A 244723-nucleotide genomic window follows, 5' to 3' on the forward strand; every position below is an offset into this window, starting at 1 on the left:
GCGGACCAGATCAAAAAACACCGCGTCCACAGGGGAGCTGCTGCAAAGGAAAACTGATGCAACAAGAGAACAGTTGATCCATCTGCGTCTTCAGCACACATCATCCTGTCCACTGCAGTCCTATCGCAAAACTGCACGCAGCTTGGCTGCGCACACGCGCACGGAGAGAGGCGCTGACTCAGACGGATGGATGCTGCCAGCGCGCCCCCAGCGGCCGTGCGGCGCCGCTGCCGCCCCTGCGCCCGCGTTAAAAAGCGGCGGGGCGGCGAGCAGGGGCCACAGTGTGGAGTTTGTTTCAGCCGGAGACACCGAAAAAGTTAGCAGCGGATTTTTTCCCCCCTCTCCGTCACTTTTTCATCACTGGTGTCTGACCTGCAGCAGCGTCCCACAGGAGCGGCATCTTCATCACCTTCATCATCATGGCAAACAAAGCACAACAGCCTCCTCACCTGCACCTGGCCGAGGTCACCGCGTCCCAGTTCCTTGATATTTGGAAACATTTCGATGTGGACGGTAGGTTTCCTTTTTCTTGTTGTTCTACGGGAAGTTTTATAAAAGGCAACATCTTAAAAAGAATACGTTTATCATAAAAAAAATAGTTTATTGTAAACAATAAATGATAAACTATCTTCGATTGTGCTGTATTATAATTAGGATGAAATTACGACCTAGGAATAGAACCTGAATATGTGATTAGATTAGACTGGAATGAAATGGATTGACTTACAGTTAACTGGATTGTATTTATCTGCTTGTGATTTTGATCGTTTGCAAATTGCTGGGCGCCTTGAAGTGACATTTGTCTTAATTTGGCCCGCTAAATAAACTCAATTAAACTGAATTGGACGACTGCACCCAACTTCAGGTTTAGAAGGGATAAATCAGCCAAAAGATCTTTAAATTAAGACACTTGTAAATTTTACTCTAAGTTAAGTATATTAAAAACTTTTTAAAAGTACTCTCAATGGTTTTTCAGGGGGAAAGTGGAAAAAGTGTTGTAAAGAAATTTGCTGAAGTGGCGCAAAATGATATAATATTTTACCAATCTAAAAAGTGCACGTCTGATTTTAGAACAGTCTGTTGTTTAAGATAAACGCATTTCTTTATTACAGTAACATTTTTAAGCATGTTGTGTGACATAACTGTGAAAATAGCTGAAAAATGTGGTGATTTCGAGATTAAACCCGATTAAAAGGTTTTTGTGCCATTGCCTCTGATTTGCGCAGCCTGTGCGCATTTCGGCGAAGTCCTGTTGGTACATGAAGTACTCCCCGATGTTGGTGTTTTTCATTTCATCATAAGCTGTACTTCGGCTTTATGTTTCCAATTATAGATGTTTCCTTTATAGACGTTTGCACATCAATACGTTTTTTTTTATTATTATTATTTGTTTTTGGTGTGCAAGTTGTTGGTTCTGTTTCCTTGAAGTTGAGTTCCATTCCCAGACTTCTTGCATGGAGATTGCGTTCATGTTATCATTTTTTGGGGGAATTCCAATTTACCATTGACCAAAAACATGCATGCATGGTGAATTATACACTCTCATTGCATAATTGTGCCTCTATGTTTGAATGGTGAATTCTCCTCTTGCCTACTGACAGCTGAAAATGGGCAACAACCATTCCCAACGCTGCAAAATGACACTGTTATGAAAATGGTTGAATAAATCTTTAAGAGCAATTTGTCAGGCGCTTGTTGTTTCATGCAAGAAGAAATTTTCATAAGTTTTTGCATTCACCAAAATGGACTCCATCACGGCGACCACACATGCACACACAGATCCTTTTACATCTACAAATTTGACTAATTTCTTGCTAGATCTGTCTACTTTGTCTTATGCCTCTCTGCCTGCAACACCAAATGTGCATGAATCCATAAATAGTTTCCTTTGTCTTGTGGTTAACAATAAATTTGTTAACCACATTATAGTGACAATGCGATGATGCTTACACTTATTCATAGCCAGGAGTAGATGCATTAATTGACTTTCTTTAAACTGATTAATAGAAGCTTTTTCGTATATTTAAAACACACTAGATAACTGTACTGTTAATTTGATTAAGACGAAGGCAGGACAGAGCTTCTTTTTCACCTATATGCTGTGAAAAATAAATAATCACCACTAAACAGACTGATCTGAGTCAGATTCCTGTCAACTCGCTGATGTTCCAAAAACACATCTGCAAATAGGTGCAGCAAAGTAAGGGTGCTGCGCCTATTTGTTTTACACACTTGTACTCTAGGGAATTTGCTGTCTGTGCGCTCATTTTTGATGCCTGCACACAAGCGGAAACCTTTTCCGCTGGGAAATCAAGTTAGGATGAGAAGCTGGTGGAGGCTCTCAGCAGCTGAGCTTCACCCCAATTTCTCCATATGAGGGCAGAGAAAGTTATTGGTTTTACTTCGTGGGTCAGTTGGATTGGGCAGATACCAGTCCGTCCCTTCCAGGTGCCTCGACTTCTTCATAGCTGTTTTACATAATTTTGTTTTGCAACGAGCCACTTTGCAAAACAAAAGTGAGGAGTGAGCATCCGCAGATTTGGCTGCGGGTGTCTAATTTCTGCTCTCATTACTGGAAGTGTTGCCTGGCTCCACAGATAGAAAAGAGGACTAATTTGTTTGTTCACACTGAGTAAACATCTCCAAGTTGCAGATAAAAATACACAGGAGGCGAAGCATTCAGAGACGATGGAGGCACATATTCCCTCGTTGGCACTGGGATCAAATCTCAGCTGGATTGCGTCTCTTTTGCAGCTCCTGTGTACTGCGCCCCTCTCATCTTTCTCTGCTGTTATCCATCAGGCCTTTTCACTTCAGCTCCTTCAAAGCAGGGAAAAAAAATTAAACAACTGCTGTTCACTTAGCTAATTTTAGAGCATTAGCCGTCAATTATTTTTCAGTGGCCTGTAAACGGAAACTGAGAAAGCAAAGTCTAGCTGAATTTACCCAAGACAAAACATTTGAATGAATGGAGCTTTGCTCTGCTTTGAAAGGCAAATGCAGGTTGAATTTGCTTTTAATATTCACTTAGTGTGCACACCTGCCCTCTTGGTAGGTTGAATTGTGTTGTGGGGTATGTTTTAGCATCAAAACTAGAAATAAAACCTCATTTTCAGGGTCTCTGGAGGCCCTGGTGACGCAGAATCCTGTAGATCTTTTTTTTTTTTTTTTTTGCAACCAATAGGGATTTATCCAGAATGACTAAAATCTGGAATATGAAGTGAGTTGGCATACTCTCACATAGATGCATATAACATCACATACCGATATGTTATTCAGCTGCAGTGAGTTGGATCTGAACCAATCACAGCACACAAAACTTTAAAGGTTATTATTCCTTACACTACATTCATCAAGTCAATGACAGGTTCCCTCAGTATAAGCCTCCAAATAAATTGGCTTGTTTGATTGTCTTCACATCCCTCTGTTTAATTACCAAGCAGGACATTTCGTTCTAAAGCGCTAAAGAAAAGCTCAGCGGCAGCACATCACTGTCCCACCTATCAAAAAAAAAAGAGATTTTATTCATGAGTTTTGATAACATCACAGGCACACACACACGCCCGCACGCCAACACGCACACACACATTGATATACACAGAACAAAGGAAGCTAAGATGTTGGCTGGATGAAGAAAGGAAAAGTCAAATGTAAAAACAGCAGAGAAAGACAGCGAGCCGGAGCAAGAGGAAGTGGATGGCATAATCATCTTTGTTGGAGCTTAATGAGGCAGCTCTGCCTTCCAGGGTTTTATTGAAGCAGCTAGTCACATCGTTTGGAGCCATCTGTCCAGCCATTCAGCCTCGCCTCCTGATAGAATATTGGCACAGGTTTCCATAATACCTTGGTAAAGCAAATCAGACCGATTTGTCCCTAGAATGGATTCTGTCAGAGAATCAGACCACTAGGAATGAGAATGAAGCAAGATAAGGGAGGGAGAAGATTAACTTTTTGGCCCTGTGAGATAAGGATCCAAGAAATATGATTTAATTCAATTTAGGATAATGACCAAGAGACTAAAAATAGTCATTTTTACCAACTTGGTTGACTGTAGGTGGCTGTAATTTAGCTTTAAATAATAAAATAGCTGATGAATTAGTCCATTATTTCTGTAGTTGCACAAATTTATATCCACAGAGGAGGTTATGTATCTTAATTTTCCAAACTTTCTATTAAAAGACGACTGACCTCATCTGCATGACATAAAGCCCTGAGAACACACAGAGCTGAAGGAGTGATCAGGTTGATGTAACATGTTGCCAGTAACACCTGGGTTTCTCTTCAGGAAATGGATACATCGAGGGGAAGGAGCTGGAGAACTTCTTCAGGGAGCTGGAGACGGCTCGGAGAGGAGCAGGAGTGGTGAGTTCAAGGAGAACTAGATCAACAAAGATCTGCACGATCATAAAAGTTTTGTTAACATAACTGTATTAAATGTTTCCAGGACCCAACAAACCCCACATTCAGAGAAAGGATGAAGGAGTTTATGCAGAAGTTCGACAAGAACAAAGATGGGCGCATCGAGATGTCAGAGGTATCAGTACTGAGAGACAAATGAGAAAAGTTTAAGCCAAAGAAACTCAAACCAATCTGTAGCTTAGTTCAGATATGGTTGCATTTTTTTGTCACACTTACTTGTTTCAACATTATCATTAAACAAAGTTTAATATTAGGCAAAGACAACTTAAGTAAATAAATAGAAAATGTTGTTTTCAAATTTTGATTTGATCTAAATCATGAATTAGTTGCAACCTCATCTGTAGAGACAAGAAATAAACTCTGTCTGACAACATGGAGTAAGGAAAACATACATTAGAGAAATTTAAGAACCGATGAGAAATAAAGTCTATAAGTCTTTAAGGTCTATCAGCCTGGAAAGAGCTTGAAATTTAACATCAGTCCCTCTCCATTCATTTCCTATGGAACGTGAGTCGACAATCTTTTGCCCTCTTCTAGTCAAGCAACCGATGACATTCAGGCGTGTGAAATTTGTGTAGGTCTTGTACACATAGACCTGCACAAGTGGGCTTGCAAAGCTACACAAGAGAAATGAAAAATATTCAATCTTTGTCTTCGCATGGCACTCCAACCTATCAGCGAGGGTTTCACTGACTGGCCAATGAGATGAAGGTAGGTTACACACTGCAGTCAAATACTGCAGGCCCTGCAGGCTACTAAAAAGACCAAAAAAAATTATTTATAGGAAAGTTATAAGCTGCTTCCTAAATAGAAAACCAAAGATCCATCTCACATTTCACAAAAACCATCCTGACGACGACTGAATACTTAAAAAAAAAATATTCTGTGGACTGACAGGAACAGAGTAGAACTTTTTGGAAGATGTATCCTGTTACATCTTGTGTCAAATTGATAAAGATGTTCAGAAAAAGAACATCATAGAGAAAGTCAAACATTTTGGTGGTGTGATGGTCTGGCCAATGCTTTGCCAATATGGACAACTTTCTGTAATTGGTGGAACCTCTACCAAGAACTCCTGATGGAGAATGCCCAGCTATTGGTTTGTGAACCTAAACTCAAACTTGCTTGGGTTAAGCAGCAGGATATTGACAAAAAAATAAATAAATTACTCTAAAGGTTTTGGAAGGGACAAGTCAAAGTCTGCAGTGTAACCTTAAACAGACTATTCATGCTCGCAAACTTTCCAGTGTGGTTAAAGTAAACAAATTATGCAAAGAACTGTGGGCCACAATTTCTCCACACTGATACAAAACTCATCGACGGATACCACAAATACGTAATAACTGGCACGACCAGTTATTAAATTTAAAGATTTTATTTTCCACACAGATCTTAGATGGTTTGGATAGATTTTATTTTCTTCAAATAAAAGAATTCATCATTTGAAAACTGCTTATTTTGCTGTCTCAGATTCTCTGTGCCTGATATTTGATAACGTGAAACTCTTAAGTGTGAAAAAAAACAACAACAAAAAAAACTGAAGAAATTTGTAAGGAGGCAAAACAATACCGACTACTATCATTCTAACTTCTAGTGATGTCCATTTTACAACATGTGATGGGGAAAAACATTATGGCTCAATATTCAGTAGGAACCGAGGATCTGTTTTACATAGAGTGTGTAGTTTTTTCTATAAATGAGATTACTGCAGTGCATATTTGAATGTAATGCTGAGATTTAACTTTAGCAGCACGAACAAGCGTATGTGTTTGGCATTCACAGAATCATCCTGAAATCTGAAAAAGAGAAAACATTCAGAGCGCCTTTTAAGCATCATCATAAATGCTTTAGCTACATCCATCAGCTGTCAGTGGAAAAAAAGCTGCTGGGTGTTGATCACTGATTGGACCAAACTTTTTATGTTATGGCCAAAGGGTTAATAAACATCAAACATCAATGTTTATAAAAGTAAAAGTGAGGTACTGGCTTTATTGGGAGAATATCTATATGGGCACAATTACTGGGCAGTTATTATTGTGCATAATTATTACTCAACTCAAAATAAGAAACACATTTTCCCATCGCAGTTAATTTGCATCTTATTTTCTAAACATGTTTCTTTCAACCCTGTTGACTACTCGCAAGGAAACGTTTAATGATTCTCTTATCTTATCTCGTTACCTTAGGCCTCACCCTCCCTCCTTACTCAGCGATGATTAAATCCGTTAAGCATTTATTTTATCCATCTGAAGTTAGAAAATATCCTTGAAATGATGATATGGGCAAAATCCTCAAGTGCCTAATTATTGTGCACACAGTGTGGTTGCATTCAGTTTTGCATAAAAATACAATTTTCATGAGACAAACAGATACCATCTTCAATAATCAGAAGGCGAAATATGTTTTTCTATGTGACGATTGTGAGAAACTATTTCTTTTTAAAAAAGAGAGAACCCATTATTTGGGGCTTAAAAGGCTTGTTGGTGTATTTTCCTGCGGTATTAGCAGGAGCTTTACCTTGCAGACAGTGAATTCAGATTTAGATTCAAAAAGATGTGAGAAAGAGATTCTGAAACATCAATAAAGCCGTCTCTCGTCAGGAAAATTAATGGAATGTTCAATACGCCTGATAAAGATCCACAGTAAAGTGTTTTCCTGAATATGCTGAAGGAGTATTTCAATAAATATTCCCATCGAAGACATGGCCCAGCTTCTGAGGTTATGCTTTTTTATTATTTATTCCTTAGTTGCCCATTTGAGGCTTTGCAGACAAAAAGCTCCCCCCTCTCTCTCTCTTGTACTACACCATCTTGTGCTCACCACTGCCATTTTACTGTCATTTTTTTCTCTCCAGCTGGCCCAGATTCTTCCCACTGAAGAGAACTTCTTGCTCTGCTTCAGACAGTTTGTCAGCTCCAGTGCCGAGTTCATGGCGGTAAGAGAGTCTTTTGAGTTTTCTACCTGGACATGATGATCTTTTTTTTTTTTTTTTTTTTTTTTAACACAAAAAATACACCTGCCCTTAATGGTCAGTTCTTGTCAGTTCTTTAGGATTTTTTTTTTGCACAGAACCCTCTTGCTCTATTAAAATGATTGTTAATAAGAGCCAACATACTTCAACCAATCAACACTGTAAGTTGAACTCAGTCAGCTGTAGACAGACGGCATGTTCTCGCTATCCAGCAGCTAATGTCATAAAATAATTCCCTTCAGATAGATGGTGTGCCAATTAGCAGCATAAAGTGGAAGACTTTGAATTTAAAAGACACAGACTGTCGCCTTCAATTGCACATGACTGCACATGTCTTAAAGTTGTATATTTTCTTTTTTAATTATCTAAGTTGTACTCAGAGTCAGGTGAGCGCAGACACATCACAAAGAGGGACTCGGAAAAAAAATGGCAGAGCCATAAAAGAGGCATACACGTGAGGAACAATAATGTCTTGTTTCTCAAATTGTGGCACGTGTAGTACTTGTAATTGTATACAATTATAGTAGCGGCTACATTAAATCAGTTACTCACGGCACTACATGGTAAACGTGGTTCTTCAACATTTTATTGCATTTTAAAGCTATTGTCCAGGGTTTGTGTTTAAAAGTAGATCTGCTGCGTCTGGACAATCTTCAACTCCCATCACCATACTGTCCTGTACGAATAATTGGTAGAATATACGTAGAGTTTTAAAAAAAAAAATACTCTATAGCAGGAAATGTGTGGACAGGGGAGCCCCATCTGGTACCAGAGTAAGGCTGATTACAGTATTCAGTGAGAAAGTACAAAAACATAAACAACCTCTTTATTTTACTGAAGCCGTTTAAGGACATTGATGTCCTAATCTTGCAACAAAAAACAAAAAAAAAACTAGACAACAACATTTTACACTTGGTCATTAGGCTGAAGAGTAGAGTTAAATGTCACCCCTCACAATGTGGATGTTTATGTTGATAGACTGGCATGATTTGAACCAGCGAGACTTGGAGAACTTGGGCCATATAGAAGGAGTTCTGGTCTAAGTAATTCAAAGAAGTTCTTGGCCAATTAGTATCAAATGTCACTTCCTTGCAGAATGAGGAGACCTTCTAACAATACGGATCCTTATTAGGAGAAGAAGGATGAGCCACCTCATCTTTCTAATAAGTCAACCACTCGAGCCGGCCTCGTTCTGCAAGGAAGTGTCGTATCTGAAAGAGGTCAGCAGAGAGGAAGCTGAGAATGACAGCAATGTTTTTGGCTTTAAAGGAGTTCTGTCCCACATTCACACCTATTTGCCAATTCGGCTCTGCGTCTGCCTCCTCTCTGGCTTGACATCATCTTCCCATGTTATAATGGTCCTTATGTAAAAACTGCCTAAAGCTCAGTGCACACTGTCTGCACAGTGTGAAAGCTATTATGGCTGTGCCACTATATGATGGAAAATACCAGATTACTTAACATGTTATTGTAGGAAAATTGTGCATGGCATCAAGCAGTTACTAAACAGCAAGATACAGCTGTTAATGTTTATTATTTGTGTCAGACGTTTAAAAGAGAGCGAGAATGGGGATAAAAGTGAGACAGCGACCAAAAGGACATTTGAAGTGTTAAAACTCTGGCTGGATGTCTCTCAAGACAATCGAAGAACTTAGTTTAAATTTGTTTTGTTAGGAAAAAATTCAACCAATTGTACAAAAATGACAACGAATCAATCACAAGAACACATAAAAGTACCTGGACTAAAACTTTCAGAGCTATAGTTCTTTAGCTCACTGGGTCAAGATGGCCAGCTTGAAGTCAGGAGGTTCCCATGTCAGGCTACAGTATTCTGAAACCAATATTGGGAGATTTTGAGGTGGGTCTTTATAAAAAATCTAAAAACTCTATTTAAACATTGAAATCTTTCACTTTCAGACCAGATACATCCCAATTTTAGCCTCAATTTCTCAATTTTTCCAAGTATTTATACATACCAAGCATAAAATTCTCATTGTTTAAGTTGCTCTAAATCACCTTTATTTGTATACAGAAAAATAAATCCTAAAACATTTCTATTAGTCAGACAGTGGAGTTACCATTCATACTCAAAGCCTATAAAGGGAAAGTTTCATTTCTTAGAAACTACTTAATATAAAAATGTCCCCAGTTTGAGTGCTGCTCTAAATTTTTCAATAAGAAACCACCAGTGGAGCAACAGAAAGGGCTTCCAAGAAACTAACACAGAATATTTAATTTTCATGAAGCACCTCATGAGAGCACAGTTGGATAAAATGGCAGATTTTATGTTAGACCCGTTTGCATTGAAAGAGCCGAGGCTATTAGAAACCAATTACATGTGTGGGTCCTCGCCTGTCGTGTCACACCAAGAGGAAATATTGAAGTAAAGGGAGGAAAATGAAGGGGAGTGAAGGTATGGAGGAGAACGATATAAAGGGCAAGTGAGAGGGAAAGCTGGAAAAACGGGGCCGTAAATGAAACGCTGATGAGAAGTTGAGGGGTTAGAGTTTTTGAACATCGTGGAGAGGGGGATTAATCAGTCTTTGTTGAAGGAAGAGAGGAGGGCGGGAGGGGGCGTAAAGGTTTTTAAAGGTTTAGAATGAGGAAGCAGAAACTTCTATTTTCAGAGTCATATATAATGGATAGCACCACTGTAGCTCCTCTCTGCAGAGCTCAGAGGAGGAGCAGAGAAGGAGGAGGAGGAGAAGCCATCCATCTTTGATAAGGAGCCCTTCTTTGGACAGGGACAGCTGCTAGATTAAAACATTCATTAAAATGTCTTTCTCTTTCCTCTCTTTCATGTTGCCCCATGCCCTGCATGTGGGCGATAGGGATTGTATTGGAAACAGTGTGATTACAGTAATGGCTGAGGCTTTTCAAATCGTCCCCTCTGCAACGATTTATGCTCTTCTGCGCTAGAGAAAAGCAAAACCCTTGGTGCACAAGTGGGGGGGGAGAGAAGGGGTCGATCAGAGAGAATTTATTCAAACAGAGGAGATGCAAAACACTGTGGAGATGAATTTCTCTGCATCAATGCTGGGAAAATCCTTTCAACTAAAAACATTTGTTTTATTTTCTCTCAGGCGTGGAGGCGATATGATACAGATCGCAGCGGCTACATTGAAGCAAATGAGCTGAAGGTAAATGGATATGCTCATCAATACATTAAAATCATTGAGAAATAGTTCTTATCAACAACCTGAAAATGGTTTAGTGTGTTTATTCATATTCCTCCATTGTCATACTTATGCTTTGTTTTTTTCCCCTTCCCTCCTTCACTCACTGTTATTTCCACATGACCAAACATTAACAGGACTCTAAACTGTAATCATTTAGAGGGACTTCTTCTCATAATGCTTTTGTTATTCTTAATTCCTGCTTCAAATGTACTCATCATGTGTGAATGTATTTATGTATGTTTATGTTGCACGCCGCTTCTGCATGTTAATGCATGTTGTTCGCACAAATAAACACAAACTAAAGAATGTGTCACAACATAGTCTGTAACATTTTTCTGTGTCGTTATAATTTTTTTTTCAGTTTGATTGAAACAACGTTAATTTACACAGATTTACACAGTAGGTAAATTATAATTGCCTTGTTGCCCCAAAGCAAACAAGAGCATATGATTACATATATGAAATTTGATTATGATTTTTTTTTTTAATTAAGAACAGTTTACAAGGTCAAAGCAAGCTCTCAGGGGATTATTTTATTTCTCTGAACCCAGGTGTGTCATAGAGACAGTTCTGTGCACTCATGGGACAAAAATGCTTTCCCATAAATATACGACTCCACTAACACTCATGACTCTGTGCTGAACCTGGTCTCACATGCATGACTTTTGGGAGTAATTATACCACAATAGATCAGACAAATTATTAGATGAGTTAGTTGAAAATGTCATTTACCAGCATGGTGTAAACTCTGAAGGACCAGTCCTCCTGTAATTAGGAAGAAATATAGAAAGAAATAAAAGCTTGACAAAAGAATCACTTTCCCAATATATAATTTAATAAGTGAATTAATCTTACATTAAAAACAACAAAAAGGGGACTTATTCAGTCATTGGTCAGTAAATCAGACATATGGTAATTAGATATTTTATTTAAATCTTTATTTGTTACAATTTATCTTTAGCATTTTTGTTGGCAGTTTTATCTATATGCAATTGAAGTTTTGGTAGCTTGTTAGCCTAGATGCTAACTTTATTTTTGATAGTAGTACATTAGCCTAGCTGCTAATTGCTTTTTGGTGCTTGGATCAACTCAAGTGTTTCAAAAGGGCAAAGTGACAACCTTGTTGTAACTGAGAATATGTAATTCTGATGTAATTGACTTTTAAATTTAATTTGTGTGCAGGTTTCTTGAACTAGCACTGGTGAAAAAGTGACAAAAATCATATGTGGCAGGAGTTTAAATAACATCAAACACAGCTAGGTTCACACTCCAATTTTTTCACAATTTCATTGATTATATTTTCTAGCTTACATTAATTATTCCTGGTATATATAACCACTCCACTGAATTTAAGCATTTCTGCTCCATTGAGTCAAGCTGGATGCAATGTGCCTATTGTATCACTAGATGTCACTGCATGAAACAAATCGCACCTTTAAAAGAAATTGAATTGCATAAACATATTTTAGTTACAGTATTTTTGTCTTTATTGTTCTTTTTTAATTTTTAATTTAATGCATCTCATGACTCAAATTATGTGAGGAAACTTCACTGAGGATATGAGATGCAAGATCTTGGAGCATTATGAAAATAACGTAGAATAACTTCTTCCTAGATTTGCAATGATCCGAAGCAACTCAACACATACCCAGTACCTTATGCCATTGGCTGGGTGATGCATTGAGATCGAAAACATTCTCACTTCATCCCAACTCATTCCCTTGTTGAGAACATGGTGAAGGAGGACTTGCCTAATCAAATCACATTTTCCACATCTCAATACATCAGTGCCTGCGGTATTTCACCTTTGATCTACTAAGCATCCATTATCTTTGTAAAGAGGAGTCCATACACTGTAACCCTGCCCTAATATCTCCCTCCATGAAATCGTCAATAGTCTGTTCTTGCTCATAGTCATATAGCATCCTACATTTACTGTCTTGTGAGAAGGAATCGCTCTCCTCACCTTTCAAACATACACAAAGGTAATTGTCATCAAATGCGATCAGCAACCTAAGGTTTGTGATCTGCTTTATGTGTTCTTTTCATCAATCTGAACCCACACATCATGGCAGTTTCTACTCTGCTTACAGCATAGCCAACAGAAATGCCTGCTCGACCCAACTTTGGTTTTAAGTTTAATCTACTGAATGCGACACAGGCTGAATATTTTAGCTGCATTTTTTTAAAAATCCCACTAGTTCTTTTCAATATTCGTTTGTAGCAATGTAAGCCTACGCTATAAGTGAAGCAAAAACAGTTAACCGGTTTACACAGGAGACTTCAGTGGCTGATCCAGAGGAAATTCCCCAGAGCTATTTTTCCTCCCCATCGGGTGTCGATTTAGATGCAAAAGGTGTTGCAGATTATGCAAATGTTATTTACCTCAACACCTCTTTTACAATGTTGGCTGAAATGTTATAAAAGGGCATGCTATTCACTGGGGAGCTGTGCCTTATTGGGGTCGACGACTGACATGTGCAGATGCTGCTTGGGTTGTTTCCAGTGTCGCATTTCTTCCAGCTGACCAGGTGCAGATGAGTTACTCAGGTGTGGCTTTTTGAAAGCTGTGGAAAATTGCAGATGAGATGCCAGGCGCCAGACATGCGTCTCACCACATAATTGAGAACAGGCATGGAAAATATTGAATCATGTGATACAATACGTTCAGTGTGAAGCTTCGTGGCTTAAAAGACTGCAATACTGTCTTTGCAAATACTTTTTAAACCAAAAAAAAAATTAAATAATACCATTTCACTATTTTTTGTCATGTATTTAATGGCTATGTCTTCATTCCTTCTTTTGCTTTAAGCTTTATTTCATAAATTATCTTATGATGCATAAGATGCTATGGTTTAGATGGCACTTTTACATTTCAAAAACTGTGTGAATTAAAATTCAGGGTAAACAAAGCAAGTTGTTGTTGTTTTTTAAATCTTAATATTTTGCTAATGTGATGATAATGAGACGGATCATCTTTGGTTTTGTTTTTCTCCTGATCTGCATCCATGTATAGGGCTTTCTGTCAGACCTGCTGGAAAAGGCAAACAGACACTATGATGACCAGAAGCTGCAGGAGTACACACAGACCATAGTAAGACTTTCTTTGTCTCATGTGTAAATACACATACTGTTTTACTCTTCAATTTACAGTGGAACTGCACAATGTTTTTAGCTCTATAGCACAAAGGTTTCAAGTTTGACCATAAGTGAAAATTCTTTCAAAACATATATTGACTTTCTACAGGAGTTTTCTCAAACGACTGTAAACAGTCCGAATCAAATTTATTTTACATATTGAGCTTTTCCTTTTGTTTGCTGTTTTATTTTGTTGATAGACCAACACAAAGTTGTGTATCATTGTTAAGTGGAAGGAAAAGAAAAATTGGTTTTCAAAAATGTTTTACAACTAAAAGAAAAGTGGTGTACATTTCTAGCTATTCCTTTTTAATTGTAAAACTCCTAATAAATCCAGCACAAATCCAACACACCCAAATGCATTCAAACACCTACTTAGTAAATAGAGTTCCGATGTGTGTAATTTAATCTCAGCATAATTCATCAGTTTTGTGAAAGGCTTTAGAGGTTTGTTAGTGATCTTTTAGTGGACAAACAGCTCCATGAAGAGGAAGGGACATATTACACACACCAGGGATAAGATGGTTGAGCTGCTGAAAGTGGGATCTGGTTCTAAATGATTTCCTAAGCTTTAAAAGTTCACCAGAACATTTTTTAATCTGTCAAAAAAGACATGATTGTCCTGCTAAACTGACAGGTTGAAAAAGGAGAACATTAACCAGAGAATCAGCAAAGAGGTTCTTTGTAGGCAGAATAAGGGCAAAACTTTGTGCATGGACGGGAACTCGCTCTGCACATCATGTTGAAGACCCATTCCCATGGAGACACTGGGTTGGAAGCATCATGCTGTGTGTTTTATTTAATTTTTCAAAAGGACAAGGAAACTAGTTAGAGTTGATGGGATGATGGGGGACAAGGGAATATTAGAAGAAGACTGATAAGAGGCTGGAGAAGACTTGGGGCTGAGGTTGAGGTTTGACTTCTAGCTGAACAGAGACCCTAAACATAAAGCCAGAGCTGTAGTGGAAGGGTTCATAGATGCTCTTCAGGAAGCCTAAATAAGGTAGAGCTATTTTACAAAGATGCCCGATTAAATATTCAGTCTCTAGTTGTATAGAGGAGATACAGACAGCATGAAGACTATAAACTGCAGCAGGAAAAGAAGATTTATACAAATGCACCTTTTTGTAAAACAACTAAAATTAAAAAATCATATATCCTTGTTCTTCAACTTCAACATTATGACCTACTTTGTGCTTGTCTGTCACAAAAGTGAGCATAACATCACAAAATGAGAAATAATTCAAGGAGTGTTTCTACTGTCCATCTGGTCTGCTGGACATCACAGATTTGCTGTTTTGGTGACAGCAGTGATGTGCAGCAGAGTGGTAGTGAGCCATTATTCTCTGCAGGATGTCTTCAGCCCAGATGCGGTAACATCTGCTTCTCAAAAACCCTGAAGCTAATCTGACTTTTACAAGAAATCTCCTCAATGCTCAGATAAGCCCATTGTTCCTCTATTGTTGCTGCAAAAGATTAAATCAACTGAGGATGTGTCTATTAATTTTCCACAACTTTAGTGCCACTATCTTACACATGTTGCTAGACCCGCTTTCACTGTAAAGACATACTACAGAGAAGTGAAGTTCATTTGAAAGAAAAGACTGAAGAATTTTAATTAACATCTTTCTGAACAAAAGGAGAAAATACTTATCTAGTGTTAAACATTGTCAGCAAAAATAAGGAGTGCTAAAATCAACTGATACAAAAAGAAAATTTACTTTTTTTAAATCAACCAGGCTATATTATACATAAAATCCCATTTCATCTAAAATGTTAATAAGGCCAAAATGGGACAATTCAAAACAATTAGTTTTGTATCAATTTACAGATAGAGTACAAATGCAGATAATTGAATAACTAATTTGGTTAACATTTGAAAAAGTATTAAAAAGTCATCTTTTGGCTTAGACTTTTGCACTGTACAGAAGGTCCCTCAATCTTCTACAATGTTGTACAGTTTTTGGTCAAATTTAAATGAATAAAAAAACAAGCCAAGTAGGCATAGGCTATTAGTGTTTTTAAGCTGTTACAGCTGAATCATGTTTGCTCAATTTTACAATGACGTCAACTTCACTGGTTCTGCTTTAGATTTTATCCACAATTTATGTTTTAGTGCTTTTCATTTCTGTGTCGTTTTGTAGCTCAGGATGTTTGATCTGAATGGAGATGGAAAGCTGGGTCTCTCAGAGATGGCAAGGTAATATGCAGTTTTACTTAATTCAATTCCCAATATTAAAAGTTAAAACACATTTCCTCCTGATGTTCATTCTCTGGTGTCTGATTTAAATAATTAAGCAACCATTATGCCCGCTAATTAAATCCTTTTCTCCCTACAGGCTCCTCCCGGTCCAGGAGAATTTCCTTCTTAAATTCCAGGTATGGAAAGAAAAACCACCAGCACAGTGGTTGCCTCAAAATTGTTTCAATAACAACACCAATTTAAGAAATGTATAATTGAGTAATCTTTGTATGAACTGCAAAGTCTGTAGATAATTTATTTACACAATTACAGTTTTTCATCTATCTTAAGTTATCTCTAATTATTTATTTTTACATGTTAATAAGTAAGTAAGTCATTTATATATGCTCATGCAGAGTGTTTTTTGTTATTTTTTATATCTTTGTGTTCTGGGTCTTATTACAGGGTGTGAAGCTGACCTCTGAACAGTTCAATTCCATCTTCAATTACTATGATAAGGTAGGAGGCATTTGTTTTCAAGTTCCATTAATCGGTTTTATCAGGGGTGACGAGGTGGAAAATGTGGAAACTGCGATGTTATTTCTGTCATAATTAACCTACATTTTTCTGATGTCTGTCTTTCTTTACCTTTACATATAATGACTCCACCAATCTCTGTGAGCATTAGCATGTCAGCTAGGGAAGTTAGAGTCTAGCCATCTATCCAAATATACTAATGCTATGCAAAATGGGATTCGGTGGCACTTGAAATATAGCAGGCTAACAAATATTGGTAACAAACCACTACTTGTGGTTTCAGCATTAAACATGCTGATATCATGACAATGATAACTCAATATATTTGAATACCTCTTTTTATCTAACTCACAAAAATTGTTAGATGTTCTTCCATAGATTTTTTTAATAGGAAAAGTTGTGTTCATTAAGTCAGAAAATTGCTTCAATGTATTACTTCATGCATCATAAAGTTAGGATTCCAAATCCCAGTTCCTAAATTTCACCTAGATGCATCAGAAATTTTAATGAAAAATCAATTAAACGTTTAGATAAAACATAAAAATACTTGTTTAAACATTTTTCTATTTACTACCAGCTCTTTCATTGGGAAAAATTGTAAATAGCATAGAGTTTGGCTTGCAAATAGGAAACAGCTAATGCTTGTCAATAACATTTTAATAGCAAAACTCACTGAGGGCTCGTAAGAAAAATAAAATAAATAAATAAATAAATAATATGCCTCTATTAATTTAATTCATATTTAGCCTGCATCTGGCGACCAAGAAGCGCTCCTTAGCACTGTTCTCTTTTTAAGTGACAATGCTTCTGAAATTCCAGTAGGTCTTATAATTTGAAGCAAGAATCCTAAAGATATCCCAAAACTCTAAGTTCCTGCAGCCTGCAGGAACCCTGCCACATGCTCTGGTTGTTTACTTTCTGCATTTTCCCAGAGAAAATCCAGTGTGAACTGAGGCTGAATCATATATAGGAGGGTGTTAGCTGCGACTGAAGCCGCTTGAGCCTTGAACACAGAGGTGACTGCTGTTGAATGAAAGAATGCAGTTTATTTAAGTTCTGTGGGAATAAATGTTTGTATTCTATGTAAAAGCTGAGCTGTCCCTGCATCAACACATTTTGAATATTCTAGCCTGAGTTAAAATGCGTGTATGAATATTGCTTGTTTTGAGGCAGTTTGGGTTTTTTTGTTAAACTAATAAATATGCAAATTTCTTGTTTAAGGTCTTTTCGTCTACCTAGGGAAATGAGTTAGGGCAGGTGCACCTGTCCCTGTGCAAACAGCTCGTGGTTCTTCAGCTGTGGTTTACTTATATTCCAAAACAGAGGTAAATCTGTTGGGAAGGACAGCCGCGAGGGATATGATGCAAGGCAGAGGGGAGTGGAGCTTTACAATACAGCTGCTAAATCACTTTTATTGTTTATGGTTCGCTATCAGCCTTGTGAAGCTAGGGATGTGCTATTATAGATTGTAGAAAGGCTGAGTCAGGTTTTTGGGGAAATAAAGATTTCAATTTAATGTGACACGGCATTGGTTTTTGACTTGGCTCAATTCTTAGTTGTTGTGGGTGTTTTCCATATTCCTTATAGGTGTTATAAAAACTGGGATCTCAGATATATTTTACTCCTACCAGTGCTGGATCAGCTGCATTGATTTAACTAAGTCATGAAATCTTTAATGGTTCCTTTTGGAAACAAAGATTTTTGTTTGTTTGTTTGTTTGTTTGCTGTGTTGAGTACACTCACTGCAGGAAAACTACATAATACATCAGTTGTCTTAGAAATATGACATTTTCAAAAATGTAGAATGTTTTTATGTAAGGCTGCGAGCACACTGTTTCTTCTTACTTAAGTTGGCCCATATAAAAGTATCTAAATATCACAAAGTAGAGTGTATTTTGAAAAAAAAAAACAATCAAGATAAAATAAATGTTGCTTCCTAGCCTCATCTTGTTTGCTCACAACAGAACGGCCGTCACGCCTCCATTCCAGCTGAATTTAAACATTTCTTGCAGTATTATTATAGTAGGAATATACAGTCATTTTTCCATGACTATTTTATGGCATACAAAACAGTCCATGCCATAAAACATGGAATGTTTTATTACAAATAAATAAAAAAACATTTATTTGTAATAAATGTTTTTCTGTACGCGGTGAAAAAAAAGCCATAACCACCTGTTTAGCTGTTCCACTCCACATTGCTTGCTATACATACTTAAAAGTTTTGAAGTACATACTTAAAATTAATGGACGCATTTCCTCTCATGATAAATATAAATGCTGGCTGCTGCAGTCACTGGTGCTGAGTCTGTGGACTGGCAGCTGGACTCGTGTCTCAGGGCGCCCACATCCCTTCAAAATCCAAGATTTCCCACAGCGTAGACAGACATTCGGATATTTAATGTGACTGTGTTTCTCATAACTCTGCAGAGTGCCAGGTCCTTTATCCTTAAAGTGGGGAATAAATAGAATTCAAATTTTATTCCCCAAACCCTGTACACTTCAAACTGGCTGTGTCAACATCAAAGAGCATCTCTTTTTAAAGGCCTGGCAGGATTCGCTGCTCTGAAGTCATCTTGAGACTGAGCCCAGTTGAACAGATCGTGGTTCGATGTTGTTTGCCAAAGGCAGACTTCCAGTAACACAGACTTATCTCCTGGCCCAAAACCGTATAAGCACCACCGTGAGACATAACTCATTAATTAGCAAACAGGCTCAATATTGGCTTTGCAGCTAACCCTCTTCACATTATTGTGAATGGAAAGGCTGGTACATTCATGATTTCACCATAAAATCCTGAATGTGGCTGAGCAGAAAGTCTGGAGAAACAAACCAGTCAGAGCAAAAGCATGCAGAGAATAAAATATTTTGGGTCTCTCTTTGTCATGAGGGCCAAAATCATCAAGTTGAAAGCATTTACATTTACAGACCATTTTTTGTTTTTTACATCCTGAGATTTATTATTTTATTTGTCTGTTCAGAAAATAAACCAAAACAGAGTTTCTTGAAACAAACAAAAACTAGTTTGAGTTCTGCAATTTATTGTAGAACCAAAACAATTAGGCCCGACCTTGGCAGCAGATGTTTAAAATTAGACAATTATTTGACAAAAATAAAATGAGGCTTAAAAAAAAAGACTGGTCTAAAGACCTAAAATAGAAACTAGTAGATCTTTATCCAGTTACAATATGTCTAGTTTTAAGCTAATATATTTTTGGTCATCTCTTCGGAGGGTCTAAAATCCTAATTTCCAGGTGTGAAACGGATCTATCTCTGGATCTGTAATAGATTCGACTAAAGAAGCAGATACATATGCGACAACCTGCTGACAACAAGGCCAAAATATCCTAAAGGCCTAATGATTAGGACTTCAATGTGATATTTTGTTAAAATTGCTGTTTTTTGTTGAAAGAACACGGCTCATAAAAAACAAGAACATCTTTTGATGTGACAAGGAGAAAAAACTCACAAGACCTGACAAGAACAAACTCTTTTGTTCTTTTTTTTTTTGTTTGACCTTCATCTGTATTGATCATTGTAATGAGTTCACAGACATGAAGCTTACGAATAATTTATTTTATAGTGCTTTATTTGTCTTTTTTAATTGGTCATGCTACTTAGCTCGGTCTGCGCCGTTTTGTAGTTTGATATGTACGAGGATTTAAGGTTTCAGTGAAAAACATTGTGGGCTAGCAAAAGACGTAGCAGCATTTCCTCCAGCCTTTTTGATGTTGCGGTTCTTTAGTGGACAATAAACTTTTATTGCTTAAAAAAAAATAATTAGCCTCCTTCTCTTGCCAATGAATGAGTGAAGATAGGCGCCTCTACATTCACCCTGCCAGCCTAAATGGGATTAAGCTAGTGTAAAAAAATAAAAGGATAAATGAAAAAAATAATTAGCAAGAATGAGCATGCACGTTGTCACATTGTCTGGTTTGTCTTTGAAAACCTTTTCTGAATGTCTTGAGTTTAAAATACCCATAATGTGTTGTTTACTCTGATTCCTTGCCAGGATGGGAATGGCTACATTGATGAGCAAGAGTTGGAAGCTCTCCTACGAGACCTGTACCAGACCAAGAAGGTAAGAGATGGATAGGATGTCTTGCATTCTGTTAAGTGATTTAGGTCTATCAGTCCACACTGTGTCTGTGCACAGCTCAGCTGGCCATGCAAGTTCAAACATTAGCATAGACTTCAGGGTCATAATAACATTTCTCCGCCATCATTTTTCTTCCTAATATACTTAAAACTATGGTAAATACATTACCTCTCGCTACGCCTGTATAACTGAACATGCTGCATGTGATTCATATGTTTGAGTGCTCTGATCTCAGCGCTCCAGAAGCTCAGATCAAAAGCTTTACTGGTACCAGCAAGACATCCAACCTCATTAACTGTTTATCATCGGAGTCCAGGATTTGATGAGAAGAGCCAAACAAAAAAAATCAATTTTTAGAATTTCTCAGAAAACAAGAACAAGTACTTTCAAATAAAGTTTGATCAAAATTACAATAAAGTGATGAACATACATTCACCGTGCAGAGCTGCAGGTCTGATACATGGTTAGATTTGTAGATTTTCTCTCTGGGTCCTCTGATCTAAAACGTGTAGGCTAACTAAACTACAGCAATGCTAGAACTTGTAACTAGTTACTTACTGAGACCTCAGAGAACACACAGAACTTGCTCGAGGGACAATATATATATCCCTTATTGTCTACAGTGAGCCTGAGTTGGTTTAAACAATTTTCTATCTGAAAGATGCGCAATTAATAAAATTTCATTTAATTTCAAGCATTAACACTAAGGGCTAAAAACTGATGAGAGGCTTAGATTTCTGGCAATACCTAAAAGCTTCAGTTATTTTACATTTTCAAATTTCAAGCAGGCATTTTCATGGACACACAAATATGGTGTAAAACAGAGACAATCTGGTGAGTTTAGACATTTTGTTAACTTGCATACATTTCACAAACAGCTGTGTAGATTTCATCATTGTTAAAAACAATTAGATTTTTGATGGGCTATTGTTGAGATTATTCCCATGTACTGGCATTACATGTGGCATATTGTGGATTACAGCAATTCTGGTGGTTTTTGTTTGGATGCAGATGTAAAAAAGAAAAAAAAACTGAGAAAAATAGGTAAATTACCTTAGTAACCAGGCAAATACTTTAGTTTCTTAGTTAAAAATGTAGACGTTTTATTTTGACATTTTTCACATATTTATGTATAAAATGCTGGCGTTCACAGATTGCTAATAGTTTCTTGTATTTTTAGTAAAATGTTTTGAAATGGATTCAGTTTACATGTTGTTCAAGAGTGTTGGAGACTATTTAATATTTTCTTTTTCTTTTCAGAAAAGTTGCAAAATAAACCTGGTATTTAGCAAAAATGACAAGGGAAAAAAACCCTTTGAATCCAGAGAGCAGGAGAAAGGAAAAATGATTGTTTAAAAATTATACTTCATTAAGTTTTAGGTTTTTCTCAGGATCAAAAAGTTATAATTCAGAGCTCACAGCCTTACAGGGTCCAGTCTTAAGGGTCCTTTTTATTTTTTGCAACTTGAACCAGATTTTTTTGTTGTTGTCTTTTACTTTATGTGATATTAACGCTGCAAAGCAACAGTAAAAATATAAAATCAAACCAAAATCTTTCACATATGCCTGAATTCTTCCTTTTGTGTCCTCAGGATGTGGATGTGAATAATCTGATGGGCTACAAGGAGAGCATCATGAGCCTGTCCGATGGTGGGAAGCTCTACCGTGGAGAGTTGGAAATCGTCCTCTGCAGAGATCCAATTGTGTGACTTCTTCCTTCTCTCCATTTGCATATCTTTGTTTTTTCTCTGCCTGCCTTGTCTTCTCTTTCTCTCTCTCTCACCCATTTCCAGCTGAGTGGCAACATATGGTGCATGTGCCAGACACATCCCTTCCCCATTCATTTCCCCCAAATATTCCCATTCTGAAAAAGACAATATGATACGTGCACTGTCAGCACAAGATAGCTCTTCTTCTTTAAAGTCATAATTTGTGAATAATGACCTCTCAGTGCTGACCATCTACCTGTTTACTGTCAGCTTGTCCTAATTTACCACCTCTGACCTGATCCCTGTCCATGCCGTGCCTGAGATGCAAAAATTCGACTCCACAAAACAAACAAACCCTCAATCCTTGACCTGACTTCATTATCCAGATCATTTCCTTGCTCTGTCAGCTTTGCAGTGTACAAGCAAATATGCAGACAGATGTGGCTGATTGATTGCATTTAAATTCTGAATATTTTCCGTCTCCTGAAACCATTAAAACCCGTGTGTACCATTTCCCATGATATGATTTTCATTTTCAATGTTTGTTTTTGGCTGATGCTGTCAACAGAAGATATTAATAAAGTATCTTAAGATAAAACCAATTGTATTTCTTTGAAGTATTTGCACGTTTACTTTGTATAATCTTAGTTTAACCAAAGTACAGAGATTTTGAGGTTTTTAAACTGCAGGAGGGATACAGATAAAGATGTGTAAAACCACATAAAATAAATATTTTACTGATATATGGATCAGTTTTTCTGCATTGGAGTGCATAACATCAGAAACCTTTTGATACAGCAATATATACATATATTTTTGATGATCTCTAGTAATTGAAAATAGGATGTCACTGTTTTTTTTATTCATAGCTTAGCGAACCAAACCAACAGTAAAAAAGGTTGACAAAAATCTTTCTTTAATGGTCAACTCAATCCCCAAAACTAAAGGCTAAAGAAAACCTGTAAAAAAATAAAATAATAAAAATAATAATAAAAGACACCATAAAAGGGAATCAAGGACGATTTGGAGCCAGTATCAATTCAGGGATTAACAGGTATTAAATATGGCAATAAAAATAAATAAATAAAATTTGATACAATGAAAACACACTTTGAGCGCACCAAGTCAAATAACACCATTAACACATACCGGAGGCGTCGCACTGAAGGGTACAGATCAGTATTTCTGTGAATTTTAGTCAGCTGCGGTTATTATAAAGTCAAACAATAAGAAGTACTAAAGCAAAGCAGAAGAAGATCAACGATGGGACCCAGAATTATCTGCATTTATGTTGGGAGAGTCAACAAACCTGAACAGTATAAAAAAAAGTGTTGGATGGCATGCGTTAAGAGTGTTACTGACCAGATATGGTCTGATATGGCTGAAATTTAATGAATAAACGTTTTGCCTCTGACACCACCGCCATATATAGCACACTAAGCAGATTTTTTAGCCTAATAGTTTACAGAATGTGACCTCTTTCGTGAGTCCCTTAATGTTGCTAACAAAGTGGGTAAAACTTTCCCAAATAAACTTGTTCTACATTAGGAAAGAACAGGCAGCATGTTCACTGCATGCAAACAGTGGGTGTGACTATGTTAGAGCACACAAGCAGAACGAGAATAAAATTTTCCAATTTTCTACCTTAAAGCATCTCTTCAGTTTTTAAGGGCTGGATTAAATGCTGAAGGATTACGAGACAACTGTTCATCCGTATCCAAAGATTTAAAGGTAACCATTAAATGCTCACAGGCTCCATTTTCTATTTTCTATGGCTGCTGCAGTGATACAAATATTCACAGAAACACTCCCAGTTTGCAAATGTATCATTTGTTCAAATTTTCCAGTTGAGCTTCACTTAATATATCACTAAGGTCTTGTACTGAGTAGATGATGCTACAGGTTCATCCATGTAGGCTCAGTTTTGCCTGGTTTCCACTGAGCATTACTGCATGGGTCTGTATGGTTCGGTGCACTATTTCATGGTCTGGCATATTCAGGAGAGCATTTCCACTTCCAGCTGGACTCTCAATGGACCGACAGTCAAACCCAAAAAGCTAACATTGCATCATGCTGTGGTGACAACAAATGTGACGCAATAGTGTGTCTTGTGATTGTCGCAAGAAGTGATGATTTTCTGTCCCCAATCAAAGGATTGCATTGTGTGACGCCAGTAGCTCTGCTCTAACCGTACCAATGTCCTACTTGCAACTGACGGAGGCCCGGGAAGGGTGGAGTATGGGTCGGTTGTATGAGTCGGTTTTACAATTGAAATGCACAAAATAGCGAACCAATCAATAGTGTCGGAATCCCACCGGTCTACAGAATAGGCAAGGCATTAGATTCAACCCCTGAACACTAATCAAAATAGAAAAAGAATAAAACACAAATACACACTACAACTTTCAACCAAACATGCAGAGCTACTGCATGACAATATTTCCTAATATTTTTGTATTTCTTAAACATCCATTCATCCATTGTGTTTTGTTTATCAGACATTGGGTTGTGTGGTAGCAGGTTCAGTAGGGAAATCCTGACATGCCTGACATCCTCCTCAATCTAGGGGATCCAAAAGCTTTCCGAGCCCAGATGGATTTATTGTTCCTCCAGCAGGTTCTGGGTCTTCCCCATGGTCTCCACCCAGTAGGAGGGCCCTAGAAACCCTCCAAATGGAGGCAGCCAGCAGGCATTTACTCAGGTGATACTTGTTATAGAAAGCCTCACAACCAGAGTAATCATGCAAAGGGAAGGCTCAAAAAAGAAATCACGTGAAAGAGAAAGACTGTGGTGGATGTGACTTATTTTTCATAACACACAACTTAATAATGGAGAATCAAATGATAATCCTATCTGACATAGTCCATAAAGAAAGTCAAAAGTGTGTCTGATGTGTTAAATTTCAGGAACACTCAAAACCTAAAATGAAATATTGCAGAATGAAACATTAAAAATGATTAAAACTGACAAGCTCGAAAGTTTTTTGCCTATTTCCATTGCTTGCTGTGGAAGGCTTCAAGCTCTCCATTTGAACTTCAGATGGGAGACTTTTCCTGCCGCTGAGCAGAGATGTTCCTCCAGAGACTGTAGGATAGGACATGATATTTCTAGTAAAATCCTTGTAATTGAGTTGACATGCTTTTAAGGCAACCTGAATAATACAGCACGCACACAAACTCCCATCTCACAGAAGAGCAGCTGCAGATCAATTAATCAGAAGCATTTAAATCTTTATGCGACTCACAGCTGCTCAGAACCAGAACTTGGGTCTAAAATTTCTGCTAGGATCCGTATTTTTTAGCGAAAGTAACGAAAATTTGCTTAACCTTTTCGGTTCTTTGATAGTTCTTGTTAAAGATCACTTTTCTGAAATGTCATTTGGGTGGTTTATGTGAAATCCACAACAAAAACTAATCTGCTAGGTTTAATGTCCATTTTTGTTTTAATTCAACCTTTTTAAGCATTCAACTCATAGAAAAAAAAAAATAAAAAAAAAAGAGAAAGGAGGCATAAATGACTCCGCTGTATTTTTCTTCTTCTTTTTAATAAATCCATTAGAACTAAGGGAAGACAATATGAGAAGAAAATGCTCCAAGGAATTGGTGAACTTGTGTTTTAATCACTTTCTAAAATCACATGTCATTTAAAAAGCTTTTTATTCTTTATTGCTGCTAAAGTTGTAAAGTTTTGTTGCATTCTTCTTGAGGAGAAGCATCAAGTATGAGCGTGAACCTACAGGAAGTGAAGGGAGCACAGAAGGCGGGATGCATCTACAATCCCTGGATCGATGCTTGCTAAGCGCTCCCTTCTGCTGCCATCTGGGAGAAGATTTTAGGACAAACTCACCAAAATGCAAGATGATACGTCTATTAGCTAAAAATGTGGTCATGACAAACTTGATGAAGCAAAACAGCATGCGTATAACATAAATGAGTATGTTTGAGGAAACAAGTGCTAATTCAAATATACTTTTTATGCTGGAGATGTTATAGCAAGGGTGCTAGCTTTAACAATGTTTTCTCTACAGCATTTGATGACTTACAGTTGTTTTCTTAAATTGTTGTAATATTTAGAAAAATGAAGCAGCCTTCACAAGTTAATAAAACATTTTAGGATTTTGCTTTCAGAAACACTTAGCTGAAGCAAGACTGACTTGCTATCTGGTGAGTAAAGTGATTTCGCTAATGTCAAGATCAGTGGATGGATCAGAGGATTGTTGTGACGACGTGCTGAAGGTATTAATTATAACTCTACCTTTTTTCACAAATTTGATGACATCATTTTATTTAGAGATATCAGAATACAGGGGTTTTGTTCCTCAAGCTACTGATTTTTGTGAACATGTCTATTCTGTGTCATTTTCCACGAAGGATTTTCTGTTAGTGGGGTATTCAGTGAGGCCTTTTTTTTAATTTCACATTGGGTGTAGGAACAATTAGCTTCTAAACCAACTAGGAAAGATGGTTTTGTTGAAGTCATAGCTCCATCTTGTATGTTTGCATACAACACTGTAAAGAAATTGCACCCTTATTTGGAAGGTTGTTCCTTGGGATTTGGGATTTGGTAACCGGGTCGATACATTTCCTTTGTCATATGTTGCATTCCACCATCCTTAGACAGCGAGGCTGAATACAAATTCCTGCCACACGTTTCTATCGAACAGTTTTGCAAATCCTCCGTTTCCTTCTTCTTCAGAACTGTGTGCTGCTTTTTGTCGGTCTATTGCGGCTATCTGCAGCCTGTTAGTAAAAAGTTTGGGGCACTTATGGGGGGTTTTTTTGTGCTCTGCATTTTTCAGTACACCGCACATGACCTCAGTCCTCTGCAGAAACTGACGCCCTGCTTCATTTCAGTCAGTCAGTCACTCTGCTGCTGTCAGCAGGATTTAAAATGTGGTGCTCTATCACAGACGGATGCCTTTACTGACTAATTCATTTTTCAGAAAATAAATGATTACAACTGATAAATTAAATATGGTTTTTATGAAGAGCTCTTGGGAAACGTATTATTTCTTCAGTCCTGCAACTGTTTTTTTGTTGTTTTGGTGGCTTGAAAGCAATTTTATGCCAGCTAATGATTTGCATTATTTTTCTCGCTTTAGCAAACAAAAAGCTGCCCCAGGATAACAAACTACACTGACTCTCACATCAAGTTTATGCCTCCAAATCAAGATGACACTTATTCATATTTGTACATGAAAATTAGTTATGTGAGTGAATAGCTGACCAATACAATCATACAGCTATCCAATTGTGAAAAGGCCTTGTAATATAGGCTGCAGGCAGCTGGATACTCTTTGCTGAGCACAGAAAATGAAGAGAATATGAGCATAAGAGAATAACATTTATGATTTATTAATCGATGAAAGAAACCCTGCTGATTTATGTATGACTTCTTTAAATATAGCTCATGTAAACTGGAAGAGTAAAGTGGATGTTCCAACCTAGATTCGTGTAGGGTCTACAAACTTAAGATCAAACATAATCCACACCATTTGAGCCTGTGTAGGCAAACATGCTCCACTTAGAAACTAGATATCAGACTGCGCGTCAAATGCCAACTTTGACAGATACTGAATGTATTGATCACAATTTAGTGATAAAAAACACAAACCTGATCAAGAGCTTGGCCAGTAAGTGTAATATCCAAATAATATGAGAACAGTTTCCTCCAGCTAATTACTGTGGGTGGGGGCAGAAGATGTAGCTCAGTTTCTCTATAATGTCATTTTATCTCACACAAGATGAGGTTAATAGTATTCGTTTTATTATTTTGGCAGCTGCTGGTTGGATTAGTGTGAAAATTTGAGGAACTATCTGAGACTGGTCAGTCCTACGAGTCTTATCGAGCCCAGGTCAATCGTTAATAAATTCATGTTAAAGAAGAATATGATAGATGACATCGTTTTGACCAGCAATTTTCTTTAAGCAGTTACAATTCTTTAAAAAATAGATCAAAATGTTTGGATCAGCAGTCAGTGTTTTATCCTCCTCCTCTGTTCATCGAATTAAAAACATTGCCTTTTCTAATCAAATGAATTTTCTTAAATTTATGTGCCAACCCATTTAATTATCCGACATTTCGCTGGAAATGAGTTGTTTGGCATCCACGGTTGCCACAATGTAGATTTGTTGCCTCTCATTTCTCTTGGTAATTAAAACCTTATGAACACTCCGAAATCTGTTATTGTGGTCTCAGTTTGTCCAAAAGACTTATATGAATTGTCCAGAATAAAATAAAGAAAATATAAGGTGGCGTGTAATCTTACATAGCAGTTTGCAGGCATTCAGTGTGTTGGCCCCCACAGCCAAGTTGCAGTCTGAACTTAAGATGTCGGAAATGATTTCACTGGACTTATTTCGAGCAGTTCTTAAAGATAGGCAACAAGATTCTATGAAACAGTGTCATTGTTTTTAAATTGTTTTTATTGTTTTATACTTGTGCATATGTATTAATTGTTTTTATCTTGTAACCAGGTTGCTATGTATTGCAAATTTTTGCTCAGGTCCCTCTTGAAAATGAGATCTAGATCTCAACGGGGTTTACCTGATTAAATAAAGGAATACTCACCTCATCGAGTTTTAAGTCTTGTCTCTGTTAATCTTTTATGACTCACAGAAGCCCAAGGACTTCGTTTTAAAGGGACAGTTATGGAGTCGATTTAAACATCTTACCTAAGAACAGAAAGCACTCAACGACAAATACAAATCCTATGATGATTATAAATGACCAAAGACACAAAGCAAGATCCTCAGGTTCTGCAGAAACCTGAAAAAAGGCTTTGGCGATATTGTAAGAAAGTGACCCAATAGATGTGCTCTGTGCTAAAGATTAAAAACTTTTGACATTAATACGTGGTAAGATTATGTCTTTATGGGTTTTTTTACAAGCTAATCCAAAACTGTATGTCTCTTCAAATTTAGAAGTAAAAAAAATTGCATGAACCGGGGTTAAATCCTGAAATTTTGACCCAAATTAATGACTATTTGGTTTGGGAAAAGAACCTGTGACAAGTTTTAAATTCAGTTTCAGCATCATCTGTTTTTTGGGGGCTTTTTCCCATTGATTTCAGAGTTGAATTTTTTGGCCAACTGAAGATTATCCTATTTATGCTTGTATTATACAGTTCGTCTCTTGATTTTTTTAGTAACAACCCCTGTGGGAAATCTCTGGCTTCTCTGCTTGTTGCTGAACAGGTGGAAGCCGAATACAGAAGCTTTCTCAACTCTTGCTCTAATAGTGGAAAATTACCCTCCAGAGAACTGTAGTGAATCTACCACCAGACAATGCCATAATAAACTAAGTGTTGATTTAAAGCTCAATAAAAGGTTGATTTTCAATGACCCAGAGGAAAGTTAGCCCTCCAACTCAAGGTGACTGCACTGAAAACTGAAAACCCCTACAGACAGTAATCAACAATGTTTCCAATAATGTTTCATTTATTCACATGACTCTTGCCAGACTTGGCCTTGTCATGCTTACTTCCCACCAGTGTGCTGATATAAAATGACTCAATAAGAACACATGAATGAGGATCCTTTAAAGGCAGAAAAGTATTTTCTGATCAATGCTGTTTTTCAGCTGCAAAGAAAATGCTTTAGAATAAAGTAAAAAGCAAACTGAAGGTTTCCTCCCATACCCGTGGGTCCCATCATCAGACTTACAGCCAGCCTTCGTCAAACTCAGTCATCCTTGGATTCAAAGTGACCTTCCCCAGAGTCTCAATCCACCAAGATACAAACCATTCTGTTTGATGCTCGCCAAGCCATATGCCTGCTGTCATTAGCTGCCAGCTTTGTCGTTATTGTTTGTGTGAATCCAGCTTTACTTGTTGTTTATTCTGTTTTCCAGTGCTTTATAGTCACTTCAGAGAAACTCATGATGTGTTTCTACTCGGGTGTCATCATAACAGTCCCTGGGAAATTTCCTGGACTGCTCCTGCTGCAAAGAGTTTACCTGGAAGTCCTTCACCAAAACTCTTCTGAGCATTGATATACTTATCCAGACCTGAGATCCACAGTAACCACTGGAGTAACAACACTGGACAAATCACAAACAACTTAACTATAACCACTGCCAAACAATCATATTTAACTAACCTCAGTCTTAATTGAATGTCCTTTTGCCTTCCTCGCCTCTCCTCTGGAGGTTAGTGTTTGACCTAACCTCCAACTGAACTGTGATTATTCTTTTTCCAATAGTTGCCAGTGAATAGTTTTATTATCCATTTCAAAAGTTATTCTTTGTTTCTTGCATCAGTCAAGTGCACAAATCTTGAATACTTGACAGAAAAAAAAGGCACTGAATGTAGTCTGACTCTCAAACTGCCAGACTTGAGCTATGAGTTGAAAGTTAACGACTCTTTTTGATTTACGGTGACATTTTTGATTTTCTGAAATTTACAAGCATAAACAGTTTAACGTGTTGTTAAGATAAAATGTGAAATTGTGGCACTGAGGAAGCTTGACATAAAGAAAGTTTGAACAGTCCATGCTCAAACTTGCTTTGTTTTGAGATATGGACCAAATATTGATTTTGGTGTAAAAATGTTTTATAATAGCAGTTCTATTGTTGGCACCTGCGGAAATAAGCATTGCGCATCGGAGGTAGTCAGTACATGTTGTAAAAAGAGTCTTGGACAATAGATGAAATATGAAGAAAGAGTGCATTTGCCAAAAAAAACTTAGAAATCCCTGTTTCAATAGTTTAACATTTTCAACAGCTCTTCCCTGGTTTGAACTAAACATTCATCAGTCAAGGAGGGCCTCAAAGCTCTGCCCTAAGACCACTATGCTTCAGTAATAATGATACCTTACTTGGTCAAATTATTTCACACAATATTTTTCTTTAATTACACCCATTTACTCACTTATCTTATCAAGTATCTGAGAGATACTGAGTCCTGGTTATGTGCTAATCAGCTCAAATTAATAATTGTTTTATTTAATGAAGAATCCTTCCTTCCGTTATCATCTCCAGAGGTTTCCCAGTCATACCCAGAACGGAACCAGCCTTCTTTGTCAGGTTGTTCAGCCTTTTTAGGTCCCAGACTCCTGATGCTGCTGCCCCCACTGATGACAGCAAAAAAGGTGGAATTGTTTGTTCCACGTATAGAAACGAAAGCTAAAGGGGACAGGGCCTTTCAGTCGGTGGCCCCAAGACTGTGGAAGATTTTGCCCCTGCCACTTAGTGTTGCTGACTCTGTGGAGGTTTATAAAAAGCAGCTGAAGACATTTTATTTTCCCAGGCTTTTATGTGATGATTTTATTGTGTTTCTAATGCTTGCTTCTTTGTATAATTTAAGGTTGATTTTTTCGTACAGCGCTTTTGTGATTTTATGTCTGTGAAAAACGCTCTATAAATAAACTTTGCTAACTAGATAACACAGACTTAGAGAAGATATGCAGCATGTTGAAGGACCTAAGCTTCCTCTACAAGTAGAGTCTCCTCTGTCCTTTCTTTTAGATAGCTTCATTGTTGCATCTCCAGTCCAGTCTGTTTTCCAGATGAACATCAAGCTATTTATAGTCTTCTACTACTTTCATGTCTTCTCCCAAACAGTGTTTCACCTAACCATGTTTCTTTTGAAATCTACAATCATCTCCAACAGCAACAACAATAACAAAAACTTGCATGGCCAGTGCTGATCCAACGTCGTTTAGCCTTACATCACATCCAGAAACCTTATGTCTTCTGACATCAGCCTGCTCTCCGTCCTTCACACCAGACTGATAAATGTTAGTAAAAGAGCTTTCAGAGTCACAAATAGGTTTCTTTGAAATGCTCTTCATGTCCACATCTGCAACACTCCATTCCTGGACATATTTTTAACGAATATACTGTACATAACCAGTTTTTATTTTATTTTATTTTTATTTTAACCCTGATCTTTGTGAATTAAGAATCTGTGAAAGTTTTAGGAATTTTCACACATCTTCAAATCTTCTAAAATAGTAATTTTGGTCTGTAACATTTGATACACAATGAACCAAAAAGTATTTTATAAATTAGGTGTAAGCCCCCTTTCCCTCACTCTCTCTACTAAAGTCAGAAATATCTCACAAGGCAGCACAGACAAAATGGCAGCAACACCTCCTCTATCCCCTGAAGTTTATTTAAAGAATACTGCAGCATAGACATTACTGGGCCAAGATGTTAAACACTCTCCAGATACACAAGCACATCTCTGCACCCCATATTGTACCAGCTCATCATCTGCACTGTTTGCCTGGTGCCAAACTAATACATCTGCAAATGAAAGCACGGGAGCCAAATTTCAAATTAAGTGACCTCCAGCAGACCTGGGATATCTGCTGCTTCCAGGCACCAGGAGCTTTAAGGAAATCTGGATTTAGGGGGCTGCCAGAGAAACCATCTGTGTGCTGGGACTGCTTAAGCTCCATCAGCTGTGCTGTCACCCTTAACTCTGCTTCTCCATCTTCACTTCAATGTTTGAAAACTGACTAAGAGCAAACAGTAAATTCCCTTTGCTTTTGGTATTCTCTTAGTATTCATCAACGCTGAACTGTCTAGTTGTTAAAGTCACATGGATGTAAAGTCAATACTGAGAGTTTCTGATTTTAGAGTCAAGATGGGAGTTTCTCACAACAGAGATCTGTATTACATCAAGTTTAGATTTGGTCATGGTAAAAAGAAAGTCTGCCCTCTTTTATTGGACAGAATTCAACAGAATTCGTGATAGAGAAGCCAGTCTACTGAGTTTACTCTTCTCAGAGTCACTTGTTGCTGCTCAGAGATCCAGGGAAATCTGCAGTCTGTGGTGCCCTACATTATTTCTTAGCATACTAATATGCTAGATGGGAATTTGTGGATTTGTTTATTAATTATTGATTAAGAAGCATTTCTGTTGCAAAAATCTGGCTTCAAATCCTCTCTGATTACTCTTAAGCATGGAGATTATTAGTTAAGCAAATTTGGTAGACTGAGCACTAAGACATCCCAAACTGTGACAGAGATGGTTCATTCCTTGATTTCTTCTCACATAAAGTATTTAATTATGTTTTTACTTGCCTCTGTAAAATTTCTCTGCAGCTGTTCAGCTTTTGACCAGATCCTCCAAGGGCCTCCATGTCCCAGCATTACTGATCGCTCTTCACCGGCTCCCTGTTCAATAAAAATTACAGTTTAAGGTTGGGCTTTTTTTGGACTTTTGCACCTTTGAAGAACCTTTATAAATTCCTGAGTCTCTCTGGCTGTATGTCACCACGACCCTGAGGCTGACTGATTCGTGGGCTGTTATCTATCCCTAAGTCAAGGCTGAATACTAAAACAATAAAACTGAACTCAGTCTTTTCCCATCTACTTCATGTGGACTCGATGGTGCTGCTAAAAAACACAGTTGAAGACTGTTTTTCTTGTAATATTTTGCTATGAAGCATCAAATGATTTATAAGTGTTATCTAAACTACATTTTCATTCTTATCCTACAGTTTTAGATAGGTTTTCCGCTGCTAATTTAATTTTACACAAACATTTCCACTTCGGCACCATGTTTGTTTGATGAATAAGTGTTTTTTGCAATTCTGATTCCAAATCAGAATCATATTTATTGGCCAAGCTGTGTGCACAAACAAGGAATTTGACAAAATTAGACTAAAGATGAATAGGTATATGGATCAGATTCTCGTGTCCACTGCTAAATATGGTGAAAGACCTATGATGTTGTGGGGCTGATCACTGAAACAGCATCAATGAGGACTAGAGAAATTGTTCAGAGAACAAGATCTCTCAAAATCCTCCTATAAACAGTTCAGAGGACATCTTATGCTCTTATGTCTTCCAGGTGAAGTTTAGACTGTTTCAGTGCTAGTGTGAAAATGAAGATATGAACAATGGTTTTAGTCTTTAAGAGTGTAAACAATTGAGCAACAAGATATAGAAATATTGGTAACCTTCCACTTTGTAAATGCTGTATACTGGCTCCTAACCCTTCTCCTTTTAACTCTAACCTCAAAAGTTGGTAGCCCTGGTAGAACACCTGTGCTTCTGCTTATTTCAAGCATTTTGGTCATGATTGATGGTTGTTGAGGAGCCTAATGGCATCAGAACAGTATCAGACAGATGATCTGTAAATTAATTACAGAAAAAAAAACATATACTAAATTAGCTAAGAGCATAGGAACCAACATGAGAACAATATTGGGAGGCAGTAAACTAATTCTTCTTCTTTGTAACCTCATGCATTAAAGAAACCAGAAAGCTTAAAGGGGTGAAGGGATATTAGGTAAAATCGACTATTTTGAGCTATATATCATGTTGTAATGTTATTCATTGATCAAGAACATACCTGAAATGTTACTTTGATTCTTTCGTGCATGTAAACTGCAGGACATTGACCCTGAAGGCCTTGATTTGAGAACCCATGATCTAGTTTGAAGCATAAGCAGCTCTTGAGGATTGGACGTGGGCACCCTGCAGTACAATACACTGAATAGTTACTTATTCAGTGTATTGTACTGAATACAATACAGTACAACTGTACTGCAAGAGAAGCAGGCCTTAAAAAAATTAGAAAATGCAAAAGTAATTTCAAATATAAGACCCAAAATACAGAATTTAGACAAAAGTAACCAGAGAATCTGTACATTTTGTCTTCTTTTGAGCTCAAAGATACTTGCCTTTGATTTAAGGAATAATCTTTTCCGACCGTCAAAGTTGTATTTCCAGCTATTGATTTCTGAACCTCTCTGTTGGCAGGTTTCCGCCATACAAAACATCTGATTGGACAAGTTTCAGTGGTGCCACCCTGTCCCCCAGTGGTCATATATTGGTACTGCAGGGGTCGGATTAAAGAGCATTGCTAGAAATACCCGGAAGGAAAGCAAACACTAATAGACAACAGTGTGTGAAACAGAGGTAATATAGCATAACGATGAGTGGGGCTGTGAATTTTAAAAACTGTGGCTCTGTGCTGATAACAGGAGCAAACCGCGGACTCGGGCTGCAGATGGTCGAAAGTTTGGCGAGTGGAGGTTTCTCACCGAGGAAGATTATAGCCACGACAAGAAACCTCACCGGTGCGCAGGTACTCTGACTCTTTAAAATGCAGTTTCTTATAATTCCCTGCTTTAATTCCCTCATCTATAAAATGATAATATAATTTGGAGCCATGACGAGCTCTCCAGGATAACAGAAAATATGCAGAAAGGAAATTAGCTTTACAACAGTCAACCAGATGTCGCTGTTGTGCTCTCACCAAAAATAATTCCTTGAGAAGTGACTTTTTGTTTATTTTTGACTTACAGAAACTTCAGGAACTGGCCCAGAAGTACGCCAACGTCCACATCGTAACTTTGGGTAAGACTAAGAGGAAGGAAATAATGTAGAAACATGACATGATGAAATAGAATATGTTCAGAAATCTAACATTGCACAAAACTGTGATCATAAGATTTATACAAAATCAAATGAGTCACAAAATATAAACGCATCATTAAGTGTAATATTACAAATGAGACATGAGGGAAAAAAATAGAGTGATGCAACAGTATGCAAAATATCTGCCTGGTGAAAACATAAAAATATTTCATTTGTGTCTATATTTTGGATTTTCCAGTTTAGTTTTTGAAGACATTGATTTACTACTTTGTTTTTGTTTTTTTGTGGCAATAGTGCCCTTTATTCAGCAGTAGCTGAAAGAAAAATGGAAAAGATAGAAATGAGATAGAAAATGACTATCAAGAAATGAACATTCTCCAGATGGAAAGGAAAATGAACAGAATAATTCACCAAACAATAACAAAAAACAAAAGTGCTAATAAAATAAGACGAAAACTGAAAGTCTTTCAGCTTATCTGTCTGTTAGACCATCTGTCTTTCTTTATTCAACGGTAGCTGGAAGGAAAAAGGAAAAGGCATCAATACATTAATTCATCCATTAACCTACCTGTTCATCAATCTACCCATAGAAATTTGAGTCTGGAATCATTGGATTTTGCACATGACGAGGATTTTGGTTTGTTTTGGGTAATCTGCTGTGTTTTTCATGTAGATGCGGTGAATCAGGAGAGCATAGAGAAATGTGCTGAGGAGGTCGGCCAGCTGGTGAAGGAAGAGGGCCTGAACTGCCTGATAAACAACGCAGGCATCAAGGTGGTGGCCGACTTCCATTCTGTCACGGCAGAGAAAATGATGGAAAGCTTCCACACCAACGCTGTCGCTCCTCTGATGATAACGAAGGTGATTTGTAGCTTTCCAGAATTCTGACGGCAAAAAATAAAATAAAGCGCTTTCAAAGAAAATCACTCATCTGTTTTCCCAGTCATAAGCGGGACACTGCGTGGGTTATTTCTGATTGTATAGGACACTAACACAAAAATGACCTTGGTAATGAAATTTTACTAAACTCCCTGAGCCCCGAGCTGTCTGCATGTCATAAATATTAATTAGGACTCTTGGTTGTGGTAAGCCTTAGAGGACAGGCCAGAGGCGACAGAGCAGCACCCTGTGCAGTTGAAAATATGAGCACTAATCAGGGGCCTGCCAGCAGGACAGATTCTTGCTGACACAAAGTTTGAAGGACATTTTTGTTTAAACTGCAAGGCCATAGTCCTGCATAAAGTCCCTCAGTAATGACTGGGAACAGTGACTCATGTCGAGTGGAAATCTGGTACTGTTCTCTTGCTGAGGGCTTTAAAACTTTATCCTTCTATCTTGAAATAAGTAAGAGAAAGCTCTAACATTTGATGTTTGCAGCCTTATATTTTGTCTTTATCGCAGCAAGTATTTTGTTTTCATTTGAAGATCTGATAGTGTTATGTTTTGGTTTTTTTCTCGGAAAATACTGGAAATATTTTCCCACTTGGAAAATAAATGATTAATCGGAAGCGAACAGTTGGACACAACCTCTTAAAATGTGATATTTTGTGTTTCACATAATCAAGACTTTTGAAGCCAAGAGTGAAATACTTCAAGGGGTATTTGTAGATGTTCTACCAAAAGAAAACACAAAACACATTGTTTTGAGTCCTCATAAGTTATTAAGAGAGTCTTCTGTGTATTATTCTACCAGCTTTGCACATGTAGAGGATCAGCTTTTTTATGCAAAACTGCTCAAGATCAGTAGATTTGTACTGAAGTGCGGTTATACAGAGTTCTGACTCTAAAGTAGAAAATGTATCACACACTCTTTAGATATTTGTTTGTAACGCCTTCCATATCGTGATCATGCAGAACTGACTCATAATGTTCCAATGGGTTGCATTGAATTCTGAGGTTGGAAACATTTAACAAGTATGGATACTTCAGCAAGTTGCTGTGTCTTTTTAGTTTTTATATCTAGCAACTAATATTGGCTCAATCTGATATCAGGAGTATTTTCAAAAAATGTTAACATTTTTCCAAAATGTTAACACGGACTCAGATTTTCCACATGCCATTTTTTGCTTTCTGGAAGTGAGGCCAGCTTGGACCTCTTTGTCTCTGACTAATCAGCTGATTGGTCATGAGATTGTAACTGTTACAATCAGACGCACAACATAGATGGCACCTTTTTAAAACTGTATTAACAATTATGATGTGTTTTACAAAATTAATGGAAACTTTCTGTTGTTATTATACTGCCACCAGAGGGAAGCACTAACATAGTCTGTGCATTTCAGATAGCAGCTTTGCTGCAGATTCTTGAGATTAAAAGAAAAAACTACAAATAAAGTAGCAGCTGGCCATTAAACTGGTTGTGCCTATTGTACATTTGAATGTAAATGTCTGGTTTTGATTGTGATCTTGAACTACAATGTTTTATTTTTTGTCATCCGTCAGGCATTCCTGCCTTTGTTAAAGCGGGCAGCAACCAGAGGAGCATCAAGAACAATGGGGATCCAGAGAGCAGCCGTCATTAACATATCGTCTCTGCTGGGTTCTGTGGAGCTTAACTGGGGCGAGAGTTCCAACAACATCAAATGGTACCCTTACAGAACATCCAAGGTATTAAAACACTGGACCCACTGGACCTCCTCATAATGGTACCACTGACTGGGGCTCCACATATATGGAGTTTCTTTTTCTCTTTGCACTTGTTGACTAGTTGACTCAAATTTAGCATTTCGACTACCTGGCTGTAAAGAGAAGCCTTTGGCGTGTTTGTGACCTAATTAACTGCACGTATATGAAAACACATTAAGATAGAGATTCCTCTGCTGCACTGTGGAAAGATTCCCATGATTTACTTTTAAAGACAAGGAAAGGCCTGTTTGGATTTGTTTTTGGTTTATACTGTCAAGATTTCTAGGTGTTCTGGTTTGAAAACATGATGATATTTGGGTTACCTGCTGCTTGTCTCCTCAGAGTGCTCTGAACATGGTTAGTCGCTGTATGGCACTAGACCTGGAGCCTGATGGGATCCTCTGCATGATGATACATCCTGGCTGGGTTCGCACAGACATGGGAGGCTCTGAGGTAAGAACCTACTGTGGGTGATGTTTGTGCCCTGGTTTTTTTTACAGAAAGCTATTAAAAGCAAAAAGATTATCAAAATGAGATTCTACATTTAGGGTTAATTTGAAATAACGTGAAAAGTGCTCTGTAGAATATACTAGCCTGAAATCTATCGGCTGTGACAGCTTTATTTGGAGTGTGGAAGGTCGTTCTACTAATTTTGAGCATTATGGTGACATAATGGTGGTCTCTTTTTTTGTTTTACTTTTGTTTGTTGCAGGCGCCTCTGAGTCCTGAGGAGAGCATTGCATCGGTCCTGACTGTGATTGGTGGGCTGACTGAAAAGGACCATGGGTCATTTCTGGGCTTTACAGGAGAGCAGTTGCCATGGTGACCTGTTGATCAGCATGTTAATAAGCAGTATGATTTTAACATCAACCAAATAAAATTGTAACAACAGTGTGAATTTATCTTAATAAATGTGCGTCAGAGGCAGTGAGTTGCCACAAATTGCTTCTCGGCCGAACCTACGACAAACTAGGTGGGAAGTCTATCTCTAAGTTCCACTTTTGCTTCAACAGACCTTTTATTTATATAAATAGGTATGTTTATTTGATATAATGTGGTCGTCACTTGTTGACCAAAAAGACCCAAATTATTTTTGATCATCAAATGGTGATGATGGCTAAATGTATGCAGGCGTGAAACAGTTGTAAAGTAAAGGCAACCTGGTTATATTGCATGTTCCCTGTGGAAGCACTGCCCTACATAATCCTTAGAGAACATTTGTCAATGAAAATGTTTATCAATTAATCGATTTATTCTTTAAGATAAAATATTTTTTTCAACTTGTGGTCTGGGTCATTATTGAATTTGCATTTTTTTTTCTTCCTGCAATGTCTCTTCAAACACCAAGAAAACTGACTGAATGCATATTTTCTACACCGTCTGCATCATAAAACAGCTATGAGGCCGTATGTGAAGAGGATCATTCAGCTGGTTTCTATCGATAGCATCACCTGAATGTGTAACGTGTTTTCTCACTTCCAAGTTTATTGAAGTGTGAGGTAAATTCCAGAAAGAGACGCTGTGAGACACTGGCCTTGTGCCCCACTTTAAACAAACAACATATGCAACAGGTTAATGCCCTGTAGTAACCCAGCATCGAAAGCTTTACTGTTCCATGCACTCAGATTGTGCAATCAGTGGACGCTAAAGTAGATGGACAGTAGCAGGATGTGGTGCTATTTTTCTCAGCTGAGAATTTACTTGATATCCAGGACTCTATTGTTAATAAACACTTAAGAGATGCCTCATCCTTCAGCTAGTTATCGACTATATACATACATGTTTAAGGTCAACATCTCTTTGAGAATCATCTTTTTGGTGCTGAAATTCTATTTGTCTGTAAAACAGTGTTGTCTTTGCTGTTTTTCACAGATTTAAACAGAGGAATTGGAACATACGGCTAAAAATCAAAGTGACTTTTTAAAATGTATGCACAGTTGAAACATCAAGCTGAAATACATAGTTTCGGAAGTTTACCAGACAAAAAATTAATAAAAAAAAATAGAACATGTTTGGACAATTAGAGGCAGTTTGCCAAAATAAAATAAAAATGGTTCCATATCAGAACCTATTTGGGGAGTAAAACAGCAGTTGGTTCTCCATTTGTTTCTGTAAAAGCCTACTTATAGTGTATAATTCCTTCCGAAGCTGGATGTTACCGTGACCGTGAAGGCAGCATCAGAAAGTTCAGGCAGTGCAGACTCGTCCCAGCTGGAGGCCGAAGGGAAACTGTTACAGTTATAATCTCATGCAAATGTTTCACTTCACGAAGCTAGCTTGAAGTCCTGTTTTCACCAACCAGAACGTATATGAGCGCTTTTTAAATTACCGCAGAGTCGAAAACTAGTATTTTACAGGGGGCGTGGGGGTTATTCCTCTTTTATTTATGCTACTCAAAGAATAAATGTTTGTACTGCAGCCCCTTTTGTTAATCATTGACGTCCTGTTGTCTAAACAAAACACGCGTGATCGAGAAGAATCAATAGGACAGTACGTAGCCAGTGCACGTTTTATTTGCCTCAGCCTGCATTAATCCCTCCGCTTTAAAGTAGTTTAACTCTTATCTTCAGTGTAAATCAGGCATGCACCATCGCATATGGTAAAAAAAATCAGCCTGCGGCTCGTCTCGGTGTGAGTGACCTCTCTCCGTATTTGTTGCGCCCTCGTCGCCAGCAGCTGCTCACGAAGCGCCGAGCGGGGCCGCCGCAGCTGCCCGACAGAGAAGATGGGGTCAGCGGGTCGCATGTGCTGGGCGCTGCTCGCAGTGGTTCTGCTGGGGCTTCATCACTCCGCCGGCTTCTGGATCGTCAACGTCGTTTTCCCACCCAGCACTAAACCCAAAGTACCGAGCAACAACACTTCGCCGCTCATTATAGGTAAGAGGAGAGGTCTCTTCCGTCATTTCAGGTCGTTTAAATGTCTGAACGCGATGGATGTTTGAGGAACATCTTCCCTATTCAAACTTCCTGATAAATTATCTGTGGGGGATATGAAATCTATCAGGGCGTCTGATCTGACTGTATTCTAATATATGCTACTCATCTATATTTTTTAAAAGTAACCATCACGCCCTGTGAACTACTTCGCATTTCCAAACTTATGTGTTTTTATTCAGATTTAAAGTCATAAACAAACAAACAAAAAAAAAAGGTTCACAATTTCGAAGTGCGCCACAAAACTGCTAAAACATACTATTTCTCATAAAAGAGAGTATAACTCTGGGAATCACCCAAAAGCGTCCATGGTAACACTGGAGAAGCTGCAGAGATCCACAGCTCTGGTGGAAGAGTAATAATTATTTTTGGTCAGTTCCACAGATCTAGACTTTATGGAAAAGTGGTAAGAAGAAAACTTTAAGAAGTCTTGTTTAAAGTATGAAAGAAGGTTCTCTGATCAGAAGAAAACCAATGTATATCCTTTTGGCCTACATTCTAAATGCTATATATGGTTGTGAAAATATATATAGGGCAACTCAGGAAAAATAAAAGGCTTTGAGACAGAGGTTCAGCTTCCACCAGTAGTCTAAGCATAGATCCAGAGTTGCAAATCTCCACATGTTAGAATGGTCCAGTCAAAGTCCAGACCTAAATTTAATCAAGAATCAGTGGCAAGACACGAAAATTGATGTTGCTAGGCACTCCATCTAATATGATTGATCTTGTGACTTGTGGAAAGCTGATAGTCATATGCTTGAAGTTTTGCAGCTGCACCTGTAGTGAAAGATAGTTTTTCAAAGTTTTTGACCCAGATAAAATGTGGAAAAGTAAAATATTCCCTCCCAAGAAAGAGTTCTCCTCCTCAGTGTTTTTCATATTTTTCTTTCTCAAGTTAAATGTAATTGGATTCTTAGATCAGTCACAATATCTACTTGTTCAACGTAGACAGTTCTTTCATTAAGGTGATGTTTTCAGCATCAGAGTTCGATTAGCTCCTGTAGGATTCAACACAAGGATGCTAAAACACCTGACTGTGGGAAACGGACTTCCTTATTTGGAGCATGATCAAATAGAGCAGAAGATACAAGGTAGATGGTAAATAACAGTTACTCTTCAAGAGCTCAAAGAGCAGGTTTTTGTTAAAAACAAGTTTGAATGTTCAGTACTGGGAAAATGTCATGAGTCATTCCTAGTTTCTTTGTATTTTCCTTTCAAACAGACTGAATGTCCTGCAGTCAGACCATTGTCAGATGAATGTTCTTTAAACCGTTTAGCTCTGACTTGCATTTTTGACATAAAGCCTCATACACCCAAGGGGTGACCCAGTTATTCAAGATTTGAGATTCAGTTGTCACATAATATAACATGAAACAATACCAAAAATGAATCTTCAAGGTCCTCAATAAAAAAAAAGACTCACAAAAGACACAAGCTGGACATACCAAACAACTTATTAAAGAAAAATCTATGATAAAATTCCAACTGTTATCTGAAAACAAATTTGTGCCTCATTGATTGGCAAAATAAAATGATGTGGCCTGAAAGATATTAGAAAAACGTGCCTATGTTTGATATTGCCTCATGCTTCTTGTTGTTTTAAGTGGGCTTAACTACTCAGCCACTGGAATCTATATCCAGTGTGGCCATCAAGGACAGTGAAACTCCAACCAGCAGGCCAAGTACGATGCTGCTAAATAGAGATTTGGTACATACAGATTTGATCTGTTTTGTGCTTTTTGTGTGACACTTAAATGTTTCAGATCCATCATGGGTGTTTGAGTATCAGAGATAACCTGAGTAAACTCAAAATGCAGGTTTCACTAACTTTGACTAAGCCACTCTAAAACCTTAATTTTTGGGACATTCAGAGGTGTTTGGCAAATTTAAGATGATGTTTAGGTTTGTTTTGATCAGAAGTGGTTTTGGCTTTGGAACCTTCCTATGGATGCTATTTCTGTCCTGTCTCTTTCTAATTGTTGAATCATCATCAGTTATTTTTCACTTCCTGGCTGAGCTGTCAATGCACGGTTGGCATAATTTTGTTGGAAGGTCATTCCCAGGAAAGTTTCACCAATATTCTGTGTTTTCTCCGTCAGTGGATAATACCTCGTACTGTGATTTGCTTAGAAATTACTTTATAAAACTTTCTAGTCTTATATATGACAATTATTCCATTGCCACCTTTAAATTCCTTCAGCATAATATGTTTTGGTTTTAGAGCTGTAGACTTCATGTTGTCTGAGAGGATCATTTTAACCAATTTCTTGAAAGGCTTGGCAGTAACCAAGCGGGGGTTGGCTTGTAAAATTTTACAAAAAAAAATCATTAATCACAGTTTGCATGGAATTTAATTACCAACGATTGCATTCAAGCGATATTTTTGCAGATCAGTGATGATTGCAATTCAATGCAGTGTGCTGATAATGAAGATTTATCGTTCCGCAGGTGACCATTTTGCTGCATTTCTTTATTATTAAATACAACGACTTGAAGTATGTATATGATGTTTTCTGTTCAGTGCCTGGGAACTTGGGGAACCGTCTTGAGGCCAAAATAGACAAACCAACATTGGTTCACTGGTTCTGCTACAAGAAAACTGAAAACTGGTTTCCTCTGTGGATCGACCTCAACATGTTCATGCCAATAGGTGTGGACTGCTGGATAGATAACATCAGGTAACACACTCTGTCCTAAGTTGTCCAACAACACCTGTGATTCTGCTGGTGTCTCCTTCTCTCTTTTACATTCGAATCAATACTTTGTTTTACTCTGAATCGATTGATATCCAGACTTTAAAAATTATCTATTTTTCAGTTATTTTATAAATCTATTTTGTCGCTCGTGTTTTTTCTTTTCTCCCTTCAGACTTATTTACAACAGGACAACACGACGCTCATCCAACTCACCAGGGGTGCAGGTCAGAGTGCCGGGATTTGGGGAAACCTACTCCATAGAGTTTCTTGACTACAACAAACTGGCAGGTAAGACGACTGAACCAGGGTTAACTAAAAGCCTTTCTACTTCAACTCACTAAATTGATTTTAAATTTGGTTTTCATATGTTTGTATGCAAGTTACTAGAGTATGACTCTGTTCTTTCGAGGTTACTTTCATACTATGGTGGAACATTTGGTCAACGTTGGCTATGTCCGGAACGAGACGGTTCGTGGAGCGCCGTACGATTGGAGATTAGCACCAAGTAAGTGGGTGTCCTGTTAAAACGCCTAATGTGGGCCAAGTTTTTCATCCATTTTTTATTGCAACTGTAACCACTAGCATTGAAACAAACCTAATACACAGTATAACACAACCACCACCATGCTTGACAGTTTTGTGATGTGTTCTTAGGTCTAAAAGTCAAACCAAGGTTAATGAACTGGTTATCAATCATGTAAAGCTAATTAATCATTTATCTCAGTGCCTCTGCATCAACAGAGGGAGGAATTTCAGGTGGTGATTCTGGAATGAACCTGGACGTTTGATTTGATCCAGAAAGAACTCATCGTCCCTCTCCTGTCTTCACAGATGAGAACACCGCCTATTTTCTAAAGCTGCAGGAGTTGGTTGAGGAGATGTACAACCAGTACCAGAAACCAGTTTACCTGCTGGGACACAGCATGGGCTCCCACTACGTCCTCTACTTCCTCAACCATCAGCCAAAGGCCTGGAAGGACAAGTACATCAGGGGTTTTATTTCCCTTGGAGCTCCGTGGGGGGGCGCTGTTAAAGCACTCAGAGTTTTGACCTCAGGTAAAGTTTACTGGAACAGAATCTGCAGCAGATGATTAATGGATTATAGCAGAAACTTGATGTTTTTTTTTAATTTGGCACCAAGTCAGGAAATGCTGGTGAGTTTGTAGCTTCTTGCTATTCACTTCCTACTAAAATTCACTGCAGGTGAAAATGACGGCATTCCGATGCTTTCCAACGTCAAGATCCGCGAGGAGCAGAGGATGATGACCACTAATCCCTGGTTGCTGCCGTCAGAGGAGGTTTGGCCAGAGGACCATGTTTTCATCTCCACTCCAGCCTTTAACTACACCCATCGGGACTACAAGCGTCTTTTCACAGACATCAGCTTTGAGGATGGCTGGTAACAGAGAGCTTTTATACTCTTTTTATAGCTTCAACCAACAAAATTATGCTTTTAAGACACTTTTATATGGATATTTATTTATTTTTTCCTGCACCAACTTTATACAGTACACATGTGAAGGAGGATGTTTTGGTCAGAACCTTTTGTCTTGCATGTAGATCTATTTGTTGGTAAACTATTAAAATATTTAACTCACTCACAAGATTTGAAGCATCTTTGTTGCATTCCTGAAAACTTTCCACATCTTAAGTAAATGGCTTTTGGCATTTATCTAAGCTGAAATTAAATTCAAATGTGTTTTGACATGTTTGTTTTAGGGATACGGACTATCTCAGCTTTGACTTTCTTAAGATGTGGTGTATCAGTGCCCCATGCTGGTGATGGAAGTTATATCCTCCACCAAAGGGTTTTTTAGCAGCTTCAGTTTCTGTAAAGCTAATTTGAAAACGACTACAGATGCTTTCAAAGCAAAATCGTGTGGATTATGTAAGAATAAACAGCAATAATAATAAAACAGGTCTTTTTTTTACTGATTGCAGGCACATGTGGGAGGACACCAAGAACCTCACCAGTGCTCTCCACCCGCCCGGTGTAGAGGTGTGGTGCATGTACGGTGTGGGGCTTCCGACGCCCGTAACCCATACTTACGACGAGGAGTTTCCCGACGGGGACCCAGTGGACTTTGTTTACGCTGACGGGGACGACACGGTGGACAGCTTCAGCATGGGCTTGTGCAAGCGCTGGGTGGGGCAGCAAGAGAAGCCCGTCCACGTGACAGAGTACAGGGGCCTGGCCCACCTAGATATGGTGTTCCATGAGAAAGTGCTCAATCAGATCCAGCAAATCCTGGAGGGTAAATCTGATGTTCCCGAAGAGGTCGACGTCCGGTCAGATGTTATATAGCAGTCCTGTGTTTGATATTACTGGATTCCTGTGTATACATGTAAAAATAAGCATATTTGGTCACTAGGTTCAGCTCTGAAGGGGTCTAACTCTGACCTTCTCATTTAAACTAAAGTATTGGTTTATCTGTTCTCTGTTTATTCCCATATATATATGTGTGTGTGTGTGTGTATATACATATATATATATTCATATATATATATATGTTTATATGGCTGGTAACTTACATAAACACATACGTATTTGTGTTTATATACATATGTATATGTGTATATTTACACATATACTGTATATGTGTATATATACATATATATATATATATATATATGTGTGTATAGGGTCTACCTTTTTAGATCCGCATCAAATCAATGTTATTTTTAAAGCATATGTTCCACCAACTCGAAGGTAACAGCTGTTTTTGTAATGTATGTTTTCTTTCGAGTTTATTTTTTTGTAGATTTCAGAGATAAAGTGGAATAAATTTGGCAGTTCAGTGTACAGTTTAGATAACTTCACTGAATATTGTCTGTTCCTCTAAACTAAACTATTGATGCTGTAAAAAAAGAAATTGGATAATCTTTTTATATCCAAAATTCACTTTTAAGTTTGTCTGTGATGTCTTTAGATTTTGACATGGAAAGCAAGTGTTCCACATGTATGAAACTGAGATCAACGGTACAACAGTGTTGTCCAGATTTATAAACAGTATACAAACAGCTGGACTGATGAAACCAACAATGTGATATCCTTTAAACTCTAATGATGACTGTTGGATGGTCAGGATACTGCTAGATAATCTATTGCTGCATTCATGATGCCACTATTTATGTCCTCTGGTATCGACTTTTGACATGCAATCATTTAAATACTGGATAAAATTACAGTGGATCTAAAAAAGTGTGTACATCCATATAAAAATGCCTGGTTTTTGTTAAAAAAAAATGACACCATGATTATTTCAATGTGTTTTTCTGTCTTTAATGTAACACATAACCCATACATTTAAATGAAACATCTCTATCTAAAGGAAACATCTGACATTAACCTTGTTACAGACGTGTGCACAACTTTAAATGAACATTTTGTTGAGGCACCTTTCAGGTCAGTTTAAGCATACAGTTTCCTTTAGTTCACATTTTGTAAACAATTAAAGAGAATTTGATTAACCTGAATAAAAATTAACCCCGTAGCAAAACATTTACTTTTACATCTTTTAGGTAAAGCTATAATGGTCAGAGAAAAATTAAAATAATGTCATTGTATATATATTTTTTCCAGGAAATTGTAAAGGATAAATGTCATATTAAAGATGCAAAAATTTCCAAAATATTATTCACGGTCTCCTTTTTCACATCACAAAACGCTGTCATTTTTATCAAACGTGTGTGTGAACTTTTCGTCTCCTCCATCTTTCTAAATCAAACTTCTTCATGGTCATCTGTTTTTCTTTGTTTGTTTTGTTGTTGTTCTTGTTGTTTCACACTGAATTTAATATGAATGCTTTTCATTTTTGAATCCTTCCATTAAATAAAGAATGTTCAGGCTCCATACTTTTCCACGCTGAAATTTAAAAGGCGTTATGAACGACTGAAGATAAAAACCTGAGGAGTAAAAAAAGAAAAAACGCAGCGAAATAGTTATTTCCAATGATCGTTTTAAATATTGATTCATGTGGCTTACTCAGCATCACTAAACTGGGACCCTATACAATCAATCTATTTACACAAAATAAATTTATACAAAGTATTTTTCACAAATATTACTTTTTGTTATTAATGTATTTATCCTCGCAATTAAGAAAATTAATGGTAGAAAAAAGACTGGGAGAAAAATATTTACAAAATGTATTTGATTGTAGGCCAATAAGAAAAAAAAAAAGAAGCTAACAATAAGCTTCACAAAAATCTTTGAGATTTAGCAAAGAGCCTTACAAATTACAAATGATCTTGTGTTTTAGGTAAGAGAAATGAACAAAGTCTGAAAACCCTACGGTGGCCGACAGGTGCAAATGCGCAGCAAAAGAGAAAACATGCAAACAAACAAAAAACACGCGCACAAATTAAATGCGGCAAGCAAAAAGCGAATGAAATGCAGCAAACAAAAAGAGAGACGCAAACAAAAAAGAAGACACCCCCGAATGAAATGCAGCAAACAAAAAGTGAGACGCAAACAAAAAAGAAGACACCCCCGAATGAAATGCAGCAAACAAAAAGTGTTGAAAACGGAAGTGCTCCAGACCACTAGGGGGAGTCAAAGAGTCGAGACCGAGCCCAGAAGGGTATGACTGACACAAAGTCTATCACGCTACCCATAAATTATTCTGTTATTCTATAATATTATAAAAGACGGCGTATCTGAAAAGAAATATAGTAATACGTACCTTTACTTTCTTTCAAATTTCTTTCTCTGAATCTTGCATCTGGTCCCATAGAAATGAATACTATTTTCTTTGACTCCCCCTAGTGGTCTGGAGCACTTCCGTTTTCAACACTTTTTGTTTGCTGCATTTCATTCGGGGGTGTCTTCTTTTTTGTTTGCGTCTCTCTTTTTGTTTGCTGCATTTCATTCGGGGGTGTCTTCTTTTTTGTTTGCGTCTCTCTTTTTGTTTGCTGCATTTCATTCGCTTTTTGCTTGCCGCATTTAATTTGTGCGCGTGTTTTTTGTTTGTTTGCATGTTTTCTCTTTTGCTGCGCATTTGCACCTGTCGGCCACCGTAGAAAACACTTAAATAGTGCATACTGTTTCCCTTTTTTATTCTGGAAAATCGTAAACTCAAATTCCAGACATTTCGGGATTGTGAGGGAATCCTGTGCACTGACAAAAAAAAACAACTAACGCTTGTATCGATTATTCGTTGCTCATCACGTCTGGATCACATCTGCGGTCGATTACTCATGGCTGCTGTTTGAGTTGCTCGGCAATCTGCGCCTCGTGATCTGCAGTTGTTTACTCGTCATCGGCATCTGAAGTGGTTTGATCAGAAGATCGGAGGCATTTAACCCGACAGCAGAAACAGCCGGCGGCAGTGCCCGCTAACAGACACAGAGGAGCCGACAGTGACCCACCGGCTATGCCACATCGGGAGCCATGGCGGGTTGGCACCGGTTAACAGCCCTCCCCGTCGGCTTGTTGTTGTTATTGTTTTTGGAACCGAGCAGAGGAAGATCCGCAGAAAAATGCCTCCAGAACAACTCATGTCAGAGCCAGAGACCCCCCGTCGTCCTCAGTAAGGCGTATGTTTTTTGTCTTGTGTCATATCCGTGTGTAAAATGTCATCTTTGAGTTAAAACCAAATGCTGCCAGGTTCTTTTTTAATTCATGCTGGGGTACAGGGTGTACCAGCAACGAGGAAACTGTATTCAAGAAAGTCCACGTCTGTAGATTTCCGCGTTGAGAATAGAGGTGTGTTAGGGTCAGATTTAAGGTTTTTTTCTCAAGTAACCAGTTCGCTGTTTTACGGGATTCCCCCTCTGATGAGGTTTAGTTAGGAATGTGACAGGTGTTGTTCAGTTCGGCATCACGTTGCGCGTTCACACGGCGTTTTACGGCTACAGCCTCATGGTGTATTCAAGTACACTGGATAACTTCGGACACTTGATAACTCCAAAGATTTATCATCAAATGTCGAACTCTTTTGCAAACACTTTCCAAATAACACCCTTTTTTTATTTTTATTTGTTTGTTTAACCATTTTCTATTGGCTTTGTTCAGTAACCTGACTAAACCTGTTGTCTGTTGGGTTGGGTATGTTGGCTAAATCTCCTGAAGAGTTGTTTGTAAAAATAAATTATTTCATCTCAGAAAGCTTTAATATAATTTTAACAATACAAGGTTAAAATGTGTAGGTCAATAATTCTTTGAATACTGTGTCTTAATAATTTACATTGAAAAAACTGTGAACCAAAATCATAAAAATAACTATTATAAAAAAAAAATCTTAAGTTACTGTCATAACATATTCTGCCTTATTATGTTGAAAATAAATTATGGTAAATTAACATAACAGTCAATTTGCCGTCACTTTTAACAACACCAACAGAGGACATTATGCCTGTAAACATGCATTCTTTTATGGACATTAGATCCTAAAATTAAGATATAAATTGTGCCCAGTAATCAGAATCAGAACATGGCTTGCTCTAGCTAAGCTTGTTTTTGGATATCAAATCAGAAAATTTTTGGAATATAGGTTCTTGAAATCAGACCATTCGATTTAAAAAACGAAAAACAATTTTCCAGTAAATCAAACTAAACTTCAGAATTAAATTTCAACTATAAGCCTCAGCTAAACGATTATTGTTTCAAATTATAATTATAATCACCGTCCAGTACCTTGGACAGCTGCACCAAGGAAATGATGCATTAAACTAGGATAAAAATATGTAGATTTTCAGTCTTGTAGCACAAGGGAAGAAGAAATAAAAAATAATATTAATGTCTGTACATAAATCCATTCGTAATTCTATACTTTGGTGTATAAGTGATTAGACTATTTTCAGATATGATTTGATAAAATTTGAGTATTTTTAAAGTGGCCAATATAGAACAAGTTGGAGTTTTGGTTAAAGGATGTAATTTTATCAGGTCAGTGTACACCCGTAAAAGCTTCTGAAAATGATAATTAAAAAATTAAAAAATCTTGATATTTATGGGGGGAAATATCCTTTGCAGTTATTTTTAATATGGATATCTTTTTGCACGATTTGACTTGAATGCACCACGGATTTAAAATGTGGTGGTAAACGTTAGTGTAGAAGAGCCTGTAAAATCAAACACAACACACCTCCAGAAACTTTTTTTTTTGTCAATCACAGTGAAACAATTTCCCTTATTTTAAAAACATGAAAAGTATTCTTTTTTTTTTTAAGTCGACTTAATCATCCAGTCAAAAAATCTATTTACTTTAACGTAAGAAACACTCCCAAAGAATACAGTTTGTGATTTGTAAAATCTCCCTTTAATTTATGAAATCAAAAAGTAATTATTTTAATTGTATTTTGAGGTAATTTATAGGTTAGCATGTAGCATTCAACGTCTACTAGGAGGGGTGAAGGAATATTTTGTTTCACATGAGGTCCTTTAAATGTGGCTGTTTCTTTTTTCTACTGAAATTTTGCACAAAAGTAACTGTTTTACACCATATAGCTCTTTCACAATAACCTTATTGTTAATTCTCTTTCAAACATTTTAAACAGTTGTTCACATTTTAGTAGCCAAGACATCTAAATCAGTTGTTACTGAGGAAATGCAGAAAGAAAATACATTTTGACCAGTTCTTTGCCACTTTTTCAGTTTATCTCCAGTAGTTTATTTACACTCCACTCTGCTTTACATTATTCCTCCATTGGAAAACAAGCTGGAAACATGAGGAATGACTCAAGACCTGTTTATCATGTGTGAGGCCTGAAGAGTCCAGAAGTCTTCTGGTCATATGACTCCACTCGGCCTGAATTTGTCTCCTCAGCACAGCAGCCATTTAGCTTTACTGATTACCTAATTACACCTCTGGGGAGTTTCCCACTGTGTTTAGCGCTCAATAAATCTTCTTTATGATTCAGTTTGAAACATTTGTCTTAATTTTCTGGGGCAAAAAATCTTCTCGTTCTGTGGTTGGAGAGTTGAGTTTGGAGACGTTTATCTCTGTTTGTTCAAACCACAGGCTCTGTCTGAACACATTAGCTTGATAAGGCTGTGGAGCTGCTCTGATCTCCAACGTGTTGTTTGATTAAACTTGTGGAAAAGAGAAATAACAGCCTGATAAACTCCCATTATTTTGTAACTCGGGACAGATTTCTTCCAAAAACATTTTTCGGAGAATCGGCACCCTTCACTCGGGACAACTCTGTGAAATCAAGAATCTTTTTCACAACTCGGATCAATGCGGTGTCTGTTTTCAGGGAGATTATTTCTGAGTGTCCTGCCGTTTGCTCTGATTGCACAGCAGCTGGTGGAGAAATGCTGCAGCAACCTTTGACTAAGATCGATGTACAGTGTATAATCAAACATGTAGCCCTCATGTTTGACTTTGTGCTGCGTCAACTTTTCAGAATGACGAAAGGCTGTATCATATGTATGGCAAAAAATACTATTCTTGATTTCACTGTCTTTCTCTTTTTCGGTGTTTGAATGGAGGGGGCACATTTACACATTAAATAGCTAATAATCTTGATTAGTCAGGGTTAGGGTCTGTTTATTTTTGTTTTTAGCAATGGGGTAAAATTAAGTGAAAGGAAAACATTAGAAGTATTGAGAATTTTTATAAACTGAAGCGATCAGCAGCTGTATGTTTGCTCAGATAGTGAAACGGTTCATGATTTCAGCTCATCATCACCTGAGCTGCATTCCAGTTTCACACCCTAACTGATTAACATGTCCGAACAGATTTCTTTACGATTGGAGCCTTGGTATTAAAATGCTTGCAGAATCCGGTTGGCCCTGCTTAAAAACAACAATTCAGCATTGCTGCGTCAAAACCTGGATACTGCAGCTTTCTTGCTCCTCTTCATGTTTCTTTTTCAATGAAACCAGGCAGGCAGGGATTTCCACTCCACAGCACGTGTGTGTGTGTGTGTGTGTGTGTGTGTGTGTGTGTATCACAGCTGGAGTCTGAAGATCGCCTTTTACTTTCAGTTTTCAGCTGATATTCAAGACTTTAATTACCTGTAATGTTCTCTGTTCTTTTTCTCCCGGGTTTATCTGTGTTTATGTCTTCAATTGTTTTGCAGCAATTATTTTCTTTAACCTGCCATTTACATGACAATTAAATTTAATTAGATATTTTTTTAAAATAAACATGTTACATTTTCACACTTTAAGCTGCTTTCATAATGTTTTCAAATAAGGTTTTTAATTTTACCCATTTTTGCACAAATTTCTTTCAACTTTATTTACTGATTTTTAAAAAACAAATTTTGTCAGATAAAAGGTCAGCCATTTGGTCCTCTAAGCGGTTGGATGTATTTTTGTGGTTTAAAACATTCTCAGCAGACTCTTTGGTCAGTTTGTGAGGTGACTCTGCGTGTTGCTTGTTGCAGTCCCAGGGGATCTGGGGAACCAGCTGGAGGCGAAGCTGGATAAACCCAGCGTCGTCCACTACGTCTGCTACAAAAAGACAGAAGACTTCTTCACCCTGTGGCTCAACCTGGAGCTGCTGGTGCCCTACGCCATCGACTGCTGGATAGACAACATCAGGTGCGCGTCTCTTTCAGAGCCGAATTAAGGTTTGAACGGTGTTTAAAAAATTATAGGCCTTATTTCTTATAGCTGACTAAAAAGTTTCCCAGCGGTAAAAAGTGAAAAGGTCATTTGTTTTCTTCAGTCAGAAAAGGCTTTTTTGCTTCTTTATTCAGGCTTTACGTAATGCTGTGCAAAGAGTCTCTAACTCCAGTCCTCAGCAGCTACTCCACACACACTTGCATCAAATAAATGGCTTCTTAGCAGGCCTTTCCAAAGTCAATGGGATGTAAAAGAGGTAATTCCACCACCTGATTCTCTTCAGGACAGGAGTTGTAAAATCCCTGCTGCAAACCAACTCTTATTGCTTTAGACTTTTATTTTTAAGCAGACAGTATTAAAGTCTCTCACTTCAATACTGCATTAGCAAAGTTTTTCTTTGGACCTTGTCTGTCATTAACTCATTAACAGCATCGAGCTCTTAAGTTTGGCTGCTGATTGGCTGGTTGGAAAAATCAAATTTCTCCCCAATCCAGTAATGCACCACAGCTAAGCAGCTTGTACTGCTGCTCTTTGGTGTGAAAGTTACTGCTGAGGAAAGGAGATAAGAATATCTATTTTCAGCATATAGAAGGTGATTAAAATATATGTGTGAGAGACAAAAACAATATTAACAATATTAATAATGTTACATAAAAATACTTAAATGATTCATCACGATGACAATGATAATGACAAATTATGGTGACATTTTAATTCCACCGCAAACAGTCCTAACAGTCCTGCAACTTGTTCCTTTAAGCTGGATAGTCATCAAATGTTGCAGCTGTTGGTTAAAACCCAAACATTTGCTCTCACATCTGCTTGGTGGACACAAAAACCAGGGATGGAGAAGTTCCATTCCCACATCATAAATAATGTGGTGAACTCTGGGACTGAAAACAGGAACCGTTTCTGTTCAAGTTGAACTGCCAAAACTCGGTGGGCCACATGGATGCAGAACTGATCCAAATCTGCGTGTGTCTACTTCTGCAGGCTGATCTACAACAGTACCACACACACCTCCGACGCTCCACCAGGTGTGGAAGTTCGAGTCCCGGGGTTCGGAAAGACATATTCCTTGGAGTATCTGGACCCCAGCAAGCGCAGTGTGGGTGAGTGAAAGATGCCTGGGAGAGACCTCTGAGCTGCACCAACCTGAGAACCTTGGACCTCAACAAAACTCAAATAACTTCTTCTCAGAGACATTTCCAGGTCCCAAAACATGTAGCAAACACAGGTTAGCTACATAAATTATGGATGATCCCATTAATAGATAAAAAAAACTGGAAAAAATGTCTGAAATCTTCAATTTGGTGCAACCCCTCATTCCAACCAAGCATTGATAGAAGAATAAGTCATTTTTATTAGAAAAGAATTAGATCTAGCCTCAGGATGAGCGGCTTATGCCAGGGCTTCAGAAAACAGGGAACTGAGAGAAAAGCTCACAAGCCCACGGCGAAGAGTACGTCTGCTTTCAATCTGTCTGCATAGCCATCATTGACAGAACGCCGAAGTCCTGTTTGCAGTCTACAGATGGTTTGCCACAAACCATGACGGGGAAGGGGACACAGCCAGCATGTGGAAGAAGATGCTCCGATCAGATGACAATAAAATTAAACGTTTCTGCCTTTTATGTAAAATTTTGTGCGCTGCGGAAAACAAACACTGCACTTTAACACACTTTCTGCAACCATGCACATTTATTGTGGTAGCATCATGCTGTGGGACGCTAGATACTGTAAAAACAAAAACCGAAAAAGATTAGAGGCTGGGTTGGAGTCTTTTCTCCACCGTCCATTGGGTCAGCGACCGTGAGCATATAGCCAGAGCTACAGTGGAGTTGTTTAGATTAAAGCATGCTCATGTTGACGTAGTCCAAGTTCAGGCCTAAATCTAGTTGAGAACTTGACATATTTACCATCAAAGTTAAATGATTTAAAATACAGAGTGATCTCTGCAAAAACCAACTGTCACAGATGTTCTCTGATGAACACAATAAACTGTCAGCTGTTCTACAGTGAAACAAGCTAAGCATATTTCCACAATTTTTTTTTTTAAAGAAAACAAATATTGGGTGTACATAAACATATATGTGCCACCTTTGTGCTCAACATTGCTAAATCTTTATTTATTCATTTTTAACTCTGTGCTACAACCATCTGGTGTATTTATCTAACATGCCTCATGTTTGTATATTCCAGGCATGTATTTCTTCAGCATTGTGCAGGCGATGGTGGAGTGGGGCTACACCAGAGACGATGACGTGAGAGGAGCGCCATACGACTGGAGGAAAGCTCCGAGTAGGCACCGACGCTAAAACAACAAAATGTCACAACTCAGCCTGTGGGCAGAGCCTCAGTTCTGTTTCTTTGGGGGGGTTTTCTAGATGAAAATGGAAAATATTTCAAGGATCTGACGAAGATGATCGAGGAGATGGCGGAGAAGGCGGGGCGCCCCGTGCTGCTCATCGCCCACAGCATGGGGAACATGTACACGCTGTACTTCCTCAACCAGCAGACGCAGGCCTGGAAAGACAAATACATCAAAGCTTTCATCTGTCTAGGACCACCATGGGCCGGCGTGGCCAAAACCTTCCGCGTGGTCACATCCGGTAAGAGACCATCAGGAGCGTGAAAGCTGTGCTGACATTCAAAACATCAAAACCAAACAAACATCAGAAACCAAAAATATGTTGCTTTAAAGCATGGAAGCATAAACAATACCGAAGCTTTGAAAAGGCTTGCAAAAGTAGTTTTTTAATTGCTTATTTCTTGAATGGAGAGTGTACATCTTTCATTCCAGCTCACAAAAAAATCAAAAAGTTATTCAATTTTTTTCTTCTTCTAATTGTTCAAAATGTAAAAAGAGGCCTGTGAATATGAATGTGAGATGGGATGGGATTTCTCTTCCATTTCAGATAAACTTTGTTGTGCTTCTGTCCATCAAAGGCTGTAACATAAGATCCAGAATAAACATCTTGCACTTCTCAGGAAACCAGATAGTGAAACTCTGGGTCAGAAATAATCTCCTGACTTTCAGTTCTCTGTACCTCATTTTCTTTGTTCCCCAAAATTTAGGTGACAATGACCACATCTCGGTGATCAGCCCACTGAAGATTCGCTCACAGCAACGGACCGCCGTCTCCACCAGCTGGCTCCTCCCGTATGCCCACACCTGGCCCAAAGATCAGGTCTGTAATCCGTGACTTAATACTTAAATTATTCACATCTGACTCTGAATATTATTTTAATTGCCAGCATTTGGTCTCCTCTCCTCCATCTTTTGTTCAGGTTTTCCTCTGTAGATAGTCTGTTGACCTTTTACCTGTTTATTACCACATTGACCAAAATGATGTCCTACTGAAAGAAATGTTACAAACAGCACAGGGATCAGAACTGGTAAAAGTTCTTGGATTAATCCCATTCTGCTGCCTTATTTAATCTTTTTGTTTTCCACCTCTAGGTTTTTGTCCAAACCCCCACCAACAACTACACCGTGCAGGACTACGAGAAATTCTACTCGGACATCGGTTTCGCAGAAGGCTGGCTGATGCGTAAGGACACCGAGCCGCTGGTGTCTGACCTGACCGCCCCCGGCGTTGTCGTCCACTGCCTATACGGCAACGGCATCCCCACGCCGGAGGCCTTCCGGTATTCGGACAAGTTCCCAGACGTGGAGCCTGAGGTGATGTACGGCAACGGGGACGGGACGGTCAACCTGCGGAGTGCCGTGCAGTGCAAGCGGTGGGTGGGGCAGCAGAAGCAGCCCGTCACGCTCAAAGAGTTGCCAGGCAACGAGCACGTAAACATGCTGACGAACATCACCACCGTGGAGTACATCAAGTCTGTGCTTTTCTCCCCGTGATGCTGCCAAAAGCCTGACGTTCATGCCAACAAATGTCCCAACTCAGTGTTCAGATTTTACTTGAGAAATCCTGAAAGCTTTTTTTTTTAATATGACTAATGCGTGTAACCCTGAAATCTACTGATGTCGAGATGTTTTTTGTCGTTAAGACTTAATACTTTTCTATCGGTCTCGGATTTTCACAAAGTTTAGATTTTATTCAACAACTTGTTACAGGATAAAAGAATGTGTGTCAAAAAGCGGGGGATGATTTATTAATGCTGCGAGAGATTTCTGAAGCTCTTTGTAACAGAATATTTAAAGCAGATTATGATCACCCTGTTAATCTTTTTTAATGATTTTGAATTTTGTGTCTTATTTTCATTTAACTTGTGAAATTTGTTGATTATGTTTTGCACAGAGCTAAGCTGTTGTGGTTCGTATGTGGTTGGCAATACAGAAGTATCAGACTGCCGCCATACCAACACTGCAAAAACACAAAATCTTACCAAGCATTCTTGGTCTAGTTTCTAGTGCAAAATATCTTAATACACTTGAAATAAGACAAAACTAACTGACAAGTAACTTTTCTGCAAGATACAGGAGCTCATTTCAAGTAAATATCCATCCATCCATCCATCTTCTTCTGCTTATCCGGGGTCGGGTTGCGCGGGTAGCAGCTTCAGAAGTTTTTTTTTTTTATCAAGTAAATAATTAATATTAATAAAAAAGTACTGTTCCACTGACAGGTTATTTCACTTATAACAAAACATTTTTCCCGTGTTACAAGTGACAATCTGCCAGTGGTACTAGAACTTTTTTTTTTTTTACTTAAAATGAGCGCTTGCTGAAAAGCTACTTGTAAGTTACCTTTGTCTTAATTCAAGTGTATTAAGACACATGAGCAACTAGACAAAAATACTTGGTAAGATTTTGTGTTTTTGCAGTGAGACTTTTTTTAAAGAATGATTTTATGATCTACGTCTTGGTTTGTAAAAAAATATTCTGAAAGTTGAGTAATGCAGGGAAAAGATCACACACACCAAAAAAAGGAACGGCTAATCTACTTGGTCCATTTTCCTGATTGAATTTTTTTGTTTGGGTTTGGTTTCAATGAGGTGCCTTAAAAGGCTTTAATTGCATGAAGCTGGAAAGAGGAGACTCTTCCTGACCAACATGGATCATCTCCTAGATGTTTTATACTTTTCCTCGCTGTTTTAAGTTGTTGTTAAATGTTCAGACCTTTTAGAGAAACCCAGATCCTGCTGTGCAGATGTGGAGAGAAAACTCTGGACCTACGCGACTGTACTGTGCCATGAAGCCCTCACTGACCAAAATGATATTGCCGGTACTATAAAGTTTCACTTCTGCTGTAAGTGATTATAAATGTGTATCATAAACGAGCTGCCTTCTGTAGAGTAAAATACTTCAAGTGAACCACTCATGACTCAGTTTTATTTTTAGTTAGAGCATCATAAAACACATTTCTTTCATTCAGCATTTGGCATTATTTTTTTCCTCGTCTATATTAGTAATTTTAATACTGCATAGAGCTGAGTAATGTCATGTCATATGACATAGGAAATGGCTATTATGTGAAATTTAAATCGCTGCACAGCTTTCAGGATTTACATGTTTTCAACTTTATTCTTTGACTTTGAAGAGTTATTTTGTTTTTTCTCTTCTGAATTTACTTACCTTATGTTCAGCATTTGCCGGTTTTAATGGAGCAATGAGACATAGAGAATAAAAATGCTTCCTCATTCTCATAAGTCTTATAAGCAAATGACCTTCTCTATTTTCTTGTGAATATCAGCCTGTGACTCACTGAGGTTTCAGAGCTAAGTAAAAGCCCAGCTTCCTCTCAGCGACGCTGTCTTTGCATCATAGCAGCTTCCAGCGCACGCAATAAAAATTGGTTTTGTGAAGAACAAGTCACCAACAAAAAGATGTACAAAACAAGTAGCAGCTTTATTTAGTTTATCTTTGGTACAAAAAAAACAACCTGTGGCTCTAGACTGCCTGATGATGCTTGTAAGCCGTCGTCTGTAACATCTGTTTTTTTTGCAGCTGTGAGTCGCAGACTCAATGCCAGTCTGCTCACTCACGAGGTCTTTAGTGAGAAACGAAAAGTCTTGTTTCCTGTCCTGCAGCGAACTTCTACACAGTCCAACCTCAACAGAAACGGCCCTTCTTCACGATTATCTACCATAATCTGTAACAAGGGAAAAAAAGGGGGAAAAAATGAAATAAAACCACATTTTATTTCAGACCAACCAAAAACATCGGTGTACTCCACTAAAATTTGATGGGGCAGGTCAACATAATGTAGAATGTAATTGGGAAATAAACAGAAAAGAATATATAGTTGTTTTTTTATGTTTAACAAAACTCTGAAAAGCGTGGTTTGCATTTGTATAAAAACCCCCTTCAATCCGACTCCACATTGACCACATTTTGAAAACCTTTTATTCCACTTCACAAATGCACTGCCTTAAACTGGTCTATCGAATAAAATCCTGATAAAATATGCGGACTTTTGTGAAAAAAAGTTCAAGGTGTATGAATAGTTTGTAAAGCAATGATCATGCCAGTAATTTGTGTTTCAGAGCAGGGGTCACAACAGGATTTTGTTTTATTTTTTAAAACACAAAAGATATCAAAAATCACAAGAGAATCACAGAGAAGTATAAAGAAAAAGCAAAGGTTTTGTAAAGTCAGATGTCCACCTGGTATTTTACTTTAAATAACTTCTTGAATGTTTTGTATGCTGAAGGCTTGGTGACTGTTTCTTTGTGGCCTCTCAAAGTTAACAGTCTGAAGTTTTACAGTAGAACAATTAAAGACGCATCAAATGGACTGAAAACTGCATTACACTCGGAATATGTCCCAATGAAGCTGGTGATGTTCTACTAAAATCCAAACAAAAAAAATTTAACTAAACTATTTGCATATATTTCCTTTTGAGCATGAACTAACCGGTAGCAGAAAAAGATAAGTGTGCACCTCCCTGGTGGTTTTGGGTCATACATGTAAATTATGTCCTAATAAAACGCTTCAACTTTTTCCTCATTTATTGGTACTCCTTATCAAGATATGTACAAGAAAGGCTTTAAAAATTTGCTTACAGCAGCATTTTTTGATATCTTATCAGGTGAATACGTAGGTATCTGGCTGACTTGAATGACATATTAACTTGTCTTTTCCACTTTGAAGAGCAGCTTAGAGACATTTTTGCATCATATTTGTGCTGCAGGTTAACTGGAGAGCCATTTAAAGATTCATGGACACATGATCAACATAGTAAATAAAAAACTATTTTCAAAGAATTATTTAATATAAATTATTAGGGCTAGCAATAAATGATTTAGATAAAAAAAATTATAATTACAAAAAGTCTATTCTTCAAACAATTTGATTTAGTTAAAAAGTTAACTAAATCTCTTTAACGTGTGAGATTGTGCTGCTGCAATAAAAAGGACAAAAGTGGTCCAACAACTTCTTGCAAATATGTTTTCTGTTCCCTCTGTGTAATTAAAACTGGCATCAATAAGTATCATCTTGTGACACAATAAAAGCAAAATTTTATATACAAACTAAACTAATAACATCTGAGCACCTGCAGCTCCTGTAAGAGTTCCTTCATCTTCTCCGTCTGGTCTCCCACACACCAGGCCAGACTCACATGGAAAGATGGTTCCTACAACACAAAGCCGAGAGAAACCTAGTGAGAAACTTAAGAAGGTGGGTATTTCTGGCTTTTAAATAATTATCTAGTTTTACTTTTTTTACATTGTGATTTGTATTTGAACAAAATTTCCTTCTTTGGTCTGTTTCAGCATTTGCTTCTGGATTTTAATTTCATTTACAAATCAAACTGAAAACAGTTATTGTGACAACCTAAAAGACATCTGAACCCAGTTTCACCTAAACTGCTCTTTTTGCCAATTTCCCAAGTAAATATCAAAATAAAAAAGAGTTTGAGTGAAATTTAACTGACCTTATAAAAAGTGTCCAATTGAAACTCGGTCATTGTTTTGTCGACAACTCGGACCAGATCCAACAACTGAGCATGACTGGTGGACACTTCCATCCCCAAGAAGGTCCTGATGTGGAACAGCATTTAAAGCCACAGGAAAGGGGAAACAGCGGTAATCATTAAGGTATCAGTAAGCCTAGATAAAATGAAATACGTCTGAGGATAAAATGTATCCTCAGAAAATAAAAAATTACCTGTTAAGTCACAACTTAACTGTTGACCACAGAGAGGATAGAGGATTCAGAGAATGGCCAGTCAAATACATTCTGTTGCAATACTCTACCCAACATACCATGTACACTTAGTATCAATTAATGAAGGCTGTAAAGTCCTTCAGTATATTTGACTTCCATCTAAACATGTACATGTTTATTGAGGTTATTTCGTTGCACTCTCATAAAACATCTTGCTTCTTCTCACAGCCTGGTTATTGCTCAGAAATATGGGATGGTGTGGCTTGAACATATAGTTATACTGTAGTGATTTAATGCGTTGATTGGATGATCATCACCTTTTAGAGTGGCAGCTTTAAACAAGCATGGCTTTTCTGACAATTCATGAATTAAGTAACATTTTTTTAAGAAACTTTTGATTTAAATTTGAATATTTCAAGTTAAATTAAAGTAAATGTTTCCAAAGGAAATTTTGAGATAAATGCTTTGAAGACATTACCTTGTCCTCTCAGCGTTGCAGTAGACCTTCAGCGTTGCTGCTGAACACGCAAACCTGTCAACAGGATAAAGCTTTTATGAGAATGTCAACAGAATGACAACAGCTGTGATTTTTTTTAATTTTTTGTTTCCTGTAGACTTCATATTTATCAAATTCATCACATCCCATCAGTAACAACTAGTATATGTTAAACAGTCAAGAAAGACTATGCAAGTAAGTATATCTGAAAATGGAAAAACTTATAGTTGAGGAAAGCTATTGTTTGGAGACTTGGTATTGTTACATTGTGAAAGTAATAAAGCTTTCACAAAAAAAACATGCTTATTTCACAAATGATTTTTTCTTTTATCAATTAATAATTTTAATTTATTAAACAACCAATCTAAAACTCCAACTTTTGGGATGTCTACCATTGCTCAGGATCCACTGTACACAGTTTTTAAGAGACTTGGCAGGAAGTCAGTTTCATCTAACAACAGATGATCTATGGTTGACACAATAAGTTACTTTCCCTTTATTTCTAATACTTCCTGATCTACTTAAGGATTAAGATGATGCTGAATGAAATTGACTGTGCTTAGGCTGTAGTTGAGTAGACGTAGGGTCAATAAGACACCTCTGGTGGTTCAGTTTGAGGACAGCATTAAATCCTAATTAAATCCACAATTCTGTTTGCAGAAATGTAGCTACAAACTTGGAAAGCATCTCCACCGTACTGTTCAGATTCTTAATAGTAACGCATTAGTTATATGTGTGCACCTCCCTCACCATGTTCTAGGGAGTACAAATATAAATTCCACACAGAAGTGCGTGTCTTTGTTACATTTTTCACATATGCTTTGAACTTTTTCTGGTACTTTTGTGTGTGTGACTTCTCACAAACAAGTTTAGATTTTTCTTCTGAAGTGCTTAGCTAAAAATCTAAAATTTGAATTCAGTTTGTTTGCCTGCAAATCAAGGAGTGATAAACAAACCTTCCGCATTGAGAAAGGCCCGACTGGAGGCTTTGTGTAAATGGCTGGATCCAGTGGTGCCTGAGCACCACCGTCTGAGACAGACTCAGGTGGAACTCCTCCTGCTGCGTCAGCATCAGACCATGAGCCCCCAAGGCTGACAGCAACTCCTGTAAAAGCTCCTCAAATTCCTCCTCAGGAAGGTCTGTCAAAAATGAGCCACATAGTTAAGAACCAGGATAGAGAAGGGTGTACAAAAAAACTGTTCTGGTTGCTTCTTACAAGGCAGATAAACATAAGTAGCCCAATTTCCTCTCTCGTGCTTGAAGGAGCGGATGCGTCCACCATGAAGGGAGCTGTCTTCAGTCAGTGCTTCATCGTCGTCATCAGGGAACATGCTCAGGAGGCAACCGGGCAGAGGCAGTCTGCAGGACATGCACGTTTTATTTTCACCTGAAATAATCAGACTGAAGAATTTGCGAATTAAGTTTGTATTCCTATGGAGCAAGTATTTGCTCTTTAAACTGTGGATGTCCCACCAAAGAATGGTTATGGCTTTGTCGGAAATGGTGAAGCTGTCGAATATATTGAATTTCTAACATTTCAAATATCTAATTTTGTCCAGCTACTAAACAAATGGCTTTCATTTGCATTTAAAAATAATCATATTTTACAAATTCAGACAGACAGACACAACTTTGTACTTTGCACACACCTCGTTTTAGGATCCAGCTCCTCGGTTCTGGCTTTCTTCTTGGTTGGAAGGTCTCGGGTTCCCTCATCTTCCTCCACTGATCTTCGGCTATTTCGACTCCTCGCTTCACTTCCGGGTTCACTGTCCTCCTCAGAGCTGCTGCTGTAACCAACCAACATCCCGAACCATCAGGGCATCGTACAGATAAGTTAGATACTTGATACAGACCACATGTTGGTTCCAGTCGTAGCTTCAAAGCCACAAAATTAATTACGTTTCCGAACAGCCTGCTCTATTCCGATGTAAACAACCGCTTGTTACCTTAATTCACGTCCGACCGAAACAAACAGTACGCCTCTAAAGCGTTCTGCTTTAGCTGAACGATTTAGTGAGTTCCTTAGGTTAATTAACAACTTTAAAATATATTTTAAAATGTGAATATTAAATATTATCTCAAACTGGGAGATAAATCTATTCCCAGTTTAACCCGAGAAGAAGGTCAAGTGGATGAAAAAATGTCAGATTACAAGATTTTTAATTACATTTGGCATCAATTTCCAGTTTTAAACCTTGTTTTGAACCCTGGCTTAAAACCTGGTTTAAAACTTTGTGATATTTTTTAACATAGATTTTTTTTCTTCATTAAAGTAGTTTGTAACTTCTTTTGGAAGACTACACACAACGACAACATGAGGACTTCAGTCCATGTGTAATCAGATTTAATGTTAGTGGTTAATTTTCACCTTGATCTTTCTGGTTGTATAAAATAAGAGTAAGACATTAAATAATGTCATTTGTTAAATTACAACATAATATACCAAATTTCATTTAATTAATTTCCCTTTGGGACTAATAAAATATTTTTTAATTTGAATTTAATACGGACAGATTTTATGAGTTCCCAGTTGCTGCTCAATGGATTATAAAGTAGATTAGATTCTGTTTGTAAAATATAATGTTCCTCAAATCTGCCAATGAACTATTTATCAGAATCCTCAACAGTATTTAAGTAGGAGCTGTCATATAAGAGACCACTGGCATAATATTAACAGAAATAATGAATATTTCAAAATAAATTGAGATCACATCCATGTGACTTGAGAGCAGACATGTGAGACCCCAATTCTGGATTCAGGTAGCAGTGGATCAGGATGACGACAGCAAGAAAAACATCCTCATATAAGTCCTCTTAAACTTCAGAACACACTGTTGTATCTTCATTATTGATATCTGTCCATATTGGCTGAGATTGATTGTTTAGTGAGGAAGAGGAAGGTAATCATTCAGACAGGAGTGATGGTTATTTGCTCTCTTTTTTTACTTTTCACCTTAGTTTCAACATTTATGATATTTACCTTTAACTTATACCTAAATTTGTCCACTGTGGTACAATAAAATATATTTCTATTCTATTCTATGTTTTCAGTCTCAAACTGTATTACATAACATTGTTTTTCGCTTCAATTTTAACAATATGCTTATTGGCTAATTGTACCAAATTGGATTTTAATTGTTAATTAATTTATTGTTTTAATTTTCAATTTACACAAGGATGCACACCATGCCACCGTGACATTGTGTGACATTGTCTCGGGAACATACGACAATAAACGTGAATTGAGCTGAATTGAAAGCCATCACACACACCATGCCCACTGTGTGTCTGTGTGTGTGTTCATGCCAATTAACTCTTGTGTGTTCATGTTCCCGTGCGCGGCCAGGGGCTCCGCAGCTAGCCCTCAGTTAGCCTCTAATTAATAACAAAATCACCATCTTCTCGCCAGTCGAGAGGATGCATCATGAGCCCGATAAATGATTCGTAACGGAGCCGTTGAGGGTTGATACGGGACGGTTTAATGACCCTACATTTTCGGCCCCCGGCTCCTGGAACCCCGGCGCTACAACAAGGCGAGCATCAGCGCTCCGTCTGCGGACGTATAGAGGAAACCCTCCGGTTAATTTATTTTTGGGGAGCAGCTAACCGTCGTCATATTGAACCATGATTTCCCCTTAGGACTGGTAGAAAGCTCCAGGTATGTAAATGTGTTCATTTCCCTGTCGTTAGGAACGTGTCACCGTTGCTGTCGCTTCGCGGTCGTTTGTGTTCCCTGGGCTAACCCGGTGTTGTGCACCAACTAGCACTCATGCCAAAAAGAGAAGCTACGTCGTAGAAGCACACGGATGAAAGGAACAGCTCTTGAAACAATAGTTTGAGTAATAATTTAGAGTTCGTCTCTGTCTGTACAGCACTAGACAAAGAATTTGAATCTTCAATATTTAAACGTGACGCTCTGAGCTGCGAGGGGAGCTGTTTATAGCCGGGAAGCGTTTTCCAGCACAACACCTGGCTAATGCTTCCTCTGTGGCTCTGTTAGCAGGTGGCTAGGCTAGCAGGCTATCTCTCCCTGGTTACCCTGATCTTTGCCTGGAGACTTAAAAAAAAAAAAAACGTTACGATGCGCAGACTCCGTTCATCAATTATTTTACTTCGAATCGCCCAGCATTTGGAATTGTGTAAAAACGCATCGTAAACACACAAAGACGAATTGATTTTCAAAGAAAACATTCACCCCTTTAAAATCATTCTATTCCAGTTGTGTTGACTTCATTTGTTTAGTGTTTTTGCTCTTAATAAATAAGGCGCGTCCCACAAAACACTTACGTTTGTGGTACAAATTCCTTTTGCACCAATTTGTATTGAATTTAATACCATATCCCGTGCAGGGAATTGCAGAGCTGGTAGAAATTGAGTTTGCTTTATTATTATGAAATTTAGTGCATTTCATATTGTTTATTAACACCATGTCACAGCATTGGTCTTCTCAATGTATTTAATTACTAAACACAAGACTCAATGTCGTTTTTAGTCCAAATCAGTCCAGTAAAAATGCTGTTTAGAAACAATCAGATTCAGGCCAATTAAGAACATGCATAGGGAAATGGTGGAAAGAAACAACTATCTTTTAACTACAAGAAACTTGCATCTGCAGAAGGCTGAGCAGGTGATATCATCTGCCTTGACTGGGTGTGTTTTGGAGAGGATGTGAGACTGATGCAAATGGTTTTGCCAAATAATAGCTGTCAAGAGAAAGAAGAAACCCAAGATGGGAACAATAATGACTGATCATGAGTGAAAGGAAATGTGGTGGGGGGAAAAAAGATGCTCAAAGATTACTGTCCGCTATTTGTCTATTACATCCTAATAATAAAGAATTATAGTAGTATTAGTAGCCTAGAAGTAAAAAACACACAGAGCACCACTTTAGCTATGTCACTCTGACACAATATTTGCACTTTTGTCGGCATTGCATAAATGAAAGAGAGCAATCCTGCAATTAAACATATTATTTAAGCATTTTTTTGTTTTTTACTCACCGATTACCAATAAAAATGTTACTGTAGTGCCAAAGCATACAGCTGTGTTTTACAATTTTCTGGAATAATGGATTTCAAAGAATCTTAATTAAATAAGATCACAGAAAATTTTATTTCTGTGCTGGGTATTTATGTTCAGAACATGAGGCATGTTGTGTCTCATGTTCTGAAAATTCCCAAAATTGTTGCACATTCAGGTTTACTACAGAGCCAGACAGGTTTAATACCTCTTATGGAAAAGGTAGAAAATTTAATTGATGAATTTATGTGTTATTCCAAGTCCAACATTATAGAATAGAATAGAATAGAAGTACTTTATTCATCCCAGCAGGGAAATTACTTCGCAGTTACAGCATAGAGACAAGACACAATAACAACTACCACTGAGTAGTAGTTGTAGATAAAATAAAATATAAAATGCTGTTAATATAAGAAACAACTTAAGAGCAGTCCTTGCAAAGATTCAAAAAATTACATTTGAGTAAGGAAAACAGTCACATATTAGAATATTTTTTTTAACTAAACAACCAGTGCTACAATATTTGGTAGCAGTGGCACTAATAGTCCCTACAAGTTTGTTACTTTAAGTCTGCTTATAGAGGGGTAGCATAAAAATTATAGATTAGTTTGAAAACTAAAGATTACATTGTTTTGATGTTCTTCTGTTGTGTCAAAATCAGCAGTGTTGATGTGTCAGTGTAAAAATTCTAATTTTTTTTATTAAACTAAGAGCAGAAAAGGTACACAATTCTTTTAAAAGATCATGTTGATATTGCAGCTTTTTAAATCATCAGTTGCCTCCATTTTCCACCCATCTGCTTAAGGCAATCATGTTGTCTGCACCACATTAGATGTGCCCCTTATGTGTACCCCTACAACATGCCTGCCAACTAGAGTTCTATCAGTAGAAATAATATTGTAGAGTTTCATCAGAAGTCTGTGTGCACTGCACAATCTGCCTCAGCTGCTGTAAAGCAAAGATTGCAACATTACTAAAGACCTCTAAAAGATCAGGTTGAGCTAAAGTTTCAGAGATTTCAGGCTAAAGCTAAAAATGGATTGCTAAAACAACCGAGCAATCTTTTTCATTAGAGTGTGGTTTCCTGATAACGTACTATGAGTACTCTGTTTCTTCATGTGGTACTTCTGACAGTTTATGTTTTCTTCCAGATGTAACTCAAGGATAAAGTGAAAGTTGTGCATCTCCCCCCATTTTTCCCAACATCTGCTTTTCTTCAGTGGGTTCCAGTTTAAGCCTTAATAGCCTGGTCACGGCTCCTTCGTCGAGCTAAGAGATGGAGTGAGTTTTTTTCCCCCTTCACACATTCGGAAGCCTGCGGCCAATTACTCAAAATGTCTCTCTTTCCCTCTTTAGCTGGGCCACTCCAGCTGCCAAACTGAATCCGTACTCGCGAGCCCGCATGACGGAGGCCTGGCAGCAGCACGCCGTCGCTCCGCCTCCGGTTGTCCACACCATCCCAGCAGGAGCTGAAAACGCTTTGAGCTGTACAGTGTATGGCATCGTACTGCAGCCGGACGCCTCATCGTTGCAGCAGCAGCAGCATGGAGGCGGACAGCAGCATGCGGGAGCTCAACAACATACAGGCGGACAGCAGGGGCAACATCCTTCTCAAGCCCAGCAAAGCTCTTTGCAGGTGGGAACAGAGTCAGGACACAAGTGTGGGACGTGTGGACACGACATCTCCCACCTGGCTAACCCGCTTGAACACCAGTGCATGGTGAGTCAGGACAGGTCATTCCAGTGCACTCAGTGTCTAAAGATCTTCCATCAGGCCACAGACTTACTGGAGCACCAGTGTGTTCAGGTGGAGCAAAAGCCGTTTGTGTGTGGAGTATGTAAGATGGGCTTCTCCCTTCTTACCTCGTTGGCTCAGCACCACACGTCGCACAACAGCAGCAACCCCATGAAGTGTTCCATATGCGAGAAGACGTATCGGCTGGGCTCCTCCGGGAACACGACACCCACATCCTCGAGCAGCTCCCAGCCGTCCAGCAGCGATGGGGCGTCGGCAAGCAGCAGCTCGTCCATCTTACCTTTCCCCTCGGCTCGGGACCGACCATACAAGTGCTCCGTCTGCCAGAAGGGCTTCAAGCACCTCTCAGAACTCACGCGACACGAGAGGGTGCACACGGGGGAGAAACCCTTCAAATGCGACACGTGCGACAAGGCTTTCAGCCAGTCGTCGCACCTACAACACCACCAGCGGACGCACAGCAACGAGAGGCCGTTCAAATGCGCTGTGTGCGAAAAGAGCTTCAAGCACCGCTCGCACCTCGTCCGCCACATGTACGTTCACTCGGGCGAGCACTTGTTCAAGTGCAACTTGTGCGAGCTGCACTTCAAAGAGTCTTCGGAACTGCTTCACCATCCCTGTCACCCGCAGGGTTCCCGACCGTTTCGCTGCGCCACATGCGGGAAGGGGTTTAAACGGCCGTCGGACCTGCGGCAGCACGAGCGCACGCACTCCGAGGAGCGGCCCTTTCACTGCGACGAGTGCCAGATGAGCTTCAAACAACATTACGCGCTCGTGCGCCACAGACGGACACACAAAGACCCCTCTGACCGGCCTTTCAGATGCAGTTTGTGCGACAAAGGCTTCATGCAGCCCTCGCACCTTCTCTATCACCAGCACGTCCACGGCATGGATAACCTGTTCAAGTGCGCCTCCTGCCAGAAGGAGTTCAGCCAGTCAGGAGAGCTACTCAGACATAAGTGTGGGGAGTCATCCAACTCCTCGCCGGACAAGCCGTACAAATGCGACGTCTGTGGGAAGGGATACAAAAAGAGCTCCACTTTGCAGCGCCACCAGAACTCCCACTGCCAGGAGAAGCCGCTGAAGTGCTCGCTCTGCGACCGGCGCTTCCTGTCCTCCTCGGAGTTCGTCCAGCATCGCTGCGACCCATCCAGGGAGAAGCCCCTCAAGTGCACTGACTGCGAGAAGCGCTTCAAGTACTCGTCGGACCTGAACCGCCACCGGCGTGTGCACACGGGAGAGAAGCCCTTCAAATGCGACCACTGCAGCAAGGGTTTTAAACAGCGCGAGCACTTGACCAAACACCAGAGCACGCACTCCCGGGAGGGCCAGTTCAAGTGCGTCTGGTGCGGAGAGCGCTTCAGTGACTTGGGCTCTTTGCAGGATCACACTGTGCAGCACACGTCCGATGGAGACGGTTACAATGTGCCACAGTGCATGTGAACCATGACTTTTTAAAAAAAATTCCTGAATAAACAGAACCATCAGCATTCCACCCACAGGCTGTTTATGAACCTAAACGTCACTCTCGTTCAGGGCAGCCCTGGGCTGCATACCGTTTTCAGATTTCTTTGATCACAGTAAATTGGAAATTCTAGGTCTGGTTGAACAGTCAAGAAATAAACTCTCCAATTTTCATTTTGTAGGTATTTCTCTAACGTATGAAAACACTGAGAGACAAAAGATAGATTCAAATTTATTTAGTTTTGTAGCAAAACTAAACTTAGATGTTTTAAAGAACATTGGACAAAAATTGCACTTAAACTAGAGATGCATCAATTAGTCAAACAGTGATTAGGATTGGCCAATGGTTTCATCATTCAATGCTACTAATTTAGAGATGGACCATATATAAAATCCCACTCTTAATTACAAAATCAATCTGTGGAACATCACAATCGCAACGGACCATTTGTATGCAATATTTGATGCATAAACTGGCATGGTCTTGGAACCTCTTCCTTTTCTGTGTGATTCAAAACTATCAAACAACTGTTAACACATTTTATTTTTTCTTTTATTTGATATAGAGGTTTGAGAGGAAAACTGGAATCAATAGTTAAAGCCCAAATATCGGTCTCAGTCCAGAAAATCTTGATTGGTGCATCTTTAATTAAGATGAATCTTTTGTATCCCATTGAATCATAGATTATTTATTACGTATAAATCATGTCGGTAAACTAAAATACAACGCTAAGTTAAACTTAATTTCAAAAATGTGTAATTGAAAAAGTTAAAGATGATTTAAAACCTACAAATCATGTCTTGGTACGATTTTAAATCCCTCATATTTATTTAGATGCACTGCAGAAACATTTTTAATATCTCCTTATAGCATTATGGAGGTTAAAACAGATGTATTCCACTGCTAGTGCCGCTGTCAGGCCTCTTCTGGTTCATGATTACTCTAAAATATTTGACTTTACACATTAACCCCTAACTATGTTCAATTGACATTCAATTTTAAACTGTTTTCCCATTTTGCTCGTGTGAACCTGAGGGGACCTCAAAGCGACATTGAGCATCTACAGCAAAATGTTATCTCTACAAATCATTCAAACATTCTTGCTGTTTGCTACTAAAACATGCGCTCTGGTAATACGAATGGATCCATTCGATCCTCCTAAAACATTTACTGTTCTTCGATTTAATTTGTCCGTTTTGCCTTTTTTCTTTCCCTTTTTTTTTTTTGCTTTATTTTTTCTCCCTCTTCTCTTATGCTTAATACTTTTTGCAAAAGATGAGAATTACCAGAGGAGTATTTGAAACTTCTGCTCGTTACCCACAGTTATGATGAAAAGAGAGTACACCCTCCTTCAGTTCTAGAGTTTGACATATCAATGAGCTGGTCTTTATGAGGTTCCACACTTTTTTATAGGCTGACACACAACTGAGTTTAAGCTGTTGTCATTAATTAAACAAAGATAAAGTAGAAAAACTAACTGCACATCCCTGTTCAATCACCCTTAGCAGTAATAACGTTAAAGCTTTTTTTGTGTCATTATATCAGTCCCTCAAATTGTTGTTGTACTTAACGCTGATACACTGTCCTTGGATTTCTGCAAACACAGTGCCGTGAATCATAGCTCAACCTCTCTACGTCAGTCTTGTCTCTGCAAATTACTCTACGTTGTTCCAGAGGTTTTGTAGCTCATTCAGATGCAACATTGTAAATCTCGTTGTCCCGCAATTATTTTTACAGAGAGAAGAACTATTCTTCTTCAACCCTTTCAAAAAAATAAATAAATCAAAGTCTTCAGTCTTTTCTAACTATCCTGTCAGGAACTTTAATTTGCTAAATGAGGCCTGGAGAGTCTGAGATGCAACTCTTAGATTTTTTACACTTTTTTTGAGCACTGCACAACCCGATGCAGAGGTCAATACTGTTTGGACACTAACTTATGGAAACTGCTGTTCCTTTCTTTTTTATAGTCTGTTTCACTGAAGAACGATGGACTACAAATTATGCTGTAATAAGAAGTTTATGGGCAACTTCCATTTTGCCATTTTGTTATCTTATTTTTCCACTTACTTTTCCATTTTCACTTCATCTTTTACAAGTAATGACTGTGTGGAATCTGCTTTGTATAACTGAATTCAGATCTAAATCACTTTAGAACCGGGCTACATCCTGACATGTGAAATTAGAGAGTGTACTTTCTTTTTATTGTGACTGGAGCTTCACATCTAACTGTGTATCTTTATAGTACCATTGTGAACCTATTGTCACATTCAGATAGCAGAGGGAAGGTGCTCCCCATGTTTATTTCAGCTGCTGCTAGTATTACTGTACCAGTATATGATGCTGTGCCATGTAGGGTTCAGACTTTCTACAGAACTGAATTTAACCACCAGTTAAAGTCCAAATGATTCAATCTAATGAAACCTGCCAGTTTAGACATATATAGAATTATTCATATATTTAAATTCATTGTTCTCATCATACTCCTGCAGAGGTCAGTGTTGAGGGATAATACGTATTGAATCCTCTCTCAGCGTGTACATATGAGCCAAAATGATTGGAAATATCAGAAGTTGTTTTTCTGAAGATTTTTCCTAAATTTTTTACTATGTGAAATGTTTCGACAAATGCTCTCTTTTTTTGTGGTTGATGTTTTTCTGGTCTGTGTAGTTTTATGGTGCCAGTGTGTTACAGGGACTCTCAAAGAGAAACCTTTGCGAGAGTCTGATTGTGTGAATGTAAAAACTGTGTTTTAAACAGGTGATTTCAGAGCGATAAGAACTGATTTGACTGTCTCTCCGCCTTTGTTTTTTTTTTTTGTTTTTTTTTTGTTAAAGTTTGTCCAAGCTGAGCTGCTTCTGTAGGACGGTTCTGCACCTCTGCGCTAAAAGACGTAGGAGTTTATTCTGTTGTTTCCTGTTAAGTTGTGTCTGTCGGGGCGGGTTTGTTCCTGAATCATCATCTAAAATTGCCAAGAGATTGTTGTGTCTCTCAAGAAGCCACTTTGGTTACGTGTTGACTGTGACTGCCTTCGTTTTTTGTTTTTTTTTGTCCACCTTTCCTCTCCTATACGGTTTGAGTGCAGTATTAAATACATGTTTTGAAGACTTTTCTACAAAATGAGGAATTGTTGAGTCCATTTCAATTCAGCCTTAAAATGTTTGCTTTATGCCTTGTCTCTTAATCATTCAATGTTAAAAAGCTAACCATAAATCCTTTTTTTATTACTTTATCATTTTTGCAGACTTTGAGGTCACGTTTGACTGTGTTTTTATGGTTTGTGCTTGTTTATTTGTTATCTAGATCTTTTATTAAATTGGTATAATATGTGTTTTGTGGGAGTGGGAGACCAGGGCCTTGGGGTTAGTTTAAAATTTAAAAGTGTGCATTTGAAAGCTTTTCACATCCAGAAACATAATTCATCTGTTCAAAGCCAAAGAACTCCAGTTGCTATTGTCTATTTTATTTGTTTTGGAGTATTGCAAATTCTCAGAAAAAAGAAGTCTATCCTTCATATGTTCTTGGTAGAAAAGGAAATCTACTCCATAGCTATCAAAGGGAGTGGGAATCTTCTTTATAGGCATAATTCCAACCTCAATTATTACTGGTTTTACTGGAAAAGAAAAAATACCATCACTAGTCAACCCAGTCATGCCCACTTTAGTACCTCTAAACCCCTAACCCCGTTGAACCCTGATGTTTTCCTCCTCTCTGCATGCTTGCAGTTAGTTTTTGTGTTTGCTTTTTTTTTTTTTGTTCTTTCCCTCTTCACAGCACTTTTCCTTCCTGTTTTACAGCGTTTTTATTTTTTAATTGTTCTGTGGTTTATGTGAACGTTGAAGAAAAAACGTGGAAAACAAAAAACTTTGTGGCATAGTACAGTTCATTCTGAGATCATCTGTACGTTTGTAGCATCCATTTACACAGAGCACTAACAAATAAAACTTTTTTTCATTTATAATTATACGAGTGGTGACGTTATCTGAAGAAGATTAGTTTGGGTGGCTATATAACTTTTCATTTTCTTGGAGGTTTCAGTTTTTAGATTTTTATTCATATTCATTACTAATTCAAGAGAATTCAGAGTTTAAAAAACATTTCCTAGTTAAACAACTAATTTTATCATGTAGCTCTCAAATATCAGTAAATGGAGTTTATCTTAATCATAAGGATTTTATAACTTAATTACAACCTTTTTTACTTGTTTATTTTTCTATAATTTAGTCTATATAACACTAAATGTCATTCCACAGCCCATTATGAAAGCTCTATATCTATTTTAAGTTCCAAGAGTTGAATAATTAATTTAATTATTACATATTATTATTATATTGGTAAGGCTGGATGTAAATATATGTATTTATTTAATGTATCATTGAGTACGTAACTGTTAATAATTCATAAGGTACATCGTAATAAAAAGTTAAATTAATTTGTACATCACGGTTCAATTTCATATTATTTTCAAATTTATCCGGTTATTTCATGGGTCTGTTGCTATACTTGAAATAAAAACCTGACTCTTTAACCTGTAAAAAGAAAATAAAAGTAAATCATGTATCAAGAGATACAAAAATATATTTTCTAATTGATATAATTGTGTTTTTAATATATGAACATGCATTGCGACACATACAAAAGAGAATAAATAGGTTTTTTTAAACTTTACACAACCGTAGTCATTTCCTGTCACCAGATGGCGCTGCGGCCTTGTTGACACTTGACGCATGGCGCAGTTTACCCCGGATACCAGCGGTTTCACATCCCGGGTATCTCCCGCCCTCCTGCTCCTCCTTCGCCCGCTCCGCCTCCCTTCCTGCGTTCTCCACCACCGGGGAGGTCCATAGGCTGCCGAGCTAACTCCCGAAACCCGGGCCCCTGAAGTTTGCGTGCGGCACCGGGAAGACAAGGTCCCGCTTGCCCCGCACAGCCGCTTGCACATGACGCGGGCTCCGCTGATGTTCGTACCCGGAGCCGAGCGCTCCCCTACGGTGCGACATCTCGGCGCTACCGTGAGCTAACAACATCGATCTTCGCTGCGGCTTCCACCGCCCCCTCTCCGCCTCTGGTCGACCCCGCTACCGATCTGTCATATAGAGCGTTGATTGATTAGCTGGCTCTGGAGCTCCGGGGGCATCCCGCCTATCATCGTCCGTCATTCGGTGCAGGAATCCCGATCAGAAGCCTCCTTTTCTCTGCTTCTCTTCTGCTTTTTTAGGGTCCGCCTCCTCTCTACCTCAGCAGCCCCGATGCCGCCTGGTCCATATCCCTGTGTGTAGCACCATCATCTCCTACTTCTATTATAAACCTTCATCGGGTCTGTTGCCTTTAATAATCCGATCAAGAAGCGCTTCAAGGCGACTACAGCCTGCGACGACCCCCGCGGACATCTCTGGTCCTCAAGTCTGATTTTTCCTCTCCTCTCTGCAAACCAGCTGGCTGGCGTGTTCCACTTTCCTCCCACACGCAGCTGCCCCACCGTTCCTTAAATCCTCACCAGCTTCCCAGAGTCGGTCCAACCATCCACACCGCGGCAGGCCTCCGTGACGCCCGACCCGCGGCGTCCGAGCCACGGGTCCCACCATGCCGGGTCCGGTGGCCGGGAGCAAGGCCCGTGTGTACGCAGACGTCAACACCCTGAAGAGCCGGGAGTACTGGGACTACGAGGCCCATGTTCCAAACTGGAAGTAAGGATATTTCAGCTTAGCTGTATTCATCTGTGTGGAGATTGCAGAGGGGAAATTGTGGCAGATGGGGGTTTATTATTAAACACGGAGCTGTGAGGGTGTGATGACACCACGGTTGTCCTCCAGTCTGTCTGACACTTCGTTCCCCCGCATCTCTGTCCTTTCCTCCCTGTCTGTTGTCTAAATGCCCTGAGATCTGAGCCAGAAACTCCATATCTGTGGATGAGATTTTGTAACAAGACCTGATTTCATGCAGAGCCTAAACAATACTTTTTTTGGTGATTTTTGTCACACATGCTGCTCTTCTGTTTGTCTCTGCAGCAACCAGGAGGACTACCAGCTGGTCCGTAAGCTGGGCAGAGGGAAGTACAGTGAGGTGTTCGAGGCTATCAACATCACTAACAATGAGAAGGTTGTGGTCAAGATCCTCAAGGTGAGCAAGTCTCATACTGCTGCCGTTAAAATTAGAAAAAAGAAAATTCAGTTGGGAATTATTTCATGAATTCAGAATCATATCATATTAAAATTAAACACTATATAAAAGTGACTTTTTAGTTCAGAAATGTTTTGCCATGACATGCACATTCCAGGGGAACATCGCTGACTTGACACTCACTGACACTCCCCACAAGGAGGGTCAAACACAAAAGGTCATTGCTGAAGAAACAGGATGTTCACAGGGTGAACAGCCTGTATCAAACATATTAATGGGAAGTTTGGTGGAAGAAAAAAGTGCAACAGAAAAAACTGATGCATGTGGTTTTTCTGTCAGTTTCCAGTTGTTGAGTTGTTTTCTGCACCTGTTTCCTCCTCACTAAGTCTTTTCCTCCAAATTCCTAAGTCTTGTCTAAGGTTGACCCAATGGCCTGCTGGAGGTTAAAGCAAACACTTCTGCTCATCTTTCATCTTTCAGTCATGCAATAGAGACTCTTTTGGATACTGAGTCTTGACAGATAAAAGTAAATGCCCCTTTGTGATTTGACACAGACAGGCATGCAGCATGTGATTTGTTTTGGGATCGATTTTCCACACTATTTCTTGGCACTGTTGAAAAATATGGATTTATAAAACTTAACATTGTCCAGGACCAGATAAGTATGGACTAAAAAAAACCTAAATTGCTTAAACAAGCTGAATTATTATTTGTCTGTGTGCAAAATAGTAATTTTGTACAGGAGGATTGCAGAGGAGATGACTGGACAGATCTGGATGTTGTCTGCAGTAATGTGGTTGATGCTCTGGTCCATCCACATTCCACCCCTTACCTGTGAAAAATGAAATCCTCCAGACAACTGGCTTACTCAGCATTAGAGATAAACTGGAGATCTCATAGTTGAGTCCTTGCGGTTCCACATCTGAAGGGTTGATTTGGGGTAGTTTGAGTGTCTGATTAGGAATGCCTAATGTGAAGGAGATGTGGATACAGAACCCACCAGGGGGACCGTATGTTGGTTCTTGCCTTAAAACATTTAGGGACTGAACTGGACAGTCTCTCCTGGACATACCAAAATAGCTGACTAGTCAAATGGCCAGTAATAAAATCAAATAAAAATCCAGGTATATATTTTATATGTTACATCCTCATCTTTTCAGGCTTTGATCTTTAATGGTCAGGAGACGATGAATTCAATTTTGTTGAGTTTTAGTCAGATGTTTTTTTGCAGAACATGAAACCTGGAGATGATATTTGGGGGTTTTAAGATAAAAACAAATTAATCTAAAATCTTCAAGATGCAAAATAAATGCTCCAGTAAGCCAAACTCAAAGAACCAAGCATTTCAGGAGCCGCCATTTTACAGCTTGAACAGGAAGTCTGTCTGTAGTCGCAGCTTTGGCTCTAATTGCAGACGAACGAACCACTACCACTGCTGTTGGAAATCCGAGCAGAAGATTAAAAACACAGCCATAGATTGTTGCTGCATATCTGCACATGTAAGCAAATAAACCAACCTGGCTACTACAGTTCTTGTGCAGCCAGATGATTACTTTCTACAAATGTTTTCAGTCTGTAGGTTTCAGTTCTGAAGTGGGTCAGTGTCAAAGGTGTCCTACTCCGCTGTGATTGGTCGGTTGTTTCGCAGATGAGCATCAGCAGACAAGGATCTGGGTGTCTGGACGGGCTTTAATTTAATGATCTGGTTCTTACAAGGGTCTACTTGATTTCAGTCTAACCTGACGGGCAAAACGAGTTTTACACTGTTGCTACAAACTAAGTACACCCCATGATTCAACAGCCTGTAGATGCCACCTTCAATAGAAATAACCTGAAGGCATTTTATATCCATCTTCATCAAAGTGCTGTGGAGGAATAAAGACCCGCTCTGCTTTCAGACACAAGGCCTCACATCTGACTCCAGCACACATTAATGTGCAGCAGACTTTAGGGTTGACTGAGAGACACAAAGCAGACCCAAATTATCATCTTACCACCGCCGTGCCTGGCACTTGGTATTCCGAACAAGCAGAACCTGTTCAGGCTTTTCCTGCTTGTCTTGTCATGAATGTTGTCATTTAACATGTAAACTGAGGGATGCAGAGGCTGATATGAGGCTCTTTGGTGCAGTTTCATTCAGTTTTGCACTTTTTAATTGTTGATGTGAAATTGCTCACAGATTGATTCCTGGGAGGATTGGCAGCTTTTTAAAAGATGTTTTCTTCTTGGAAATACTTTTTCTCACTATCAAAATATGAATTTAAAAAAAATAGATGGGAAATTGCTCTATCACATTTTCCAGATAGATTATCAGCATTCATTTCTTCTTTGTGGTTATTACTGATGTCTCTCCATCTTGGTGTGGTGTTAGCAAACAACTGTATGCGCTAACCTAGCAAGATGCCCAAACTCCTGCTTTTATAAAGGCGCTCACTAGAGCTGGGGAAGATATCACACATTTATGTTGCCATTACTGTGTCAGTCTGTGTGATATTAGTGTTGCAAAGAATTCTGTGGAGTGCAGTTTTTGTAGGTAATTATAATCCAAGTGTCAGGAACGTACAATTTTCAAGCAAATAATATATTCTGCTTGCTGGATGGAGTCTCTGTGTCCAAGTAACTGAAGGCCATAGAATGTTTTGGAAGCGTCATAATGAGAGAGTAACAATGAATGAAGAAATGGGCAATTTTTCTCAGCTCATTGTAATATTTAGCAATGAAATTGTCACTATATGGGGTCCTTAAAGGGTTATTTCTTTAAAACAACCACTGAAATAAGCTTCTGTGCTGCTCCAGTTCCCGTTCAGCCGCAAAGATTACAAGATGACCCAAAAATAAGAGGAGGTGTCTCAGCCGAGAGGCGAGGATTAGCCGTCAGTCAGTTAAATGTGAGCGTGGAGCTGAAGGAGAAAGATGCTGAGGAGAGCAGAGAGCAGCAGCGCTGAGGAGAGCAGCATCAGCAGATTCCTGAAACTGCATGTTGGCAAACATTCCTGCTCTCCCATATTAATGTAATTTTGCTTCTTCGTCTCCCCATCTGAGACTTCGCCATTAAATTGTTAATTTTATTTATTTATTTATTTTTGCTTTTCATCCATCGATTCAGCCTGTCAAGAAGAAGAAGATCAAGCGAGAGATAAAGATCCTGGAAAACCTGCGAGGGGGGACCAACATAATCCGTCTCGTGGACACAGTCAAAGACCCGGTGGTAGGCCTGCTCGTCTTATGGTTTCTAATTTGTATTTATTTTTTTATGGAAATACAGCTCAGATTAAGAGCTGGTGTTGGGAATGGAATATTTGACTGAATTACAATTTTTGGGGTTTATAATCAGACGTTTTGCTACTTTTGCGATGCACCAATATGATTTTTTTCAGTCGCCTTAAGCTTTTAGAGCCTTCAGTTTGTGATGAAATTAAAACGTATGACATCCATAAAGAGAGTCTACTTGTAAAGTAGTACTAACACATTTTGATATTGAAGTCACTGGAGATATTCTGTGTGCAAAATAAGATGACACTTTAAGCTCGACTATTGAGTTGCTTGGAAACTCGCCTGGCTAAGTGTGTTTATTTAAGTTTTTTATTGTATTTTGAAGACAAAACGAACGTTTGGGCTCTGAAATGCTTTTGGATGACCTTTTTCAAATCAGACAAATCTTTATTTTACCAAGAACTGGAAAGCTGTTGAAAGACAGATTGCTAAAAAAAAATCGTTGATATGTTGCATGTTTAGTCGGCGTGTGCTTACAAGCACATTTCTTTGATGCTGGACTCGGTCAAAAACTAGAGAACAAGAACAAGTGAACTTGAACTTTTTTGTTCGGAGTGAAAATATTATGAAGAGCTCAGGAAGGAAGAATATTTTTTAAGCTCTGACTCAGCCAGGACGCTCTGCAGCTCTGCAGCAGGATCTCTTTTGTGTGTCTGTTCCTGTAAGCGAACCGGGAGCAAGAAAATGAACATTTATGGTTTATAGTTTTGAGCAGTTTGATTGAAACGGAGCTTCAGCAGCTTCTGTCTGTTTTTCTGACTCTCTGTCTCTCTGGTGGCCACGCAGTCGAGGACTCCGGCACTCGTGTTTGAATCCATCAATAACACAGACTTTAAGGTACAATCTCCGCCTCCCTTTTCCTCTTGATGCTGTCTCCTTTCTGCCATTCTTTAGTTAGATTTTGCTACAGCAGCCGCCCTGATGCAGCTTTTGTTTCATCTCTGCAGGAGTTGTACCAGAAGTTGACAGATTATGACATTCGTTTCTACATGTACGAACTACTGAAGGTGAGCTGTGCTTACTACGCCTTCCTCCCCCTCTCCGTTCCCTTATTGAGATCAGATCTCAGTTCCTCTCTTTTATTTTACTTCTTTTTTCCGTGTTCCACCACCAGGCTCTGGATTACTGTCACAGTATGGGAATCATGCACCGCGACGTCAAACCTCACAACGTGATGATCGACCACCAGTTAAGAAAGGTAGGTGGTGCTTTAAATAGCCTCCCATTTGTTTTCGTTTCCTCCACTGAACCCCCCCACACGCTGAATATTATCTGTCATCCTGCTGCTGAAGCTCCCGGTTTATTTTCCTCTGCGGCTTTTATTGTGTTTTTCCCCCATTTTGAAGAGGAGCAGGTATTGCATTAATGCGAGCTTTCAGCCCTCGTGTGGGTGTATTTGGAGTTAGATTATTAAAACAACAGCGGAGGTCATTTCCATCTGAATAAACAAGCTTCCTGTTGTTACAACAAACATTTTTCCATTTAATGAATGTCCCTGTTTTCTCAATGTGAGAGGAGTGCCTGAAAGAACAGACACAGTTTGAACAAATGCTCCAATTTTAAGGGGTTTCAAAATTCCTGAATTGTGGATAAAGTTTCTTGAGAAGTACATTTAACTGAGTCTGCTGCATTTATCAAATGTAATAATCACTTTTTCAAAAGTAGTCATCTGCAAAGGTGTTTTAAAACAAGAACTGGGTGCTGAAACTGAGGTGAAAAATATACATGGCTGCCTAATTAAGTGCCTGTACTCACTAAAATTGAGTCAAATGTTCCCTGGCAGGTTTGAAAGTCATCCCCAGACTTTCTGTAGCCTTCAACAAGCTTCAGGGATAATTCTGATCGGATATTTGAGCTCCTCTTTTGTAGAATTGGTTCATTTACATGTACAAACATGTAGTCCTGTTTTTTCCATTATTCCATCCACTCTGTCCCACAGCATGATGCTACCACGAACATACAGGATCCATTGTATTGAAAGCCTCAATTTGACACTTTTCTACTTATGAATGTAGATTATTTCCACTAGATATTGCCTTTGTGATTAGAAACTCCGTCCTTTGAGGGTTTTTGTTCATTTCTGTCAACTTGTTCCCTCAGAGTGCCTTTAGTACCAAACGAAATTCAAGGTTGTAGAATTTGGTGGCAGTTGTTGTTCCTGGTTTTATACACTTTTTTTAATGCACCAGTACAACGTGGCAGTGTGTTATGATTAAGCACGCTGCATCTCATTGTAAAGGTTTGTGGGGTTTGAACAACTGGTGATGACTTTCTAAGAAAACTGCTGGAGATTTTAGTCCTAGCTGAGCAAAAGCATGAGTTTGCTTTGTCCAGCAGGGGGCAGCAGATGAACACAGGAGTTCTGCGGCTGCATGTGTTAGAGGTGCTGCTGTGTTCGTTTGCTGTTCAACAAAGGACTGATTCTATTGTGTTTCCTCTACAGCTACGCCTTATAGACTGGGGGCTGGCAGAGTTTTACCACCCGTCCCAGGAGTACAACGTCAGAGTGGCCTCTCGATACTTTAAAGGCCCCGAACTTCTGGTGGACTACCAGGTAGCATCAACCTGAAACCAAACAGCTTATTTATAAAATACATTTACAAACCAACAGGTTTGCCCAAAGCTCTTTACAAAACACATAAAACCAAGAAATAAAAAAAATATTAAAACCTTCATAAAATTAGGGCTATTAAGGAGGATGTTGACTGAAACTGGGCCATTGGGTTTGTGAGAAAAGGTGTTTTAGAAAGAGACTTAAAGCAGGAAGTAAAGACGTCTGCATGCATTGTTTATCTGCAGGTTGTCTCAACCAAAGTGGCTTTATCTGCAAGGCAGAGCTGATTTGTTTATTAAATGTTGTCTCTGAGTCCATATTGTCGCACAGGGTTGGGTCTGATGCCTCCTGTTCTTTTTACCAGCTGGGTGTCTTTGTGTTGCAGATGTATGACTACAGTTTAGACATGTGGAGTCTGGGATGCATGCTGGCCAGCATGATCTTTCAGAAAGAACCATTCTTCCACGGACAAGACAATTATGACCAGGTACCTGACCTGAACACAGCGGAGCGCTCATTATTATCAGTTTACCACCCATCACAGTGGGTGGTAAACTGATAATCGAAGGAAAATGTTTTTTACAAGTCTTGTTTTTAAAAGGTTTATGGTCTGATTCTGTTTGGTTTTGGTTTGCAGCTGGTGAGAATTGCCAAAGTCCTGGGGACCGACGAGCTGTTTGGTTACCTGCGGAAATATCACATCGAACTGGACCCACGCTTCAAAGACCTGCTAGGACAGTAAGTCCACTCCACATCTGACCGTCCTCAGACTGCTCAGAGGCACAGCTGCTGGAAATGTCCGCAAGCAACTCCAGAGACAGCTAGCTGCACAGGATTAAACACCATTTGTTATAGAAAGTGAATGCAGTCAATTCAAAAACAGAGCAATACTCTTTCATGTAGAGTATAATGCCTGAGAACCCAGAGCACAAAAGGAAAAATCCTCTGGTCCCCACCGAGTCTTTAAATGAGGAAAATGTGTGAAGAATGAACAAAAACTAACTCTTTAAAAGTGGCATCACAATCAACAAAAACTTACTTGAAATTATCTCGAGATTCGGCAGCAATAACTAGAAGTAGCTGTTTATCATTTTCTTATATTGTCATTCAATTTGTCTCATTACAACAGTTCAATCCTGCTGAGGTCTGTACTTTGACTAGGCTATTGAAAAATCTTGACTTGTCTTTTTCAGCCATCCTCAGCAGTAGTTCTGTCACTCTGTTTGGTGTCATTGTCTTATTTTTAGCCCAGTTTGGGCCAAGCTTCAGCTATCAGGTGAACTGTTATTTCACGTATTTCCCTGTGGAATACCCTCTTATACAGACGTTCAGAGTTGATTCAGATTGATTCAATGACTGCAAAGTGCCCAGTTCCTGTGGTTGCAAGACAAACCCATATTATCACCCCTCCAGTCCTTTGTTGACAGTTGATACAAGGTGTTTGCACTCATACATTTGGATTAGTTTTCCCCAAATGTTGTAGTTGTACTTGGTGAGACATCCATTCCTAAGTATGTCTGTAACTGTATTAGAGGATTTCCACTTGAAGCCCCTTGAGAATCATAGACTTTGAATTATTCAGAAACAGCCAAGTAATCCTTCCCAGATTGATGGACAGAAACCATTTCTTTGTAAGGTTGTTGGTGATGTTGTTCCATTGCATTGCTATAAGACACACCTGTCTGCTGCGGAGCAGCAATCTCTTGCTACACTGATGATAATGAGCTAGTCTGGGCTTTCCACCTGCAGCTCAGATGAGCATCTTGACCTGCGAAAAAGAAGCCTTAATATTTGACTAATCATGAATGATCTGGTGTAATATTCGTTCAAACTTTTACTAAGCTTAGCAAATGTGTGCATCCTTTATTTCTGTCTGTGTAGGCAGAGCAGGAAGCGATGGGAACAGTTTGTGCAGACTGAGAACCAGCATTTAGTGAGTCCTGAAGCTCTGGACCTGCTGGATAAGCTGCTCCGCTACGACCACCAACAGAGACTGACAGCCACCGAGGCCATGGAACACCCCTACTTCTGTAAGCATCACATCTACACTTTCAGTAGTTCACCAAAAATCTGGTGGGGCTGATCTAATTGAGCAAATGTGCAAAACTGAAAGTGGCTCCCTTTGTTGTCCCTGCAGATCCTGTAGTAAAGGAGCAGTCTCTATCAAACTCTGACAACAACATGGTTTCTAGTGGCAACAGTACAGCACGATGAAAGGTAAATGTTGTTTAATATTACTTACTGTTTAATTTTTTTTTCTCATTGTGAAAAATGTCAGACGCAATGGCTTAGTTTGTTCTAGAGTGGATGTGTCTGATCTTCTGGAAATTGTTGCTCTTCTAAAAGTGTTGTTGATAGGTGATTTTCAATATTTCAGACATTTTCTGGGAGTTGAAGCTGATAACTAACATTTTTTACAGAGATCTAATTATTTTTTTTGTCAAGAATAATCAATAAAATAAGTGTTTCTTTGTTAAAAGCAGTGACTTAGAGTATAATGTATTTATTATGTTTTCGCTATTGATTTATTGTTCAAGTTTTACTGGTTCAATTTCGGGCTCCTTATAACTAACTTGGCATTCAGAGCCTCCCGTTCAAATTGCTCAGTGACTCAGTGATTTGTTTGTAGGTGTAATCATTAAAATCAATGGTCCTTCATTTTTTTATTATTATTATTTTATGTCATTAAAAAAAAAACATTACCAAAGCTATCGACTTGGTTTAGACAAAAACAAATCAAAGAAATAGTCATTCTTATTTTGGCTGCCTGATGTTATTCTCTTTAATTTCACTAAGTTTATATTTGTTTGTCTTTATCTCAATGGAAGGAGGACCCGTGTTCTTGAATCATGTCAGTGAACTCTAAAAAGTTACCACTACTCATTTGGTCTCATTTGTCATACCTAAAAGATTCCTCTAGAGCTTCTTCCTTTTATCTCTAGAGGGCGCTATAGGTCAGTAAGACCTATAATACTAGAATAAAAAACAAATGTTGCCTTGCAGCTTGGCCTCGGATGCAGCTGACTGCTACTAAGAACAATTCAGCTTTTTGAACAGTTTTCTGGATCATCAACTGGATAACACCATCATGATGCCGCTAAACAGCCATGACGCTGTCAGAGGAGAGCTTTCTTGTAATTGATTGCTCTCTTTTGCTCTTTTCACAGAAGTGGAAGGAAGATGGATGTCTGTTACCTCAACTTTGAAACCGCTTGTGTCAGAAACTTGTGACGAAGTGTACAGCAACAAATGGCTCAAAGCGACTCGGACCAGTTTACGCATTCACAGAAACGTTCACACGGACAAACGTCAATGCAAGCACACGTCTCCAAACACAAACAGATGCAGAAACAAACACAAAAAAACCCACCCTCCTCCTCTTCCTCTGTGTCGGTTTGTGATTGGCTCGTCCTGGTTTCCCGTCTGGCAATCTGACCAATGACCTCGAAGCTGCTGCTCCCCAGTCCTTTGACTGCTTCCTGTCCCGTCCTGTCTGGGTCTCACGTAGGTCAACAAAGACATTTAAAGTCCTCTTGTTTGTCATCCTTTCATCCCCACTTTTATGTTTCCTTCTTCCTTGACTGCATCAGCATGGAGAATGAACAGGAGGTCTGATTTTTTTTATTTTTCTTTCCCTGCCCATCTTTGCCTTTCCATCATCCTCCTCCCCAACAGACCACAGGCATCTTAGCACTACTCCAGATCTGATGGCATGGTGGACTCTCTAGATAATATGATAAATATAATATTAATGACAAATAAATGATTTTTATTTAGATGAATCTATTATGTTGTAAGTGGTTTTATTCCTCTTGGGCAATAATTTGTTAAAAAGATGAAGATTTATTTGTTTACAGAATGTCTAAATGTGGTGAAAAAGTTCAGGTTGTCCATGTGGGGCAACCTTACACGCAGTTTCTTTGTTTTGGTTAAACTTGGATTGGACATGTGGACTAATAAGCCCCATTTTAAATTTGCTTTCTTCTTGTGGAGTTGTGAGGGAGGAGTGCTCTGCGGGACGGGATCTCCAAGGCTCCCGTAAATAGTCGGCACATTTGTGAGCAGGCATTTAGGAACCCCTGAATGTCTGCCACGGGAGACTTAAGGATTTCTCAAACAAATGAAAGAATCAAAGCGACACTCCAGGTATGTTTGTGATGAACAAAAGACATTATAACTTGATATAGAGTTCAAAAAAGCAGATTTTTACCTAACATTCCCAACACCCCTTTTTTTATATAAAAGGAAATGTTGGAAGTTTTTATTTATTGTGAGTTTTCTCTAATCAAAACAAGTTATAAATTTCTCAGGTATACTCATAAATAACACCCTCTAATAACTGGTTAAATGTCCATCAGCAAGTTGCAGAAAAACCAAATGCTTTTTGTAGCCTTAAACAAGCTACTGACATACTGCCTGGATATTTGATGACTGTTCTTAGCAGAACTGGTCCGGTTTCTTTAAATTGGTTGGTTGCCTAGTAGGAACCAAGCTGATAATTATGTCTGATGGGTATAGAGTTTATCTTCTGTCTTAGGAGCTTCAGTCACTGTCTGGACTGTTGGATGCTTGGGATTTGTCTGTAATGTATCATCTCACTCTCGGTTTGAACCCTGTTCTAGATGTGCCAGCTCCCTGCAAAGTGACTTGTCAGCATTACCTTTACTGGTGTGTAGGTTTGCAGAGGTGCATCCATCCATCCATCCATTTTCTGTTCACCCTTGTCCCTAATGGGGTCGGGAGGGTTGCTGGTGCCCATCTCCAGCTACGTTCCGGGCGAGAGGCGGGGTACACCCTGGACAGGTCGCCAGTCTGTCGCAGGGCTGCAGAGGTGCAGTCAGCTAGTATTTAAGCTATAAAAAAAAGAAATGTTTACATTGCTTTTAGAAATCATTAACATGATCAGCTTCATTATGACAACGTTTAGACTTGCTGTGTTGAACAAAAGTTGTGAAAATCCATATAGTTTGTCCCAGATTAAGGAATAAGACTCTGGACAGTAGATTAGTTATTAGTTGATTAATTTTCTCTCTGCAGGTGTGTTTGTCTATTACCATTCAATGAGCACAAATCCAAAAACCTTCATCAAGTTGCAATTATCCATCCATCCATTTTCTGTTCACCCTTGTCCCTAATGGGGTCGGGAGGGTTGCTGGTGCCTATCTCCAGCTACGTTCCAGGCGGGAGGCGGGGTACACCCTGGACAGGTCGCCAGTCTGTCGCAGGGCAACACAGTTGCAATTATTGCAAATTAAATTGATGCAAAGGTTGAGGATTTTTCTGGCCAGGAAAAAAAAAAAGCTCAAATAGTGAACTTTCAAAATTTTGCTTGAGAGTGGTACAGTAAACATTTAGGTTGATGTCAGGGCTGCAAAAAAAATTTCCCCAGGGTGGCACAGTACCCCAGTACAGGTCACCAATGAGTTGTTGTTTTTCTTGATTGCAGCTCTGAGGTATCATCTTCCTGCTTGTACAGAAACCAGAGCTTTAGCTTCCTGTTGGACAAACTGAGGCTCACATTCAGATTCACTCTGAAACAAACACACATCCACTTCTCACATGCACCTAAGGCATGAAACATTCAACAGACGACTAGTCCAATTAATACTATACCCTTCAGAAAAACATTGGTCAGCTCTCTGCTGTTCTAATGTAAAGCTGAGCTGTAGTTTCCACCTAACCTTACACGGCTTTATGTTGTTTTAAATGAAGTACGTTTCTTACTGACTTTTCCTTTGGTACATTTAATCTCCAAATGCCAAAAACAATAGGTTCAGCTTTTAGGGGTCCTTTTCAGCATGCATCTTTAGAAATGTGGATGTTTCAAAATGTTTCACAGTTTTTATTTGGCCATTTCTTGAAGAACTGTGCAAAGAGTTGATATTTGACTTGAAATTTTAAAAGAATCCAGTGTTGCTTTGTGTTGCTTTTATTAAGGCACTCGTAGGAAGTCGTATGTCTTTTTGCTAAATTCTAAAACAATGAGAAATTTTATTACATTCTTCAAATTACACAATCATCAGATGCCTGAAGGTGCCACTTTCATCTGTTTGGTGTACATATTACTCAAGGACCACTCAGAGAGAAAGAAGTCATTATTTTAAAAAATAAATAAAAAAGAAATCTGATTAGTTTACAAATGGACAACAACATTTTCACCACAACATGTATCCTAACGTCATGTTGTCTTGTGCAGACTGTAAGATGCTTTAAGAAGTCCCCAAAACCCTAAAATGTCACCATTGGCCTGCAGTTTGATTTTCTGCTGTTTGTATGAAAGTGCATACTGTATATCTAGTAGAAAACGTTTACTCTCTAAGGAAAACATTAAGGCTTAACACTGCTAGAGTGATAAAGACCAGGGTTTCTTGGATAACATTCTTTGAACAGATAAATGTAAAATGTAATTATTCTGACGTTGTTTGGGGGTTCTTTGACCTGCTCACCATCACAGAATTTGCCATGAATTTTAAGAATCAAAGGCTGCTTGAGGAAAACTTTAACTGTAAAAAAGTTAAAATTGAAACAGAAGTGGTTCCTGTGACATGAAAAAAGTTCAAAACACATCAGTACAGCCAACAATATCTGGACAGGAATTAAGAAATGGAAAGACCTGGACCTAGTCAAAGCTCAGATTGCATGAGGACTAGGCTAAACGTTTCTCAGGACGATGTCAGAGACTGGTAAGTGTCCATGATGGATTCTGATCAGATGCCAGAAACACTTCAGGTGACTGAAAGCAGAAGAGCAAATTCACTCCGAGTCGATGGCCCAGTGAATGAAGAGCGTCCCTTTCAAATAATTCGAATAATCACCACAACAGTCCAAAACAAGCCTAAATACATTTCCATCTCCATGTATTTTTCCACCAGCACCACCTGCACCCAAGCATGGTGTGATCAGTTTATGGAGTCTGCTTGGTGGAACATGAATTAAAACCGATATATTGTTGTTTTTAAAATGCTCATTTGCTTTATTCCTCGTTGTGGCTTGGCTGTTACATTCCCAAATTTTCAGTTTTGTATAGTAGGATGTACATCTGATTTGAATGTTTTTGCAGTAATTTGCAACTCAACAAGCACTTAGTTCGAGCTTACATTTGTCTCTTCAGGTTTTCATTAAATAAAAATATGTATTTTTATTTGAAATAACATTTTATAGTTTTAGTCAGATAAAGAATGAGTAAATTCTCCATTTTATCTGAATTTTCCATGTTTTATTCAATAATATAGGCACAAACGTATGAATACTGTGGGGAAAAAACAAACAGACCAGCTAACATTTCACAAATGTAAAATTTTATTTTATCCTGTAATTCAAACTGGGCAAACATGCCATAAATTTATATTAATCACATGTTGAAGTTTTCTTCTTAACTTTAATAGAGACATCACTGTTGTCATGTTATATCATTACTGGAATAAGTCAACCAAAGTCCAGAAGAAAGAAAATATATTATATCTGTCATAAAGATGGAGACTGTAGAGACAAAGTGAAAACAGAAATGTAGTTTAAATGATTTCTTTTGAGAAGCTCTCCACTTTCATCTCAGGCACTCCTGAAGGGCAACCACTCAATCCTCCACCAACATATTTGTACACACAACCAGCTGTCCAAATTCAAGTTATCCTCTTTTCAGGTTAGACTGAAAAAGTTGATGATGAGGAGAATCTCCCATGTCTCTTCGACAGTCAGAAGTGGGTGGTAAACTGGTTTCTGCTGGTTCAACACTGGAGTCGGTGGGTCAGCTAACTCGTTTTAAGCTGCGCTTGCGCCTGAGACAACAGGGGGCACATTTCCTCTCCGACTTGACTCCCGGTGACGCTGGGGCTTGAGATGAGGAGCCCTGCTTCCTGTGTGGACACAAAGAGAAACCGGACACAGAGGCTGAGAAACGAGAGGAGGAAGTGAGACCAAGTTTTTGTTCTCCAGAGAGACACTAAAGAAAGTGCTGAATTATTAACAGCTGACTCCCATGGCTCCTGTTAGAGAATGAGGGAGTGATCTGAGATGAACAGATTACCAAAACCTGCACAAACAGGCTGGGTGATCATATGAAAACCAGAACAAACCTGTCCTCAAGGACCAGAGTCCTGCAGGGCTCAACTGATTAAAATTAAAGTGCTAATAAAAAACAAAGACACCTCTTAATGTCTCTTTCTTAAAAGTTATGACTTCTCAAAATCATATAATTAAAAAGTTAACAGCAAGAAATTAGTAGAAAATGTTACACAAAGCTAAATTTGGGATATTCTACTGCATTTCATGTTTTCACATTCCTGAAACTTTTGCATTTTTTGTCATGTAGCAACTACAAGTTCAGCGTAATGTATTTGTATTTTTTGTATTTAACAGAAAATAAAGGACATGGACAGGAATTAACAGTTTGAATTCAGCAACATCCAGTTTCCAGTAAACTCTGACCAGAAAATAATTTCCACAGCAGAATGATCCCACCACCACGTGTTGAACAGGACATACATTAAATGGGACTCCTTCAGGCTGTTCCATAAAGGGCAGGTTTGTGGAGTGCATGAATAACACTCTTCTTCTCCCACCTGAGCTGTGAACCTCTGCAGCTCCTCCACAGGTAGCAGTGGGGACTTAACTGGTTTGTTGATTAATAATCTCCTAGCTTGGCGTGTCAATTTAGGTGGACGACCATGTCGTGTGTTTGGAGCAAGCTTTGCTCATTCCAACTGCTTTGGGCTGCAGCGACGGCAACAAATTATGTTTTAACCAAGCTGGATTATGTTTGTCAACAATCATGATGTTTGTAGCAATATTTTAACATATATAACAGAGGTTTCGGTATTTTCATGACTTGTTTTTCAATATAATAACATTTCCACATTTGTGTCACACATTTGCCGTTTCTCACCTGGCGATTGCAGCAGCTTCTCTGTTCCTGACCTGCTTCATCACCTTTAGCATGTGGCAGATCTGCCACAGGGTCATTCTTGGGCCGTGGCAGGCCAGGCGGGGCAGTGGGGCACAACGAGGGCCCCGGTACTTGAGGAGAGACAGGTAGTTGCAGCCTGCAGGTCCTCTGCCAAACAGCTGCAGGGGCTGGACGCTGGCATAGCAGGACGCAAACTGTGTGAGATGAAGCAGATTTTTACTTCCTGTGGAGAAGTAACTTTGTCACTTTACTTCATGTCTGTTAAATTTTCAGTGCAAATCAAAGCTTCAGATTTATTTAGTTTATTTTTTTTATCCAGTTCAAGTACATATACTGTTCTCAAATGTAGAGTAGTTCTCTTTAAGCCATAATTTCCAGGCCACTATTTCAACTTTTAAAATGCAAAAAACAACAATAATAATACTATGGAGGCAATGTTGGGTTTTTTTCTGAAAACACAAAACCAACATCTTTAAATGTTTAGGAATTAAATAAAAACATGGGAGCTTATTTGGACATTATCGAATTTTCAATTAAGTTAAATTTATTTGGAAGAAAATTCAACAGCTTAACCGATTTGTGATGATATTTATTTCCCTGGTCTACAAAAACAAGAGATTTTTAAAATGGGTAAGCAATGAAAATACTTATAATCGTAGGGTCCACATCAGACAGAAATGTAGTTAAATTATGAATTTATTTATACAATACAATACAGGGCCTACTTCATTAATGCTGCTGCTGTTTCTACAGACTGAATTAACAAAATGCAAAAAAATGTGTGCTCAAGTTCTTCAATGCGACTGCTACTATAGAAGAACAATAATAAAATAATTTTACCGCTATTGGAAAATGGAAAACAAGCGATAAACATCCAAGTTCTGCTGTTGCTATTATCTCCCCAACCTGTTTATCAGCTGAAGCATAATTGAACCTGTAGCTGACGCAGCCAAACAGGATAAGGTCATCTGCATGTCATTAACACTTCAAATGATACACCCACATCCTAATGCATGCAACCATTTCATCAGTGTACGCATCTACCTTTTTGAAACTCACACACACACACACACATATGCCTACAGAGCTGTACTGATTCATTTACAGCCTTTAGGAAAGATGACACTTTAAGGCCTTGTTCTTTACTTTTATTGTATCACTGACATATAACAAATTTAAAAAGTTATCAAACGTTCATGTTTGCGCTTTAAGCATAAACTTAATTCCTATTAATCAGCTTAATTTTTTTTTTTACATTTTAATATGCTCTTTTTTCAAGGTTTTTCAAAGTTTTTCTTTGCACTTTGGCTGCTTTTTCTTATTTTACTTATTGCTAGTCATAGTTTTGACTATTTTCAGATCAATGTTTTCTGCTTTGCTTTTTTTCCCCCTGTCATTTATCTCAAACCTATAAATTAATCAGATTTTTTTTAAAAAGGCTCCTAAATTCAAGGCATGACCTGGTCTGGCACACACAGCAACGAAACAACTTTAGATCAGAGTTTTAGTCTCTTTCCTGATATAAAATTGAATTTTTGTCCAACATGTTGTTCAGCTCTGTGACTCATTAATATATTATGATAAACCCTATGATCCTCTCCTCTTGCTCTCTCCTTTTTCTCTGTCCGCTTCATCACTGATAAAGATGCTTTGGCTTTTCTTTGACAACCTAACAGGAAGATATTTGAAATTTAAAAGCAAAATTTTGAAACTTGTCTACAGTCTCCCGGCAACCAGCACAGCCAGCCTGACATACAGTAATAATCTTTTTTTATTATTATTTCTCAGCTACATAGCTGTCAAATACTGTTTATCCTGCCTCAGATAGCATTTTAGATCTCACAGTTCTTTTTTTGTTTGTTTGTTTATCCTCAACTGTTCGCAATTTTGAGGTGCATCTGGGGACAAAAAGAGTGAAATAGCATCCAGATCATGTTAAAAACTTCATAAAAAACTTATAGAAGCTAGTTAGTTATAGTAGTTAGAGTTTACAAATGATTGACAATCCATATTTATTTCTTTGTAGCTACATACAAATCGATACTCACAGGAACAACAGCAGCCATGGATGTGTGTTGATCCAGCAAGCTGATGAGAAACGACCATCAGCTTGCAACGTGTTCCCATCTTATAGATGTCGAGATGACCAGGCCTTAAACCAGACCAATCGCTGCTGAGAAACTAAAATGTCTCTCCTCCCACATCTGGCATCACCTCAGTTAGGTTACTCTCAATACGAAAACACACACACACACACGCATACCTGACAGACTCAGATTACAAGAACACTAACATGGTTTATTATTAAGGAGTCTTTTTGTTGTGCCTGGTATATTTAGAAGCTGCTGTAATACTGGGAAAAACAAGAACAATCATGTACAGTAGGTGGGGTGACCAGGTTAAAGAGTAAAAAAAATCAAAAACTGTAGAAACAATGACTGCACCAAAAGATACGCAGACAAAGTATGCAGTAGCAGGTGATCATTGGAAGAATAAACATGTAGAAATCTGTTGAACTCTTTAATGGGACAGAAACAAACCAAGTGTCACACAGCATGACACAAAGTGATTCTGGACAATGGGATGGACGCTTCGCTGCGTTTCATTCCGCCAATCGGGGCAATCTGATATGCTGCTGTCGGAAAATGACAGACCCCTGTCAGCCCATTTTTGGCCATGTAAAACTGCAGCTACAAAGAGGAGGAATTAATTATGGATGTTGTTTGTTGTGTGACCATGCCGCAAACAACGTCAGAGGTGAAGTGCAGTATTTTGTGAACAGGCTAAAAAGTTACGTTTTCACATCTGCTGTGTGACACGGCTTGCGGTAACTTACAGCATGAAGCTTTCATTTTTAACAAAGGATTTCGTTTAACCCTGCATCCATAAAGACCAGATTTATGTGCAGGTAACAGTTGTCCAGTCGACTGATTTTGCTCCTCCAGGGGATTTTGTTTTATCATCTAACTAACCCTGCTTTAAACACAAGTTTATCACTGACATGTTAGTTGTGTTCCTTGTTTTTTTTGCTGTTTGTTCACTAATGTTCTCAAACAAACTTCCAGATCACTTGTACAAGAATATTATTGTCATTCTTGTACAGCACTTTGGTGCAGTTTTATGCCTGTTTTAAAGTGCTATATAAATACATTTGACATTGACATTGTATTTACACAGACACAAAATTACACACAGCTGGACTACATTTACAAATAACATGACTGCTAAGAAAAGACGGATTTTATTTAGGGGTAACAGAGAGAAGTAGTCTGAAATCAAATTCATGGCACATTTTCAGATTTTTATTCATAAAATGATTTTTAAATCATGCATCTTTCTCCTTTGATGTGAACATTATATGCTGTTTTGCAATCACATATAATCCGAACACAACTGAAATTTCTTTTTAAAGGTAAAAATTATAACCATCAATTGAACATGAGAGTTTCTGCTGGTGTTTTGGTGTCTGTTTTAGTCTGGATCTTGTTGAGGCATTGTCCTGCAAGAAATAAATAGTGGTTATTTCTTGCAGTGTTGTTGGTGCCTATCTCCAGCTGTCATTGGGTGAGATGCGGATAACAGCCTGGTTCATTCAGGCAACACAAAGACACACGGGACAAACAACCAGGACAGTATTACCATGCACTTCCATGGAGCTCCAAAAGAAAGCCTTCTGGAATAAAAATAAATTGGTAAATATGGAACCCTCTGCCTTGAATCCATCAGGGGTCTCAAACTCCAGCCCTCAAGGGCCGCTGTCCTGCAACTTTTAGATGTGCCTTTGCTGCACCACACCTGAATAGAATAATTAGGTCATTAGCAAGGCTCTGGAGAACGTATCTAATTAAGCCGTTTCATTCCAGTGTTTTGTACCTGTGGCACATCTAAAAACTGCAGGACTGCAGCCCTTGAGGACTGGAGTTTGACACCTGCACCATAAACCAATGAGAAATACATTGAAAACTCTGAAAACAAGAAAGGCACAGAGTTTATATGGAATTAATTTTGAGTTTGCTTGAGAAGTCTAAATTTCAAAGAATATTTTGTGGCAATTTTTTGAAAACTTGTGGCGTGGTTGTGGAAATAGTACATGAAAAGAGGAAAAAAGGTCATGGCTGGTAGAGAAAGCACTAATGAACATGTGCGTAATAAATGTAAAAAAAAATTTTTTTTCTTAACTTTATTTACAGAGACAAACTCAAAAAAATAATTTTTATAGTCTCAGGGGTGATTCTGGTGTTAGGAAGAATTGAAATTACGTCCGTACCTAACTTCAGGAATATGTAACATAAAATAATACAAAATCATATATGTGAGTGATATGCTCTATGGTGGAAAGTCCAGGATTCCAAACTCAGCTTGGGGTTCATGATGAAGCTGGGAGTGGGAGAGGATGAGTGATAGAAAATGTGTTTTTGTGTGTGGACTGTGGACATACAAAAGTCTTTACTCGTGTGTTATTCTGGTCCTGCGCTGCCACCTACTGTTTTTAGTAAGTGACAACCCAGGCACAATTGGATGAACAGTTTTTATTTTCTAACATGGTGGAGGACCATGTGAGGATATAGAAGTAAGAATGAAGCGGTTCAAAGATCAGGACATTTACATTTTGGATTTTGAGAAAATCCCCGGATCTTAAATTCACTAAGAATTTGCGACCAGTTCCCTAAAAGCAAGTAAAGAAACCTAGATCATCTAACTGTGATGAATTTCACACATACAAAACAAGAACAGAATTCATCTCTGTTTGTTATAATAAATTATGTTTTTACACATTTTATTGACAGAACAAACAGACAAGTGTCTGGGTCACCTAAGAGAAACAGATGTTTAAGCACACAGCTGTTTTAAAAGCTATCTTATAAACATATATCTCTGCCAGCAGCCTGTAGCCTCACTCATATATTGACTCCTCCTCCTTATGTCAAGGTCACCTAGTAAAATTTACCATGAGTGGCAAAAGGCAACAGTTCCACTGTTTTGTTAATGAACTTTTCTTGTCTCTTATTACCTTTTCCATTTGTGGCAGATCTTATAAAGTATTTTCTTTACATATGGTTGAATTGTTCTATTTTGTGGAAATCACTTGCAGTTACTTTTCCTAAAAATGTCCTGTGTAAGTAAATCAATTTCAACATGCAGCTCTAAACAGAATAAATAGACTGACATCTGGACTTGGCCATTAAAACACCTTGTTTCTTTTCATTTTCTTTTTTCATGCTACTGCTAAGTAAGTATTATTGTTCTAAGATGCAGCCTTATAAACCTAATTCATGGTGTCATGTTTTTTATTTAATTCTTCATAAGATGGCGTTCTTCAGTCTTTCTCTCAATGCCTTTAACTTGTTATAATATCTTATAACTTAAAACGTATGTGCACCTAGCATGCAGCAGCTTGTCACTTGTCTCCAGTTTACCAATAACTTTATGCATGAGGTGGGAGACATTGTCCAACAGTGATGTTATTTTTGCCAGTTATTTTGTCTCCCACCAGCAGCACTTGAGGAGGCATCCGAGGACAGAGTTGTCCTTCCTGACCGCTGCCTTTCAGCTAGAGACAAGCTGCAGATAACAATACTTGTCAACTTAATCTTAGGGTGAGATCTTCCCAGCTCTTATGTTTTAAGCATTAATATTCACAGTTAAATTGTTACTATTGTTTAACATTGTTTTAACCGTGACTTTAACGATCGATGGTCCTATTAAGACACTAGATGTCGCCCTTGAACAGTCTCTTCTGTCAATATCGCCTTCAAAAAAATCCTGGAAATGTAGCTTATTTCAGAACTTTATTATATATATATATGAATATATATATATTCATATTCATATATATATATATACACATCTGTTCTAATTAACTGCTGTTTAAGCTGCTTCTTTTCCTGGGTTACTTATACTTACGAATGTAACATAGATTAAAGTAGTTTATTCTAATAGAAGGCCAATATATAAACAATATTTGAGTTGCGACTTAATTTTAATAAACGGCGTATTTCCGACAGCAAATAAAAATAGCAAAGCTCATCGGTACGCCACCGATATGTTTTTACGTCAGGATAAATAGTTGTCTATATATATATAAGAAAAACATGATAACTCCTGGTGACGTGATGGCACTCGCTTTTATTGATGAGGAAATGATGACATGACGCTACGAACGACTTGTGTCACTTTCCAGTTGCCGCCCATGTTACACAAAAGTGTGGATAAGTGAGGTGTGTTAATTTGTCATCCTATAAAAAATATCAGTGAATATATATATAAAGTATCATCGTTGGTTTTTGCTCTTCACCCATCTCAAAACAACAGGTGCCACTAAATCTGATGCTGCATTTACGGAACTTTGTGCTTCCTGGATCATGCTTAAATGTGTTTCATCACTATTAAAATAGGCAATAGTTTAAAACAAATAGCAACAGCATATGTGAGTGAGTTAGGTGTGTAAGGCTGTTCCTACACACGTGTTCGTAATGTTATCCATGACTTAGTTAAACTTAATTTCTTTTTCGTACACGCCTCCAACACCCCGCCTCTTGCGCCTCTTGTCATTTTGAGACTCCGCGTGCGAAGACTCAGTGAACGTCAGGTGTCAGGTCCTCAGAGGAGGTGCCATCAGTTCAATTTTTTCTGTTCTTTCGGACCCTTCACACACACATACACACACGCCCTCACCCCACACTCAGGATGTCTCCGTCCACGTCCCCCCGGTTCTTCACCGAGAGGGAGGTGGCCCGCCACAGCACCAAGGATTCATGCTGGGTGCTGCTGGGGACCAGAGTCTACGACGTAACCGCCTTCCTGCGGATGCACCCGGGCGGCGAAGCTCTGATACGGAGCCGCGCAGGGAAGGACCTCACCCAGGTGATGGAGGGACCCCCGCACCGGCACTCGCCGAATGCCCGGCGTTGGTTGGAGCAGTACTATATCGGGGAGCTGGACCGGGAAAGCGGCGCAGAAGAGGTACAGGTAAAACGCTCGTTAACTGGCCCCACCTGTTGCTTTCATCCTAATCCTCATCTCTGCTACTTGAAACACGAAGAATTCAGCATCTTTAATGGCTTAAAAATCTGTCAAGATTGGGATGCCTGACTTTCAAACAATAAGGTGGAAGTTGTTTTTCCCTACTCATAAGAAAAATTATTTATTTCAGAAAATCTGTTGTCTCCCCCCACCATGTAGCAAACACAGCTTTATTTATTGCTGCTTGGAAGTTTCGAGTGTATTTGACAGGTGACTCCACTCTTTCTGTTCAAATGTCTCTCTAACTTTAACCTGCTCAATGTATGGAGGTGATCAGCCTGTGACCCTGCTCAGGTGTTAAAGTAGCCCATCCTGCTTTAATAGGGTCTTTCAACTTGTCTGTATTGTTGGGTCGGGTGTGTCTGAACTCCCTCTTGACAATACCCCATTGGTGAAACTGGTTTACTCACTGCTGTTCATTACACCTTGGCAGTGTGGGCACATGTGAGGTCCTGCTGGAAAATATGAAAATCTCCATAAAGCTTGTTTAAAGTTTCCTGGTTGGCAACTGCGCTGACTTTGGACTTGATAAAACCTAGAGGAACAAAACAAGCAGATAACATAATTTCCCCAATTATCATGAGCTTTCAGTGGAACCGCTTGGATTGTGCGCCCCTCCTCCTCCAGACACTGAGAAATTGATTTCCAAATCAAATGTAAAATTGACTAAATAGAGGACTTTGTTCTAAAGAGCAACAGGCAAGTTTTTTTTTTCTTCTTACCCCAGGTAAGACGGTTCTGAATTTGTCCCTGAAGTGGCTTAACTAAAACAATACAACAGTTGTAGCCTTATGTCCTGGGAACATTTTTCTATGGTGGCTCTGATTATCTCCCCCTGATAATCAGGTTGTCTTTGCTTCACAGCCCTATTTACACTCCATTTATTCCTGCTCATTGTGCACTTTTTTCCTATCTGTTTTCTCTTCCACTCAAATTTCCAGTATGACTGAAAATGACCCATTGTATTTATTGTGAACACACACAAAAAACACACACATTTCTTGTGTGTGTTTTTTTAGCAATATTCTTTGTTTGTTTGTTTTACTTCCCTTCCAAGATGTCTCTGCTACATCTGTGAAATCAGTGATTTTTAATTTTTTTCCCCCCTCATGATTGTTTTTGTCATTTAATGTCTGTATTTGTAGTCATTTTCATTGAAAACCAAAAGCCATACAGAAAATATGAGCAATTTTGTGAAGGTATTTTACTGTAATGGAAATTGAAATACAAAACACTGCTTGTAGTAGTTTTCCCTCAGATTTTTTCAGCAACCTTCTGATCCAATATCATAATTTAGAAGATGTTTTTTTTTACCTCTTTATTTTGGAGCAGCAGGTCTTGTTCTGTATTTGTGTGCAAAATGTTTTTAATGAGTTGCATTTAATTTAGGATTTGTAAGCAACTGTCATAAAGTTGATTCTCTTGACTTTACTGGGCGTTTTCTGTCGTCCTAACAGAAGAAACTCCCTGCTCTCCTCCTCCTGGACTGTACCGATTGTAGGGGAGGGAATGAAGAAAAGCTCAAGGCAGGTTCAGTGGTTGTGTAATTCCCGTGTGGAGGAGGGGCACGCAGGTGACATGGCGGACCCGTGCGCTTGGTGTTGCGTGGGTGTGGAGGGCCTCGGTGTCAATGAATGATTCAGGCGAGTGAGAAGAAAGGAGAAGAAACTGGTTTGTCTTGTCCCATTAGAGGGGGATTTGAAATGTGGCGGTCGGGGGAGTTTGGTGGAGAAAGTGGAAAGTTTGCTCCTCTTGCTGTGGCATCAACTCAACCAATTTTTGCTTTTAGTATTCCTGTGTGTGTGTGTGTGTGTGTGTGTTAGTCTCTGTGGACAGTTTTGCATAAATCTCTTGGTGAGAGAGTGCATATTTACATGTTTGCCCACTTACTAATCTATCCAGGCTGCATCTAAGGACAGAAAGTTCCACCAAAATAAGAATATCCTCCAGGCTTCAGGTACGACATACAGTACAGACCAAAAGTTTGGACACACCTTTCTAATTAAAATGGGTTTTCTTTATTTTCATCACTATTTATAAGGCAATAAATCCCACTTATTAACCTGACAGGGCACACCTATGAAGTGAAAACCATTTCAGGTGACGACCTCTTGAAGCTCATCAAGAAAATGCAGAGTGTGTACAAAGCAGTAATCACAGCAAAAGGTTGCTACTTTAAAGAAACTAGAATATAAGGGGTATTTTCAGTTGTTTTACACTTTTTTTGTTTAGTGCATATTTCCACATGTGTTATTCATAGTTTTGATGCCTTCAGTGTGAATCTACAATGTCAATAGTCATGAAAATAAAGGAAACTCATTGAATTAAAAAGTGTGTCCAAACTTTTGGTCTGTACTGTATATGGAAATGATTTTTGGCCTGCTCTTGTTTCAGTTAATCAACTTTCAGTTTGTTGGTGAAACAGAGAATGTGTCAAAGTCGCACTGCATGCATTTTCACACCTTCTCACTGTGACTGGGTTGAGACTTTTTTTTCCCGTTTCTGATGTAATTGATTCCATTACTTCAAAAGGTTTTCTGTTTGGAGAGAAGTCAACACTGGGGTCAGTGACTTACACCAGTTTGGGGCATATAGGGAGGCTTTGGCCTAAGTGTCATTCCCCCAATAACCTTGAAATAAAGATGCCATCAATAATCAGGACTACAGAATACGAAATACAACTAATAACCCTTCGTAGTTTTATATTGAACTTACAGATTCAATTGTATTTTAGTTCTGATCAGTTATTGAGCAATCTGGCCAACTAAAAGATAAACCTGAATGACGGCAGACCTTTATCTGCAGACGAGTACGTCACCATCTTTTATCTTTGTACAAGGGATTTGTACTGAAAGGAAGATTCGGAAATGTTCTCAGTTTAGAGTTTGATGCAAATCTAATCTGAGTGATTAATTTGTTTCATTTTCAGTTGGTGTTCATGGTTTATATTTACTATGCAATGGTTTGAACTCTGATTCAAGTATTCTTCAGGTCGGAATGAATATAGAAAAACAACTAAGTATTGCACACTTATTGGTAAAGTTTATTCTACATGCTAAATAATTAAATATTTAAGATGCAGTTTCCTCAACCAGTTTGGATTTTATGGTGGTATTTGTTTCCTATTCTTTCATCCTTCTTTCTTTGTCTGTTAATTCAGGCAACATTCAATCCCACCATTAAATCAGGCTTTTATCATCTTGTCCTTGTAGCCAGTCATGTCTGTCCTTCAGTCCAACCAACCTTTTGTCCATTAGTCCTCTCAACAACCTTTTCATCCATCAGTCTGTCCAACCAACTAAGGCCTCAATCAACTAATCAACCCCTTTATACATTCTGATGTCTAACCAGTCCAGCTTTTATCAATCTTTTTGTGTATTCATTCATCCTATTTAAACTTTATGATTGGGAAAATGATCTTCTCCTTATCCACCCTATTCCTGCATCGGACTGTAGTCTGATTAACTATGACACGTTAGCTTTTTCGGCGTTTGAGACTGTGAATGTAGTCTATTCTATATTTGGCAGGTATATTTCCTAATCTGATGTCTCTTCCTGTTATTCTGATTATGCTAAAATGACATTGCCAACCACGAGTACTTGGTTGTCTCCAAAACAGGATGTTATTAGCAAGACTTCATCCTGTAATAGTGATATACTCAATAAACTAATGTATCGGGTATAAACTAATACCCGATAAACTGAAGTAAGAGTTTATCGGGTGTGGGGAGATAAAAATATTTATAGGTTATTAGTATAAGAAGGGCAGGAAATCATAATATCTTGTAACCTGCTTCTTTTTGGACAAATGTACAATTTCATGCCAGTGGGTATAGTGATTTGTTTTATTTTTTTCTTTTTACTTTGTGTCTGTCCAAAATAAATAATAAAAAAATATATATGTGTATATAGTCTTCCAGGTATGGCAGGTCTACTTGCTCTGCTCATTTTGTCTGATCTGCCAGGAAAATGAGCAGGAAGGACTACATTGTCCTTGAGATTAAACTGTGTCCTCTTTTTACTTCTGTAGTCATTACTGTAGACAAATATTGCGTATAACTGTAAGCCAAAATGTTAATTTATAATCATATCCAATTACTATTTTAAAGTTATATCACCTACATAAGACTGTTGCTTAGATCACTCTGACTGCGTTCCAATGTGGTGGAGCTGAAAAACTGATTCAAAGTGAACTGAAGCATCAATAACCCAGTGGAAAAAATGATTGATAAGATTTGCAGCAATGCATCATCATTGGTCAGATATGGTTTTTATCTTTTACTGCTCCCAGTTTCTGCTTATGGAAGGGCAATAAAGCATGTGCTGGTTTATAGCTGCTTTATGGTTCCACTTTCATGGCAGAAATTCAACTATTTTTCAGCTTGTTCAACAAGAATAAACTGAGGACGCTCACCAGTGAAATACAAATATGTAAGAGTAGTGGATATTTTTAGCTTATTGAAATGTTGACAGTTAGGATAAATGTGATAAATCTAATTTATTATATTGCTGTAAGAATTTAAAAGACCAAAAGGCACAAAGTAGGGCATAAGGGACTACATATCTTTTGCTGGTTGGATTTACAGGTGGTGTCTGACAATAATCACGTTATTTCAGATTGCACAAATAATAAAGAGCAGCTATTTCAAGTTATTGATCAGCCACATCGAGCGTGACTTTAGTTAGTGATTTGCCAAAATTTATAGAGATGGATTCCATAAAGAATATAATCTTCCTTTTGACCTTGGTGGGAGTTAAATATCTACTCTAATAAATGGGAATAGATGGTCTTATTCACCATGTTCTGAGATGTAATAAAAACAAATTGTTGCAGGTGTTTGGAGGAGGGGAAACAAACCAAACGATTAAAAAAATTAAATAAGAAATCAAGTCTGAATAATGAGCTAAAACAGCAAATTTGTTTGAGAAACTTCAAAAACTTTTGCACCAGCTTGTTGTTGGACAATTGTGATTATATAAGTAATTGACTATCGATTATGCTGATGATTAATCTGTCAAAAAATGGCCCATCCAGAAGATTTTGCATTTAACCACTTAGGCCCTTTTTATACAATATTTGAAATGCATTAAAAGATGCAAACCTCCCACCCCACCAAAATAATAAGTTTTTGGAGTTAGAAAATAAGCATTATATTTTATTGTATTGCCTAAAATGCTATAACATAGCCTTCCATTAGTGAATGCTTGGTCATTTGTAGCAAAAGATTCATCTGCAGCTAAAAAAATACTTCCAACATCAACATGTGAAAAGCTCAGTTCTTTCTGCTTAAATGTGTATATTTTGTACAATTCATTACTATTTTAAGTTGTTCATTCAGCAAATGGCCTTTGAGTGTGTACTAATGTTAATGATTGATTTGACTAAGTTAGTTAACAATAATTTTAATCAGTTCATTAAGATGAATTGTTTCCCTGGTTTGCAGACCTAATGTAAGTTTGATAAAGTAACACTTATAAACAACAAATAAGAAACCTTTCCTTATCAGGCTACATGTTGGTACATGGTTAAAGCTGTTGTGAATAATGTGGATGCAGGATCTTGCTGGGTACAGGAGTTGATTACTGATTAAATGTATTTTGCATTTCATTGAAATCAGGTTGCTCCTTTCCTGCTCTGTCATTTAAATGCTCTGGAAACACTTTCAGGAGAAATTGTGATCTGAAATTCTGACCTCTTGGCAGTAAAAGAGAAAATGTGTCATCAGCCTTTCCCCACACTATTTTAAGCAAGCTAGCTTTCAAATCAGAATACAAATTTGTCATTGTTTGTCATTGTCTGGATGAATTGTGTTTTCTTTTTTAGTAGAATGTTTGGCTGACAAAGAGTCAGGGAATCATTAATTACAAGTAGTTTTTAGATTATCTCCATTCTAGTTACAGGATTTGTCTGGTTGGAGACAGAATTGATCTCCTGACCTTTAAGATGTCAGTGTGGATGGTCCAGTTTAAAGCTCAATCTGCTGGAGCAGAACCCTTGTAGCTGCTTGTGTCTATGACTATGTCAACATGTGCATGCATGTGTGTTTAGGAGCAGTTTTGCAATCAAACAGAAGGCTGTTTAGACCCTCAACAGCTTGAACTGGTCAGCGATACATGGCTTCTGTTCAGAACCGGTGCTGGGAACTAGTTAGTCTGAGGGGAAAGTAAAACCACAACTTGATCCAATTTGGAGAAGGAGAGAAGGCGTTTTCCCAAAAACAAAATTTTTATTCCTCAACTTTACTGATCTGAAAGTTTGTTTTGTTACTTAGCTTTATTTAAAACGACAACAGCAATCACCTTAAGAAAATGTTGCTACCTATCAATCTGGGAAGGGTTAGGAGTCCATTTCCAAACAACTTAGTCGACCCGTTTACGTCCTGAAATATTTTTCGGAAAACACTTAAAACGTCTCCACATCTCACCAGGAGCGGAGGTCACAGGCCATTTCAGACTGAACCTCAATATGTTAAATGTTGATGACAAGACGATTACAAAAAGTTTTAAAAAATCTTGCTTGGATAAGTGGAAGGAGAAAGCATCTTATCTCTAATAGGAGTCCTGTAAAAGTTGTATTTGAAGGAATGATAATAATTGTCCTTTGAACAAATGAGACAAAAGATATCTGGGTATAATCTACAGCGCTGGGCACTTTAAAGTCACCAAGTCACTGATCTTTCTTATTTGGCTTCATTTTTGTTTAAAGTAAAATGTTTAATCTTGTTTTTGCACTCTTGAGGGTAGATTAAAAAAAAGAATCTGTTAAAGACCAACATTTTCGCAATATCCAGGTGCACCTTTGTTTGCTCTTTGCTGCTATCTCTGGCTTTATCTGGAATCAAAGCCGCTCTGCCTACCAATATCAGAAATGCTCAAATATCTGACTCATTTTTGTTCCACCTGGAAAGCTTGTCACCATTTCTTTCTCACTATCATCGAGTTAAAATGTAAACAAATCTAAGGGTCAAGGGTCACAATGTAGCCACACGGGTGTGAGCTTGGCAGGATAGTAGGCGCATTGTTGAATTGAACAAATGAATGAAAGAACAATGGGAACGGTATGGAGACCAGCAGAATCTGTTCATGTGGAGTAGAAAAGACGTTGGATAGAGCACTTTGAAGGCTTTCTGAATGTTCAGGGAAACAAACAGTAGGAATACAGCAAAGCTGAATTGGTGCAGTCCAGGGCTGAGCATGATGCCGGGTTCTAATAAGTGTTTGTGGATGGAATGCTGCGGGGCGAGTGGGTCAGGCTGGTGGAGCGCAGGAATGTAGATTTTTTTATTGACATGGCTCGTTCTCCACTCAATGATGGGATTGTCTTCTGTATGAGGGCGCAAGGAAGACGGGGAGGAAGGAACAGACACTTTGGTTAAAAAACCCCCAAAAAACAATCCCGTAAAAAATGGGTCAAAGTTGAACAGATTTAGAATAGTGCTAAATATTACAACATGGAAACAAGGTAGTAGTCAGAAAGAGGCGGATGGTTTTTTTTTAAGAGCATGTGGTTGGGTAAATCTGTGTTCTAGATGAAGACTTGGGTGATCTACAAGCCTCATTATAACCACATGAGTTAGACCACCATCAAGAAAGTCTTACGATATCACCATCATAATACATGTGGACATGTGACAGTGTTTTGCACAGAACACTGTATGAGTGTCGATTAGTCGCTTCATCTGCTGCTGGTACAAACGTTTTAGCCAGCCCACACACTGCTTTATGTTTTCCTTCCAACCTCCTACTAATATTTTCAATGTTTTTTGATCAGGTCTTTGGACCTTGATGGCTGTTTTTCTTGTTTGTTTGTTTTCTGTCCAATTTTTTTATTTTTATTTTTTAAATGACAAGTTAATAATTAAAAGGCCTAAGAAGTATCAGTTATAATAAAGAGACTTTCAATTAGTAGCTCTATGGGAGTCATCTTGTTGGAGCTAATATCCTTTTTTTGTCTGTCAACAATATGGTTTATGGGTTCAGTTAAAAAATGGAAACGATGTGGGTCTTTGTGGGAGGTTGGTGGTAACAAGATGTCTAAATATAGATTTAAAAATAGGTTTTGCTGTCCATGTGTTATAACACAGTTTTTATCCTTCTGATTTTAGTGACATCAGCAAAAAACTATCCAAAAATGATCAAGTACCAGGGGGCAAAGACAAAAGAAGAACTTTAAAGACTTTGATAAATCCTGCAAAACTGTAAATCGAAACCACTTAAAATATAAACTGAAGGGTTTAACTTTGGCTAAAAGTGTTTTTGTAAAGCAAACAATTTGACTTTAAGTTTAATAGCTTTAAAGAATTACACCAATATTTTAAAAACTAGATGATTAATCTCAAACACAGATTATGTATTTTTAACTGTTACTTTTGTCAACATAAATATAATTCATGCTGGCAATTAATCTAACAATGACTATTAATTGAGGCCACAGCGAAGCACAGATTGTCCCAGGTTCTCGGATCCAACTCATGCGTCATCAGTTTTTCCCAACAAACCATTCGGGCGGACTGCCTCTTTTACAACTCCTGAGAGCTGCTTATCACCGTGGTGATGCATTACTTGGGATATTGTTTACCCTTGCTGCTATAGAGACACTGCAATTAGTGCTCAGGTGGAGGCCTCAAGTGGCTCCGCTCATCGCTACGATTACACCTGAAAAGTAGCGAGAGGGCAAGGTTCAGCAGGGAGGAGGGCGGGAGGGAATATATGTGGAGGAGTTTAATAAATGGACTAATACTGATACCAGATGTGACTGTTTGATTTCACTGCAAAATAAATCCAGATGTGATATTTGTTTAAAATTTTATTCAATACTGGTTTTCTGTTGTCCTACTCTTGTAGGTATTTGAGCCTTATGATGTATTGACCTTTTTGAAGCAGACAATGTACAATCAACAAATCATCTCGATCTCAAATTTTTGAGATTTTCATTGAAAAACCTTTTTGTTTTTGTTGGTGTTGCACTTAACTGGTCCTATAATTACACTTGTGTAGTTTTTTTCCCCTTTTGTTTACCATCAAAATACAAAAGCAGCCATAAGATTTTAAAAATGGACAACAAAAACAAGCTACAAATCTTACTGAAACGCTAAATAAACAACTTGATTTCTTAATGTAGTTTTTTACTCTATGGGTTACTTTGAATAGGACAAAAGCTGTATTTTTTTTTTAACACAGGGCTTTTGTGCATTTTGTTGGACAAATGTTTCTGCAAACAAGCAAACAGTTTGGCACACATGCTAAAGTGAAGCAGTCAGCCACACCCAAACGACGAGATCCCACAAAAGGCAGGAGAAACTATTTAGTTATACTCGTCTCTGGAAGACGAGGGCATTGTCTTTTATAACACTTGGCTGTACTGACCCGTCAGGCTGTTGTCATTATCTCTCTGTGTTAGTTATATTCTATTACACACATGCATCAGACTGTATGTGTAGACAGGACAAAGACAACGGTGATGTTTTTACATCCCTAAACTGTCTTCAGTTTAACAGGTTTAACAGTTTTATAGTTGAGATGTGGTCAACTACAACCGCTTTAAAATCATAACAAACCATAACATTTGTTTATGTTAAGGGCTGCAGATGTACTTTAGCAATTTAACTAAGGAGGAGAAATGATTTTGTTTCAAATGAATCATTGGCTGATGGATGACTGTGAAGCCATCCTAAGTGACATTAGTATGAATGCATCAACTTATAAATGACCAATGTTACCTAATTACCAATTTAATCAGGTTACTTTGTACTTTATCATAATTCATTAATGCATATTAAAAAGAATTGGTGCAGAAATATGTTAGTAATATTTGTGTTCTGTTTTATTTTCTTTGTATTGATGCAGAGAACGACAGATTGTGTAAGCATCTTACTGCCCCTTGACAAAAATAATGCAAGTCCTAAGGAATTCTTTGCACTTTAATTTTTCTGCATCTTAATTGTTAAAATTACTTTAAAATGTTAGAAAATTGAGGAAAATGGTTCAATGTCATTTGTTAAACTTTTCAACGTCATGTGAGAATAATAAGGTGAAAAGTCTAATAATTAAAAGAATATGACCTCATAATGGGATGTTTAGTTACCCAGAAAGTTACTCATTAACAAAGAGCCTCTTCCTTAATTTTTTTTTACTATGGTAGAAAACCACTTTAACTTTTTCTTTTTGCCTTTCTGAAACTCAGACATCTGCTCTTCTTCCATTTTTTTTATTGCTAAATATGTATTTCCACAATGCATACAAACTCATCCGCACTAATTTGAGATGCAGCTTACAGTTTATATTTATCTTAGCCCTCTGCATGCAGCTCTAAAACAGGATTCCTCTATAAAGTTCATTAATGATTTATTTTACCTCTACAATGAACCTTGATTTCATCCAGGAGAATGGTAGGTGGATGTCTGGCAGTAATTTCTTCTCTTTAGGAGATGTAACGCTCACAAAGCAAACACACTAAGTGGATTCGCAGTGTGTTTTGTTGCAATTTGGCTCTGTGTGCTTGTGTGTGGTAACGCGACACCTTGTTCGCATGTTCGCTGCTACAGAGCGCCTCTGATTGTTGCACATGCTCAGATCAGGCACATAGAGAGGGGCCACAAAAATATGTGAAATCCTGAGTCCTTGTCACACAGGTTCGACGGGTTCTTTCAGTCTCGGAAAGGCCAGTTTCTTATCTACAAACACTTGTCCATTCTTGTGTCGTCACCCTCACTCTCTTTGCCTTCCATCATTTGTTTTTGGCTGCATCTCCCATCTCTTGTTAAGCAACTCAGACATATATATATATAGTGAACTGAAACCAAACACGAGGGATTATTTTTGAGTTTTGCATGCTAGCTTTGCACAACTTAGGCCTTGTTTGCGTTTGTCATTCATAAATTATGTGCTGTTGGAGAGCTTGACTCAAGATTTTGTTTTTGTTTTTAACAATGGACAACAATGAATGTTTGTCATTATTATTTATAACCGATCTCTGCCTTGTACAGCTGTAAACCATATCACTGTGTGGATACATATATTTGTTATACACAAGTTCAGTTTAAAAGTATGCTTCAGGAAATATGAATTAGCAGGAAAAGTTTGAAAAATAAAATGTCAAACGTAAACATGCAACTCAGAATAAAGACAAATACGGTAAAATAAAGAAGTCTTTATTTGGAACCTTTAGGGTTCCTTTTCTTTCTTAAAAGTGTGGAATTTTATGTCTCTTCATTTTGGATAAGTATGCAAAAATTAAATGTAGAAACCTTTTTAGTTTCCAGACAATATCCATTTATTTATCTAGAAGATGCATGACTGCATGAAATTCAATAGCCTGTCACTGCTGGAGTCACTTAAACCAGTAATTAACGATCACTAATTTGATAATGGCAGCATTTTATTAGATTCTGCAGCTCCATCTATAATATAAACCTGCTATTAATATAGTAATCCACATATTCCATTTAAGCCTTACCTATAAAAAACAGATACAGGATGCATGTCCTCAGACTTGTATAACCTCCATCAGTTAGTTGATTCAGTCAAAACACAAATATGGTAGTCATGCTAGTTTCCCTCAACCGGGAAAGCTGAATTAAAATTATTAGCCAGTTGTTGAAAAGAGACCTCACTAATAACACAACTAAAGGTGATGTGGAAACCAAGAAAAGTTTAAGCAGGCAAGGCCTACAGCAACTCTAACTTTAGTTGGTTGACCTGTTCTGGATTCTGGTTTTCAGTAGGGTTTGCCTGGAAATGGTTTTCCAAAACCCTGAACCGGAAAGCAAACAGAGCTGTGCAGAACCCAATAACAAGCTGCTGAGGTAATTCATTCCTTTGAATCAGGTGTGTCTGAACTGTTAAACATCTAAAGCATACAGACGAGAGTACTCTGGGGATCCAGATTGAGAAATGCACATCAATAGCAGCACCTAAATTTATGGAGTTTAAAGAAAAAGCAGAAAATCTTTGATTATCAACCTCTAATTCTAAAATGTGTTGACTCCCTTAATGAAACATTGAATAGTTTTCGCCCAAGATGTTACTTTGACACGATAAATTATGGTAGAGGAACTTTAATGTTGAGGCGTTTCAGCAATAGAGAGTAAGCGTTGTGGTGCAAAAAGATCAGCATGTGTAGATGTGCGATATGTGTGACTGAAACCAAGCAGTAGAGAAGTTAGTCAGTCATCTGCTGTGTGAGCGTCCATCCTTGACATGTGGCCTGATTTTTCCTCCTGATGCTGATGTCATTGTTAAATTTTATTTGTTGTGGAAGGAAATGACTAAAAACTTAGTGTGTGGCTGTTGTTTTCTTTTTAGTCATTGAGTATTCTTAATTTGTTTAGTAATATGCTTAGTAGTTTACTCTATAGTTGGTTATATCATGAAACTCAAGTCTAAAAATGATATTAAATGATCTTAGGCTGATTTTAAAGTTTAAGCTTCTTAAAGCTTGTTGGTGAAGGTGTTTTTTCTCTTTAGTTGTAAATAAATCAGTTTGGTGACTTGTTCTGTGTTAGTGAGAACCAATCATAAAAAAATACAGCTGTTTCATCATTATAAAACTCTTCAAAGTGGGAACCTTTGTCCTGTTATTTCCACAATGATCTCACGTTGGATACATTCTGCTGTCACACCCAAGTATGAACGTGCAAACATGCTTCTACAGTTGTGTTGTTTGTACACACCTATATTACTTTTATCCAGGTTCTCTAGTCTGATCCTATCATTCTTCAATTTGACCACAGTCTGATGTTAGTTATTATGACTAACATGACTAAGGTCTAAAAATCCTTCACTTGCTGCAATAAATAGGAATAAAGAAACCCTTTTGGACTCATTTAGTATAGAGCTGTCATGTTTATGAACTTCTAGTTTAACAAAATGTCATTGTGTTCAATGATTAACTTTTTAGTTCATTGTCATGCAAGTATATATATTTAACTCCAAGAGTGAGTGACTATTTTAAGACAAATGACTCTCATATTCAGAGAGCACATGAGTTTGACCATAAATGTAGATATGGGGCCATGGTGGATAAACTGTTCAACCTGTTGTTCAAGATCTCATAGAACCACTTTCATCAGCAATAAATCATACCTTGACATCACGGTTTCTATTTTTCTTTCCAGCATTGATTCAGTTCATCAAGGTTTATTGACTTTTGTCTCTGCACACAACAGCATCTCATCAGGTTGACATCTGGACTTTGATAGGAGAATTTCAATACCTTGATTCTTTTGTTTTTGTCATTCTGTTGTAATTTCACCACTGTTGTCCCAGTTTGAGGTGAGCTTGAGCTGCCGGACAAATGGCTTCTCCAATATCAGTGGTGCTGCAGAGGAGTTCATGGTCGACTCAGTGAGTTTAAGGTTCTACGGTCGCAAAATAACCCCACATCATCAGCCCTCCAACAGTGTGCTTTACAGTTTCTGTTAGTTTTTTTTTTTTTTTGCTGATTATTCTGTTTGGTTTTCTCTGCTTTGTGTTCTGGCCAAACATCTCCATGTAGGTTTGAAAAGTCTCTAAGTACCGTAATACAACTTTCTGCTATTGCAAAGTGAAAATCTTTAGATGCAGAGGAACATTTGATGGTGGAATTGAATATTTTATTACGTGCTAAAGTCTAATGACTCTTAAATACTGAGTTATGGTTTATGTTACGTCTTTATCTCTAATGACCTAATGATCTCTAATGAAGGTGTATCTGAGGTTATTTGCCAGACATGGTTTTCTGCAGCTGCAAGGAAAAGAGATGAATTGGTTTGCATTAAACATTAAGACATAACATAACAATGAGGTTAACGTAATCATAAAACAATAGGCAATTTTTCCATCATATCCCTGTTTTTCATATTTTACCCTTAATATTTTTTTTAATGAATTCCTTGAACATTCCTTGGAAAGAAATTGATTGCTAAGAATTTGTTTTCTTTGTTTCAAGAGATTTTGTTAGAAAATCAGATGAGCACAAAAAGGGATTTAAATTTGATAGTTTTCATTTGACCACCTCTGAACACTGGTCAGCAATTCAAAGATTGAAGATGTGACTTTTGATCCGTTTCATGTATCAAAAGGTTTTTTCTGTTCTATCCTTCATGTGAAAAGTAGGACCAAAAAAAGGCCTTCTCAAAATAAAAATTTGTATCTGATAGAAAAAGCATCTCGAATCAAAATATGTGATTGAGAGCAGCTTAGCTTTATTTATTCTGTGTGCAATGAACTTTGAACTAACGTTGCACTGATCAGGCCTTTCCTGGGAAAAAACATTTTCTGGTTTTCTTCTCAGGTCTGACCAGCCAAATTCTAATGACATTAATGAAGCCAAAAACAACAATAAAAACGATTAGCCGGGTGGGAGGGGAAAAAATCTGATTTCTGAAGGATTTGACTTGACAAGAACGGATCAGAGGTCATGAAGGGAAAATTGGTCGATTGGTGCATCCATGCTTCGAACAAGTTCCTCTAAAGTGTGAGCTTGCACAACCCTGACTGTGGGAACAAAATGCATAGTTTCAAAGGTATGGGAGTTGTTGATGTCATTCTTACAACACCATCCTATCTTTATTGAAGTAATAAACTCCCCCAGCCAGACTTGGGTCGATTTGAGCCGCCCTTCCTACCTGCTTTGTAACCAGAGATGTCATGAAAGCTCATTTTGATTTTAACCTGTAAAGTTTTGTCTTTTAAAAATGAGCATTCATAAACATGGTGGTTACTCCTTGTATTTATCATCTCAGATGTTTGGAAAGAGTCAAACTACTTGTGTATATTTACCTGAAGAGCAATTCTGTCACAAAGAAGGCAATGATCTTTGCGTGAGAATATTTTTCTGATTTAAAAAAATGAATAAATCAGGTTTTACAGTGAGGAAACATTCAGTAGTTTCATAACTGTTATACTATTTGATCATAATTAGCCTGACAAACCAACCAAAGCCAGATCTGCTTGAATATCTTGTTCCCAGAAGAAACGACTCTAACCTTGGCCCGTACAGAGTCCTGTGGTCCAACAGGGTCCCTATCTGTGGCAATAAAAAGCTTAGCAATAAAATGTAATGAGGAAATGAGAAAGAAAACATTTTAGAAGTGAAATATTCTTGAAATCTGTTTGGTTCCCACACTAAGCCAAAAAAAATCTAAACTCAGAAACTACAGTAAAACCCATCTGTTCCTAACTGAGTCCTAGATTTAAGCAAATCCAACTTCAAAAGAGCAATTCATCAATCAGCATAACATTATGACCACCTACACAGCACTGTTCTGTATTTAACATTAATCTTGCAGTACAACAGCTTTGGAAACTGAATGGTAGTCTAAAACTGGAGAGGTCTGTTATATCATTGGAGAACTGAACCTCCAATGACACATTGGTTAAATAAGTATTTCACTTACTAATCTGTCCCACTTTATGAAAAGCAGTTTAGGTTTATTTCGTTTTTATAATCTGTGTGCAATATTTTTTTTATTGATGAATAAACGCCAACATAGATCTGCTTAATTCTTTAGGAGATTGGTAGAGATGCAAAAGATAATCCATAAACTTTTTGAAAACATTCTGTTCATTTCTCATAGTTTGATCTAGTGTGTTTTATTTGTTTTATAACGCCTTTTTTAAAATGTTGCTTGTGTGCTAACAAATGTTGCATAAAACTTTAAAGCCTCATAAAGGTGAAGTGGATCATTCCAAGAATATTTTTTCTTTTAATGTTTCTGAACTAGATTTAAACCCAGTTCAAAAATCTAGTTCATTTGATAATTAAACAAATGATAAACCTTTGAGCCAACTCACCACCACACTATTCAGTTATTTTATTACCTGCCTAACTCCCTTGGGTGGCGGCCAAGGGAGGGGACCCTGGCGGTCCGATCCTCGGTTGCAGAAACTGGCTCTTGGGACGTGGAATGTCACCTCTCTGGTGGGGAAGGAGCCGGAGCTAGTGCGTGAGGTCGAGAGGTTCCGGCTAGAAATAGTCGGTCTCGCCTCGACGCATGGCTCTGGTTCTGGAACCAGTCTCCTTGAGAGGGGCTGGACATACTTCCACTCTGGAGTTGCCCAGGGAGAGAGACGTCGGGCAGGAGTGGGCATACTTGTTGCTCCCCATCTCGGCGCCTGTACGTTGGGGTTTACCCCGGTGAACGAGAGGGTAGGATCCCTCCGCCTACGGGTGGGGGGACGGGTTCTGACTGTCGTTTGTGCTTACGGGCCGAACGACAGTTCAGATTACCCACCCTTTTTGGAGTCCTTAGAGGGGGTACTGGAGAGTGCTCCTCCTGGGGACTCCCTTGTTCTGCTGGGGGACTTCAACGCTCACGTGGGCAACGACAGTGAGACCTGGAGGGGCGTGGTTGGGAGGAACGGCCCACCCGACCTGAACTCGAGCGGTGTTCTGTTGCTGGACTTCTGTGCTCGCCATGGATTGTCCATAACGAACACCATGTTCAAGCATAAGGGTGTCCATATGTGCACTTGGCACCAGGACACCCTAGGCCGCAGTTCGATGATCGACTTTGTCATCGTTTCATCGGATCTGCGGCCGTATGTCTTGGACACTCGGGTGAAGAGAGGTGCGGAGCTGTCCACTGACCACTACCTGGTGGTGAGTTGGCTCCGGTGGCGGGGGCGAAAGCCGGTCAGACCTGGCAGGCCCAAAGGTGTTGTGAGGGTCTGCTGGGAACGTCTGGCGGAATCCCCTGTGAGACGGAGCTTTAACTCCCATCTCCGGCAAAACTTCGAACACGTCCCGGGGGAGGTGGGGGACATGGAGTCTGAGTGGACCGTGTTCCGTGCCTCCATTGTCGAGGCGGCCGATCGGAGCTGTGGCCGCAAGGTTGTCGGTGCCTGTCGCGGCGGCAACCCTCGAACCCGTTGGTGGACACCTTCGGTGAGGGATGCCGTCAGGCTGAAGAAGGAGTCCTATCGAGCCTTTTTGGCCTGTGGGACTCCGGAAGCAGCTGATGGGTACCGGCGGGCGAAGCGGCATGCGGCGCGGGCGGTTGCTGAGGCAAAAACTCGGGTGTGGGAGGAGTTTGGAGAGGCCATGGAGAAAGACTTCCGCACGGCTTCGAGGCGATTCTGGTCCACCATCCGGCGTCTCAGGGGAGGGAAGCGGTGCAGCACCAACACTGTTTATAGTGGGGATGGTGTGCTGCTGACCTCTACTCGGGACGTTGTGGGCCGGTGGGCAGAGTACTTCGAAGACCTCCTCAATCCCACCAACATGCCTTCCACTGAGGAAGCGGAGCCTGGGGACTCTGGGTTGGGCTCTCCAATCTCTGGGGGCGAGGTCGCCGAGGTGGTTAAAAAGCTCCTCGGTGGCAAGGCCCCGGGGGTGGATGAGATCCGCCCGGAGTTCCTTAAGGCTCTGGATGTTGTAGGGTTGTGTTGGTTGACGCGACTCTGCAATATCGCATGGACATCGGGGGCAGTTCCCCTGGATTGGCAGACTGGGGTGGTGGTCCCCCTGTTCAAAAAGGGGGACCGGAGGGTGTGCTCCAATTATAGAGGGGTCACACTCTTAAGCCTCCCTGGCAAGGTCTATTCAGGGGTCCTGGAGAGGAGGGTCCGTCGGATAGTCGAACCTCGGATTCAGGAAGAGCAGTGTGGTTTTCGTCCTGGTCGTGGAACACTGGACCAGCTCTACACCCTCAGCAGGGTCCTGGAGGGTGCATGGGAGTTCGCCCAACCAGTCTACATGTGTTTTGTGGACTTGGAGAAGGCGTTCGACCGTGTCCCTCGGGGAGCCCTGTGGGGGGTTCTCCGGGAGTATGGGGTACCGGGCCCTTTGATACGGGCTGTCAGGTCCCTGTATGACCGGTGTCAGAGTCTGGTCCGCATTGCCGGCAGTAAGTCGGGCTCGTTTCCGGTGAGAGTTGGACTCCGCCAGGGCTGCCCTTTGTCACCGATTCTGTTCATCACTTTCATGGACAGAATTTCTAGGCGCAGCCAAGGTGTTGAGGGGATCCGATTTGGTGGCCTCAGGATCTCATCTCTGCTTTTCGCAGACGATGTGGTCCTTTTGGCTTCATCAGATCGTGATCTGCAGCTCTCGCTGGATCGGTTCGCAGCCGAGTGTGAAGCGGCCGGGATGGGGATCAGTGCCTCCAAATCCGAGGCCATGGTCTTGAGCCGGAAAAGGGTAGAGTGCCTTCTCCGGGTCAGGGGGGGTGTCCTGCCCCAAGTGGAGGAGTTTAAGTATCTCGGGATCTTGTTCACGAATGGGGGAAGAAGGGAGCGGGAGATCGACAGGCGGATTGGCGCAGCGTCTGCTGTCAAGCGGGCGCTGTACCGGTCCGTCGTGGTGAAGAGAGAGCTGAGCCAAAAAGCGAAGCTCTCGATTTACCGGTCGATCTACGTTCCCACCCTCATCTATGGTCATGAGCTTTGGGTCATGACCGAAAGAACGAGATCGCGGATACAAGCGGCCGAAATGGGTTTTCTCCGTAGGGTGGCTGGGCTCTCCCTTAGAGATAGGGTGAGAAGCTCAGTCATCCGGGAGGGACTCAGAGTAGAGCCGCTGCTCCTTCACATCGAGAGGAGCCAGTTGAGGTGGCTTGGGCATCTGGTCAGGATGCCTCCTGGACGCCTCCCTGGTGAGGTGTTCCGGGCACGTCCCACCGGGAGGAGGCCCCGGGGAAGACCCAGGACACGCTGGAGGGACTATGTCTCTCGGCTGGCCTGGGAACGCCTCGGGATTCCCCCGGAGGAGCTGGAAGAAGTGGCTGGGGAGAGGGAAGTCTGGGCCTCCCTTCTGAAGCTGCTACCCCCGCGACCCGACCTCGGATAAGCGGAAGAAGATGGATGGATGGATGGATAATTCCACTCCTTTGCTTCCTCTTCTTGTAAATCTGGTGTTGTTAAAAAGTATTTGTCAGATTTCTGCTGGGGTTTCTTTCTTCTACTTGAATGTTTCAGATAAACCTAAAGAATTTTAGGAACAAATGAAAAACAAAGTCACTTTGTCTTAAAAGACACAATGCTTTGAGGAAACAATGGAACAGGGATGTTTGGCCTACAAACACTCCAAGAGCAGATTGAAGAGTCATCCAGGGTGTAAAAATAAAAACAATATTTAAAAAGCGTTAAACACTTTTCATTGTTTTGTTTTTAATTGTTTAATTAAACTGGTGTTCCTATCAGGTTGACACAAACGAAAACATCCATTCAATCCATCTTCTTCGCCCCTCATCCTCCTCTCCCAGTGGAAGCGGACTGTAGTTTCTGTGTTGTGATGGTACCAGGCCACATCGCCGCCCCACTCCAACTGTCCTCTTTGTTTTTCTCATTCTTTCACGGCATTGCCTCCTCTTCCTCCTGGGACAGAGCACGCCTTCTATTTTACTCTTCAAGCTTGCTTTCTCTGTAAATTGAGCTCATTCATGCTTTTTATTAAGATTGTTTTTGTTCACCTTGAAAAGGTTCCGTTAGTCTGAGTACAAAAGAGTATCATTTATACTCTTTTTACTCTCCAATGTAAATTATTGTCTTAAACAAATTGGGGTGAGAGTCCAAAGAGTTTTGTTGGATTAATAGTGTTTTAAAAGTCTCAATATTGTCCCCTTCCATTATAATCCCATTAATAGGTGTATTTCTCAGCCTGACAATAAGTAGACCAATATAAAGTGAGAGTAATGTCAACATTGTTGCCAAACCACTCATTGTCTGGGTTCTTTTCTGAGGATCCAAGGCACTCCTGGATCCAATACGAACTCCCTCCTGTTTTCTTTATCGCTAACAAATAATACTTTTTTTAAACAAAAAGTATGTAGACTCAAAATCTTTCTAGCTTCATAGTCCCACATGTGAATGTTTTTCATTCATTTACTGTAACTAAACATGCTGGAATACATCTTGTAATAAAATATGAGATTCAAGCTCTAAATTTCCAAAGAAAACTTTCATGTTATGACACTAATACTGACTTGCTTTGTTTGCTTGCCTGCTTGTGTCTGAAACCCGAGACTCGGTCCTAGTTTGACCCGTTTTTAAGGATTTCTTGCGTTTTAATGGAATACTGCCACAGCGCTTTTTAGAAAACTAACATAGATTTAAATGTATTTTATACATAAATTGATCTTGTTTTATTTAATAGTCGGTACTTGGCAACATTTCAGTCTCTATAAAGAGGAAGTCTTAGTCATCTTATGACCGCTGTTCCTTTTGCGTTATAAATGTCTGTGAGTTTATAATTAAAACTGATTGTTGGTGCTGATTTCTGTCTGATTACTTGCTTTTCCTAAAGATCTCTTAAAAGCAGGGTTGTGAGGAGTATGTATGCGCAGACAGTTTCTGCAATAGACAGCAGTAAGATTAATCTCGGATTGAAGACTCAGAAAATTTCTCAAGCCTTTTTTTTTCTCCCCATCAGCTGAACAACGTGTGTGTTGCACATGGACTTTGTGTGGGCTGATCAGTCCTCTGGGTTGGTTCAGTATTTCTATCCAAAGGAAGTCAGCAATTTTTGGAGTTGATAAACTGGCTAACACTCAGTTAGAATTGCTCTAACACTCTGCCCAGAAGAATGCAAGTTGTCTTAGCTTGCATAACATAGATTTTCAGAGGAAACAGTTGAACTTAAGATGGTGGACACTCTCTTCAATGGGGCCTGATCTGACTAGCTCTTAGCTTGATTCCTTCATGAAAATTTCTCCTGGATTCCCTGAACTTGGAGCCCTCCAATGAGCTGTGGACTCTGGTTTTCATTGTCAATAGCACCAGCTTTCTCCAGACCTGCAAAGTTTGTAAATGGTTCATGTGTTAATATTTTGTAGAAACCTCAGTTTTGTCACAACCCGTTTCATGGATTTGTAAAGAAATGGGTTAAGATACTAAATAAAACAATGGGAACATAAAATAATGCAACATTAAGTGAAATCATTATGAGATGTTACTAAATGCAAAGTAAGCCACTGAAAAACCAAATATGAGGTAAAGCCTGTGAGCCAGTGACTCGATAAGAGTAGCTTGGCTTCCTGAGACCGAACATTTTTACCAATCCATGTAATTAAGAACTAAATTTGATTTTATTGTGTTACAACTAGAAATGGAGTGGAATGTAAATAATTGAATTTCAGTCTGTCTAGCATGATTACAGCTAGACATTCTTTACAACCACAAACTTTATTTAATTTTACTGACTGAAGATCCAAGTCTGTTATAAGGGTGTCAAGCTTGTTACTATGACAACTTCTCTCTCAAAATGTGAAAATACTGGCCTTATTTTTTGGGGCACCATTTGCTCATCGAGTGAAACAGTTCAACATAAATAACAGTGCAGTGTGAATAAGTATTGTTAGGCAGATTACTGTTTTCACCAGATGCTCAGGTCAGACTCAGCTAGGAAATTAAACAGTTTTCTCTGATCACATTGAGTTACTGGTTAATTTCAAATGTCATGCACAAAGAGAGAAATTATTTGTGCTGCCACTCATGTACAGAGCTTGCGTCAACAAATAAAACCTCGAAGGCACAAAGCGTTTTCACACCTAATGTATATATTTATTGCATAAAAGTGAAAGAAATTGTATCATTTATACTCTTTTTACTCTCCAATTACTGCAACCCAACAGCACACGTCTTTGTTGTTCAAAGGTGAAGTCATATAACTAAAAATAAAAAGGCTTGCCAAGACTTTCCTGAATCACTTCCTGGTGGTTAATATCCTGTCCAGTGTATGTGTGCAAAGGAGGAAAAAAAAACCCCACCTGGTGGCACAGTTTGTAAATTTGCCTAATGGATGCATTATGACTTCCAAGCCTTTCCCCATTCACTGAAAGAGAAAACCATCTTGTGACATAAAATGCAAAATCAGTTGGACTCTGTTGCAGGTATTGTCTATGCCGGCTGGCATGTGATGCCTGCAAAAATGGATGCATTTATGACTTAACAATTTTGTTTCTCATCATAAACAAAATTGATGTAAACTTTAAAGGGATTTGAGTCGGGATTAGACCGCCATTATAACTTGCAGAAATGTACTTTATTCTGAAAAATAGCTCAATATGACAGCGTACATCATTAATATCTGCAGGAGCGATCCATCTGGAACGCTCTCGAAATGGGCAGGGAAAAATTAATGGACATAGCTGTCCATTAATTTTTAAAGGTTCCAAGGACAGATTGTGTGCTCCACCTCTTTAGCGAGTCCCACATCCAGCTCATCCAGAGAAAAGACAGATGCTCGTTCAGATGGCTTCTGACAAAGCCTTTGCTTCCGTTGTTCTGGAACGGGTGACTCTCCAAAATTTATCAGACCTGCATCGAATCCTGAATTTACAGTGTTTTGTTTGGAAACTGTTGTGACAACATCAGTGACGCACAGATATCCTACAACAGTGCCAGCTGGAACTGTTATGTCTCAAGGATTCATTCTGGAACAATAACGTCAGCTGGTTCACAGCCACAGCATTACTTGGAATAACCATGGCTTGTAGCAACACACCAGCAGGAAGGGGATTTAAGGTTGAAGACTCCACTACCAAGAGGTCATCAGGAAGATGCTCTCTTCTCTTCATTCTCTTCTTTTAAATCCAAATTTCTTTCTGCATCTCTAGGCAGAAAACTGTGTATTCCTAATGTCTGGACATGCGCCTCAAATGTTTCCTCACACAGCTTAGCCAAGTGTTTTGGAAGATCTGCTTTTGCATTGGTGCCAATGATGACAGGGGTTTGGTCTGGACCAAATCAGAGTTAGGATTGACAAAGTAGCTGGAGCTCCAGTCACTTTCTTAGGAAACTCCATATCTACTATCACAGCCGAGATATAGGTAGCTGGAATCAGTCAAACCCCATATGTCTAGTTTACTGACGGGATGAATGGGTGCGTCAGACAGGTACTTCCTGTACCAGGATTCAAAGATGATGGTAACTCAGGAACTGCTGTCTAATAGGGCATCGCATAGCTGTCCATTAATTTTTAAAGGTTCCAAGGACAGTGGCCCTTCTGGCAGCCCAACAGGTTGTAGGTTAGCCACTGCACTCTTTTTCACTGTAGCACTCTGCTCAACACTTTCATCAGTAGGAGACTGTGCACTTGGGGTTTTAGCTTTTTTGAGTGCTTGAATAAGCTTCTGAATGACTTTATTTTGATTTTCAGGACTTCTGCGTTTACTTGCCATGTGTTCCTCCACAGCGGTAGCAAAAACGTTCATCCGCGTCGTTACTTCCTGTCTCTCCACTCTACTCTCCTATCCCTTCCTGACCCTCACCCAACCACGGACCAGTAAAGTTGCTTTGCTCTACCAAACTTCCTCTTACAAACATCAGCCCTTCAAAGTAAAATATGGTGAAGATTACTTTTCTATAAAATGGTTTTAAGTACATTTTTCCAAATTCTTTTAACTTATTATACCATATAACTTCAGTACAGCTTTTTGTTAACACTTATTTATAAAAATGTTAACATATTTAAGCAAACATGTTTAACACAGTCTAAATTATTATTACTTCCACGAACTTAACTCGATAAAAAAAATACTTTTATTTTGGACTGGGTTACATTTGCAAATCACTGATCTTAAACCCTATTGGCGAAAAGTACTATAATCAAATAGAGAGGACTCACTGCGCTCTTTAATGCATGTATCTTTTGGGTGATTTACACTTTTTAAAGTTGCAATTCCTTCCTTGGGATATCTCTCTTGTCTAAGTGAAGTGTTCCCCCTGGTTTTACTTGCATCATAGTTGGTGTAATTCCAGTAAAACGTTGCCTCAAGTGTAATTTATTTCTTTGTTGATGTTTTCGGTCTCTGATTCAGCTGCACATGACTCTGTTCTCATCATAGTTTTGCTGTCTTGCTTTGTTCCTTGTTGTTGCGCAACACCCCCCCCCTCCTTTCTGTCTCTACTCTCTCACTCTCGTACTTCCTCTTCTGAGAGGGGAGATGTGCTACCAGCTCTCCGTCTAACGGGTCCGTTGAGTTTCCTAAATCTGCTGGGATTTACCCTGTCCAGAACTGAAGTAAACTCTGTTTAAGCTGGTTTCGAGAAACGATTCGCCTGGTTATCTGACGGCCTACATCCAGGTGTCCCACCCTTCTTCCCCCTGTGAATTAGCCAGACTGAGCAGCCTACAGCCAACTAGTTTCACAGAGCACACCTGTTAACGGTCGCTCGTTCTCTATTTTGCAACTTGCATTTGTTATTGAACCAGGTAGGTTTTAGTGACTCGGGCGAGTCCCAAGGATGAGGTTTTAAATATGGGCTACCAGCAACCTAAAAACATTTTCCACCTCTTCCTCTCCAGAATCAAACATCACAGCTATTTTACAACCATCAAAGAACTTTAAGGTGACTCATTAACTGAATGTCCACAACATCTTTTAGATTTTCTTTATGCTAAATATTTTATTAGTAAGGCATTTTTGCAAGGGTCAGTACAGCTTAATTCAGTAGCAGAAATAATCAAATAAGTAAAATCAATCATCTAGTCTATCTTTCCCTACTGCTGATACTGAGTACTAAAAAAGGGAACCTTTGAGAGAGACGGACGGAGTTTGGCGTTTCGAACCCCAGACCTGGCTTGATGATGAAGAAGGTGTGGCAGCAGGAGGAAGATGTTGATCGGCGAAGGCCAGGATCTCCGCAGGTCTGATGAGCTTCTTCTCCGCATGGATGCTGAGGTCACACAGGACTTGGTGCTGGCAGGAAAAAAGGCACCAGTTCTTCTTCCTTGTCTTTGTCTTCATCTTTGTCTTTGGGGTCAGAACCCAGCCGATGAGAGAAGTGCGATTCGAAGCCACAGATTGTGGGCCAGACGGGTTGGTCCCCATGTGCAGGACAGTCTTCGGCTCTGTGGCCCCGGCTCTTCTTCAGCTGCAGAGTTCTTTGTCCATCTCGATCTTGGCTCGAAGCTGCCCGGAGGATCCAACAAAAGGTTCCTCTTTTGCACCCACCTTTTATAGGGTTTATCCACCCCCCTGGTGCGCCTGCTGTCTGCTTAGACAGATGATCTCATATCCATCACTGTCTTACAGACATTTCCTGATGTCTGTGCCAATGTCTCAGGGTTGCTCAACCTCCTGTGTCCCTTGCCTGCACAACCTTTCACCTACTCTCTACCTCCAACATATCAGTGATGTTTAATTGCAGTTACACCTTTTTACACCATTTCAAGTTTAATGTCAAAATCACATTTATATCACATTTATTTTCTTTAGCTTCTCTGATTTAGCATTCATTTATAATTTTATAACCATAACTTATATCACATTTATTTTCTTCAGCTTCTCTGATCTATCATTCATTTATGATTTTATAACCATAACTTATTAATTATTCTTATTATAATCTTAATGTGAGTTATTACAGATGTTTTTCTGAAAAGAAACCAAGAATAATACATGATTCTAATTATTTACTACTAAAGTTACAGTTACTTGTTTTTCTTGTAGTTCCCACAAATATAAGTGTATTATTACAAGTAAACCAATATTCATATAAGTATTTTACTTTGAATCTTATCAAATTACTCAAAATGTTTAGATTTAATTTTTTAAAACTTTCATGCTTTAAAATAGTCTCAACTATTTTTATAAATCTGCAGGCTGGAAACTTCCTCTTTTTCCAGGAAACCTGCTTTTCCTGTTTAATGACTCTCTCTGACTGACTATGATTTCTTATGATTAGATAGAAAAAAGTAGAATTAAAGCAAAGTTTGCATGAGACAAAAACAACACACACAACTAGATTTATTTTATTGACACTTAAGTCTAATGTTGGGCCTTGATGTCACTTGAGTGATTCATTTTAAAGATAATTTTATTTATTATTACTGTTAAACTAACTTTATTGACACTTAAGTCTACTGTTGGGCCTTGATGTCACTTGAGTGATTCATTTTAAAGATAACTTTATTTATTATTACTGTTAAACTAAAATCTCCAGCATGGGGAAGTGGGATGAGCTCGGATTTTCTTGACACCCCCTCCACGAGGTCAGACCTTTCACATGCTGGGAGTCCATCACCCTCCTGCAGTTCGCCATCCTCATCCCCTAGAAAGAGAAGAGGTTCGTCTGGGATGTGAAGATGCAGATTCTTCATCCTCAGTTTTCACAGAGGGCTCAGTGTAGTCATCAAAACTCCACTTCTCTTGACATCCTTTGCTGAAAGCCCTCAAAACACCATTTCTCCTTTAGTCAAGTCATGCTGAATCATTCTGCACGACCAAATGTCGGGACTTTTTACTTGCTAGTTCATTGAAATGATCATTTATTGATAAACAAAATGACAACCAAAGCAAAGTGTTTCACAGGCAACTTTGATGTTTTCTATTTTCTTTATTGACTTTTGGTAGATCATGATTGATTATGCTTCAACTATTTATTTTTCATTATTAATTGAAGTCACAATCCAACAACTGACTATAATTAATTTTTGTTCCCTCGAATTCATTTGAAGAGCTAAAACTGTCTCTGCAATTCCAGATTATCCACAAAGCACCTATAGGTAAACAAACTAAAACCAATCAGTGTGTGTGGCTCATTTTACACCCACATGATGGTACACATATTACACACACTGCATGTTCTGTGTACATTTACATAGCAAAAATACTTAAAAATCTTACATTTGTAAGTATTTCTCGTAGAATTGTCTGGTATTTTGCATAACCTTCTCAAAAGGATCAGTGACGCGAGACAGATGTTCAATTTATTCACAGTACACATGATGATATAGCACAAACTACAAGTTCAATATAGTTATAAGACTTAAGTGTAATGAAATATTACTGGTCTGTTGTAGTCTGAGGAGAACAGTCACGTTTTGAATTTTGGATTAGTGAATATTTCCTGAGTCACTGATTTTATCATTGGTTGAAGTAGCAAAAGTTGTGGTGTTCAGCTTGACTCCAAGTTATGACTGCAGTTCTAAGAAGTGACAAATGCTTTGAGACAAGAGTAGTTTATACAGTTAAAATAAGTATTAATTGAATTTATCTCTAAATCGTCAACCCTCCACTGTGCATCACAACTGGAGTGAGGGGCTGGTGGTGATTTTCTCCTGACTTGTTCAAGTCGTGGTTATAAAACGAGCCCAGAGCATCTCTCCTGTATTTCTTTTGTAACAACAAAACAATTGTGCGTCATTTGGTATGAGCTGTTGAACTGTGCTTTAAGCCTAGGATTTCTACTCTGATCTCATCTGCCCATCAGGCATTGTTCCACAAGTTTTTATTCCCTCAGAGGCAACTATGCAAACGCGAGTCATCCTGCTATATTCTTTTTGGTGCAAAGATTTTCTCCTGGAGACACTACCAAAAAAGGCATATTTGAGTGTGTTTTAATTATGGGACACCAAGGAACCTTTGTGTTTAATGGAATAGGCTATTGTCCTGTCATAAATGTCAACATTTATGTTGGCTAACTGAGAACTTGAGGTGTTGCGTTTCTCCATAATTCCCTCATCATACTGCTCAGTCTGACCTCAGAGTGAATTTGCAGAAACTTCCAAGTCCTGCCTGAAGAGTTTTGCACTTGTAAAAAGTATTTCTTTTGTAAAATGAGCCCCAACAGCAGCGTCTCTAAGTACATTGCTATTGACTTTCCCTCTTGGCATTGTGGAAACACATCTGTATGTTCCACTGCAGCAAACTGAAAGAATATCTGGTGTTATAGAGCTGGTTCCTGATGATGATGATGATCAGTGATTAGATGATCAGTGTGTGGGATAAGCAGCACCTGCTGGTCATTTTCCACATTGGATGGAGCAGCCCGTGTCTTTCCATTTTGACTTTATCTTTGCTTAATAAATAACGAGTATGAAATCAGCCGAGCATCATCAGTGTGTGCTGTTTTAATATCTCTGATATTTTGTAACAACAAAACGTCATGGATCAGCTTTATTACTGAAGCAGAACCACCCAGCAATAAATCTTTCTATTTTAGCGTAATAGTGCAGATTGGCTCATGTTCTATCTCTATTGGTTTCCATTGAATTTGATGCTCCTCTTAAATCTGTGGCTTATAAAACCATTATTTCCGGTCAGATTCCTTTAACCTGGATGACCTGCTTTAAGCTCACCCTGCTGGGGTTTCAAAGCTGTGTCTAAACAGAATTAAAATAAACACGCTTGTTTCAACTATTGGAAAAAAAACCCCTCCTCGCCTTTTAAAGGAAACCCAGTTGGGATATTTACATCTCTAATTCTGACATCATCTCAAAGCTTCAGAGTCTGATGACACACTGCTCAGGTCACATTTGTGAGTTTGTATGTATAAAGTGGGAAGAGGCGCTGCTTATTAAACAACACCAAGGTTATTTGCTGCCGTTAGGGTGTGACATTTATTGCACTCAACAACAGAAAGCTGTGCCTCTGCTTTTTTTTTTTTTTTTTTTTTAAATGGAGTATGTATGAAGAGTAAAAGGACAAAAAAATGTTTGTAGCTATTGCTGAAAAACTTTCTGAATTTCATTGTTCTAATTTTCTTCTACAACAAAAACCTCATACCGACTGAACTCTGGACTCATATTTTTCCCCAAACTGGTTTAGGACCTTTGTCCTTCCTTTAAGTTCATAAAGATGTATGATAAAACACAACAGGAACTTAACTATTTCATGACCAGAAAGTTTGGTTGCACCAGAAATGTCACCCTATTAATATTTTAGGTTGAGGCAAATGTGACATGGAAGTTATTGCATATCAGAGGTGGTCTATATTCAGTATTAATGTTTTTGTCTAATCTTTGTGATGTATGCTGTTTGGGTTTCCATAAGGTCAGGATGAATCGGGAGCAAATGTAACCCGACTGCATTGATTTGTTTTGCATAAATTTGTCATATTCTTGATGAATTTGAACTGTTGCTGAAAACAAACATTTCAAATTCAATGAAGACTTTAGTAAACAAACGCCTGCCTTTTATTTGTTTCGGCCACAACAAGCTGGTGAGGTATAAAGTTGCAACAGTAGGTGTTAAATTGCAGAAGCAAAGTCTGTAATAAACTACAGCCAACCCTGAGCATGTGTCTCTCAGCAGCCTGGTGATGAATATTTAACCAGACTAGACCTGAAGGATGTGCAGCAGCATGTCATGAAGCTCAACAGATGTTCCAGTGAGTTTGTCTTTTAGTACTACTAGTAGTAGGTTTCCAACAGTCTCCTCTTTGAACATGGTTTGGGTAAAGAAAATGGAGAAAATCAAAAATATTTATATTCCCATACTTTCTTCACTCGCCCAAGTTGCATCCATCAATTCAGTTTTTTTGTGTGTTTTTTTTAAGGTTACTTCTTAACCACAATCCGTTTGCTGTACCCCATTAATTCACACAGGGTTGCACACACACTCATTCCTAGGAGCTGTTCAGAGTGAGTGATTAACCACACATCTGGGAGGGATCTGTGTATTTGGGGAGAACCCACACAAACCATGATATTCTTGCTGCGTGGCAGCAATGCTGCTACCAGCTGTGGAACTGAATGTTGTATAAATGTCTATTAGACATCCAGAGTGAAGTTTGGCTGGAAAAACAACAGATCTAAAGCTAGGAAAAGTACAGAATGTTGACTAAAACTGTGGAGAAACCCTGTAGTATCCACTACACCTGTAATCTGGTATTTAACTTGTTGTTTACATCTGTTTTTTCTAGTCGCTTCAGCATTAATTCATATAAATATATATATATATTTCCATTGGAGACACCGAGTAAAAACGTCGGGCTACGCTAGTGTAGATTTTATCATTTTTTGACAATAGATTAGGCTCATGTGATCAGAAATGTGATTTAAGAACATTGTTACTGATGGAACAGTTAAAATGGCATCAACGTCATCACATCTCTGTAGTGTTTGTCCTAATATTTTGTTTCATTCATTTCAGCATAAAATATCAATATTAAGTCCACAAATGTCATCCAACCAAAACAAAATAACCTAAACTTGCCTTTCTTGATCTCTGAACACAACCTGTGCATTACTGCCGTTTAGTTTTCCACAAATATTGAAGATACTATTTAAAGTATAGTGGCTGAAATTTTGAGCAAATGTGTAAATAATAACTTTTCTAAGGAATACAAGAGATTGAGTTGCTAGTTTGGATTAGAAAAAGCAGGATGCATCTCCTACATCTTACCTGAATATTGTGGTTGCATTGGCAGACATTTAGAAAAATATGCATTTTGAATACAAGGTGCCTAATATTTAGCTTGGGATCTGGTTTGCACTTTTTTTATAACCTACTGTATAAAATAGTAAACTTGCAAAACAATTTGTGCCTTTCTTTTTTTTTTTTTTTTTTTTTTAGAATAATCAATTTTTGTTTAATGAGTAACATTAAAACCAGTTGAAGTCAGTTTATTTTTATTTTTAAAAATAGAAACATTTTTACCCCAGGATGAAACATTACATATTTGGGGGGACGTGGATGAGATGTTTGTATCTGGTCTAAGTCTTAAACGGTGGACTGACCCTCCAGGTTGTGGGTCTTGATTTCTTATCAAGTGATTGTAGGATAGAGCCAGAGATGGACGGGCGAGTTGCTATGGTATGTTGCAGTGAAGATGTCAAAACTCTCAACCTACCGGTCCATCGACATTCCAGTCCTTACTTGTGGTCATGAGATAAAAGTTATGACGGAGAACTTTCTGCAGAGGTGGGCAGATCTCATCTTTAACGATAAGGGCTGCTGCTCTTATGCATTAAAAGGATCAGCTGAAGTGGTTTGAGAATCTGATCAGGAAGCTTCCTGGATGTCTTACGTTTTAGGATTTAAAGACACATCCCACTGGGAGGAGACTATATATGTCAAGCTCAGAAATTCTTGGAGGAGAGAAGAATATCACTTCTGCTCTGGAAACCGAAATGATTGTTTCCCCGTCTCCTTCAACTCACCTGATTATTAAAGGTTATTTCTTTGCATGTCTTAATTTCTTAAATTGCACATCTGATGTGCAGTGGGACAGACACGTTTAAAACTTGCAGGAGGAGTTTACCGCCTCAGCTTTAAGAGCACCAACTCGCACTCTAAAAGCCGGCAAATGCCTCAGGTTTCTAAACATAAATGAGAAAATGTTTAAGCGTCATACTGTTTGAAAATCATGGCAACTGGAATAGCTGACGTAGCTGCTCAATGGTCACCGGTTGTAAATTGTTGCAGGTCATAAGCAGCAGCGATAACAAACGACTTTTACATTCAGGAGAGAGGAGCAAAGGTCAGAGTGGAATAATCAAATAGACTGGCTCATAGCAAACATTGTTCATCCTGACCCAATCATTAGGAGTCATTTTCAGTTCATCTGTTTTCTTACTACTTCTGCAGCCATTTTGTTGGCAGAAAAATGGCTTATTTAATTTTTTTTATACTCTTGTATAAAAACCGCCCACTCACCGACTTCTTGTATTTCTGATCACCTATTAAATGTGTTTCCTTCCGTTTCCTGTTTTCCTTCTAGACTCTGAGAGTGAGAAAAAAAGCCAGTGAAGAGGCAGAAGAAAAGTCTGCAGAAAAAACAAGTAAGGTGGAAGATGAGGATGAGAATTCCCCTTACAAGCTCTGCAGCTCTGTGGATCTAGACAAGGTGTGTTTTCAGCATTTTATACAACAACATCATTCAGTCTCAATTCACCCCTCATTTCTTTATATCTGTGGATGCTAAAGTTGAAGGGGAGAGAAACGGCAAGCGGGTGATGTCCAAAACCCAAACTGTTAGGATTGCCAATGGCTGGATGGATTTTGAGTAAGAAAACAAAGCAACAAAGAAAAAGTCTCTTACTGTAAATGGTGTTTCAAAAGATAAAACGTATAGAAACACTAAAGACTTTCATACGAAATATCCAGATCTTGTTTTATTTGAGATTTGTGTTGCATTTGGCAGCTTTTTCTTAACAGTTTTCACAAGATTCTCACTTTGTAACTTTGAAATATAAATAAAGGTCTGAGATAAAAATTTTCAGTGGATGCAAACTAGCAATAAGGGGTTTCTTTGTTCAGATGAAACGAATGCTAATTTGCAAATAAAAAGCTCATCAACTAAACATATAGACCAGCGATGTGTGTCTAGAATCTCAAAAATATCAGTTTCCAGAATTTACTATTTATTTTATGATCTAAAATATAAAACACTGACTTTCATTTAAAGGACACAAAGAAGGAAGTGAGGTATAAAACAAGTATGCATTTTTTCCTTTGGTTGAATCTAATAAAGTACCAAACTGGAAAGACTAGCTGAAATCCACAGTTTTTAATAAAAACTCTGTAAAAAGTCCATAAAGCTGTCTTTAAAATGTTACAAAGAAACTCTAGCTGCTTGGAAGAAATCAAAAGTGGCTTAAGCTTTCCACAGTGCTGTTTCTCCGTCAGTCTTGGCCACTAAATTGGCTGAATTGGATTTAAGCTGCAGGTAAAATAACAGAAGATCCCGTTTGGGGTCAACAGCCGTTGGGTTACTGAACCGGGCCGCTCTCAAACTCTGGTGTGTTTGTAGACTTTGAATTTCCCACACTGTCAAATGGAGGAATGTGCAAACATGTGAGAAACACACTAGCTATCACCCAATGACATGTCAGAAAATGGGCCCTTAATTCATTTTCATGCAAATGCTAACATTGTTCACTGGAGAGGTGAGATTGGTTCATTCATTCAAACTGTGTTTTTTCACTAGCCGCTGCAAACCCAGGTCACTACACCCCTCCATGTGTCCGTGACAGATTCAACCTGTCTGGCTGGCTTTTTTTCGTCTCCAGGCAGCGTTTGTATTAAATAAGAAGCAACATTCTAGACTCTTCAATGTTTTACGAGATGCATTTGTCCCAAACAGAGTTCTCGGGTGTTGCTTTGGGGAAAGAAAAACCAAAAACTGTCAAAAGCAGCTGGACACTTCAGCCTTTAAGTTCTCCCAGTAACGTGCACCCTTTCTTCATGACACTCCCTTCACAGAGCGGCAATGTGGTTTGATTTCGTCAACCCTGGGTTAAATTCACCAGGCGTTTGTTTAACTCTGCCTGCAGCCATCAAACTGCAGACATGTGGTGAAACAGTTTGGCGGCCGCTGCAGTCAGTTTTTCATTTATCTAAAATTTCCCCATTGGGTTCCATGCCAGAAGTCTATGTCATGATATTTGTCCTCACTGTGACTCAAGAATGTAAGGTATGTTTTTACACATGACCTTGTTACCTTGTGTTGCTTCTCATGTGACAAACACATGACGGTTCATATTAGATCACCTGCCCTCCCTATGCAAACAAACCTCACCTTTGAAAAATTAGACAATAGTTTTCAATTATTAAATTGTGCAGTGGGCATTCATTAAATTAAGTGTATCGTTAACATTATAGACATTAACATAATGTGAAGTTTGAACAATATTTATGTATTTTGCCACCCAGTTGCCCAGATAAAATGATTCCAAGGTGAACAATGTTTACATTGCATGCATGATGGTTAATCCCAGAAAACCAATTAGACACAAAGTGAATGACGATGTATGAGCAGGATTAGCTGGACTTGTAGAATCAGAAGGACTCTTTAAGCATCCTCGTTGTGTTCAAAAATTGAGAAAATGGTAACAAAAATATTTTTCATGCAACAATCCTTAAGTATAAAACTATTTAGCCACTTGAGCTTCTTGTGGACATGTTGAGCGTCAGACTATGACACAAACTTCTACTTCTAGGAATAAATCTTTTGTAACTGTGAACTCCGTCACCTCAGGAATGAACAATAAAACCCTACTTTCCATGAATCATTAAACTTAAACATAAACAACTTAAACACCTGAAGATGGCTTTCGACTAGAGAGCATGATGTAGTGCCATTTCACAAGTTTTGGGGGGGCATTTGGACAAACTTTAAAAAAAGAGCAGCAGCCTGAAATAACTATAATTTGGACATTTCCTATATTTTTTGATTCCTTTAAGGAAGGAATAAAAACAAAAAACTTTTTTTTAAGACTTTTTCTGGTTCTCCAGGCTATCACCCCAACTGCTGCTTGCTGCAGGGGAACTGTTCTCTGTTTAAACTGTTTCTTTAAGATAACATAATTACTTTCAGGAAGTTGCAAGAGTTGTTTGCTTTTCTTTACCACATGACAAACATTTTCACTTCTTTTTTTTTTTTCTTGTTCAACTTGATGCACATAAAGTATTTTCCTTTGACAAGTAACACAAAGCAGCTGGTTCACAGAACTCACTCTACCGGCTTGTTTAATTTAATTTCCTAGTATAGCAATGTTTTCCTGTTCGAAAAACTGATCAGAGCAGTCAGCTGGTTGCTGCTGTCACTGAATAGTCCCAGAAAAAGATGTGCCAGATTGCTAAGCTGTGTGTGTTTGGGCATATATTTACATAAAGCTCACTGTTAAGGTGGATATGGAAATGATCAGGGCTTCTCATAATTGTGGTATTATGTTTGTATTTCTCTGTGTATATGTCAGGATTTAGGACAAATTCACCATCATCTGAGGTTTGATCAATATCTTTTAAACCACAATTAAAATTTTGATGATTTGCAGATAAAATCTGAATTTCCATCTCACCTCTCCAAGCCGAAGCATTTCTGTCAAAGCTACAACACTGACTATCAGATCAGTGTGGTTCTCCACAACACAGCAGTATGGCCCAAACGAGGCTGACAGCACAAGGAGCTATAAAATAAAAGTGTCGGCCTTTGGACTCATTGAAAGTCTTTAATTATTGCAATCGTTATTGGGTTGAAGTAAACCTGCAGCATCGCACGCAGACAAATACACTTACCATTAGACTGCTTCCTAGTTTTAGCCAATCACTGGATGTTTAACTCTCTGCTGCCACCTGCTGGAGGGAATATGTAGCTCGTAGTAAAAACTTGATTGTGCGTCTGTGCAGGATCTGGTGGACTGGCGGAAACCTCTGGCCTGGCAGGTCGGCAACCTGAGAGAGAAATATGATGCATGGGTTCACCAGCCAGTTGACAAACCCATCCGACTTTTTGGAAACCCATTCATGGAAGCTGCGACCAAAACGTCCTGGTAATAAATGTTACTTATTATGCTAAAAATGGCATATTCATCTCCTAAGCTGTAGTTTCAATTTGAAAGATGCCTTTGCTGCAGCAGACCTACAAATGCATCCTATTTGTTTTGTTGTTAGAATTTTTATATAAGTTTTAATTTATAACAAGAAGGGTTACTAAACTCAATGATATTTGTAATGTAACTGCATTATTTTTTACCTACATATTAAACAAAGTTAAAAGTCTACAAGTTTAAACATTAAGAGTAAAATAACGTGACATAAAACCTGTTTAATGTTTTAACTTTTGTCTTCCCTAATATTCCTTAAAAATCTTCAACTTTTTAAAAAAGGAATTTGATATTCACTTACTACTGCATATTCACTGACTACTGGCACAACCCATGATCTTTTAGTTTAATTTGATCTAAGGCTCCAAAATGAGTCCTCTGACTACGGTCTCATCTGCAAGTTCAATCAGGTTTTCCCTTGTGAAGGCACAGATGTGTGTTCGACAGTATGAACAGAAATGGGCTGAACACACAGGCTTGAGGAATCCCTGGGCTCAATGTGTTGGGAGATTATTTTATCACAATTCAGACTAACTGGTCTCTGAATTTTTTCTCTAGATTCTTAACTTCCTGACAGTCTTTAAGCCAACCAGGAAATTTTTCTCTGTTGGTCTCTGCAGAATTAAAGTAATGCTGAGTGCTGCATAGCTACCTGTAATTGTAATGTTACAGGCATGATTAGGAGTACATAAATCTTACTTCAGGATAATATTTATGTAGGGTTAAGGTTTAGAATCTCTCAAAATGGTTTATATAAACAAATGAGATGAAAAAACAAATACTGTATTGTTAGTATTGGAATAATTTATGTTTGAATGAGCCAGATTTTTAAAGTTTCAAAACATATTATTTGGACTGGATGTATTCTTTCTCTCACTTAAGGAACCAATACCAAACAAATGTTGATGAGGGGGAAAATTATTGAACCAAAATCCTAACAGACTGTAAATAAATACTGTACAGTCCAAATATGACCCTTTTATGATTATTTCTGGTTTGTTGCTACAGGTACTGGGTCCCAATAGTCTGGCTTCCTATTGTCTTCTATCTTAGTTGGCACTGCTACACCACCCTGGCTCAGGGCAACACAAGGATAGAGCTCACCTCAGGTAGGACGCAGTCCTGCATGATGCTGCTGATGCTGCACAAGCAGTATGTAAATTTGTCTTCATTGCTGCACGTTTGGATTTGCAGATTTCTCCATACCGATCCCTAAGCATGTGTTTCCGGTCCTTTTCATGATTGGCTGGTTCTTGTGGACCTTCATTGAGTACTGCATCCACCGCTTCGTCTTCCACATGAAACCGCCGGCTCATAACTACTACCTCATTACGCTACACTTCCTTCTGCACGGGCAGCACCATAAAGTATAAAAGCTTTTATCTGTTGGTCATAAACCACTTTTTCTAATTAATTTCTCTTTCATTAGGTCAAAAAAATCTAAAACATTTGTTGCAGACTTTTCTAAAATTAAAGCTTCATATTATAGAAGACACTTAATTTTTTTTTTTTATTAATTGCAACAGCATTTACTGAGGCTTATAAAATGTTTTTAAACTGATTCAGAAATGTAATTTCTGATCCTTTAATTTTTTTTCTAATCTGTTGCATTAAAACCATAAACTTGAATGTATTTTACATTGATTTTGTGACAAACAGAAAGTAGCAAATAATTATTAGACGAGTGTGTTTTATTTTTAAATGCAGATACTATGAAAGACAAAACAGCTGTCAGTCAATGATTAAATTACACACAGTTAGGTCACCACTAAAAGTAATTTGTTGCACTGGATTTCCTTTAGGGTGTCTGAGTAAAGCATGCTGAATGCAAATTCACAGATTTTTCTGGTTGCGTTTCTCTCCAGTCTCCCTACGATGGTTCTCGGCTGGTCTTTCCTCCTGGGTTGGCCTCCATAGTGGTGGGATTGTTCTACATGTCGCTCTGTAAGATGCTGCCGGAGACCATCAGTGTGTCGGTGTTTGTCGGCGGGCTGGGCGGCTACGTCGTGTACGACATGATCCACTACTATCTTCACTATGGCTCGCCAAAGAGAGGCTCATATCTGTACAGCCTGAAAGCCTACCATGTCAAACATCACTTTGAGCACCAGAGATCAGGTGAGCAAATCGGTTTAAGTGTCACATAAATTGAAACGGGCAAATTGTTGCCACTACTTCACCTGTAATCAGTTTGGACCTAGATGTGGTTTTGAACTTCTTTTTTTTATATAACTCTTGTAAATCTTCAACCCAGTTTATAGTTACTATCAGACTGTGGCTGTTCAGTTCACATAACTGCTTTTATAAGGTCTTTTTGACCCCCTGCTCCAGAGGAAGTACTTAGAGTAACATATGGGGACACATCCGGTCTAATCAGCACAGGTTATTGTAAAGCTTTCTCATCCTAACTTCAGAGCCAGCCAACCCCATTCATAAATTATTCTAGCTTTTTCCCTACTTATTTGATTAAATGCTGAAAACCAGACAAACTTGATCTTCCCGACTCATTTCTAAAATTTCTGCCACAATATATCAGTAAAAAAGTAACTAATGTCCTAGCATGGCTAGGATTTATGGCTTTTATGGCTGGAATGCCTCCCCATGCCTAAATGTACAATCTGGTGTTGAATTTATTTCTTCTTCCAAATGTTTTTGTAAAAATTGGATCTCGGTTCTTTATAAAATTTAGAATGAGGCAGAATATTGCCATGTTGTGTTCAATGCAGACAAAAGACAGGTCTTTTGGCAGGTATAAAGGGAAAGGGCAGGGGTCATGAGGGCTGGTGTCCTCTGCTCCAACACACTTGAATCAAATGACTGAATCACCTCAATGTCCAGTCCAGCTCTCCAGAATAAAGCTGATGATCTCATTATTTGACTCGGGTGTGTTGAAGGAGAGACGTCTAAAAGTTGCAGGTCTGGATTTGAAAACCCCTGGACTAGGAGTCGAGCTGATGGCCTTTTTAAATAATTAATATGTTGCTTTTGTTTTTGATAGTAACTGCTTCACTCCATTAACATTTCTGCGGTTCTTTAAACTACGATCACTCTGTTTTCTGATCTCTCTCTTGTGACGCTTCTCTTTGCAGGTTTTGGAATCACCACCACGTTCTGGGATCATCCCTTCAACACAGTCATTCCTGACGAGAAATTCTAACGTACGAATGGCTCTCCTCAAGGGCCTCTGGACTTAACAGCCTCCCTAATTAGTGACCCGTCCACCTGTTATAACCCCCCCAACCCCTCCAGCATCCATAATGCTGCAGCAGCCAATGCATCCATACTCACTGTAACACATTGTTTTCTACAGATCAGCCATACGAATGTGTGAGAACCAGTCTGATCTCTATTCTCACTGTGATTGTTTTTGCACTTCCATGCCAATATTAATCAAGCAAACGTTAAACAGGTTGCCAGTCAGGAGTAAGGGGGTAATGCTTTAATAGTCTTTCAGGATTACGTGGAAATAATTTTTAAGAAACATTTGAACAGGTTAAAGCACAGAGGGAAAAGAAAGTGATAGATGGTGGATGGATGTGGCAACAGGTAATGTTGGAGAAAGTGTTTGAGCATCAATGATTCATCTTACCAGTTAAACCAACTTGGGTTAATCCGGTGTCCTTCCAGTTTGAAGGTTCGTCTCTAACTGCAACAAGACCAAACTCGCTGAAGACCAGACCTGTGAACAGACAATATTTTTCAGACGTCCTGATCAACTCCAAAGTCGGGCTTTAATTTATTAATCAGCAGGGTTGAGGTTTTACTGTAGTTTGCAGGTGTGAGCTGCTGTTCCAGATCTTTGAAATGAGCACAATTCCACTTTAAAATTTCCTGTTTTTCTCCCTGTTTGATTTCACAAAAATGTACAAAAAATAGTATATATTTTTAAGATGTTTTGTACAAAAGAGGAGATGCTTTCATTGTAAGAGTTTGATGTCTGTGCATCGATGGATGGATTCTGTGTGAGTGGATTTAACGAGTGTTTTTAGGTGTCGTAGGGATGGAGCTGAAGGAATGAAGCCAGGTTGGTGGACGTCCTGCTGTGGGGATCTCGGGGTCAAAGGTTACAGGGAATTTTACACTGTATGTTGAAAAAAAAATTAAAGGTTTCCCATATTTAAGCAAGGTGGCCAATGAAGACCAAGCACCGTAAAGACAGTTTTGTTTTTCTCCAAAAAAATTCTAGTATGAGCTGCACAGTTGTAGCTACTGTCATCTAGCGGCAACCGGTAGGACTGTTTACTAACGACTCTTCTGATCATAACGAGTAACATTCCTGGAATTGACCATCACAACAAATTAGGCATAGAAATAAATGTCTACAGTTTTCAGAATAAAAGATATTTGACTAAAATACATCTTAGGTTAGTTAAATATCGTTAACGGGGATCATTATTACAAATAAATCGCATCCTGTATTGCACTGTTTGGTTTAAAGATTTGTTTGGGACCAGAATCTGTCTGGTTCCTTCAAAGACCTCAATATCACAGTGATGCATTCAGATTGAATTTTTCAGCCTTCATTGAGGCACAAGAGCCTTACAGTTTTGTGCCCAGGTTTTTGCATTTTTGGTTCCACTTCAGTGTGAAGCTCCTTGTTTATTAGACCCCTCGGATCCCTGCAGAGGGTGACGATTGAACGATCTGACTCGACAGCAAGACGTCCTGGCAGCAGCTGGCCGATCTCCAGCCGACTCCCTCAGCACAGCAGAGAAAGGAGCAGAACATAACTCATAATTTACAAGCATAGCACATGTAAAAGTCTCTTACAAAACTGTCTTATGCAAAGTTTCAGCCTTTACAAGCTTGATTGTATAAAAAGAGCATCTATTTTAGATAACCCAGTTATCACAGTTGCATTTGTTTTCTCAATAGAAATGTGAAGCAAAAAGTCTTATTGAGGGCGAACAGGGATGAGTTATAACTGATCCGTCATCAAAAATGTGAAATTTTGCCTTTTTTCTTTCTTTATAGATGGTAAAAATGTCACAATTTCACTGAAGAGTTGATTTAATCTCTGAACTCTGACCAATGGGGTCTTTTTATTCCAAAGAACCAAAATATACAAATATGTATTTTTGATGTCTATTAATTTTAAAGACATACTAATCTTATTTATGTGATAAACTAAAACTTCTGATTTTCACTTGTCTTTTTTTGTGCTAAAAGAAATGCAGCATAAATTTCCAATAATCTGTTTACTTTGAGTTTTAAATTTCTATGCAAAGTTAGACATGTTTGTAAATAAACATCTGTATATTTCTGACACTGGTCTTTCCTGTGATTCATTTAAAGAACAGATCATATCTCATAAAGCTCAAATATTTGAAGAATGGAAGCTCCTGGTGTCACACCCTAAACTACCAATTAACACCTGCAAAGGTGTCAGGCTGTGACTGGTCTCCCATACTGGGCCAGCAGGACACAATTATGGGGAAGACTGCTGACTGGGCAGATGTCCAGAAGCTGGTTGTTCAGAGTTCTGTGTCCAAGCATTTTCATAGAAAGTTGAGTGGAAGGAAAAAGCATGGTTGGAAAATGTCCGTTCATGAATTTTGGAGAACTTTACAAGGAGTGGGCTGAGGCTGGAGTCAGTGCATCAAGAGACACAAAATGTGAAGCCCCCTCCTGAACTAGAGACATCAGAAACAACTTACCTAATCTGAGGAAAAGAACAGGACTGTTGCTCAATGCACTAAGGTTCGCTTTTCAGTTGAAAGTAGTGTTTGCATATCATTTTGAAATTGGGGTCCCAGAGGAAGAACGGAGAGGCAAAGAATCGCTGCCTGCAGTCCGTGGTTTGGGGCGCCATGTCATCTGATGGTCCACTGTGTTCTCTGAAGTCCAACGCAGCTGTCTACCAGGAATGTTTAGAGCACTTCATTCTTCCCTCTGCTGACAAGCTGTGCATAGAGATGCAGATTTTATTTTCCAGTAGGACATGACACCTGCCCACACCAAAGGTACCATACGCTGGTGCAATCATCATGGTTTTCCTGTTCTTGATCTGCCGGCAAACTCACCTGACCTGAACCCCATAGAGACTGTATGGACTGTTGTCAAGATGAAGACACCAGAGAAAATAATGCAGTTGACCTGAAGGCAGCCATCAAAGCACTCTGCGCTTCCATTACACCTACGCAGTGCCACAGGCTGATCAAGAGGACGCCTGTCAAGTAGAAAGCATAGAAATGATCAGTCTTTTGAGAAGCCTGATATTTCTGCTTAAAATATCATTTTCTGTATTTCATTATCTATAAGCCATAATCTCACTAAAAGACTTTGGCCACTGGCCATCTCCAGTGGTCTTTGAGTGGAAGGTAGGCTACATCCTGAATGACCAAGCAATGATTACCTCGCTCCAAAGAAAAAGCAGCTGTCATCACTTTGCATCAAAATGACCTCAACAACTTCAAAGTGAGAATCAGCTGCAGTGAATAAATCTTTAGGATATCCAAGAGTGTCCAGCAAGAACCATAATTACGTTTATCAGCAGGAAGCCAATAAACTGCATCCCCACCAGCGCAGAGCTTGCTCAGCCTCGGCAGCAAGTGGGTGTGAGCACAGTTGAGGCTAAACGCTTTAGACAAGAAATGCAGGAAAGAAGCTAACTCTATGGAAGTACAAAGATGAACTGCAGAAAACTGGTCCAAATGTAAGTATGGTCAGGAAAATACTGACTTTTTACTCAAATGAGAACTTGTGGTCATTACTGGAAAAGATTGATCACCTCCAAACAAAGCTAAAACAAGAATGGACCACCTATCAGACAGGATTTGGTCCAGAAGTTAATAGCATTGACATATTCGAATGGCAGGCTGGATTGAACAACCTGTGATATAAATGGGGGGTTTGATTAAAATTTTGCAATTTTAACCTTTTTTTAAAAATTATTTTTAACAAAAAAGGTACAATGAGAATTAAGAGAATGCCAATTTGTCAGACTGCAGGAAGTCATCAGATTTCTTTGGGTCAAAAAATTAGCAAAAACATAAGCTCACTTCTATCATTTAGGTGCCCATCTATGTATTTCAATTACGTGTTTATTAATGTTCACCATTTTATCTATTACTTTCTTCCTCATTTAAAATTACTGCAAGGATTTATTATTAATATCATCATCATTCTCCTTAGTTAAAGCTGCTATTTTCGTTTCTTTAGATGGTCACATTCATCTCTAACACCACAGAGGTTCACTTGGTGTGCTGCTCCAAAATCTCAGGAACCATTAGACCATCGCTAGGTGGCAGCATGGTGCTAATGGTGCATCTGATGTTGTCATGGGGTGGAGGAGGGGTGCATCAACCTCCTCCTGGTTAGAAACTGAACTGGACAAACCCCCTAAACACACAACATATAATGTTACAGAAAAAATTACAACTTTTTTGATTTTCTCTTAAAAAGTTATAAAACAGGGACTGCCTGCCGCTAGAGGTTGTGGACCGACTATGCTTCATTTCATAAACATCTTAAAGATTTTTATTTTTTTTTATTTGTTTTTAATAATTTCAAAAATCTACTCATTGCAGATGTTATTTCAGCGAGTGCCAGCTGTGGGGCAGTAGGACCCTGAGCTACTATTGCAACTGTAAAACCGTCAACTGGCAGGAGGGAGGAGTCTGAAACAAAACCAAACAACCGTCCACACCCTGCAGAGCCAGAGAGGTTCCTCCACATTCCTGTCCAACAACACCACACTGAGAGAAAGCGAAGAGGAAGCACTGTCTGGAGGTGGGTAAGAGTCTGCAGACGGACTTCTCTCTGGTTTCTATTCAGACGGTGCTGTCTTCATGCCGCTTTCTGTTTATGTGCATTCAGACAGGAGTTTACGGAGGGCCTGACGTAGGACTGGAGAGCAGAACCACCTCATCATCATCATCATTAGCGCCCTACTAGGTATAGTATTTCCTGACTCATCCTCTTCCTCATCCCTAAATGCCTTCCTGAGTGTCAACAGAATCTGTTCAGGAGCACTTCAGAGACAGCAGGAAGTGTTTAACCGCTTTCACTTCACTCTGTGTGTCTTAAAGTCACGGCGCAGTCATAACACGAGTTTTTTCTGGATCCGGAGTTTCACTGGAAGACACGCAGCTTCCTGAAGAATTCAATGCAGATCCGTATTTTATGTCTGCAACCACAACTGAAATACCAGCAAATGTAAAGTTGGCTCAGGGTGACATGCAAATCTATATGGCTCCCCATGTCGCTATAAAAGAGCACATGATGCAAATGAAAATTGGGACTGTTACATGACTATACAAATATGTTATTGCTGCAGCCTAAATTCTTATTGATGTCTCTCAGATGTGTTTATCAGAGGCTGGTAAAACCTTTAAACAATGTGGAGGACAAAACTGGTTTAAATACACCTATTAATGGTTGCAGACTGGTAATAACCCAGTAATGACAACTTGAGATTTTGCTGTTGAAGTAAAATTGTTTTCTGAGCAACTTTCTGTTGTTTTTAAACCAGAAAACGATACGAAATGTACTGTGGCCTTAGGTCTTTCCGTTTATTCATCTATTAACATAACAAGCTGCACTGTGTTTCTGTTATGTCAGCTACTGTATATCAAGATTTGTATTGGTTTTACTAACATGCATACCCAAATGAATAATTTAAATTCCTCGACCTTAAAAGAAATTATGGAATCAGCTGATATAAATAGAAACTGTTAAAGCTTCCTCTTCTTCACCTGGGTTGGTTAAGCGTAGAACAGGGTGGATTTTTCACTTTTTAAAACAATTATAATTTCAATTTCTCCCACAGTAAAAAAAAAGCTAAGTGGTAAAAATACTATTCAGTTTTAATCTGTTTAAGTTCAAAGTTTTATTAGTTCTTGTGAAGATAATCACCAAATAGAAAGAAATGTTGGTAAAAATTCTAATGTATTTGTTTAACATGTCTGAATTTGCTACCACTTCTGAAAATCTGTGCACATGAAGACCAAACAGACTGTGGAGATGTAGCTGCACAGATGTCTTCTTGGAGAGTAATAATGACAGGGGTATAAATGTTCACTTTGGTTGTGGTTTGCTTCCAGTCTCACCATGAGTAAGGCAGCTGATGATGAAGGTGTGCCTGGTGGTCGAGGTGAACCACCAGGCACCTCGGCTCAGCAGGTGGGTGGAGAGGCTGCGGGCGGGAAGCTGCCGAGCAAACTGAGCGCCTCCTCCTTTACGCCGGGCTGGACCAAAGTCAGCTGCCCCTGCTGTGCCTCAGAGCGGGTCGAGCCGCTGGTTCGGGTGAAGCTCGGACCGAAGGTCGTCCCCGAGACGAAACGCTGGCTCATCAAACTGATTGGCGCTCCTCAGAAGGACGGAGGTAAGATCTCAGTTTCCAGTAGCTCCCTGGAGCAAAGAAAACATACAGCAGATTAAATATTTATGAGCATCTCAGTGTTGCAGCAAATCAATTCCAGTTCCAGTAACAGGCTAGATTTAGTCTGCATCAGATTTCTCACAGGATTTAGCAAACAAGTCAAACAAACAAACTTGTTAACACCGGGTTCTTACTTTGAAACACTCGCTTCAGGTGCAGGGTTACTGGCTCACCCAGGCGAGGACGCCACTGGTAACACCATCATGTTGTCTGCGCCGCGCTGTACGTTACTGCGAGCCACGGAGGAGCTGGGCTTGTGCAAGATCTACCACAACAATGAAATGGAGGCCTTCGCTTACAACGACAGAGACAACTTCAGAGATTCAGGTAGATAAGACAAACATGTATCCTGATGGAACATGTAGAGTGTCTTATATTTAAGGTCAGGACTGAAATAAGTAATGGTGTTCATTAAGAAAAGAAAATGCATCGTACTTTTATAGCAATCCTTAAAATTTTTTGGGGTTTTTTCCCCTCCAAGAGGCCACTGTGTAGCACAACACAAACAAACCCCTAATGTTTTCAGTTGTCAGTATGGAGGGTCACATTTAATTGATTCGTTGCATAGGTCTTCTATTGTTGCCAGAAGACAATAATTATATTTACAGTTTATTGCTACATATTTAATTGGAAGAATTGCATTCAGATAATGATCTGGTCCTCAACAGCACGTTTGCTTTATGCTACTCTTTGAGCAAAGTTAATGGTAAACCTCTGCATCAAGTGTTAGGCCAGCTAACAGTTCTCTGGGAATTATATTGTTTTGGTACCAAACCTTTCTTTGAAACTGAAAAACTGTTATTTTTGTTGTTTTATTTTAACAGACTAAGTAATTAGGACAAATTGTGTCTTTGTGACCCATTTAAAATAGAATTTGCAGAGTTTTGCCTCCTGAAAAATACTTAAATTCTTGGAATCCAATGTTTAACATAGTGAGTCATCATTTCATCATAAGGAAGCAGCAGCCATAACGCTGCTGCCAAGCAATTATCTCTGTGCATGTGCAGACATCATCAGGCCGCAACCTTGTGACAACTAGTCCACATATGGAGATGGCAGCAGTAACTGCATCTAGGTTTTGTATATCTATTTTATCTTACCCCCAATGATGTTTTGTGAGCCACCTGAGGTAATAAACCTGGCAGTAAACATCAAAAGCATTAAGAATAGCGCTGCTTCAGACATAGAAAACCAGCATATTCATATGATGGTTCTACATAAGTTTGATGTTTCCAAACTCAACTTTCCAGAATTCAATTTGCTTAATCTCCATTTTAAAACATAAAAAACTGAAGTTCACCATGAATTTATGGCAAATATTTCTACAATAGAAAGGGTTTTATGTGAAGTCTGGGAAACTAACTGGAAAGAAAAACAAAGAAGAGAAGATTGTAAATACCTTAAGGATAAAGGGAATAAATGACAGAACAAGACATAAAAGGAAACAGAAAGAAATAAGAAACAAAGTGGGTAGAGTACAAAGCAGGGTTTCCCCCAGTGCATTATAAGCCTGGCAGGCCACCAGGCTTTACTTGTGCAGTCAGTAATGTTACACATGTAACATGTGTAACAGACAACATGGAGGTGTTTCTAACGTTGGCTGAGCGACAGTACATCATAAAGTACGAGCTGGACGGTCTGCGGGCCCAGAAGGAGTTGAGGATACCCGGCATGCCCGACAGCCGTACACTGCAGAAGCGAGACAACATCTGTGAGTAGCCTCATTGTGTTTCATATCAACACAGAGAAAAAAAGACACTCACATGCTACTGAATCATTTCGCATTTCCTCCAACACAAAAGACAATCTACCAGTGTTTGCTTGGATTTAAGTCTCCAGAGATGAATAATGCTGGTTATACAGCCTGTTGGTGCTCCAGAATTTAACACCCCAACCCTGTTTGTGGAAAATTGCTTTCTTTAAAGCATGCTCTTGTGTTCTTCCTCTTTTCCCCTCCCAGACAACCCCCAAATAAACACCATTTATCCAATAAAACCACAATCCTTCTCCTGCCTATCTCCAAACCATCCATCAAGCCTGGTTTCTCAAAGAATCCAAGCTGAGTTGTGCATCTGGTCTACTCATTTCTAATCCTGTCAATTTCAATCAAAACTAACACCTTCTGCTATGTCATAATCTGAAAAAAACGTGAATCAGTAATAGCAGATCTTGCTACATACAATCGATCTATCATGTTCCTCCCTATAACCCACTATTCCCCTCTCTTCTGCATTAAGCACTGCCTTAAATGTTTGCCCCCAGGTAGCAGGGATGAAAAGCTCGAGACCAGTCTTGAGCTGTTTTTTCTGCTCTTGGCCTTGCAGGGTGCCGTCTATGTCCTGGAAAAACCGGACTTGACTCCACACCTAATATGACCAATCTTTATTACTCTTACTGTTTTTTAAAATTTATTTATCATACAACTATTGTGTAATATAAGCGGATAACTTCAGTTTAGAGATTGTGCATCAATGAGTGGCTGAATTGTTAGTATATTATAACAAGTACTAGATTAACACCAAGACGTAGTTTTGGTTGAGTAATTGTCGTGAAATATTAGTCGAACTCTAAGAATTTGGCCTCAGTCTTGGAAGAACCAGCATTGACTCCATGCCTGACAGATGCCATAAACTCATCCTGCCTGGATACCTCTAATTGGTTCAGCTTCAACATTCCTCCCATCTGATGGATTCTGTCTTGTTTCTTATAGACACTGATTCCTCCTCTCCAGACTCTCCTCTGCTTGCTTCCTTCTCTCAGTAGAGATCAGAGTATTGTCTGCAAACAATAGAGTCCACTTCAACTTCCACCAGTCCATCACCAAAGCTTACACAATATATTCTCACCACCATTTAGACATAGCCTGTTATTCCTACAATACCTCATCACTATCTCACTATCTTCAGGTGCCATGCACCACCCTCAAACATTACTTTTCCTCCCCTGACCTTCCTATAAATGACCACAGATCATTTGGACTATGTGCTACTGCAGGGCAGAAGCTAGGACAAGCAGGTGTCATTGTAGACACATTTCCTCTCCACAACCCGGGCAAACTAAAGGATCTTAGTAAATCTTGGTACTCTGGGAATCAACTGGCTCAGCCACTGGGTATGTCAATATAAATTTACATTTAAAACAATCTTCTGCCTTCCAAAGAAGTACATGACTAGATTAACTGACAAAACTGTAACACTAATGCAATACATGCCTTCTGTCCATTTTCCCAGATAAAGTTAACGAATATTTTGGTAGTTCTGTGGCCTTCTACTTCAGCTTCCTTGATTTCTACACCTGGTCTCTCCTTCCACCGGCAATACTGGGCCTGTTCATCGCATATTTCTCAAGTAGGTTTGACGACTTATATTGATGGCTTTATGGCTTCGTTTAGTGAAATGGATTTCACTGAATGGATTTGATGTACCTAAATTTCCTTAGTTACATCAAGTATCTAAATTTCCTTAGCTACTTGATATAATTTAATAAAGTGATGAATGCAAATGATCAAAATTGTGCTTATTTTATAATATAGTGAGACATTTTTTCTTCCAAATTTTTTAAAATCAAAAATCCATGCTTCTCCAGACCCAAATTTAGATTTTTTTTCAGTCCTTACTTTCAATTGTCAGGCTATGTGACATGGCTATGTATATGGAACCTGCAAACAGCAGCACAAAGAATCAATAGACAGATGGACAGATAGATGTCAAAGAATTATTGATCAAGACACTTAATAAGATTACAAGCACATCTGGTGCCTAGCCTGTAATAAGATATCCAAAGTTAAACATTTTCCTCAGGATCATGATGATTGTCTTGTTTTGGATCTAGCAGAATCAAACACAGGATGTTCATTTACATAATGTATAAATATGTTCCTGCCCATTGCAGGAGAGGTTCAGCGGGAAATGTTGCAGTCAGTCTCTGGGTCTCAGCAGCAGGAAATCCAGGATGAACCAGAGCCTCTCATCAGCGGTCACATGCTTCAGGCCGTGTTCAGCATGCTCTGGTCCACAGTTGTCATAGAGCTGTGGAAACGCCGCAGTTCCTCACTGTCGTACCAATGGGGCACACTGAACCTCGCAGAACGCTTTGCAGAGCCACGGCCAGGTTTCCACGGCGACCTCGGGGTCAACCCTGTGACCGGTCGTGTGGAGCCACTGTTCCCCGAATGGAAGAGGGACCTGCGTATGGCGCTGGTGTCTGTCCCGGTGGTGGGGCTATTCCTAGGTACGTTACCCAACAACAACCAAAGTGTGAGTCAAATGCTTCAGGTGTCTGATATACACGTTGCATTTCATCCTGCAGGACTGGTGGTTCTGGGAATGATGTGTTTCTACTGGGCAGAGGCCCGGGTGCAGTGGCTGCACAAAGATTGGAACTCCATGATATCTCAGACTTTCCTCTACGTGCCTTCAGTCCTCCATATTGTTTACACAAATATGCTTGCCAATCTATACAGGACAGTTGCCAATTCTCTGACAGAATATGGTGAGATGCATGAAGAAAACATATCAGGGAGAAGAAATGTATTAATGCAAATATCTATCAACTTAGGAAGGAGGCATGTGTTAGAGATGGTCTATTATAATTTATTTTGTCTAAAAAACTCAAACTGTAATATTTTTCTTAGAGAACCACAGAGAGGAGTCTGCCTACGACAACCATCTGACAGGCAAAATCTTAGTGGTTAGCTCTCTCTCTCTTTTGCTTTCTGGATATTCACCCATTTTTAGCTCCAACCAGTCTACACTAATATGACTCTTTCCTTTTGCTTTTCAGTTCACCTTCTTCAATAACTTTGCAGTGCTCTTCCATATTGCCTTCTTCAAGCAGGATGTGCCGCTGCTTCGAAAGGTAACAAAGATCTTCAGTCCAGCACTAGAGGTTCTGTGTCCAAGAAAATATTTCCTATAGTGATAACAGAAACTTACATTCCAATTTTTGTTTGGATAGGGGACATGAATCTACTTTGCTTCTTTGCAATCTAATTTTTTTTTTCTTTGGGAGGAAAGAAGTTGCTTACTCAGTGTGCAATCAGTAGATCAACACCATAAATCAAAATCTGCCATTTGTTTTTCTTTTACTTTCCCCATCAATTAAATAAGAAAAATAATTTTATGCATCAGATATAATGCTTGTTTGAGTCTGTTATCTTAGGACATTTGTTTTCCTAATGGGAATCAGATTTTTTTCTTTTAATTTAAATCAAAAATATATATAATTTAGAGATTTTTCTTTGTATATTTCATGGGATCATAAATTTATTGCTCCCTAATTTTCTAAAAAGATTTTTACTTTTTGTAAGTTGCAGGATTTTGATTACAAACGAGCTAATTCATGAGTGACTACAAGATATACAATCAGATTTTCACACGCTGTTTCAATCTTTTTAAAGCGTTTAGCTTCTTTGCTGATCATCTCTCAGCTGGTGAACCAGGTAACAGAGGTGGTCATACCTTTCCTTGTGGACCGATTCATTAGCGCCCCCCACAGGACAGAGAGCGAAGACGACCCAGAAGAGGACAAATTTCGGAACCAAGGCACCCTACCTACTTTTCCGGTGAGTGCTCCGAATCACATCAAACATCTCACAACAAAGCTTTGATTAAAAGCAACCTACCAATCTGCTTTTTCAACCACAGGGACTGTTTGCAGAATACATTGAGCTGCTGGTGCAGTTTGGGTATTTGAGTCTTTTCTCCTGTGTGTTTCCTTTGACTGCTGTCCTGCTGCTCCTCAACAACCTAACAGAAATCAGATCGGATGCTTACAAAATTTGCAAACTCTTCCGCAAACCCTTTTGTCCTCCTGTGGCCAGTATGGGTGTGTGGAAGGTCAGCTGCAGTATACAACCATATTAAAACCCCCCAAAAATATTTGTAGACCTCTGCTTATATCAGAGTCTTCCATTTTAGGTTGCCTTTGAGGTCTTGAGTTTTGTATCAGTGGTGTCCAACGCTTGGCTGCTGCTGCTGTCTCCACGTCTGCAGAAGATGAGTCAGGAGGCCGGGATGAGCAGCAGCAACCTTCTGATGGGGGCTGTTATGGTGGAGGTAAGAGCGAAGGTGGGATCCCAAATAATCCCTTCGTTGATGTCCGCTGGTGTAATTTCATCTCTGTGTATTTGCAGCATGTCCTGATATTAGTAAAGGTGATCATGGCAGCCCTGATACCAGATGAGCCTGACTGGATCCGGAAAAAGAGGGAGCATATTGAATACACATCCATGCAAGCCCTCAGACAGCAGGTTAGCTACCGTACTTTTAACTGACTTTGTCACATACTTGCTTCATTTCTCAGCTTTCTGAAGTATTTTGCTTATATTTTCCAGAAGCTGAACGTTCAACAGTCCTAATTTTGTTTAAAGATTGAAGTAGTGCTCAATGCCTCTGGAGGTAAAATCAAAGAGGACAACAGAACTCAAGAGTGTCCTGTATCGCCCCACAGCTGTGACTTTGCTCCAAGTGTTCTTGTTGACTTTACAAATTCACATAGTGCTTTTGCTATTTAAACACGTAACATTTTATGCATAATGCAAGTGCAATTAACAAAAGCAGCTAAAAGTGTTTCTATTCTTAAAAATGCAGCAAATGGATTGCCATGACTGCATTCACTGCATAGGAGTCTTGTGAGAGACTTTACTAAGGATACAAATTATACAGTTAATATTTAAAAAAGGGACACAGTATTTGAAGTTACTCATTGTGCCAAAAACAGGCAGAATATTTGCCTCATTGCTGCCACCTGGTGACAATAGGCAGTTAGTGTCCAGGATTTATATCAAGAGGACAATATCATTAAAAAGAAAGAGTGAGCTGACTTTAAAGCTACTTTTAGCAATATCTGATGTACATTGTCTTTACCCTGGTATTTAATAATAATAATAATAATAATAAAGTTACCAGGGATTCCTCTAGTTATGCTGTAATAACTCTTGGTGCATCTCAATGCAATACATGCTCAGAAACATTATGACCACAAACATTCCATCTCTCGTAAACGTAACAATAACAAGACCTAACATATGAAATTGTAATTTTGCAGTACTAATATCTGAGTGACCTAAATACTGTTCATACCACTTCTCACATACTAAACCACTTAATTTTAATGTCCAAAAAACACTTGAAGGTTAAGGGATTATTTTTATTCTGATTCTCATCGGACACGAAGAGTTGCATTATTGTGCCTAGATACAACCTCTAAATTGCACATCCAAGAATCTGACTTTCAAATAATATCTTAAGAGGGTTTTAAGTACTGTCGTAGCTCTCCACACTTTTAGGAGGTATTTTTTCCTGGAAACTTAGCTGCTAGCTGCTTTTCTATTTAAACGCAGGTACAATAACTTGAACAAAACAACAGATACATGTGTTAAATAAATAAAAGCATTTTAAAATAGTTATCCACATTTTTAATAAAAGGTATAAAATGCTTTAAAAACTCTAAAACTGGGCAGGTACACAGGCTTCTGAAAAAAATGTTGAGTACCTTAAAATATATCAAATACATAAATTAAGCCACAAACACACATCTCACAGAACAAAACCCATACTGCTAATATATGACGGGGTTTACTTACAGAGTATTGTCCGTGGGCTTTATGGTCGCTTCCAAGGAGTGAATATTCTTCCTTCCCAAAGTCGAAACACTAAGTTACAAATTTGTCAAATTTCCGGCGCCATGTTGGCTTATGCTAGCGAACAGCTAGCTTATCCCAGCGGCAAGCTAACAGCTAGCTGTTTTTTTAGCTGCACTTTATAGCATACTAAAATATAAATAAATAAGAGTATAAATTTGTTACATTTTCATATACTCCGTTGTTTACTTGACGTAAACGATAGAATCAAGTATCGGATGAAACAACACTGAAGTTAGCATAAGTTTGTTGCACCGTTTTCATGGACTACAGAAAAACTACGGAAGAGGATTGGGCTCAGTGAAAAAAGGGCCAAATTCAGGCTTTTTTTTATTCAGAATTTTGACAATTAAACTCATTTCTATAATTTATCAGCTTAATGAAGTTATCATTCATTACTGCGCTAAGAAAAGAAAAGACAAACTAAAACGTAAAGTCAAATTTTTATTTTTTTGCTTAGTAATTTTCAATTATGGTTAAGTGTTTTCTTAAATATCATTTATGAAAGCATTTGTATTCTATCTTTCAGGTGTCAATAAGAAATTAATGCTACGGGAAGAGACCAAAGATATGCAGTGATATTGTTTGTAATATTTTTGTTTTATTTTTTTTATTTGTTTGTTTATGTTTTGTTTGTGCATCAATTTTGCAGTTTTATGGCCCCAACTGCATTAACTTAACCCTCCTGTTATGTTCTGGGTCAAATTGACCCGTTTTAAAGTTTAAAAATAGTTGGAAGTATTTTTTTTTGCATGAAACTTTTTCTATTTGTCTTAATAGGTGTACTCTACATATAAATTGAAAATTTATTCATTTTACACATTTGTACCAACCCCGAGGTCTTCCTTTTACATAGATACTGTTCAGGTCAATTTGACCCAGCAGTCAGGTTAAGGTGCAAAAAAAGATGAAAAAATGTCCAATTCTATATGTTTCCTTGCAACTATGAACCATATTTCACCACACAAACACCACACACATACATGCACACCCCGACACACACAAGCCCACTTTCTCACTACTCTCTTTACTTCACTAGGAAACTGCGAGAAAACAGGTGTTCATACAACTTTTGACTGAAATCTTTTCTGTTTCCGTGGACAAACTCCACCCACACTGAGTGACACTCAGCAGAAGTGGAGGGAAACATAAATACTCTCTGCATGACTCATTTGTCTTGATTTTAATCAGCAGGTCAATTTGACCCAGAACAGTTTGTGTGTCTCAAATTCAATTATGAAGATCACCCATTAAAAAAAAAAAAGTGTAAAATAAAAAAATTTACCAAAGATCAATTTCAAGGAAATTTATAGTTTTTTTGTGTCTAGGTTTTTTTCAGTGGACATTAAAAATGTAAATTCCATTTTTTATGTCCAAATGAGTAAATGAGCAGGTTGTTGTCATTGATCCTTAATTTCTGAGAAATAAAAAAACATCATTGCACAAATATTGATTGAAATGGTTAATATTGGAGTTAATAATCAGATACAAAAATGTTTTGGAGGAATTTTTTGGTTTCTGACACTATTGCATGATTAAACATTCCCCGGGTCAAATTGACCCACGAACATTTTTGCTGTACCCTAGAAACGAACATAACAGGAGGGTTAAAGTCAAATAATGCATGTTGTTATCACGATGATACGTGTTCACCGATGATGGGTTTATTTTGGTATATTTAAAGTGCAGTTTTAAAACCGACAGTGAAAGTCGGTTTTTGTATATTTGTTCAATTTTGACTGTTATTGTATTTAAGTGTTAGTAGTCTTTTTAGCCACCAGGGATCGCCACACACTGACCTTGATGGTGCTGCAGCTTGTAACATGCAATCCTGGTGGTTGCAGGTCTGATGAGATCCTTTCAACCTGCTGTAGCTGTAGATTTGCAGACTTAACACAAAATATGGATGTGTGTGTATTTGCGTGTGTGTGTGTGCAAGTGTGTGCGCGCGTGTGTATACTGGGTGCGCGGTGGAGGGATGTGTAGATGAAGACAATCTGATTGGAAGGTCAGATTTTAAAAGATGGTAGTGTTTGCTGGTTGTAATAATAAAGTCACTTAAAAATGTGTTTATAGTGACGTGTGTGTCTTTAAAGAATTAAAGTTACTAGTTGTAATTTAAACCCTATTCTTTTTAAAGGTGTAGCTGAAGTTTTTGTTCTGTTAATTTCTCTACTTACGTTTATTCAGCAGCCAGACAGTCTTGTAATCTTTCAAATAGTTCTCAGAAGGTGAAATATGCGTTAAAAAATTTTTTTTGTTGGAGTGTGGCTTCTTAAAGTGTATTTCTTAAATTGTAATTATAGTGTAATTGTTTTTTAGAATTTAAGGTAGGATAAGTAATATGCTGGAGAAACACAGCTTCAATAGAATTAATCCTTAATGTCCTGGATGTGAAATATCATGCAGCAGAGTGCTTTTAGCCAGATAAAAAAACTAATATTTTTTGAGAACAAAATTTTTATGCGAGTTCATTAGAAATAAAACTCTCTTCATGCATCCATTCTGTTGCTTTAATCCATTTTAATAAATAAATAGAGAAAAATAGGTTCACAATCCAGGTTAAAATACAGGTCAGCAGACATTAAGAGAGACAGGACACAGGAACAAATAATTTTATCCCTCGTTTGCACGGGTTTGAAGCTTTCATGGCTGATGAGATATGAGTCATAATAGGATTTTCACGTGACGAGCGCTCTGTCTTTAGGCTGGGAGCGAACAATCACATGTCAGTGACAGTCACTGGATGCTGTTCGCTGAGCAGATTCTGCTTCTCTTCATAACAGTGGAAAAATATAGCACAAACAGGGCAGTTATATGGTAAAATAATACTACACAAAGGGACTCTTCAGCTACACAGTAAAAAGTCATTGTGTGATGGCCTGAATCTACACGAGTCCCCAGATACTGCTTGCAGAAAGCTACCGGCTACAGTGTTCATACTGTGTGCAATTCATCATTCAGTGGGTTATTATTAACAGTTAAGCAAAAACAATAGCTGTTCTGTCAGACCCAAGACACCTGGAGGTATATTGTGATAAATATCTGTAGCAACATGCAAAGTCCCACACATCTGTTCGGATAATTAATATCGTTGTCTTGTTATAAAATCATACCCTTAAGAAAAGAAAAGTTATGGAAGTATTTTCAAAACACAAAGTACAGGAGACCTGCATCCCTGTTATTAATACACAACAAGCCATTAAGTTAATAAGACTGTGGACATAAGAGAGCAGCAGATCACATGTCTCCCCGAGTCTCAGGCGTGTAATATACAGTGTCATATCATAACAGTCTTTATCATATGAGCTTATGTTAAGAGCTTTGAAACCGGAGTGACAACATGTGCAGCAGAAAAGTGAAACACTGGACAGCCAATAAATCACACCATCTTGAAGTCAAACCAACCCTGCAATTGGTTTTCCTTAATGGTTTGTTTTAAACCACACACACACCAAATAATTCATTCTAGTTAATCCAATTAATCTTGAAGAACAATTCTGCCATTTTACATGTTTTTTTCCCCATGTATTTGGGTGTAAAACACATATCTCCCATCCAAGTCTAAAAGATCTCCACTGAAGATTAAAGCAAACGCTTCTATCGAATATGTTGTTCTACAGAGAACCCAAAACTGGAGGGACAAAGCAGTCCTGGCACAAGAAAGCAAGAAACCTTTTTAATATCTACAGCTTCCCATGTCAGGCCATAACAAAGGATGCGGTTCATGTCAGACGTGGTTTCTAAATTGTTTTAAATCTAACCTCAAGTGTAAGAAAGCCTCCCATTGAGACACAGATTAAAACTGTCTCAATATTTATTACACAACGACAAGGTAAAATCAGTAAAGCGGTGTGTGAAAAAAATAAGTGGTAACACTTTATTTGACGGGTTGTGAATAAGACTGTGATGACGCCGTCAGAAACATGACATGACACCCGTCATGAACATGAGTAAGTCTTCATGAATATTTATGACTGATATCATGAAGTGTTATGACAACTTTAAACTTCAACTTATTAAACTTTAGTTTTAATAACATGAAGCTACATAATTTTTTAAATTTAATCAGTAATACTTTTATAACAAATTTATGTCAGATCATGATGTCTTGGTTAATGTCAAGTAGTCATAACGAAGACATTTTGAATAATGTCAATTTTGTATTAAAAGTGTCATGATTTACCGAATGACACTTTATATCAGTCATAAATATTCATTAAGACTTACTCATGTTCATGACAGGTGTTATGACATGTTTCTGACAGTCTTATTCACAACCCATCAAATATAGTGTTACCAAATCAGTACACTTTAGGTCTGCACAATAAATGACACATCTATAATTTTCATAATATCACTGCTTGCACTATGCATATTGCAAAGAACTGCCTGCTTGAGGCAATAAGTGTTAGCTGATTATTTAAGTACCATGCATTTTATGCTCCCTATGCCTGATTTTCAATAAATTAGAACATGCATTCTGATGAGGCTCACATGTCAGATTAAAAGTACCTTTTGAGAATCTTCCAGTAGGTAATAAACATACTTTTTTATTAAGCCCACATTTCTGTAATATAATGTTTTTAATTGGTCTCAATGGTCTGATGTCGTATCATAATTTTAAATGTGTTTTCATATAAAAAAATGGAAAATCATAATAGAAAAAGAATTGAGAACATCTGAGTTACTGAAATTAATTTTTCAGTAATATTGAAGAGAATATGATGACTGAGTTTTATAAGGTTTTCAATAAGTCCTTGTTGATGAGATGGGAATAATGAATTTTATATTTGTTTTGATAGTTGGACTTGTTATCTGGGGTCTTTGTTCAACCCAAAGCAGAAAGACATTGCAGTAATACTTCTACACAAGCAGAAGCTTTGGTAATTTGTTGCTCTGCTGACACCAGGCCAACACGACAAGACTTAAGCTATGACTGTTGTAAATTCATTGTTTCTACCCATTAATGTGGGAATGATTGTAAGGTCCATTATTCTCAAGTGAGAAATATGTTTTGTATGGAAAACATTTAAGACGGTTGCCTATCTTCTCAGTAAATTCACGTCAGGATTAGCCCTTGCAATCGTGTACACATCTAAGTTAGCATTCTAGATATTAAAGGTTATGACAGGAGAACAGAAAAAAAAAGCCTGAACAAGTTTGTCTTGTTTGGAAAAGTTGAAGGAGAAAGCTTCTCCTCTTTAAAATTAATAACAACGGTTTGCAAAATTGCATCTGAGTTCATCACAAAACGTCTCAAGCACTGGGGCTGCAATAAAATGTTTCTCACAATGCTAAACACTGTGTGTATTGAACACCAAAATAAAAGTACAGCACAAATGCCTCATTCCAGTTATCAAGCACAGTGGTGAAGGGGTCATGATTTGGACTGCAATGATTTTACACCCAAATACAGAAAGAAAAAGCATCAGATCTTTTTTTCTGCAGTAAAATGAAAATGTATTCAGTTTTTCACATTTTCTGGTGTATAATCTAAAATATATTTGAGAATATAGTTGGCAGGTGGCTGATGACGTATCTTGCTGATAACATGCAGCACAGTGGATCTGCTCTGGACTGGACTGACTACAGTACAAATCCGTTTAATCTTCATAGGCACCTTCGAGCAAACAAAATGGTCTCTAGCTTATGTAATAAAATAAATCTTGCCCTCATATTTCTCTCACTAACTTCTTGAAGTCCATAGAGGTTGGAGCAGTTTTGTCTTGAAGCTACAAATTAACAAACAGTTTTGTTTTTTATTCTGCAGTCTCTCCTTTACACAGCAGCAAATGGAAATTAAGTCCTTGGTACATCTCACTGTTGACTCTTACTAAAGTAATGTTTATTACATGAGCACACTGTTGGAAGTGGGTGTTTGTGAAGCTGTACAAGCGTGCTTTCTTGCTGAGAGCTGTTTTGCTCATCGTCTCTGAAGAGTTCAGCTGCGTGCCACTTCACAAGGTCTGTGTTCGGGCTTCAACCAGCTGCTGACTGCTAAGCAGCCCGACCGTCCCCAGAGAGAGCGACCCTGAAGCCAACATTTGCTACAGCACGTGGCAGCAGTTGTACTGAGCCAGTGGCAGGATCTTGGGCTTGTTCTGTGAAGGTATGTTGAAGGCCAGGGCTTTCTCGCACAAAGGGAACTGGAAGAGTCTGTCTCGGAGCCTGATGCTGTGTCGTTTCCCCTGCTCCGCCCTCGGTACCGACTCATCTCGGCTTCCTTGTGGATTTTGGGCTGGAGATTTTGCAGTGGACTCGTTCTTTTCGTTCAGTTCTTCCTCCCTTTCTGTTTTCTCCCTCAGGCTGGCAGAGGACGCAGAGATGCAGGACTGACAGGATTCAGGAGTTGGGAGGAGTGGGGGTGGTTTGCCCGTGTTGTTGTTTGGTTCCATCTCTTCATCCTGCCCCTCTTTCCTGTTCGAGATGTTCAGCTGACAACAAGACACCCTGAAAGCTGGTGAGGATGGAGTGACTTCGGATATCGGAGTGACTTCAGATGTCTGACTGAGCGTCTCATCCCGGTGACTGACTGGCTGATCTGAAATCACACAGCCGCTGTCTTCATTTTCTCTCTGCATCTCCTCTACTTTGTCCTCTTCTGTATTTCCTAACTCTTCCCCTTCTTCCACACACTCCAACCCATCCTCAGCCTCCCCTTCCAGTTCTCTCAATTCCTCCCACTCTTCTTCTTCTTCTTCTTCCTCTTCCTCCTCTTCACAGATCTGCTGCAGTGCAGGAACGTTCTTGCCCACAGGAGGCTCTTCAGCTGGAGCGGGTCGGAGGTTGAAGTCGAGGCTCGGCTGCCATGTGCCAGGAAAAGCCTGCTGAGTGGAGGTCCTCATAGCCAGCAGATCCCCACACTCTGGAGCACACAGTGAGGAAGATGAGGCAGAGAGGGCCCCTGCTACCCAATGTGGTGGCGCCTCAGGGCTGAGAAGGGCATCATCCAGGCCCTGCAGCCACTGGTGAGCCTCGATCTCATCGAGAGACGCACGGCGACACGGATCCTTCTGCAGCATCCTGGAGATCAAACTGAATATAAAAAATGGATTAAATTAAAGCTGGGGTGTTGTGTAAAATGTAAGTTATAAAAAGAATGATTACTGAACCTTATAAAGACAAATGTTATTCTGTCTTTACTACTTTACTACTTTCACATAGTAAAGTAGTATATGAGCACACTCAAAAATTGTAATATCTAGCCACCATTCCCACCCATTCAAAAAGAATAATTTTGAATTTGATGGCCACAAGACATCTTGTCTGGTTCTAGTTGTTCAATAGTCCTCGGTCCTTTGATTGAGTGTTTAGTGTCAGAAAGCTTGGATTGTTTTCACCGCACCATTTCAGAACCCTAGATCTTCTACTACTAAGCTATGGTGTTATAACAATGTGGGTTTTTATTGTCTTGCTGAGATGTACAGAGTGTTCCCAGAAAAAAAGATGTTGTCTAGAGGGGAGCATTCACTCATCTGCAACACTGTTATTCTCAACTAGTACTTGTTAACACAAACAGCGCATAATAAGCCAATCAATTGGCAGCAATTTAAAGCTGGATGTAGGGAAGACAGCTTAGAGAAGTGAAGCAGTCCATCAGAGAGAAGTGAAAACTTTTAACTTGTGGTTGGTGCCATTTGGGCTGGTATTGTCTGAGTGGTAATAAAGCTGAAATGGTGTAACGGTGTGGGGAATATGTTATCAGCACTCTTGAGGCCCGTTAGAGTCCAGTGAGCAAAGCTAAAATATTACAACCTGTAACAATTCTGACTGTCAATTTTACAAAACATCCGGACGTTTTGTAATCCTTTTGTAAAGTCCCACATAAATTGACTTAAACTGGTTTCAATCCATGCCCTCGCCATACTGCTACCTTCTGTGTTTGAGGCCTGCATGTGTGAAGGAACGCGTTTCTTCCCAGCTATGTTCCTAATTGTACATCATGAGAATGATGATGAATTAGGTCACATGATAAATCTGGTGTCAGATGTTTCAGAACATCTTTGCAGATGATCAAATGACCCATTTGGTTGGAGGAATAAAAAATAAAGTGTTTAAAGGTGTTTATTCAAAAAAGCTGAGCCAGAAAAGAACAAAAACTTTTTTTTTGCTCTTAAACCAAAGTTTGTGACTCACAGGTTTCACTTCTTGCTTTAAGCCTCAAGAAAATCAAATTACCTGTAGTGATTTTTGTATTAAAAAAAAAAAAGAAAAACTTGAAACAGCTGATTGTTCAGATTTTATTGATAACTCAAGGCTTTCTTGCAGTACTGTATGAAGAATCATACAAAAGCAGCAAATAAGTGGAGGAGCTGGACCTTTAAAAGTATCTTTATTGCTGACACGGCTTTTTGAATCTGTTCTGTATTTCAGGTGTAGTTAATTTCTTTGTTTTGTCAACACAGAGGGAATAAAAATCTGCAGTGTAGTATAATTTTAGAGCCCATTTTTTTCCTTTCTGTTCACCCTGCTGCTGCGGGATCTGGGAGAACAGTGTGTGTGTTTTGGTTTGAGGTGTGAGGGTCGAGGTTAAGTGTGAAGACAGACATGCATGCTCGAGTTGTATGGCTGACAATGATGTATTGTGGGTTGGGGTTCACAGATGATAATGACAATGTCATGGTCAATTTTAGCCCAAATTGAATTTGCAACAGGCTGGAGAATTACATTTTTTGTATGTATGTAAAAAAAAAAACCAACACATCTATAAACATCAAATATAAAAAGAAAAAACACACCACTTCAAGTTAGGCAAAAGTCAGGTTACAGCTGTTGCCCTAAACTTGCTCATATGTACAGCTAGAGATGTGACTATAAAGTTTCAAAGAGCTAAAACAATGCTGAATATGAGTCACATGTCTCTGCCACCATGCACAGTAAACGGGATCGTAAAGAAGGTGAAAACTCTCCTAGGATCACTGTTGGAGAATTGCATAAAAAAGGTCACAAAGTCTCCATCAACGTCTTTGGGCACCATCTACATGGCAACAAATTATTGGGGGTGCGAGCTGGGAAATGTTTTTCCTTCTCCTACTTTCAAAATATTTAAACTTGAGGACTTTGATAATCATTTTAGGTATTTTGTTGGAGCGTTGCGCTTTATTTGGAGGAGTGAAAGTTTGGAGTGGCAGTTGGTGAAAAAGTTGGTGAGAAACAAAAGACGGATTTGTGGAAAAGCACCTCCTGGCCACTGTTAAGCATGGTGGAGGGTCTATGGTGCAGTGGGTATTTTTCCTCCTCCAAAGTCAAGTGCATAGCATTATGACATTTCTGAGAGATTAGCACATTTCAAATAAAACAAATAAAAATTGGTCATCGCTGGGTTTTTCAACTGGAGTCCAAATCAACAGAAATGGTTGACCCGACACAAAATGAACCCAGTTTCACAGCCATCCTGGGAGTCAGAATTAAATCTTATAGAAAACCCAGAGAGAAAACAGCAGACAGCGTGAGAACCAGGACTCTGGGTGCCCAGGGAGAAACAGTAACAGCATTGTGAAATATTACAGTGAAGCCTAAGGGTTTCTATTGGCAAAAGGAAGTTATACAGTCTTAACAGCAGGGGCCAATAATTGTAGCACAGTTGATTTTGTATAATACTTTTTCCTAGCATGGGATTTTTATCCACTGAATACAAGTGGTCGAATTACAAGTTGGCTTTTTATAAATGTTGAAATGTTCAATTCAAAATTTAAATTCCATATATGTACGAGTGGCACAATAAATATTAAAAAATGACTTTACTTTGTGATGTATGGATGGATTATAACTCCTCAGTGTTCAGTCAGTACTCACTCTCTGCAGACGTCTGAAACGTGTTCGGGGACGGAGTAGCAACAGTCCAGAATCATGACCAGAGTCTCGCTGTCGTTGGTTTCCTGGAAGGGAGGGACTCCACAGACCAGCATGTACAGGATCACACCAAGAGACCAGATATCTGGGACACACAAATAAACTGGTCTTAATGTCTTAATGAGCAATTAGAGCCACTGATTGAAACAAAGAAAATAACTCACAGAGAATAGTTTAACAGTTTCCTGTATCTAAAATGAAAGAATCCCACAAACAAGGGGAACAATGCTATTTATTAATTAAAATGATACAACATTACAAAATATATGCAAGATCAGGTTTGTGCAGCATTTTCACTGCTGAATAAAAAAATGTATCCTATATCTCCTTAAAGGAAAAATTATTTTAAAATATACATGGAAAATGGCTTAACATTAGTTTCACTTACTTTAAAATTTCCTAATAAGACATTAGCTGTACAATGATTTTTTTTTTTCATAGTTTTCTGTTTTTATTGAAGAGATTAAGGGCTGAACATGAAACTTTCCAGTATCTAACTTAGTTAAACTCCTTATTAATGAAAGGGGAAACATTTGAGTGAAGCAAGCTGCAGAAAACTAGATGGAAAATATGATTGAAAAAACACATTCACACATGTTAACCACTTGTGACACTTCTGTTCTTTTTCCGTCTCCTCCCTTTCCTTCCTCTGGCATCCTGGTGCAAGCATGGTTTTAATGCAGACTCAGGACAGCGTGAGCCAGACGGGAACACACACTCGAGCTGAGCTGAGGGCTGAAGGCCCGTAACGAACAGAGGCCTCGTTGTGGTTGTGTGCTATTCTGAGAACGATCATCCTTCTGTCTTTCCTGCCTCTCTCTGTGTTTCTCCCAAACACTGGAGGCAGGAACACAGGCACATAATGTTCACTTCCAGTTTTAACCCCAGCGTGACACTAAAAATACCTCACACACATCTAGGTTTGTATATATAAAGATAATAAAGACTTTTTTTTATTTATTAGTTGTTTAAGGATAGCAAACATTAAAAGATACTCCTTACTTTATTCTTGGAGCTTCTTCTAGTTTTATCAGGAGTTTTAGCTTATTTTAGTTCAAAATAATCAAACAAAACTAACATACAAAGGTGCCTTTTAATCAGAAACAATATGCTACGAGTTATGATAGCTGTATGACAATCACAATATGAAACTTCTACATAATCAAACATCTTTATGCAGTTTTGTGCAATTACAGTTTAATTTTTCAGAGATTCTGACCATGTGAAAAATGCTAATTATTCATGCTAAATACTTTGTGCATCTTTTTTATGTTGGCACACAATATGAAAACCAGCTTGATGTAACGTCTGAATCCAATTAAAAATGGATCCATGTAAGGACACAATCAATAAGTTTCTCCTCTATCCAGGGACTCACATTACTGGGAGCAGGGCTGATGAAGCATTCAGGCACTGGCCCATATTAAGCTCATGAGGGCCCAAACAAAAGCCCTCAGTTCTCCTCATACAATGTACACTCAAGCGCACGCTCACCTCCTTCCAGAGCTGCGTTACGCAACAGGGAGGAGAAACCTCTTGAGTGCTGGGAGTGCTTTCCTCTCACTGGGGAATATCACACATTCCCACCACACATTAGTGGGCTGCTGATGGCACAGCGATCCAGTCCAGACACACACACACGAAAAAGCACACACGGCATCTGCTAAATGCATAAATATATCAGGGTTTACAGTGCCTTGGTCAAGCACTCACAACCAGTGAACTTTGTAACTTTTGGTCATATTACCACAAAGTTTTATGTGTTTTATTGAGAACTGATGTGATAGACAAAGTAAAGCATCATTTTGCAATGGAATAAAAATTATGTTCTTTACCATTTAAAATCCTCAATCTTGTGCACTGGTATTCAGCCCCTTTTTAGTATCCTATATAAAATTTGGTCCTTTCTTTGAAAGTTTAAACTTCTGAACACACTGATCAATCTATCAACAGAAATCAGAGTTTAATACAACTATAAACTAAATCAAATTAGGAATCTGAAAATTCATGTTCACAAATACTGCACAGAAGAAAGACAATAACATTTGAGTGAAAGAAAATAGTTTAGCAAGCCATGTATAATCTCTACATTATTACACAATAATGACCATCACCAAATTGCAATTAATTAATTAAAATAAAAGCTTGCAGTTGCAAACCAACAGACTGTGAAAAGGGTTGAAGAGGTCGGATAATATTGAGAATTTTGCAGGATTGGCTCAAAGTTCAGCAGCAGATCCAGGCTCTGTGGGTTTATTAGACTGGCACTTCCTTTGAGGTGCATATTTCAAGAGAAAATACGTCATAAAGGGTCCGTTACAAAAGGCCATCCAAGTTCAAATGAAAAAAAAGCGTCCTTTGGCGTATATTCGGAAGCTGAAGCCAGACGGGGCTCACTCCTTCCTTCTGGTCACCAGTAATGTGGAATGTACTGTATGAGGAAAGTGCACTAACAATACCCTCTGATTCATTGACTACAGTGGACTGATAAGGAACATTTTTCACTTTACAAAATACAAAATTAAAACAATTGAACAACATTCTTAGCTAATTTACTTTCACCCATTACCCTTCATTCTCAGTCCTAAATGTAAATATCACATGTTCCTATTAATCTACCATTGTGTCCTCTAGGAAGACAGCAAAAGGCTTTTTATAGCTAAAAAAAACCCTGACATTCTTTTTATTGGGTATACAAAAAGGGTATCTAGTCTGACGTGGGAAGAACTGGGAAAGTGTGGGTTTCCCTCCTGGACCATCTGACAAGACTTCAGCTAAGCAGAGAACAATAGAATAGAAATATGTACCTGAACGCTGCATTCTTATTGTGTAAATTCAGTTCTAAAGAATTCAATTTTTCAGTTTTCATCAATGTCAACAAGAATAAATGATGGAAATATTTAATTAGTTAAACAAAAGTTATTTTCAACAATACTCTCTCTTATTAAGGTGCATATGGTCGTACTGACGTCGCCACGGATCCTGTGATAACTGATGACTTTTAAGCTTCTTTAAAGAGAATAAAGAGATAGGAGGGAACATTTGAACAGTTAATAATTGTGACCAGCTGAGGGGTAATACTGAGACCCAGTGTGGTGATTATTGCACCTTAAAATAAATATTTAGACGAGCTTTAGTTCTTGAAAAACCTTGTCTTATGTCCACATTCCAAATTAGTGGGAAGTGGACATTAGAAAAAGCTACAGGACATGCTGAGTATTAAAAAAAAATCTGTTTGTAGATTTTGTTACAAAGCTCACTTTTTCTTTTTATTATTATACTGTGTTGCTGTGGAGATGGTGTCCTTTCCAAGCACTGGAACATTAATTGTTGAGATAAACAAACCACCAGCCTTCAGGTTGATGTGAAAATACAAAGGAGTTTTGTCAAAAAAAGCCTCTCCGGCTGTGCTGCTCTTTCCTGATCTATAACGGGATCAGTGAGTGGAGGGGGCTGTCCATGTGCCCCTCACAACCAACCTTCGGCTTCCACAAAACAAGAAAGAAATGAGAGGTGCATGTGTTGTGGCAGCAAGCTAAGGGGATGTCATGAGGTGTTTGCACGCTTGCAAAGACTTTAACCCGAGGAGCTGAATCTGAGAACGCAAACTGTCAGACTTGGTTCATCCGACTGTTCAGATTTTGCTATTTTAAAAAAGCAAAGTTTGAACTTTTCAAAGTGAAGATTGTGTGTGGGGTATTTATGGGCAGTCAGTATTTTCAACTCCCCTTAAGAGAACATTGAGTTTCTAACCTAACCGTGTGTATTTGCTAATCGGCTGATTTAGGGGGAGTTCTAGATTTTTCCTATTTATCTTCATTCTGCATTTTCTCAAAGGTGTACAGAGGGAGTGTCCCAGCTGCTCCAATTTGAATTTCTTCTAAGTGATGTTTATTGTAGGAAATATAGTGACTACTCAAAAGTAGCCAACACGACCCTAATAAAAAAATTAACAAATCCTTTTAAGAATGTGACAGGATTACAAGAACTTCACAACTCTGTCAGCAGTTCTTTTAGGTTTGCAGCCGATTGCATGAATAAAGTTATGGACCGACCTCATATTACTGCACGCAGCATTTACGCCTTGTGAACATCTTCCCTCTTTCGCTGCGTCTTACGAAACACACATCAAACAGAGCACACATGTACAGTGAAGGAGGCCTGCTTCGAGCGCCACAGAGAGCAGTCACGGTGTTTGTGACGGTTTATGAGTCATCTTGCTAAGCCGAGACATCGCTGAGGGACATCTCTTCCAGCGTGCAGCTCAGGATTACATCCATAAATACATATGTGCTTGTGAGTGAGGGAGTCAGAAGAGTACGGTTCTATAGAAATGATGACAAAGCCATGTTATCGACAGGCTGAGTCATGTTGGATGATGTAAAATAGGGCAGAGAAAAGGTACTTTCTTTGCAGCGAAGCAGAACATGTTCTTGCGAGGAGCTAATAAAAAATTTATTTAATAGGACGTCCCTTCAGAAACAGGAACCAACCCGAGGAAAAAGGAACTAATGCAACTCGCAAGTTTTGCTGAAAGTTAAGTTGTGTTTCTTCATCACCCCTCCCATTGTTACATGAGGCAAGGTCACATGACAAAATAAAAACAGATAATTCACGAGCACTTAAATTACACATGCTGTCATTTGGAGCCATTTGCAACTTAACCTTGCTTTCATGGATAAATGCACCAAATGTCCTTCTACAAGAAAGCACTAATTGCAGTGGGGTTGCATTTGTATTCAGTGCAGATGCGACCAGAGTAAAGAAGTGGGCCAGATTCTGCCAAAACAAAATCCAGCCTAGTCCAGCTTAGCAGATAAGACCACCAACCTCCCTGAAGCAGACACCCTCCCCCTCTCCGTTCTCCTCCAACCCCCAAATGGGACACATAAAACCAAATCCCTCAGCTCCCCTTCTGTTCCTGCAATGTCAAATCCCACAATCAGTGCAGCCTTCCCAATCAGAGCGAGCAGAAAAGGCACGGAACTTCCTGTTTCCGCTCTGCAACCTGCTGTGCAGGGAGGGCTGCAGTGCAGAGCGTGCCCGGTTAGCTCACAACTGGCTGACCCAAATACAAACGCTAATCCTCAGCAGACGCGCTCAGACACCGGCACATTCACACATCGGCACGTGAATGAAGAGGAACGAACACGGAAACACAAGAGGAATACCAACACAGGGTCAGGAGGGCAGAGATGGACATGCAGTCTTTTACAGTTGCCAATGCTAGAAGCGCCGTGTTACTCTGAAAAAAAGTCTTTTTGGTGCCATCTTTTATTGAAATAGCTCTAGTGGAATTAGAGCTGCTGACAACTGCATCCATCATACCAATGTAGCAACTTGATTTTTTTAAGCCAAAAAGTGCTACAATAACTCTTTTTCTCTCTGGTTTTATTCTTTACTTTAATGTTTTTGAGCAGCTCCCAGAAGTGACAAATTAAATCAGCAGACTTCATTCATAAGTTAAGTGAACTGGAAATGCACTCTCATGAATCCACAATGGGTATACATGAATGCATACACTCATTTTGTAAGATGTTTTTACCTTGTTGGTTATTGACTGACACCTGAAATAAATGGCAGAATCCCACTTTTTTTAGCCCTGCATGGGCTGCAAAATGTAAACTGATATTAGCATGTAGTTCATATGTCATGTCAAATATTGGCTGCGACAAACCAATCAAACTATTTTGCCAAATTGTCCACAACTTGTTGTCTTGGAATTAACCCTAAAACTATTAGATTTTACTAAATCACACAGTACAAAAGTGAAATAAAAAATGGGCTAATGTTGTACAAAGACAATTAGTTAGTAATCTAATTCTAGGATTGTGAAATTAGCTAACAGATAGTTTTCAGAGTTTATAGAAATTTTTGGTCAGAAATCTTTTTTTTTTTCTTGAAGCAAACATCTAAAATGCCTCAAAAACTAAAGCGTTTTTGAAATTTCAAAATGATTTAGACCCACAAGAAAACAATCAATCATCCAAATTCAACATTCTGTAATGGAAATAAACATGATTTAGTTTCTCACCCACAGCTGGAGCATCATATTCCTCTCCCAGCAGGATCTCTGGAGCAGAATAAGCCAGCGACCCACAGCTGGTGGCCAGCATCATCCCAGGCTGGAATAAATTGCTGAAGCCAAAGTCTGTCAGCTTCACGGCACCCTGCTGGGGGAAAAACACCACGTTTTCCGGCTTCAGGTCCCGGTGCACCACGTGCAGCTGGTGGCAGTACGACACCGCTCGCACAATCTGGGCAAAGTGACGCTTGGCGGTGCCCTCCACCACGCCTCCTTCATGGCGCAGGATGTAATCGTAAAGGTCACCGCCTTCGGCCAGCTCCATGACCAGGTAGAGCATGGTAGGAGTGTCGATGACTTCATAGAGCCGGACCACGTTGGGATGCTGCACCAGCCTCATGCACCTATAAATGTGCAACAATAGTTGATTTATGTTGCAATTCAAGAAACACAAGCTGTGGTTCTAGTGTAAATGTAAATAACAGTGCTTTGTATGCATGTACATTTTGCAGAATGGATTTGTCATGTTTTCGTGATTCCTTTCTTAAAGAGATGGACAGATTGTGGTTTTCTTCACAACAGTAACATTTTATTATTAACAGCACATTATGCTACATAAAGAATTTTGCATGCTCACAAATTGTGCATTTGTCGGCCCACTCTCAACACTAAATGACAATGAGTTGTCAGGAAGTCTGTAGCATCAAATTACCAGCTGTTGTTTAGTCTCAGAAGGTGAGACTATTTATACTACAAAAATAGTCAATGACTATGAAAACATCCTTTATTTTTATCTGATTTGTCATTAAATTCTAAAAAAGGGCACCACGCTAATTTAATACAGTTAAACTACATTTGATTTATTTATACAGAACCAATTTAATGACCAATACCTCAGGCAAGAGTCATTTATTTTAGGGAACTCCTAAAATAACTAGCCTCCTAAATCCCTCCTAAACGAGCGTATGGCCACCATGGACAGCTGAATGCATCGTGTCATTAACTTTGAGAGGATCGCTCATACCAAGCATTTATGTGGCTGCAGTGGAAAGGAACAACTCCCTTTGAACAAGAAGACACCTCCAGTGAGCTCAGGTGGTTTGAGAGGACAGACCAAGTCAGCACAATAGCGTTCAGTTTGTTGATGCGCCTATTGACTGATACGGATGGGAGGTCTTAGATCTGATTAGGAAAACTTTGTTTCTCAGTATCTGACATGTTGATCACCAATCAAAGAGAACTGAGCAAATTCTGATCACTGGCCATTAATCTCTATTTTTTTGGCACCAAATCAATTTAAGCTACTGTTGATGTCAAAACTGTTGTGCCAAGATAATTCAGTTTACTGCAGATAATGTTTTCTTCTTCTTTCCGTAACTTCTAGCATTTATAGTTTTTTTCAGATTTCTTTCTCATTATCTTCTATCTCCTTTCATCACTCTGGAAGTGATAACGTCTCCATGTAAAACATGGTGACTGCAGTGGAGTCAAGTAAATTAATAAATTTAGCCCTTCATAACTCATAATGATCAGTGAGGGTTGAATATGCAGTGAATCAAGAGTTTTGTCTTTCATTGCATTCTTCTTTTTAAAATTACGGATTAAAGTAGCAATAAAAAAAGGACAAAGCCTCAATTTGTCCATCAATTTCTCACTCTACTTGACCGTCACTTGTGCAAAATACACCAAGATGCTTAGACGTCTCACCAGTTGACCTGCCACCGACAGGAAGAGATGTGAATACGTGGGTTGAGGGATTGTTGAATGCTTATTCCTGGCATTCGTTTACAGTGTGGAAAAATTTTAATCTGATTATTGAGAGATTTTAATATAGATTTGAAAATCGTCTGATTCAGGTCACTAGACAATCAATCAGTGTTTCCCAACAATTATTGATATCAAAGCACCATGTGGTAAATTGTCTTGAAGTAAAGAATTTCTACACTGTAAAATTTTACTTTATTATTTTGAATTCTTCAAAAATCACCAGTTTTTTCATCGTATTCTCAAATAAAATATAAATAAATAATTTTTTTAATCTAATTTCACTAGAACAAGCACAGTATGCATTCAAATAGACTCTCCTGTCTTTTTTGACAATATTATTAATATTTTTTAATCTGTTTCTTGTAGAATAGTCGATTACAAATTTAAAACATAATTATCATTTCTCACCTGACTTCTTGTAAGAGGTGGCTTGTTGCCATGACATCCAGTTTAGTCTTATCGATCATCTTTACAGCCACCAGTTGCCCTGTGTTGACATGACGACCCAGTTTCACAACAGCAAAGTGGCCCCTTCCCAGCGTCCGGCCCAGATGGTAGAGGCCGCTGAGATCGGAGCGACCGGAGAAGCCTCTGGGGTCCACAGGCCCGTCCAGGGCTGAGGTCAAATCCCTTGAGGAGTCCATGGTTGAAACAAAAGGGTGGAGGGAAGTTGGCTGAGTCAAGAGTTCTGTGATGCAGAAAGTCCCTCAATGCTGGGGGGTTGCCTAGCAGAATAATGAAAAAGATAAAACAATGAAACGAAATGACTGTGAGGATAACTTTGGCCTCTGGCCCAAAGGGAGAAAGGCTTTAGACGAGGTCAGCTGCTGTTAATGCCCCATCCCTCGAGGCACCGGACCAAAAGTAGACCAATGTTCCACTTCATTTAACAATGGCAGACAGACGACAGAACAAGTTTAGATTAAGTACTGAGAGCGGATTACAGAATTACAGCACAATGTGAGCAGCAGAGGGAGAAATATTCCGTTATCGTCTCTGATGTTAGAGGGCTTGTGTTTGAGTTTGTCTCAAATATCACCATCCGAAGCACAAATGGCACGTCGAATCAATACTGTAACAAGAAACCGTAATGTATAATGGTGCTCAAGTCCAAGCGAGCATGTGTTTGTGTCAGGAGATGACATTAAGCCTGGTGATGTCATGATTGTATCCTCCATCCCCAGAGTGGAGAGTTCTTCACCACCACCTTCCTCAACACAACCATCAACATCTGGAGCAACTGCGTCATTGTTTTTGTTTGTTTACCCCAGGACAACAAACATGGACCTGAAGGTGCTGCTCCATGTCTGCCATACAGGAATATGGAAGAAACACATTACTACGTACAGTGGACGACCGGTGATGTTTTGGCCTCATTTTTCTTCCAAAGAACTCTAAAAAGTTTAGTAAATGATAATATGTTTCCTTAAAAAAGTTTACTTTTCAACTTCTACTGTTTTTGCGTATGTGCTTTGATATTGCAAGTTTTGTTCAGTCATTTTGATTCTATTATAGTTTAATTCATATCTCTGATTATTTTTAATTATTTTATTGTTTTTGATCCTATGAGCAGCTTTTTTGCAAGATTTCATCCTCTTTTTAAGGATCTTAAACTATTGTTCTTGCTTTACAAGTAACTCTTAAGTAGCACAACCTAATACAGACATTGCTCATGGAGGAGCTCTCAGTTTTTAAAGGCGTCATGTCTAAAGTGTACATTTTCACCACTTTGTGCAAACAAGTTGTGACGACAAAGCCATTCTTCAGTGTGATCAAACCCTTTTCTTATCAGTGAGACCAAAGGAGACATCAAAGATGGGATGGATTACAAGACTGTCAACGGGAACCTCAACGAGAAGGCGACAGCTCTTGTTGCATTTCTTGGGAGATGAAAGAAATACAAAATGATCATCTGTCACCCTTAGTCTGGAGTCTCAGGTGAAATATTACCTCATATGGTCAGGGTGATCATTAGGAAGGTGAAGAATCAGCCCACAACTACACAGGAGGAGCTTGTTCATGATCTGCAGGCAGTTGAAAATACAGTCACCAAGAATACGACTCGAAACCCAACCTCACAATGGATATTAACTTTGGAGTGCTCTGCTATAGGTTGCGCATGTACAGACATGTATTAGCTGCCTGATTCAGAGAAGGTCTAAGGCAAAGTGTTTGAGTCAAATTAAATTAGTACCACCAGGACAACAAAGGAGAGGCTCAAGAACAACCACATTAAGGTCATGAAGTGGCTTACAACAGCTCCTCCAGATCTCAATCTAACAAAAGATCTGAGGAAGGAGCTGAAGCTTTGAGTTACCAAGCTCCAGCCAAGAGACCCAAAGAATTAGAGAGTTTATATACAGAGGAATGGACTAAAATATCTTCTAAGAAGTAAACACATCTGGTGACCAAGTAAGGAAAATGTCTTACTGCTGTGCATATCATCGAAGCTTTCTTCACACAGTTCAGATTCATGTTTTGCTCAGGGATCCAATTATTGTTTCATTCAATGCCAAACCATTCCACTTGTAACATTTATGTTATTCTTACTGGATTTTTGGCCTTACAAATGTAGCAGTGAATCAATTGTGTACTCTTTCCCACTTTATTCCTCTATCTTTTTGAATTAATTTGCATCTGATAATCGTAATTAATAAATGAGCATCTCTGGTGATTATCTGGGATCTTTCCGCACCTATATTGTGTCTTAAAGAGCTTTTGTTTTCATCTGATCCAGATGTTTATCTTTGTCTATGTTCAGCATATTTGTGGTTAGGTTTTACATTTTTTTTCTGTTTTCTATATATATAGTTTGCAATCTGCTGTTTGGTTTAACCTTTGATTGAATCTATTCAGTCTAGTTCTAATTTATTTTTAACCACTTATTCGAATGATTTGATTTGCCTTTCCATAACAGCCTTTCTGAGTTTTATAACCAAATGTCTTTTTCAAATAAATACATTTTATCAGTTTGATAATCATCAGCAGCACTTCATCACTTGCAGCGTCATCAAGCAGAGCTGCGTTATCAGCCTCTTTAACACCCCTTTAAACAGCTTCATTGGGCCAAGTTCACACTGACAGGCCTCCTTTCTAAATAACACTAACAGGGTTAGTGTACATCAGTTTGTTTCAGCTGGACTTGAGGCCAGCTGTTCAAACCGCAGTCCCAACTTGGCACACAGTCACCATCCTGGCTGAACAGCTCATCGGCTCCTCCGCAGCAACATCACTCCGCTACACGTCGGACAAACAACAGCAGCGGCTCTAACTTACCATTGTTGCGCAAATGTCCCGTGATAACTGCAAGCGGCTCCTTATCTCCGCAGCCGAGTGTTAAGCCTCGGTGTCACCGCTGAATTCAGGCGCGGAGAAGGACGGCATCGCCTCCTCGCTCTGCTCCCTCACTGCGCTCCATGTCGGTCGCGGCGGAGCCACTCTTTCCACTTCTTCTTCTGCTTGATGTAGCTGACTCTCTCCAGCTGAAGAGCCGCGTGCCCGCTCTGCAGCGGCTAAATCAATGAGAACTGGGCGTGCACGCGCAGTGCCCAGCAGCGTCCTTCTGACGTCAATGCATTCCAGCTCTCCCTCGCGCGGCCTGCGCGCGGTGCGGCGCGGCGCGGCGCGGCGCGGCGTCCAGCGGCGGCGAGCTTCTCGTAGCGGAGTGGAAAATAACTGAATGAACTCATGTGAAGTCCAAGAAATTATGTAACGGACCCCTGTGAGTTTGTTCTCTGATTTGCATCGAGACAAAACGACCCACAACACCCCATATTTATTGATACACGGTCTGATTATGAGCAAGGCGATTCACAGTCTGGTCTTTTGCAACTGTTTTGTATCTTTTCGGACAGTCAGATCAGAGGGGTCAATATTATTTGCAGTTTGGGCCATATCAAGATCATGAATGTCCCCACGGGGCCGGTTGTGGCAGAAAATACTGATAAAATATTAGCAGATTGCAAGCATATTAATCAGTGGTTGAGCCTGCAATCAGTACTTCTTAAATTTAAATTATATTGAACATCTCTTCACACTGATGTAAGCTTACAGTATACAGATAAAATCAGCTTTGATTTGATTGATAAAATAAGTGGGAGTGGATGTCTACCCCAACCCTGGCACCTTTCTTGTTTACGTCATTAGATCTTGCTTTGGTATTTTCTCACAGTGCGTGTATTTTTCAATTTGCAAGTTCTTCCTGCAGACAAACACTCTCACATCACGATGCTGTCAACCCCATACTTCACAGTTGGGATGTTGTCTCAGGCATGTAAGCTTCATCTTTTCCCTATTAAAGATGGTCAGTATTCATTTTTGTTTCATCAAACCATGGAAAATATCTTTAAAAATCCAGTTTTCTTTGAGTGAAAACTGTAATCTGTCCTTTTATGTTGCTTTTGTAATCATGACTTCTCTCTTGCTGAGTGGCCTTTCAGCCTATGTTGGTACAGAACTAGTTTCATAGAAGTTAGTGAAACTTTCTTACCTGCTTCAATTTTTTGCTTTTCTTCTGGGGCTCATAGGGACATTTTGTACCAAAACACATTCATTTATGGGACAAGGAACCAGCCTCAGGCCACTGTGTGATTGGTGGACGTTCCCATAGTGTTTGTACTGGCAGGTAGCCAGTACAAACACTGCAATGTGGCATCTTTAAACATCTGGAAATTGTAGTGAAACATGGCCTCAGTTATCTTCCTAACTTGACAGATTTTGTTTGTTTTTTCTATGACATCACGCCAGAAAGCAATGTGTTTGAGGTGATGTAGTTAAATGCATCCGCAGGTGTATTTGACATGACATAAATGTTGGGTAATTCCTTGTTAGAAGGTTACAAATCCACAACATATTCATCTGGGCTTTCCAAAGTTTTTCAAAGGCAAAATAATCCTAATGTGTGTAAATCTCTGACTTTGAGGACGGTAATAGAAATTCTTAAAGGAAAAAATATCTATCAATAAGAAATAACTTTTAACCCTTGGAAGACCTAAAACAGAAAATGTATAACTTTGTGTAAAATCAGACAGAGAGAAATTGTCTTTTGTAGAATCTATGTAAATGTCCAAGTAAGTTTTAAGTGAACATGTTACACTGACCATTTTAGCCTCTTTGTTTAATTTTTTTCCTCTTTTGAACTAAATCTGTTTGCATCTTACAATCGTGCTGCTTCTCTTTGTTTCAGGTAATTTCATATTTAGTTTTCATGTGTAATTTGCCTTTCTGATCATTTTTGGCCATCCTTTTGTCAATAGTAGCATCCATGCTCATCTTTCATCTTCTTTTAGTTAAAAATTATAATCATCTTTGTATTGATTTGTTTAATATATATTTAATTGTAGTCAAAATATCACATTATTTACAATAATTTTATCTCAAATAATTGTTTGGTATTTGTTTTGATTCTCTAAGCTTTATAGTTTTTTTTTCTCTCCTGCCACCTTGTATTTATGCAAATCTGGTCTTTAACTATAACATCTATTTAACATTTCCAGTAGCATTTTTATAAAATTAGGGGTTGTTGACTTCAGAGTATTTAGGAATATATTATAAGTCTTTGCATTTATTTAAACTTATGTCTCTCAATTTGTGAAGGTTTTAGATTTTAAGCAAGTTACACTTTGAAGCTGCATCAGTCTGAAATGATGATCTCATCCCTGTTGTTCTTTGTTTCCATTCACGGTATATTCAACAGCAGAATAACAGCGCCATCTAGTGGTTTATTATTCTCTCCAGCAAGAGAAGTCAAAGAGAAGTGTTAAGAGTCTTGCTCTTAAACGTTCTTCTTTTTTTTTTTTTTTAACTATAACAGTAAACAGTAGCAGTAACCTGTAATGATTAGTTTTATTTCATGACTATTGCTTAGTCATGCTATATATCTCAACATTCGGTTGATATATATATATATTTGTAAATACATTATAGGAACGTAACCAGCAAGCTGTATGCATTTATGACAATATTTTTCTCAAAACAAGTCCCATTTTTTCAGTAACCACCAATCTCATTATTTCCAACAACATTGTGGTTTATTATACAGTTACGAACGTGAAAGTCAAAAATCACAAAGAATAAGAAATTATTACAATTTCTAAAACATAAAATCATTGCCGGATTCCCTGCCATTGAGTAGCCATGGTGGCTAATATTCATTTAATGTATATTTCAGTGATAATATTGTTTAAGTCAAGTCAAGTCAGGTTAATTTGTGTAGCACATTTCAGCAGCTTTACATAACAAAAATACAAAATTACAAAGTTGTAAAAAAAATACCATACTGTCAACAATTGAACAAACATCGCATTTTTATGAGTGCCATCACCAAAATCATACACATCAAATATGTTGGTCAATGTTTCATTAAAAGAAAATAAATAAATAATCTTCTTTACTCTTTATTTAAACAGAGAGGGAACAAAGTCACATCAGCAACAACACTAAGAATAACACCTTAAACTCAATGTTGCAGTGAGAACCCCAAAATATAAACATACAAGGAAATAAATTGTTCTCTGAACTTCACGTCTGTATATCATATAATAATAAAAATACTTTATTTGTTAAAAGCTTGTGTAAATAAAAATACTAAGTGCAGTAGATCACAGAAAAAAAGGTAATTTGTTTAGTGTAAATGTATATGATATATATATATATTAAGTGCTGTGACTTCACGTCGTTTAAATGGCACATTTCCAGTTCATTGCAATATGTTACCCTGAGTTAGTGTGTAATATGCTAATAGATTCACGCCCTGAATCCTCCCTTTGATTCCAGGGCCTTTGTCAGTCTTTCCCGCATGATCTCTTTGGTCGAGTACAACGGCAATTCAAGAATAGAGTGACATGTCAATGACTCTGGGAATTGCTCATCATCGAGGCCACTCTGGATTTGTTTTAATCTTATTGTCATCCTGATCTGATCCATGCCAAGAACAGGGACTTTCCGAAACCCAGTCAGAAACACTGCGGAAGACATAAAGAAAAAATCCACTCAAAAGACAATCAAATAATCAAAGTTTTATGATTTCATGACAAATAAAGAGGAAAAACCTGCGTTACAGTTATTAGAGCTCTCTCCATTTCATGTCTTCAAACTACGAAGCAAAATGTTCAAAAATGATATACCACTGGTTTAATGAGATGCAAGTTATCGGAAGTGGGGCTAAATAGCTTTTCCCTGCAACTTTCACTGCGTTTCCTATACACAACAGCAACATTGGACACTAAACTCTGATGTCAGCTGCTCTTGGTAGAATTTCTGCCTGGGAAGAATGAAACCCTTATCAGCATTTTTATCAGCAGCGTGAAAGGAGGCAAGTGGGAGGCTTTTCTGTGCAGTGGAGCTGTACACAGTATATAAGGATGCCTGCGTCTAATCACATGAAAAGCCTTGCACACGAAGCACAAAGTAGCTGTGTGTTTGTGTATACTTTACTAAAGGCAAGTAAGCACAACAAAGCAGAGTTTCGAAGCAGCATTCTGGTTTATTAAACAGAAAAGTTTGTCATTGTTATATTCTGCTAAATATGAGTGGATTGCACATAGTTATGTTGGAAAAATATTGGTAACATGGAATTTGAGCTGATTTTTAAATGTTTTTAAATGTTTTTCCCTTAAGACTGTGTTCACTGTGCTTTAGAACAATATAAATAAACTCAATTGATTTTAAAAGAATCGATGACTTTGTTTGCCAGTGAATGTCTTAGGTCAAAACTTTTAGACAAGAAAAATATAGAAGGTTACTTACAAATAAAATCTTTTTTCTGTTCTTCGGTAAGTTCATCAAAAACTTCCCAAAACATCTGTATGGTTGGGTGTTTGTCACTGACCACCTCATACTGTGTGTTCTGTGTAGAGTAAGACACAGTTGTGAGTTTTATTGCTGCAAATTCAAATAACATAGAAGTGGAAAAAGTAAATCATTTAGATGAGTGTACCTGTTTGAGCTTCACCCAGTCATAGACGTCTCCACCCACCAAGACTCCCTGCAGCTCCTCTGGTCTAAAAAGCTTCACCAGCTGCTGGTCACACACCAGGAAGAAACCGCGCTTGAACTCCTGAAACACGCCTTCCACTGACTTGTTGAAGGCATAATTCACGTAGGCATCCACAAACTCCTTCCTGTTTGGCAGGCAGAAGTGTTAAAAGTAGCCAACTGAATTAACAATGAGACCTTTTTGGTTTGAGTGGCTTACTTATTTTGGTTTGTGACCGGCTTTCCTGGATTACTAGGATCAAGGTCAACATCTGTCTCATCCCAGTTTATCTGAAAGTAAGGAATGAAAAAGTTTGTGAAATCGCATGAAAAACTCTGGAGTGAATAATTAAGATTATCACCAACCTCGAAGGTGATAAACAGGTCTTCCAGGTCCTCTTTGTAGTCCAATATGTACTGCAGATGCCTTGAAAAAAATCCAAAACCAGAAATTATTGAATCATCTAGCAGTCACAATTTTATCCAGTCTTTTAGTGAAATTTAAATATTTTCTCACCTGCCAACTCCTTCGTTGAACTCCATCATATCTTCCAGCGTTGGCTCAATGTCGAGCAGCTTTTTGAACAGAACCAGTGGGAAGGGAAATTGTTGCTGTTTTTGTATAAGGCCAATCCACACAGAATCCCCAACAAGTGGAAGTTTGCCTGGTCTCTCTCTGCTGCCTGCATTAATAAAATAATATCAACAATAATTCTGCCTCTAGTCGGAAACGAAACATTTTAAAGATGAATGAAAACGTCTTCTTACTTTGGAGGAGAACCAGGCTAGTGTTTCAGACTCGTTCAACATGAACATCTCTCCTTTTTCTTTAACTATGTTGAGGTGGTGAAAAAAATCTGATCTATAGACTCGTGTGACCTTTGAGTCTCCATCAAGGTACACCTGAGAAATACAAATTTACACACGTTTAGAGGACAAGGAGGTCTTGCTGAGCTTGAGCATTGATGGTAAAACTAAACACTCACCACAAGTGGCTTCTTAAGGTCAGTTTGATGAGCAGAGGCCAGCTGAACGAAGGTTTCCTCCAAAAGTGAAGCTCGGCTCAGGTCGAGTTCAAAAAAACAATTTGACTGAAGAGTCCATCCAAAGGGAGGAACAAAAACCCTCTGATGCTCATCCTAAGGAACAATTTTGAAATTGAAATAAAAACAAAATGAAAAACTTTGAAAGACGTTTGTTTTCAAATGTACAGCTTCATTTCGTGACTACTTCAGACTGTTAATCTTGCACCAACACTCACTTTTTGAGGAAAAGTAAAACTATATATTTGTATTATTGTTAATGTTTGATGCCAATGTTTACTCACCTGAGTCCAAGTAGCGTTCAAGTCAAAAACCATTTTCTTTGACTTCAGATCCATAACAAATGCAAAATCACAGAGCATGAGGGGTTGATTATCCCTCATCTGAGGAAATAATGACATTAAAAAATAAACATTTTAATGTGACTACTTTAATAAAAAAATAGTTTTTTCACTAATAATAATTTTGTTGCATACATGAAAATAAATTTAGAAATTAACCTCTAATTATTTACCCTGTTTAGTGACATTCTACGCCACAGCTGCAGATCTTCTTGAAGAAATGTTGGGTGAAACTCCACCCAAAATGTCTTTTCAGGGATTTTCTTCCTGTTGGCCTTTAAATTAGACAAATGTGCAGCGTCAAAAAGAGTAGGCATGGGTAGAGAACTATGTACTTTTTTGCCAAAATGAAAATTAGATAAGATGTTGTGTGGGTTTGATACTAACCTCGAACAGATTCTGGAGGATCAGCAGGATACACTTGAATGAGCAGCGAGAAACTGGCCATGAGAGGGCCGTCTTCCATACGTTTACATGTCTGACCATTGTAGAGGGTAACAGTGAATACCACCAGTCTCCTGGGCAGGACAGGATTGATGAGAGAGAGCTTATCCAAAGACAGTCTAGTACTGAAGTCTTTATTTATGTACCATTTTATGATTTAACTTTTATTAAAGGCAAGTTTCACTGTACCTATAATCCGGAGGCTTTCAGGAGAAAGTTTTTGGAAGGCAGCACTAATTTCCTCGACCAGCTTCAGGCTTGTTAAGAAGATCTGTGGCTGACAATATTTCTGAGTCACATGAAGAAGCTCAGTCAGAACCAGGAAGACCCTCAGACCCTCCACTCCCACCGGTTTGTTATCAAGACGAGGAAGCAACAGCAGGACAGCCTTTACAACCTGTTGGAACGAAACAAGAACCTGGGTTTTAAAAGTCATCTTCCATTACTAATCAGATCATAAATGTGCATGTTTTTATTTTATAGTCAAACCTCGGTTTGAAGAACATCCTCAGTTAACAGGTTTTCAAACACACTTTGGGCCAACGGTAAATCCAAACCAGGGTAGTTTGTTGAGGTCCGAAAATGCTTATCTTTGCTAAAATGATTAAAAAAACATCTAATTTAAAATAAGAGCAGATACCAAGAAATTCAGATTAAACCTGGAAAGTCTGTATGTACCTTTGGTCAAGGAAACTTCGATTCACAATTGAAGCAGAGGAAAATGTTCTATGAATTTCCCTGTAAAGATGTTAGAAGGTCATTAGCCAAATTACATAATGTAAAAATTTAAAGACTACTCAATCATAATAACATACTTGGCAAGTAAACACCTAGTAATGACATAAACTGGATTATTCTTACTGTTTTGTCACTCGTCCCAACCTTGCATCAGAGGTCCTTTGATCCACCAGTTTTTCAATAGGCTGTTGTGTTATGTTGATCTTTGAGTTTAATCTGTCCTGGAAACAAAATAGGGTAAAAAAAATATTCCTCAAAGTGGGGAAAAAGATTATGTGTTTACATAAAAGGATGAAGATATTGTTAAACCTTCAAGAATTTGTGGTGTTACCTCTTTAGGTCTCCAGGTTGCAAACGAACTATCTGCTCCAGCGAAGATATTTTCAATCCGGTGACCGTTTGTGGGACCTACAGAGAAATAATAAATGTTATTTAAATATGTGACATTACTTTCCTCAATTATTAAGAGAGTAATATTTAATAGATTGCAGAAATAATCTTCCTTATCTACATGCAATGTAGACTTAAGGTTGACATAAGGTGGCTATTTTGTTGGTAACATTGTTCATGTTACCAACAGTTTCCTTATCTCAGAGTTGAACTATTTTTTGTGTTGTATTTATTGCTGCTTCTTGGCTTTTTACTCCCTTGAAAAATAGTTTTTTAATCTCAGTGGGTTTTTATTATGGTTAAATAAAATTTGTAAAGGTTAAACTTTTTTTTTAAACTTTTGGGTTTACAAATGTACAAAATACTCCTTTTTCAGTGGAAGTGCAAAATGTAGTCATTCTTACTTTACAATCTGTAAAGGTACAGTCAGCTTTTTTTTTAAAAGTACTTTTAGTTCATAGAGTGAGATTTACTGCTGCCATCACTGTAAATGTAGTTTAAATAAATGAAAGTTTCTTCAATAATTCATTTTTACCTCTACCTTTACCTTAGTATAAACTGACAGGACTTACAGAGAGGTATTTGTACAGGTAGTGGGACAGACGGATGACTCTCCTCGTCACGTCCCAGCTGCTGATGGTCATTACAGCCAAAGGAGTACGCCTTCATACGGTCTGTCAGCACTAATGTGTGATATCTGGAAGAGTAAAAGCAGCTTGGTTAATAATTACAAACCTACAGTTTACATGGCTATGGATGTAATTTTAATGCACACTCTTGTATTTGCCTTTGTTTCAAATGCAGCCTGACCCAGCACAAAAAGTCAAAGATTATTTCATTCTGATACAATTCTGATTGCATTTTTTTTTTTATCGCTCTTTTTGGCAGAATTAGTGGGCTACACTTAAACTGCTTGGTTTCCTGGTACAAATCTGGCTTGTAGGCATATTTTCAACTCAGTTTAGGTCAGGGATTTGAGGAGATCATTCCAGAAGCTTAATGTTGCCTGGCTTTTTCATTACAAATCCCGTTTTGATCTGTCTGGGATAGCTTTCCCATTGAAACACAATTCTGTCAAAGTTTCAACCATTTGTCCATAAACTGTCCACCCTAATAAAACAGAGAATATCTAGGATGTTTAGGAACAATCAAGGTTGGAACGTATGATAAACTGGGAGATGCTGGAGCCTCAATGTCACCGTGGATTAAGTGTAATGCCCAACATGGACGAACCAAATGCCATCTAGAAAAACAATTTATGGTCATAATGACACAAGGTTAGAGGTGTTTGGCCATGGTGACAAGAAAAATGTTTTGGGAGGTTTAAAGTAAGGCCTTTAGATGGTACTACATGTGAAGCATCATGCAGATGGCCTGTTTCACCACCACTGCTGCTATGGACGCACTGCAGAAAGTGGATGGAGTAATGAGGGACAATTTCCAAATGAACACTAACAGAAGTTTTTTGTAGTATTAGTCTCGCTTTAAGTTATGTCACTATAAGGTAGATCAGTCAGAAAATATCTCACTGTGCACATGAGGTCATAATAAGCGTATAAAAGTATGTTAAAGTACCTCCCACATGCAGTTTTGGTGACCTTTGTCCCCCAGAGCTCTCCAACAAGCCGAGGACGGAGCTCATTTCGGAATGAGTTGTGTCCAAGCTGTCCGTATCGGCTGGAGCCAAACGTAAACACTGCACCGTCCTGAAAAACCAGGAAACCACACTGATTAGTTTCACTTTTCATGTTGACAATAAATATTGAAATTTCTGTGAAATCTGAAAAAAAGACTTTAGGATCACTGACCTTTGTCAGAGCAACAGTGTGTTCCTGTCCACTGGAAATATGAATGACTTTCTTCGTGTTCAGATAATTGACTGGCACTGGTGTGGTTCTATCTGTATAAAATACAAAACAAATATTTTGAGTTGCAGTAAAATAATGTAGGACTTTTTCTTAGAGCATACCAGTCTGAACCAGTGGTGTGCAGTCAGGGGATGAAGGTGAGACACTTCCTCAAATTCATCATGACAAGTAACGCAGTAAATCCATTTTTGCACTTGTTTTCTGTATAATTTAAGTATTCTTATGGTTAAAATCATTGAATTTACACATTGCCTTTTGAAATACATGAGAAAATGTTGAGGCGAGGCAGTGATGAGCTGTGCCTCACCTGGTGGCGCTGTTGAATGCCTCTTGCTGTCTTTATATTTACAACATACACATTTAATTACAAATTACACATTGTGACATTCAGACTAATTTATTTTCAGACTTATTTTATTTAAGTTTGTCTAATAATGTGGGTTAAATGTTTTCTCTTTCGCAAAGAAAAATCACAGCGAAAATGCAGCGTGAGGCAGAGAGTACCATGCCTCACTGATAGGTGGCAGTGCTGAGCCTCATAGACTGGTTGACAGGTGGAATGAAAGAATGAAACATCCAGTCCAACGAGAACCAGACGAGGAAAACTCTCCTCTGTGCAAATTATCTCTGTGGAAGCAGCCAGACTTTTAAATGTATAATTACAACATAATTAAAAGCTGTTCAACTAATAAAAATTAAAATAAGGTCTAACTTTAAGTAAGGTTCATATATTTGTATATCTGACTCCACAGCAGTGGCTCACCAGTCATCAGCAACACACTGCATGTCACTGGTCTGAATAGAAGCAGAGGGTAATAATATATCTGTGCAGCACCTTCAGTGTCTCCCAGTCCGAGCTGTCCACAGTCATTTCTGCCCCAGCCCAACACGCCTCCGGACACGGTGAGAGCAAAGCTATGCTCTCCTCCCGCAGAGATCTGAACCACCGGGATGGCTGACAGAGATCTGATGTGTTGAGGTGAACTGGCTCCAGAATTACTCCCACCCAGTCCCAGCTGACCCCTGGAGTCCTGGCCCCATGTGTACACTTGATCATCTGTGAAAAAACAACACCCATTGAGTTTTTGGGTTTTTTTCTTCTTGGCTGCTGCAAGAAGGATTAACCAGAAATTAGATCTCAAAATAAACCAAAAATGAATGCCAGCCAGGAAGGTCCTGATTACCCCATCTTTTTTTTTTATGATATATGGGTTTCTTCGTAGAACCCAACTTAAATAAAACAAACATCAATTTGTTTCAGAAACCTACTGCTAATAACTATTACACAAAACCACACTTTAATAATTGACCAATTATCCTAATAAATGATTACTAAATCTATAATATCTCATATTTCTAACCAAATATTGAAATAGAGCAGACTGCAAGTTAACAGTACCTTTGGTGAGTGCAATAGTATGATGGCTCCCACAGGCAATCTGGGTCACTATGATTCTGGACAGCGCTGGTGGAGGTCTGATAAAATACAACCACGTTTACAAACACGTTCTAAGATCATCACAGTAAAATAAAAAATGGTTTTGAATTCCCTGTTACCTGGGAGTGAACGGAGTGATATTTGGGTCCACGCAGAAGAGTTTACCTCCATCAGACAGAAGGCAGACAACATCATCTCCACAGCTAACAGCCTGGATCTTCTCACCACAATCAACAAACTCTGCAAATTTAGTAACAGCACATGAGTACAAAATTAAACTTTATCTCGTAAAGTCACTATAAAGGATTAGTACTCACTTTGCCTCCCTCTTCTCCCATCTCCGCTCTCCTGTGTGCGGATAATAGACGCCTCTCCAGCATCTTTGACGAAAGCGAGAACATTGTGAGCAGCAGAAAGGTCCCTGATGCGGAAGCTGAGGTTTAAAACATGAACTCGATCTGAAGTTGGGACATTTGAGGCCTTTTTCTGGCGAAAGCTCTGCCGATAGTCCTCACCCCACGAAAACATGTTGGTGAATGAGGCTGTAAAGGGTTTACAGCTGGTCCTTTTATTGACTCAGCTGTAAGAAAAACGAAACTGGGCTTGTTTTTTCTTTCCCAACAGCTGTGAGGAAAGGAAAACAAAACTATGACTCTTGATAAATATGACACACCTACAGGTCTGAGCAGTTATCGCGGTAGAGAAGGTAAACGAAAGTGAAACCTTCAAGTATTCACTGTGTAAGAACTGCACTTTCTGCATACTTTTCATTTCCTAGTAAATAGAAACACATACAGGAATTTTTACTGAGAGGCAAACTTTGGTGAACTCAAATCTACTTGTAATAAACTTGGCTGAAGAAAAAAAAAATGACATAAGCCTTGTTGTGATTGTTGAGAACAGAATACATTTTTTAATTGGTTCCAAAGTACTTTACAAACTAGTCGACTTTCTTTAAATAAGGCAAACATAAATAATCGTATCTGAAGTTTTGAATCCATAATTTAAGCCAGTTCTCCAAGTTCTTATGGGGCCTTAAGTAGAGTTACCTTAATAATGTTAATAAGGACATTAATAAGGTTTTAATGCCCTTAACAACATTTAAACCACTAAGTTTTTCAATGCTAATTTGGGGAAAACTTGAAGAGCAGAATTTTACTGGCTGAGATTAAAATCAGACATATAATTGGTGATTTGTGAACAAATTCAGTTCAAACAAAGAAAAGATTAAACACTTAGCATCAGATTGTCTGTATGAGCACAATCATCTTACAGTGAAGGTGATTGTTTGCACTTTTACAAAGTACAGCTGCCAGTTTTTTAAAATCTTACATTTTAATTTGAAGTTATTTAAAATACTTTAATCCGAATGTTAAAACTGTTGCATCAAAGTCAGTAGTACTCTCATTCTCAACATTTCTTTTAGCTCTATGGTCTGTGTTGATATTCAAACATCATTTTGTGAAACGTGCACAAGCAAACACAATTTTAGAATTAAATCTTTGAGTTTTATTGGCTCTAATGGCCTTTATTTGATAGTGAATTGACAGGAAAGTGGGTAGTAAAAGAAGGGGGAAGACATGCAGTAAAGGTCAGCAGGCCAGGAATCAAACCTACAATAGCTGAGTTGGGGACTTGGGCCTCCCCATGTGGGCTGTGCTTAAACCCTGCGCCACCACAGCACACCAGTCTCCTGAGTTTTATTCGTTGATTTTATTAAAGAAATATACTGATCTTTATAGAGATAATGTAATTGTAAAAAATAAAGAGTATTGGTAAATAATATTATCCTTCTGTCCACACTTTTCAGTTTATAGTTTACAACGTTCGTTTTTAACTTAAATGCTGTTAACTTAATAGCAAGAAAACAAATATACATAAAGAAAATTGACTCACATTATTGTCAGACTGAAGGAAAAACTGTAGTTACATGACATTTGTATGACATGTATTTGTAATACAAATGACATATTACATGACATATTTATTTGAAAAAATCTCAGATTATTTTTAAAATCTCACTTATTCCATATTAGTCTAATAATTATTTTTAACATCTCAGTACAGTGAACCATCGTTTTTCGCGGGGGTTGCGTTCTGAAAAGAACCCATGATAGGAGAAATACGTGAAGTATTTACCTTGATTTTTTTACAATTATTATACAGCATAATTAAATACTCTACATTGAAACCAAAGAACAAAACTTGTTTTCAGGCCCAAGCATTTTTAAAACAAACACTTTCTTACAAATAACTACAGTAAAATAATAATTTTAATCATCAATACAAAGTACAGTAGGACAAATTGTGACTCGCGTATTTCACTGTTCCTCTGACTGTGACGCTGCGGCCTGACTCCGCTCTCTAGTGGCTTTTTCTTCTGAAGTCTGCGGTGCAGGTGTGTTTTTTTCAAAAGAAGAACATAGTTATCAGTAGTATTTGTCGCTCTTTTTTTCTTCTGGGCAAAAATATTTACCAAAATTTGCCAAGCTGTATTACATACTGTATATTGAAATACCGTAACGTTATTGGCACACAGGTAGAGAAGAAGCGTGGAGACTGTTTAGCCAATCAGGATGCAGAACACAATGCACTGTGAAAACAAACTGCACAAAAAAATCCGCGAAGCAGCGATGCCGTGAAAGGTGAACCGCGTTATAGCGAGGGTTCACTGTAAACTAAAGTATAACAATGAGTTACAAAACATGACAGTAACAATTTCTTTGCAGGTTTTGATTAAAACTGTTTTAGTTTAAAACCTGTTTTTCTTTATATACACACAGTTAGAGAAGTGCTGTGTCTGTGAGTAAAAACATCCGCATCACTCAGTAAAGATCCAGTCAGGGATTCATCCTGAATCAAACGCACTGACTGATCCTTTTGTTGCTAAGAGCTTCGGTTAGTTTGGCTTGCATGATGTCTTTGGATGAATACAGCGGCAGTTCCAGGGTGGAGGTACACGTGTGGGTCGCAGGATAATACTGGTCATCCTTCATGGATTCAACTTTGATGATCATCTTTATCTTGTCCAAGCCGAGGATTGGAACCCGTTCAAACCCAGTGACGAACCCTTATGGCGGTAAAAGATGTTATCAGTGGATATAAGCTATACAGCAGGAATAAATCTGCCTTTACGGAAACTTTCTCCAAAGAAGTATTAACTTTAGATTAGATTAGATTAACTTTAGATTTTTTTTTTTGTCACTTTTCCACAGACAAAGTAATAGTGAGTGGCATATTTGTTTATCTGGCCATCAATAAATACAGTCTGAACTTTGTTGATGACATAATATTCTGTCCTTTCTAATGCTGTAATTCAGCTTCAACTAAACACCAAGCAACTCATAATTTCATAGAGGTGGACTAGTACTCGAATCTATGTTTGAAAATCTTCGATAAATATTTTCTGTAAAAATAGATGGAATTATGGAGAAAACAATAAAATAGTAAAGCAGCATCCAGGGCACGTTAAAATGGATGCCAAGGACTTATAAGTTTTTGTCAGAAATTACGCTGAGTCCAATAATTTGTTTCCCGTATTATTTTTTTTTTTTAAGTTTTCATAACTGAAGTGATTTTTTGGGACAATTAGTTTTTCTGGTTGTGTTTTTCTAAATAATGTTTCATACTCACACAGAAAGGTGTTCTTCTGATTCTCCTTTAGCTCATCGAAAACTTCCCAAAACATCTGTATGATGGGGTGGTCGGCATTGTACTCGCCCTTATAAACCGTGTTCTTGAAAAGAAGACCAAAACCTGGCGTTGGCGATAATTCAAACAGCTCAGAATACATACTATCCCACAGAAAGTACCTGTTTCAGCTTTTCCCAGTCACAGAAGTCCTTTCCAACTAGAGTTTCTTGCAGTTCCTCTGGTGTAAAATGTCTCACCAAGTCCCGGTCACAAACTTGGAAGAAACCTCGCTTGAACTCGTAAAACACAACCTCCACTGACGTGTTGAAGACATAGTTCACAAAGGCGTCAACAAACTCTCTCCTGTTGAGTTGATAAAAATTGTCATTCACAAAAAATGGGTCAGACACATATTATGACAGGAATTTAATTGCTTACGATTTTTAATAACAGTTTCGGACTAATTATCAAATAGTGGATTCCAAACAGCAGGTGTGGATTTAGTTCAGCTGTGGAACAGTAAAACAGATCTCAAGGAAATACATATAGACTTAGGTTGCCCAACCTACATGTGTTTTATGGATTTGAAGAAGAATTATGATCATGTCTATTGAGGTATCTTATGGAGACTAACACCAGAGTATGGAGAATCTACATATGTGTTATTCTTCAGTTGGTTTATAAGGTTTCATTTCCAGCTAAATTTTGTTTTTCAAAATTGCCTTTTTTGTGAAAAACTCTAATATATTTATAATTTAACTAAATAAATGAGAACAAATTGAATCGTTATGAACGGCTCCTAAAGAAAACCTCAGAAATAATTAAATGATTTCCTACTTGTTTTCGTTGGTAACTTGCTTGTCAGGATTTTCAGGATCAAGATCAATCTCAGTTCCATCCCATGGGATCTTTAAAGAAAGGAAATGCTGGTGTTACTTGTCTCTACATTTATTTAAAAAAAACTGTTAGATATCGAAGATCTAAAATGAATGGTGACATTTCTTTTAACTTCAACACTCACTGTAAAATACATCTCCTCTGGGTCTTCTTCTGTGTCCAGGATGGACTGCAGACCACTTAAAGAAAACAACACAAAGATCATTTTTAATGATAAATGTATATATACAGTATATATATATATATATTTTTTTTAATTTAAAACCATTTATAAATTCTACCTACTTGCCATAACTTGGACTGAATTCTTTCAAATCGTGCAGTGAAGGCCTCACTCCAAGCAGCTTTTTGAACAGCACCAGTGGGAAGGGTAAGTAAATGATCACCTTGTTGTACAAAGCCAGTCCACACAAAACCCCAAACAGGTGGAAACGCTGGTCCTCCTGTGAAGCCTGATATTGGTGGTTTAGATCATTAATTAAATTTAAAAAACTGATAATTAACTGAGCTTAAAATCAGTTATTTCTAAACTAACAAGTCTTACTTCAGAGGAGAACCACGCCAGTGTTTTGGAGTCATTGAACATGAACATCTCAGATTCAGCAGACATCAACTCATGAAAGACTTCATGGAAAAAGTCTTTTACGTAGACAGGATCAATTTCATAGTTCTCATCAAAAAACACCTAGAATGCAAAAGGGAACCAATAAGATTTCTTCTCACACTCCACAGAAGCAGTTAATTACTCAATTATGCTTAATAAGCTTCTAGTCTTGTACCACAAGTTCTCTCTTGTAATCTTTCTGATCAGCCTCAGCCAGCTGTTCAAATGTGTCGTTTAACACAGACGCTCGGTTTAGGTGCAGTTCCAAGTAGGGAGAGTTAGGGTAACACCCTAACTCTAAACTGAGAAACATTTCCATGAACACCTGGTCCAAAATACTCATCCCGAACTCCTCCTGCTAAGAAAAAGAGATCCAATATAAGTACACAAATTTAGTTCACAGATTGCAAGCTCAGTAAATGTAGAACATAAATAAAGAAGCAAAGTTTTGTGGTATTGTAGTTTCTCAAAAAGGTGTATGTGTTTTTTATCTAGTGTACGTAAACTTCTGGTTTTCAACTGCATATATACAAAGCATATACAGACATACAGTATGTATATGCATACAAGTATATACAGAGTCATACAATACATTAAATTATTATTGAAAAGTTAATTTATTTCAGTAACTTGATTCACTAAGTGAAACACATTATAATAAAACAGCAGTTACCTGGGTGAGATCAGTATTCATGTTAAAAACCATTGTCTTTGTTGGCAGATCCATCACAATCGGGAAGTTGCACAGAACAAGTGGCTCATCATGCACATACTAAAAAGGTAAAAAGCACAACATAATCTTTGAGTTTCTAGTTATTCAGTGTTTTTACAAACGTGATGCCTGTTAATTTCCAAGTTAAATCTGACAGAAACTTTCTTACCCTGCGTTTTGATTTTAAACGCCAGATTTGCAGTTCTCTGAAGAGAAACTTTTCTTCAATCATCACATAAAAATCACTTTCTGGCAGCCTTTGCGACTCAGAAACCCTGCTGTTAACCTGTCAAGAGGACAAGTATAGGACCTTAATTATCATTTAAAAAAGCAAACAAACATGACAGTCCTGTTCCAGATTATGATACTGACATTGTACATATACTGAAGAACTTGAAGCAGGTTCCTGACACCATCACTGCGAGGAGCATGCTCATCGGACAAGATCAGACAGAGAGCTTGCCTCCACACGCTGACAAATCTCTTCATGGTGGATGACGACAGCGAGGACCACCACTCACCTAGAGATGACAACATTAACGTTTACCACACAAAGCTTTAATCACGTGCTAAAGTAATTTCAGCTAAACTAGGTAACGGTACCTAAAACCTTGAGGCTTTCCCTTGACAGGCTTGCTACAGCAGTAGCGACCATCTCAGCTAGCTTGTTGCGCTGCTGCTTTTTGTACTTCTGGATGACATGAAGAAGCTCATTGAGGAGCAGAAAGATCCTCAGACTCTCCACTCCTACTGGGTTCTTATCAAGGAGAGGAAGCAACTGCAGAATTGCAGCTTCAACCTGAGTGACAAATATGTGTTAGTTCACACACAGGTGGATTAAAGGAAAAAAACAGATAGATAAAAAAGACAGATGGATAAGGAAAAAAACAAATGAAAGTATATAAAGCAAATTATCATGTAGTTGTCTGAAAAACAAATGTATAAAATTGAACAGGAATAGAGACAAACCTCTCTCCAGACAAACTGGTCTGTCTTGACCAGTTTCTTAAAATGCCGTCGGGCCAGTTTCAGGTTCAGCCCATGGTACTTTGACGAGGTTTTTAAATGTTTATCTTTTCTGAGCAGAAACGTAAAGACAGTCAGCATAAATTATGATCTTTGATTTGTTACTAGACTGAAATAGATGCTACTTCAATAATTGAATAACTGGTCTATGTTAAAACATCCAATATACTGAAAAATAATCATACATTTCTGAAGATTAATAGAAGTAATACAATCTTTAATTAAGTTATGTCTACTTGAATTAGAATATACATGACTTAAAGGAAAATGGGATGTTTTGACTTTTAAGTTACAAAAATTTCAACAGTTGCATGTTTACCTTTCTTCAAGGAAGCTTTTGTTCAAACAGGATGCAGATAAAAATGTCCTGTGGATTTCCCTGAGGAGAATAATAATAAATGTTTCAGTAATTTTTATTTAGAGTAACAGAACTTAACGTCATGCTAGTGGTAAATACTCACTGCCTAATCTTTCTCCATGACTTTTCATCACATTTAGACGTCCATTTATCAACCACATCTTCTAAACTGTGCTGAGTTGCTTTGCTGACTGTGTTAGTGTCTGAATTTAAGTCAACTTCCTGTAAATGGAAAAAGAAAGTGAGGTGAGGTAACTGATCCTGTTGCATGTTAATGTCTTTGTTTGGCAAACATTGTCACTGGTACCTCATCAGAAGAGCAGGCTGCAAATGAACAGTTTTCTCCAGCAAAGATGGTTCCAATTCTGGAATGAACTGCATCTGAAACTAGTAAGGAAGTAAATTACTACATAAAGTTAACATGCAATAGCGTTTAGATTTTTTTCTTAATCCTATACATAAAGTTACCTCGAGGTAGACGAACAGGTAGAGGCACAGATGGATTGCTTTCTTCTCTGTTTCCCAGCTGACCTTGAGTTTGACAACCAAAGGAGTAGACCTTTTGGCTGTCTGTCAGAACTAATGTGTGATACCTGGATTGAAAGAACATCGTAAACATTATAAACACTACACCGATGAATTTTTAGTATGAATGAAAGGACAGCCTCCAAATTATTCAACTTATTCAATGCTCAATAGTCAGTGCTAGGAGACAAACCTATTTAAATAACTCGACTAAGACTGCTTAGTATGGACATCATATATGCAGCCAAATTTAGACCAGGAACATGTCAAAGGCTGAAAAAAGCTGTAGTCCAGATGCAACCTAGTGGGTATGTATTTGAGTATGAATAAGTAATTTTGCATTGGAGAAATAAATTGAAACTACTACACGCAATATCTCTTTTCAAACAATAATTGAATGTGGATTTAAGACAACATTTTTCCTTTAAAGTTTTGATGATACAACAAGATGTAATTTACCTCCCGGATGCAATCTTGATAACTTTTGCCCCCCAAAGTTCAGCAACAAGTCGAGGCCGGAGTTCATTTCGCAAGGAGTTGTGTCCAAGTTGTCCATATTGACCAGAACCGAATGTGAACACTGAACCATGCTGAAAAATCCAAACACACAAAAGCTTTTCAAGCATTTGTACTTCAAAACTTTACATACAGTGTATTTTTAATGCAACACTCCAAATAAGAACAAATGTGAGGAACAAAAATTAAAACTTTACTTCTGTAAACTTTGGTAACTTCAATGAGATTTCAGCCTCTTTCAATTCAATAGTCAAATAATTGTAATAACAGTAAATGACAAATTGTATTTTTCCTCTTGAAGCCCATTATGTAAATGATATTTATACATGTTTAAAAATACTCTAATAGTCTAATTTCCAGAAATAATTTTAAGTCTAAAATATGCAATTTATAATTTAACTTAATTTGTCAAAAAAAAAACCCAAAAAATAAACATTTTCTCCTTTCTAAAAAAAAAAAAAGAAAAGTGGTTGGATGCTTTTATGTTGCTGCCTAACCTTTGTCAAAACGACGGTGTGGTCTTTCCCGCAGGAAATGTCGCCTGTTTTCTTCAGATTCAAACTTTGAACACAAGCTGGTGTGTACATGTCTAAAAAAAATGTGAGATTTATTATGTAAGATATGCAAAGTTACACATCTGAATATGTTATTGTTAGCCACAAAGCTACGAAATAATTTCCAACAGCACCTTTTGTGTCTCCCAGTCCGAGCTGTCCACAGTCGTTCCTGCCCCAGCCGAACACGCCTCCGGACACGGAGAGGGCGAAGCTCTGGTCTCCTCCCGCAGAGATCTGAACCACGGGGATGGACAACAAGGATCGGACTGGCTGAGGTGATCTCGCTCCTGAATGTCTCTTCCCCAGTCCGAGCTGACCCCTGGAGTCCAGGCCCCAGGTGTACACCTGACCCTCTGTAGGAAGATCCCCAGGATTAACTACTGAATCCACATCACTACGTCATGAACTGTTCATATCATGTCTGAAACATTTTAACTAATCTTAAGACTCTTGAAATCACAACATGATTATGGTGCAAAAATGAGTAGCCAAGAAAAGCTTAGCAATAAGTACTTATGTCATTGTGATGAAGGCAATACCAATAAAAAGAAAATATTAGAAGACTGAAGTTAATAATATAATTTGCCATCCAAAATGCAGAAATATTGAAAACCTTTTGTCAGAGCAACTGAATGCTGGCTCCCACAAGCAACCTGTGCAACTGGTATGTTAGAAAAAGCATCCAATGTCCTGCAAGAAAGTAGAAGAAAAATCTTAATCAAACCTTAATAAGAATCAGATGACTTGTAGGATGAATTGAATATATTTGTATGCCAGCATAGTAACCTTGCTTTGTTTTCTCACCTTGGTGTGTACGGGGTGCGGGTCGTGTCTACACAGAAAACAGAGCCTTTCTCAGACAGCAGCATTACTACATCATCTTCACAGCTCACTGCCTCAATCCTCTCCTTACACTTCACAAACTCTGCAAATACACAGAGACAATTCATATGTATTGGATTAACATAACAATTTATTCATTACCATATCGAACTGATGTCAGCTATATAAAAATGGCCCCTTCAGATCTCCTCTTTGAGCATGGTGGTTGTAGCATCATGCTGCGGGATAAATCAGTGGTGGATTGTTCAGGTTTTAACAGGACAATGTTAACAATAAGCTTCAGAAACATTCTGATTTAACATACTTTGTCCTGATTTTAAAAACAGTAACTCTTTAAGTCCAATTTCTGGCCTAAATATATGATCTTGATTCCAGTTCAGCGCAGAGCCAGAAATGAATGACAGAAATTGAAGAGCAAAGGCAGAAAGTAATAGATAAATAAATGTACAGCAACTCATGAAATCCCATATTTATCTCTCCTAAATCTATTTTTTATAAACATTATGTGTACAAGTGTGGTTGGTGGGGCAGAGTCGAATGGCCAAAAAGGAATTGTAAATTTGGAACCAGAATGAAGTGGGGGGATCACAAATTCAATATCATGCACCCACCCAGGAGGTTGTTTTTTTTATTTATTTTATATTTTTAAGTATTTAAAGTTATAGTTTATATCTACGGAAGAGGATTAGGGCCACCAGGAAAAAAAAAAAAAAGAATTCTGAGATTAAAGTCAGAATTCTTTTTTTTTCTCGGTGGCCCTAATCCTCTTCCGTATGTATATATCCTATTATCAGTCCGCGACAAAATTAAAGTATGTCGTAAAAAGCCTAAACTAAATACAAAGCAATGCCACTGATAAGTGAATAAAAGCCGCCCATAACTCAGAAATGACAAAAAGAACAGGTTTCACTCGAAACGCATTTATATACTAAAAAACCCGAACAGATACTCACTCTGTTTTCTTCTTACTCTGTTTCCATCTTTGCTCTCATCAGTGCGCAAAATGAACGCATTCCCGTTACTTTTAAGGAAAGCCAGCACGCTGCGACCTGCTGAGAGATCCGTGACATTATGACCAAAATTTAAATAATGAACTCCTTCATCTGTGACGGGGTCTCCTTTCAGACAGAAGCCTCGCCGACAGTCTTCTCCCCAAGAAAACATCTCGCCTGTGAGCCTCACCAGGACAACAGCTGATGTTTATTATGTTGCTCAGCTGGCTGAAACGAAACCTAGCAGAAAAGGTAAGAAACAAAACTTACGCGTTTCTGAGGAGCAGGGGGCGGGGCTAATCAGCTGGATCACTGAAAGTAAAATGGAAACGAAACTGAGCGCAGAATTTATTTTCAGCTTAGCTTAAGTTAAAAAATAAATTAGTTTAGTTTAAACTAAAAATAAATGTTCTCTGTTATGTTTTCTTCGCATTTACAGACGTCATACCTAAACGAGTTTAAGATGTTCATCTCTCAAAAATGTTTTCTTTTCCCCGAGATAATTAACAATCCCGTCAAATCTTTTACTGTAAAGTTTAAGCAGGAAACACTAATTATTCAGTCAGAATTGAAATATGGAGTCCATCAGTAGAAAGGTACGGAGCCCTCTAGGGGACAAATGCGCTCAAGAACAAACTAGATTAAGTTGTAATGATGCAGATCAACCACTAGGTGGAGGCAGAGTTCCCCAAAATGGCCGGTGGCTCGTCCTTAAAACACAAAATATAACATTTTAGAAGTCGTTAAAATTTGCATTGGAATTTATATTTTAGAAAGAGAATTCTCAAATACAGTTAAAAACAGCAACAATAAAATCAACAGAACTGAAAACCTGATTAGATCATTTTAATGGTAACCTAAAAACTGAAACCTTGGAAGAATGTGTGGCTGAGCATGGTCAGTGAAAACTTGCATTGACCAAAACATCAGACTTCGTTGTTAAGGGAACAATCTTCCAGAAATGTTAACCTTAAGGAAATCAGTGAAGCTAAATGCCAGAGTGATCAACAACAGAGTCAGGAAAGGGTTTGAGCTTAACTTATGAAAACAAACATAACGGAGTTGAAGAGAAGAGAAGGTCATAATTAATCTTCTCTCCTGGTTTCTGCTCTGCTACTCTTAGAGTGAGGAAACAAATCAACATGAGAGGGATTTGGAGGAGTCACAAAGATCAGCTGCTTGTGCAGGCTAAGTGCTTGAAAGTGTTTTTTTTAGAGAGTCTGAATGCAACCTGACCTTTTTGACCTCTGCAGCACATCAGCCAAGTTGCACGAGTGACCTCCCGGCCTCCCCGAAAATGCTGCAAACTACTTCTTCTTCTTTCTCTTAATTATACAATATTTCATTCACAATTCTTCTTTGATAACAACATTGATTTATGAATAAAAGGAAAATGATGAATCAGAAGAAGTGGTAAAGAAAAGACATTCTGGAAAATAAAAAAGCAAACAAACGTAAATAGATAAATAGCCATTCAAATACATAAGTAAATAAAAATCCAACATTTGTGATGGATACCACTATTTTATTTTCTGTTGTAAAAAGTGGTTTAAGAAAACCAAAACTGAAGAACTAACTGTTGAATGTACAATATTTCCATAGGGCTTTAGTTTCTCTGCGTGTGTGATGTTGTTTTGGCTACAATGAAAAGACCATTTTTCCAACAAATACTAAAGCCAACTTTGGGTCTCCTTATGGGACCCAAAGCCCAGACCCCATAAGAAGAGATGCTATTTTTGGATTAGCGTTTAGGTTTAGGATGTGATTTGAGTTTAGGCTAAGTTTGGGGTTAGGTGTGTACTGGTGAAAGGTTAAGTTTAGGGTGGAGGTCAGGCTTAGGTTATAGAAATCAATAAAAAATGAATGGAAGTCAATGCAAAGTTCTTGTGAAGATAGAAAGACATACTGGGTGTGTGTGTGTGTGTGTGTGTGTGTGTTTCTGTGGTTGGTTATCGATCAGGAGGACGGACTGTGCAGAGCTGTACCAGGACCAAAACCATCAACAGTATCATCTCCTTAGTTTCAACACAAACACAGCATTACTGCAATATTTAATTTATTTTTCCTTCATGTTTGTATAATTTTTTTTACCTCCAATAGTATTTTTCTAGATTTGTTTTGTTAGCTGAGAGTTAGACCACCTACCATATAGCCGTCCACGGACAGACAAAGAGATAGATAGATAGATAGATAGATAGATAGATAGATAGATAGATAGATAGATAGATAGATAGATAGATAGATAGATAGATAGATAGATAGATAGATAGATATTTCAACTTCAAGTTTTGTTTTGAAAGGGACAGGAAAATACTTTAGTGGGCTACTTTAAAACTATATTCTGAATACAAAGTTTGAGGTAAAAAAATGGTTACATTATATGTCAGAATTAACTTTACACACTAGACTTCTGTGATGGGCTCATATAAGATGATTCTTGTCATTGTAATATGGCCTACGCTCTCTGTATCTGTTCGAAGCAGAACATTAAGATCCAGTGTGTAATGTGACTACTGAAAGTGGACAAAACCACAGTTACACTGACCAGATATCAGGCTTCAAAGGGCCTCGCCGGCAAGAGGATGGAGTAGAGATTAAATGCTAAACACACACACAAAGAGCAGAAAGAGGGATGAGAGATGTGGACCTTGTCCGACAGCTGAGATATAGCACAAGAGCCCTGGGGAGTTTCAGGGGATTTCCACGGAGGGAATTAGACACATTGTCTGATTTACACTAACACTTTGGCTAAACTTACGATAAAAGTTCACAAAAAGAAATCCATATGTCTTTGTTTTTGAGTTTGCCGATTTTTTGTCAAGCAAAAACAATATTGCTAAAAAGTCTAGAACACCATAAATTAATTTATTGAAAGTAAGTGCTTTTAATAATTAACTACAAAACATTCCCTCTTAGATGGAGAACAAAAGAAAGACATGAAGTACACAATGACTTTTGACTTGAAAAATTAAGCTGTTGGTGATCAAGGACGGATGAGGAGTTTTAAAAAAAAATAGGGCAGCCAGAGGGACTGGCTGAGACAAAACACATTAATTTTTTATCTTTTTTTTTCACTGAGAGCAGAGCTAAGGAATGCAAAGAGGAATCTGGAGAGAGATAACGAAGAGAGGAAAGTGGATGGTACTGTACTGTGTGAGTTTGATTGTGCAACTGTTCGTGTCTGCTCGGGTCTGGTTTTTTTAATCCCGTATGATTTTGGCTAGTAAAAAATTATCATCAAAAAGCGCCATTTTGGTTCTAATGTACTATGAAACCTTCTTGTAGGACATGCACCGTTATGAAAAATAATTTCCATGCTTCAATTTTCCTTTGGTTTTGTTTGTTTTTTCTTCACACTTGAATGTTTCAAATAAAATTGTACATCAGGCTAACATGACAAAAGAAAATATAAAGAACAGTTTGGTTTTCGATATTGATTGCATTCAGTAAGGCTAAATGAAATCTAAATCAGCCTGGTACTATGTGTAAAAAAAGAACTTAAACGGAACCTGTCAAAAATGATAAAGAAAGCTATAAGATATATTAAAAACAAGACATGTCATATGCCTGATATGAAAGAATGCAAAAACAGTGACTATGCAAAGTCATTGACCTCTGTCTGTCTGGAAAGAGTCAGAAATCAATTTCAAATGATTTGGGACTCCAACAAACTAGAACAAGAGTCATTGAACAAGAGGAGAAACATAGAAAAGTAGTGAGTGGTCTCAGTTGTGGCCAACCCATACAAGAGGTCACAAAGGAATCAAGGACAATGTCTAAATCACTGCAGGCCTCACTTGTGTATGTTAAGTTGAGTATTCACAACAACAGCGTTCAAAAATAGGAAAGACATTTGACCATAATGACATCCATGGAAGGGTTCCAAAGCCAGAACCACTGCTGATCAAGAAGAACCTAAATGTTTTTCCCACATCTATATGTCTTTTGGTAACAACACTTTGGGTGAAATACTCTGTGGACTGGCAAGACAAAAGTTAGTATGGTGTGAGACCCTTTACAACTTGTGCATAACTAATACAGAGAAAAAACATCATCCCAAAGGTCAAACATTGTTGTGGTAGTTTGATGATCCGGAGCTGCTTTGCTGCTTCAGAACCTGGACGACTTGATGGAATTGATGGGACCATGAATTCTGCTTGCTTCTATGAAATCCTCAATGTGAATGTGTGGCCACCATGCAAGTACACTCATGTTAGCGAAGCAGCATGAAGCACACTAACACATCTACCTCTGAATGACTAAAATGATTTTGGAGTGGCCTAGTTAAAGTCTGGACTTAACTCAGCCGCTCATGTTTGAAAACCTTCCAGTTTTGCAGAAATAAACATTTATGCAATGAAGAAAGGGCCTGAACTGGGAGTTTTGGCAAACTTTTAGTGACACTTGACCAATCATTAAGTTCAGTAGCGTTTGGTAGCTTTAGCTACCTTTTTCTCTTATCAAATGAAAGTGTCATTTTTCGTCTGATGTAATATTTTTTGATGATCTTTGCACATATTTTTAAGATTTAAAAATATTTGTTTGCGATTGCTTCAAGTTGTCAAAAACTGATAACAAGGGTTCTTATTTCCAGTCTGCAATGGGGAATTTATTTTATTACCCATATTGTAGCCTTTAATTAAAAGCATTTGATCAAATAGCAACAAAGACAACAAATGAAAGACTGCAAGCTTTTACTGTATGAAATCAGTCCCAAAAACATACTGATGGCATTAGTTTATTATCTCACACTTCTGGATACAAAACATTTCAACAATATTTGCTTGTTTGTGTAACTCAGATCAGAGAAAGAACATTACAACAGTTCCTGGATCCAACTAAAGAAAAAGAAATCATTTAAGTTACATGTTTTCCTCCATGGAAAAGCTCAGTTACCATGGTGATGAAGAATTATTTACATCTCAACCATAACGACTCGGCCACAGAGCCAGTGCGACCCAGCAGACATATTTTAAAGCCTGAACACGCAGCCAAAGTTCTGTAATATTTACACACCACAGACACGAGTTAGAAAAAAAATAATCACATTACTTAAAATGAAAAAGGTCACTTTATAAATACCTTAGAGGCATCTTTCTGCATGTTCTATCTGCAAACACTAGATAAGAAGTAATCACTTGTAATTAAAAGCTAAGTGTAGCTGAGTAACCTGAAAGCAAAGATGTTTTTTTTACATAGAGACAGAGTGAGACCTCTTCACCTTCAAATAATTCCAGTGAAAGCAATTGTTGTCCACAATGAGACAATAAATAATAAACCTTCCCAAACATTGGTGGTTTCTGGCCCCCCATCCCTCCTTCTAATTACGCCCTGGGCAACTGCCCATGTTGCCCATATCAAAAACCACCACTGTTCACAAAGTAGTTCCACATCAGAGATATCTGCAACAACCAAAAGGTGCTAAGAAGATGGACAATAAAGCTTCGACCTCATCTCCAAAAGATATTATCACATTTTTCATGCCATCACGGTGAAAACATTTATGAAGATTTTGCTCAATAAACACAAATGGATTAAGATTTTCAATCATCTTTCCAAAAAGATGATGCTGTGAAACAGCAACTTTTTTGTAATAAAGTATGTATGGGCATTTCCTGTTCAGAAAAACAACAAAGATAAGTTACTAAACTTATGAAAAATATATTTCTATGTAGCGAAGAGCTTGGACACACACCCTTTATGATATGATGTGAATGTTTGTTAACATTTCTGGATACATTTCTGATAGATTTGATGAACTCGGACAATTGGGATGATCTGAGATGATCTCTAAGTTTAAGCTGATAATGAAACCAAATTAATTTCATTGAGGTGAAGAAACTGTTTAGCTTTAGGGTTGGTGCTTTCTGCCATTAGACGATTTCTAGGCACAGAAAAATAAACAAGTGTATAGTCTTTGGAACAATTATCAGTAGCGATATTTTTTGCCTTTTTGTCCAAATTTATCCAATTTGCACTTGTCAACAAACTTTAGAGACTTTCTTTAACCAATGCATTACAGTTCAATAAGTTTTGTAGGTAAATATTTAGCAAAAATTAGCAATCATAAAAATGATAAAAAATTCTCAAAGAGGATGAATAATTGTATTAAATTGTGTGGCATTTTTGGTAAGATTTCATCTTACTCTCTATGGATGATGACCGTCCGATAAAACCAAAGCAGTAATGAGAAACTTCCTTATGGGAGTAACGCTTTTTCCTTACAGAAGAGTAGAAGCAGCTCAAAGAAAATGATTGAAAATCAGCAGTAAAAATAAATTCCCTAAGGTGGGTATGAATCTATGCTGAAAGGTACAAAACAGGTAAAACTGCAAAAGTGGAAAATAACGCAGGCGTGAAATGACCATTGCTTCTGTGGAAGAGGTTTTTCCCACAGAAGTAGCTGAAGCAAACAATGTGCTATCACTCACATTGTTTGCTGAGAATTAATGATCATTTTAACACTACAAATTCTTCAATTTGGAAGTTGGTGCCAAAGGCAAGAAAAAAAAAGAGAAAAATGAAGAAGAAAAAAAAGCCCACTTATAGATGTTTTTCCACCAGACAATTTTAGCTGACTTAGTGACATCTGTTTTTCTGGAGCTAGGAAAGAAACAGCTCTAGCATCAGCCCTGGTTTAGCACTAGAAGCACAGTGAATGTTTGATCCTCTCTCTGTTGTATTCTAAATTATTGTGGAGGATTGCAGCACTTGGAGACAGTTTAACCACACAAACCCCATTACTTATACCGGTTTTCCTGCATCCGGATGTCTGCATGCCCAGCTTAACTCAAAAGAAATGTTCTGATCAGAAACGACCAACATGAGCTATACTCTCCATTTCAAGAATTATCTTTTTTTTTTTTTGCCAAGTTTTAGTGAAATTAGTTCTAATGAGATGTTACAAACATTTTTTTCTTTAAATCAGGGATCTACAAACATTTTAATCCAAACGGGAATTTTTGCTTCGAGTCCAGCTGAGGAAAAACTCATTTACAGCTTTTGGCCTTTCATAATATTTGTCAGAAAGAACAACATATATAGCTTTTGATAAATGTCTACTATAGGAATTTTCCCATAATTTACATCTTTTTTTTTTTCTTTAAAAAAAAAAAACATACAACTTTTGTAAAAAGGCGATGGATACATTTTCTTCAATGGGACGTTGACATTTGTGAAAAATTTTATGTGTTAAAAAAGCACACAGTTTTCAACCTAATGACAAAAAACATCTAAAAATATTACTGGTACTTTCTGTTGTGCTAATTCAATCCAATTATTCCATAAAAAACAGAAAAACTCTTAAAACTTGCATTTTTAAATTATATCTATGTATGTTTAAGACCATAGATATAATATGTTAGTAACTAACCTTAGGTCAACTAATCATGGAAGTTATTAGCCATAATGGAAAATGGAAGAAATGGCTCCAGAACCGCTGGTTGCAAACTGTTGCTTTAAATAAAATTAGCAGCCCAACTCTGTGCTCTGGCTTGACCTGCTGCCACTATGTGACGGGAAATACTGAATAAACAAGCTTCTTATGTCCCAAGATCAGTGCATTGATTAACATTTAAACCAACATTTTAAACAAAGTTGTCACAGTTATTGCATCTGGACTAGTAAAGACTCGTTGTTAACGCAGAACCGGTTCTATGGTGGCATGGTACATGTTTTCGGCGGCAGAAACAAGAAGAGCTGGTGCTAAGCAAGCACCAGAACCAGCTAAGCAGTGTTTTTGGTCATTTCTTGCCTTTTTAAAAAAAAAACCTTCAGGGATGGGAAAATCTTGATTTGCCTTTAGAAAAGTCAACCAAAAGTAACAGAATAAAACTTTAAAAAGACCTTCAAAAATCCTTGAGAAATAATAATTTGTACAACCTTAAGAGTCCAAGGAAATGCCACACGCTGGAAGCAGAGTATAAAGAAATTCTGGATGGTTGAAGAATTTTGCACAGTATTGTAATTCCAAACTAAATTTCAAACCACACCGTACTCCTATCTACATGACATTTACATGGAAAAGCCAGGACTTTTGCCTGCAGACAGTTTTGTTGAGATTCTGAAACTGTAAGACAGTTTTTTGAAATCTAAAATTATAACTCTTTAACCTGACTCTACAGACACTCAGCAGTTTTACTTTCACATCAGGAGTAAGCTGCATGTTTAAAACCGCAACTCAGATGGAAAGCTGGAGCTTGCTGAGGTTCCTCTGGTGCATGTTGTGGTGCCGCACCAACTCATCGCTGCGGGCGAACTTCTTCTGACAGTTCGGCCACCGACAGTTAAACGGCTTCTCACCTGAGACAGGAGGATGGGGAAGGTGACAAACGAAGAGTGACGTTATTACACCAAGCTCTCTCACAAAGGTCTGTGACATGTATTTAGACATCAAATGGATAAAGAAGAAATGGAAAAATAAAAGTTTTACGCACTTGTTTTACCTGTATGAGTCCGTGTGTGTGTCTTAAGGTGGTCAGACCGAGAGAACTTTCTCTGACACGTCTCGCATTCGAATGGTCTAACTCCTAAACACATGTACAATAAGCATGCGCACACATTCAAACACACCAACAGGTCATAAAACGTTCACAAAAATTCAACAACAACACACACACACACACACACACGCGCGCACACACAAAGGGAGACAGAAAAAAACAGTAGAGCAGAGGCTTGCAGGGAAGCCATTCCAAAGTTTGGTGAGCATTTAGCAACTTTATCTGATATAATTCACTAAAGAGCATCTCTGGTTTTTTTTTTTTTTTTTTAAAGCAGTCTGACTGTTCATAAGATTGGTGTCATGCAAAGAGCAGAGATGAGCTTTATGAGAATGAGCAAAGAAAACAGCAAAAACAGCAAAGAAAAGCTTAGAAATAAAATGAACAAAGACAGGCTGGTGTAAGCAAAATGGCTCGAACCTGTGTGCCTCCTCTGGTGTCTTTTCAGCTGATCAGAGCGGGAAAAACTGCGGCCGCAGTCTGTGAAGTCACACCGGTAGGGTTTCTCCCCTGGACGAAAAAAAAAAGAGTAGAAGAGGTTGAATCATAGTTTACTTCTTGATCATTTTTTTATATTGCTGATGGATTACATAAACATCTGACTAATGTCCAACGTATTTGTTGAGAGATGAATACAAAAGTTTAAAAATGGTGGTTTGTAATGCTCGGCATGTAGATGGTGTCTAAGGTTTTTTTTTTTTATGAACTTGCTGACTTGATGCAACTCTTAGCAGTGGTTCTCTAGCAGCAAGCTTTGTAGATCTGCTTTACTCTCTTCCCTTCTTCTGACTGGGTGTAGAAATGGGCAAGTTTAGGCAAGTAGCTATGTTTATTTCCTTACTTATGAAGAACGACACACATACAATCTTAAAGAGTGGTTAAGACTCCAATGATATTAAAAGTGAATCAAAAACTGAAGTTGAAGTTTCTTAATTATTTGTCTATGCAGATTATTTATTTTGTATTTTACTTATTTACCTGATCAAATTCTTATTTAGTAGTATTTTGTTTACCATATATATTGATATAAATCTTTTTAGTTTTGTATTTCTATGTTTACTTTCTATGATTGCAAATAGCAAATTGCTTGATTTGCCATTTTTATTTATTTCTTTGCATCATTTTCGTTTTAAACCTTTGTACAACAATATCCTGTCTGCATGAGAAATGTTCTACAAATATTGACCTTATTAATTCTCAATTAACTGATTTAGTATTTATTGATACTTAAACCTTATAAACACAGGTGGTCATGGATTAATAACTAAAATACTTTAAACTCTATAATCTATCTTTAAGTACAAATTACAAAGCTATTTCAATTACAATTAATTTCTAAAAGTTTTTTTTAACACATTTTTAACAATAAAACCCAGAAAGAAGAACATTTTCATTAAATGTTAGATTATAGGATTTAGAAAATAACTTGGTGAGATATTATCAATGAAAATAAAATGTTCTTCACATAACTATCTCAGATGCTAATTACTGTACAGCAATAATGTCCAAACCTTTGGATACCTGGGTAAAATTTGGAAAATTCAAAGTACTTTGGGAATTATTTAAATTTATTTTCAATTAAAAATACAAAAATAATGTGATTTTTTATTAAATCACATTAAAATCACACGCTTTTAAATTTACCTGTAAATTTAAATTTACCAATAAATTAAGCATGCGCTATTTTAATAGAACAACAAGAAAAACAAATAATTATAGATCCAAAATTTTAAAAGGGTGTCACAGGTTTAATTTTTTTTCAAGAAATAATATGCAGTTTCCTAATTCATAATTTTTCTGTCTTTTTTTGTCTATTCTGATAAACTAGAAAAAAAATATGATGTTACTCTTTCTCTGAAAAAGTGGGAAGTTTTTATTTGACTAAATGTCGCTGGATGTTTGTTGGATATTTGTGGTCTACTTTTCATTAACTACTTAACATCTTCTATTTTAAAAAGATTTAAAAAACGTCACTGAAAGTAACGCCCCAAAGAAAATTACACACTGCGTCCATCCGTTGCCGGTGCGGGGGATTCAAATTTGTGTCATTGATGAATTGAAATTAGTGACCACACAAAATTATTTCAAGGGCCAAAATTGTCCCCCCGGACCACAGTTTGGACACCGCTGTTGTAGAAGGTAATACAAAAGTGGGGCAGGAATCCTGGCCTTATCAATACGTCATACAATATATTCCTCAGATAGTTATGTTGTAATTCAATTTGCATCAGATGAGACAGAAAACACAGCTATCCAAATGTTCTAAATAAAAAGTATTTCCTAGCCGCAACAGAAAAGAGAAGCAAGTAGTTTTGTAGTTTCAGTTGTATAAAATCCCATAATTAATGTAACTGTGTCTCTTATGCTTTTGTTGCTCCTACCTGTGTGTTTGCGGTCGTGCATCTGCAGATGCGACAGTTTGAAGTAGCGCTTGTTGCATCCGGGATAAGTACACATGAACGGGCGCTTTTCACTGGTGTCTGATCGAACTATGGCTGGAGCGATGCTGGGAACCCGCCGCATGTCCTGTAACCACGAAAAAAGCAAAAAGGTGAAATTAACCAAAACTCTGGAGCCATCAATAACCAAAGGAGTAAACATGTAATTAAAAGAAGAGTCTATTAAATATAGCCGGCGTGTAAATTAGGGGCCTGTGATCTGTTTGGGGAACATTACAATGAAATAGTCATATATTCATGAGATGGGAATTAGCAGTAAAATGACCCCAGAATGACTGCATCCCAAAGGGAGCAGTTAGTCACGCCTTTTAGGCAGACCCCCTCTCAGAGAACCCCACTCCTCATTTCAGGCGTCACTGGAGGAGAATAACACAATTTAACATCCTCTATCCTGACTCATACACACACAACATGACCCTCTTTTATCTCTCTATTCTCAAAATGTCTTCAGTCCTTCAACACTTTCCATTTCTCCGCCTCTCCCTCTGTACCGCCGCCGTCTCCTTCTGCTTCCAGCCATCTGCTTTCAATTTCCTCAGCATTTAGCGTAATGACCAGGAAGATAGAATGGCTGCCGCAGATGCTAGCACTGTTAGCATCTAGAATGCTGTGTATCTGGAGTTGAAATGTTTGAAGTCTTTAAAGTCAAAGTTAAAGATTTGTTTTAACTTTGACTTTTTATCAGCATCTGCGGATACAAGAAGAGCTGAATCTACATGACTTGGCCACAAAAAATAAACAGAATACACAGTTTAACTAATTAGGAATTGATAAATTAGTTAAATATTTTAAGTTCTGGTTTAACTGCATTTTAAGACTATAATTTATGATTTTTATATCCATGGTCTTTATGATGATTTTTAACAATGGCAAGTCTGTTTAAATATTTGCCGCAAAAGCGCTATTAAATTTAAGTCTGGACTTTATCTAGGCCACAATAAAACCTTTAATTTGGACGACCAAAATGCTTGAGCTTAGAGTCAACGACTGAGGATTTTCTAACACAGAACCGAATTAATTGTTTTCAATCAATTACAGCAAATCATCCATTTCCTGAAGCAGCCAAGCAGCCCTCAGATCATCACACTACTTTGTTTCTCTTCTGTGTGTTTTTTTTTTTTTTTAATTTCTCGCTAATCTGACATGCTATGTTGCTTTTGGAGATCCTTAGCTTACTTCATGTTTTCATTCAGGTTCTGTTTAAGTAATTTTTTACCCCCAGGTCTGGCCTGAGACCAGAAAATGTGTCTCATTGTTTTTTATGTACGATTTAACAACAAGGCCAATTATATTTTCATTCCACCACCAGCTGGTTTAGATAGCCTTCTTTTAATATTTGTTCCTTTTTCATAACACAGTTTGAATGTCTTTTAATAGATATATATTTGTAATTCACATATAGCTGAATTAACTATCTGTAATTGATATTGAGAACATTTGAATAATCTGTTTTAAACCTTTATAGAGTAATAAAAAAAAATGTCACATTAAAAAAAATACTCAAAAGTAGAATAAACAAAAGAAAACAACTCTGTGGCCTCAACTGTATTATCATTGGCAGTGACTGTGAATTTGGGTAATCCTTGCAATAAAACTTAAACCCTAACGTTACTGTGCTCCAAGTCAATCTGTTACCTCACCTTTTAGCAGCTTCTAAATTATACTTTAAGGGGCACAGGAGTGAGCTATTGTTTATACTTTTTGTCCTGAGGTGGACCCTAAAGAATGAAGAAGGAACAGGATGACGGATGAAACAGGCCCCTGAAAGAAAGATCTTGGTAGTGGAGTAAAAGCAGGTCTGGAGAATCTCCTGCTCCCTGTCCTTTGGAGCTGTTGACAGACGATAATTAAAATCTAATGATTTATTAACATGTGAATCCTCGTATGGAGACTGTATCATTACACAGTTTTAACTCTATGCATGTGTTTCTCCACTGCTAATGTAGTTATATATATAAAAAAAACCTCTGTGCATGTCCAATGTCCATTACATGTCTTGCTACATATCAGTGTTTTCTCCTTGCACAGCCTGCTCATTGCATTAGTATTAAGACACTATATATTTTTACCAGTCCAGTTGTGTGTGTTTTCCCCCCTGCCTGTTGCAAAGTTTTCATCATGCTCAATATGACACTAAACATGAACTAGAAAACAAGGTGCAGGATAACCGCATGCAGACAGAGCTGACCAGATGATGACCTGTTGACGATAAATAAAGTGCAGCAGCAGTGCGAGTCCCACCTGAATGCCCCTGAAGACTCCATGTGTGTGTATGCGGTACTGTGTGCTGCAGCTGTACACCATTGGGGTGCTGGGGTCACTGTCGTAGCCCGGTGCATGGCTGAAAACACACAAAGACAGACGGCCATCATCAGCTTATATCCACGAGAAATCAAAGTTTGTGAACGTTTTTGTTCACAAACTTTTTTGAGTCTTCATGTGGCCTGAAGACTCAAAAACTATTCAGTCAATAAAATTTCAACTAAAAAACTTGGCAATCAAAACCCTTCCTTATAAAGGCATGCATGTGGACAACTAAACTGAATGTAAAGCAGATCTCAAGATCAACAACATAATTTAGTGCAAATTTAAGTCATACTGGCAGACTGGTAGAGCATGAAGTACTGTTTTACTGAGTGCACTCATTGTGTGTAGCTTTGATAAGGTCAGGGAGGGAACATTATTCAAAACCCGTCACATACAGCCTTTAATGCAAATCGCAGACCAGAGTTCACTCTTGATGTAACTTGTTTTCATGCATGCGGGTAATATTTCACTGTTATTTTCTTAGGACCCCATTAATGTAGTTGTTTCTGTGGTGTCTCTGTTTCAATGTCGTTTTTAGAAAAAAAAGGACCTAGAAGTCTTTAAAGCTGCCTAAAGGATGGTCTGATGTGTTTGAGTGCATCCACATGCAAATAACATGACTTTAAAACATAGAGACCTAAGGAAAAGAAATCTTTAAGATACACTCAGCGGCCACATTATTGGGTACACTTAGCTGGTGCCAGAATGAACCCCCCATTGCAGGTGTGTCAAACTCATTTAAATTCTGGGCCATATTAAAAATATGAACATTCTTAAAGGGCCGGTTGTGCCAGAATGTATTGATAAAACCAACTAAACTGTTAAAATAGCTGTTCCTCCTGGATCTCTTGTTGTTTTTGCAGTCAAAATTGCAGATTTTGTGGTGCCAATTTATAAATCTTTGTAAGGAATTGTTACGATATTTGCGCTAATGTATGATGTTAAATGTGACCTTTGGCCACGGTTTATAACGTGACATAAGGCAGAGGCAGCAGTCACTTAAACCCAATGTTTTTCACCAAATTTGAGAAAATATGCAGTAAAATCAGAAAAAATTTAGAAATCTGCTGATTATGTATGAACGTCGTGAGAAACTGGAGAAACTTTTTGATGTAATTAGGTGTCTGGGGGCCCACATAAAAAGCTACAGCGGGCCAGATTTGGCCCCCGGGCCTTGAGTTTGACACATGTACCCTATTGCCTTCAGAACTGCTTCAGTTCCTAATGGCAAAGATTCAACAAGTCTTTGCCATATATATGTTGTCTATATTGTCATTAAAGCGTCAGGTAGGGATTGCTGCAAGTTCTGTAATAAGTTATGATCTGGTAAGTCTGTATGTCCATTGTAGTACAGTGAACTCATTAAGAAACCAGATTTAAAAGATCTTAGCTTTGCAACATGTTGCATTGACCCTTGACCCTAACCCTAGTCCAGTAACAACCTTCAAGTGTTAGTGCCCTGCAGGTTTTAGATCTATCATTGCTCCAACACAGTCTGGTAATGAGTGACACAATTCATTCAGGAGTGTTGACATGAGGCAGAGCTCCAGTCCTGGAGACCTGCTATCTTGCAACTTCTCCATTGAATCAAATGAAAGGCTCCTTACCAGGCCTGTGCAGAACGAAATGACTGAATGCTGGTTAAGGACTGCAGCCACTTGATTATCTACATATATAAAAACCCAACAAGAAATTTGAGAACATTTATACATCCACCCATATCAAAACTACTTTAGAGACCAGTTAACCTTGACAATCATGTTTTTGGGCTGTGGAGGAAGTTAGAGTACCCGGAGAGGCATGCACAGGAAGTCCATGCAAAAAGACCCCAGGCTGGGTTTCTGTAGTAGTGGCAGCAGGCTATAGAAATGTACAAATAGTCTTTTTAATGCATATTAAGAACATAAAATTCTGAATATTTTTCATTATATTTAGTATTAAATAAAATGGTAAATTTATACTTTATCGTTCTGCTCAGATGCTGTACACTACAGTCACATTCTCAGATCTGTTGATAACCTGCTGTTCGGTGCTCAAGTGCCCTTCCCTGGATTCAAACCCACAACTTTCAGATTTAGCTTATTTTGCCATTGTCGTCCATTGTCCCAAAATATGCTCCTTATAACTCCTCATAAAAGCTTCTTCAAATATTCTATCTCACACTATTCTTTCTGTAGATCCTTTAATAATGGACTCTCATTATTTTTTATCACTCATAGAAAAACCTGCTGTTGCAGTTTTCACTCTGAAAGCGCAGAACAAAGCCTGCTCTGTTTGACACAGCTGCCTGTGTCGCCTCTCGTATCTTCTTATGATAACACACAGACAAACAGAAAGCTCCTGTCTATGAAATGTGTTATATTTCAGTGTGTCCAACTGAAGAAGGAGGATGGGAGTACTGTGTTGCTGCAGAGCGAATGAACGCCATACAACCAAGCTCTTTGTCTCCCTTGATTTTTCCCAGGGAGAGGAGGAGACACACTCCTGCAGAGTTTAGATTAAACTGCATGATCCTTGTCTTATATATGACTAAGTATGTCAGTATTTCATTTTAGTTAAAAGTGGGTTAAAATATTAGGCTCATTGGATCGGATTTATGGAGCAGCATTTGAACCGTAGGTTCTGAGAAGCATGATGAAAATATGAAACACATCCAGGAGAGTATAAGTCTTACTGTGAAGATAATTTCAGAAATGGTGTTAACTGTGTACGTGTTTCTGTCCAAAGATCTGAAACACCAGTTGCCATGCTGCCTGCATGTCAGAGTCCAGCATCTGTAGTAGGATGAAGAAAACGTTACTTAGGGCAACATGTTGCAGCTTTCAGCCCCAACTGGTGGATCATTGCTGCCATTATTATTTACACCCCTAAAATTTCTACAAAACAGACAAAACTGGAGCAGCTTTTCTTTACTTTGCACTTTACTTTTATAAGTTGATCAATTGACCAGAACCTTTAATTGGTCATCTATTTCTTGTTTCCCTGGGGTATAAAATGGCGTGACACAAAGGATTGATTCCTTTCACCACTCCTCAACTTAAGAAAGACAACAAAACATCATGTTTTGAAGATTGGCAGGGGAAACGTGCCAATCTTCAAAAGTCAGGAAATGTCTATGTGAAAACGGCTACATGTTTCCATATTCCACTCTAAAGTCAAAATCAAGAGGCGGTTCAGACTCAGGACCATTAGAGCCGTCAGTGACCACTACGACCACAGCAGGACTTTGAATCAGTCACTCTTTGGGGTCCACATGCACTCTTCTTGGCAAACGTTTGGATCAGCTTGAGGCTGAACTTTCTACTCATCACAAAAATGACAAATGGATCTCATGCCGTAGAACATTGAGGGCTTCTGCTTTCTTCTCTTAATCACTCATTAAGGTTTCTTTTGGTTTTTTACTTCCATCACTGCCTAAGTTGGACTTGGTGTACAGGAAACTAACTTCCCAAATCTGACTTGGTGGAGTGCTATTTATCAAAGTATAAAGCTGAGGTATAGAGAGAATGGTATCATTTGCTGTTTCAAATATACAAAATAAAACTGGTAGATTAAATAAACAATATAATACTTCTGCCCTGTACTAGAAAACTGGAACTGTATTTTCAATGGGTATTTTGGAAGATTATGGAGAAATCAACACAGAAATAGTTCACAAAATCCATTTTCTTCCTTGGTTATTGCAGTCCATAAACTTAATCCAATAAAAACAAGAGAGGTGAGCTGAAGAGAAGAGAAAATAATAAATAAATCAAGACTCAGTCTTGATCTCAGGACCTGAGTAGATCATTCAAAGAATCGTCAAATATCTCTCTCTCTGTGTTTCCAGCCTTGTGAAATGTTTAAGACTAATTGTTGATCTACTGGCAAAAGGGGGTAGAACAACATATTAACATCAGAGGTGCCAGTAAGTGAGGCACCAGCTATTTCGTAGATTCTTTAAGTAAGCAATGATTCAGTAGACATCATTTAAAATATCCAATCTCTAGTTTCACTTTACATCTATGGACAAACATTGGGCGTTGTTCATCACTTCTGAGATATTTAAAGCCTGGAATCAGCCTCAACTCCCCTGTGCTTCCTCTTCCTCACGTCTTTCTCTTTGGCTTGGCTTTCCTTATCTCCGCTGACCGTCTCCTCCTCTGGTTGCCCTCCATCCTCTTCCTCCTCATCCTCCCTCAAGCCTCCCTTCCCTCTCCTGTCGCCTGCTGCCCATCACTGCCCAAACAGGCAGCTGGATCTGCAGCAGAAATCTAAAGAATCACCAATTAAAAAAATACTGATGTCTCACTTTTTAATATGAAAATGCCGTTTTCTCATAGTGAAAACATACACGAAAACCCCTAAAACACAAAAACATTTATTGGTTAACTATGAAAAATGCCTGTTGGCTCAGACTAGAAAGGCATTTGTGAAGCGGCACAGACTTTGACAGGCTCTGAAGGTCACGCTGACATGCGGTTCATAGAGAAAGCTTTCTAAACACTGGACGCTGACACTTGAGGGATTTCAAATGTATTTCCTAAGCTATTTTGGCTTAGGAAAAATAGCTTAGCAGAAAAAGGAAAGAGCTTTCTGAAACAAGTTTTCAATTCATAAAATATTCCCAGTAAGCAAAAGACAGAGATGTCCTTTATTCTTGATAATCTTCTGCTAATTTTAGAAGGAAATAGACTCAAGGAATCCCACTTATTATCACATGAATTATAATTAACTGGTAACCACTGGTACAGAAACAACAATATTATTTATTTCCTATTTATGTGTTGCAGATAAAATCATTGTCAGGACATTTTGTGACATCTGGAAACAATTAAGGGCATTTCAGTTGAAGAAAACAAATGTTTAAAATAATGTAAACCAGGGACTTTAAAAACATTGATAATCATCCTTAATTCAAGTTTAATGCCAGCAATTTTCCTTTTGAAACATTTCTCAAAAACTATTTTTAAAAAAAGAAGTAATGACTGAAAAGCAAAGTTTAATTTCCTATTTGTTCAGTGTCTTTGACCTTTTCTTTCTACAGTAATCACACATTCAGCAGATCTGTGCAATCGAGAAATCACTCAAACAGAACCTGTCTGACAACACAAAGCAGGATAAAAAAATCCTAAACTTGCCCCAAATAAATTCAATTAGAGGTGAGAAACAAAGGCAGGAGCATCTATCAGTCTGGACATTTTTACAAAACCATTTCAAAGGTTTTGAGATAAATCAGGGATAGTCATTACAGATATAGAGGGGAAAAATGGAAAAGTGCTGAACATTTCCAGGAGTGGATGACCAAAAAACAACCATTTTGGATTTCCCAAAAAAGACATTGCAAATTAACAAAACAAAAACTGAAACTTTTAAGAAACAGAATATCAAACTAACAGTCAAACATGCTGGAGCTGCTTTGCTGCTTCAGATTATCATCGATCTGTGATGGGTATTTATGGCCATACGCTAAAGCACAGAATAATGATCCAAATCACACCAGGAAGTCCGCTTCTAAACAGATCAAAACATTTTTAAACATTTTGGAGCAACCTAGTCAAGGTCCAAACTTAAATCTGACAGATTTGGGGCATTTGTGATTCATTTATGAATTAAAAACCTTACAATTTACCAGGATTAAAACAATTCTGTATAGAAGAGTAAGCCAAAATTCTTCCAATCTATTATCCAACTCATTGCAATCGACTGATTCTGTTCCTTCAAGCGACTCACAACCAGCTACTAGTTTTAGGGAGTATTTAATTTTTCAGACAGAACCAGATCGTTTTGGATGGCCTTGTGCCTTTAACAAATGAAAACTGCATTTTGCATCATTCAGTTTATCTTCATTTGACAATAAATTTTGAATTATTTAGGCATGACTAAATAGTACAGACTAAAACATTATAAAGAGATTCTCTTTGCTCAGAAAATAACTACAAGTTTAATGAATTATAACCCTAATTCTAATTACTGTACTGTACTGTATGTGCTAGTACCTCCAGCACATACAGGACGTACTAAAGCATTGCGTCACTACCAGGCCTCTGCATGAATGATGATATGCTGAGGAGGTGATTCTTATTTTAGTTTCCAAACTGGAAAATGACCACAGTTTCATTTCAGTATGTCAAGAGCAAAACAAATAACTCTTTAATAAGCGTAGAGTTGGAAGCTGTGAATTAGAGATTATTAGAGCAGTTTTCCTAAACTTATATGTGGTACAAAAAAGCAACATAAAAGTAATTTGAGTGCTTGTGCTGCCATTTCATCCATATCGAAGACTACCACTGCTTCCGAGTTTCGATGATATCATCACAATTCCACTAAGCACATTTTCTCATCACAACACTGCAGGCACTAAGGTTCAGATTTGCACTGGGACCTGCTTCCTAACTCTAACTGTCCTGGAAGCTTGGGGAGAATTTCCAAAACTGCTCAGAAAAAGCTGTAAAAACACATACAAGAACTGGGTTTTCAGTCAGTAACTCAAAGACAAAAATACTGATGGATATAGTCAACATCATGATGTCCTTGTCGCTGTGAATACAAAAAAATTCTGATGCAAAAAGCTGCAGAAGTTGGTGGCCATTGTTGCAGCTGTCTAACATTTTTTTGCTTTGTGAATAAAACTCAGGTGAAGTAGATAGCAGGACCAAAAAGGACACAAAATTTAAATGCAGTTGTGTTGATTTCTTAGCCGCTGGCTTCTTCAGCACAGGGTTTACTAATTTTGGCTTTTTCAAAAAGAAAGCGGTTGTCAATTTCCTACCTCTTAATGGTGGATGCCAGTGTATTGACAGGATTCCATGCCACACACTCCAACTGAGAGGTCATTTGATATAAATTGTCACCGCTGTGGAGGAAAGACAAAACGTAGAAGAAAAGCTCGTGAGCTGCTACTGATCAAGAGACTAAAGCTGTTTTGCCGTTGAAATAGTTGGTATAGAAAGACCGGAGATTAAACGCTAATAATTTCTACGTTTTTGCATACCAGACTATTTTTTTATTGGACATAACAGACTGCATGATTATCACTCAGACTGTCCACAAATATGTGCACGCACAATTTCTGTATTTTCCAAGCTGTAGATTTATAGCCCTCAGCAGCTGCAGGTTCAGCGCAGGTTGAATAGGGGTAAAGTGGTGCCTGGTACCTCGCTCATTACAGAGCTATTATTCTACAGTAGAGCAGACAGGCAAGCAGCCAGGAGATGCTGAAAGTATTTCTGCTGAGATATTGCAAGATCTGAGTCAAATGATTCAAAGCATCTTTTAAAAAATAATGGGTCTATTTATAGTCTCAGTTGCTCATGGATAAAAGCCCACCTCCTATACTGTTGACAGGCATTTTATTAAAGTTTTTTTTGTTTCATTTGTCCTGAATACACAGTTTGCCCCACAGAAATCCGGTTGCTTTGCAGAGGAGAAATGCACATTCTTTTCATTTCTTTACAAAGATACATGAAAGTGTTTCGTTATCCAAATGATTTCCTGTTGTATTTCGTAAAGAAAACAGAGTGAAGTTCATAAAAGTTCACTGTTTTCTGTAAGTATGCTTCTTTCGTATTCAACAAAGATATGAGTCAATTTCATTTCCATCCTGCAATATTCTGATGTTACTTTTAGGTCTACGTTTTGGTTCATAAGCTTAACATGTGAAACAAAGAGTCTACAAATTATTTAAAAAATAAATATCTCCATGGTTTGCTGTCAGAATGTAACATCTCAATGACCGATGTGTCAGTAATTAAAGCAATAAACATTGTATCTATGACTGCCAAAAAACAAGTAAACCATATTAAATGAAGCGTTTTTATTATAGCTTCAGTGTCCATTGACCATTGACATATTTGAACATTTTCCAGGCGCTACTGAGTCTTACGCTTTCGTCTACACAGGCTTGACAACAACATGAGACTTGTATCGGATGTTTTAAAGGCTTTTATTAGCAGATACATAAAGTTCATGCAAACAGTCAATACTTTCAGGACTGATCCCTCTTCACAGGTTCTGCAATTCTCTCTGACGTCTCGGATACCAATGTTTGGACTCAGTCCTGACTGATGCTGTCCCAGTCAGTCATGTTTTATTGAAGTTTGTAGTTGACCACTGTTTTTTCCAGGGGGGTTTACTGCAGTTAAGATCTGGGCAGTTTCTCAATCGCAGAAACAAAATGTCAGTGTTCTGATCTTGCGAGCCACTTTGTTATCACCTTTGCCCTATGACACAATGCTGGAAACAAAGAAAAACAAACTGTGCCTGGAAAGAGATGCTCTGTCAGGAGGTTTCCATCCCACTCTTTATTCATGGTAGGGCACTTGGAGGATCAAGATGCTCCATTGCTTGAAGCAAATAGGACTCATGATCTCCCTTTTTCTTCTCTGGACAAATGTAGTCCTGGATGCACCGGACGTATCTCAAAATCCTTCTCATTCTTGTTATTTTCAAGTGTCTTTTTTTGCTGCAGGTTTACTCACACCCACCTGCTGCCACTGTAGAGCAAACTCTGCCCCGGTGGTAAGTCCGATTTGTGAGTCCCTCTTCGTTAGGAAAAGCTTGTTGTACTCTCACCTCTTGTAGTGAAGTTCTTGATTACCAAAACGTCTCAGCAGTAGTTTGCTGCATCTGAGGCCATCTTGCTGCAAAGTAATGAAGGCTACACATTTTTCTTTGGAGGTAGCCAAAAAGACAACAATTTCTCTTTCTTTCTTTCTCTCCTTTCTTCCTTTCTTTATTTCTTTCTCCCTTTCTTCCCTTCTTTCTTTCGAAAAAATTAGACTGATGATTAAAATGACAGAATGATACCAGGTTGACTGTTTCACAGCTTCCCGCAAGGTTGTCAAGTGATACTGACTTTAAAAAAATAAAGGTCTTTGTCTTGAACGATATCCATGTCGTCACTTAACTGGCTTGATAATTTTGGAAAGGTTGTGAGTTGTCACCATCAAAACCACAAAGTTCGCAAAGCACCACATTTTTGATATTGCAAAAACCTTTGGCTAGTTTGGCAATAAATTGTTGTTTATTAATTGATAGAACATCCTGCTCAGTTTTAGGCTTCTCATTCTGTTCCTTACTTTGATAGAAGCCAGAGAGCCTCTCGTTTTCTCTCTCTGCTCGGATTAATAAGCCCTGTGCGTGTTTCCACTTCATGTTGTTCCAAGCTGATGGCCCGGAGAGTAAATACAGGCCTGATGGTACCAGGCTGCAAGATTAGACAACTGACTTCACTCACATGAGCCTTACCAGTCATGTGTGTTTATGAGTATGTGTGTGTGTGTGTGTTGTGTCGATATCAGTTATGTTTATGACAAAGAAGAACCTCAGACTAGGAGAGTCAGGACAGTCTTTCTCCCTTAAAACAGGCTCTGAAGACTCAGTATTCATCCCCAGGAATGGGATTTTTTTCCCCTCGTTTTCCATATACAGAAAACATCGGATCAGTGGCATGTAAAGAATTTCTCATTTAGAGACAAAACAACAAACTGTTTGGGGAGCGTGTGATGAGGAGGTGTGCCTCCTAAAAATGTACTGCTCATTAATTTCATAGCCTCAACCCCATGTTTTATTACATCTTTGACCTGGATAGCCCGAAAGTTCAGAAATTTGTCTGAGGTAGTTACAGCCAAAGTTATCATTGTGGAACATTGGCAAAGTAAAACTCTTGTTCTTTCATTTCCAAACTGCACAGACGGGTAGTAGATCTGCAGCAGTATTTTACAGAAACCTTTGGAGGAGCTTTGAAAGGAAGGGGAAGTATATCAAGTTTTTGACTGAGCTTACTAGGTAAAAAACTGGATAGAAAATAACCTAATGGAAAATAGAATTCTTATTTGAACAAAAGTATTTTTATTGCAGGCAAAAACTTATTTTATCAATGTATTTTTTACATTCCTTGGTTATTTGGGTATTTTACATACAGAGCTTTCATTTCACTGATATCTTTTAAATAATTTTAGTTTCCTTGAGAGGCGATAAATGTATCTCGCCTTTAAAAATCTCATACAACTGAAGTAGTGCTGAGTACTAATAAGTACATAGTACGTATAAATCATTCATCCCTCAACCAAGCCGATAAATGGTCGTGGGCAGAGTACAAAATGGACAGATGACTATATTTGTCAGAGAAGACAGTTCAGTCAACTTCATCAGTTGTAATATTTTGAAATCTTACAATATCCTGCTTATCCTGTTACAACCACAATTTTCAAAGAAATTTTATTGTGATTTTATCTGATAGATAGAAAGAAAGTTGTGCATAATGATGAAGCAGAGGCAAAATTATGCAAGGATTTCAAATGGTTTTACAAACAAAATGAACTGGTACTTTATGGAACAACATTCCTTTTCAATTGCAATTGCATGTTATTTGGGTTATATGGCAATGAACCCTGCAGATTATGAGATTTTTGCCAATTCTAATTTGAAAGATTAGTCATCTGAAAACTAAGGATCTATAATATAAATATGAATTTTAATTTTAGTTTCAATCTTACCCAACGTTTCTTAAACACATCTCTCAGGCCTCCGCAGAGCATCTGTGTTTATGCCAAGACTTCACAGTGAGTCACACTGTTGTGATATTTCTATCAATCTAAAATTATACACCTGATATAAAACGCCGTCAGTCATCTGACAAGTGATCAAACCACTTGTGGAAATACAGAAGAAAATATCCCTGGACAGACCTAGTTATGAATAAAATTAGTGAAATCACATTTGCCAATGCAGGAGAGACTTAAGAGTTTTCACATATTGTGTTTCATCCTAAATGAAGAGAAAAGGGAAACGAAAGGAAGGAACACAACATTTAAAAAGGAAGCCACAGAGGCAGTCAAACCTGTCCAGAAGGTGAACATCCTGTTCAGAGCTGCATCCTGCTACCTGCCACTGAATTACTGCTGTTTGACCAAAACAATCAACAATGGATCCAGAGCTATTTCCAGCTTCAGTTTTTGCTGTTTGTTTATTCTAAGAATATATTTTGGAAAGGGTGTTTGGGATGTCGTAGAGGTGCAGAAGGCAAATGTTTGTGTGTTACCTGTTGTAGGGGTTCCTCAGCAGCAGCGCCTGGCTGCTCGTGCAGCTGTCCGACGGTGTGTGACAGCCATAAACGGGAGGCGGTACGGGATACTGCTGCTCACCTGGAACACACACACACACACACAGTCAGAGACAGAAAATCACTACCTAGGTTGTGTGAAAACACACCTTCAGAGTTGTTGTTTGAGAAATCTCAATCTGAACCCTACACATTTAAGAATATTTGTTCTTTTTTTTTTAAGAATAATGAACCAACTGTCCTCAAAGGAGGACCTTATCAAAGGAGGTCATCCAGAAATTGTACTCAAGTAAGAGTTGCCCTATTTCTATATATTTTTACCTAACTGAAAGTAAAAGAAATTATCATCCAAGAGATTACTCAAGGGAAAGTAAAAAAGTATTTCACAAAAAGATTACTTAAATAGTGAGTAACTGATGATGTTATCAGATGGAGAAACAATTTTATGTGCAAATTCTGGCAGTTTAAAGATAAATCTGGCTGATTGAAACATGTTTGCTCTTCATTCAGTGAAGTTACTCACAGTGGGTTGAGGATCCATCAATTTCACTCAAGTAGGTAAAATCATAATTATTATTATAATATTACTCAAGTAAAAGCAAAAATTATGGTGCAGTAAACATACTTCTAAAAGTGTGTGTTTTTTAAATGACCCTAGTAATTGTAAGTGAATAAATGTAACTAATTGCTACCTGACTGTGGTATTTGAAACATTAAGTGGAACTGTTGGTTTCTCAAATTAGAGTAAACATGCAGCTTTACAGTGACTGTTAGAAGAAACATTCAAAAATAATACAGTGGTTATTGAGGTAAGTCCTTGGCTCAACTTGCAAAGTTTGTGTATCATTCAGTCACAAGTCAGCTGATATAAATGTTGAAACTACTAACTGAGACTGGAGCTCCATCAGAAGTTGAAATGTGCTTTCTTCTTTATATTTCTATGTTGTTGTTGTTTATTTAATTGTTTTTATTATGACCCCCTGTGTGTCTTTAATAAAAGTGAACCTACTAAATGTGTGCATTGGTACGAAGGGTTCAGAATCTGTCAGATCTCTACTATGTCAGGACGAGGAACGTTGCTTTTTCAGTCACAGCATGGCCTCTTTTTAATTATCATAAAAGTTGAAGTAATTCCTGTGTCCCTAAATGCCCAACTTATGATTTAATAAACAAACCTGGAAGAAGGCTATTCAGAGGGGTACATTGATCTTTAAATTAGATGAGAAGTTCAGTAAGAGAGTTAAAAAGCTCTATTTACAAAGCCACCACCTATTTACAACTTTCTAAAGTAAAAATATCAACGGTTTCAAAAACACACACACACACCCACGCACACACACACTCATAAAATAAAATAAATTCAAATAAATGAAACATGGCTCTACATTGTGAAACCGAAGTTAGAATCCTAATAGGAGTTTCTAAATCAGAATTAAAGATCTATTTTAATGGTTTTAATTGAACCTGATCTGCATTCGATTACTTGTAGCTCTAAATCTACATTTGAACTGGAAAGAGATTATTTTAAACAGTTTGAGACTCATAAATCCCCAGCATAATTAGTAGAACCACAGAAAAAGAGTCATTTCAAAGTCATCTTAACACTGACCATTTAAGATTGAGACAAGTGTAATGCTGAAAATAAAAATATAAAATTAAATCCCTAATGAATAAAGAAAAACTCACTCTTACAAGCTTACAGCTTACAATAACTGCCACTTCCTCTTTCATGTATCACATATATTTTTTATGATATCCAAATATATTCTTTTGTTTTAGTTTTTTTTTCAAGTTGGTTGTTTCATTTAGGAAATTATTTAACTTTTGTTAAAACTAGATCTCATGAGCTAAAATGCATCTGAAAAGATTAAACAACCACAAGCTCCCTGAAAGCTGATGTAACTCACATGGAGCTTCAGAAATTCAAAGTTTGGCTTTCTTTCTGGAAACTTGTTCATCAGACCTTGTGAAAAATGGGTACGAACGGTGGATTTAGGATGAAGCGCTTTCTTGTCAATTTTTCTGTGGCAACTTAACAGGTTCCCAAGTGTCTCTCCACTTTTATCATCCTGGTTTTTCAGGAAGTAGATTAATCATGAGAATTTGCCCAAAATTGCAGCTTTCATTCCGCCAGACTCGCACATTTAAATGTTTACTAACAACGTGCAGAGGCGAGGGATTAGATTGTGGGTGGATGAAAGAATAGATGAGAGAAGGAGTCAAGGGAGTTTGCGAGTCAGGATGTGGCTGATTTATACCTCCGACAGGCAAGGTCACAGCAGAGACGTCAGAAAACGGGACAAGACACTCCCTGGGCGAGGGCCGAGAGGCTACCAAATGCACGGCCCTGCTCTCACACGGGGGCTCAATGTACGCAAACAGTATAGGGTCTAATTAAAGCAGACTTTGACTCTTTGTTGCTTAACAATAATAATAATAATATCAAATCGGTATCAACTCTGGGTGAAGTGGATACTGAAGGTGAACATTGTGTTTGCTGTAATTTTCATTTATCAAATCAATCGGCATAACTTTTTTTGTTTGTTTGTTTGTTTTTTTCCCCAGTGGGTCACTATTCACACAAGCACCCTGAGGAATAATCACGTTTGGCACATGTTGTTGAAATGTTGCTCGATTCACATGTCAGTAAAAATGTAAAAAGCCATAAACTGCAAAACGATGCTTCATTCTAAAGAAAGGTAATATTGATGAGGATTATTTAAACCAGTGCAGTGGGAATGACTAAAGTATAAACAAATTTAAATGTTAGGTATTTTTTTAAGGCAGAAATCCCTGCAATGCTGGGCTAATATTTAATACAAATGGTGCATATAATTTTGTAGTTAATAAAATAATTTGGTGGTTATTGACGTTTCATAAAGTCTACATGAAAGTTTCATGTAGACTGTTTGTAAACAGTTTAAAAAGCATAGGTATTGTGTATTATAAAATTGTAAACAATCGGTAAATGTACGGTAGGATTTTTGTTACTTCTAAGTGTTCACCACAAAGGGTAGTAATTGTATTTTTTCATATGACCAGATGCTTGAAAGTTTTTTCAGATGTGTAATGAATTTACTTTATTAAGTGACGCGTTTGCTGGAGTCAAATAACTCCCAAAAGCCTCTTATGAAAGCCACTTAACTCGCCACATAATTTGATTTCCTCCACCTGACTCTTCCAGATTTTACCTTGCAAGAATAAAACCATGTGAAATGTGTCTTTGAAAAAACAAAAAAGAAAAAGACATGAGAAAAGTCTTCAGCTTCAGACGAAGGCCTTGGTGTTTTCCAGAGACTGAAACACTGTAGCCCTTATGTAATCAGACATGCACATACCCATTGTGTTCGGCTGGGTTAGGGCGTCTTCGTGCTTGAAGGAGTGGCCGGAGAACTGTGAGCTGTGGTGCGTAGGAGTGTGCCCGTAATTACCGGCCCCGTCGAACGCCACCGTGCTGTAACCTACAGTGGAGAAGAAGCAGTGAACACACACATCAACTCAACATTTTCTCAACGCCGTTAGCCGGTGGAAACGCTTCTAAAACGTGACGCAAATTGGATTTGAACAGAGGGCGTGAACTTAATGTGTTTTTGAGAAAAAACTTCACATTCTGTTTCTCAACGTCTGCCAGAAATGACTTTATTATGCAACTTGGCAAACATTAAATTCTTTTATTATGACACATTATATTTAACTTTTATGTAACTTTGTGCGTTCATAGATTTCAGCTTTAGAAATTTTTTTAAAAATTTGAGACAATTTTTAAAAAGCGCACCCACATAAACTGGTTCCTGGCATTAAGAAGATCCTTGCCTGACGCCCCGGACCGGCTCTGCCTCATGACTCCAGCTGACCCCTAAAGGGCACTGCTAGATCCCATAAATCACTCCCATGCACACAGATACACACACACTATCTCTGACATGCATGTTTCATTAATTAAAAATGCAGCACTTTCACAGACTTTCACTCTCTGAGTCAGTGGGTGAGCAGACCAAAAGAAGGAAAAAAAGAACCCTAATTAAACGTTTCCATTCATCTTCCACTCACCCCTGACTCTTGTGAAGGGGTGTGTGCGTGTGTGGGTGTGTGTGATGTGTGCGCATGTATTCCGATACTTTTTGTTGCCTCCTTGATGTCCAGCACCGAGGTGGCAAGCGGTGAGGTCAGTTTGTATTCAACTGGAAAACCTAAAGTCTGGAAAACCCCACGGAATGCCCCTCAAAATCAGTAGGAGATTAAGACTTTAAATGATGATTTCAAATCTTCTGCACACAGTCTTGCACTGTATTTCATAGATTTAGACCACTTCAATATCCCATGTTGAGTAGCTATTCACCGTCGGCAAAAGTGCTAAAAATGCTGCTTTTTTTCCCTTTTTCTCTTTTTTCCTCCTTTATGGAGAATTCCCAACTTTTAGCTCAAGAAGATGGAACATTCCTGACGAACATTTAGAAATGGAAAAAGAGATGTTGATATGATGAATTCCCGGTGTGACCCCTCTGCGATACGAGCTCTACTGTGTGACCCGGGTCCTGCTGTTGGCTGGTTTGTTTGCATGTGCTCAACCAGCCACAGCAGGGTGCAGATAAAACGGGTTAGGGGGTCGGCCCGGCTCTTTGATAATAATGTTATTCCTGAATTATCTGCTCAGAAAGCATGTTATTACTAATTAATCTGCCGGCTAATCACTAACAGATTAACTATCCTGCTTTCACCTATGAGGAGCGGGGATTAGGTGACGACAGCTGGAGAAATGAGTAATTTGATGCAATGAGATTCACCTAACCTATATGCGTGTTTGCATCGTATCTACGGGATGCTGTTTTTTAAAAAAAAAATTTTATGAGGTAAATCTGTAAATTGGCTCGTGTTTCTAAATCTAGAGCGTTTTTGTGCTGTTGGAGACACACGTGGATCCGTTGTGAGATGTGAGACATGCCAGACTCTAATAGTCGAAGTGATGAATTAGGAATCACTCAGCCGAGCGTCAACACACAAAAGAGTCTCTCCTTACAGTGAGAAGTTAAACAAACGGACCCTAGTTTTTATTCCTCCTTTTTAGATTTCATTTTACAAGCACTGTTTCAATTTTAGATCTGCAAAGGAAAGTTAAATCAGCGTGAAAATGATTTAAAGAGTTGGACTTTCCTTTTAGCATTATCTGTATATGCCTAAGTCTAGAAAAAAGAAGCAAAGCTATTTACTGCTATTTACTGACTCTTTTGTCCAGTTTTATTTGATCTGATATGGAATTCCTCCTGGTAACTCAAACAAGCAGAAATACAGACATAGTCAATCAATTTCACCTGCAGATGACATTAAGTAAAAATTATATGCAGGAGAATATAAATTACAGTAGACTTCTAACAAACTACCATGCACAGCATCATGAAGCGTGAATGGGCATGAAACATTTTTCATAAAATACTTTTTTACAATTAAGCTTAAAAATTGTTACAAGTGACAAATATTATTCCTTCATTAATTATAATGAATAAACACTTATTTTGCTGTCTGATTTACTTAGTTTTAATTCATTAATTATCGACAGAATTTTTTAATTTGCAATTTTTATTAATTAAATCCCAATAAATCTTTTCATTCCATGTGCTTCACGCTGTAATCTTACAACGTCAAATCACATGCTTGGAAGATGCTTGAGTTTTAAAAGAAAAGAAAAAAATAGTTCAAAGAGGAGAAAGTTTACCCCCCAAAAAACTGTGACCTCAGAATGAAGACGACGCGATTTAGAGTTTGTCAAATGTAAAATAATTATCTGAAAAAAAATCTAACTGAGCAACTTGAGCAATCGATAACACTGTGAAGCTTGTTCCTACTCCCGTAGTGAAATGTTTTCCTGGGAAAATAAAAGATAAACTCTGGATAAGTCTGAAATATTCAACGACTGAAAAATAATTTGTGATGTGTTCTTTCACAATAAAGTAGGATATTTTTTTCTTTAAAAAAAAAAAGGATTTATAAAGACCTAACCTGGCTTCACCAAATGATGCTCGAATAGCTGACAAATTTTATGAGGCTTTTACAACTGGAATCATCATAAACTAAATGTAAATTCAGCGTAAATGTTCTCGTGGGACTAAAAAACTCACAGGGCAAAAGCTTTGCTGCTGCAAACTGCAAGACAACTCTCTTTAGGGTCAAACATTAACGGCAACACCCTCGGTTAGTGATGCTTTGATCCACGCTGCTTCCACGGAAATAGAGTTTTCCATTATTTTCTCCACACTGTATCATATTTGTGGTTTTGTTTTGTTTGGGGTTTCTAGATCATTTTTATGTGCTTCGAAAAAGTGAACCTAGACGCCCCGGTACTAATGGCAACAGAGCTTATTCAAAGTCACTTGATATAATTTAGGAACTAAATTATATGCCAAGGATAAATCAACACGAGTCTATTTGTGAAAAATTCCCCCCGATTTGAATTGCTTTGTCTACATGTATGAGTGTGAATCTCCCACTTGTGAACCTTCATCAGTGGATTTAGGGAGTGAAAAGTGAATCTAAAGCAGGGAAGACGTTCGTCCTGCAGTCCTACTTTACCTGTCTGGTTGCGGGCCACTGGCTGGGTGTCCATGCAGCTGCTCAGGTATGATGGGTTGCTGAACATCCTGCTGGGGGGCTGGTGGTGATGGGGGGCCGCCACAGGCGTAGGCTGGCTGGGTGCCGTCGGAGCAGGAGGAGGGGCCCCAAACGCTGCCCCATACCTGCAGGCCCCGGTGCCCGTGAACTGACCCGAGAAATGCACGGTGAAAGCACTGAGACCGCAGTGGGGGTCTGTGTCGTGGTGGAGGGGGTCCCCTGTGGCTCCCCAGCTGGGCTCCTGTTTGATAAAGGAATGGGGCCCCAGAGAGGAGTGGGGAGCAGCAAGGGAAGGATAAGGGGAGGCGGCGGTGTGGAAGTCCAGGACAGGAGCCCACTGAGGGGCCGTACTAACTGGCAGCGCTGTGCAGCCCGGACTGGAACCCGGCGGGACCGAGGGCAGCAGGGAGTTCAGGTCACGCACGTCTGAACTCATCATGGTCCAGGGGCGAAAGCCTAAAAAACTGGAGGCAATTTTTAAATCAGTCCTGTCTCCTTTCACACGACACCTACTGGATCCTTCTCTCCGAGCTCTGACTCCTTCACACTCTGGAAGCTCCTCAAGTCCAGCTAAAGTTCATGGCAGCTACCCCCCCCAGCAGTTCAGATCTTCGGTTTCCATCCAGAGCTATCAGCTTAATGGCTCTGAGGGTCCATCCAGGAAGCAGAAGGGCTTCGGCTCAGAGGTTTCTCTGTGAATGAAGGAAGAGGAGTGGAGGAGTGAGGAGGAGTAGACCTCTTTTCCCTCCACTGTTCGCCTGAGGTTCTGTGTGTGAGAGGAGGGTGGAGGAGGTGGAGTCAGGAGGTGAAGTGGGACAGAAACCTCTGACTTCATTCATCTACTGTCCACACACACCTTCACACTTACATCTAGACAGAAATTAAAGACAGAAATAAATGAAGGAGAAAAATACAGCAGATTGTTTTATCAGTATCAAATGATATTCTAATTCTTAAACAAAAAAAAAGAAACATTAAATTAGTTGCTGGTTTTTATGCCTTAAGAATCATAAAACTACACATTTTTAAATTAATGACTAAAGACAAAATCACAACATAAATCCATCAAATATTATTTGCAATCCGGAATAAATCAATGAAAATGTTACTTATTTTGAAAATACAAACAATATTTCCAATGAAACAATATTTCATTGCGGAGATCTGGAGACAGTCTGAGGCCCAAAAATTGGTTTAAGTAAATTATCAAGCATAACTCACATGTAAAATGAAGGCAGATTTACCCTAAATATGGAACCGAATTTTTAAAATTTGTTTCTCGATAATTTCCGTGGGGAAAAGGAGGGTGCAACACTTTAATTAACCCGCTGATAGATTAATTGTCGGGTTCCGCTTGAGCGCCCTGCGTCTCAATAAATCTTCCGCTCCTGCTTTCAGGCCTCCAACTCATTCTGGATGTTTAAATTTATTTTATCTTATTTACACTTTAAAATTATATATATATATGTATATATACACACACACGTGGCTGTAAATGTATGAAGTCTAAATTAAAGTAATATATGAAATTGTTTATTTTAATAAACAATAGAAAAATAAGGATAATAAAAATAGTTGTAATTTAATCCAAAGATTTTTTGAAAACAATTTGCTTTAAAATACAAATTGAATGTGGGGAAAATTACCTAATTGCGCTAAAAGCGTAATGTTTCATGATGCCTATCAATGAGGTAAATATCTGCTTAAAAAAAAAAACCCAAAAAAAGCTCTCGCTTTCTCTTGGCATCTCTGTGACTGAACATTACAGGCCGGTAAAAATCCGACTGGCTTGCATTAATCTGGATCGCGTCGGGGCGCATGGATGGAGGATAACGGTTTCCTCCATGCAAATATCCAGCCGTTTTCTCAGCATACAGCGCTGAGTAAAAACATCTGCACACAAACCGACTGCTTCTTATTATTTATATCAAGCAAAATAAGCCACAGGTTCCGATAAAAAAAAAAATAAATAAATAAACGGACGCTTTAACGAGAAAAACGTCCTTAACAGACAAATTAAAATCAACTTAACCCTCTCTCTCTCTCTCTTTCTCTGTTTCTCTCTCTCCTTTTCTCTCTCTCCATCTATCCATCCATCCATCCATTTTCTAACACCCTTGTCCCTTAGTGGGGTCGGGAGTCTCTCTCTCTCTCTCTCTCTCTTAATTTCTTCAACATAAACAGGATGAAGATGCATCATCTACTGAACTGAAAGTGGAGAAAAGAAAAGCGCTCAGCAGCGCAGCGCTTTGTGACCTACAGAGATAATTTAGGATGACCTGAGGGAGGAGGAGGATGAGGAGGAGGAAGAGGAGGGGAATATGAGAGATGAAGCGTCCTCACTCCGTAACGGAAACATTCCCTGTGAACTCTCTATTTTTACATCTCAAAATGCGTCTTTAATTGCTGTTTTTGTTTTTCATGGCTCTAAAAATAACGCTGGCTGATTCATGCTGCAGATTTGAATTTGGGTTATTTCTGTAGTCGTTCGTGTTGAACATTTAACATCTGATTTCTTGTGTTTCTGATCCCCCTAACATCTGATATTCCTGAGAAATATCTCGTTTTAACTGGGATATCACAATATTTAATATAAGTGGCATAATACATCATCATCATCATCATCATCATAATAATAATAATAATAGGTAATAAATATTTCATCACCTATTTCTGTGCCTTGTATTCTACCATTTTAACTTTTAGTTTACATCCTTAATGCATTGGGAATTTTAGGTGGCAGGTCACATATAGTTATGAAGAGAACGAAACATGATACATCATTTTCAGAATTTGCTTTAAATAAAAATCGAAAAAGAGTGTTATGGGTTTGTATTCCACACACATTCCCCAAAAATATATACATATAGAAATACAGTATGTGGATGTAACGTGAAAAAACTATGAAGCTGTTCAATGGGGTGTGTATAGTCCTGCAAATTAACTCTGCAGGTGGAAAAAGTATGCTGGGATGTACACCAAAATGTGTTTAAAAGATGTGGAAACACTTTTTAACTCATGCTGTGATTCCCTGTAACATTAGTATTTGCTTAATAAATAAGAATATTACAGATCATAAGGATAATATTTCAAACTCATCTAAAGGAAAGTTATTTGTCAATTTTAAATTTCCTTTTCGGCTTCAACCAGTTTTGGACCAAGAAAATTCTAAATTTGCACCAACAAATTTTGTACAAGTGTTATGTTGCAAGTCATACCTTTACGGTATTTAGTGAAAAATTAAACGTTACTTGGATTAATCTAGTTAAAAAAACAGTTTTAAAACAATACTTTGGTATTTCAATATGCCACTCAGAAGAAAATAAAACCAACAATTTTGGCTCAGTATACACAAAAAGATCAAATTTCTACAGCTTCAATTATATGTCACGCATGAGTACTGACAGAGTTTGAGGTATTAGAAAGTTTCCAAAAGACTCAAACATGATCAAAACAACAACAAAAAAACCAACTAATTAACAGGTTTTCACTTTTTCAGAAGTTTGACCTTTAGACACAGAATTAATTAAACAGAAGTCATGTTTATTTGCGCTCTGCACAGATTGTGAAAAGAAAGCTGCATTTATTAGGGTAATTTATGACAATTCAGTGAAAGATTTCTCTAATGGGCCTTGGACAAACTGCAGCTGAATCAGAACATTCTGTTGACCTCTGACCTCCATCCCCTGGCTGACAGTGGTGCTACACTACATAATGGCCACATGCCGGCTTCATCTGTGGACATAAATGCAGCTTCTAGAAACGGTCCAGTTTTGAATATCATTTGCATGAAAAGTTGGCAAAACTGAACTCATATTGGACCAGATGGCCCAGAGTTGGGACTTCACATTGGGATTCTTAACGTTCAGTTTTATTTTTGTGGCTCGACAGGAGGCTGTAACGTCTGTAACTGTCTGTTTTCTGGCCCTTTCTCACTCCTTCCTGTTGTACAGTTGCTTTGTCCTTGAGAGATGCCCCTGCTCCTGATCCAAGTCAGGAGGCACGGCTGAGGTTATCGGCTGCTTCCAGGGTTGCCAGCTGTCTGGTCGTCATGGCAGCAAATAAATACACACAGAGACACTGTTGGACTAACCTTTTAGCAACATGCATTGTACAGAACTTACTTGCTAAACTGGTTAAAGATAAAAGTTGTCATCTTTAAATACAAAAAAGAAGCATGAACGAGGTGAAAACACACCAGTTTGAATGTTTCAGTAGCAAACAGCTGGAGCATTTAACTCTCTGCATTATCAAGACAGCTTGTTAGTCAAGCAAACTGTTGAAATCTAATACATCTTGATTTGAGTCTCACTTCTCACTCTGAATGGTGAACATACAAACTCTTTAACATATCTCGATTAAAGCTGGTATTCCCCACTCTTAAAGGAAGTGTCCACTCAGATCCTTTCTTCCCATCACACTCGTCCTCTGGAACCAATTACAGCACTGATACGTCTCAATTTGTTCAACACTCAGGAAGGAATACGGTGGAAATATGTGCCGACGATTATTTGTGATAAATCATTGCACATTTTGTGCTGCGTTATGCATGTTGGGGTGTGTGCGGGTGTGTGTGTGTGTGTGTGTGTGTGTGTGTGTGTGTGCATGTAAAAGAGCCTTTCTCTGGGTTGAAATGAGCAGAGAGATGGTGACTTCACCATCTGGAAATCTAGTCTGGTTCTCCACGAGCGGAGCTGCTGACCCACGATTCAACTCTTCAACTCTATGAGGAGAACAGGCACATGGAGGTTAGCGGGAGGAGAGAAAGAGGCAGGCGGGAGGAGTGTGGTGTTAAAAGTGCCTGTCATGAGGAGGAGCGCTGTGTCAGACCACTTTGTTCGGCCGTCAAGAAGAGACAGGGAAATGAAGAGGACACGACCATACGAGTGTGAACATAGACATGCAGACGGACAGAGTGGAGACGCCGGACGTTGCCTTTTCCCTGCAACACTGAGCAAATCTTCAATTAAATGAGAAGCCAGTCCAAATACAAGAACATTTGTATTTGGACTTTCACAAATACAAAGTCCAAATACTACTTTCACACTTTGACAGTGAGAAAAAGCTGACAGATTTGCAGTTTTCTTCCAAGTTTTTACTTTAAGAAAGGGGGGGAAATGATCACCAGTTTTAAGTAAAAATAAAAAGAAAGGGCATCCTCTCTTTTTTAAATCTTTTTTAAACCTTCGTGTATTGTTAACCTCTAAGGTGCTCCACATTGTTGTTTTAGAGGACAATATTCATGCAGGAGTCATGTTTTTAGTGCATGTGGTGAGAGGACTCAAAACCAGAGAGAGGAGGCCTTCATATTGTGAAGGCCTAGTTTAATTAATAACAAACAACTACACCTAAAAACTGAAAAAAAGCTCAACATGAGCTGGAAACCTAAGAGAACAGCAGCAAACCCAAGCAAGGATGACATAAAAGTGGATGCTTAAAGGAGTGATTACAAGACTTGACAGGTGAGTTAATTAATTTAACAGCTATGAGGGAATCAGGACTACATGAGAATCTTGAGGAGGGAACTTCAAATTTACTCCTGAAGACCTAATGCCCTGCAACTTTTAGATGTGTCATTGTTCCAACACAATTGAATTTAAGATATGTTCCATTAGCAGGTCTTTGCAGAGCCCTGTGACATCCACAGGAGGTAATTGGAGCAGAGGTGCATCTAAAACCTGCAGGACAGTAGCTCTAAAGGACCAGTGTTGGAGACCCATTATCTAGGCACTGTAACATGCACAAACAAAAGGAGTGTCAAAACCAGAAACAGAACATAAACAAGCATAAGAAAGAATCAAGATACCAACCAGAAGGCAAAGAGACAAGAATAGTAGAAAGTAAAGAGAAAAAATTGAAATTTGTAACTCCAGTCAGAATCGTAACCAATACCTAGAAATATCCAAATGCAAAAATAAACAGAAACAAGATAAAAACCTCTTCAGGATCATGACAACAAAAAGGCAGTTTTTACCCTAGAAAGATCAGGGAGGAAGAACAATCACTTAAATAGTTGACAGCAGGAAACGTTTGGACCTATAAGACTAGCTGGAGGACCTTTAGTTTTGGTCATCACTGGAAGGATGTTTTTAACATCAGCTATAGGGCAGAGAGCGCTGATTCTTTAATAAGGATAGGAGCTAATTACAGGTATGACATTAGGAGGTATATTTTAGGCAGAAATTGATAGCATGCTAAGTAACCATTACACCTGCGATATACTGTATCTAAAACATTGAGGACAATGGGCTCAGATTAACATAATTACAGACTACTGGTGTAAGCCAGAGGCAAAAATTATTTAGCTTTTTGTGAATTATTATTATTTGGCACATTAAATTGTCTGGTTTTATGTCAGTCTTATTGAAACTTCAAGGCAATACAGGAGCTCTTGAGTGCCCCCAAGTGCTCAGACAAATTAATTACATTTAGCCAAATCAATCAGAAAGTAGGCCAAGCTATCAGTTTCATTTTCAATTTCAAGCATCCATCATGTTGAGGTGTGTGAATCTTCATAAAGTGAGCTGGTATGAAAGAATGTTAGTTTATGTCATATTATTGGGTCCTTGCTGTAACATTTAAGTCATAGTGGAGTCAATTCTGAAGCAGCCATGCACATGTGTAGCATCAGTAGTTCTCAGGTGGCTGATTTCCTCAAAGTGACGCCTGATTTTCTTGGTGATTAGATTGTGCATGCCACATTAAGATGATGCTGGAGCATTAATTTCCTAAAAGTACCAGGTCTTCTCATGTAACAGAAACAAAAGATAGATACAAAATAGTGAGGTGAGGTAAATGCCTTAAAGAATAAGTCTTCAAGTCACTTGTAACCACTTATTCCCAATTCCTAACATAAAGATGTCTGGTTCTCATTCATACACAATACCAGTACAATACAGTACTTGTACATTATACTTACAATCAGTTTCAGGTCGCCTGTTGAACATTAAGATGCATTTGAGTCTTTGGTTGAGTGTTTTGCTGATAAATACTCTGATCCATCATGATAAGTCCTCTGATCTCTGATAACACTTAGACTGAGAAACAATCCAGCAGCACCATGAGGGACGGCACGGTGTTGAACTGAATTCGCTCTGCGATTCCTCTCTGTACTTATTTTGTTCTTCACGCTAAAAAAGAAGGAGAAAACTCACTTCTTATCCCAGAGGAACACTTTGGCATTTGACCAGTTGACCAGTCTGCTTCTGAAGATTGATGGCCTCAACGGCCAATGGAAAACATTCCTGCTCGACAATCAACAAATTATCTTCAAATGAAAACTGGACAAGCTTACCCCCAGTGCTTTCTCTGGAAACACAGAGATTCCTGTGACCCAGGAAAGATTTTGTTTTTCCACACGCAGAAGACTGGCGCAAAGGGGAAGCCGCTTTAAATTAAAGACCTCATCGCCAAACATCCCAACTGCTTTTTTTTTTAAAACTCTTCCTTTCATTTGATGAAGGAACAATAAAATTACCGAGCTTGTAATTATTGTGAACTAATGTGCCAGTAGCTGCTCTATTTCAGCGATAGAAATACTTTTGTAAGGGTATGACACCATCTTCCTTCTGTGTGTGTTTATGTTAACCAGGTGTACGCTGTAGCTTTGACTAAAATATGCACATAAAACTCTCTTTTACCTTTCTGCGAACTAATGTGTCCACTGTAGATCCTCCCGTCTGAACTTTCTTCTGATATAAAGGAGGATGTCTAAGCTTTCTGCATGCAGCTGTCCGACAGCCTTCCAGCTAACATCAATTGTTTCTGTCGGTTCTGTTCAACTTTCATCGTGATGCCAAAAAAACACCATAATTGTTAGATTTGAAATAAATCAACAGCTTAATGAAGCTGCTAGTTCTAGTCACAATGTACAAGAGCAATGCTTTTTAAATGACTCACGGGAACACAGACATGCCAACATAACAATGCAGAAAGTAGGGAGTAAGACTGTATCTAGATGAAAGCTTTTTTTTTCGAGAGAGAGAGAAGCGGAAAGCTGGAGAGATCGGGGCGTTGAATTTGAGGCAGGACTATAAAGAGAAAAGAGCTACTGGTGTTACAAAGGTAAATCCGACGGTTGGATGTTTTGCATGTGAAAGTTGGCTCAGCATGAGCTCTGAAATACTCCCTGGGTTTGATATCTCACAGATTAGGAGGCAGGGAAAGGTTGTGAACTGGTCACATTCAGGTTAGGATGACAGATGCATCACTGTCTTTGCAGGAGAGATGAGTCAGGCTGGAAAAAAGTCAAAGACTTTGTTATTCTTGTTTTCGCAGGCAGTGGTAATGAACATTTGAGAGTCCATAAAGTGCAGCAGCTGTGACCTTCAACCAAGATTCTGTTTGATTAACGCTCATTTCATATTTAACATTGTTGCTGGGAAGAGTCTTTCTGCAAACACAGGTGGAACAGGAATGACCTGACAAGACTGTAGCCCCCGTCTTTCAATGTGTTTTAGCTAAGAAACAAAACATTTCTAAAATAAATGGAAAGGAGCCCCAAAAGTTTGGTTGTAGAATTTAAATATGGAAGCACAGTGGATCTCCAGATTATAGAGCACCACTCCTCATGAATCGCTGTAATTTGCAAATACTTGAGACGACCTCTAAAAATGACTCATGACTGCCTATTTTAAAAGTTCAAACAAGAAAAAGGGTATTAATATGCATTAATATATACACTGGAAACTGTCTTAGCACTTCCACGGAAGCTGCCATCCATGATCTTCCCTGTCGCTGCTCTTGGATGTACTGCCAAACAGCACCAAGATAGTTTTTGTAAAAGCTACATACAGCAGCTTTAACTTTTTAGATAGAGCTTCCCACCACTGTGAAGATGCTGAGACACAGTCATCCGTCCATCACTGAGTGGCTCTTCTCTAGCTTGCACCCAATTTTCCAACTTCTTACAAGTCCACTTTGAGGACAAAAAGCTGTTGTTCCCTCTTCCACTTAACCTGTCTGAGCTCCTCATCAGTGTATGGCTCATTTAGGATTATTACAACATTTATAAAGTAAAAACTGATGTGCCTGTCAGACACTGGGGATGCAGATGAGATATTAATCTATGCATTGTGCTCCTCCATTAAAAAAAAAGTGCCATTGATACAAACGATTTTCTATGGTCAAAATGTGCTTAGCAGTGTTATTTACTAAAATGTCATTATACATCTGGAAAAACTATGAAAAGACCTAATATGAATTATTTATGGAGATATCTTTATAGATTTATCTCAAATATCCTGGAATTGCTCTTAAAATTGACAACTTTTCTGTGATCTGCTAAGATACTGACTGCTCAGAAGTACACAGCAAAACCCTGATAAAAAAAAAAAAGATGCAATAACTATTATTTACTTTTAATGGCATATTTTCCTGTTTTCTGTATTGTACAGACTGCAAGGAAGTATTTTGTTGTACTAAAGCCAGAACAGACGGGAATGTAGAGAGAAACACACACATATGTTGGATTGTCATCAGCCTCAGCAGGCTGTGTGTGAAGTAAGTTATGTTCAGGCTGCTTCAGGCGATTTTTCAAAGATGCTATCTACGTCTCCGAGCGGACGGCTGAGGGAACTAGACCAAATCAGTCTGTATATATATTTTCAGCATTAAATATCAGAGCAACAAATCAACTCTCTGTTCTTAAAATCCAGCCAAGTCTGCACCGACAAAATCTGAAGCTGCAGACATGAGTTAATACGCATACACTGAAAATAGATCCAAACATCTGACCTCCCTGAGATGCTTTGATTTAGCTCACCATATAACTTGAAACTGTCTGATTGTGAAACAGCCTGGAAAGAACGTGTAATTCATCAGTGTCTTGTAAAATATTATGTTAACTACGCAACCTTGCGTGTTTGTGCCATCTATATAATGAAGCTCAAGATAATTAAACTGGAGGATTTACGCAGGTAACATCTAGAGTTTGCACAGGTCAAAGGAAGTTCATTGGGACGATTGTTTTCTTCCAAATTAAAACAAAGTTCTTCTAAACAAGCTGACATGAGTCTGATAAGTATAATCTACTGGTAAAAAACAGACCATAAATAGGATAAATAATTATACTCATACTGAACTATTGTTTGCCTTCAGTCAAAACTTGACTTGGGTCTGTTCTTGAGTTTATACTACAACTTGTGGCATTTTGCTTCATTAATCCACATGAAAACAAACACAGACACCAACTTTATTTTTTTTAATGAAAAACATGTAAGATTATGATACATAAAATCTAAGTATTAATAAGGTTGTTGGGACATCATTAATGTAAGCATAATAGTCAGGGTTTATTGTTGTAGTAATTTAATTCATTTTAGGATATTTTAAAGATTTGCTCAAAATCTTTGATTTTTAATGTGCCTTAAAACTTTTAAGGCACATTAATATTTTAAGCTGTAGATGTTATGTTCCGGGGTTCTCTGGTTCTCTTGGTGGGGTTCCTGTCCACCTCTTACCATTACTGTCAGGAAGCGGTGTGGTGAAGGGTGGTGAGGCAGATGCAGCGGAGGCAGGTATGATGAATATGGTGTTTTAATTACGGAAAGCCAGTCAAAACAACGAACAGCAGGCACAAGGAAACACTGACGACGAACTGACTAGACATAGACGAGGACCCGACGAGGAACAAGGAACACAGGTGGAGTTAAATACACGGGAGGGTAATCACAGAGACGAGACACACCTGGGAACAATCAAGGGGAGGACAGGACAACGAAGAGACTTAACGACACAGAAAACTCTAAATAAACAAGGAAAAACAGATCATGACAGTAGAAACACTTTGAGCCTTATTAATACTGTAGAACTTTTATGTCTCTTTCTGAATTATTTTTAGTTTATTTTTAGAATTATTTTGGATCTTAAACCACATTTAAACTATCAATTTCTGGGTGAGGTTATTTCTCAGGAACTTAATTTCTGGGGAACATTTCTGTAACTGTGGCTCTGGCCCCAGAAGGCCCTTTAGACTCTTGTCATTTCTTTTGGCCAAAAATGATAAAGAATTAAGTGATCTTTTAATATGTGAAGGTAATTAATAGTGTTGAATAAATATTATTTTTGATAAGGTAACTTATTTGTCAATAGGATGCAAACAAACCACATACTTTTTTATGTCACTTTCTATAAAAATAGAATGTCAGATTGAAAAGAAAAGGGAATCTAAAAACCAAAAATATATTTCTTCAAACGTTGAAAACCTAAATACTGTAGTAGGGATTAGAAAGAGTAGTGTCACTTTTGGATAGCTGGTCCAAAAGCAAAAGTGGCTCTTAAGCTGGTAAAGGTTGATGACCCTCTTCTGGGCTGTTTATGTGGGAATTTTCACTTTAAGTCGTTTATGTAGACCGCATCCCATGACACAGTCTCCCTCCACAGCAACCAAAGAGTCCAGAATGCAAATAACAGTGAAATCAAATCTGCATTGTGAAAGCAAACTAGCAGCACATACACAAGCATGATTGACAGGGCTATGACCCTCCTCCTGGCTCTGATTAGCTGTTTTTGACCATATCTTCAGACAGAAATAGTAACACTGGGAGGATATGAAGAAGCTTGATTTTTGAATCTTTCCGATTCTGTCACGACATGGTGACAGCTTGAACAAATACGTAAAAAAAATACTTTTTTGTAAAGGTTACACACTGTAGTTTTAAATCATGCAACACTTTCATCCTTTAACAATTATAAACCATTTGGGCGATGTATCGTATAAAATTCCAGCTAAAAACACAGGTTTCTTACTGTAACTCTTCAAAGTACAGTTAAGTTTTCCAAAGTTTTGTATTTTAATTCTGCTGTAAAGTGTGAGAATACTCTACATATCGAGGTGTTGTAGATTTAGTTCAGTTGTGAGGCCTCCTGCAGCAAACTGACCGCTTAGTGCTGCTTGCCATGATGGAGTACCAAGCACATTCCTGCCCTTTAATAACAAATGGGCTGACAGGGAATGATGATGGTGTGGTATGGGTTCAGTCACCAGGCTTAATGATAGATTATTTTCAGAGAGGTCTGAAAGTACATCATGCTGTGAGTAAGATTTGATAACAGGAACTTTTTTTTATTTTTTAATTGAATAGTCATGGAGCAGTCACTCGTAAAGCCTAGTAAAAGAGCCGCTGCTCTGCTTGCCCGCTGTTCTCCTGACGTCTCTATCTTCAGTTTTCCTACCATCACAACTCCCCAGCAGATCTCAAATCTCCTGTTTGCCATTGTACATGTTGTTTTTGGAGAACGGCCCGACTTCACTTCCGACATCAAGAACCCCACGAGAAAACAAACATGGCTCGTCTTTATCGGAGACAAGACCAAAGGAGCAGCGGGCCGGAGCTCCACTGATCAGAATCTGATGACCTATGACCTCATTTTTCCCCAACATTAGACAGGTCATTACAATGGCACTGAACATAATCAATCAACAACCAACAGATTAACATCGCCTCATTATTAACTCCCTCTACATAATAATTAAAAAGTTTAACTTATTTTTATCATTTGATTAGTTTGTTGACATAATTTAGGATAAAAAAAATATAAATTAAAAGTAAATACAACATGCAAAGCATTCATGTCAAAACAGAACGATTTAACAGAAAAGGAAAAAACGCGAGCGCAGACAACGGTCGCAACAGGAAATGAGTAAATCAAAGTTCTGACCCATGTGTATCAGTAAATCAGCCACTGGAGTCGTTTCTAAAATAACTGCTCAACAAAATCTAAATGTTAGTCTTAAAAAATAAAAATAGAAAAACAAACTTTTTCTTTAAAGCACTGGAGAAAAACCTGCAGGGACACAGAGGAGGTTTGTAAAACAGATTTCCACGACGTGAATGCAGCACATTTCTCAATTCTCTGGTTTCCTGAAGAGTCACTTGGCTCAATACCCATTTGTGCACAGCTACCTTTAGGACAGTTTGTCGTTTCAATAAAGCAAAAATAAATTAAATCAGTTGTCCATGTTGAAGATATCAGGTTTGTTTTTTTTTTTTAGTTAAAATGCATTTCCTTTTTTTTATTAAACATACCCACATGGCTCCCCTTTGCTCAATGTGCAGTGTTGTGGTGAGTAATATGTAACCATAACAACCCACAGTGTGAGTCTGAGGATGATTTATCTGAATAATAAAATGAAATATGTCTATTATCTTTCAAGGGAAGTTGGCTTCATGTCTTCATCAACACTACGTATCCGCTCACTTTGCTCAGACTCCGGTTAACTGAAATAACACTACTTGTATTTATAAACTTAGAGGGGACGGGAGGGGCGGGCCAAGCAGGACTGAGGGATTTTACTGGATAAGCCCAATGTCCGTCAATAAAATCAACCAATGGGTCATAAAAATTATATTACATGTACTTTTTTTGTTAAATTATGACAGCCTAGGGCCGGCCCGTATACAGTATGTGCATTAGTCTGTATCCCAGACGGTCAGTCCTCCCCTGGACAGAAGTAGCTGGTGCGTTTTTTCAAATGTACACGCCACTTCATACTTTTACCCACATTTGGCCAGTGGCGGGTGCTAATTTCCACCCCTTCCTTTACCTCATTAACGTATCAACACTCAACTCTACTTTCAATACAATCTCTTGACTTATGGATAGTTATAGTTTTATGTGAAAAAGTGAACAATAAACATACATACATAGGTAAACATTCATGATGATACAGTTACAAAACAGATGTGATAATTCATGTTTGTCTTCCAGCTTTGTGTTCAATTAGCTTTTTTTTTTTATTCTTCAGACTAGTTTGCTACATTGGAGATAAAATTATTCAGTGTGTCAATGATATGTATTAGTTTAAATGATGATCTGCATTGTGAAAAGAAATATTTTTTTTCCATCTTTTATTTTACCAATGTCTTCAGTCACACTAGGCTCCAATACAGTAAACCAAAAAGAAAGCATTTAGTGGTATTACAGTCAATATCCGGAAACTGATGATGACTGATATCCCGGTGCTTATGTTACCAGTCCATGTCTCTGACACTGAACTGGACAGTTAGTGAGATCTCTGGTGTGGTACATACTTCCACAGAATGTGTGACAAAGGTCTCACTTCAGTGATTTTTTGGAGGGAAGAGCTCAGTGGAGCTTCAGCTGGATTAAGAATGAACAAATAATCCCTCTGACTGGCCCATTAACCACCATGACACATCTTCGTTGTGTTTGGATAGTAGAGCTGCAACACAGATGAATGTCTTTCATTATTATGATTTCATTAGCAGAGGCAGTGTCGTTTTCTCACTCTCTGCGGTCCAGGGCTTTGGTGGGGTTTCTGTGCACTAATAAGGCCAGTTATTGGCTGCCTGTTTAACCAGATCAGGTCTTCCCCAACTGGGAACGTCTAGGTGCCCCAGTGGTATGCCGGGGAGCCAGGGCTCAATAGATAAAACGTGAATAAAAAGGCAAATCCAACATAGATTTTTAATCATCCCAGTGGAGAGTAATAAGCTTTTTATTATAAATCATAAACAACAAATTCAAAGCATCAGCTAAATGAAACAGAACAGGACACAAAAGCCCAAGCTAGACTTAAACTTCAACCAAGTGTGTGGTAAAGTCATTTTTCAAAAGAATGGGCAAAAATATTGGTCTAAAAAAGTGCAAAGCTGGTAGAAATACTCTAAACTCACCGCTACACAAAAGCTTGATGTTGAAATACATCTAAATAAGATCTACTTGTAGTTTTGGTATAACAATTCTTCAGATTATTCTAAATATTTTTTGGGGGCCACTCTTCACCCTCCATACCAGAGTGGTAAAGTCATCCTAATGCAGTATTGTTACAGTAGTACGTTTCCAGCATACACCTCCACAGTTTTACTGCGCTCAGATAACCCATTTATACTGAAAGAACCTGATTAAATTTCAGGACTAGTTCTACGAGTCAAGACTTCACACAAATCAGGTGCTACATGACACCACCTGTCTCAGCTATCTGAAACAAAATCTAAGAAAACAAGGTCAACTACTGTAGCAGCTACGCATGAGTAAAATCTATGGACTCAGATCAAAACAAACAGAACTAAACAAGACATAAACATTTTGGATATGGTAATCAGATGCAGTTATACCATAATGAAGCTTGACAGGTTGTGGTACGCTGCGATTTAAAGCAAAGTGCAAAGAGTGAAGCAGATGTATGAAATTCAGATATGAATCATCATGAAAAAAAAAAAAAATGTAATCATGAACGCACTCAAACTGGGATTTAAGTAGCAGGGAATGGGACAAACGTATATCCAGAGAGACAAACAGACATAGGTTGCAGGAGTGACAGGTTTATGTGATCTCCCTTCAACTCATGCACAGGAATCCTGTTGAGGAAACTTAACTCACAGGCCAACAGACATCGTACGCAGCATGTACATTTATGCACATGTTTGCACATGCCCCAGAACCACGATTAGGGTCTATACTCCATCAATAACAGAGTGGCTTGGTGTTCTGAAGTTGAGTCCGAACACTCACTCTCGCATTCCTACAGATATATAGGCATCAGTGACAGTGCTGGTCTGTGGGAGGACCATGTACCCATAAGAAGTTAAGGCCTTACCAGGAAACCAGAAACGTATGTTTTCCACCAGGGTGGTCCTTTAAAGAGGATAATTCAGTTAGATGTGCAGGTCTCAGAGTAGCACAGACATGAACAGCGTATCTCTAAATTTAGTTTAGAGGTATCTTTACCTCTTACTTTATTTCTGTATGCTGAACTCAGTCCTCACGTTTTGTGAGCATCTCCTAGTGGTGAGAAAACTCCTTCAGGTCTTAACTCTTTCTTAAAATTATTATTGAGTACTTCGTTTGTGATTAAGTGTACCTCCAAGTTTTAGTTTCATCACATAAATGAAAATTAGCATCTAAAATCATCCAGTTTAAACTTTGAACAAAAATGCTTGTCTTATGCGTATAATAAGACGGATGTCAAAACACTTTTATCTCTTTTGATCTTTAACTTTTACCTTATCGTTTTTATTGATAATGAAGGGGCTAGGGCAGTGAATAGTAATCCATTCATAAATGGATGGATGGACAAATAAAGAGACAGATTAGTTGATGGATGAACAACAGCCTAGATGATCAGTGGATCAGTGGATGAAGAGAGTGATGGACAAACTAATGGGTCTAATGATGGAAGGACAGATTGCTTTTAAAGATGTCTAGATAGATGGACAACTTGATCTACACCTGTGGATGGATGGATCTATATACAGTCATATTCAATATATTAAAATGTGCGGCCATAAGTTTTGTTTGTAGACATTTATTGTGCAAGAACATTTTTGTTTTTATTGGTGTGATGTAATGTTCTGATTTCAAATATGTTTTCATTACCTCTAAGCAGAAAATGATCATAATTAACAGAAATAAAGGCTTTCAAACATCAATCTGTGTAATAAATCTATATAATCTTATTTTGGGAGCAATAAAGTTTCTGAAACGAATGGGTTTTCAATGATGCTCTAAATTATTAAATAGGCTTGTATGCATCTTTGTATAAAACGTATATAAAAATGCTGGGAAATCACCACCATCTCCTGCAGGGATAGACGACAACCTGAAGGCTGGATGGACATCTTACTAGAAAAACTTATTTCAAAGGATTTCTGTATTTATCATCTACACAATGGGACAGAAAATATGATCTTGAAATACAGATATTTTTCCATCGCGTACTCTATTTGCGTATGCTTATTTTCCAAACCTGGTCATTTTAAAATTCCAGAAATTTCAAAACTACGTCCAACTTTACTGAAGATCACACTTAAATCTGGTTCCTTGCTAAGACGTCTATTATGTGCACACTACTGATCAAAACCTCTATTAGAGGTTAAAGGTCACTTCAAAAGGAAATATGGAGATAAAATGAAAGACGCAAGACTTGTGCAGTACTGCTCATCCTTTCTCCTTCCCTCGCTGGCCTCATATAGACTCATGCATGTGAAAGATAACTCATAATTTGTAGAGTCAGATAACTGTTCGAAAGGGAGAGTTGGCTGCAACATGAGGTCCAGGCTTATTTAAGAGACTATAAATGATGCGCAGGGCGACCTTTCAACTCTGCTAACCCCTAACAGCAGGGCAGCGTTTCAGAGATTATCTCTGCCGTCCTTGCGGACTGAAAGCCGAGAGGGCTGTGTGTGCAGTTGATTCACAGCTGAGGACACACTCTCAGAGAGACGGGGAGAGCAGTCAGTCATGTTAAACCCTGCAAAGAAAAGGTGAGGCCTGTTATTTATCAGCGTCGTGAGGTTTCACTCACTGCAGCCACAAAGCACTAAAGACAAACTATATATCAAAGTTAAGAAAAAAATATTGCAAGAAAGACAAAACTGAGGCTTTGGTTAAAATGAGTGTTGTTATTCCTTTCAACTGAGGTTTAATTTCTGAATGGAAACGTGAACTGATTCACCTTTGCTAAGAGTCCAGGTTTTCAAACCCTGTTAGTAAAAAGCCATTTATTAGCTGTATCGCAGTGAAAAGGGCGTATTGAAAAAGTAGCGGCTTATATTCCCGAAATTACGGTAATTACCTTCCACCCAGAAGCTTGACATGATGTGTTATGAGAAGAATAAACTATCACAGCTTTCACAATCAGGTGCTCCTCAGTAAGTTTGAATGTCATCAGTGTTAATTTATAGATTTGTTACACAAAGGGATATACTTCAAATGGCTATTTTTGTTCATTTGGATTGTTATGAGTAACAGCTAATAAAAAATTAAAAGAAGAAAATTAGATATTTCATCTGCTAAAAAATGTAATGCAGAAATAACACCTTACTGAAACAGTAGTTACAGAATTACTGCATCAAAGCAGCGTGAAAAGGTAGCAATCAGTCTGTGGCTTTGCTGATGAATCAGGGAAACCCAAGTTGATGCAACAGTGGCCTTCAGCACATCTGCTCTATGATGTTTCGCATCTTCCTTTTGACAATATTCTATAGTTTCTCAGCAAGGTTTAATTCAGGCAAGTGCTAGCCAGTCAGGAACAGTGATATTGATGTCTTCATTCTAGAATTCAGGGGTGTCAAACTCCAGTCCTCAACGGCCGCTGTCCTGCAACTTTTAGATGTGCCTCTGCTGCACCACACCTGAATAGAATAATTAGGTCATTAGAAAGGCTGGGAGAACTTATCTACACAAGAAGGTAATTAAGCCATTTCATTCCAGTGTTTTGTACCTGTGACACATCTAAAAACTGCAGGACACCGGCCCTTGAGGACTGGAGTTTGACACCTGTGTAGATGGTATTGGCAACATGATGGCTGTCAGTTGTAGCTTATATCTCCTGTACATCTAAGACTGTGGTGGCTGCAGTCCATGCCTCTCAAGATGTAAATGAGCAAAATTCTATCAAGACTATGGTTACCACTGTTGCTTGTGCATTCTCAACTAATACACTTTTTCCTTCCACTCAATTTTCCACCAGTATGCACCAGTGAATAGCCAGGTGAGCAACAATGAAATACTGTGGCTTGTTCTCCTTGTGAAGGTGTCAATAACCATCTGCTGTCCATAACATAACAATTTAGTATGAATGTTCAACATTTTATTGGTCTCATGTAAAGTTATAATGTTGCAAAAAAACAGAATTTTGGGATTTCATTAGCTGTAAGCTGTCATCAAATTCACAGAAAAAAACCCACTTGAACTATACAGTATCTCTTTGTGTATAATACAGCTATATGTCATTTTGACTTTTCAAAGTGAATTACAGAAAGCAAATTACCTTTTTAATGACTATTTAATTTTCTGGGACGCATTTGTATAAAATATAAGTTAGAAAAACTCAACTATTCTAAATATAAGCTTTAATTTTTTTAAAAAAATGAAGGTTTTAGTCCAAGTTTTAACAGCACTACAAACAAGAAAATTACCAATTAATAATTCTAGTTTTCACCTTCAGTGATGGGATTGTGGCAGTTGATTTGCTACTTTCTAAAGCAATTGTTAGTGTTGTGGTAAAGAAAGAGCTGAACCAAAAAGCAAAACTCTCAGTTTCCCTCTGTCTACATTACATGTAGACATGAGACATGGATCATGACTGAAAGAATGAGATCCTAAACGCAACTGAGCTTCCTCCAGAGGCTAGCAGGACTTAGCCTTACAGAGATCGGAGCTTCATCATTAGGGAGAGCTCAAAGTGGAGCCACTGCTCCTCCACATCAAAAGGAGTTATTTTAGGTGGTTCAGGCAACTGATTATGTTGTCCCCTGGGCGCCTCCCTTTGGAGAGTTTCTGTGTATGTCCCGCTAGGAGGAGACTCTGGGTAAAACCCAGAACACGCTGGAGGGACAATATATTCTGTCTGGCCTCGGAACGCCTCGGGATCCCTCAGACAGAGCTGGAAAGGGTCTGGGTTTCCCTCCTGGACCCGTTACCCTAACAACCATATCTCGGCTGGACGGAACAATGGATGTTGAGTTTTGACAATGAGAACTACTTTTTAATTCTTTGCAACTTTATATTAAAAGTTGCTCTTTAAGCTGTGGAAATACTTTCTCATAGAGCCATTTAAATAACCATCTTAACAAATTTATAATAAACAATTCTGGTACAAGTTAACACAACATAAAGGATTTTGTTAGATTAATCATCAACAGTGGTTACAGCCTTAAATTGGCCCATTGTCTTCTTTAGGAATTAGTTACACCTAAAATTTATCTCTCAGTAATGTCAAAACACTATTTTAAATGAGTGGCTATGACCAGAAAATAGTACTTTACAGTGTAGTGTCACATAAGACCACCATTATGCATTCACTATATAATCATCTGGTTGTTTAAGTATTTTTACAGGACAAAGGAGCAGCTGCACTGCTTCACTTTAAGGCAGCAGAGTACACTCAGAGTGCCAGGATTGCACTCAGCCTCAGTCTCAGCACACATCTTCTGCACCGTTTAATACGACTTCCCAGCTCGATTTATTGTGATGGCTTTTGAGGCAAAGAGGTATAATATGACAAAAACATGGCCCCATAACCTCAGGATGTTCAACTGTGTTTTGAGGTGGTAAGACCCATTTAGCCGGAGGACTGGCAAAGATATTGCTTTCCTCCCATCTCATGTACAGATTTTCAATAAAATAGAGCATTAAATCAGGCTTAGGTTTAAACTTGTGGGGGTTTTTTTTTTGTTACTGTACTTTACTGGCCTCAACATTGTAGACAGAAAGCATTCCCCTTTCTGTACGTTTGTGTTCTAGCTGTATGAAAGATAACATTCTACCAGAATATATTTATAGGCAAATTTCTGAATTACGGTAATGTAATTACATTTAAAAGGTATTTCTGAAAGAACCTGGAAGTTTGAGAATCTTAAGATATGTTTGCTTTTAGACAATAAAACATTTTCTTAGGCATTTTTTGAAAATGACACTGACAGTTTTTGATATGAGTTATATAGGCAGTTGTCCAGGGAGACATCAAAAAGGGGGCAAAGTCACCAGTCAGTAACTAGACGTTTGCTGTCCAGCGCTGTAAGTAAACAGTAGAGATCAGATTTTCTAAAATCGGGTTCAGTAAAGTAGTTGTTGATAGTCAGTATCTTATGTAAAACAGACATTACTGGAGCGTGTGGGAACACGGAGGTTTACTGGCAGGACGAAAGCTAACAGCTAGTCAGAGAGCTGTAACCCATGAAGCACACTTCAGGTTTCTACATGTTTTTAATTTCAAAATTCAATACTTTTACACATTTACAGATTTCTCCAAATTTGTGCACTAAATTAAAGTTAAAAAAGTGCACCAAATTAAAAAAAAAACAACATTTATTTACAAAGCTGAATTATATGTTTTGAAATCTGTTCAAGACCTAAAAATAAAACAATGCAAGATTTGAATTTATAACTTACCAGGCAATATAAAGCAATGCGTATTATTTGTTAGTTCTTTTAAATGTATCTAAAATATTATTTTATAATCTAATATGTCTAATACAGTGCTCTCAAACTACAGTCCTCAAGGGCCAGTATCCTGCAAATGTTAGATGTCTCTCTGCACCCCTGGCTCCAATATTAGCTCACCAGCAGAGCTCTAGAGAGCTTGATTGCATGCTAGTGAGGCAGTTTTGCTATGTTCTTCTAGAGAATAGGACAAGAGACACATCTAAAACCTAAAAGTTGCAGGACAATGGCCCTCGAAGATTGGAGTTTGAGCTCATTGGTCTAATGCAACTTAAATTTCACAACATTTATGTTTGAATAGTAAAATTATTTGGCTTTTTTCG

At 38.4% G+C, this 244723-nt stretch overlaps 12 protein-coding genes across 20 annotated transcripts; 8 read left to right on the forward strand and 4 right to left on the reverse strand.

Moving 5' to 3' along the window:
* Positions 1-253: 253 nt before the first annotated feature.
* calb2a (calbindin 2a) lies at positions 254-22833 on the forward strand. The gene is made up of 11 exons (XM_028001091.1): positions 254-513; positions 4286-4362; positions 4445-4534; positions 7274-7354; positions 10474-10530; positions 13586-13663; positions 15852-15907; positions 16047-16086; positions 16355-16408; positions 20439-20507; positions 22118-22833. Exons 1-11 carry the CDS (start codon positions 420-422, stop codon positions 22232-22234), a joined length of 813 nt encoding a protein of 270 aa, XP_027856892.1. The 5' UTR covers positions 254-419; the 3' UTR covers positions 22235-22833.
* Positions 22834-35027: 12194 nt separating this feature from the next.
* LOC114133903 (C-factor) lies at positions 35028-39124 on the forward strand. The gene is made up of 6 exons (XM_028000056.1): positions 35028-35279; positions 35500-35551; positions 36246-36433; positions 38015-38179; positions 38540-38650; positions 38910-39124. Exons 1-6 carry the CDS (start codon positions 35127-35129, stop codon positions 39021-39023), a joined length of 783 nt encoding a protein of 260 aa, XP_027855857.1. The 5' UTR covers positions 35028-35126; the 3' UTR covers positions 39024-39124.
* Positions 39125-40691: 1567 nt separating this feature from the next.
* lcat (lecithin-cholesterol acyltransferase) lies at positions 40692-47463 on the forward strand. The gene is made up of 7 exons (XM_027999992.1): positions 40692-41073; positions 43652-43808; positions 43999-44114; positions 44236-44331; positions 44658-44882; positions 45030-45225; positions 45768-47463. Exons 1-7 carry the CDS (start codon positions 40923-40925, stop codon positions 46129-46131), a joined length of 1305 nt encoding a protein of 434 aa, XP_027855793.1. The 5' UTR covers positions 40692-40922; the 3' UTR covers positions 46132-47463.
* Positions 47464-49053: 1590 nt separating this feature from the next.
* pla2g15 (phospholipase A2, group XV) lies at positions 49054-57767 on the forward strand. The gene is made up of 7 exons (XM_028000005.1): positions 49054-49357; positions 53166-53322; positions 54340-54458; positions 55548-55646; positions 55733-55957; positions 56424-56536; positions 56809-57767. Exons 1-7 carry the CDS (start codon positions 49219-49221, stop codon positions 57208-57210), a joined length of 1254 nt encoding a protein of 417 aa, XP_027855806.1. The 5' UTR covers positions 49054-49218; the 3' UTR covers positions 57211-57767.
* A 1374-nt stretch (positions 57768-59141) lies between these two features.
* On the reverse strand, positions 59142-63890 carry usb1 (U6 snRNA biogenesis 1). Of its 2 annotated transcripts, none has more exons than XM_028000035.1 (7): positions 63569-63890; positions 63136-63320; positions 62875-63058; positions 61901-61954; positions 61190-61295; positions 60809-60889; positions 59142-59404 (listed from the first exon to the last, which is right to left on the reverse strand). In XM_028000035.1, exons 1-7 carry the CDS (start codon positions 63724-63726, stop codon positions 59294-59296), a joined length of 879 nt encoding a protein of 292 aa, XP_027855836.1. In that variant the 5' UTR covers positions 63727-63890; the 3' UTR covers positions 59142-59293. The 2 variants fall into 2 exon arrangements, with proteins under 2 accessions (XP_027855836.1, XP_027855844.1); XM_028000043.1 differs by having other exon boundaries at positions 63136-63278; positions 63569-63887.
* A 554-nt stretch (positions 63891-64444) lies between these two features.
* znf319b (zinc finger protein 319b) lies at positions 64445-70192 on the forward strand. Of its 2 annotated transcripts, none has more exons than XM_027999980.1 (3): positions 64445-65580; positions 68162-68222; positions 68298-70192. In XM_027999980.1, exons 2-3 carry the CDS (start codon positions 68218-68220, stop codon positions 70138-70140), a joined length of 1848 nt encoding a protein of 615 aa, XP_027855781.1. In that variant the 5' UTR covers positions 64445-65580; positions 68162-68217; the 3' UTR covers positions 70141-70192. The 2 variants fall into 2 exon arrangements, with proteins under 2 accessions (XP_027855781.1, XP_027855771.1); XM_027999970.1 differs by having other exon boundaries at positions 64446-65580; positions 68093-68222.
* A 4735-nt stretch (positions 70193-74927) lies between these two features.
* On the forward strand, positions 74928-85892 carry csnk2a2b (casein kinase 2, alpha prime polypeptide b). 2 transcript variants are annotated; one of them, XM_028000022.1, is made up of 13 exons: positions 74928-75476; positions 75595-75846; positions 76168-76279; positions 79386-79487; positions 80339-80389; positions 80500-80559; positions 80667-80750; positions 81996-82106; positions 82492-82593; positions 82744-82844; positions 83988-84136; positions 84244-84323; positions 85274-85892. In XM_028000022.1, exons 2-12 carry the CDS (start codon positions 75743-75745, stop codon positions 84318-84320), a joined length of 1053 nt encoding a protein of 350 aa, XP_027855823.1. In that variant the 5' UTR covers positions 74928-75476; positions 75595-75742; the 3' UTR covers positions 84321-84323; positions 85274-85892. The 2 variants fall into 2 exon arrangements, with proteins under 2 accessions (XP_027855823.1, XP_027855817.1); XM_028000016.1 differs by having other exon boundaries at positions 74928-75846.
* Positions 85893-97562: 11670 nt separating this feature from the next.
* On the forward strand, positions 97563-138272 carry fa2h (fatty acid 2-hydroxylase). Of its 2 annotated transcripts, none has more exons than XM_027999058.1 (7): positions 97563-97977; positions 129400-129525; positions 132810-132952; positions 134015-134115; positions 134201-134373; positions 134872-135124; positions 136096-138272. In XM_027999058.1, exons 1-7 carry the CDS (start codon positions 97696-97698, stop codon positions 136161-136163), a joined length of 1146 nt encoding a protein of 381 aa, XP_027854859.1. In that variant the 5' UTR covers positions 97563-97695; the 3' UTR covers positions 136164-138272. The 2 variants fall into 2 exon arrangements, with proteins under 2 accessions (XP_027854859.1, XP_027854867.1); XM_027999066.1 differs by having other exon boundaries at positions 97563-97971.
* A 2344-nt stretch (positions 138273-140616) lies between these two features.
* On the forward strand, positions 140617-150232 carry ano10b (anoctamin 10b). Of its 2 annotated transcripts, none has more exons than XM_028032174.1 (16): positions 140617-140737; positions 140825-140902; positions 142051-142331; positions 142542-142715; positions 143962-144099; positions 145383-145499; positions 145619-145735; positions 146280-146618; positions 146697-146879; positions 147022-147077; positions 147171-147245; positions 147787-147951; positions 148034-148225; positions 148307-148444; positions 148522-148638; positions 148723-150232. In XM_028032174.1, exons 3-16 carry the CDS (start codon positions 142058-142060, stop codon positions 148744-148746), a joined length of 2109 nt encoding a protein of 702 aa, XP_027887975.1. In that variant the 5' UTR covers positions 140617-140737; positions 140825-140902; positions 142051-142057; the 3' UTR covers positions 148747-150232. The 2 variants fall into 2 exon arrangements, with proteins under 2 accessions (XP_027887975.1, XP_027887984.1); XM_028032183.1 differs by having other exon boundaries at positions 140627-140741.
* Positions 150233-154811: 4579 nt separating this feature from the next.
* Positions 154812-171229, reverse strand: snrkb (SNF related kinase b). The gene is made up of 5 exons (XM_028032196.1): positions 170954-171229; positions 168086-168402; positions 165920-166314; positions 159829-159970; positions 154812-157068 (listed from the first exon to the last, which is right to left on the reverse strand). The coding sequence occupies exons 2-5, from the start codon at positions 168319-168321 to the stop codon at positions 156081-156083; spliced, it is 1761 nt and encodes a 586-aa protein (XP_027887997.1). The 5' UTR covers positions 168322-168402; positions 170954-171229; the 3' UTR covers positions 154812-156080.
* A 2387-nt stretch (positions 171230-173616) lies between these two features.
* Positions 173617-192814, reverse strand: LOC114152875 (probable E3 ubiquitin-protein ligase HERC4). The gene is given in 48 exon segments (XM_028030996.1): positions 173617-174639; positions 175424-175523; positions 175614-175797; positions 175872-175942; positions 176018-176078; positions 176169-176262; positions 176265-176334; positions 176420-176554; positions 176638-176790; positions 176979-177077; positions 177209-177310; positions 177423-177553; positions 177669-177876; positions 177969-178074; positions 178158-178217; positions 178341-178438; positions 178549-178625; positions 179180-179304; positions 180183-180313; positions 180416-180507; positions 181311-181532; positions 181875-181951; positions 182033-182153; positions 182231-182488; positions 182591-182687; positions 184778-184983; positions 185547-185649; positions 185726-185909; positions 186384-186454; positions 186568-186622; positions 186729-186895; positions 186988-187128; positions 187223-187405; positions 187721-187819; positions 187929-188045; positions 188132-188280; positions 188363-188558; positions 188729-188837; positions 189105-189164; positions 189247-189365; positions 189451-189530; positions 189612-189736; positions 190128-190258; positions 190682-190773; positions 190873-191094; positions 191355-191431; positions 191546-191666; positions 192538-192814. Coding segments are annotated over 48 exon segments (6108 nt in total). The 5' UTR covers positions 192749-192814; the 3' UTR covers positions 173617-174421.
* A 4460-nt stretch (positions 192815-197274) lies between these two features.
* Positions 197275-224269, reverse strand: wt1a (WT1 transcription factor a). 4 transcript variants are annotated; one of them, XM_028026570.1, is made up of 9 exons: positions 223452-224269; positions 220226-220348; positions 216867-216969; positions 212595-212678; positions 205778-205877; positions 203459-203603; positions 201498-201587; positions 201021-201104; positions 197275-200877 (listed from the first exon to the last, which is right to left on the reverse strand). In XM_028026570.1, exons 1-9 carry the CDS (start codon positions 223927-223929, stop codon positions 200756-200758), a joined length of 1329 nt encoding a protein of 442 aa, XP_027882371.1. In that variant the 5' UTR covers positions 223930-224269; the 3' UTR covers positions 197275-200755. The 4 variants fall into 4 exon arrangements, with proteins under 4 accessions (XP_027882371.1, XP_027882362.1, XP_027882354.1 ...); XM_028026561.1 differs by having other exon boundaries at positions 201012-201104; positions 223452-224267; XM_028026553.1 differs by lacking the exon at positions 212595-212678 and having other exon boundaries at positions 223452-224266.
* Between the last annotated feature and the right edge of the window lie 20454 nt (positions 224270-244723).

Source organism: Xiphophorus couchianus, chromosome 2 (assembly GCF_001444195.1).
Source record: "Xiphophorus couchianus chromosome 2, X_couchianus-1.0, whole genome shotgun sequence".
Lineage (NCBI taxonomy): Eukaryota > Metazoa > Chordata > Actinopteri > Cyprinodontiformes > Poeciliidae > Xiphophorus > Xiphophorus couchianus.

What these genes read in the sequence shown, in the direction of transcription:
- calb2a (XM_028001091.1), top strand. Translation starts at nt 420, where the DNA reads ATGGCAAACAAAGCACAACAGCCTCCTCACCTGCACCTGGCCGAGGTC. An exon ending in GGCGCATCGAGATGTCAGAG is followed by an intron (nt 4,535 to 7,273) that starts GTATCAGTACTG and finishes TTTTCTCTCCAG; the next exon opens with CTGGCCCAGATTCTTCCCAC. An exon ending in TTGAAGCAAATGAGCTGAAG is followed by an intron (nt 10,531 to 13,585) that starts GTAAATGGATAT and finishes ATCCATGTATAG; the next exon opens with GGCTTTCTGTCAGACCTGCT.
- LOC114133903 (XM_028000056.1), top strand. Translation starts at nt 35,127, where the DNA reads ATGAGTGGGGCTGTGAATTTTAAAAACTGTGGCTCTGTGCTGATAACA. An exon ending in ACCCTTACAGAACATCCAAG is followed by an intron (nt 38,180 to 38,539) that starts GTATTAAAACAC and finishes TTGTCTCCTCAG; the next exon opens with AGTGCTCTGAACATGGTTAG. An exon ending in CAGACATGGGAGGCTCTGAG is followed by an intron (nt 38,651 to 38,909) that starts GTAAGAACCTAC and finishes TGTTTGTTGCAG; the next exon opens with GCGCCTCTGAGTCCTGAGGA.
- lcat (XM_027999992.1), top strand. Translation starts at nt 40,923, where the DNA reads ATGGGGTCAGCGGGTCGCATGTGCTGGGCGCTGCTCGCAGTGGTTCTG. An exon ending in TGACTACAACAAACTGGCAG is followed by an intron (nt 44,115 to 44,235) that starts GTAAGACGACTG and finishes TGTTCTTTCGAG; the next exon opens with GTTACTTTCATACTATGGTG. An exon ending in ACTCAGAGTTTTGACCTCAG is followed by an intron (nt 44,883 to 45,029) that starts GTAAAGTTTACT and finishes AATTCACTGCAG; the next exon opens with GTGAAAATGACGGCATTCCG.
- pla2g15 (XM_028000005.1), top strand. Translation starts at nt 49,219, where the DNA reads ATGGCGGGTTGGCACCGGTTAACAGCCCTCCCCGTCGGCTTGTTGTTG. An exon ending in TGCTGGATAGACAACATCAG is followed by an intron (nt 53,323 to 54,339) that starts GTGCGCGTCTCT and finishes CTACTTCTGCAG; the next exon opens with GCTGATCTACAACAGTACCA. An exon ending in CTTCCGCGTGGTCACATCCG is followed by an intron (nt 55,958 to 56,423) that starts GTAAGAGACCAT and finishes CCCAAAATTTAG; the next exon opens with GTGACAATGACCACATCTCG.
- usb1 (XM_028000035.1), bottom strand. Translation starts at nt 63,726, where the DNA reads ATGTTGGTTGGTTACAGCAGCAGCTCTGAGGAGGACAGTGAACCCGGA. An exon ending in AATTGGACACTTTTTATAAG is followed by an intron (nt 60,890 to 61,189) that starts GTCAGTTAAATT and finishes TTTGTGTTGTAG; the next exon opens with GAACCATCTTTCCATGTGAG. An exon ending in AACTCTTACAGGAGCTGCAG is followed by an intron (nt 59,405 to 60,808) that starts GTGCTCAGATGT and finishes CCCTTGTTACAG; the next exon opens with ATTATGGTAGATAATCGTGA.
- csnk2a2b (XM_028000016.1), top strand. Translation starts at nt 75,743, where the DNA reads ATGCCGGGTCCGGTGGCCGGGAGCAAGGCCCGTGTGTACGCAGACGTC. An exon ending in TCAATAACACAGACTTTAAG is followed by an intron (nt 80,390 to 80,499) that starts GTACAATCTCCG and finishes TCATCTCTGCAG; the next exon opens with GAGTTGTACCAGAAGTTGAC. An exon ending in TTCAAAGACCTGCTAGGACA is followed by an intron (nt 82,845 to 83,987) that starts GTAAGTCCACTC and finishes CTGTCTGTGTAG; the next exon opens with GCAGAGCAGGAAGCGATGGG.
- fa2h (XM_027999058.1), top strand. Translation starts at nt 97,696, where the DNA reads ATGTCTCCGTCCACGTCCCCCCGGTTCTTCACCGAGAGGGAGGTGGCC. An exon ending in GCTGCGACCAAAACGTCCTG is followed by an intron (nt 132,953 to 134,014) that starts GTAATAAATGTT and finishes TTGTTGCTACAG; the next exon opens with GTACTGGGTCCCAATAGTCT. An exon ending in TGCACGGGCAGCACCATAAA is followed by an intron (nt 134,374 to 134,871) that starts GTATAAAAGCTT and finishes GTTTCTCTCCAG; the next exon opens with TCTCCCTACGATGGTTCTCG.
- ano10b (XM_028032174.1), top strand. Translation starts at nt 142,058, where the DNA reads ATGAGTAAGGCAGCTGATGATGAAGGTGTGCCTGGTGGTCGAGGTGAA. An exon ending in CGCTCCTCAGAAGGACGGAG is followed by an intron (nt 142,332 to 142,541) that starts GTAAGATCTCAG and finishes CACTCGCTTCAG; the next exon opens with GTGCAGGGTTACTGGCTCAC. An exon ending in TGGGGGCTGTTATGGTGGAG is followed by an intron (nt 148,445 to 148,521) that starts GTAAGAGCGAAG and finishes GTGTATTTGCAG; the next exon opens with CATGTCCTGATATTAGTAAA.
- snrkb (XM_028032196.1), bottom strand. Translation starts at nt 168,321, where the DNA reads ATGGACTCCTCAAGGGATTTGACCTCAGCCCTGGACGGGCCTGTGGAC. An exon ending in ATATGATGCTCCAGCTGTGG is followed by an intron (nt 159,971 to 165,919) that starts GTGAGAAACTAA and finishes TGTGTGTCCCAG; the next exon opens with ATATCTGGTCTCTTGGTGTG. An exon ending in GTTTCAGACGTCTGCAGAGA is followed by an intron (nt 157,069 to 159,828) that starts GTGAGTACTGAC and finishes TTTTATATTCAG; the next exon opens with TTTGATCTCCAGGATGCTGC.
- wt1a (XM_028026561.1), bottom strand. Translation starts at nt 223,929, where the DNA reads ATGATGAGTTCAGACGTGCGTGACCTGAACTCCCTGCTGCCCTCGGTC. An exon ending in CTGAGGAACCCCTACAACAG is followed by an intron (nt 212,679 to 216,866) that starts GTAACACACAAA and finishes TTTCCTCCACAG; the next exon opens with CGGTGACAATTTATATCAAA. An exon ending in GACTCATACAGGTAAAACAA is followed by an intron (nt 200,878 to 201,011) that starts GTGCGTAAAACT and finishes CTCCTGTCTCAG; the next exon opens with GTGAGAAGCCGTTTAACTGT.